This window comes from Pseudophryne corroboree, chromosome 7, assembly GCF_028390025.1.
Source record: "Pseudophryne corroboree isolate aPseCor3 chromosome 7, aPseCor3.hap2, whole genome shotgun sequence".
Taxonomy (NCBI): domain Eukaryota; kingdom Metazoa; phylum Chordata; class Amphibia; order Anura; family Myobatrachidae; genus Pseudophryne; species Pseudophryne corroboree.
Genome location: NC_086450.1, coordinates 43,858,639 through 44,146,996, shown reverse-complemented (window position 1 = coordinate 44,146,996; position 288,358 = coordinate 43,858,639). Strand labels below are relative to the sequence as shown.

Sequence of the window (288,358 nt, the reverse complement as noted above, 5' to 3'; positions counted from 1 at the left end):
TAGAGAACTTGGGAGCGGTGACAGAGACGCTGATGTGAATAACTGAAGTGCAGGGATTTTTGACGCTGTTAATTTGTAGAACTTGAGAACGGTGACTGAGACGCTGATGATGTGAGGAACTGAAGTGCAGGGGTTTTAGACGCTGTTAAGTTGAAGAACTTGAGAACGGTGACTGAGACGCTGATGATGTGAGGAACTGAAGTGCAGGGGTTTTAGACACTGTTAAGTTGTAGAACTTGAGAACGGTGACTGAGGCCCGCAGCCACGCTGATTCCTAGGAGCACTGGTGACTGGACCGCAGAGAGATATACCGGCCGCTGAGAACACTGGAACCGGTGCAGCGAACTGGCAGACTGGAAATGCCGGAGACACTGGAGTACAACTGCAGAGATCCTTGTCGGGAACAAGAGCGCTGGCATCTACGTCAGGGAAAGACGATACTCAGGCACTGAGGCTCCGTCCGGCGTCTGACTTTGAATTCCCCGCCACCGCTGGATTGGCGGAGCAGTCAGATGACGTCACCCGCCCCCCGTCCACGTGAAGCCAGGTGTCATGGCGGCGCCCATGCCCCGGAGAACCGCCGGGAGCCGCGCCAGCCAGACGCCGGAGCCCGTGGCCCACCGAAGGCAGAGACCGCAACACCGACCAGCAGACACGCAGGGGTAAGCGCGGCGAACGCCGCCTCTGGTGTGTGACACGGGGTTTTTAATTTTTTGAGCATCCGGGGATTTTTTTTCTCTCAGCCCCAGAGCAAAAGCAGTTTTTCCTAAAATCCTTATTTTTTAGGAAAAATGGTCGGGAATTGCTCTGGATCTGCACCCGCTCACCGCACACAGCATTGGCAGCCATCCACAGGCCGTCCGGTTATGTTAAAATAAAAAATTCAACTCCCTCTGGATGTTACCCATAAAATACCCCGCAACCAACATTTTTTTAATTGGATAACCCGGGAATCTAAAATTGGTTGCGGGGTCCACATAATTTTTTGCGGCAAAACCTTGTGGCCAATTGGATATAGGCCTAAGGTTCATTCTTTGTCTGCAGCCAATAAACCTACCAGTATATTTTTGTAGTGTGGGAGGAAGCCGGAGTACCCAGAGATAACCCATGCAAACATCGGGAGCACATACAAATTCTGAGCAGATAGTGTCTTGGTCAGGAATTGGACTCATAACCTCAGGGCTGTGAGATAGTAATTCTGACTACTACACTGAAACAAGCTGTCCATCAATAAAGGGTGATTTAGTATAAATAACGTAGAGTAGGGGATACTTGGTAAAGACCTCAGTATGAAGTTTGAAACTACAGCTAGAAGTCTGGGAGTCCTCAACTAACACCTCAGGCCTTATGGCTTACACTGCCTGCCAGCCTGTGACCACACAGTGTGTGGGGCTCCATTGAGCCAGATCAAATGGTGAATGGGTACAGGAGGAGGACAGTAATAATTAAACATACAGGCATGACTACCAACATTGTAAAGGTCCATCTTGGAAAGAGGGAGTGGCCTTAAACCCGCTAGGCCATGCCCCCAGGCACATGACATTTTGGGGGTGTGACCCCATTTCTCATCACACTGGGGGTGATGCTCTCTGCCTATCTTGGCACTAAATAGATGCACAATTGCTGCGGGACAGCCCCAAACTGAGAGAAGTTGGGGGGACACGGCCATGCCCCGATTTGGGTGTGGTATACAAGGTCGACCACACTTAGGTCGACAGTGTCTAGGTTGACCACTATTGGTCGACAGTAAGTAGGTCAGCATGGTTTTTAGGTCGACAGAGACTCTAGGTTGACATGTACTAGGTCCATATGACAGAAGGTCGACATAAGTTTTTGCACTTTTTTTGGTGTCATTTTCTACGTACAGTGACTGGGGTCCCCAATTAGTGCACCGTGTCCCTCGGCTTGCTCCGCTACAGCTGCAGTCGGCACAGGTTACCATTCCCAATTGTAGTCCACGTGGATCGTAAAGTATGAAAAAGTAAAAAAAATGTGAAAACCTCATGTCGACCTTTTGTCATGTCGACCTGGAACATGTCGACCTAGAAACCATGTCGATCTACTGACTGTCGACCAATAGTGGTCGACCTAGACAGTATCGACCTATGTGTTCGACCTAGACACTCCTCAGTTTACCACAGCCACGTCCCAGTATGCCACAGAAACACCCCACATCCAGGGGCAAACGCAGGATTTTAAAGGGGGGGTTTCCAGACATGTGCTACATACATACATACATACATACATACATACATATATATGGCGGCACCTCGTGTGAGCAGTCAACATTTCAGTTCTTCATTCAAGCTTTTTTCAAGAAAGCTGTATATTTCTTGAAAAAAACTTGAATAAAGAACTGAAACATTGACACATGAGGTGTGTGAGTATTATTTTACGAGGACCAGAGTGCCGCCATTACTACTTATATTGTGTGTATATATATATATATATATATATATATATATATATATATATATTAAGAGTGCCGCTATTTGTGAGTTGTGCACCACAGCTTATTCATAGAAACATAGAATTTGACGGCAGAATCACACAGGAATGCACGGAGAGAGCACAGAGCTAGGGCATAGAGTAGATACAACAAAGCACTGGCCCAGAGTAGCATAATCCCAGCCTACTTAAAGGCAGCACAAGCACGGGATTGGCTTACACTTACCCACAGGTGTTTTCACAAGTGCTCTGTATTGCTTATTTGGTCTCCAACATGGCCGCCTCCTATACTGCAGACACACAGCGGTGCCTTTGGCCATTTGGTCCCCGCACTCCCAGATCCTGCATCACCTGTGCCACTGATCACGCCGCGTCCCCACACGGCCGCACAGCATCGCGAGCAACCGCACCGGCAACGGATGAACCCCAGAACCCGCAGAGGTGAGAGATCGGTTCATGACACAAGTCACTTGAAATAGTGACTCCTAAATCCCTTTCCTCCTCAGTAGTTTCCATTATAGTACCCTTGATACTATATTTAGCCTTTGGGTTTTTGAGACCCAAGTGCATGATTTTGCATTTTTTAGCATTAAACTGTAGTTGCCACGTTCTTGACCATTTCTCAAGCCTACCTAGGTCATCAATCATTTGTTTTACCCCTCCCGGTGTGTCTACCCTGTTGCATATCTTTGTATCATATGCAAAAAGGCATACCTTCCCTTCAATACCATCTGCAATGTCACCAACAAAGATATTAAAGAGAACTGGACCAAGTACAGATCCCTGGGGTACTCCACTGGTAACATTTCCCTCCATAGATTGCACTCCATTAACTACAACTGTCTGTTTCCTATCCTGCAACCAGGTTCTTATCCATTTAACTGTTTTATAATCCACCCCCACGCTTTCAAGTTTATTTAGCAGTCTGCGATGTGGGACAGTGTCAAATGCCTTACTAAAGTCTAGATATGCTACATCTACAGCTCCCCCTTGATCTATTATTTTTGTAACAGAGTCAAAAAAGTCAATAAGATTTGTTTGGCATGATCTACCACCAGTAAATCCATGCTGTTTTGGATCCTGTAAGTGGTTTGATTCAAGATATTCCACAACTCTTTCTTTTAATAGTTTTTCCATTACTTTCCCCACTACTGATGTAAGGCTTACTGGTCTGTAGTTACTTGCTTCTTCCTTGCTTCCACTTTTGTGCAGTGGAACTACATTTGCTCTTTTCCAGTCCTCTGGAATAGCACCTGTATGTAGTGACTGGTTAAATAATTCTGTTAACGGTGTAACCAGCACATCTTTTAGCTCTTTGAGTATCCTTGGGTGTATCCCATCTGGTCCCATTGATTTATCCACTTTTAGTCATTACCCAAAGGATTGTTGGAGTGCCTGCTACTTGGGACATATATAAATATATACACATATATATATATATATATATATATACACATATACACACACACACACACACACACACACACACACACACACACAGGAGATATACTGTAATATATATATATCAGGGCTGTTTCTAGCCAATTTGGCTCCCAGTGCGAGATTTCAAAATGCCTCCCCCCCACTGACATAAAAAAAGCGCGCCCCATAGATATTTTTTTTAAAGTGCACTCCTGTGTGGCCTTGTTAAAATGGGCGTGGTCTCGTTAAAATGGGCGTGGCCTCATCTGATCTCATCATCACGGCCACCACAGGAAAAAATAAAAAATAAATAAAAAGTCCCCATTTTACACATTGCGGCAGGCACGTGTCCCCAGTTTACACATTGCGGCAGGCACGTGTCCCCAGTTTACACATTGCGGCAGGCACGTGTCTCTATTTTACACATTGCGGCAGGCACGTATCCCCATTTTACACATTGCGGCAGGCACGTGTCCCCATTTTACACATTGCGGCAGGCAAGAGTCCCCATTTTACAAAGTACGACAGGCAAGAGTCCCCATTTTACACAGTACGGCAGGCAAGAGTCCCCATTTTACACAGTACGGCAGGCAAGAGTCCCCATTTTACACATTACGCAGGCAAGAGTCCCCATTTTACACAGTACGACGGCAAGAGTCCCCAATTTACACAGTGCGGCAGGCAAGTGTCCCCAATTTACACAGTGTGGCAGACAAGTGTCCCCAATTTACAGTACGGCAGGCAAGTGTCCTCAATTTATACAGCGTGGCAGGCAAGTGTCCCCAATTTACACTGTGGCAGGCAAGTGTCCCCAATTTACAGTGTGGCAGGCAAGAGTCCCCAATTTACACAGTGTGGCAGGCAAGTGTCCCCATTTTATACAGTGTGGCAGGCAAGAGTTCCCAATTTATACAGTGTGGCAGGCAAGTGTCCCCAATTTACACTGTGGCAGGCAAGTGTCCCCAATTTACACTGTGGCAGGCAAGTGTCCCCAATTGACACTGTGGCAGGCAAGTGTCCCAAATTTATACAGTGTGGCAGGCAAGTGTCCCCATTTGTGGCAGGCAAGTGTCCCCAATTTACACTGTGGCAGGCAAGTGTCCCCAATTTACAGTGTGGCAGGCAAGTGTCCCCAATTTATACAGTGTGGCAGGCAAGTGTCCCCAATTTATACACTGTGGCAGGCAAATGTCTCCAATTTATACAGTGTGGCAGGCAAGTGTCCAGTGGGGGGGGAGGAAGGGAGAGGGAGGGAAGGAAGGGACAACTTACATATGAAGAGGATCTTCCCGCTCCTCGGGTCGGGCCGCCTCTTCTTCCTCGCGCCGGCCGCTTCCTCCTTCCAGCTTGGCTTCCCCTCCTCCGTCTTCCCGAGAGTACTCCTACTCGGGGGGCGGAGTTTCGTGGAATGACGCGATTGCGTTGTGACGTCACGACGCAACCGCATCATTCTGCAAAACTCCGCCCCCCGAGCGGGAGTACTCTCGGGAAGACGGGGAAGGGGGAAACGGGGACAAGCAAAGTGCCGCGGCGGGCACCCCGTGCAGTTGCACAGCTCACCCGCCGCAAGAAACGGCACTGATATATATATATACTCTCACACACATTTGTGCATGTATACAATCTGTGCAGTGTGCATATAACCTGTGCATATTCCCTAAAGCACCTAGAGATGAAAGACCTCTTCTGACTGCATATTAGTGCAGCCTCGTGTTTCTATTGTGGCTCTGAATGTCAGCGCCGCCAAGTGTGCCTACCGCTGCCGCCTCTCCCGTCCTGAGTGTCTGCAGCGGCCGCCGAGTATCAGATGATCCCTGCCGCCACCGCCAAGTGCCCGAGACTGCCGCGGCCATGGAGTATCAGCTGATCCCTACCGCCTCCCGCCACTGAGCTCTCTGAGGTGCAGGACGCGGCGGCTCTGATCCTCCCGCAATCACTGTGAAGAGCTGCTTAGCTATCACAGTCCACAAAAATAAAGACCTCAGCTTCAGCTCGTCAGGGGGGGTTTCTGGGTACTCAGAACCCCCCCTGCGTGCGCCACTGACATCCCAATCTGCAATATAGTAATGTTGGGAAGTATGAAACAGTTATTGAAAAATAAATGATATGATTTCATATTATAATGAAAAAGGGAGATGAGTACAAATATGAACATAGATGTTACAGAGGATGTGAATTGGTGAATAACAATAATAATATATATACATATACACTGCTCAAAAAAAATAAAGGGAACACTTAAACAACACAATGTAACTCCAAGTCAATCACACTTCTGTGAAATCAAACTGTCCACTTAGGAAGCAACACTGATTGACAATCAATTTCACATGCTGTTGTGCAAATGGAATAGACAACAGGTGGAAATGATAGGCAATTAGCAAGACAATAGCAATAAAGGAGTTGTTCTGCAGGTGGTGACCACAGACCACTTCTCAGCTCCTATGCTTTCTGGCTGATGTTTTGGTCACTTTTGAAAGCTGGTGGTGCTTTTACTCTAGTGGTAGCATGAGACGGAGTCTACAACCCACACAAGTGGCTCAGGTAGTGCAGCTCATCCAGGATGGCACATCAATGCGAGCTGTGGCAAGAAGGTTTGCTGTGTCTGTCAGCGTAGTGTCCAGAGCATGGAGGCGCTACCAGGAGACAGGCCAGTACATCAGGAGACGTGGAGGAGGCCGTAGGAGGGCAACAACCCAGGAGCAGGACCACTACATCCGCCTTTGTGCAAGGAGGAGCACTGCCAGAGCCCTGCAAAATGACCGCCAGCAAGCCACAAATGTGCATGTGTCTACTCAAACGATCAGAAACAGACTCCATGAGGGTGGTATGAGGGCCCGACGTCCATAGGTGGGAGTTGTGCTCACAGCCCAACACCGTGCAGGACGTTTGGCATTTGCCAGAGAACACCAAGATTGGCAAATTCGCCACTGGTGCCCTGTGCTCTTCACAGATGAAAGCAGGTTCTCACTGAGCACATGTGACAGACGTAACATAGTCTGGAGATTATTATTAGCAGTTTCTTATATAGCGCAGCATATTCCGTTGCGCTTTACAATTAGATGCCAAGGAGAACATTCTGCTGCCTACAACATCCTCCAGCATGACCAGTTTGGCAGTGGGTCAGTAATGGTGTGGGGTGGCATTTCTTTGGGGGGCCGCACAGCCCTCCATGTGCTCGCCAGAGGTAGCCTGACTGCCATTAGGTACCGAGATGAGATCCTCAGACCCCTTGTGAGACCATATGCTGGTGCGGTTGGCCCTGGGTTCCTCCTAATGCAAGATAATGCTTAGACCTCATGTGGCTGGAGTGTGTCAGCAGTTACTGCAAGACGAAGGCATTGATGCTATGGACTGGCCTGCCCGTTCCCCAGACCTGAATCCATTTGAGCACATCTGGGACATCATGTCTCACTCCATCCACCAACGCCACGTTGCACCACAGACTGTCCAGGAGTTGGCAGATGCTTTAGTCCAGGTCTGGGAGGAGATCCCTCAGGAGACCATCTGCCACCTCATCAGGAGCATGCCCAGGCGTTGTAGGGAGGTCATACGGGCACGTGGAGGCCACACACACTACTGAGCCTCATTTTAACTTGTTTTAAGGACATTACATCAAAGTTGGATCAGCCTGTAGTGTGTTTTTCCACTTTAATTTTGAGTGTGACTCCAAATCCAGACCTCCATGGGTTAATAAATTTGATTTCCATTAATAATTTTTGTGTGATTTTGTTGTCAGCACATTCAACTATGTAAAGATAAAATAATAAAAAAAATGTTTAATTCATTCAGATCTAGGATGTGTTATTATAGTGTTCCCTTAATTTTTTTGAGCAGTGTATATATATATATATTTGTCCAAGTCTGTGACTCTGTGCCCGTAACGCTGGGCGGAGTCACAGCGGTGGGCGGAGTCATAGAACCCGCCCACCACATGTGCAGCAAGTCTCTGCTCCTGCTGCCTGTCCATGTCACACCCCTTCCCCTCCCCCTCCCCCAGCCACAGCGCGCCGAACAACAACAACTGCTGCCCCCGGCATACACATTAGGAGGGACGGGTGGCGCAGCAGAAGGCTCTCATAGCCCTCCCTGCCCCGCGTACACAGACCCGCCACCTCCTCCGCACACATCCCGCTGTCAGGAGCTGAGTGCTGCAGTGACGTCATCTCCTGCAGCACTCTCCTCCGGTCACACAGCCGGCACACACACTCTCCAGTCGCCGGGGGCTGCCAGCATCTACAGGCAAGCTGGAAACACCCACGGAGCGAGAGGAAAAAAAACCTGTGAGGCCACGCCCTTTTACTCTAGGCCACACCCCTATTTTGCCGTGCGAGGGAGGGGGAGGGGCTGGGGGAGGAAATGTCATAGTACAGACTGCTCTCCCACACCTGGTGACGCCTCTGGATACTGAACTATTTCACAGCCTGCAGCAGCCACCCACAGCCCCAACGGTGAGTCCCTCCAACCATCCTAGCCACTGTATCTATGTCTGGTCACCACTTTACACAACTCCACCCCCTCCACTACTTCCCCCCCTTTCTTCATCAGCTTCCTCACTGGGGACCCTCCCTACCGCCCCCCGTCTCTGTATCCCCTCCCTACCGCCCCGCGTCTCTCTATCCCCTCCCAACCGCCCCGCGTCTCTTTCCCCTACCTACCGCCCCGCGTCTCTCTATCCCCTCCCAACCGCCCCGCGTCTCTTTCCCCTACCTACCGCCCCGCGTCTCTCTATCCCCTCCCAACCGCCCCGCGTCTCTTTCCCCTCCCTACCGCCCCGCGTCTCTCTATCCCCTCCCAACCGCCCCGCGTCTCTCTGTCCCCTCCCTACCGCCCACGTCTCTCTGTCCCCTCCCTACCGCCCCGCGTCTCTGTCCCCTCCCTATCGCCCGCGTCTCCCTGTCCCCTCCCTCTCGGCCGCGTCTCTCTGTCCCCTCCCTACCGCCCCGCGTCTCTCTATCCCTTCCCAACCGCCCCGTGTCTCTCTGTACCCTCCCTACCGCCCGCGTCTCTCTGTCCCCTCCCTACCGCCCGGCGTCTCTCTGTCCCCTCCCTACCGCCCCGCGTCTCTCTGTCCCCTCCCTACCGCCCCGCGTCTCTGTATCCCCTCCCTACCGCCCCGCCTCTACCACCCCGCGTCTCTCTGTCCCCTCCCTACCGCCCCACATCTCTGTATCCACTCCCTACCGCCCCGCATCTCTCTGTCCCCTCCCTACCGCCCTGCGTCTCTCTGTCCCATCCCTACCGCCCCGTGTTTCTCTGTCCCCTCCCTATCGCCCCACGTCTTTGTATCCACTCCCTACCACCCTGCGTCTCTCTATCCCCTTCCTAACGCCCCGCGTCTCTCTTTCCCCTCCCTACCGCCCCGCGTCTCTCTTTCCCCTCCCTACCGCCCCGCGTCGCTGTATCCCCTCCCTAAGGCCCCATGTCTCTGTATCCCCTCCTCCCTACGCCTCTGTATCCCCACCTTACCGCCCCGCTTCTCTCTATCCCCTCCCTACTGCCCTGCGTCTCTCTATCCCCTCCCTACCGCCCGCGTCTCTGTATCCCCTCCCTACCGCCCCGCGTCTCTGTATCCCCTCCCTACCACCCCGCGTCTCTGTATCCCCTCCCTATCGCCCCGCGTCTCTCTATACCCTCCCTACCGCCCCGCATCTCTGTATCCCCTCCCTACCGCCCCGCGTCTCTGTATCCCCTCCCTACCGCCCTGCGTCTCTGTATCCCCTCCCTACCGCCCTGCGTCTCTGTATCCTCTCCCTACCCCTCTGCGTCCCATACACGGTCCATACCACCGGCTCCTTGATACCTCCCTGACAAACCCTCACCAGGAGGACAGGAGCCATAACCCCCTGCGGTGCCCCCCATAGTTACCGGTATATTGGTGATGCTCCGCTCTGCCGCCTCCTCCCTATCCCTCACTCAGCAAGCGCAGGGCGCAAGCCCAGTACCGAGCACATGACCGTGCTGTCCATGCCCATTGGCCCTGGGAGCAGCACCAGCCTGCGCACCCTCCTCCTACTGCACCTGAGGGGGGCGCGCACATAGCGCATGCAGAGGGGACCGGTGCACCTGCGGCCGCGTGGAGACATTGCGTGCGCAACATGTTAGCGTTGCTACACCTGAAGGATGGTACGGTGTAGAGAGAGGACACAGCTGCCTCTGTTCTGCATTGTACCAGCACTCCTCTCTGTGTCTAATGACACCGTATACCTCTTCATGCGGGTATGTCTATATCACATACATCCTTATCCGTGTCCTATATATTGTTACACATACAATCATATAGTTATAGGTCCTGCACCCACCCCCCACCTGCATCCACCGCCCCCCCTCCACCCGCAGCATCTACATACTCCCTGCCTCATCCGCCCCGCCCCCCCCGCTACATTCTGTAGATTGTGCCCTGCAGGCACCGTTAACGCCGTCGCAAGGGCCTACACCCCCTTCACCATCTCAAGCCCTTTCGTCGTGCAATATTTGACCACTGACAAACCTAGGAATGCAGGTAATACTCATACAAATAGTGAACCCCCGCAAGGCGTGCAGGGGTTAAGGGGGCGTAGCCCCTTTCGACGGTGTGAAGAGCGCCCGTCAGGCGCGATGAATCGCCTAGTATATATATATATATATATATATACTAGGTGATTCATCGTGCCCTACGGGCGCTCTTCACACCGTCGTAAGGGGCTACGCCCCCGGAATCTCTACTGAAAAGTGAAGGTGTAGAATAGTAGTTGTATAGTTTGTGTTGGTGGAATGGGAGGTTTGTTTGTGGGTAGATGTAGTATGGCAAAAGGGAATGTGATGGTGAAGGTTGTGCGCGTGTTGTCTGTGTGGTTATAGAAGGGGACATGTGGATGGGGTTGTTATTGTAGAGGTGTACTGTAAAAAGGTCTATGTAGCTGTAGTCAGTGGTGGTGGGTGTCCTGTGTGGAGGATGTGAATGTGTGTGTTGGTGGGTGTCCTGTGTGGAGGATGTGAATGTGTGTGTGTGTGTGTGTGTGTGTGTGTGTGTGTGTGTGTGTGTGTGTGTGTGTGTATGGTTTGGTGTATGGTTGGTTTTAAATGGGGGTGTTGGGCATGGTCGAGGGGGTGCATAGGTGCTGTACTTGTGTAAAGGTAGGTGGATTAGGGGTAGGGGCATAGTAGTTATGAGTTTTGGGTTGTGGTCTCTTGTGATAGGGTTTGTGGAGGATGAAGAATGTTGTGAGGTTTTTGGAGTGGTGGTAGGGCGTGTTAAGTTGATTGTGTGGAGTGGGCCTGTAAATGTTTGTAGTGCATGTGGTTGCTTGTAGGGTAGATGGGTAGTGTTGTGGGGTAACTGTTGTTGTTGTTATGGGCAGATATAATCCGTGTTGAGGGTCAGAGTTTGTACGTGGTAGGTGTATATATTGCATGCTGCATTGTGGAGGGGGGTGAGGGAACAATGTTTGGTGTTTAGTTTGTTGTGGAAGGGGTACATTGTGCGTGGTGTAGAGAAAATGGTGTGTTTGGGGGGCTGAGCAGAGTGAGGTTGGACGGTGGATGTGGTGTGGCCAGTGTATGAGTTGGGCTAGGGATGAGGGGTGGGTGAGGGGTTAGGAGGTGTAGTAGTTGGTGGAGTGGTATATGTGTGCTTTAGGGTGAGTTTGTTGGAAGGTGGCATGGCTGTGGGTTTTCTGCATAGGTTGCTTTGTGTAGGGTATTGTGGTGTGTGGCTGGGAGGTTGGGGGGGGCAGCAATTGGCATGTGGGTAAGTGGTTGTGAGACGGGTACTGTTGTGGCCTAATTGTTGTGGTGATGGGTTTACAGAATCCATGGGTTGTGTATAGAGAGAGGTAGGTGTGTAATAGGGGTAGTGTGGTGTTGTGCAGGATTGTGGAGTGTGTGGAAGAGAATGTGGGTGTTGGAGTGTTATGTAGGAGGGGTACGTTTGTTTGTGTGTGTGTGTGGGTTAAGAAAAAGTGTTGGGTAGTGATGTATGGTGCTTGTGGAATAGCGTGGGGGTGGGTGGCTGCCTCTATATGTATTGGTGTAGGGGTGAGGGATGGGGGTGGTGACAGGACGTGCAGTGTGTGATGGAGTTGTGGGTGTTAGGGGGATGGAGTTGGAGGTGTGCATGGGTGGAGTGTGTTGATATGTGATGGATGGGTGGAGGTTTTTTTTTTGGGGGGGGGTGCATGGAAGGGGGGGCCATTAGGTGAAGGTAGAGGAATTTTTTTTTTTTTTTTTGGGGGGGAGAAGCTGGATGGGTGCTGTATTTGTGGTGGGTGGTTGGCAGGTATGGTGGGTGTGGGATGACCTTAGGGTGTGCGGGGTGTGTAGGAGAGGGGTTTGGGTGGGTGTGAGTCTGTGTGTAAGAAGGTGTGTTGGGGGTGTGTGTGATTTGTGTATGTTATTGTGGTGTGAGGGTGATAGGGGTAGGTGTGAAAGTTGGTGGGTGTTGGTGGTGTACACATGGGGAAGGTGTATTGTCTGTGTTTGGGGGGGTGTAGGGTGCGTGTGTTATGCTAGGAGTGTGCAGGCTGAGTGTGTGTGTGTGTGTGTGTGTGTGTGTGTGTGTGTGTGTGTGTGTAAAAGTATAGTAGACCATGGTATATGTGGGTGTAAAAGGCAGCACCGCGGGCCCCCCCACCCTGAGATGAGTGGGATGTGAGCGGGGTTGTGAGCAAAAGGGAGGCATGCTGGTGATGGTTGATAAGGGGGTGGGGGGGATGGCTGATAGGGGGGGATAGGGGGGGGGGATGTATGGCTGATAGAGGGGGGTGTATGGCTGAAAGAGGGGGATGGCTGATAGAGTGGGGTGTATGGCTGATGGGGGGGCCTGATAGAGGGGGTTGGCTCATGGCTGAGGGGGGGGGGTGATGGCTGAGGGGGGACGGTGGCTGATGGGGGTGTGATGGCAGATTGGGGGGGTGATGGCTGACAGGGGGGGGTGATGGGTGACAGGGGGGGGTGATGGCTGACGGGGGGGGGGGTGTTGGGGTTATGGATGATGGAGGGGCGATGGCTGATAGGGGGGTCCGCGATGGCTGATAGGGGGAGGTGATGGCTGATAGGGGGGCGGGGGTGATGGGTGACGGGGGGTGTTGGGTGACAGGGGGGTGATGGCTGACACGGGGGGTGATGGGGTTATAGATGATAGGGGGAGCCGATGGCTGATAGGGGGGGTGATGGCTGACGGGGGGGGGGAGACAATGGCAGATTGGGGGGGTGATGGCAGATTGGGGGGGTGATGGCTGACGGGGGGTGATGGCTGACGGGGGGTGACGGCTGACAGGGGGGGGTGACGGCTGACAGGGGGGGTGACGGCTGACAGGGGGGGGGCCGATGGCTGATTGGGGGGCCAATGGCATATTGCGGGGGGGGGGGGGTGATGGATGATAGGGGGGCGGGGGTGATGGGTGACATGGGGGGGTGATGGCTGATAGGGGGTGGGGGTGATGGGTGACAGGGGGGGGGTGATGGCTGACAGGGGGGGTGATGGGGTTATAGCTGATGGGGGGGTGATGGCTGAAAGGGTGGTGGGGGTGATGGCTGAAAGGGTGGTGGGGGTGATGGCTGAAGGGCAGGTGATAGCTGATAGGGGGGTGGGGGTGATGGCTGACCGGGGCGGTGATGGATGCAGGGGAAGGGGGGGGGGTGATGGCTGATGGGGGGGTGATGGCTGACAGGGGGGGGTGATGGCTGACAGGGAGGGATGATGGCTGATGGGGGGGGTGATGGCTGATGGGGGGGTGATGGCTGACAGGGGGGGATGATGGGTGACGGGGTGGGGGTGATGGGTGACGGGGTGGGGGTGATGGGTGAGGGGGGGACGACGATGGCAGATGGGAGGGTGATGGCAGATTGGGGGGGGGGTGATGGCTGACAGGGCGGTGGGGGGTGATGGCTGACAGGGCGGTGGGGGTGATGGCTGACAGGGGGGGGGTGATGGCCGACAGGGGGGGTGATGGCTGACAGGGGGGGCCAATGGCATATTGCGGGGGGGGGGGGTGGCTGATGGGGGGGTGATGGCTGATAGGGGGGTGGGGGTGATGGCTGACAGGGGGGGTGATGGCTGACAGGGGGGGATGATGGCTGATGGGGGTGTGTGATAGCTGATAGGGGGGTGGGGGTGATGGGTGACGGGGTGGGGGTGATGGGTGAGGGGGGGACGATGGCAGATGGGAGGGTGATGGCAGATTGGGGGGGGTGATGGCTGACAGGGCGGTGGGGGTGATGGCTGACAGGGGGGGGGTGATGGCTGACACGGGGGGGGTGATGGCTGACAGGGGGGGTGATGGCTGACAGGGGGGGGGGGGTGATGGCTGACAGCGGGGTCCAGTGGCATATTGCGGGGGGGGGGGGGGGTGATGGCTGATAGGGGGGCGGGGGTGATGGCTGACAGGGGGTGGGGGTATTGGCTGACAGGGGGGGTGATGGCTGACAGGGGGGGCGATGGCATATTGCGGGGGGGTGATGGCTGATAGGGGGTGGGGGTTACAGCTGACAGGGGGTGGGGGTGATGGCTGACAGGTTGGGCCGATGGCTGATGGGGGGGTGATGGCTGAAAGGGGGGGGTGAGGTGATGGCTGAAGGGGGGGTGATGGCTGAAAGGGTGGTGGGGGTGATGGCTGAAAGGGTGGTGAGGGTGATAGGGTGGTGGGGGTGATAGGGGGGTGGGGGTGATGGGTGAGGGGGTGTGTGTGATGGGGTGATGGCTGATAGGGGGGCGGGATGGCTGACAGGGTGGGATGGTGGCTGATAGGGGGGTGGGGGTGATGGGTGACGGGGTGGGGGTGATGGGTGACGGGGTGGGGGTGATGGGTGACAGGGGGGGGTGATGGCTGATAGGGGGTGAGTGATGGGGCGTTGATGGGTGATGGGGGGGTGATGGCTGATAGCGGGGGCGGAATGGCTGATAGGGGGGTGGGGGTGATGGCTGACGGGGGGGGGGGTAGATGGCTGACGGGGGAGTAGATGGCTGACAGGGGGGGTAAATGGCTGACAGGGGGGAGGGTAGATGGCTGACAGGGGGGAGGGTAGATGGCTGACAGGGGGAGGGTAGATGGCTTACGGGGGGGGTAGATGGCTGACAGGGGGGGTAGATGGCTGAGGGGGGTCATGGCTGATAGGGGGGGTGGTGGGGTCATGGCTGAGAGGGGGTGGTGGCTCATGTGGGGGTGATGACTGACAGGGGGGGTGATGGGGTGTTGGCTGAAAGGGGGGCTGATGGCTGATAGGGGGCGGGATGGCTGGGTGCGGGTGTATGGTGCTGGGAGGGGAGAGACTGTGTATGTGGCGCTGGAGGCTGGAGCGGCGAGAGCCCTGTCGCCTGCACACAGACAGGTGCGGGTGACGGGGATGTGTGAGTGCAGCGGGTCCCTGCGGTTCAATGTGGTCCGCGGTCGGGAGACAGTTTGTGCCGGGGTTGTGGGAGGGCGGGTGCGGCCGTGGTGTGGACGGTGTGCTGCGGGACTGTGTGCCCGCGGCGCGCCTGCAAAGTGACAGATGGTGCGGCGAGGGGGGGTTATCGGCGGTGTGTGCTGCGGCCGTGGCGGGGAAGGTGTGTGCGCTAACGGGAGAGCCGGTGTGCGGTGCGGCTGACGGGAGGGCCGGTGTGCAGTGCGGTGCGGCCATGGTGCGTGTCCCTGCCACTGGATGTGGGGTTAGGCTGGGCAGTGTAGTGAGTTATGCAGGCGTCGGGATGGGGGGTGGCTGGGCCGTCCATGGCTGGATGTCGGAGCTGGTGGAGGGGGGGGTTTGGAGGTGTGTGGTGCGGGTGGCATTGGGGTGTCCGTGGTTACCTGGCACTGTGGGGCGTCCATGCACTGGTGGCTGGGGACGGTGGGCGGATTCTGTGGCTGCTGCTCCATTCTCCTAGTGGTGTGCTGGGACAGGGCAGGAGCTGCTAACTCCACCCACCACTGTGACTCCGCCCAGTGTTACGGCCAGGCACAGAATCACAGAGTTGGGCTAATATATAGGAGATATATATTATATATATAAACACACACACACACACACACACACACACACACACACACACACACACATATATATGGTACTTTTATGATGAGGTAAGGGCTGACAGGCTGGATTCAGAGCCGCATGTTATGCTGATATTCTGCGCATGCGTAGGAGTCGCACATGCATCTCAAATAGATTTGGACGCAGGGTCTGTTGAATTCAACGCAGAGTCAGGCCTACAGGGCTGCTGTAAGTATCGATGGTACATCCGATAGTGCACTGATGGTGCATTCAAAGACACCCATGAAATAAATGCACTATCGCAAGGTGCTGAAAGCTGGTGCCTCAGTAGTGAGAAGATCGTCCGTGGCCTTAGAATAAAGCCGTGTCCTTGTGCAAGTCAGGCCTGAAATAAGTAAATATCATTAATGTAAATGGATTAGGTGGGGTTATCTATGGATAACAAGCTGCAACTCTTTACATGTAACGATTGTTTAGGATCTAGGGGGTCATTCCGAGTTGTTCGCTCGTTATTTTTTTCTCGCAACGGAGCGATTAGTCGCTAATGCGCATGCGCAATGTCCGCAGTGCGACTGCGCCAAGTAAATTTGCTATGCAGTTAGGAATTTTACTCACGTTTTTTTCTTCGTTCTGGTGATCGTAATGTGATTGACAGGAAGTGGGTGTTTCTGGGCGGAAACTGTCCGTTTTATGGGTGTGTGCGAAAAAACGCTACCGTTTCTGGGAAAAACGCGGGAGTGGCTGGAGAAACGGAGGAGTGTCTGGGCGAACGCTGGGTGTGTTTGTGACGTCAAACCAGGAACGACAAGCACTAAACTGATCGCAGATGCCGAGTAAGTCTGGAGCTACTCAGAAACTGCTAAGAGGTGTGTAATCGCAATTTTGAGAATCTTTCGTTCGCAATTTTACTATGCTAAGATTCACTCCCAGTAGGCGGCGGCTTAGCGTGTGCAAAGCTGCTAAAAACAGCTTGCGTGCGAACAACTCGGAATGACCCCCCTAGTTAATGAGTAATAGTGTATAGCAGTGGTTCCCAAACTGGGTCCCCTGTCTCCCTTGGGTGTTGCCATGGGTTGGTAATTCAGGGGCAGATGTATTAACCTGGAGAAGGAAGTGAGAAACCAGTGATAAGTGCAAGGTGATAAATGCACCATCCAATCAGCTCCTAACCGTTAATTTACATATTGGAGCTGATTGGCTGGTGCGTTTATCACTTTGCACTTATCACTGGTTTATCACTTCCTTATGCCTTCTTCAGGTTAATACATCTGCCCCATAGTACCAAATCGAGTTATTTATGATCAGTGTGAAAGACAAATCAGTCTTGGCGGCTGTCAGTCATAAATTACGCGTACAGACAGCAGCGCAGCCCTGTTTAATAATTTTTGATTCTCAAGAAACTTTTGGCCTCAGGGTGCTGTGTAAGAAAAATAAGAATTTACTTACCGATAATTCTATTTCTCGGAGTCCGTAGTGGATGCTGGGGTTCCTGAAAGGACCATGGGGAATAGCGGCTCCGCAGGAGACAGGGCACAAAAAGTAAAGCTTTCCGATCAGGTGGTGTGCACTGGCTCCTCCCCCTATGACCCTCCTCCAAGCCTCAGTTAGGTACTGTGCCCGGACGAGCGTACACAATAAGGGAGGAATTTTGAATCCCGGGTAAGACTCATACCAGCCACACCAATCACACCGTACAACTTGTGATCAAAACCCAGTTAACAGTATGATAACAGAGGAGCCTCTGAAAGATGGCTTCCTAAACAATAACCCGAATTAGTTAACAATAACTATATACAATTATTGCAGATAATCCGCACTTGGGATGGGCGCCCAGCATCCACTACGGACTCCGAGAAATAGAATTATCGGTAAGTAAATTCTTATTTTCTCTATCGTCCTAGTGGATGCTGGGGTTCCTGAAAGGACCATGGGGATTATACCAAAGCTCCCAAACGGGCGGGAGAGTGCGGATGACTCTGCAGCACCGAATGAGAGAACTCCAGGTCCTCCTTAGCCAGAGTATCAAATTTGTAAAATTTTACAAACGTGTTCTCCCCTGACCACGTAGCTGCTCGGCAAAGTTGTAATGCCGAGACCCCTCGGGCAGCCGCCCAAGATGAGCCCACCTTCCTTGTGGAGTGGGCCTTAACAGATTTAGGCTGTGGCAGGCCTGCCACAGAATGTGCAAGTTGGATTGTGCTACAGATCCAACGAGCAATCGTCTGCTTAGACGCAGGAGCACCCATCTTGTTGGGTGCATACAATATAAACAACGAGTCAGATTTTCTGACTCCAGCTGTCCTTGCAATATATATTTTTAATGCTCTGACAACGTCCAGTAACTTGGAGTCCTCCAAGTCACTTGTAGCCGCAGGCACTACAATAGGCTGGTTCAGATGAAATGCTGACACCACCTTAGGGAGAAAATGCGGACGAGTCCGCAGTTCTGCCCTGTCCGAATGGAAAATCAGATATGGGCTTTTGTAAGATAAAGCTGCCAGTTCTGACACTCTCCTGGCCGAAGCCAGGGCTAGTAACATGGTCACTTTCCATGTGAGATATTTTAAATCCACCTTTTTTAGTGGTTCAAACCAATGAGATTTTAGAAATTCCAAAACCACATTGAGATCCCACGGTTCCACTGGAGGCACCACAGGAGGCTGTATATGCAGCACTCCCTTAACAAAAGTCTGGACTTCAGGAACTGAAGCCAATTCTTTTTGAAAGAAAATCGACAGGGCCGAAATTTGAACCTTAATAGATCCCAATTTGAGACCCATAGACAATCCTGATTGCAGGAAATGTAGGATTCGACCCAGTTGAAATTCCTCCGTCGGAGCACTCCGATCCTCGCACCACGCAACATATCTTCGCCAAATGCGGTGATAGTGTTGCACGGTTACTTCCTTCCTTGCTTTAATCAAAGTAGGAATGACTTCTTCCGGCATGCCTTTTTCCTTTAGGATCCGGCGTTCAACCGCCATGCCGTCAAACGCAGCCGCGGTAAGTCTTGAAACAGACAGGGACCCTGCTGAAGCAAGTCCCTCCTTAGAGGTAGAGGCCACGGATCTTCCGTGATCATCTCTTGAAGTTCCGGGTACCAAGTCCTTCTTGGCCAATCCGGAACCACTAGTATCGTTCTTACGCCTCTTTGCCGTATAATACTCAATACTTTTGGTATGAGAGGCAGAGGAGGAAACACATACACCGACTGGTACACCCAAGGCGTTACCAGCGCGTCCACAGCTATTGCCTGCGGATCTCTTGACCTGGCGCAATACCTGTCCAGTTTTTTGTTGAGGCGAGACGCCATCATGTCCACCATTGGTCTTTCCCAACGGGTTACCAGCATGTGGAAGACTTCTGGATGAAGTCCCCACTCTCCCGGGTGAAGGTCGTGTCTGCTGAGGAAGTCTGCTTCCCAGTTGTCCACTCCCGGGATGAACACTGCTGACAGTGCTATCACATGATTCTCTGCCCAGCGAAGAATCCTTGCAGCTTCTGCCATTGCACTCCTGCTTCTTGTGCCGCCCTGTCTGTTTACATGGGCGACTGCCGTGATGTTGTCCGACTGGATCAACACCGGTTTTCCTTGAAGCAGAGGTTCTGCCTGGCTTAGAGCATTGTAGATTGCTCTTAGTTCCAGAATGTTTATGTGAAGAGACGTTTCCAGGCTCGTCCACACTCCCTGGAAGTTTCTTCCTTGTGTGACTGCTCCCCAGCCTCTCAGGCTGGCGTCCGTGGTCACCAGGATCCAATCCTGTATGCCGAATCTGCGGCCCTCCAATAGATGAGCACTCTGCAACCACCACAGAAGAGATACCCTTGTCCTTGGAGACAGGGTTATCCGCTGGTGCATCTGAAGATGCGACCCTGACCATTTGTCCAACAGATCCCTCTGAAAAATTCGTGCATGGAATCTGCCGAATGGAATTGCTTCGTAAGAAGCCACCATTTTTCCCAGGACTCTTGTGCATTGATGTACAGACACCTTTCCTGGTTTTAGGAGGTTCCTGACAAGCTCGGATAACTCCTTGGCTTTTTCCTCCGGGAGAAAAACCTTTTTCTGAACCGTGTCCAGAATCATCCCTAGGAACAGCAGACGAGTTGTCGGCATTAACTGGGATTTTGGAATATTCAGAATCCAGCCGTGCTGTTTTAGCACTTCTTGAGACAGTGCTAATCCCATCTCTAGCTGTTCTCTGGACCTTGCCCTTATTAGGAGATCGTCCAAGTATGGGATAATTAATACGCCTTTTCTTCGAAGAAGAATCATCATCTCGGCCATTACCTTTGTAAAGACCCGAGGTGCCGTGGACAATCCGAACGGCAGCGTCTGAAACTGATAGTGACAGTTTTGTACAACGAACCTGAGGTACCCCTGGTGTGAGGGGTAAATTGGAACGTGGAGGTACGCATCCTTGATGTCCAAGGACACCATAAAGTCCCCTTCTTCCAGGTTCGCTATCACTGCTCTGAGTGACTCCATTTTGAACTTGAACTTCTTTATGTACAGGTTCAAGGACTTCAGATTTAGAATAGGTCTTACCGAGCCGTCCGGCTTCGGTACCACAAATAGAGTGGAATAATACCCCTTTCCCTGTTGTAGAAGAGGTACCTTGACTATCACCTGCTGAGAGTACAGCTTGTGAATGGCTTCCAAAACCGTCTCCCTTTCGGAGGGGGACGTTGGTAAAGCAGACTTCAGGAAACGGCGAGGCGGATCTGTCTCTAGTTCCAACCTGTACCCCTGAGATATTATCTGCAGGATCCAGGGATCTACCTGCGAGTGAGCCCACTGCGCGCTGAAATTCTTGAGACGACCGCCCACCGCCCCCGAGTCCGCTTGAGAAGCCCCAGCGTCATGCTGAGGCTTTTGTAGAAGCGGGGGAGGGCTTCTGTTCCTGGGAAGGAGCTGCCTGTTGGTGTCTCTTCCCCCTTCCTCTGCCTCGTGGCAGATATGAATATCCCTTTGCTCTCTTGTTTTTAAAGGAACGAAAGGGCTGCGGTTGAAAAGTCGGTGTCTTTTTCTGTTGGGGAGTAGCTTGAGGTAAAAAGGTGGATTTCCCGGCTGTAGCCGTGGCCACCAAATCTGATAGACCGACTCCAAATAACTCCTCCCCTTTATACGGCAAAACTTCCATATGCCGTTTTGAGTCCGCATCGCCTGACCACTGTCGCGTCCATAAACTTCTTCTGGCCGAAATGGACATAGCACTTACCCGTGATGCCAGTGTGCAGATATCCCTCTGTGCATCACGCATATAAAGAAATGCATCCTTTATTTGCTCTAAAGACAGTAAAACATTGTCCCTATCCAGGGTATCAATATTTTCAATCAGGGACTCTGACCAAACTACCCCAGCACTGCACATCCAGGCAGTCGCTATAGCTGGTCGTAGTATAACACCTGCATGTGTGTATATACTTTTTTGGATATTTTCCATCCTCCTATCTGCTGGATCTTTAAGTGCGGCCGTCTCAGGAGAGGGTAACGCCACTTGTTTAGATAAGCGTGTGAGCGCCTTGTCCACCCTAGGAGGTGTTTCCCAGCGCGCCCTAACCTCTGGCGGGAAAGGGTATAAAGCCAATAACTTCTTTGAAATTAGCATCTTTTTATCGGGGGCAACCCACGCTTCATCACATACATCATTTAGTTCTTCTGATTCAGGAAAAACTATAGGTAGTTTTTTCACACCCCACATAATACCCTGTTTAGTGGTACCTGTAGTATCAGCTAAATGTAACGCCTCCTTCATTGCCAAAATCATATAACGTGTGGCCCTACTGGAAAATACGGTTGATTCGTCACCGTCGCCACTGGAATCAGTGCCTGTGTCTGGGTCTGTGTCGACCGACTGAGGCAAAGGGCGTTTTACAGCCCCTGACGGTGTTTGAGGCGCCTGGACAGGCACTAACTGATTGTCCGGCCGTCTCATGTCGTCAAACGACTGCTTTAGCGTGTTGACACTATCCCGTAATTCCATAAATAAAGGCATCCATTCTGGTGTCGACCCCCTAGGAGGTGACATCCCCATATTTGGCAATTGCTCCGCCTCCACACCAATATCGTCCTCATACATGTCGACACACACGTACCGACACACAGCAGACACACAGGGAATGCTCTTAACGAAGACAGGACCCCACTAGCCCTTTGGGGAGACAGAGGGAGAGTTTGCCAGCACACACCAAAAGCGCTATATATGACAGGGATAGCCTTATAATAAGTGCTCCCTGTATAGCTGCTTTTATAATATAATTTTTGCCACTATTTTGCCCCCCCTCTCTTGTTTTACCCTGTTTCTGTAGTGCAGTGCAGGGGAGAGACCTGGGAGCCGTCCTGACCAGCGGAGCTGTGTAAGGAAAATGGCGCTGTGTGCTGAGGAGATAGGCCCCGCCCCTTTTTCGGCGGGCTCGTCTCCCGCTCTTTAGTGTATTCTGGCAGGGGTTAAATATCTCCATATAGCCCCCGGAGGCTATATGTGAGGTATTTTTTAGCCAAATAGGTTTTCATTTGCCTCCCAGGGCGCTCCCCTCCCAGCGCCCTGCACCCTCAGTGACTGCCGTGTGAAGTGTGCTGAGAGGAAAATGGCGCACAGCTGCAGTGCTGTGCGCTACCTTTAGAAGACTGAGGAGTCTTCTGCCGCCGATTCTGGACCTCTTCATGTTTCAGCATCTGCAAGGGGGCCGGCGGCGAGGCTCCGGTGACCATCCAGGCTGTACCTGTGATCGTCCCTCTGGAGCTGATGTCCAGTAGCCAAGAAGCCAATCCATCCTGCACGCAGGTGAGTTCACTTCTTCTCCCCTAAGTCCCTCGTTGCAGTGAGCCTGTTGCCAGCAGGACTCACTGTAAAATAAAAAACCTAAGCTAAACTTTTCTAAGCAGCTCTTTAGGAGAGCCACCTAGATTGCACCCTTCTCGGCCGGGCACAAAAATCTAACTGAGGCTTGGAGGAGGGTCATAGGGGGAGGAGCCAGTGCACACCACCTGATCGGAAAGCTTTACTTTTTGTGCCCTGTCTCCTGCGGAGCCGCTATTCCCCATGGTCCTTTCAGGAACCCCAGCATCCACTAGGACGATAGAGAAATGCTGATACTCCAGGGCACCATCATTCAAGATAGTTTGGGAACCACTGGTGTAAAGTATAGAGCAGTGGTCTCCAACCTTAATTGGGGTGTGAGCTACTCGAGAAAAATGAAAGCTCCTGAGGAGCTACTAAAGTTTTTGAAAAAAAAAAAGCCGTACTTGAATGGTTGCTGGCGCGCTCTCAGTGTTAAGACTGGACTCGTGGGCAAAAAAGTTTCTGGCACCCCTCCCATTGCTATATTAAAAGTAAAAAATTAGCGCGCGCACTCCAAAAAGAGTGTGTGGCCTCACTGCAACGGGTGTGGCATTGCAGGAAGAGACTACCTTTTATCCCAGTTTTGCAACCTGCCCGCCCAGACGTTGGCCACCACAGGAAAAAAAAAATCCTGATTCATGCCCTTTACATTATTTGTCATTTTTCCTCCTTATAGTAATGCCCCTTACACATTATTCCACACACCGCAATGCCCGTGACACATTATGCCAAACACTGCAATGCCCCTGACACATTATGCCACACACTGCAATGCCCATGACACATTATGCCACACACCGCGATGCCCGTGATACATTATGCCACACACCGCAATGCCCATGATACATTATGCCACACTGCAATGCCGGTGATACATTATGCCACACACTGCAATGCCCGTGATAGATTATGCCACACACCATAACGCCCTTGACACATTATATCACACACCGCATTGCCCATGCTACAGTATGCCACGCACCATAATGCCCATTACACATATTATCACACACTGCAATGCCTGTGATACATTATGCCACACACCGTAATGCCCACTACACATTATATCACACACCGCAATGCCCATGATACAGTATGCCACACACCGTAACGCCCATTACACATTTTATCTCACACCGCAATGCCAGTTATACATTATGCCACACAATGTAATGCCCATTACACATTATGCTCCACAGTAAGGCGTCTAATTAATTTTAAATTACCTGCTCGTTGTCAGGGGTCTCATGCTCATTGCCAGGTGTTTTATGCTCGTTGCCAGGGGTTTCATGCTCTGGGTTTCATGCTTGTTGCCAGGGGTGTCATGCCCTGGGTTCCATGCTTGTTGCCAGGGGTGTCATGCTCATAGCCAGGGATCTTGTTGGCAGTGGTGTAATGTTCGTTGCCAGGGGTGTAACTCTCTGCGTGTCATGCTTGTTGTTAGGGGTCTTGTTGCCAGGGGTGTAATGCTTGTTTCAGGGGTGTAATCAGGGCCGGTCCACCGCATACGCGGGGTACGCAGCTGCATAGAGCGAGCGCCAGATGCTGTGGGCGCTGCTGCAGTGTTACCCCGCCGCCACGCTGGAGGAGGTAGCCTAGATGCGGCTCTCCCTCCTGTCAGTGCAGCTGATTGACGAGAGTGTGTGTGTGTGTGTCCCCTGCCCGCAAGCATTCTCTGTTCCCTCTGTGCCCCAGAACCTCACCCCCCTCACGCCACTACGTGTAATGGAAGGGTTGTATCTATGTTACCTTCATGCTCAGGACCTGGAAGTGACAAAACGAGAGGGCAGGAGAGAACTTCCGCCCTTACAGCGCCTAAATGTTTTCTTCGTTCTCCGGTCGTTTGGGGTAATTTTTTTTTTCTTCTATGCAGCATTGGAACCTCGCAGGCTCGCTTTGCTCGTCACGCTTCGGGCAAAGTGTCTCGCTCCGCTTCGCTCGCCACACTTTACTATTCCAAATAGATTGCGACATGGACCCAGGGGGGTTATGGGAAAGGTCCTCTCCACGAAGGTAAACTAGACGCTACCGTAATGGAAGTGCCGGGAGCGCCAGCGCAGAGCGCTCCCAGCACTTCCGGGTAACTATAGCGCTGGCCTGACAGACGCTAGAGGTCAAGTATGATCCCTAGCGTCTGTCTCCTCCTTGACGGAGGAGCACTACGGAGCGGCCGGGGGGGGGGGGGGGGGGGGGAGTTAATTGCAGACTCCCCCCGAAGTTTGCCAGCGGCAGCAGCCAGCACGGGTCAAGCGACCCGGATTGTGGCTGTGAGCTACTTGGCGACCGCTGGTATAGAGAGTATAGAAATATAATGGTTGATTAAAAAAAAAAAGAAATGGAAACAAATACTAAGAAATAAATGTAAAATGTTAAAGCAGCAATCTCACATACAGGGTTAGACAGCCTATTCATCATTAATCGTGATGGCCCCATACAAATTATGGATCTATGACTGGGATTACTGGTCAGGAGACCCCTGCACTGGGTGGATATATGAGTGCAACTACTGGTCAGGACACCCCAGCACCAGGTGAATATAGAATTAAATTACTGGTCAGGAGCCCCCGACACTAGGTGGATACAGGACTGGACACCAGGTGGATGTAGGACTGGAACTACTGGTCTGGAGACCCTGGCACTGGGTGATTATAGGACTGGAACTACAGGTCAGGAGACCCCTGCCCTGGGTGGATATAGGACTGGAATTACTAGTTAGTAGACCCCGGCACCGGGGGGGATATAGTACTAGGAGTTACTGGTCAGGAGAAATTACAGGTTAGGAGACCCCAGCACTGGGTGGATATAGAACTGGATGGATACCAGGTGGATAGAGGTCTGGACCTACTGGTCAGGAGACACCGGCATCGAGTGAATATAGAACTGAAATTACTGGTCAAGAAACCCCAGCACCGGATAGATAAAGGACTGAAATTTCTTGTCAGGAGACCCTGGCACCGGGTGGATATGGAACTGGAATTATTGGTCAGGAGACCCCAGCACCGGGTGGATATGGGACTGGAATTATTGGTCAGGAGACCCTGGCACCGGGTGGATACGGAACTGGAATTATTGGTCAGGAGACCCGAGCACCGGGTGGATATGGGACTGGAATTATTGGTCAGGAGACCCCAGCACCGGGTGGATATGGGACTGGAATTATTGGTCAGGAGACCGCGACACTGGTTGGATAAAGGACTGGAACTACTGGTCAGGAGATCCTGACAAATCACACTGGGTGGATACAGGACTGGAATTGCTGGTCAAGAGACCCCGGCCCTGGGGGTCAGGAGACACTTCTCCGGGTATACACACACACAACATTCAGGAATGGTGGCACTCCAAAATAAAGAAGATAGACACTGCTTATTGCAACGTTTCGATGTTTAAGTCATCATCCTCAGGCATGTTTGAGGCATACTTGCCTATTTTTGAAAAAGCATTTCAGGGAGATTGTAAAAGTAACAACTATCAGCTGACGTATACTTCAATACCTGAGAGACGTGTCATAAAAATGACTTACATCCAAATGTAAATGAGCCCCAAAGTTAGTAAGATCTACTTGTTGAAGAAAAGACACTGATATTTTTCAGGATTTGTTTGTATATGAGGCCTAATTCAGACCTGACCGCTGCTGTGCATTTTCGCACAGCAGCCGGTCAGGTCTGAACTGCGCATGCGCCGACTCCGCAGTGCGCCGGCGCATGCCAGACAGCCGATGGCCATCTCAGCCCAGCGATCGACAGGCCTTGCGAGGTGTCTGTGCCGCTTCCCCGCTGCTGGACCACCGTCCTGAGAGGTTGTTTGTTCAGCGGGGCACTGCGCCTTGGCTGTCGCGACCGCAGCATGCCGCACACCCCTAACATTAGCCTGAAGGTAACATCGGTGGTGAGTACAAACTGGGGTGCTCCGTTAGGGGGGTCCCTCGATTCACTGTGCGGCTGACACGCAGGGGAGGCATACGGGACCCTCCTGGGGGGGACCCGCTATAGCCCCCTGTGTACACTGACAGCGGTTAGTGTAAACTTGCATTGTGTAAGGTGTTTACACTGTTTGGGAGACATTGCCAGTATAAAAATCACTGTAGCTCTGGCGCCATTACAGGGGGTGGAGCTACCTCAGGGCTGGCTCAGCTGCATTTTGGCGCCTTCCTCTGCACAGCAGCAGCAGCCTCACACAGAGCCTCCAGACAAGTAGGAACACGCTGGATCATTGGTACAGGGTGTATCTCATGGGGAGAGACGCTATTGGGGGTAATTCTGAGTTGATCGCAGCAGCAAGTTTGTTAGCAATTGGGCAAAACCATGTGCACTGCAGGGGAGGCAGATATAACATGTGCAGAGAGAGTTAGATTTGGGTGGGTTATTTTGTTTCTGTGCAGGGTAAATACTGGTTGCTTTATTTTTACACAGCAATTTAGATTGCAGATTGAACACACCACACCCAAATCTAACTCTCTCTGCACATATCTACCCTTCCTGCAGTGCACATGGGGGGTATTTCCAAGTTGATCGCAGCAGGATTTTTGTTAGCAATTGGGCAAAACCATGTGCACTGCAGGGGAGGCAGATATAACATGTGCAGAGAGAGTTAGATTTGGGTGGGGTGTGTTCAATCTGCAATCTAATTTGCAGTGTAAAAATAAAGCAGCCAGTATTTCTCTTACGTCTTAGAGGATGCTGGGGACTCCGTAAGGACTATGGGATATAGACGGGCTCCGCAGGAGATAGGGCACCTAAAAGAACTTTGACTATGGGTGTGCACTGGCTCCTCCCTCTATGCCCCTCCTCCAGACCTCAGTTATGCTGCATTCAGACTGCAAATGCCGGATCCTACCCAGTAAGACAAACGTGTACTTACCGGGTGGGATCCGGCATTTGCACTCCGCTGCTGGCTTTCCGACCCGGCAATATACCGGGTCGGTTGCCATAACAACGGAGCGCGCAGCAGCAGCAGGGGCGGGGGTGGAGGCGGCGTCGGGAGATGAGCTCATCTCCAGCGCCGCCTCTCCCTATCTTGTGAATGGGAACCGTGTCGCATCAACACGGCTCCCATTCACACCGCACCTGACCCGGTAATCAACCCGGGTAAAACCCTTCTTTTTTACCGGGTTGATTTACCGGGTCAGGCGACCCGCTAAATCGGCCAGTGTGCTTTCACATCGCACACTGACCCGGTTCGACACGGCAATATGCCGTGTCGGTACCGGGTTATTTGTGCGATGTGAAAGGGGTATTAGATTCTGTGCCCAGAGGAGAAAGGGTGCAAAGCAGTGAGCTCTCAAGAGTTTGCTGTTTTAAAGAATTTTGTTAGGTTTTTTATTTTCAGGGAGTCCTGTTGGCAACAGGCTCCCTGCACCGTGGAACTGAGGAGAGAGAAGCAGAGCTGGCTTGTAAGGTTGGGCACTGCTTCTAGGCTACTGGACACCATTAGCTCCAGAGGGAGTCGGAACACAGGTCTCACCTGGGGTTCGTCCCGGAGCCGCGCCGCCGTCCTCCTCACAGATGCAGAAGATAGAAGCCGGGTGAGTATTGAGGAAAAGACTTCAGGCGGCAGAAGACATCAGATCTTCATGAGGCGCCATTGCTCCCATGTCACACACACACAAGAGGCACTGTAGGGTGTAGGGCGCAGGGGGAAGGGGGGCGCCCTGGGCAGCAATAAACCTCAATTTGGGCATAAATATGTTGGATTAGGCTGTGGGACAGTAAATCCACGGACCCCCGCCATTTTCTTACAATATCATGAGGGGACCGAAGCCCGCCGTCGGGTGGGCGGGGCTTGATCCTCGGCACTAACCAGCGCCATTTTCTCCACAGAGGCTGCATGAGAAAACGCTGGCTCCCTGTTCTCTCCCCTGCTGAGCTTCACAGGCTGGAAAAAAGAGGAGGGGGGCACATTGGCGACGCAGTGAGTGGAGATTAACATTATAAATATATAAAAGCGCTATCTGGTCATATATTCCAGTGTTTGGGCGCTGGGTGTGTGCTGGCATTCTCTCTCTCTGTCTCCCCTAAGGGCCTGGTTGGGGTTTTGTCCCCTTATAGGTAACCCCCTGTGTGTGTGGGGTGTCGGTAAGTGTGTGTCGACATGTCTGAAGCGGAAGGCTTCTCCAAGGAGGAGGTAGAGCAAATGAGTGGTGTGTCCCCGTCGCTGGTGCCGACTCAGGATTGGATGAGCATGTGGCATAGGTTAAATGCAAGTGTGACATCTTTACATGAGAGGCTTGATAAGGCTGAATTAAGGGGAACATCAGGGGCCAATCCTCGGATTGGACCGATTCACAGGGCCCGTCGGGGTCTCAAAAACGTCCCTTAACACAAGACACTACTACCGACACGGACTCTGATTCCAGTGTCGACTATGACGAAGTAAAATTGCACCCTAGGGTGACTAAAACCATTCAGTGTATGATTGTGGCAATAAGGGATGTGTTACATATTCAGGATGAACCCTCGGTCCCCGACACAAGGGTACACATGTTTAAGGAAAAGAAACAGATTATTAATTTTCCCACATCTCATGAATTAAATGAATTCTTTATAAAAGCTTGGGAGACTCTGGAGAAGAGGCCGCAGATCCCCAAAAGAATTTATATGGCATACCCCTTCCCTAAGCAGGACAGGGAGATTTGGGAATCACCTCCCACTGTGGACAAGGCCCTGACGCGCTTGTCCAAGAAGGTGGCGCTACCGTCTCCTGACACAGCTGCCCTTAAGGACCCTGCAGATCGCAGGCAAGAAACTACCTTAAAGTGTATTTATTCTCATACGGGTGCTGTACTACGACCGACGATTGCGTCGGCATGGGTGTGTAGCGCAGTTGCAGCTTGGGCAGATGAGCTGACAGATAATTTTGATAATATGGATAAGGATACTATATTCTTAACTATAGCCCATATAAAAGACGCAGTCTTATTTATGAGGGATGCTCAAAGGGACATTGGATTGCTGGCTTCTAGGGCCAATGCCATGTCGATCTCAGCGAGACGATCCTTATGGACTCGCCAATGGACGGGTGATGCGGATTCCAAAAAGCATATGGAAGTACTACCCTATAAGGGTGATGTATTGTTTGGGGATGGGCTGACGGACCTGGTTTCCACAGCTACAGCAGGTAAATCAAATTTTTTACCATATATTCCCCAACAGCAAAAGAAAATACCGGGATCCGGTCTGAAGATCGACAGTATCTAGGTCGACAATGTTTAGGTCGACCACTATAGGTCGACAGTCACTATGTTGACATGGATGGAAGGTCGACAGGGTTTCTAGGTCGACATGTGCTAGGTCGACAGGTCTAAAGGTCGACATGAGTTTTTCACATTTTTTTTATTTTTTTGAATTTTTTCATACTTAACGATCAACATGGACTACGATTGGAACGGTAAAGTGTGCCGAGCAAAGCGGTAGCGGAGCGAAGGCACCATGCCCGAAGCATGGCGAGCGAACGCGGTGCACTAATTTGGGATCCCGGTCACTCTACGAAGAAAACGACACAAAAAACCCATCAAAACCTCATGTCGACCTTTAGACCTGTCGACCTAGCACATGTCGACCTAGAAACCCTGTCGACCTTCCATCCATGTCGACCTAGTGACTGTCGACCTATAGTGGTCGACCTAAACATTGTCGACCTAGATACTGTCGATTTGATGAACCACACCCGAAAATACCACCCTATCAGATGCAGTCCTTTCGGTCGCACAAGTCCAGAAGAGGTCGGGGATCCTCCTTCCTTGCCAGAGGTAAGGGCAGAGGCAAAAGAACACCTGCTTCGGCAGGCGCCCAGGTACAAAAGTCCTCCCCGGCTACTCCAAAACCCGCAGCATGACGCCGGGACTCCCCTGAGAGAGTCCGCACCGGTGGGCGCACCTCTTCGACTTTTCAGCCAGGTCTGGGTCAGCTCAGACCTGAATCCCTGGGTGTTAGAAATAGTTTCCCAGGGTTACAAACTGGAATTCGAAGAGGTGCCCCCGCGCCGATTTTTCAAGTCGGCCCTACCAGTTTCCACGTCGGAACGGGATGTAGTGTTAGCTGCAATTCAAACGCTGTGTATACAGCAAGTGATAATCAGGGTTCCCATGAACCAGCAGGGAAGAGGTTACTACTCAACCCTCTTTGTGGTCCCGAAACCGGACGGTTCGGTCAGACCTATCTTGAATCTGAAATCCCTAAACCTGTACATAAAAAGATTCAAATTCAAAATGGAATCGCTCAGAGCGATAATAGCCAATATGGAGGAGGGGGAGTTTATGGTGTCTCTGGACATAAAGGATGCGTACCTTCATGTCCCCATATATCCCCCCCATCAAGAATTCCTGAGATTCGCTGTACAGGATTGTCATTACCAATTTCAGACATTGCCGTTTGGACTTTCTACGGCCCCGAGGATTTTCACCAAGATAATGGCGGAAATGATAGTGGTCCTGCGCAAGCATGGAGTCACAATTATCCCATACTTGGATGATCTCCTGATAAAAGTGAGATCAAGGGAGAAATTGCAGAGCAGTGTGGCGCTCTCTCTGAGAGTGCTCCAGCAACACGGTTGGATTCTAAATCTACCGAAGTCACAGTTGATTCCGACAACTCGATTACCGTTCCTAGGTATGATACTGGATACGGAACAAATGAAGGTCTTCCTTCCAATGGAGAAAGCCCAGGACATCCAGAACATAGTCAGAGACCTGCTGAAACCGAAAAGGGTGTCTGTTTACCAGTGCACTCGAGTTCTGGGAAAGATGGTGGCGGCCTACGAGGCCATTTCATTCGGAAGGTTCCATGCAAGGACTTTTCAATGGGACCTTCTGGACAAGTGGTCCGGGTCCCATCTACACTTACATCGAAAAATAACTCTGTCCCCAGGGGCCAGGGTGTCTCTCCTGTGGTGGTTGCAAAGTGCTCACCTCCTGGAGGGTCGCAGATTCGGAATTCAGGATTGGATCCTGGTTACCACGGACGCGAGCCTCCGAGGATGGGGAGCAGTCACACAAGGAAGAAATTTTCAGGGACTTTGGTCAGACCAGGAGTCATCAATGTGTTGGAACTCAGGGCCATATACAACGGCCTTCGTCAAGCGGAGAGTCTTCTTCGAAACCTACCGGTTCTGATTCAGTCAGACAATGTCACAGCAGTGGCTCATGTGAACCGCCAAGGGGGGACAAGAAGCAGAGTAGCGATGGCGGAAGCCACCAGGATTCTTCGCTGGGCGGAAAATCACGTGAGCGCTCTGTCGGCTGTCTTCATTCCGGGAGTGGACAACTGGGAAGCAGACTTCCTCAGCAGACACGATCTCCATCCAGGAGAGTGGGGACTTCATCAAGAAGTCTTTGCAGACATAATACGTCTTTGGGGAACTCCTCAAATAGACATGATGGCGTCACGCCTCAACAAAAAACTTCGGAGGTATTGTGCCAGGTCTCGGGACCCTCAGGCAGTAGCAGTAGACGTTCTGATAACACCGTGGGTGTTCAAGTTGGTCTACGTGTTTCCTCCTCTTCCTCTCATCACAAAAGTGTTGAGGATCATAAGACGAAGAAGAGTACAGACGATACTCGTTGTCCCAGACTGGCCTCGAAGGGCCTGGTACGCAGATCTACAAGAGATGCTCATGGGAGATCCCTGGCCTCTTCCGCTGAGGGAAGACCTGTTGCAACAGGGGCCCTGTGTATTTCAAGACTTACCGCGGTTACGTTTGACGGCATGGCGGTTGAACGCCGAATCCTAGCAAAAAAGGGGATTCCGGAAGAGGTCATCCCTACTTTAATAAAGGCTAAGAAGGAGGTGACGGTTAAGCATTATCACCGTATCTGGCGAAAGTATGTGTAGTGTGAGACCAAGAATGCACCTACGGAAGATTTTCATCTGGGTCGTTTTCTCCACTTCCTACAGACAGGAGTGGATATGGGCCTGAAATTAGGCTCTGTTAAGGTTCAGATCTCGGCCCTCTCGATTTTCTTTCAGAAGGAATTGGCTTCTCTTCCAGAAGTCCAGACGTTTGTAAAGGGAGTGCTGCACATCCAGCCCCCTTTTGTGCCTCCAGTGGCACCATGGGACCTGAACGTGGTGTTGCAGTTCCTAAAATCACACTGGTTTGAACCGCTTAACAAGGTTGAGTTGAAATTTCTTACCTGGAAGGTGGTCATGTTGTTGGCCTTGGCATTGGCAAGGCGAGTATCAGAATTGGCGGCTTTGTCACACAAAAGCCCCTACTTGATTTTTCATGTGGATCGAGCTGAATTGAGGACATGTCCGCAATTTTTGCCTAAGGTGGTTTCTTCATTCCATGTGAATCAACCTATTGTGGTGCCTGTGGCTACAAGTGACCTGGAGGATTCCAGATCCCTGGACGTAGTCAGGGCCTTAAAGATTTATGTAGCCAGGACGTCTAGGATTAGGAAAACAGAGGCCCTGTTTGTCCTGTATGCGGCCAATAAGATTGGCGCACCTGCTTCGAAGCAGACTATTGCTTGCTGGATCTGTATTACGATTCAGCAGGCTTACTCTACGGCTGGATTGCCGGTGCCAAACTCGGTTAAGGGCCATTCCACTAGGAAGGTGGGCTCTTCTTGGGCGGCTGCCCGAGGCGTCTCGGCATTACAACTTTGCCGAGCAGCGACTTGGTCGGGGTCAAACACTTTTGCTAAATTCTACAAGTTTGATACCCTGGCTGATGAGGACCTAGCGTTTGCTCAGTCGGTGCTGCAGAGTCATACGCACTCTCCTGCCCGATTGGATGCTTTGGTATAAACCCCATGGTCCTTAAGGAGTCCCCAGCATCCTCTAGGACGTAAGAGAAAATAAGGTTTTAAACCTACCGGTAAATCTATTTCTCCTAGTCCGTAGAGGATGCTGGGCGCCCGTCCCAGTGCGGAAACTCTGCAAGACTTGTATATAGTCGTTGATTACATAAGGGTTATGTTACAGTTGGAGTCGGTCTTGGACCGTTGCTGATTTTTGTTCATACGGTTAACTGGTTATGTATGATCCAGGTTACATGGTATGATTGGTGTGGGCTGGTATGAATCTTGCCCTTGGATTTCTAAATCCTGCCTTGTAGTGTCCATCTCCTCTGGGCACAGTTCTCTAACTGAGGTCTGGAGGAGGGGCATAGAGGGAGGAGCCAGTGCACACCCATAGTCAAAGTTCTTTTAGGTGCCCTATCTCCTGCGGAGCCCGTCTATACCCCATGGTCCTTACGGAGTCCTCAGCATCCTCTACGGAATAGGAGAAAAAGATTTACCGGTAGGTTTAAAATCTTATTTTACCCTGCACAGAAACAAAATAACCCACCCAAATCTTACTCTCTCTACACGTTATATCTGCCTCCCCTGCAGTGCACATGGTTTTGCCCAATTGCTATCAAAAATCCTGCTGCGATCAACTTGGAATTACCCCTATGGTTTTGCCCAACTGCTAACAAAATTCCTGCTGCGATCAACTCAGAATTACCCCCATTGTGCACATTCTGTCCCTTTGGGGAATATATATATATATATTATAATCTATACAGTGTTTCACTGAATCCAACAGCTACCAGCCTCGCTGGGGCTAGGTAGTTCGGGTATGCTGGTGCCTTCTCTCTGTCTTCCCCTCACATACAGTAAGGGCAGGCTTGCATTATACCTGTCTGTGTGTATGTGTATGTCTGTGTTGTTACTGCAAGCATGGTAAAACACAAGTTGTGCAGTGTGTGTAACACCAGATTCTCCCCTCTATAATCTGGCTCTATTTCTTGTGAACAATGTAGTCAGTCCTCACAAATCACTGAGGAGGCTGTTGGGGAGGGTCCAGAGTCTTCCTGGCTTGGTACAATCAAAAATATCATCTCAGCTCACTGCTAATGCCAATAAAACTCAACAATTACAGCAGGCTGTTGCAGAGCTGGCTGCTAAGGCAGATGTCCCCCATCACTCCAGCTCTTCAGGCCCACATAAACGTGGATTGACTGCCTTACTCTCAGATTCTGATGAAGAAATACAAGAGGATGGGGAGGAAGTGGACCCCATTGGTGGGGATCCCCCTTCAGCACAGGGTATTGAACCCCTCATTTTAGCTATACGGGATGTGTTAAAACTCCCCCTGGAGGACGCTGTAACACAGCAGTCACTTATCCTCCCTGATTCTGCAGAATTAGAGGACCTGTTTAAGTTAGCCTGGAATAATCCAGACAAGAAGTACCAAGTGTCAAAATGGTTTTTGCACACTTTCCCATTTGCTCCTGAAGGCAGAAAACTCTGGGAGGTACCCCCGGCTGTGGACGTATCAGTCTCTCGCCTCTCTAATCGGGTACTGCCTGCCCAGAGGCTCCTTTACCATAAAGGACCCTGGGGATAGAAAAATAGAGACCACACTGAAGTCTATCTACATAGCAGCGGGTATGTCTCAATGGCCAGTTATACCAGGTTGCTGGATGATACATGCTATTCACATGTGGGCTACTCAGATACAGGAGGGCCTCTCAGGGGATAATTCCCTGGTTGCTACAGTGACTCTCATAAAACACATTCAGGACACCGCTCGTGTATTGTGTGACTCTCTAAAAGAGATAGGCAATATCAATGCTAGGACCACTGCTATGGCAGTGTCAGCGCGCAGGGCCTTATGGTTACGTCAGTTGGTTGTGGACGCAGAATCCAAGTGCAATGTGGAGTCTCTTCCCTTTTCAGGTGAATGGCTCTCCGGGGGAGAACTGGATACGTGGATCTCTAAGGTTACTGCTGGGAAATCCACGTTTCTTCCCTCTGGGGCCCTGCCAGCTAGACGAACCTACCTGGGGCCGTCTATCCAGTCCTTTCGGTCCACCAGATTTCAATCTAGGGCCAGAGGTGCCTCCAATGCGGCTAGAGGCACCAGAGGTAAGCATAAGAAACTGGCCGTTGCCAGCTCTCAGGAACAGAACACTAGTTCAGCTTCTACTAAAGCCTCAGCAAGACAGTGCATGCCCACCCCAAGGGGATCTCGAGGTGGGAGCTCGGTTGCATCACTTCAGCCACATCTGAGAAAGTTCCTGCCAGGATGCCTGGGTAAGAGAACTCATCTCTCAAGGATACAAGCTAGAGTTGATGGTGCTCCTCCCCAACAATATTTTAGAATCAAGCTTACCAGCTTTGAAAGATACATGTGCTACGCTGCTCCTGGCCATCAAAAAGTTGGCTCAGTCACAAGTCATTTTTCCAGTGCCACTGCAACAACAAGGACAGGGTATCTACTCCAACCTGTTCGTAGTGCCGAAACCAGATGGGTCGGTAAGACCCATTTTGAATCCGAAATCCTTGAACCCTTACCTGAAGGTTTTCAAGTTCAAGATGGAATCTTTGCGAGCAGTGACTGCCAGCCTGGAAGAACAGGAATTCCTGGTATCCCTGGATATCAAGGCCTATCTCCATATCCCGATTTGGCCCCCTCATCAAGCTTACCTGAGGTTTGCCCTATTGAACGATCACTACCAGTCCCAGGCGTTACCCTTCGGCCTGTCTACAGCTCACAGGGTGTTCACGAAGGTGACGGTGGAGATGATGTTTCAGCTCCGAGTCCAGGGGGTCAAAATTGTCCCTTACCTGCACCATATCCTGATAAAGGCAAAACCCAGGGAGCTTCTATTGCTCCATATAGATCGCACTATCCAGCTTCTGTCACACCATGGGTGGATCCTTAATTTACAGAAGTCTTACCTGGAGCCATCTCAGTGGCTCCTGTTCCTGGGAATGCTACTGGATACTGTAGCACAGAAAGTGTTCCTCCCAGAGGACAAAGCAAGAACACTCCAGGAAATGGTCCACATGGTTCTCCGACCTGCTTGAATATCTATCCATCTTTGTATAAGATTGTTGGGGAAGATGGTGGCCTCATACGAAGTAATCCAGTATGGCAGATTCCACGCCAGAACATTTCAATTGGATGTCCTCAGCAAGTGGTCTGGGTCACATCTGCAGATGCACCGGATGATTCAACTATCACCTCAGGCCAGGATTTCACTCTTGTGGTGGCTGCAGTCTTCCAACCTCCTGGAAGGCCGTTGCTTCGGGATTCAAGATTGCATCCTCCTCACAAAGGATACGAGTCTGAGAGGATGGGGTGCTGTCACCCAAGGGACTCAGTTCCAGGGCAGATGGTCTGCCCACGAAGCCCTACTTTCGATCAACATTCTGGAGCTTCGGGCTATCTACAATGCTCTGATTCAGGCCTCTCCTCTTCTAAGGGATCAGGCGATCCAGGTTCAGTCGGACATTGCCACGGCAGTGGCGTACATCAATCGGCAAGGAGGGACAAAAAGCAGGGCCTGCATGTGAGAACTGTCAAGGATACTCCTCTGGGCAGAAATAAATGCAAGAGCACTGTCCGCAATCTTCATTCCGGGAGTGGACAACTGGGAAGCGGACTTCCTGAGTCATCACGATCTCCACCCAGGAGAGTGGGGGCTACAAATTCAGGTGTTTCAACAAATCATTGACCGGTGGGGTTGCCCACAAATCGACATGATGGTGTCTCGTCTCAACAAGAAGCTTTGCTGCTATTGCTCGCGAACCAGGGACCCTCAGGTGAGCGCAGTAGATGCACTAACGTCGCCATGCCCGTACCCGGCTGGTCTGCCTATTTCCTCCAATTCCGTTCATCCCGCGGGTGCTCAAGAGGGTCAGACATCGGGGTGTTCAGGCAAACCTGATTGCCCCAGAGGACTTGGTCCGCGGATCTTCTGGACATGTCCATAGAAGACCCTTGGCCTCTGCCGCTAAGAGATCTTCTTCAGCAGGGTCCGTTCGTCTACCCGGACTTACGGCGTCTTCGTTTGACGGCGTGGAAGTTGAGTGGAACATCCTAGCTCACAAGGGCCTTTCCAAAAAGGTCATTGCTACCATGGTTCAGGCAAGAAAACCTGTGACGTCAAAACACTATCACCATATGTGGAAGAGGTATCTCTCCTGGTGCGAGGAACGCCCGTACCCGCCTGCGGAGTTCCACTCGGGGCGGTTCCTCCGTTTCCTGCAGGCTGACGTGAATAGGGGCTTACGTCTGCGTTCCATTAAGGTCCAGATTTCAGCTCTCTCAATTTTCTTCCAGAAGAAACTGGCTGTGTTGCCAGAAGTTCAGACCTTCTTGCAAGGGGCTCTTCAATACAACCTCCGTTTGTGCCGCCTACGGCACCTTGGGATCCGAAAGTGGTGTTGAATTTTCTACAGTCCTCCTGGTTTGAACCTCTAATGACGGTAGAAGACAAGTACCTCACGTGGAAGACAGTGATGTTACTGGCCCTGGCTTCTGCTAGGCGTGTCTCGGAATTTGGTGCCTTGTCGTGTAAAAGCCCTTACTTGGTCTTTTATGAGGATAGAGCGGACCTCAGGACTAGGCAACAGTTCCTGCCGAAGGTCGTCTCTGCATTCCACTTGAACCAACCTATTGTTCCGTCCAGTTCTGGCACTTCTGCTCCTCCGGAGTAATTGGATTCTGTGCGAGCCTTGAAGAGCTATGTCAAGAGAACGGCTCGAATCAGAAAGACGGATGCTTTGTTCATGCTATATGATGCACAGAAAATGATTGTCCTGCTTCAAAGCAGTCCATTGCTCATTGGCTCAGACGTACTATCCAAAAGGCCTATGTGTCGGCAGCCTTGCCTGTTCCACAGTCTCTGAAGGCCCACTGTACAAGATCGGTGGGGTCTTCCTGGGCGGCTGACCGTGGAGTCTCGGCCCTGCAACTGTGTCGAGCTGCTACCTGGTCGGGGAAGAACACCTTTGTGAGGTTCTACAGTTTTGATACCCTGGCCAAAGAGGATACCCAGTTTGGGCAGGCGGTACTGCAAACATCTCCGCACGTTCCCGCCCATTCTGGAAGCTTTGGGACGTCCCCATCGTACTAATGTGTACCCAATATCCATTATGGATGCTAGAGAAAATAGGATTTTAAATACCTACCGGTAAACCCTTTTCTCGTAGTCCATAAGGGACATTGGGTGCCCGCCTCAGTGTGGTGACTTTTCTGCAGGTTATCTATTTGTTGTGACCTGTTCAGCTGTTACTGTTTGTTGCCAGCCGTTGCTGGTCTTCCTGTTCAGCGGTTGCTGTTTCTTGTTGCCAGGTGTTGCTGGTCGTGTTTACGTAGTTGGTGTGCTGGTGTATAAATCTCACCACTAAATTTTCTTATCTTCCATCTCTCGAGTATGTCCTTTCTCCTTCGGGCACTGTTTTACCTATAACTGCCTGTGGGAGGGGGCATAGAGGGGAGGAGCCAGCACACCCAGTTGAAGAAATTTAAAGTGCACTGGCTCCTTTGGACCCATCTATACCACATCATACTAATGTGTCCCCAATATCCTTATGGACTACGAGAAAAGGATTTACCGGTAGGTAATTAAAATCCTATTCCCCCCCCCCCCCCCCTCCCGAGAATGTAATAGCTATATAATGGGGGTAAGGTACAATCAGGGAGATTGATGGACTATTCAGGGAGTCAGTGAGATTGCTGCTATTTCAGGGAGTCTCCTGCAGAATGCTGGAGGGTAGGCAACTATGGGGGTAATGACCTGATCGCTAGGGTGCATTTTTTGCATCCCTGCGATCAGGTAGTCGTCGCCTACAGAGGGAGGGGGAATTCGCTGTGCAGGTGTGCAATCGCATGTGCAGGAGAGCTGCACAAACAGAGGTTTGTGCAGTCTCTGCACAGCCCAGGATTTACTCAGCCGCTGTGATGATCAGGGCCAGAGCTTACGTCACGAATCCTCCCTCCAAACGCCGGGTCCCTCCTGCGTTTTTCCAGACACTCCTCAAAAATGGTCTGTTGACACCCACAAACGCTCTCTTCCTGTCAATCTCCTTGCGTTCGTCGGTGCGATTGGATTTTTCGCACCATCCCGTCGTTGAATGTTGTGCATTGGACTCTGGCAGAGAAGCATCTATAGAAGGCACCTGCTCCGCTTATACTTTGGTAACCCTTATACTTTACGTACATATGAAGGCACACCAAATGCACCAGATATCTTCAAAAATGCTCACGTACTGCAGAGCCACAGTGGAGGAAATCACGCTCTAAAGCAGACCTTCTACATTTCAAATTCATGCTCTCATCCTTCAGTGCTGCCCTTTCCCTCGCTAAACAGTCATACTTCAAAATCCTCATCGCTACCCAGTCTTCCAACCCCCGGCGCCTCTTTGCCACTGTTAACTCCCTCCTCTGCCCACCACCACCTCCTCTCCCTTCCTCATTGTCTGCTCTTGACTTTGCCACTTATTTCACAACCAAGATTGACTCCATACCTCAGGACATCACATCCCACCAGACCAGCAACCAGCCACCACCCATCCCTTCCCTCTTACCAACTCTGACATCTTTCTCCCATGTATCTGGTGAGGAAGTCATGGCCCTCATCCGTTCCCCCCCCCCCCCCCACAACCTCCCCACTTGACCCTATCCCCTCCCACCTCCTCCGCTACCTCTCTCCTTCTGCCTGTTCCCATTTTGCCCACCTTCTCAATCTTTCCCTCTTATCAGGCACTGTCCGCTCTGCCTTCAAGCATGCTCTTGTCTCCCCTATTCTTAAAAAACCTACCCTTGATCCAAACACTCTCTCCAATTATATACCCATCTCTCTCCTCCCTTTTGCCTCCAAACTTCTTGAGCGTATTGTCTATAATTGCCTCACTGCCTTTCTTTCCTCTCACTCACTGCTTGACCCATTCCAATCTGGTTTCCGTTCTCTCCACTCCACTGAAACTGCCCTCACAAAAGTCTGCAATGACATCCATGCAGCCATATCTAAGGGCCACTACTCTCTTGACCTCTCTGCTGCTTTTGACACTGTGGACCACCATCTCCTTCTGCAAATTCTTCACCCTCTTGGTCTGCGTGATACTGCCCTCTACTGGCTGTCCTCCTAACTCTCTGATCGTTCCTTCTCTGTCTCCTCTCATGATGCTACCTCCCCCCCCACTTCCACTAACTGTTGGTGTCCCCCAAGACTCTGTTCTTGGTCCTCTCCTTTTCTCTCTATATACGTTCTCTTTAGGTGAACTCATTAGTTCTTTTAACTTCCAATACCACCTCTATGCTGATGACACTCAAATCTATCTTTCCTCCCCTCATCTCTCCACGGCTCTCCTCACTCGTACCTCCAACTGTCTTTCTGCTATCTCTTCTTGGATGTCCCAGCTCTTTCTTAAACTCAACATGTCTAAGACTGAGCTGATCATCTTCCCACCCTCCCGCACCACCTCACCTCCCACAATCTCATTATCCATTGATGGCACGACTATCTCCCCTAGCCCCCAAGTACGCTGTCTTGGCGTAATCCTCGACTCCTCCCTCTCCTTCAAACCACACCTTCAGCACCTCTCACAAACCTGTCATTTTCATCTCAAAAACATTTCCAGGATCAGACCCTTTCTCATCCAGGATACCACTAAGATCATTAGTCACTCACTGATTATTTCCAGACTGGACTACTGTAATCTCCTCCTAACTGGCCTCCCTGACAAATACCTCTCTCCACTCCAATCTATCCTCAGTAATGCTGCCCGGCTCATCTTCACCAAACGCACTACGTCCACCTCCTCCTCTCCTACAAGCCCTTCACTGGCTTCCCTTCCCTTTCAGATCCAATTCAAACTTCTCACACTCACTTACAAAGCACTCACCCACTCCTCTCCCATTTATATCTCTGACCTTATCTCCCTTTACTCTCCCACCAGTCCTCTTCGCTCTGCTAATGCACGCCGACTCTCCTGTATTCAGATTACTTCCTCCCACTCCTATCTCCAAGATTTTTCACGTGCTGCTCCCTTTCTCTGGAATTCTTTACCTCTCCCCCTCAGACTCTCCACCTCTCTACAAAACTTCAAACGGGCTCTCAAGACCCACTTCTTCACCAAACCCAGCCAAATCTCATCCTAACCCTCTGTTCCACGCTCTCTATGTACCCCGTCTGGGTCACCCCTGTCTGTCTACCCCTCCCCTTAGAATGTAAGCTCTCACGAGCAGGGCCCTCTTCCCTCATGTGCTTATCCTTTGTCTTACTTTAATAATCCTCAACTGCCCAAATCCCGCAGTTTTGTGGCCACCTTGGAAGTTATCTCTATGTCGTTTACTGGTGTAGTTATGCTTAGTTACCCTGTACTTGTCCTATATTGTCAACTGTAAGTCATTCCTGTTTTGATTATGTGCATATGTACTCTGTAATTGGGCGCTGCGGAAACCTTGTGGCGCCATATAAATAAAGAATAATAATAATACGAGCGCTGCCCACGCTGTTTGCTTATATATATATATATATATATATATATAATGATGACGATGATAATAACTCTTATTCACATAGTAGGAAGTGACGCATAGGGGGGGGGCAGAGAGCGCAGGGTGTGCTGGGAGGTGTAGTTTTCAGACTCGGTATGAGGACATGTGACAGAGAGAACCCCACGCGGCAGCTAGCACCGACTGGTCACGTGGTGGTGGGGGCGCGGCTTGCGGCGGCGCTGCTGCTGGGTGATTAGTACAGTAACAGTACCGGTGCTGTGTATACTGTCACTGCGCTGTACTGTGTGACCGCGGCAGCCGCCTCCCCAGCTCCGTCATGTCCTCCGGCTGTAAGATCGGTCCGTCCATCCTGAACAGCGACCTGTCCCGGCTGGCGGCGGAGTGTGACCGCATGCTGCAGTGCGGGGCCGACTACCTGCACCTGGACGTCATGGACGGGTGAGGGGGGCTGTGTGCCCGGGGCGCATGTGTGATCTGCAGGTGTGTGTGCGCGAAGTATGTATGTGTGTGATCTGCAGCGGTGTGTGTGTGTATGCATGTGTGATTTGCAGCTGTGTTTGACATTTGCAGGTGTGTGTGTGTGTGTGTGTGAGTGATCTGCAGCTCTGTGTGTGTGTGAGATATGCAGCTCTGTGTGTGTGTGATCTGCAGCTGTGTGTGATCTGCAGCTCTGTGTGTGTGTGTGTGTGAGTGATCTGCAGCTCTGTGTGTGTGTGAGTGATCTGCAGCTCTGTGTGTGTGTGAGATATGCAGCTCTGTGTGTGTGTGATCTGCAGCTGTGTGTGATCTGCAGCTCTGTGTGTGTGTGTGTGTGTGTGTGTGAGATCTGCAGCTCTGTGTGTGTGTGTGTGTGATCTGCAGCTCTGTGTGTGTGTGTGATCTGCAGCTCTGTGTGTGTGTGTGATCTGCAGCTCTGTGTGTGTGTGAGATATGCAGCTCTGTGTGTGTGTGATCTGCAGCTGTGTGTGTGTGTGATCTGCAGCTCTGTGTGTGTGTGTGTGTGTGTGTGGTGTGTGTGTGTGTGTGATCTGCAGCTCTGTGTGTGTGTGTGATCTGTAGCTCTGTGTGTGTGTGAGATATGCAGCTCTGTGTGTGTGTGATCTGCAGCTGTGTGTGTGTGTGATCTGCAGCTCTGTGTGTGTGTGTGTGGTGTGTGTGTGTGTGATCTGCAGCTCTGTGTGTGTGTGTGATCTGTAGCTCTGTGTGTGTGTGTGATCTGTAGCTCTGTGTGTGTGTGTGATATGCAGCTCTGTGTGTGTGATATGCAGCTCTGTGTGTGTGTGAGATCTGCAGCTCTGTGTGTGTGTGTGATCTGCAGCTCTGTGTGTGTGTGTGATCTGCAGCTCTGTGTGTGTGTGTGTGATCTGCAGCTCTGTGTGTGTGTGTGTGATCTGCAGCTCTGTGTGTGTGTGATATGCAGCTCTGTGTGTGTGTGTGTGTGTGTGTGTGTGTGTGCAGTGATAGTAACCCGCCTCCAGTGTGAGGCCACAGGTATTCTACACTTGGTGCCTGTAGCACTGCCCCGTGCAGCGCTCCTCACATTGCTATACGGCAGAGCACACGAGATTCTACCAGGGCTGTGATTATCTGTTCTTGCTAATGTGACCTTTGCTGAAGTTCAGAACATGGGACCCCTGGGTTACTACCACACGTGGACATCTACTGTAACCTATGGCGAGCACCGCGAGAGTACACGCTTTAATGTTCTGAACAAGTTTCATGATGCTCTGAACTTGAACCGTGACCCTTTATAGAACAAATGAAATGATTGCACTGACTGATTCATCCATACAGCGCTTCCCCTGCAGCTTGGTCAGGTACACCATACAGCGCTTCCCCTGCGGCTTCCTCAGGTACACCATACAGCGCTTCCCCTGCGGCTTCCTCAGGTACACCATACAGCGCTTCCCCTGCGGCTTGCTCAGGTACACCATACAGCGCTTCCCCCTGCGGCTTGCTCAGGTACACCATACAGCGCTTCCCCCTGCGGCTTGCTCAGGTACACCATACAGCGCTTCCCCCTGCGGCTTGCTCAGGTACACCATACAGCGCTTCCCCCTGCGGCTTGCTCAGGTACACCATACAGCGCTTCCCCCTGCGGCTTCCTCAGGTACACCATACAGCGCTTCCCCCTGCGGCTTCCTCAGGTACACCATACAGTGCTTCCCCTGCGGCTTCCTCAGGTACACCATACATCGCTTCCCCCTGCGGCTTGCTCAGGTACGCCATACAGCGCTTCCCCTGCGGCTTGCTCAGGTACAGCGCTTCCCCTGCGGCTTGCTCAGGTACAGCGTTTCCCCTGCGGCTTGCTCGGGTACAGCGCTTCCCCTGCGGCTTGCTCAGGTACACCATACAGCGCTTCCCCCTGCGGCTTGCTCAGGTACACCATACAGCGCTTCCCCTGCGGCTACCTCAGGTACACCATACAGCGCTTCCCCCTGCGACTTGCTCAGGTACGCCATACAGCGCTTCCCTGCGGCTTGCTCAGGTACAGCGCTTCCCCTGCGGCTTGCTCAGGTACACCATACAGCGCTTCCCTTGCAGCTTGCTCAGATACACCATACAGCGCTTCCCCTGTAGCTTGCTCAGGTACACCATACAGCGCTTCCCCCTGAGGCTTGCTCAGGTACACCATACAGCACTTCCCCCTGAGGCTTGCTCAGGTACACCATACAGCGCTTCCCCTGCGGCTTGGTCAGGTACACCATACAGCACTTCCCCTGCGGCTTGCTCAGGTACACCATACAGCGCTTCCCCTGCGGCTTGCTCAGATACACCATACAGCGCTTCCCCTGCAGCTTCAGGTACACCATACAGCGCTTCCTCTGCAGCTTCAGGTACACCGTACAGCGCTTCCCCTGCGTCTTGCTCAGGTACACCATACAGGGCTTCCCCTGCGGCTTGCTCAGGTACACCATACAGCGCTTCCCCTGCGGCTTGCTCAGGTACACCATACAGCGCTTCCCCTGCGGCTTGCTCAGGTACACCATACAGCGCTTCCCCTGCGGCTTGCTCAGGTACACCATACAGCGCTTCCCCTGCAGCTTGCTCAGGTACACCATACAGCGCTTCCCCTGCGGCTTGCTCAGGTACACCATACAGCGCTGACCTTTTGTCATGTCTACCTTGCTCATCTCGACCTAATGCATGTGTCGACCTATTTAGGTTGTTGACTTAGTCACTGTCAACCAATAGTGGTCGACCTAGACTCTGTCGACCGAAGTGTGGTCGACCCTATGAACCACACCCATTGAAAGGACCCCTGTGTCTTGTATAGGTGCACATTGTAGCTGCCTTTATGTGATCCATGTCATATTTGTGTGTTTCTGTTGTGTGGATTGTTACATAATTATGTGTGTGCTTAGTACACACCCATGTCTGTTCTTTACACAAAGCTTAGTATAGAGTAGAACACTCGCCCAGCGTATTTCCTCTTTGGTGCAGCGGAATTGAAAAGGCCTGACAATGATTCCGGTGTCAGTATATGGTGCAATCCTGATATTTATCTAAAATGGGATCATTCCGAGATACATAATTTGCTTTATTACCAAAACTTACAATATACTCCGTCCAGCACTTGTGCACTAGACCCAAGGCATGAGAGACAGACGGACAGAAGTGTGTGTGGCGTGGGGGGGTCTGTATTCGGGGACAGAGATGAGAGGAGACAGAGATAGGAAGCTGGGGTAGACACCATGCATGGTAGCGGGGAAAACTTGTCTGTATCTTTAGTAAGAATGTGATGATGGGGATGAGAATGAACCGTGAATGAATGACACTATAGTAAAAGATAATAATATACAATGCATAGTGATCGTGTGCTGTGGTTCTCATTGCAGACACTTTGTCCCCAATATCACATTTGGACATCCGGTGGTGGAATGCCTGCGGAAGCAACTGGGGAACGACCCGTTTTTTGGTAGTGTTTATACTTTAGAACCAGGCATTCCCAACCACGGTCCTCAAGGCACACCAACAGTGCAGGTTTTAGTGATATCCAGGCTGCAGCACAGATAGTTAAATCAAAATAGCTGAGCTACTAATGAAGTCACCTGTGCTGCAGCCTGGATATCACTAAAACCTGCACTGTTAGTGTGCCTTGAGGACCGTGGTTGGGAATGCCTGCTTTAGATGATGATCAGAAACTTTTCTTGTCTGTTTTCCTGCAACAACTGTAGTCACTGCCATAAGCTGCACAGTAGTGTGTACTCTGCACGTGATGGCCGCGGTCAGTGCTGTGTGCTAAAAATCACATCATAGTCTATGGGAAATATACATGTGACGTGTCTAGGTATTTACTATTCCGTACTTTGTCACGCTGCTGTAATCCTCCCAGATTCTAGGTAGAGGTTAGGTCTAGGCTGCGGGAGGGATGGGTTAAGGTTAGGCTGCGGGAGGGTAAGGGTTACAGTACCAAAATGTGTCCTGCTTCTGACCGTGGGCATCCTGTCTTCATCCCAACACGAGACTGCTCAGAACCCCTGTAATTCAGGTGCCGCTCCCCCCCCCCCATCCCCCATATATTGGTAGCTGGTATAAAAAGACGGGAGAATTTTAAATAAGATTTTACTTACCGATAAATCTATTTCTCGGAGTCCGTAGTGGATGCTGGGGTTCCTGAAAGGACCATGGGGAATAGCGGCTCCGCAGGAGACAGGGCACAAAAAGTAAAGCTTTTTCAGATCAGGTGGTGTGCACTGGCTCCTCCCCCTATGACCCTCCTCCAGACTCCAGTTAGGTACTGTGCCCGGACGAGCGTACACAATAAGGGAGGATTTTGAATCCCGGGTAAGACTCATACCAGCCACACCAATCACACCGTACAACTTGTGATCTAAACCCAGTTAACAGTATGATAACAGCGGAGCCTCTGAAAGATGGCTTCCTTCAACAATAACCCGAATTAGTTAACAATAACTATGTACAATTTATGCAGATAATCCGCACTTGGGATGGGCGCCCAGCATCCACTACGGACTCCGAGAAATAGATTTATCGGTAAGTAAAATCTTATTTTCTCTATCGTCCTAGTGGATGCTGGGGTTCCTGAAAGGACCATGGGGATTATACCAAAGCTCCCAAACGGGCGGGAGAGTGCGGATGACTCTGCAGCACCGAATGAGAGAACTCCAGGTCCTCCTTAGCCAGAGTATCAAATTTGTAAAATTTTACAAACGTGTTCTCCCCTGACCACGTAGCTGCTCGGCAAAGTTGTAATGCCGAGACCCCTCGGGCAGCCGCCCAAGATGAGCCCACCTTCCTTGTGGAGTGGGCCTTTACAGATTTAGGCTGTGGCAGGCCTGCCACAGAATGTGCAAGTTGGATTGTGCTACAGATCCAACGAGCAATCGTCTGCTTAGACGCAGGAGCACCCATCTTGTTGGGTGCATACAATATAAACAACGAGTCAGATTTTCTGACTCCAGCTGTCCTTGCAATATATATTTTTAATGCTCTGACAACGTCCAGTAACTTGGAGTCCTCCAAGTCACTTGTAGCCGCAGGCACTACAATAGGCTGGTTCAGATGAAATGCTGACACCACCTTAGGGAGAAAATGCGGACGAGTCCGCAGTTCTGCCCTGTCCGAATGGAAAATCAGATATGGGCTTTTGTAAGATAAAGCTGCCAATTCTGATACTCTCCTGGCAGAAGCCAGGGCTAGAAGCATGGTCACTTTCCAAGTGAGATATTTCAAATCCACCTTATTTAGTGGTTCAAACCAATGAGATTTTAGAAAGTCCAAAACCACATTGAGATCCCACGGTGCCACTGGAGGCACCACAGGAGGCTGTATATGCAGCACTCCCTTAACAAAGGTCTGGACTTCAGGGACTGAAGCCAATTCTTTTTGAAAGAAAATCGACAGGGCCGAAATTTGAACCTTAATAGATCCCAATTTGAGACCCATAGACAATCCTGATTGCAGGAAATGTAGGAATCGACCCAGTTGAAATTCCTCCGTCGGAGCACTCCGATCTTCGCACCACGCAACATATTTTCGCCAAATTCGGTGATAATGTTGCACGGTTACTTCCTTCCTTGCTTTAATCAAAGTAGGAATGACTTCTTCCGGCATGCCTTTTTCCTTTAGGATCCGGCGTTCAACCGCCATGCCGTCAAACGCAGCCGCGGTAAGTCTTGAAACAGACAGGGACCCTGCTGAAGCAAGTCCCTCCTTAGAGGTAGAGGCCACGGATCTTCCGTGATCATCTCTTGAAGTTCCGGGTACCAAGTCCTTCTTGGCCAATCCGGAACCACTAGTATCGTTCTTACGCCTCTTTGCCGTATAATTCTCAATACTTTTGGTATGAGAGGCAGAGGAGGAAACACATACACCGACTGGTACACCCAAGGCGTTACCAGCGCGTCCACAGCTATTGCCTGCGGATCTCTTGACCTGGCGCAATACCTGTCCAGTTTTTTGTTGAGGCGAGACGCCATCATGTCCACCATTGGTCTTTCCCAACGGGTTACCAGCATGTGGAAGACTTCTGGATGAAGTCCCCACTCTCCCGGGTGAAGATCGTGTCTGCTGAGGAAGTCTGCTTCCCAGTTGTCCACTCCCGGGATGAACACTGCTGACAGTGCTATCACATGATTCTCTGCCCAGCGAAGAATCCTTGCAGCTTCTGCCATTGCACTCCTGCTTCTTGTGCCGCCCTGTCTGTTCACATGGGCGACTGCCGTGATGTTGTCCGACTGGATCAATACCGGTTTTCCCTGAAGCAGAGGTTCTGCCTGGCTTAGAGCATTGTATATTGCTCTTAGTTCCAGAATGTTTATGTGAAGAGACGTTTCCAGGCTCGTCCATACTCCCTGGAAGTTTCTTCCTTGTGTGACTGCTCCCCAGCCTCTCAGGCTGGCGTCCGTGGTCACCAGGATCCAATCCTGTATGCCGAATCTGCGGCCCTCCAATAGATGAGGACTCTGCAACCACCACAGAAGAGACACCCTTGTCCTTGGAGACAGGGTTATCCGTAGGTGCATCTGAAGATGCGACCCTGACCATTTGTCCAACAGATCCCTTTGGAAAATTCTTGCGTGGAATCTGCCGAATGGAATTGCTTCGTAAGAAGCCACCATTTTTCCCAGGACTCTTGTGCATTGATGTACAGACACCTTTCCTGGTTTTAGGAGGTTCCTGACAAGGTCGGATAACTCCTTGGCTTTTTCCTCCGGGAGAAAAACCTTTTTCTGAACCGTGTCCAGAATCATCCCTAGGAACAGCAGACGAGTTGTCGGCATTAACTGGGATTTTGGAATATTCAGAATCCACCCGTGCTGTTTTAGCACTTCTTGAGACAGTGCTAATCCCATCTCTAGCTGTTCTCTGGACCTCGCCCTTATTAGGAGATCGTCCAAGTATGGGATAATTAATATGCCTTTTCTTCGAAGAAGAATCATCATCTCGGCCATTACCTTTGTAAAGATCCGAGGTGCCGTGGACAATCCGAACGGCAGCGTCTGAAACTGATAGTGACAGTTTTGTACAACGAACCTGAGGTACCCCTGGTGTGAGGGGTAAATTGGAACGTGGAGATACGCATCCTTGATGTCCAAGGATACCATAAAGTCCCCCTCTTCCAGGTTCGCTATCACTGCTCTGAGTGACTCCATCTTGAACTTGAACTTCTTTATGTACAGGTTCAAGGACTTCAGATTTAGAATAGGCCTTACCGAGCCATCCGGCTTCGGTACCACAAAAAGAGTGGAATAATACCCCTTCCCTTGTTGTAGAAGAGGTACCTTGACTATCACCTGCTGAGAGTACAGCTTGTGAATGGCTTCCAAAACCGTCTCCCTTTCGGAGGGGGACGTTGGTAAAGCAGACTTCAGGAAACGGCGAGGTGGATCTGTCTCTAATTCCAACCTGTACCCTTGAGATATTATCTGCAGGATCCAGGGATCTACCTGCGAGTGAGCCCACTGCGCGCTGTAATTTTTGAGACGACCGCCCACCGTCCCCGAGTCCGCTTGAGAAGCCCCAGCGTCATGCTGAGGCTTTTGTAGAAGCCGGGGAGGGCTTCTGTTCCTGGGAAGGAGCTGCGTGTTGCTGTCTCTTCCCTCGACCTCTGCCTCGTGGCAGATATGAATAGCCCTTTGCTCTCTTATTTTTAAAGGAACGAAAGGGCTGCGGTTGAAAAGTCGGTGCCTTTTTCTGTTGGGGAGTGACTTGAGGTAGAAAGGTGGATTTCCCGGCTGTAGCCGTGGCCACCAATCTGATAGACCGACTCCGAATAACTCCTCCCCTTTATACGGCAAAACTTCCATATGCCGTTTTGAATCCGCATCGCCTGTCCACTGTCGCGTCCATAAAGCTCTTCTGGCCGAAATGGACATAGCACTTACCCGTGATGCCAGTGTGCAGATATCCCTCTGTGCATCACGCATATAAAGAAATGCATCCTTTATTTGTTCTAACGACAGTAAAATATTGTCCCTGTCCAGGGTATCAATATTTTCAATCAGGGACTCTGACCAAACTACCCCAGCACTGCCCATCCAGGCAGTCGCTACAGCTGGTCGTAGTATAACACCTGCATGTGTGTATATACTTTTTTGGATATTTTCCATCCTCCTATCTGATGGATCTTTAAGTGCGGCCGTCTCAGGAGAGGGTAACGCCACTTGTTTAGATAAGCGTGTTAGCGCCTTGTCCACCCTAGGAGGTGTTTCCCAGCGCTCCCTAACCTCTGGCGGGAAAGGGTATAATGCCAATAATTTCTTTGAAATTATCAGCTTTTTATCAGGGGCAACCCACGCTTCATTACACACGTCATTTAATTCTTCTGATTCAGGAAAAACTATAGGTAGTTTTTTCACACCCCACATAATACCCTGTTTAGTGGTACCTGTAGTATCAGCTAAATGTAACGCCTCCTTCATTGCCAAAATCATATAACGTGTGGCCCTACTGGAAAATACGGTTGAATCGTCACCGTCACCACTGGAGTCAGTGTCTGGGTCTGTGTCGACCGACTGAGGCAAAGGGCGTTTCACAGCCCCTGACGGTGTTTGAGTCGCCTGGACAGGCACTAATTGATTGTCCGGCCGCCTCATGTCGTCAAACGACTGCTTTAGCGTGTTGACACTATCCCGTAGTTCCATAAATAAAGGCATCCATTCTGGTGTCGACTCCCTAGGGGGTGACATCCTCATATTTGGCAATTGCTCCGCCTCCACACCAATATCGTCCTCATACATGTCGACACACACGTACCGACACACAGCAGACACACAGGGAATGCTCCTAACGAAGACAGGACCCACTAGCCCTTTGGGGAGACAGAGGGAGAGTTTGCCAGCACACACCAAAAGCGCTATATATATATCAGGGATAGCCTTATAATAAGTGCTCCCTTATAGCTGCTTTGTTATATCAAAATATCGCCATAAATTTGCCCCCCCCTCTCTGTTTTACCCTGTTTCTGTAGTGCAGTGCAGGGGAGAGACTTGGGAGCCGTCCTGACCAGCTGAGCTGTGAGAGGAAATGGCGCCGTGTGCTGAGGAGATAGGCCCCGCCCCTGTTCTGGCGGGCTCGTCTCCCGCTATTTAGAAAAATCAGGCAGGGGTTAAATATCTCCATATAGCCTCTAGGGGCTATATGTGAGGTATTTTTAGCCTTTATAGGTATTCATTTGCCTCCCAGGGCGCCCCCCTCCCAGCGCCCTGCACCCTCAGTGACTGCCGTGTGAAGTGTGCTGAGAGGAAAATGGCGCACAGCTGCAGTGCTGTGCGCTACCTTTAGAAGACTGCAGGAGTCTTCAGCCGCCGATTCTGGACCTCTTCTGACTTCAGCATCTGCAAGGGGGCCGGCGGCGCGGCTCCGGTGACCATCCAGGCTGTACCTGTGATCGTCCCTCTGGAGCTTGATGTCCAGTAGCCAAGAAGCCAATCCATCCTGCACGCAGGTGAGTTGACTCCTTCTCCCCTCAGTCCCTCGCTGCAGTGATCCTGTTGCCAGCAGGAATCACTGTAAAATAAAAAACCTAGCTAAACTTTTTCTAAGTAGCTCTTTAGGAGAGCCACCTAGATTGCACCCTTCTCGGCCGGGCACAAAAATCTAACTGGAGTCTGGAGGAGGGTCATAGGGGGAGGAGCCAGTGCACACCACCTGATCTGAAAAAGCTTTACTTTTTGTGCCCTGTCTCCTGCGGAGCCGCTATTCCCCATGGTCCTTTCAGGAACCCCAGCATCCACTAGGACGATAGAGAAATTTATTTTTTTAAATGCCATTTTTGACAATTTTGTGATACAATCAGCAGCTCCCTGCACAAGCCTCTTACACCCGGCATGCCGTTAGTTACGGTGGGTTACAATACGTGGTGGAACACTTATTTAATTTACGTGCATTTAATATAAACTGTGAAACTCTATGAAGAATCGTCTGATGTGTTTTTTTTTTTTTGTGTACATACAGACATGCACATGATGGTGGCAAAACCAGAGCAGTGGGTGAAACCTATGGCAACTGCTGGTGCCAACCAGTACACATTCCATTTGGAAGCCACGGAAAATCCCGGAGCCTTGATTAAAGATATACGGGAGAGTGGCATGAAGGTAAGAGAAATAACAGCGCATTGCCAAGTGCAAACCCAGTGTTCTCCTCGCTCAGGTCTGTTGTCAGATTGAGATTACGCTCTGAATGTTTTAGGCTGTGATTATCTAACACATGTGGCCTTCACTATTGTACAACCATTGGCATATAACTAGGGTCCCAACTTTGGTACAGCGGAAAAATGAAGTCTAGCAGTAGTGGTCCCCACACGATACTGCTGTGATTTAGTGGTGCCCCTATGATATTCCGCAAACAAGAAGTCACATGACGTGTACATCAGATTCCATAGATTGCCAGAAGAGACCTGTAACAAAACCTATCAGAATGTTTTTCATGGCACCCTGGCCGGGATGCTTCCACAAGGTGTAGGGTTGTGCTTCTGCACTGCGGCCGGTGTACATGCAGACGCGTGGCTGCATTCAGATCTGAATGACACCCCCCCCCCCCTCCTCCCCATTAACCATAAATAATTTGAATTTGTCCTGGTCCACCAACTCAGGGCACCCCTGCAAGTTCCCCAAGGCACCCCAGGGTTGGGTACCACCGGTCTAAGACCTTCTTAAGACAAATTTTCTGGTTGAACAGTATTTTGTCTGATAGAGACAAATTCCCCAATTCCTTCCTCTTTTACACCACTCTCTCTCTTTTTTTTTTTTTTTTTTTTCCCTTTTGTTCTGTACCAAGATTTGTTACATTTGAACATTTTTGGTCCTCGTTGTACATGGTCATTGTTTCTCCTTATTTTCTGTAACGTCTTTTCTTACATTGTACAACTGTATCCTTAAATAAATAGATTTAAAAATGTTTTGACCTAATCCAATTCCTCTGTCTTGTAGGTGGGACTGGGTATTAAACCAAACACTACAGTGGAATTTCTGGCACCGTGGGCAAATCAAATTGATATGGCGCTGGTGATGACCGTGGAGCCTGGTTTCGGTGGACAGAAGTTCATGGAGGACATGATGTCAAAGGTAACAGTTGCACCCTGTTTCTTTTTATCGGAATGTTACAGAATGCAGGCAGTTTCCGGTATATTTACATGTAGGGGAAGGAAGGGGGGGGTTCAGTGGTAGGTGACACCCACAATGCAGTGTGCACACATGCCAGATACAGGAGTCCTAGGATCGCATATTTTTGCATGTGCACCTTTGGAGTTTTTTGCAATTTAATGGTGATTTGGTGCGCCGTTCCAACGCCATTGCAAGGGGTGTTGCCCACCGTTGAATTGGCAGATTAATATTAAAACAAGCACAATTATGATACAGATGTCTGTTTAGTATTGGATATATGGAAAACGCGTTTAAAGAAAATCTGTTCACCAGACTCTGCAATGGCTTTGTATTCCCTTATTGCATTGTGCACTATATAATAATAGAATGAACCCTGCGCCAGTCTACTGGGTGCACAGATCTCCGAGACCAGAGCTCCCGCACCATATTCCGGAGAGGAATGTATAGACGTTTGGGGGAAGGGTATCTGCGCCATTCTCCCGGTGATCTGTGCAGCGCCGACAGAGCGGGAAGTATTGTGTGTGGGGTGCAGGGTGTGTGGTGTGGACACCCCAGACCCATTAGAGATACGCCCAGTGATTTATAGTTGCTCAGTATCTTCTCCCTATGAAATGGCTGATGCTATTGGGTGTAATATGTATATCTGTTCATTATTGATGCCTCATTCTCCAGGTGCAGTGGCTAAGATCACAGTTTCCATCACTGGACATTGAGGTGGACGGGGGTGTGGGGCTGGACAATATCCACCGATGCGCAGAGGTGAGAACTGATTTAGGAAACCCCAACCAAACGTCTACTAACCAGGAGCAGTGGGGGGGTTCCCATTATACCTCTCACATATAGATGTGTTCCCATACACCTGTCCTCAAATATCCCTATTGTGCGTGCCACTGAGTGTGCTACAGCCGCACCAAAACGCTAATCCTAAATACCCAGTGCGTATATAAGTGATCGAAGACGCAGAAGTGAGGATAGTACACAGCACAGGGATCGCCCTATAGGGCGTAACAGGGATATACCATATAGGGCAATCTTTTACTGTAGCAAATGTTTGACAAAGCAAAACTATTTCCTTACATTTGGAAGTCATAGGTCAATATTATACTGACATACATTATCCCCAACTTTGTCCATTTTGATTCCCACCGCTATGGGTCTGTGACGTAATATGCGTGACGTAAGTGTTGAGATTGTGGGGGGTAGTGTGCCCGGTTTGGTGTTTCCAGCTCACAACAGTACATCTTCAGCATTGCGCCTAATTGCATTGATCTCTGAGTGTAAGACGTGTAAAGAGAAGTGTAAGGATGGTTGTGGGAGCAGTGATAAAGAAGCGGGTAAGGGCATTGGAGACTAGATTCTCATCCTGTCTTCTGGCCCCCAGCATCCTGTTCCTGTGGCGTGTCCGCACCGTGGTCCCCTCGCCCCGAGTCCGCACCGCAGTCCCCTCGTCCGTGTCCCACTGTATCTCTGTATTGTCCTTACTAATCTTTTCCACTCCTCAATGGATGGCAAAAACCAATGCATAAAGAGGGGGAGCTGGTACTGCGCTGATAGAAGCTGCATAAAGAGGGAGCTGGTACTGTGCCAATAGAAGCTGCATAAAGAGGGGGAGCTGGAAATGAGCCGATAGAAGCTACAAAAAGAGGGGGAGCTGGTACCGAGCCTATAGAAGCTGCATAAAGAGGGGGAGCTGGTACTGCGCTGCTAGAAGCTGCATAAAGAGGGGGAGCTGGTACTGCGCTGCTAGAAGCTGCATAAAGAGGGAGCTGGTACTGTGCCGATAGAAACTGCATAAAGAGGGGGAGCTGGTACTGAGCCGATAGAAGCTGCATAAAGAGGGGGAGCTGGTACTGCGCTGCTAGAAGCTGCATAAAGAGGGAGCTGGTACTGTGCCGATAGAAACTGCATAAAGAGGGGGAGCTGGTACTGAGCCGATAGAAGCTGCATAAAGAGGGGGAGCTGGAAATGAGCCGATAGAAGCTGCAAAAAGAGGGGGAGCTGGTACCGAGCCTATAGAAGCTGCATAAAGAGGGGGAGCTGGTACCGAGCCTATAAAAGCTGCATAAAGAGGGGGAGCTGGTACCGAGTCTATAAAAGCTGCATAAAGAGGGGGGAGCTGGTACTGAGCCGGTAGAAGCTACATAAAGAGGGGGAGCTGGAACTGAGCCTATAGAAGCTGCATAAAGAGGGGGAGGTGGAGCTGAGCCGCTAGAAGCTGCATAAAGAGGGGAGCTGGAGCTGAGCCGATAGAAGCTGCATAAAGAGGGGGAGCTGAGCCGGTAAAAGCTGCATAAAGAGGGGGAGCTGGTGCTGAGTCGGTAGAAGCTGCATAAAGAGGGGGAGCTGGAACTGAGCCGGTAGAAGCTGCATAAAGAGGGGGAGCTGAGCCGGTAAAAGCTGCATAAAGAGGGGGAGCTGGTGCTGAGTCGGTAGAAGCTGCATAAAGAGGGGGAGCTGGAACTGAGCCGATAGGGGGAGCTGGAACTGAGCCGGTAGAAGCTGCATAAAGAGGGGGAGCTGGAACTGAGCCGGTAGAAGCTGCATAAAGAGGGGGAGCTGGAGCTGAGCCGGTAGAAGCTGCATAAAAAGGGGGAGCTGGAGCTGAGCCGGTAGAAGCTGCATAAAGAGGGGGAGCTGGAGCTGAGCCGGTAGAAGCTGCATAAAGAGGGGGAGCTGGAGCTGAGCCGGTAGACGCTGCATAAAGAGGGGGAGCTGGAGCTGAGCCGGTAGAAGCTGCATAAAGAGGGGGAGCTGGTGCTGAGCCGGTAGACGCTGCATAAAAAGGAGGAGCTGGTGCTGAGCCGATAGGGGGAGATGGAACTGAGCCTATAGAAGCTGCATAAAGAGGGGGAGCTGGTACGGAGCCAATAGAAGCTGCATAAAGAGGGAGGAGCTGGTACTGAGCAGATAGAAGCTGCATAAAGAGGGGGAGCTGGTAATGAGCCGATAGAAGCAGGGGTAAGTACACAGATGGAAGATGGGCAGCTGGGAAGGAGACAGTAGCTAATGATGGGAGCAGGGCAGCCCCCAATGATCACAGCCATATAGGAGGAAGCCGTCAGACATTGCAGATGTCTAGTATGGGCCGGGTGGTGAAAGAAAGGATGGCGCCAATTTCCCCGCTGAGTCACTGCAGAAAGTCTGTTAGTGTGTGACACAATAGTCTCAGCAGAGGCATATTGTGTGGTGTCTCTCTAGGTGCTGGCTGTATGTGAATGTTAGGGGTGGAGTATTACCACTGACCTAGTACTAGGAACTGAGTTTTGTTTTTTTTGAATCCCTGCTGTCACATATTGAAGCCACAAGTGTTACTACAGACGGTTCCTGTGGCTGAGCAGCTCTCCTCACTGCAGAAGCCCCATTCTGTTGTATAGGCAGCTGTTCCTGCAGTATCTGAAAAGCGAGTTGGCATGGTACATACCATAGCGTGTCTTCTGATAGTATCCATACAACAAGTGTAAGTCATGTTCCCTTTCCTACTCCTGCCGTAGCAGCTGCCCAGGAGATAGACCGAGCAGGGGTCCTGGGTTAGGGGATCTTGTGCTTTTACTACATACCGGATATTTTAAATCAAAACATTTTACAGGACTTATGAGTTGGTCGGCCAGGAATACAGGATTGCAGGGTTTTAATTAAAGAAATGCCACTCAGGTGTAGAATCCTGTAGTATCACCAACAGGTCATGTTTTGTGGATTTCTTTAATTGTACACAGGTAAGTTAATGTATTTTGCTGGGTCTATCCCACCTGCTTCTACAGACAGAAATCCTGAAAACATGACCTGCTGGAGGCACTTGAGGGTTGAGTTTGAGAACCACTGCTGTAGGAAGTGACCAGCTTGTGTTTTGGTTACAGTAATGCGAGTTAGTTATCGGGCTTTGCGCTTCATGGATGCTCATTGTACTAAAACAGGGTTCATGGGTAAATGCTCCGCAACTTCTAACTTGTATTATCATACTTTGACAGGCTGGCGCTAACATGATTGTCTCTGGAAGCGCCATTATGAAGAGTGATGACCCGCGCTCAGTGATCAATCTGCTCCGGAACACCTGCTGTGAAGCTGCGCAGAAACGCTCGCTGGATCGGTGAAGACTGATGAAGTCATTCTGGTACTGTGATCAGACTACTGAGGGACCCGTTCCTAGTACAGAGAGCAGGCCTGGGACAGAGGCTAGGCTGGAACAATACGGACCACCTGCAGCCATGCATTACTCTTCCAGTGGAGAATAACTGTATGACAGAAGAGGCTTCAATTCTTTTCTTTTTATACATGTCAAGGTTGTGTTTCTGTTACTCAGTATGGAATTTATTGTTTTTTTTTGGTCTATAAAAAGAATGTGCTGCTTCCTTTTACATAACTCAGGGGCAGATTTATTAAGCTCGGTGAAGTGATAAAGTGGAAGGTGATAAAGGACCAGCCAATCAGATCCTAACTGCCATGTCACAGGCTGGGTTTGAAAAATGACAGTTAGGAGCTGATTGGCTGGTGCCTTACTACATTCCACTTTATCACTTCACCGAGCTTAATAAATCTGCCCCTCAGAGTGGAACTTCATCTGTTTAAACCAATTTGAACTGTGTGTCCCCGCGTTAAGCAGGCAGATCCCAAAATACAGTTTTCAGCATTAATGAAAATGGAAAGTCGTGTCGCTGAAAGTGAAATATTCGGATGTAATAAACAAGCTCTGTTGTAATGTTCATACGGCAGATACCCTAAACCAGAATTAAGTAACCTGTGGTGGATGGGGGGGGTGCCGCGAATGGGGCCCTGGAAGCAGCTAAGCTGTTGTCCTCCCTTTGGCAGTGGCTCTCCCGGAGACTCGCACAGCAGCCAATCACTAATGTTAGCGCCGGTGTCCCAATGCGCCGCATTACAGGGAAGAAGATGCACTCAAACTACAGCTCCCAGCAGGCCCTAGCGCCGGAATGCTTTGGTGCTAAGGGCTGCTGGGAGCTGTAGTTTATTTAGTGCGTCTACTTCCCTGTAATGTGACACATTGGGACACTGGCACTAACAATAGTGACTGGCTGGCAGAATTGACTGACTCGCTGAATCAATGTAAAAGGTGAGAGTGCTGTGCAGTGTCAGTGACACTGCACACCCACTGCACTGCACAGCACTGTCACCTTTTACATTGATTCAGCATCCAGACATTACCCATTCTATCCATTACATTAGCCATCTCGAGGCTTCCAGGCCGGCAGGCCAGGTGCGGAGTCGGGGCGGCAATTCTGTGACATCACGCGCAGAGGAGGCTCCGGGGCTCAGAGAGTATGCGGCGCAGGGAGGGCTATGAAAACCTTCCACTGCGGCGCTTTCATAAACATCTATGCCAGCTGCTGCAGCAGCTTTTGTTCCACCTGCGCTGCGGCTAGGGAGTGGGGATTGTTGACGGCGGAGGGGGCAGGCGGACTGGCAGCAAAAGGATTTTTTTTCCCCTATCTACAGAACAGAGACTTGCTGCAGAGGCAGTGGCATACCCTCCAGCTGGACCTTTTTGGCAGGTACAGTACCTTTCCATTGAAAGTACAGGAAAAGGGATGTGGCCACGCCCCCTTTTCAAATTTGAAGCTATTTTTCTGTGTAAATTGTTGGAGGTTATGTTGCTGTAGATGCAGTGGGCCTATTTTAGGGTGTGGACCTGGAGCTGCAGCTCCATCAGCCCCATTGGCTGCTGTGTGTTCCCAGAGCAGGATTAACAAACGACAGAGCCTCCCATTAGATGTAACTTGTGTGGGAGGGCGTTTCTCACCCAATCAGCTGTGGACTGGGTGTGATAGACCTACTGCTTACCCAATAAGAGCTCCTAGCCATGCCCAGCGTTATTCACACAGTCACAGAGTGACATATCTGGTAGAGATGTGCACTTGAAATTTTTCGGGTTTTGTGTTTTGGGTTCGGTTCCGCGGCAGTGTTTTGGGTTCGACCGCGTTTTGGCAAAACCTCACCGAATTTTTTTTGTCGGATTCGGGTGTGTTTTGGATTCGGGTGTTTTTTTTAAAAAACAGCTTAAAGCATAGAATTTGGGGGTCATTTTGATCCCAAAGTATTATTAACCTCAAAAACCATAATTTCCACTCATTTTCAGTCTATTCTGAATACCTCACACCTCACTATTATTTTTAGTCCTAAAATTTGCACCTAGGTCGCTGGATGACTAAGCTAAGCGACCCTAGTGGCCGACACAAACACCGTGCCCATCTAGGAGTGGCACTGCAGTGTCACGCAGGATGGCCCTTCCAAAAAACCCTCCCCAAACAGCACATGACGCAAAGAAAAAAAGAGGCGCAATTAGGTAGCTGTGTGAGTAAGATAAGCGACCCTAGTGGCCGACACAAACACCGGGCCCATCTAGGAGTGGCACTGCAGTGTCACGCAGGATCGCCCTTCCAAAAAACACTCCCCAAACAGCACATGACGCAAAGAAAAAAAGAGGCGCAATGAGGTAGCTGTGTGAGTAAGATAAGCGACCCTAGTGGCCGACACAAACACCGGGCCCATCTAGGAGTGGCACTGCAGTGTCACGCAGGATGGCCCTTCCAAAAAACCCTCCCCAAACAGCACATGACGCAAAGAAAAAAAGAGGCACAATGAGGTAGCTGTGTGAGTAAGATAAGCGACCCTAGTGGCCGACACAAACACCGTGCCCATCTAGGAGTGGCACTGCAGTGTCACGCAGGATGGCCCTTCCAAAAAACCCTCCCCAAACAGCACATGACGCAAAGAAAAAAAGAGGCGCAATGAGGTAGCTGTGTGAGTAAGATAAGCGACCCTAGTGGCCGACACAAACACCGGGCCCATCTAGGAGTGGCACTGCAGTGTCACGCAGGATGGCCCTTCCAAAAAACATTCCACAAACAGCACATGACGCAAAGAAAAATTAAAGAAAAAAGAGGTGCAAGATGGAATTGTCCTTGGGCCCTCCCACCCACCCTTATGTTGTATAAACAGGACATGCACACTTTAACCAACCCATCATTTCAGTGACAGGGTCTGCCACACGACTGTGACTGAAATGACGGGTTGGTTTGGACCCCCCACCAAAAAAGAAGCAATTAATCTCTCCTTGCACAAACTGGCTCTACAGAGGCAAGATGTCCACCTCATCATCATCCTCCGATATATCACCGTGTACATCCCCCTCCTCACAGATTATCAATTCGTCCCCACTGGAATCCACCATCTCAGCTCCCTGTGTACTTTGTGGAGGCAATTGCTGCTGGTCAATGTCTCCACGGAGGAATTGATTATAATTCATTTTCTCTAACGTCCTAGTGGATGCTGGGACTCCGTCAGGACCATGGGGAATAGCGGGCTCCGCAGGAGACAGGGCACATCTAAAAAAGCTTTTAGGTCACATGGTGCGTACTGGCTCCTCACCCTATGACCCTCCTCCAAGCCTCAGTTAGGTTTTTGTGCCCGTCCGAGAGGGTGCAATCTAGGTGGCTCTCCTAAAGAGCTGTTTAGAAAAGTTTTTTTTTAGGTTTCAATCTCAGTGATTCCTGCTGGCAACAGGATCACTGCATCGAGGGACTTAGGGGAGAGATTTCCAACTCACCTGCGTGCAGGATGGATTGGAGTCTTAGGCTACTGGACACTTAGCTCCAGAGGGAGTCGGAACACAGGTCAGCCTGGGGTTCGTCCCGGAGCCGCGCCGCTGATCCCCCTTACAGACGCTGAAGAGACGGCAGAACGGAGGTCCGGAAAGCAGGCGGCAGAAGACTCCTCAGTCTTCTTGAAGGTAGCGCACAGCACGGCAGCTGTGCGCCATTGTTGTCACACGGCTCACTGACTCAGTCACGGAGGGTGCAGGGCGCTGCTGGGGGCGCCCTGGGCAGCAATATAATTACCTTTAGTGGCAAAATAAATACATCACATATAGCCATTAAGGCTATATGTATGTATTTTAACCCAGGCCAGTTTCTTAAAAACCGGGGAAAAGCCCGCCGAAAAAGGGGCGGAGCTTATTCTCCTCAGCACTCAGCGCCATTTTCCTGCTCAGCTCCGCTGGTGAGGAAGGCTCCCAGGTCTCTCCCCTGCACTGCACTACAGAAACAGGGTAACAAAGAGAAGGGGGGCATAAATTGGCGATATTTATATATTAAGAGCGCATATATAGTAAACAACACCTTCTAGGGTTGTTTATATACATTTATAGCGCTTTTGGTGTGTGCTGGCAAACTCTCCCTCTGTCTCCCCAAAGGGCTAGGGGGTCCTGTCTTCGATTAGAGCATTCCCTGTGTGGCTGCTGTGTGTCGGTACGTGTGTGTCGACATGTATGAGGACGATGTTGGTGTGGAGGCAGAGCAATTGCCGATGATGGTAATGTCACCCCCTAGGGAGTCGACACCGGAATGGATGGCTTTAGTTATGGAATTACGTGATAATGTCAGCACATTACAAAAGTCAGTTGACGAAATAAGACGCCCGGCAAACCAGTTAGTACCGGTTCAGGCGTCTCAGACACCGTCAGGGGCTGTAAAACGTCCTTTACCTCAGTCAGTCGACACGGGTACCGACACAGATGAATCTAGTGTCGACGGTGAAGAAACAAACGTATTTTCCAATAGGGCCACACGTTATATGATCACGGCAATGAAGGAGGCTTTGCAGATCTCTGATACTGCTGGTACCTCAAAAAGGGGTATTATGTGGGGGGTGAAAAAACTACCTGTATTTTTTCCAGAATCAGAGGAATTGAATGACGTGTGTGATGAAGCGTGGGTTAACCCCGATAGAAAACTGCTAATTTCCAAGAAGTTATTGGCATTATACCCTTTCCCACCAGAGGTTAGGGCGCGCTGGGAAACACCCCCTAGGGTGGATAAGGCGCTCACACGTTTATCAAAGCAAGTGGCGTTGCCGTCTCCTGATACGGCCGCCCTCAAGGATCCAGCAGATAGGAGGCTGGAAACTACACTGAAGAGTATATACACACATACTGGTGTTATACTGCGACCGGCAATAGCCTCAGCCTGGATGTGCAGTGCTGGGGTAGTGTGGTTGGATTCTCTGACTGAAAATATTGATACCCTGGATAGGGACAGTATTTTATTGACTCTAGAGCAATTAAAGGATGCTTTCCTTTATATGCGAGATGCTCAGAGGGATGTTTGTACTCTAGCATCAAGAGTAAGCGCGATGTCCATATCTGCCAGAAGAAGTTTATGGACGCGACAGTGGTCAGGTGATGCGGATTCCAAGAGGCATATGGAAGTATTGCCATATAAAGGAGAGGAATTGTTTGGGGTCGGTCTTTCGGACCTGGTGGCCACGGCAACTGCCGGCAAATCCACTTTTTTACCTCAGACCCCCTCCCAACAGAAAAAGACACCGTCTTTTCAGCCGCAGTCCTTTCGCTCCTATAAAAAGCGACCAAAAGGACAGTCTTATCTGCCGCGAGGCAGAGGAAAGGGTAAGAAAGGGCAGCAAGCAGCCCCTGCCCAGGAACAGAAGCCCGCCCCGGCTTCTACAAAGCCATCAGCATGACGCTGGGGCTTTACAAGCGGACTCAGGAACGGTGGGGGGTCGACTCAAGATTTTCAGCAATCAATGGGTTCACTCACAAGTGGACCCGTGGGTCCTGCAGATAGTATCTCAGGGTTACATGCTGGAGTTCGAAAGGTCTCCCCCTCGCCGGTTCCTAAAGTCTGCTTTACCAACGTCTCCCTCAGAAAGGACGTCGGTTTTGGAAGCCATTCACAAGCTGTATTCTCAGCAGGTGATAGTCAAGGTACCCCTCCTACAACAGGGAAAGGGGTATTATTCCACACTATTTGTGGTACCGAAACCGGACGGTTCGGTAAGGCCTATTCTAAATCTGAAATCCTTGAACCTGTACATAAAGAAATTCAAGTTCAAGATGGAGTCACTCAGAGCAGTGATAGCGAATCTGGAAGAAGGAGACTTCATGGTGTCCTTGGACATAAAAGATGCTTATCTACATGTCCCGATTTACCCCTCACACCAAGGGTATCTCAGGTTCGTGATACAAGACTGTCATTATCAGTTTCAAACGCTGCCGTTTGGGTTGTCCACGGCCCCTCGGGTCTTTACCAAGGTAATGACCGAAATGATGGTTCTACGAAGAAAAGGCGTATTAATTATCCCTTACTTGGACGATCTCCTGATAAGGGCAAAGTCCAGAGAACAGCTGGAAGTCGGTGTAGCGCTAACACAAGTAGTGCTTCAGCAACACGGGTGGATTCTAAATCTTCCAAAATCTCAATTGACCCCGACAACACATCTGCTGTTCCTGGGCATGATTCTGGACACGGTTCAGAAAAAGGTATTTCTCCCGGAAGAGAAAGCAAGGGAGTTATCCGAACTTGTCAAGAACCTCCTAAAACCAGGAACTGTGTCAGTACATCAATGCACAAGAGTCCTGGGAAAGATGGTGGCTTCGTACGAAGCGATTCCATTCGGCAGATTCCATGCACGAACATTTCAGTGGGATCTGCTGGACAAATGGTCCGGATCGCATCTGCACATGCATCAGCGGATAACACTGTCACCGAGAACAAGGTTGTCTCTCCTGTGGTGGTTGCAGACTGCCCATCTGTTAGTGGGCCGCAGATTCGGCATACAGGACTGGGTCCTGGTGACTACGGATGCCAGCCTACGAGGTTGGGGAGCAGTCACAAAGGGAAGAAACTTCCAGGGCGTGTGGTCAAACCTGGAGACGTCTCTTCACATAAATATACTGGAGCTAAGAGCGATCTACAATGCTCTAAGCCTGGCAAAATCGCTGCTTCAGGGTCAGCCGGTGTTGATCCAGTCCGACAACATCACGGCAGTCGCCCATGTAAACCGACAAGGCGGCACGAGAAGCAGGAGTGCAATGGCAGAAGCTGCAAGGATTCTGCGCTGGGCGGAGAATCATGTCGTAGCACTGTCAGCAGTGTTCATCCCGGGAGTGGACAACTGGGAAGCAGATTTCCTCAGCAGACACGACCTTCACCCGGGAGAGTGGGGACTTCATCCAGAAGTTTTCCACATGATTGTGAACCGTTGGGAAAAACCAAAGGTGGACATGATGGCGTCTCGCCTCAACAAAAAATTGGACAGGTATTGCGCCAGGTCAAGAGACCCTCAGGCAATAGCTGTGGACGCTCTGGTAACACCGTGGGTGTACCAGTCAGTGTATGTGTTCCCTCCTCTGCCTCTCATACCAAAGGTACTGAGAATTATACGGAAAAGAGGAGTAAGAACAATACTGGTAGCTCCGGACTGGCCAAGAAGAACTTGGTATCCGGAACTTCAAGAGATGCTCACGGAGGATCCGTGGCCTCTACCTCTAAGAAGGGATCTGCTTCAGCAGGGACCTTGTATGTTCCAAGACTTACCGCGGCTGCGTTTGACGGCATGGCGGTTGAACGCCGGACTCTAAAAGAGAAGGGCATTCCTGAGGAAGTTATTCCTACTTTAATTAAAGCCAGGAAAGAAGTGACCGCACAACATTATCACCGCATTTGGAGAAAATATGTTGCGTGGTGTGAGGCCAAGAAGGCTCCAACGGAAGAATTTCAATTGGGTCGATTCTTACATTTCCTGCAAGCAGGATTGTCTATGGGCCTCAAATTGGGGTCCATTAAAGTTCAAATTTCGGCCTTATCAATTTTCTTCCAGAAGGAATTGGCGTCAGTGCCTGAAGTACAAACTTTTGTCAAAGGTGTACTACATATACAACCCCCAATAGTGCCTCCAGTGGCACCGTGGGATTTGAACGTGGTTCTAAATTTTCTCAAATCTCATTGGTTTGAGCCTTTAAAATCGGTAGATTTAAAATACCTTACATGGAAGGTAACCATGCTGTTGGCCCTGGCTTCAGCCAGGAGAGTTTCGGAGTTGGCAGCTTTGTCATACAAAAGCCCATATCTGATATTCCATTCGGACAGGGCAGAATTGAGGACACGTCCTCAATTTCTCCCTAAGGTGGTTTCGGCATTTCACTTGAACCAGCCTATTGTGGTGCCTGCGGCTACTAGCGACTTGGAGGACTCCAAGTTACTGGACGTTGTCAGAGCATTAAAAATATATATTTCAAGGACAGCTGGAGTCAGAAAATCTGACTCGTTGTTTACATTGTATGCACCCAACAAGTTGGGTGCTCCTGCGTCTAAACAGACGATTGCACGTTGGATATGTAGTACAATCCAACTTGCACATTCTGTGGCAGGCCTGCCACAGCCTAAATCTGTAAAGGCCCATTCCACAAGGAAAGTGGGCTCATCCTGGGCGGCTGCCCGAGGAGTCTCGGCATTACAACTTTGCCGAGCAGCTACGTGGTCAGGGGAGAACACGTTTGTAAAATTTTACAAATTTGATACTCTGGCTAAAGAGGACCTGGAGTTCTCTCATTCGGTGCTGCAGAGTCATCCGCACTCTCCCGCCCGTTTGGGAGCTTTGGTATAATCCCCATGGTCCTGACGGAGTCCCAGCATCCACTAGGACGTTAGAGAAAATAAGAATTTACTTACCGATAATTCTATTTCTCATAGTCCGTAGTGGATGCTGGGCGCCCATCCCAAGTGCGGATTGTCTGCAATGCTTGTACATAGTTATTGTTACAAAAATCGGGTTATTACTGTTGTTGTGAGCCATCTGTTCAGAGGCTACTTCGTTTGTGTTATCATACTGTTAACTGGGTTCAGATCACAAGTTGTACGGTGTGATTGGTGTGGCTGGTATGAGTCTTACCCGGGATTCAAGATCCTTCCTTATTGTGTACGCTCGTCCGGGCACAGTACCTAACTGAGGCTTGGAGGAGGGTCATAGGGGGAGGAGCCAGTACGCACCATGTGACCTAAAAGCTTTTTTAGATGTGCCCTGTCTCCTGCGGAGCCCGCTATTCCCCATGGTCCTGACGGAGTCCCAGCATCCACTACGGACTATGAGAAATAGAATTATCGGTAAGTAAATTCTTATTTTAATGAACATCATCTTCTCCACATTTTCTGGATGTAACCTCGTACGCCGATTGCTGACAAGGTGAGCGGCGGCACTAAACACTCTTTCGGAGTACACACTTGTGGGAGGGCAACTTAGGTAGAATAAAGCCAGTTTGTGCAAGGGCCTCCAAATTGCCTCTTTTTCCTGCCAGTATAAGTACGGACTGTGTGACGTGCCTACTTGGATGCGGTCACTCATATAATCCTCCACCATTCTTTCAATGGTGAGAGAATCATATGCAGTGACAGTAGACGACATGTCCGTAATCGTTGTCAGGTCCTTCAGTCCGGACCAGATGTCAGCATCAGCAGTCGCTCCAGACTGCCCTGCATCACCGCCAGCGGGTGGGCTCGGAATTCTGAGCCTTTTCCTCGCACCCCCAGTTGCGGGAGAATGTGAAGGAGGAGATGTTGACAGGTCGCGTTCCGCTTGACTTGACAATTTTGTCACCAGCAGGTCTTTGAACCCCAGCAGACTTGTGTCTGCCGGAAAGAGAGATCCAAGGTAGGCTTTAAATCTAGGATCGAGCACGGTGGCCAAAATGTAGTGCTCTGATTTCAACAGATTGACCACCCGTGAATCCTTGTTAAGCGAATTAAGGGCTCCATCCACAAGTCCCACATGCCTAGCGGAATCGCTCCGTGTTAGCTCCTCCTTCAATGTCTCCAGCTTCTTCTGCAAAAGCCTGATGAGGGGAATGACCTGACTCAGGCTGGCAGTGTCTGAACTGACTTCACATGTGGCAAGTTCAAAGGGCATCAGAACCTTGCACAACGTTGAAATCATTCTCCACTGCGCTTGAGACAGGTGCATTCCACCTCCTATATCGTGCTCAATTGTATAGGCTTGAATGGCCTTTTGCTGCTCCTCCAACCTCTGAAGCATATAGAGGGTTGAATTCCACCTCGTTACCACTTCTTGCTTCAGATGATGGCAGGGCAGGTTCAGTAGTTTTTGGTGGTGCTCCAGTCTTCTGTACGTGGTGCCTGTACGCCGAAAGTGTCCCGCAATTCTTCTGGCCACCGACAGCATCTCTTGCACGCCCCTGTCGTTTTTTAAAAAATTCTGCACCACCAAATTCAAGGTATGTGCAAAACATGGGACGTGCTGGAATTTGCCCATATTTAATGCACACACAATATTGCTGGCGTTGTCCGATGCCACAAATCCACAGGAGAGTCCAATTGGGGTAAGCCATTCCGCGATGATCTTCCTCAGTTGCCGTAAGAGGTTTTCAGCTGTGTGCGTATTCTGGAAAGCGGTGATACAAAGCGTAGCCTGCCTAGGAAAGAGTTGGCGTTTGCGAGATGCTGCTACTGGTGCCGCCGCTGCTGTTCTTGCGGCGGGAGTCCATACATCTACCCAGTGGGCTGTCACAGTCATATAGTCCTGACCCTGCCCTGCTCCACTTGTCCACATGTCCGTGGTTAAGTGGACATTGGGTACAACTGCATTTTTTAGGACACTGGTGAGTCTTTTTCTGACGTCCGTGTACATTCTCGGTTTCGCCTGCCTAGAGAAGTGGAACCTAGATGGTATTTGGTAACGGGGGCACACTGCCTCAATAAATTGTCTAGTTCCCTGTGAACTAACGGCGGATACCGGACGCACGTCTAACACCAACATAGTTGTCAAGGCCTCAGTTATCCGCTTTGCAGCAGGATGACTGCTGTGATATTTCATCTTCCTCGCAAAGGACTGTTGGACAGTCAATTGCTTACTGGAAGTAGTACAAGTGGGCTTACGACTTCCCCTCTGGGATGACGATCGACTCCCAGCAGCAACAACAGCAGCGCCAGCAGCAGTAGGCATTACACTCAAGGATGCATCGGAGGAATCCCAGGCAGGAGAGGACTCGTCAGAATTGCCAGTGACATGGCCTGCAGGACTATTGGCATTCCTGGGTAAGGAGGAAATTGACACTGAGGGAGTTGGTGGGGTGGTTTGCGTGAGCTTGGTTACAAGAGGAAGGGATTTACTGGTCAGTGGACTGCTTCCGCTGTCACCCAAAGTTTTTGAACTTGTCACTGACTTATTATGAATGCGCTGCAGGTGACGTATAAGGAACGATGTTCCGAGGTGGTTAACGTCCTTACCCCTACTTATTACAGCTTGACAAAGGCAACACACGGCTTGACAAATGTTGTCCGCATTTCTGGTGAAATACTTCCACACCGAAGAGCTGATTTTTTTTGTATTTTGACCAGGCATGTCAATGGCCCTATTCCTCCCACGGACAACAGGTGTCTCCCCGGGTGCCTGACTTAAACAAACCACCTCACCATCAGAATCCTCCTGGTCAATTTCCTCCCCAGCGTCAGCAACACCCATATCCTCCTCATCCTGGTGTACTTCAACACTGACATCTTCAATCTGACTATCAGGAACTGGACTGCGGGTGCTCCTTCCAGCACTTGCAGGGGGCGTGCAAATGGTGGAAGGCGCATGCTCTTCACGTCCAGTGTTGGGAAGGTCAGGCATCGCAACCGACACAATTGGACTCTCCTTGTGGATTTGGGATTTCGAAGAACGCACAGTTCTTTGCGGTGCTTTTGCCAGCTTGAGTCTTTTCAGTTTTCTAGCGAGAGGCTGAGTGCTTCCATCCTCATGTGAAGCTGAACCACTAGCCATGAACATAGGCCAGGGCCTCAGCCGTTCCTTGCCACCCCGTGTGGTAAATGGCATATTGGCAAGTTTACGCTTCTCCTCCGACAATTTTATTTTAGGTTTTGGAGTCCTTTTTTTACTGATATTTGGTGTTTTGGATTTGACATGCTCTGTACTATGACATTGGGCATCGGCCTTGGCAGACGACGTTGCTGGCATTTCATCGTCTCGGCCATGACTAGTGGCAGCAGCTTCAGCACGAGGTGGAAGTGGATCTTGATCTTTCCCTAATTTTGGAACCTCAACATTTTTGTTCTCCATATTTTAATAGGCACAACTAAAAGGCACCTCAGGTAAACAATGGAGATGGATACTAGTATACTTATGGATGGACTGCCGAGTGCCGACACAGAGGTAGCTACAGCCGTGGACTACCGTACTGTGTCTGCTGCTAATATAGACTGGATGATAATGAGATGAAATCAATATATATATATGTATGTATATATAATATCACTAGTACTGCAGCCGGACAGGTAGATAATATATTTATTAGGTAATGATGACTGATGACGGACCTGCTGGACACTGTCAGCTCAGCAGCACCGCAGACTGCTACAGTAAGCTACTATACTAAAGTAGTATGTACAAAGAAGAAAGAAAAAAAAAAACCACGGGTAGGTGGTATACAATTATGGATGGACTGCCGAGTGCCGACACAGAGGTAGCTACAGCCGTGGACTAACGTACTGTGTCTGCTGCTAATATAGACTGGATGATTGATAATGAGATGAAATCAATATATATATGTATGTATATATATCACTAGTACTGCAGCCGGACAGGTAGATAATATATTTATTAGGTAATGATGACTGATGACGGACCTGCTGGACACTGTCAGCTCAGCAGCACCGCAGACTGCTACAGTAAGCTACTATACTATAGTAGTATGTACAAAGAAGAAAAAAAAAAAACCACGGGTAGGTGGTATACAATTATGGATGGACTGCCGAGTGCCGACACAGAGGTAGCTACAGCCGTGGACTACCGTACTGTGTCTGCTGCTAATATAGACTGGATGATAATGAGATGAAATCAATATATATATATGTATGTATTGTATATATAATATCACTAGTACTGCAGCCGGACAGGTAGATAATATATTTATTAGGTAATGATGACTGATGACGGACCTGCTGGACACTGTCAGCTCAGCAGCACCGCAGACTGCTACAGTAAGCTACTATACTATAGTAGTATGTACAAAGAAGAAAAAAAAAAAACCACGGGTAGGTGGTATACAATTATAGATGGACTGCCGAGTGCCGACACAGAGGTAGCTACAGCCGTGGACTACCGTACTGTGTCTGCTGCTAATATAGACTGGATGATAATGAGATGAAATCAATATATATATATATGTATGTATATATAATATCACTAGTACTGCAGCCGGACAGGTAGATAATATATTTATTAGGTAATGATGACTGATGACGGACCTGCTGGACACTGTCAGCTCAGCAGCACCGCAGACTGCTACAGTAAGCTACTATACTATAGTAGTATGTACAAAGAAGAAAGAAAAAAAAAAAACCACGGGTAGGTGGTATACAATTATAGATGGACTGCCGAGTGCCGACACAGAGGTAGCTACAGCCGTGGACTACCGTACTGTGTCTGCTGCTAATATAGACTGGATGATAATGAGATGAAATCAATATATATATATATGTATGTATATATAATATCACTAGTACTGCAGCCGGACAGGTAGATAATATATTTATTAGGTAATGATGACTGATGACGGACCTGCTGGACACTGTCAGCTCAGCAGCACCGCAGACTGCTACAGTAAGCTACTATACTATAGTAGTATGTACAAAGAAGAAAGAAAAAAAAAAACCACGGGTAGGTGGTATACAATTATGGATGGACTGCCGAGTGCCGACACAGAGGTAGCTACAGCCGTGGACTAACGTACTGTGTCTGCTGCTAATATAGACTGGATGATTGATAATGAGATGAAATCAATATATATATGTATGTATATATAATATCACTAGTACTGCAGCCGGACAGGTAGATAATATATTTATTAGGTAATGATGACTGATGACGGACCTGCTGGACACTGTCAGCTCAGCAGCACCGCAGACTGCTACAGTAAGCTACTATACTCTATAGTAGTATGTACAAAGAAGAAAGAAAAAAAAAAAACCACGGGTAGGTGGTATACAATTATGGATGGACTGCCGAGTGCCGACACAGAGGTAGCTACAGCCGTGGACTACCGTACTGTGTCTGCTGCTAATATAGACTGGATGATAATGAGATGAAATCAATATATATATATGTATGTATATATAATATCACTAGTACTGCAGCCGGACAGGTAGATAATATATTTATAAGGTAATGATGACTGATGACGGACCTGCTGGACACTGTCAGCTCAGCAGCACCGCAGACTGCTACAGTAAGCTACTATACTATAGTAGTATGTACAAAGAAGAAAGAAAAAAAAAAAAAACCACGGGTAGGTGGTATACAATTATGGATGGACTGCCGAGTGCCGACACAGAGGTAGCTACAGCCGTGGACTAACGTACTGTGTCTGCTGCTAATATAGACTGGATGATTGATAATGAGATGAAATCAATATATATATATATATATATATATATGTATGTATATATAATATCACTAGTACTGCAGCCGGACAGGTAGATAATATATTTATTAGGTAATGATGACTGATGACGGACCTGCTGGACACTGTCAGCTCAGCAGCACCGCAGACTGCTACAGTAAGCTACTATACCATAGTAGTATGTACAAAGAAGAAAGAAAAAAAAAAAAAACACGGGTAGGTGGTATACAATTATGGATGGACTGCCGAGTGCCGACACAGAGGTAGCTACAGCCGTGGACTAACGTACTGTGTCTGCTGCTAATATAGACTGGATGATTGATAATGAGATGAAATCAATATATATATGTATGTATATATAATATCACTAGTACTGCAGCCGGACAGGTAGATAATATATTTATTAGGTAATGATGACTGATGACGGACCTGCTGGACACTGTCAGCTCAGCAGCACCGCAGACTGCTACAGTAAGCTACTATACTCTATAGTAGTATGTACAAAGAAGAAAGAAAAAAAAAAAAACACGGGTAGGTGGTATACAATTATGGATGGACTGCCGAGTGCCGACACAGAGGTAGCTACAGCCGTGGACTAACGTACTGTGTCTGCTGCTAATATAGAGTCTAGACTGGATGATAAATTATTGATAATGAGATGAAATCAATATAATATCACTAGTACTGCAGCCGGACAGGTACTATATATATATTTATTATGTAATGACTGATGACGGACCTGCTGGACACTGTCAGGTCAGCACAGCACCGCAGACTGCTACAGTAAGCTACTATAGTAGTATGTATAAAGAAGAATGAAAAAAAAAAAAAAAACCACGGGTAGGTGGTATACAATATTATATATATATATATATATATATATATATATATATATATATATTATATACAATTATATATATATATATATATATATATATATTAAACTGGTGGTGATTGATTATTAAACTGGTGGTCACTTCAGGTCACGTTGCAACTTGCAACTAGTACTTCGAGGCCTAAGCAGACAATCACAAAATATATTATTATACTGGTGGTCAGTGTGGTCACAACAATGGCAGTGTGGCACTGACTCTGGCAGCAAAAGTGTGCACTGTACGTTATATGTACTCCTGAGTCCTGCTCTCAGACTCTAACTGCTCCCCACTGTCAGTGTCTCCCCCACAAGTCAGATAATACACTTACAGTCACACTATCTATTATCTAATCTAGTATAAATATCACTTCAGCAAGTAGTATAGTAGTATACAGTATAGTAGTACTCCTCCTAATAATGCTCCCCAAAATACTGTGTCTCTCTCTTCTCTAAACGGAGAGGACGCCAGCCACGTCCTCTCCCTATGACTCTCAATGCACGTGTGAAAATGGCGGCGACGCGCGGCTCCTTATATAGAATCCGAGTCTCGCGATAGAATCCGAGCCTCGCGAGAATCCGACAGCGTGATGATGACGTTTGGGCGCGCTCGGGTTAGCCGAGCAAGGCGGGAAGATCCGAGCCTGCTCGGCCCGTGTAAAAAACCTGAAGTTCGGGCGGGTTGGGATTCAGAGGAACCGAACCCGCTCATCTCTAATATCTGGGCTATTATATAGTTGATGAATTGGCGCTTCATCCCATAAAAAGTTTAGCCTAAAATGTCCTGTTGAATAAATCTATATTTTGCAATTATTTATGTCCCTAGTTTTTAAATAAACCGGACATTTTAAGCTAACCTTTTTATGGGAAGAAGCGCCAATTCATATACCATCATTTTTTTGTCTAAATATTGTGTCTTCGGCAGGTGGTGGTTTTCCCTAGGTATTGTGAGGCTGCTATACCAATTTTTAACTGTGCAACCTTTGAGCACAAAATTATTTGATCTACCAACAAAACTGGCAGGTCATGCTGCGATGTGTAGTTCCACAGCAGCTGGAGTCTCCTTAGAGGATGTCCTTATAGGATGTGAGTGAGGGGAATGTGCAGCCACGGTGTGATCTTGTACATGTAACGCCAGTATGCGAGAGAAAAAGGTTGCACAAGTCGTTGGATAATAGCAGAGAGGCCCCCTTAAGTTCCAATTGATATCTTAGTATGGATATTCTATAATGGTGGGGTGTTACCTAGGCAAAAAATAGAATCGTATACACGAGAGAAGAAAAAAAGAATTGCCTTAAAGTGGTGCACATTGGTACATGTAAAACATAAATTTTATTCTTTATTATACTTTAAAAAAAAAAACTTACTAAAAAAGAGTTTAAAATATAACTTCCTGCGCATAGGACGTCCGCCAGACAGTGAGTTAGCGTGACTATCCGTTATAGCGTATCTATCTACTTATATCCGCATTGATTTGTCATACATGCTATGCAGTATCAATGTAAGAGCCTTAGATAAAGCTTTTGCTGTCTGCCAGTTAACTTTAAATCATGTCTATGCAGTGATATTTTCAATGTTTAACCCCAGGAGGGCAGGATTTAATTGAACTATTACCTAGATAGTATGCACTGTAGTATTGACACGCTGTACCATTATATATGTCCATTTTATAAAGCATAAGTTGAGATAGTAGTCAGTATCTGATCAATGGGACATATGAATTACATATGAGTGGGACACACACTTATGGGTTAAAGAGTGTGTGATCCTATGCACAAACAAATTGAGGCATAAAGTATAAGTATAATAAAGAATAAAAGTTATGTTTTACATGTACCAATGTGCACCACTTTAAGGCAATTCTTTTTTCTTCTCTCGTGTACATGTAACGCCAGTACTGAAGGCCTGAGCACCGGATACATGGGGGAATCACTAATGAATGCAGCCCACACGCAACCTACAGAAATAACTTTATTACAAAACAGAACCTGTGAAAAGCTGGTAGCTTGCACAACTGTCATGTTTCAATCCTTCCTTCCGAATATGGTTAACTCTTCTAGTGTTGAAATACTCTCTACATGACCAAGATGCCCACACAACTGGTCATTTATTCTGGAAGTCAGGAGGGACTAAGGGTGTGTTGCCCGTGCCAAATATTTAACACTAATCTTCTACATCAGGGGTATTTAACATGCAGCCTCTTCAGCTGCTTTGGAACTATATATCCCAGCATTCCCTGCCACAGGTTTGCTGTTCGGGCATGCTGAGATGTGTAGTTCCACAGCAGCTGGAGGACCGCATGCCTCTGCTCTGTGACCTGGAACCCTACTATTATGAGCGGGGAGCCTGCACGCTTGCTAGCCGCAAGGGGTTCAGCACAGTCCCAAATTATTGACACATTTTCCTGGCACCAATGTCAGGAGAATATATATACATTGCAGGTCTACATTTTGGGAATGGGTAATATTGCAGAGATAGGTTAGTGTTAAATACTTTGCATAAATAGATACTTTCCCCACAGACAGGAAATCCTACAATATATGGCACTGTGCAGTAAGGAACCTTACAAATAACTGCAGAAAAAACGTTCTGGATGCCACAATAGAGATCAGGTGGTGGAGGCTGAATTGCCTTTTATACTTTGCTGAGCTTAAGACCTTATGCAGCTGCCAAATTAAAATCCATTTAAGTAATCCAATATAATTAGAGTGAACGTTTAACTAAATAGCCTGGTACTTGCCCTGACTGAGCGCCCAGTAACTGTGAACAAGTGCCAGAGTTGTTGGAGGGAATGTTTCTAGACTTGAAGAAACATTGAACGTTTGAGCAGCTGAGGAGGAGTGTGCACAGGGATACGTGATCCGGCCCAGGCTTGCTGTGTGATCGTTCGCAGGTCTTCCTCTCTGATGCAGGTCTTCCTCTCTGATGCAGGTCTTCAGCCGCACTCCTGTATGAGAGAGGCAAGAATAAACATACAGGGCACAGTTGTAAGCCATAGCGCACAGAGGTGCCGCAGTAATAGAAACTATAAACCTAGAACATGTAAAATCTATAGCCCTTCTTTAGTGATCCGCTGTGGAGAAGGATAAACTGTTGGTGCCCTTTTCACTGATTGACTTGCGCTATTAATATGAAACTGCTGCTCTGCCTTATATGCTGAGTAAGGTAAATCACAAGTCCATGATGTAAAGTGCATACACGATCTGTCTACATGGTTGGATCGCTGAGTTGCCGGATGTGTCACATATTTTGGTATATGTGTGTAGCCGAGTCTGAAGGACCCAGCACTGGTACAAACAAGACGCCATTACCGTGGTCAGAGGGTGACTACGTACCCTGCCAAATGCAAATCTTTGTGTTTGTATTACTCATGGCCTGTATAAATATATGTCTGTATAATTCCACTGGTATCTGGTTGATAGCTCTACAGTAAAAAGATAAACACTCACTAGGTTGACCCCAAATGGTCGACATGCACACTTCAAAAAGGTAAAGGGTAGACAGTGCTTGAGGTCAACAAGCATTTCTCATCCACGTGGACTAGTGAAACGAGCTCACAAGGATACACGTTTCCACTAATTTGGCTCAGGTATGGCGAAACATACAAAATGACACAAACAACAACTTGTGACGACCATTTTCATGTCGACTCTTTGACCCTCTCAACCATTTGGGGACAACCTACTGACTGTCTGTCTTTTACTGTAGATCTATTGAACCACAATAAACACTGTGTGTATCTAAAATACTTATGGTGTAAAGCTGGCAAAGAACGTGACGACACGGACGTCCGGTGTAATTGCGCTGACCATCTGGCTCTGTCACCAATCCTGGCCAGATACAGGGAAAACGAGATTTATGGTAAGAACTTACCTTTGTTAAATCTCTTTCTGCGAGGTACACTGGGCTCCACAAGGATTGGACAATGGGGTGTAGAGTAGGATCTTGATCCGAGGCACCAACAGGCTCAAAGCTTTGACTGTTCCCAGAATGCACAGCGCCGCCTCCTCTATAACCCCGCCTCCCTGCACAGGAGCTCAGTTTTTAGTTAACCAGCCCAATGCAGTAGCAGGAAAAGAGACGACAACGGTTAGTAGCCACATACACCACACTCACGACAAGAGAAGTGTCAGCGGCTAATGCCATACCAACCCAAAGAAGCTAAGTGCGTCAGGGTGGGCGCCTTGTGGAGCCCAGTGTACCTCGCAGAAAGAGATTTAACAAAGGTAAGTTCTTACCATAAATCTCGTTTTCTGCTGCGGGGTACACTGGGCTCCACAAGGATTGGACAATGGGGATGTCCTAAAGCAGTTCCTTATGGGAGGGGACGCACTGTAGCGGGCACAAGAACCCGGCGTCCAAAGGAAGCATTCTGGGAAGCGGCAGTATCGAAGGCATAGAACCTTATGAACGTGTTCCCGGAGGACCACGTAGCCGCCTAACACAATTGTTCAAGGGTTGCACCACATTGGGCCGCCCAAGAAGGTCCAACAGACCGAGTAGAATGGGCCGTAATGTGAGCAGGAGCTGACAGACCAGCCTTCACATAAGCATGTGCAATCATCATTCTAATCCATCTGGCCAGGGTCTGCTTGTGAGCAGGCCAGCCACGTTTGTGAAATCCAAACAAAACAAAGAGAGAATCAGATTTTCGAATAGAAGCAGTCCTCTTCACGTAGATACGGAGAGCCAGTACCACATCCAAAGACCGCTCTTTGGGAGACAAATCAGGAGAGACAAAGGCCGGAACCACAATCTCCTGATTAAGGTGGAACGAAGAAACCACCTTAGGTAAATATCCGGGACGAGTCCTAAGAACCGCCCGGTCACGGTGAAAAATCAGATATGGGGAACTACAAGACAAGGCACCCAGATCCGACACTCTTCTAGCAGAGGCAATAGCCAGCAAGAACACCACCTTAAGGGAAAGCCACTTAAGGTCAGCTGAACCCAGTGGTTTAAACGGAGGCTCCTGCATCGCCTCCAAAACCACCGATATGTCCCAAGGAGCCACAGGCGGGACATAGGGAGGTTGGATATGCAACACACCCTGAGTGAAAGTATGAACATCAGGTAAAGTCGCAATTTTTATCTGAAACCACACCGACAAGGCAGAAATATGACCCTTGAGGGAGACCAGACGCAGGCCTAAATCTAGGACCTGCTGCAGAAAAGCCAAAAGTTTGGCTGTACTAAACTTGGAAGCGTCATAATTATTAGATGCGCACCAAACAAAGTAGGAATGCCAGACCCTATAGTAAATCCGAGCAGAAGCCGGTTTCCGGGCCCGCAACATAGTTTTAATGACCTCTTCAGAAAAACGCTTAGCCCTCGAGACGGAAGCTTCAAGAGCCACGCCGTCAAAGACAGCCGGGCTAGGTCCTGGTAGACACAGGGGCCCTGAACGAGGAGGTCTGGGCGTTTTGGAAGCAGAAGTGGACGCTCTAACGATAGGCCTTGCAGGTCTGAGAACCAGGGCCATCTGGGCCACGCCGGAGCTATGAGAAGCAGATTTCCTTTTTCTTGCTTGAACTTCCGAATTACCCTGGGCAGGAGTGACACCGGAGGGAACACGTATGGCAGCCCGAAACCTCCACGGCACCGCCAGCGCATCCACGAATGCTGTTTGTGGATCCCTTGTCCTTGCTCCGAAGACCGGAACCTTGTGATTGTGTCGAGACGCCATCAGATCTACATCTGGAAGACCCCACTTTTCCACTGGGAGTTGAAACACTTCTGGATGGTGGCTCCACTCGCCGGCATGCACGTCCTGACGACTGAGAAAGTCCGCTTCCCAATTCAGGACTCCCGGAATGAATATTGCCGATATGGCCGGTAGATGGCGTTCTGCCCAACGTAGAATCCGTGAGACTTCCTTCATTGCCAAACGGCTTTGAGTGCCGCCTTGATGATTTATGTAAACCAATGTGGTGGCGTTGTCCGACTGTATTTGAACAGGACGGTTCTGAATTAAATGCTGGGCCAGGTTCAACGCATTGAAGACCGCCCGCAATTCCAGAATGTTGATCGAGAGGAGAGATTCCTCCTTGGTCCACCGGCCCTGAAGGGAGTGTTAGACTGGCATCTGTCGTCAACAGGACCCAGTTGGATATCCAGAAGGGACGGCCCCTGCACAACTGTTGGTCCCGGAGCCACCAAAGTAGCGACAGACGGACCTCCGGAGTCAATGAGATCATGTGAGACCTGATCCGGTGAGGCAGGCCGTCCCACTTGGCTAGAATCAGCCTCTGGAGGGGGCGAGAATGGAATTGAGCATACTCCACCATGTCGAATGCTGACACCATGAGGCCCAGCACCTGCATCGCCGAATGTATCGACATTTGCGGACGAGAAAGGAAGCAACGAATCCTGTCCTGAAGCTTCAGGACTTTCTCCTGAGACAAGAACAACCGCTGGTTGTGAGTGTCCAATAGTGCTCCCAGGTGCACCATGCTCTGAGCAGGTACCAGGGAGGATTTCTTCCAGTTGATGAGCCACCCGTGGGCTTGTAGAAACCAGACCGTCATATCCAGATGACGTAGGAGAAATTCTGGGGAATTTGCCAGAATTAACAAGTCGTCCAGGTACGGCAGTATCCTGACCCCTTGACGGCGGAGTACCACCGTCATCACCGCCATTACTTTGGTGAAAACTCGCGGAGCCGTTGTTAAACCAAAAGGTAACGCCCGAAACTGGTAATGAAGGTTGCCAATAGCGAACCTCAGGTATTGCTGATGTGACGCTGCTATAGGAACATGCAGGTAAGCATCATGTATATCCAGGGAGACCATGTAGTCCCCAGGTTCCAAGGCCAGAACTATAGAGCGAAGGGTTTCCATACAGAACTTGGAAACCTTCACAAACTTGTTCAATGCCTTGAGGTTGAGAATGGGCCGGGAGGATCCATTCCGTTTCGGGACTAGAAACAGCGGAGAATAGTACCCCCGGCCCCTCTGAGCAAGAGGCACCTGTACTACAACTCCTGTATCCAGGAGGGTCTGTACCACCGAATGCAGAGTGTTTGCCTTTGTCTGGTCCGACGGGACGTCTGTCTGGCAAAATCGATAAGGGGGTCGGTTTTTGAAGGCTATGGCGTAACCTCGAGTGACGACTTCCCGTACCCAGGCATCTGAAGTGGTCTTCAACCATTCCTGGGTATACCCTAGAAGCCGGCCCCCCACCCTGGGATCCCCCAGGGGGAGGCCCGCCCCGTTATGTGGCAGGCTTATCGGTCTTGGAAGCTGGCTGACGGGCAGCCCAGGCTCTTTTGGGCTTCGGCTTACCAGGTTTGGAAGTGCGGGCCTGCTTGTGGTACGCCTGACCTTTTGCTTTACCTGAAGGGCGAAAGGACGTACCTTTAGCCTTCGACACAGAAGGAGCGGTATTTGGTAGACAGGCAGTTTTGGCAGTAGCCAAGTGAGCAACTATCTTATTTAAGTCCTCCCCAAACAGAATATCTCCCTTGAAAGGGAGTACCTCCAGGGTTTTTCTAGAATCCAGATCCACAGACCAGGATCTCAGTCACAATATCCGGCGAGCCAGGACTGACGTAGTGGAGGCCTTGACTGCTAGAATAACGGCATCCGAAGCCGCCTCTTTAATATGGCGAGAAGCTGTGACAATATATGACAAGCATTGTCTAGCATGGTCAGAGGAGATTTCAGCATCTAAAATCCAAGGCCCACGCTTCAATAGCCTCGGCAGCCCATGTAGCTGCAATAGTGGGCCTTTGCGCAGCACCCGTGAGGGTGTAAATCGCTTTCAGACAACCCTCCACACGCTTATCCGTAGGCTCTTTTAGAGACGTGACGGTAGTGACAGGCAGAGCTGAGGAAACCACCATCCTGGCCACATGTGAGTCCACTGGAGGAGGCGTTTCCCAATTCTTAGACAGCTCTGGCGTGAGGGGATAGCGCATCTTCTTGTGAGGCACAAACTTCGTACCCGGGTTTTCCCAGGGTTCCTGACGTATATCCACTAGGTGGTCAGAGTGAGGTTAAACTTGTTTAACCACCTTCTGACGCTTGAACCTATCTGGTTTCTTAGGAGGGACGGATGGCTCGGGATCATCCGTAATCTGTAGAATTAACTTAATAGCCTCCAAAAGATCAGGAACATCCACATGTGAACTACCCTCCCCATCAGCCGTATCTGAGTCAGAGCCTGTGGGGTCAGTATACGTGCCGTCTTCATCAGACGAGGTGTCAGTGACAGCAGTGGATTGTGAGGAGACAAGCGCTCGCTTAGAGGACCCCTTGGACTTAGGCGAGCGATGGTCAGATTTTTTAGTAGTCAGGGACTGGTTCAACTTCTTTAACTGAGCAGATAAATCGTCCGCCCATGGCGGGTTAGCTGCAGGGACCACATACGGTTGTACCGGCATTGGGGGTCCCATAGGGGGGTGTTAGTTTATGAACTAGCGTATGCAGAAGCGTGAAAAAATCGGCCCACGGTGGGTCAGTATGTGCCTCCGTTCCCACAGTCCCACTGGGGGGCAAGGAGCCCCCAGAACCAAAGCCCACAGCTGCTATATTCTCCTCATATGGGTCTGTGGCTTCAGCAACACCGGCAGTGTGTTCAACCCCAGAACCGTTACCCTCAGAAGCAGACATGATATAACTTGCAGTATGAGGTAACACAGTACAATTATTAGCAGCACTATATCTCTAAACCCAAACCCCTGCGCAGTGTAGTCAGCACTAGCAGAGATAAAGAAGAGATATGGTGACTAAATCACAGAGAAAAATACGTAATACAGTATATCTTTGTGAAAATCCTATATTAGATAAAACCTGACGCACCAAGCACCCTCAGGTTATGGAATATAGGGATAGCAGGTTGAGTGAAAGACACGAAATGGACACCACTCAGCTATCAAATGCACACACAGATAGTCACAGTTTGTACAATGCAGAGGTTATTACTGACAATACTGCTGCACTGGACTAGCTTACACAGCTATATAACAATAGATATAACAGTACACAGTAAGAACTGTATGTATATCACAGGGTAATTGTACTATAAACCCTGACTAAATGCACTCTTTCTTAACTAACACTGACTAAAAAGGCAGGTAGAATACTTAAGTGTCATGTAAAGTCACAGCACTGACAACCAGGCGGCTTTACATAGGAGGATTTGCCCAAGCAGTCCCAGGAACAGTGAGCTGAGGAGTAATGGCGCCGCAGACACTGACAGGGAGTGAGGAAAAGATAGATATGCAGCTCCAGGGTGGGAACACTTGCTGGAAATGGCACCCTGGGGGAGGGGCTTCAGGTCTAAGCCTTATCCCCTCTGCTGGCAAAACCACCGGGTACTGTGGGCGATATAAGAATTGGTTTAGAGAGAAAACCTGACCTGCGCCCATGCCCTGGTAATCTAGTGGGATCGCCTGTATCCACAGTGTCCACCGCCAGTGCGCGTGGCCCGCCTCCCACTGACCGCGCCGGATTGCGATAAAGACCGGGTCCCGCAAGCGGGACCCACTTACCACCTCCCGAAGCGCGGCCACGCGATCCTGGAGAGCCCCAGCTGTGTGTGTCTATCGTGAAGAAAACCGGAGCCTCCGCTGTAGGTACCCGGCAACCAGGGCTCAGGAGTGTACAGCGCTGCTGGGGAGAGCTGGAGCTGCAGCAGAGAATGTCACAAGACATTTACCACCGCTGCTGCCCTTGAAGTCTTCACTTTTTACCTCATAAAAAGCTCTTCTTAGGGCTGCCTGGAGCAGCCCCTCTGTTCAGTGCCTGCTTACTGCAGCAGCAACTTACAAAACTGAGCTCCTGTGCAGGGAGGCGGCGCTGTGCATTCTGGGAACCCTGTTGGTGCCTCGGATCAAGATCCTACTCTACACCCCATTGTCCAATCCTTGTGGAGCCCAGTGTACCCCGCAGCAGAAATGCTGAATTGGATAGTCAGGCAGAGTAGTGTTCTAGGGCACAGAAGATGAACCTGTCCTGGAGAGCAAGGGGAGCATACAGGGCTGTAACAGCAGTGCCAACTGTGCCACCACCCAGGGTCTAGGCACCATTGCTGTACCTTTGGCACCAGCTATTGACTAGCAGAGTGCCTGGAATGGAACCCTGTAGTCTGGAGAGCCACCTGATGCGTCCTGAGGAAGCTCCATAAACTCCGCTTCTTTCTGGTCCTGGGCCCCGCCCCCCCGTGTGTGTGTGTGTGTGTGTGTGTGTGTGTGTGTGTGTGTGTGTGTGTGTGTGGAACCTGCTCAGGAAGTGTTACTGCTCTCCTATAGCATTCAATACTGCAAGCTGCAGAATTAGAACATCTGATATAAAAGCAGCCTAACACCACTTTCACAGTATTTATTAAAATAAACTGTAAAGCATTAACTGAGGGGTAAAATAAGTCTATATCGAGGAATCATCGCGTCTACCCGATGTTTTCAAGGGGCAATCACTTAAAAGGTAAAGCCAACCTGGGTTTTCAGTTTAAATGATTGCCCCTTTGAAATATACGGCAGATTCACCGATGCCTGGATCTCGTTACATTTACCCAAGCTGAATAATACTCTGATGACCAATCAACTCTAAATATTGTACAAGCGCCTTCCCCTTGTGTCAGTCCATATGCTGGAGAATTGCCCATGCTGACTCAGAGGGGTATTGTGTTATACTGAACACAGGCAGAACTTAGGAATGGTTAAATGTGTTTTGCAAACATTGGGGGTCATTCCAAGTTGTTCGCTCGCAAGCGGATTTTAGCAGATTTGCTCATGCTAAGCCGCCGCCTACTGGGAGTGAATCTTAGCATCTTAAAATGGCGAACGAAGTATTCGCAATATTGCGATTACACACCTCGTAGCAGTTTCTGAGTAGCTCCAGACTTACTCAGCATCTGTGATCATTTCAGTGCTTGTCGTTCCTGGTTTGACGTCACAAACACACCCAGCGTTCGCCCAGACACTCCCCCGTTTCTCCGGCCACTCCTGCGTTTTTTCCAGAAACGGTAGCGTTTTTTCCCACACGCCCATAAAACGGCCTGTTTCCGCCCAGTAACACCCATTTCCTGTCAATCACATTACGATCACCAGAACGATGAAAAAGCCGTGAGTAAAAATCCTAACTGCATAGCAAATTTACTTGGCGCAGTCGCAGTGCGGACATTGCGCATGCAGCGGAAATTCGCAGCGATGCAAAGATTTTTACCGAACGATCAACTTGGAATGACTCCCATTACTCTGCATGTGTTTTGGGAACTTCAGTTGGTCTATAACAAATATAATAAACTATTTTCCTTTTGTGTTATCTGGACAACGGGCCTGATTCAGCGCCGCACACAGAGCAGGTGAACCGTGTGCTTGAAAACAGACGCAAACTTTACCCGTATTCAGCAGCCATTGCCAGTATCAGAGCGGGTGTGACCCTGCCCTATCCTGGGTGTGAAAGATCTGTCTGAAAGCGCCGGATCAATGCGCAGACTTACAGGACCTGACTACACACCCGCAGAAAGCGTCTGCAAAGGGGCCCGTTGCCTCCCAATTACACCCATTTAGCCTCCAGTGGAGATCGCTCTGACTTCCGAGTTACTCTGAATAGCACCGCAGGTCTGTAAAGATGTGACGGCTGCGCAGTGTGAAGCTTTGCACATGTGGCCGTTTCGCGGTACAGAACCAGGTCCTGGATGCCAGATTACAGTGACACAGATTTACCTGTACCTCATTCCTCTGCCAGAGCTCAGAAGCCGGCCTGTGAGTGTTCATGCAGATTGTTCCATCACCTCTGGTCGCTGTTACTGTCGCTGCCTGCATTCGTTGGGGGCTGCGGAGCAGGTTTTCCTGCGGCTAGTAACGCCACAGCTGCAGCGTCTCTTAATGGAAACACCCTGCGCTCCCAGCACCCTACCTGCCACACAAATACATTGAACAAAGGTCAATACTCAAAACATTTGAAATTAAAATTTCTTCTTGAAACCGATTATACTGTTTTTTTTTTGGTTGATCCCTTAAAAAGTAGACGCAATAGAGCTGAGCAATGCGTCTCCTTGTGTTACAGATGCCCGAACATAGATTGTCATTTTAAATGGGCCAGAAACATTCTGTGTAGTGTTGTGTAAATGAGCTCACGTGACAGTGACAAGTAGCCAATGACTGCAGATCTAGCAAAGTTATTTCTCAAATTAACCTGGATGAGACATGAGATTTCTAATATACTAACACGTTCCATGCGTACAGCGGCGATGCTTTAGTACTGTAGGAGTAGCTCCCTGCCAGCGCAGCTCCTGCGCGCTGGCAAGGAGCTACTCGTCGCAGCGACTGCGTGTGACGTCATGCAGCTGCAGTGCCCCCCCCCCCCTCCCCAACGGTCCAGGAACACCTGCGTTGCCCGGACCGCACCCCCTAAACGGCGGCCAAACGCCGGCGGCCCGCCCAGCGACCACCTCTGCCTGTCAAGCAGGCAGAGGTGATCACAAGATGAAGACAGCCGTCGGCTGTCTGCCCTGCGCCGGCGCACTGCGGCGCTGGTGCATGTGCAATTCAGACCGGATCGCTGCACAGCAGCAATGAGGTCTGAATTAGCCCCTTTGTTCCATTGATTTTTTTGTGTTTTCGACTTGAGTTTTGTCAGTGTGAGTTACAGACGGAAGACTAGATCACAGCATTGTCCCCAATGGGTGGATCCTGGGTCTGTGCTGCTCTCAGTCTCGCAGAGGCTCTTGTGCAAGGAGATGAAGCTTTAGCTAGAGACGGATGTGCCCAAGTTTTCTTCTAACTACTTTTTTGTTGTCAATCTTGTGACGTGAGCAGCAGAGCAGAGAACCTTGTAATGAGCTGTCTGCTCTGACCGCCGTCACTAGGGAGGTAAATCAGATCTGATCGCAGCAGCAAATTTCTTAGCAGCTGGGCAAAACCATGTGCACTGCAGGGGGAGGGGGGGGGGGTCGGATATAACATGTGGAGAGAGGGTTAGATTTGGGTGGGTTATATTGTTTCTGTGCAGGGTAAACACTGGCTGATTTATTTTTACACTGCAATTTAGATTTCAGTTTGAACACACCCCACCCAAATCTAACTCTCTCTGCACATGTTACATCTGCCCTACCCCCTGCAGGGCACACGGTTTTGCCCATTTGCTATCAAATTTGCTGCTGCGATCAGATCTGAATTAGGCCCCGGAAGCTAATGGACACTCCGGAATGATGTGTGATCAGCCTGGCCTTCTAGAGCACCAAAGTTATATTTGTACAGAGGGGAATATATCTGTACAAATAATTCATCTGTAATCAAGCAGCAGTGGGCATAAGCACTTAGAGGGGAATTGATGGATTAGTTCCCAGCTACAGCTGCACAGTGGACAGGGTGACAAGCATATTAAGAGAATGACCATGAAATAGAGGTTCATGATGGAGAGTTATAATGAGAGGGGGCTAATGGAGAATCAGAGAATGAGGAAGTTGATTGGGGCTTTATAACAGAAGTTGAAGGGTTAATGATTGATGGATAAACGTTCACGTTAAAATCCTTGTCTGCACACCCTGATAAATTTGCGGTGCACACTATGGGCAGGAAGTACAGCCGGAGCCATTTTGCTAATCGGCTGCATCATTTCCCTTTTTGCACAGATAGGGCAGACTCACCACCCGAATAACACTAGGACTGCCCTGTATCTGACCAATGTTGCTCTGTACCACTATATTATCACTCAAGATTGCCACAACCAGCACACTGTCCCACAGCAAGGTCCGAATCCTCTCACTCTTGGTCTCACTGTTACGTGTGCTATTTCAGTGGTACATACTGGCCACTACGGAACAGATCAGCCCAATATACAAACACAACAGAGGTGGCCCACTTCCCTCCGCTCAAGGGTACAAGCAGGTCTAGAGTCCCCTCACAGTGACCAGCCTGGATGGAAAGGTCAGTGCGACCAGACATTAATACCGACAGGTAATACTCCCTCATCTGGTTAAACTAGAGTATTACATGTACAATATGGGTGAGAATTTTGAAAGGAGAATCATTTTATTGGACTCACGCTACATGTTAAATTTTTATGCATCTACATCTTCATAAGTTCATATATATGTGATGTGTACGCGTCAAGATATATTTCCAACTACAGGCAAATCTGCAACTTGTACAGACATAGGGCCGGATGGAAAGGTTTTGCCTTGTAAACGTTTGCTGCTTTAAAAAAACGTACAAGAGCGGCCGGAGTCTCGGAGCTCCGGCCCATTATGTTGTGGATGAGGGGGAAGGCAACATCTGCCCACAATGCTAGCATGCCCTAACAGCAAAAGTGATGGCAGGGCATGCTGGGATGTGCAGTTCCACAGCAGTTGGAGTTACGCAAATTGCCTACCGCTGTTGTGTGTATTGGATTTAGGGGGTCATTCCGAGTTGATCGCTAGCTGCAGTTGTTCGCAGCGATCAGGCTAAAAATCGGCATTTCTGCGCATGCGTATGCCCCACAATGCACACACGCGACATAATGGTACAAAGCCCGTTGTGGTTGTGCACAGGTTCTAGCGAAGTTTTCAGTCGCACTGACGGCCGCAAGAAGATTGACAGGAAGGGGGCGTTTCTGGGTGTCAACTAACCGTTTTCAGTGTTTGCAAAAATGCAGGCGTGTCTGAAAAAATGCAGGCGTGGCTGGGCGGGTGTATGACGTCAAACCCGGACACGAATAGGCTGAAGTGATCGCAAGCGCTGAGTAGGTTCAGAGCTACTCAGAAAAACTGTTTTTGTAGAGCTCGGCTGCACATGCGTTCGCACTTCTGCTAAGCTAAAATACACTCCCAGTGGGCGGCGGCATAGCGTTTGCACGGCTGCTAAAACTAGCTAGCGAGCGATCAACTCCGAATGACCCCCTCCCCCTTAGTACGTATTTTCTTTTTTTAGATGGTAAACTCTACTCTAAGATCAAGGGATGGCAATGGGAGCCACGAGCCACATTTGCCCCAACCTCGCCTCCCTCTAGTGCCTAACCCTCTCCTTCAGCAGCCTAACCCTCCCCCTAGTGGCCATACACCTAAAGATTTACTGTCCAATCTGACTGGTTGGAATAAAAATCTGGTAACGTATGGGAGCAAATGACAATTGACCATTTGCTCTGAAATGCCGGAAAACTGACAAAAATGGTCAGTCAGACAAGTTGGTTAAATCCATTTGATTTAACCAATTTGTATGAGCGACCTTTTTGTCAGTATTCCTGTCTTGTAGCCTGACCCTCCCCCATAGTGCCTACCTCCCTTCCAGCAGCCTAACCCTAACCTCCCCTAACCTCCCCTCCAGCAGCCTAACCCTAACCTCCCCTCCAGCAGCCTAACCCTAACCTCCCCTCCAGCAGCCTAACCATAACCTCCCCTCCAGCAGCCTAACCCTAACCTCCCCTCCAGCAGCCTAACCCTAACCTCTCCTCCCGCAGCCTAACCCTAACCTCCCCTCCTGCAGCCTAACCCTCCCTCTAGTGCCTAACCCTAACTCTCCCGTCCTGTAGCCTAACCCTCCCCCTAGTGCCTAACTCTAACCTCCCTTTCAACAGCCTAATCCTAACCTCCCCTTCAGCTGCCTAACCCTCCCCCTAGTGCCTAACCCCAACCTCTCTTTCAACAGCCTAACCCTAACCTCCCCTCCAGCAGCCTAACCCTCACCCTAGTGCCTAACCCTAACCTCCCTTCCAACAGCCTAACCCTAACCTCCCCTCCAGCAGCCTGACCCTCCCCCATAGTGCCTACCGTTAGTGCCTAACCCTAACTCTCCCGTCCTGTAGCCTAACGCTCCCCCTAGTGCCTAACCCTAACCTCCCCTCCAGCAGCCTAACGCTCCCCCTAGTGCCTAACCCTAACCTCCCCTCCAGCAGCCTAACCCTCCCCCTAGTGCCTAACCCTAACCTCCCCTCCAGCAGCCTAACCCTCCCCCTAGTGCCTAACCCTAACCTCCCCTCCAGCAGCCTAAACCTCCCCCTAGTGCCTAACCCTAACCTCCCCTCCAGCAGCCTAACCCTCCCCTAGTGCCTATCCCTAACCCTCCCCTAGTGCCTATCCCTAACCTCCCCTCCAGCAGCCTAACCCTCCCCCTAGTGCCTAACCCTAATCTCCCCTCCAGCAGCCTAACCCTCCCCTAGTGCCTAACCCTAACCTCCCCTCCAGCAGCCTAACCCTCCCCCTAGTGCCTAACCCTAACCTCCTGTCCTGCAGCCTAATCCTTATGTCTACATTCAAAGAATGTTAGGATTTCACATTTTGTCATTACAGATGTCGACACTGTGAACATGTTGACATTCTGAGGGTGTCGCCATGCTGTCGGCATTGTGAATGTTGACCTCATGACTGCATCTGGTCCTTAAGTAACTCTCATAAATAGCTTCTGGAAAACTGAATTTCAGAAACCTGACAGCTTGCAGTACAGTATTGGCGGGAGTCATCAGGCTTCCCTGTGGGGCTGTATCTATGCACACACTACTGGAACGCCAGGTGAATGTGTGGACGTATCAGATGCAGTAGTGAACGCTTGACTCTTACCTTCTCCCGCTGCAGATCTCCTGCTGACTGGAGGCTTTGGGAACCGGCTGCACGGGGGGATAATGTTTCCTGAGAAACCGGTGACAAGGAACTGGGACTACAGTTCTCTTCATTGCAGAACAAAACGTTAGCGGACCACACTCCTAAGCTATGGCCTGAGTACCTGCAAAGAGAAAATGTGGCTGATAAATGTGCTGTGGAAGAAGAGGACACAGACATTACATAGAAATGGCCTCGGGCCCCGAACCTGCTCCTTTTGGGCCATCTGTTCTCTTTCCAAGGTACCCAGCGGGCCTTCTCCTTCTGCTCATACTTCTGATGCCGGCTAGAGTAGGCCTCATCCGACAGATCTTCCAGCTACAACGGCAAAGACCCAATACAGTGAAAAAAACTGCAGGATTAGAACTGGTGTCTTTGTGGTGTCAGGAACGTTTAACAGAAAATTATAGCAAATGTAAAGCAGTAACGCGTGCCATCCATAGCAAGTGCGGATTATTATGTATTTGTAACCAGTAGAACATTATTGTATAAAGGGCCTAATTCAGTAAGGATTGCAAATTCTGCTAATTAACAGAATTTGCAATCCTATTTCTAGCATGCTGGGGCCGCCCATTGCTGGGCAAGGCCGCCCGGTATGCTGACCGGAGCCTCCCAACCTTGAACAAGCAGAAATTGCAAATGCATTGCAATTTCTGCTTGTTAGCAGAAACTAATTGCGGTGGCTGCTTGTGAGGTCATGCAGCCGCTGTGATCACACCCCTGACACGCCCCCCCTTTCGTGCCACCCCCCCCCCCCCCCCCCCCGCAACGCTCAGTCTCCTCCCTGAAAACGGAGAAGAGAACAGAACACGCCTGATTCTGCAGCCGGCACAATGAAATGTTGTAGAAAGCAATCTCAGACTGAGCATATGCTGCACCATTTATACACACATGGACAGATTGATGCGTCAGCTGACGGTCCACTCTTTGTGAATCTGACGTTTCTGGGTGGAGACCGTGCAATAGCATGAAACGGATATCAATCTAGTGCTGGGATGGGCAAAATGGGATACTTCAGCTCTGCATGCTGGGATGTGTAGTCCCACGGCAGCTGCAAAGATGCTTATGACCCACTCCTGGTGCTTATGACCCACTCTCTCTTACTGCCACGCTGGCGGAGATGGGATGCCGCACAAAGGGTGCACATGGGCCCCCTCCCCTATGCCGCACTGACTGAGATGGGATGCCGCACATAGGCCCCCTTCTCTCTGCCAAGATGGTAGAGATGGGATGCTGCACAAAGGGTGCACATGGGCCCCCCTCCCCTATGCCGCACTGACTGAGATGGGATGCCGCATATAGGCCCCATTCTCTCTGCCAAGATGGTAGAGATGGGATGCTGCACAAAGGGTGCACATGGGCCCCCTCCCCTATGCCGCACTGACTGAGATGGGATGCCGCACATAGGCCCCCTTCTCTCTGCCAAGATGGTAGAGATGGGATGCTGCACAAAGGGTGCACATGGGCCCCCTCCCCTATGCCGCACTGACTGAGATGGGATGCCGCATATAGGCCCCATTCTCTCTGCCAAGATGGTAGAGATGGGATGCCGCACAAAGGGTGCACATGGGCCGCTTCCCCTATGCCGACCTGACTGAGATGGGATGCCGCATATAGGGTGCACATGGGCCCCCTCCCCTATGCCGCACTGACTGAGATGGGATGCCGCATATAGGGTGCACATGGGCCCCCTCCCCTATGCCGCACTGACTGAGATGGGATGCCGCATATAGGGTGCACATGGGCCCCCTCCCCTATGCCGCACTGACTGAGATGGGATGCCGCATATAGGGTGCACATGGGCCCCCTCCTCTCTTTCTGCTGTGCTGGCGGAGATGGGATGTCGCACATGAGCCCCCTCCCCTCTTTCTGCCACGCTGACGGAGATGAGATGCCACACATAGGGTGCACATGGGCCCCTCCCCTCTTTCTGCCACGCTGACGGAGATGAGATGCCGCACATAGGGTGCACATGGGCCCCTCCCCTCTTTCTGCCACGCTGACGGAGATGGGATGCCACACATAGGGTGCACATGGGCGCCCTCCTCTCTTTCTGCCACGCTGACGGAGATAAGATGCCACACATAGGGTGCACATGGGCGCCCTCCTCTCTTTCTGCCAGGCTGACGGAGGTGAGATGCCGCACATAGGGTGCACATGGGCCCCCTCCCCTATGCCGCACTGACGGAGATGAGATGCCGCACATATGGTGCACATGGGCGCCCTCCCCTCTTGCTGCCAGGCTGACGGAGATGGGATGTCTGTTTTAAGCATGTAACATCCCATTACTTATATGACGGCTTGGACATAAAGCCAGTGGGTGGGCCAGTCTTCCGCATGACGACAGATGGACAGTCGGTACAGACGAGCCTATATTCGCATACATATAATGTAACAAACAAGGCAGATGCTGTAAATGGAAAAGCGGCCACAGATGCAACTCATAACAAACTCTTTGTACAGAAGAGAAGACGAGTTTGTCTAACAGACGTGGTTCTAGCAGCAGCCACCACCATCCGCTGGACAGACTTAGCTGCAGCGGACGTAAGATGCTATTTCTAAACTTGTGGCTATTATTGGTTGTTCCTCCTCATTTCACTGAAGGAAGGAAGATTTTTTTTTTACTTTTTCCAAATACATTAGCAATACATAATGAAAGAGACTGCAATAATAAATATAATAATCTCAATCGTATTGCGATATACAGGGAATATGAAACCTTGGGTGTAGAAATTAGTGTGACCACAAAACAACAATCTTTTCAATGCAAACGAGACGTATTATTTTCCGCTGAATAAACTAAAATTAAACAGATTGTCTCTTAGCTACAGTCCAAGCGTTATCTCTGGATACGGTAGCTGGCGTATTACTGTACACAGACACAGCCTCCTGTGCGAACCACATCCCAGGCCGATTACTTATCTCTGGCTCAAAATGAGTCTCAGTCCTCCCAAACGGCAAAAGAGAGTATTTCTCTATTCCATGTTAGATTTAAAGTGGCAATAACTGAGAGGCTAAGTGGAAAAGAGACACATGCCACAAGACAACTAGATATATCTTGAAATATATACCAGACATTTGTATTTTGCCGCTGGTGAGAAACAGGCACATGCCACCGTCAGAAGTTAGTGGAGTAGACGCTAGATGACAAAAGCTACTTGATGGCGGCAAAAATTCCAAATCCATGTAGATGTGGCATGTGCCTTTTTTCCGCTGTGCCCCTCAATTTAAAAGGCAATCCAGGTTGGTTTTGCATTTTAAATAACTGCTGTTTTAAATCTAATTTGACGGAGTCGGCCAGGTTCCTGCAACTCGTATTACAGTATGGCCTCACCAATTCATGGGCGTCATCAATAATAAGAATTTACTTACCGATAATTCTATTTCTCGGAGTCCGTAGTGGATGCTGGGGTTCCTGAAAGGACCATGGGGATAGCGGCTCCGCAGGAGACAGGGCACAAAAAGTAAAGCTTTAGGATCAGGTGGTGTGCACTGGCTCCTCCCCCTATGACCCTCCTCCAAGCCAGTTAGGTACTGTGCCCGGACGAGCGTACACAATAAGGGAGGAATTTTGAATCCCGGGTAAGACTCATACCAGCCACACCAATCACACCGTACAACTTGTGATCTAAACCCAGTTAACAGTATGATAACAGCGGAGCCTCTGAAAAGATGGCTCACAACAATAATAACCCGATTTTTGTAACTATGTACAAGTATTGCAGATAATCCGCACTTGGGATGGGCGCCCAGCATCCACTACGGACTCCGAGAAATAGAATTATCGGTAAGTAAATTCTTATTTTCTCTATCGTCCTAGTGGATGCTGGGGTTCCTGAAAGGACCATGGGGATTATACCAAAGCTCCCAAACGGGCGGGAGAGTGCGGATGACTCTGCAGCACCGAATGAGAGAACTCCAGGTCCTCTTTTGCCAGGATATCAAATTTGTAGAATTTTACAAACGTGTTCTCCCCTGACCACGTAGCTGCTCGGCAGAGTTGTAATGCCGAGACCTCTCGGGCAGCCGCCCAAGATGAGCCCACCTTCCTTGTGGAATGGGCCTTAACCGATTTAGACTGTGGCAGGCCTGCCTCAGAATGTGCAAGTTGAATTGTGTTACAAATCCAACGAGCAATCGACTGCTTAGAAGCAGGCGCACCCAACTTGTTGGGTGCATACAGTATAAACAACGAGTCAGATTTTCTGACTCCAGCTGTCCTGGAACATATTTTCAGGGCCCTGACAACTTCTAGCAACTTGGAGTCCTCCAAGTCCCTAGTAGGTGCAAGGCACCACAATAAGCTGGTTCAGGTGAAACACTGACACCACCTTAGGGAGAGAACTGGGGACGAGTCCGCAGCTCTGCCCTGTCCGAATGGACAAACAGATATGGGCTTTTTTGAGAAAAAACCACCAATTTGACACTCGCCTGGTCCAGGCCAGGGCCAAGAGCATGGTCACTTTTTATGTGAGATGCTTCAAATCCACATATTTGACTGGTTTTAAACCAATGTGATTTGAGGAATCCCAGAACTACGTTGAGATCCCACAGTGCCACTGGAGGCACAAAAAAAAGGGGTTTGTATATGCAATACTCCCTTGACAAACTTCTGGACTTCAGGAACTGAAGCCAATTCTTTCTGGAAGAAAATTTACAGGGCCGAATTTGAACCTTAATGGACCCCAATTTGAGGCCCATAGACACTCCTGTTTGCAGGAAATGCAGGAAACGACCGAGTTGAAATTTCTTTGTGGGGCCTTCCTGGCCTCACACCACGCAACATATTTTCGCCACACGTGGTGATAATGTTGTGCGGTCACCTCCTTTCTGGCTTTGACCAGGGTAGGAATGACCTCTTCCGGAATGCCTTTTTTCCCTTAGGATCCGGCTTTCCATCGCCATGCCGACAAACGCAGCTGCGGTAAGTCTTGGAACAGACATGGTACTTGCTGAAGCAAGTCCCTTCTTAGCGGCAGAGGCCATAAGACCTCTGTAAGCATCTCTTGAAGTTCCGGGTACCAAGTCCTTCTTGGCCAATCCGGAGCCATGAGTATAGTTCTTACTCCTCTACGTCTTATAATTCTCAGCACCTTAGGTATGAGAAGCAGAGGAGGGAACACATACACCGACTGGTACACCCACGGTGTTACCAGAACGTCCACATCTATTGCCTGAGAGTCTCTTGACCTGGCGCAATACCTGTCCCGTTTTTTGTTCAGACGGGACGCCATCATGTCCACCTTTGGTATTTCCCAACGGTTTACAATCATGTGGAAAAAACTTCTCAATGAAGTTTCCACTCTCCCGGGTGGAGGTCGTGCTGAGGAAGTCTGCTTCCCAGTTTCCATTCCCGGGATGAAAAACTGCTGACAGTGTTATCACATGATTTTCCGCCCAGCGAAAAGTCCTTGCAGTTTCTGCCATTGCCCTCCTGCTTCTTGTGTCGCCCTGTCTGTTTACGTGGGCGACTGCCGTGATGTTTTTCCCACTGGATCAATACCGGCTGACCTTGAAGCAGAGGTCTTGCTAAGCTTAGAGCATTATAAATTTACCCTTAGCTCCAGTATATTTATGTGGAGAAAAGTCTCCATACTTGATCACACTCCCTGGAAATTTTTCCCTTGTGTGACTGCTCCCCAGCCTCTCAGGCTGGGCTCCGTGGTTACCAGCATCCAATCCTGAATGCCGAATCTGCGGCCCTCTAGAAGATGAGCACTCTATAACCACCACAGGAGAGACACCCTTGTCCTTGGATATTGGGTTATCCGCTGATGCATCTGAAGATGCGATCCGGACCATTTGTCCAGCAGATCCCACTGAAAAGTTCTTACGTGAAATCTGCCGAATGGAATTGCTTCGTAGGAAGCCACCATTTTTACCAGGACCCTTGTGCAATGATGCCCTGTTTTTAGGAGGTTCCTGACTTGCTCGGATAACTCCCTGGCTTTCTCTTCCGGGAGAAACACCTTTTTCTGGACTGTGTCCAGAATCATCCCTAGGCACAGCAGACGTGTCGTCGGGATCAGCTGCGATTTTGGAATATTTAGAATCCACCCGTGCTGATTGTAGCAGTATCCGAGATAGTGCTACTCCGACCTCCAACTGTTCCCTGGACTATGCCCCTATCAGGAGATCGTCCAAGTAAGGGATAATTAAGACGCCTTTTCTTCGAAGAAGAATCATCAATTCGGCCATTACCTTGGTAAAGACCCCGGGGTGCCGTGGACAATCCAAACGGCAGCGTCTGAAACTGATAGTGACAGTTCTGCACCACGAACCTGAGGTACCCTTAGTGAGAAGGGCAAATTTGGGACATAGAGGTAAGCCTCCCTGATGTCCCGGGACACTATATAGTCCCCTTCTTCCTGGTTCGTTATCACTGCTCTGAGTGACTTCATCTTAATTTGAACCTTTGTAAGTGTTCAAAAAAAAATTTTTAGAATAAGTCTCACCTAGCCTTCTGGCTTCAGTACCACAATATAGTGTGGAATAATACCCCTTTTCTGTAGTAGGAGGGGTAATTTAATTATCACCTGCTGGGAATACAGCTTGTGAATTTTTTCCCATACTACCTCCTTGTCGGAGGGAGACTTGGTAAAGCAGACTTCAGGAGCCTGCGAAGGGGAAACGTCTCGACATTCCCATCTGTACCCCCGGGATACTACTTGTAGGATCCAGGGGTCCTGTACGGTCTCAGCGCCATGCTGAGAACTTGTCAGACGCGGTGGAACGCTTCTGTTCCTGGGAATGGGCTGCCTGCTGCAGTCTTCTTCCCTTTCCTCTATCCCTGGGCAGATATGATCTTATAGGGACGAGAGGACTGAGGCTGAAAAGACGGTGTCTTTTTCTGCAGAGATGTGACTTAGGGTAAAAAAAACGGTGGATTTTCCAGCAGTTGCCGTGACCACCAGGTCCGATGGACCGACCCCAAACAAGTCCTCTTCCTTTATACGGCCATACTGTGCCGTTTGGAATCTGCATCACCTGACCACTGTCGTGTCCATAACATCTTCTGGCAGTTATGGACATCGCGTTTATTCATGATGCCAGAGTGCAAATATCCCTCTGTGCATCTCGCATATATAGAAATGCTCTATAGTCAATAAAATACTGTCCCTGTCAAGGGTATCAATATTTTTAGTCAGGGAATCCGACCAAGCCACCCTAGCTCTGCACATCCAGGCTGAGGCGATCGCTGGCCGCAGTATAACACCAGTATGTGTGTATATACTTTTTATTATATTTTCCAGCCTTGTCAGCTGGTCCTTGAGGACGGCCCTATCTATATACGGTACCGCCACTTGTTTTGATAAGCGTGTGAGCGCCTTATCCACCTTAAGGGGTGTTTCCCAACGCGCCCTAACTTCTGGCGGGAAAGGGTATACCGCCCATCATTTTCTATCGGGGGGAACCCACGCATCATCACACACTTTATTTAATTTATCTGATTCAGGAAAAACTATGGTAGTTTTTTCACATCCCACATAATACCCTCTTTTGTGGTACTTGTAGTATCAGAAATACGTAACACCTCCTTCATTGCCTTTAACGTGTGGCCCTAATAAGGAATACGTTTGTTTATTCACCGTCGACACTGGATTCAGTGTCCCTGTCTGTGTCTGTGTCGACCGACTAAAGTAAACGGGCGTTTTAAAACCCTTGACGGTGTTTTTGAGACGTCTGGACCGTACTAATTGTTTGTCGGCCGTCTCATGTCGTCAACCGACTTTGCAGCGTGTTGACATTATCACGTAATTTCCTAAATAAGCCATCCATTCCGGTGTCGACTCCCTAGAGAGTGACATCACCATTACAGGCAATTGCTCCGCCTCCACGCCAATATCGTCCTCATACATGTCGACACACACGTACCGACACACAGCAGACACACAGGGAATGCTCTATACGAAGACAGGACCCACTAGCCCTTTGGGGAGACAGAGGGAGAGTCTGCCAGCACACACCAAAAAGCGCTATATATGACAGGGATAGCCTTATGATTAAGTGCTCCCTTATAGCTGCTTTTATATTAATATATATATAGCCATTTATTTTGCCCCCCCTCTCTGTTATACCCTGTTTCTGTAGTGCAGTGCAGGGGAGAGACCTGGGAGCCTTCCTGACCAGCGGAGCTGTGACAGAAAATGGCGCCGTGTGCTGAGGAGATAGGCCCCGCCCCTTTTCCGGCGGGCTCGTCTCCCGCTATTTAGTACATTTAGGCAGGGGTAAATATCTCCATATAGCCTCTGGGGCTATATGTGAGGTATTTTTAGCCTTTTTTAAAGGTTTTCATTTGCCTCCCAGGGCGCCCCCCCCCAGCGCCCTGCACCCTCAGTGACTGCCGTGTGAAGTGTGCTGAGAGGAAAATGGCGCACAGCTGCAGTGCTGTGCGCTACCTTAAGAAGACTGCAGGAGTCTTCAGCCGCCGATTCTGGACCTCTTCTTGCTTCAGCATCTGTGAGGGGGCCGGCGGCGTGGCTCCGGTGACCATCCAGGCTGTACCTGTGATCGTCCCTCTGGAGCTTCATGTCCAGTAGCCAAGAAGCCAATCCATCCTGCACGCAGGTGAGTTCACTTCTTCTCACTTCTGTCCCTCGTTGCAGTGATCCTGTTGCCAGCAGGAATCACTGTAAAATAAAAAACCTAAGCTAAACTCTCTAAGCAGCTCTTTATGAGAGCCACCTAGAATTGCACCCTTCTCGGCCGGGCACAAAAATCTAACTGGCTTGGAGGAGGGTCATAGGGGGAGGAGCCAGTGCACACCACCTGATCCTAAAGCTTTACTTTTTGTGCCCTGTCTCCTGCGGAGCCGCTATCCCCATGGTCCTTTCAGGAACCCCAGCATCCACTAGGACGATAGAGAAATAGTGTTTCTGTCCACAGGGCCGGAGAGAGGCAAATTCGGCAACACAGCTTCTCGGGCCACAATTATTTAATTTAATAAGTAAAATTCCACGGATTGTACGTGTTACAAATAAAGCAAGTAACTATTTTATAATAGTAGACTGTTTTTAGTGTTCATTCTAGCACCCTGCACCTTTCAAATCTTGTGCAGTTCCTCTTTCCTGCCTGAGGTGTCGCTCTCTGCTCTGGTGCTTCTCAGCACACACAGGTCTGTATCACAGCACTGAGTAAGAGATCAGAGTGTGCTGAGAAGCATCACAGCAGAGAGCGACACCCCAGGCAGGAAAGAGGAACTGCACGGATTTTGAAAGGTGCAGGGTGCTAGAATGATCACTAGTTTTGCCGTTAACAGTTTTTACAAACAAGTCTGGTAACTGTCCCATGCTGGGGTACAAACTATGGGGCTGCCTGTTTTAGTTCATTATAGAAGAGATGTATCAAACTTTCGAGAGAGATAAAGTGTAAATGTTGCCCACAGAAATCAGCTTCTAGCTATCATTTATCTGGCACTGCCCCGGCTTATGTGTGAAAGGTATGACCATGGTCTTGGTGACCCGGGTCATGCCTAAAAGGAGGTCAATGGCAGCCACAGTAGCACTTGGAGGGGACAGCATCAAAAGCACCCAGTGACCTGAGTTTGGTGTGAAGACCCAGGAATAACCAGAGTTCTTCACCCAGGTGTGGACGGGGTAAGTGCTGAAACCCCGGCTTCACCCATGTTCTGAGTCCGAGCCGGTAAAGCCGGGGTTTATACCTGAAAGGGGTATATGAAACAGCAGTTTGAAGATGATTGCTATGGGCAGCTTTGAAGCGTTATCTCACTCACGTTGGGCGGTATCCTATTAGCAGCGGTGCTTTAGGGCTGCTAATAGGATTGCCGAGGGGGTATCCTATTACCGGCATTCTTTTCCCCCCAAAATCGGCACATACTGAGGACTATCCTCGGGTGCCTTAGGCCCCTGAAACATAATCTGCGATAAGAGGCTGCCGGAACCACGATAACACATGGGATTGGTGATTTGTCCCCAATCCCATATGTGTTCTTGACATCACGGGTCCAATTAAGCCGATCAGAACGACCTCTAATTGGACATTCTGCAATATCGCAATATCTGCCCGTTTTGATTGGCTGAAGCGGCATCAGGGCTAATAAGATACCGCCCAAGGTTTGATACATATTGCCCTTTAACTGCTGGGATAATGATTTTCCTGACAATTCAGGGACAATAAATACACTCATTCTGCCAAAATCTGATGACGACTTATGTGAAACTCTGACATCATCAGACTCCTGAGTTGACAATTTCTCCCAAAAGAGGACTTTTAGATGTAAAGGATCATTATAATGATGCCGCAGTACAATATACAATTACTAAACATGTTCAAATATTTTTAGGTGGTCAAGGGGTCCTAATGGAGCCACGGTGCCACGTTTTCATACCACCCACCTGGATGCCTACTTCCCTGGAACATACTGAAGGAGCTTTGCCACAAAAGGGGTATATTCAATAACTGTCGGAAGCTGCCGTCTTGTCGGAAAGATGGCAGCTTCCGACAGTTTTAGGTCGGAAGGGGTTCCGACCTATTCATTACGGCCCCATTTCTGTCAGAATGCCGTCGGCATGCACGCTTCAGCCGCCGATCAGCGTGCATTGTCGGAAGCGGGGCCAAACCCGACAGGTTTTAGCCCCGTTTCCGACAAACTCAATCCGACTTGAAAACAAGTCGGATTGAGGCGAGGAGACGGGGAGCGGTGGGCTAGGGGGATCGGGGATGAGAGGTACCTTGATGGCTGTCCCCTGGCCAGGCAACTCTCTCCCTGCAGTGCCTCCCCCGCCACCGCAGACATCACCTCCGCCGGCCGCCGTGGCAGATGCTGCTGCCCAGCTCCCCCCGCAGCCATCCAGCTCCCCCCGCCGCCACAGACATCACCTCCGCTGGCCGCCGTGGCAGCTCCCCCCGCAGCCCGCAGCAGCCCAGTTCCCCCCGCCGCTGCTGTCAGCGCACCCAGCAGCCGCTGACAGCAGCGGCAGCACAGGACCCCCGGTACGGCCAAATCTGACAGTCGGATTTGGACGTCCATTGAATAGGGGTTGTCGGGTCCATTCTGACAACTGCATGGACCCGACTCTTATTGAATATACCCCAAAGTCCGCTTGTGTGCGCTGCAGTAAATTAACTATTGTGTCTGCCTTCTAGATTGAACAGTTTTGTATAGCAGATAAAACCAAAAACCAACTGACCTCTTCATTGGGGACAATTTCCAGGGGTGCATGGACTTCTTCTTTCCATCTGTAGACAGGGAAAAGTATTATGAATCACAAGGACATAAAAGTACATAGAAGTAAAGCAATAGAAACATGAATACTACAAAAACAAAAAACTGGAAACTATTACCAGCAGTGATCTGTATAAATGAGGCTTAGATACAAAGTAAGTAAATATTTACCCACAGAGCTCTCCCTACTTCCCAGTGACAATATGCAAATACATATCTTCAACGCAAGAAGCTAGAAAACAATCAGGCTGAGCAGATACTTAAACTGTCCTAGGACGCATTATATATGCCTCCTAGTAGCACTTATAATGCTTTGGGACCCTATTCAGTAAGGAATGCAAATTTAGCTTTTTAGCAGAATTTGCAATCCTTTGAATCGCATGTTGGGGACCGCCCATCGCAGGGCAAAACCGCCCACCCACTGCGATCACCGCACCACGCCATTTTTTAGTTCGGAGCGGCCGAGTGTCACAACAAGCAGCCGCCCTGAAAACACCGCCGCCACGCCCCCGTTTACCCTACGCCACCCCCACAACGACTGCCACCCGCACGCCTCTGCCTGTCAATCAGGCAGAGGCGTTCGCAGTTAATGCTAACCATTAGCATTAACTGTGCGCGCGCAGGACAGGACCGGTGCGTGCACAGTGGGGGCCATCGGAAAAACTGCGGTTGGATAGCGATTTGTGATCCAACCTGAATTAGGCCCTTAATAATAAAATAGCCTGCGTATGCATAATGGGATTTTTATTCTTGAGTTAAATCCTATTCTTGAAACCTATTGGGACACACACACAAAGGAAAATGCAGGCGCACACTCCAAACATTACTAATCAGGAGTATTGTAAGTTATGCAGTTTAACATTGAGTCAAATTGAGGTTCTTTGCATAATTTCGGCCAAAGTATGGGCCTACCCACCACGTCCAGGTGACCTCACCAGGTAGGTCCCTAACATTCCTAAGCTTCAAGTCCATGACACGGGACCCCCCAGGCCAGCCCAACCAAACTGCCCCAAGTCACCACCTATGAAACACTCCTAACACATAGCAGCTGCTTGTTACATATCTGACACAATACTTGCTATCTCACACTAGTGTGGTGCACACTAATACAAAAGTGTCAAAAGAACGGTTGTATTTTCCTTTAACCCAACATTTAAGAAAAAAAAAACACAACAACACATTATCAGTATTAATCTGTTAGAGGGGGTTACACACTTCCCTGTTACAATCTTTGGTAGCGATCATAGACAGGTTGGATAAATAAAGGAACACTAGGGGGCGACACAGGACTTTAAACATTATATTGGCAAATACCTGGGAGTAAGGATTTCTTTGTACTGTAACTTCTCCACTTTAGTGGGTGCAACCAGGTTCATGGGAATTACAATGTTGTCAATGTCATACGAGACCCCACTCCGCAACTTGCGTCTGGTCGCACTGAATACAATATTGGCGGCAGGAGTCTAAAATGAAAACCATAAAAATAAAGAAATAAAAAATGAGGTTTTCTTTGTAGAGAGCACATGTTTTGTCGCATATGACTTTCCGGTAATGGGACAACCTGTGCGGCGGATTCCTGAGAAGACGGTGTCCTATTGGTATCATCATCTTGTGCAGTGTGGCTGAAGGAGTTTGCAGATAGAGGGAGGGTGCCTGTGGTACAGGAGAAAGGAAATCGGCGGCATTACTATGACAATGCTTTATGTATCACTCTCAGTGGAAGAGGTCTAGAGGGAGCGATGTCCTTTTATTGTGCTATTATCACTTAAAGATGTGTCCATACACACACAGATCTGCAAATCGCGCCAAATAGCCCCATTTAGCATGCCGCTGCATATGCAACTTAGCCATGCCAAAACATTAATACTAAGTACCTAGGGCCTAATTCAGCCCTGATTGCTGCGCTGCAAATTACACTGTCCTGCAATCAGATAGTTGCCGCCCAGGGGGAGTGAAAATTCGCCCTGTACAAGTGTGCGAATGCATGTGTACGCTGTGCAAAAATTCCCCTCAGTCAGTGAACAGCTGCAAAACCGTTCATAGCACATTTACCATCGAATGTTTTTCCCATTCTGTGCAGTTTGTGCGTAGCTCAATACATTCTCCTCCAGTGCGAAGAAAGAAGGCTGATCAGGGCCGGAGCTGACGTCACACACTCGCCCTGAAAACGCTTGGGAACGCCTGTGTTTTTCCAGACACTCCCAGAAAACGGCCAGTTACCACCCACAAATGGCCTCTTCCTGTCAATCAGCTTGTGGACGCCCGTGTGATCGACATTTTCGCAGCATCCTGTCGCTGTTTGGCAATGCGCCTACGCATTGGGGTGCATATGCATGCGCAGTAGTTTGATAATCGCCTGCTGTGCGAAGGCGAACAACAGCGATCAGATCTGAATCGGGCCCCTAGTACACTATAAACATACACAAAATGGAGAAAAAAATAGCACAACTGAGAAAAAAACAAAACAAAAACAGGGTAAAATGACCCCCGCAATTCATCATTATCCATTATCTGTAACTATATAAATAAGATTTTACTTACCGATAAATCTATTTCTCATAGTCCGTAGTGGATGCTGGGGACTCCGTCAGGACCATGGGGAATAGCGGCTCCGCAGGAGACAGGGCACATCTAAAGAAAGCTTTTAGGATCACATGGTGTGTACTGGCTCCTCCCCCTATGACCCTCCTCCAAGCCTCAGTTAGGTACTGTGCCCGGACGAGCGTACACAATAAGGAAGGATCTTGAATCCCGGGTAAGACTCATACCAGCCACACCAATCACACCGTACAACTTGTGATTTGAACCCAGTTAACAGTATGATAACAATGAAGTAGCCTCTAAAAAAGATGGCTCACAACAATAATAACCCGATTTTTTTGTAACAATAACTATGTACAAGTAATGCAGACAATCCGCACTTGGGATGGGCGCCCAGCATCCACTACGGACTATGAGAAATAGATTTATCGGTAAGTAAAATCTTATTTTCTCTAACGTCCTAGTGGATGCTGGGGACTCCGTCAGGACCATGGGGATTATACCAAAGCTCCCAAACGGGCGGGAGAGTGGGGATGACTATGCAGCACCGAATGAGAGAACTCCAGGTCCTCCTCAGCCAGGGTATCAAATTTGTAGAATTTAGCAAACGTGTTTGCCCCTGACCAAGTAGCTGCTCGGCAAAGTTGTAAAGCCGAGACCCCTCGGGCAGCCGCCCAAGATGAGCCCACCTTCCTTGTGGAATGGGCATTTACAGATTTTGGCTGTGGCAGGCCTGCCACAGAATGTGCAAGCTGAATTGTACTACAAATCCAACGAGCAATAGTCTGCTTAGAAGCAGGAGCACCCAGCTTTTTGGGTGCCTACAATATAAACAGCAAGTCAGACTTTCTGACTCCAGCCGTCCTGGAATTATATATATATATATATTTTCAGGACCCTGACAACGTCTAGCAACTTGGAGTCCTCCAAGTCCCTAGTAGCCGCAGGCACCACAATAGGTTGTTTCAGGTGAAACGCTGACACCACCTTAGGAAGAAACTGGGGACGAGTCCGCAGTTCTGCCCTGTCCGAATGGAAAATCAAATATGGGCTTTTGTAAGACAAAGCCGCCAATTTTGACAATCGCCTGGCCGAGGCCAGGGCCAACAGCATGGTCACTTTCCATGTGAGATATTTCAAATCCACAGATTTGAGTGGTTCAAACCAATATGATTTGAGGAATCCCAACACTACGTTGAGATCCCACGGTGCCACTGGAGGCACACAAGGGCTGTATATGCAATACTCCCTTGACAAACGTCTGGACTTCAGGAACTGAAGCCAATTCTTTCTGGAAGAAAATCTATAGGGCCGAAACTTGAACCTTAATGGACCCCAATTTGAGGCTCATAGACACTCCTGTTTGCAGGAAGTGCAGAAATCGACCTAGTTGAATTTTTTTTTTCGTGGGGCCTTCCTGGCCTCACCCACGCAACATATTTTTACCACATGTGGTGATAACGTTGTGCGGTCACCTCCTTCCTGGCTTTGACCAGGGTAGGTATGACCTCTTCCGGAATGCCATTTCCCTTAGGATCCGGCGTTCAAACCGCCATGCCGTCAAACGCAGTCGCGGTAAGTCTTGGAACAGACAAGGTCCCTGCTGGAGCAGGTCCTTTCTTAAAGGCCGATGCCACGGTTCCTCTTGGAACAGACATGGTACTTGCTGAAAGCAAATCCCTTCTTAGCTCCCGAGGCCATTAGTCCTCTGTGAGCATCTCTTGAAGTTCCTGTTACCAAGTCCCTCTTGGCCAATCCGGAGCCACGAGTATAGTTCTTACTCCTCTATGTCTTATAATTCTCAATACCTTGGTTATGAGAAGCAGAGGAGGGAACACATACACCGACTGTTACACCCACGGTGTTACCAGGACGTCCACAGCTATCGCCTGAAGGTCTCGTGACCTGGCGCAATACCTGTCCCATTTTTTGTTCGGGCGGGACGCCATCATGTCCACCTTTGGTCTTTCCCAACGGTTCACAATCATGCGGAAAACTTCCCGATGAAGTTCCCACTCTCCCGGGTGGAGGTCGTGCCTGCTGAGGAAGTCTGCTTCCCAGTCGTCCACTCCCGGAATGAACACTGCTGACAGTGCTATCACATGATTTTCCGCCTAGCGAAAAATCCTTGCAGTTTTGCCACTGCCCTCCTGCTTCTTGTGCCGCCCTTTCTGTTTACGTGGGCGACTGCCGTGATGTTATCCCACTGGATCAATACCGGCTGACCTTGAAGCAGAGGTCTTGCTAAGCTTAGAGCATTATAAATTTGCTCTTAGCTCCAGTATATTTATGTGGAGAGAATTCTCCAGACTTGATCACACTCCTTGTGTGACTGCTCCCCAGCCTCTCAGGCTGGCCTCCGTGGTCACGAGCATCCAATCCTGAATGCCGAATCTGCGGCCCTCTAGAAGATGAGCACTCTGTAATCACCATAGGAGAGACACCCTTGTCCTTGGATATAGGGTTATCCGCTGATGCATCTGAAGATGCGATCCGGACCATTTGTCCAGCAGATCCCACTGAAGAGTTCTTGCGTGAAATCTGCCGAATGGAAGCGCTTCGTAATAAGCCACCATTTTTACCAGGACTCTTGTGCAATGATGCACTGACACTTTTCCTGGTTTTAGGAGGATCCCGATTAGCTCGGATAACTCCCTGGCTTTCTCCTCTGGGAGAAACACCTTTTCCTGGACTGTGTCCAGAATCATCCCTAGGACCAGCAGACGTGTCGTCGGAACAACTGCGGTTTTGGAATATTTAGAATCTACCCGTGCTGTCGTAGAACTACTTGAGATAGTGCTACTCCGACCTCCAACTGTTCTCTGGCCCTTGTTCTTATCAGGAGGTCGTCCATTTTCTTTGAAGACGAATCCTCCTTTCGGTCATTACCTTGGTAAGGACCCGGGGTGCCTTGGACAATCCAACGGCATCGTCTTGAAACTGATAGTGACAGTTCTGTACCACGAACCTGAGGTACCCTTGGTGAGAAAAGGCAAATTTTGGGACATGGAGGTAAGCATCCCTGATGTCCCGGGACACCATATAGTCCCCTTGTTCTTTGCTATCACTGCTCTGAGTGACTCCATCTGGATTTGAACCCTTGTAAGTGTTCAAATTTTTCAGATTTAGAATAGGTCTCACCTAGCCTTCAGTACCACCATATAGTGTGGAGTAATACCCCTTTCCTTGTTGTCGGAGGGGTAATTTTATTATCACCTGCTGGGAATACAGCTTGTGAATTGTTTTCAATACTGCCTCCCTGTCGGAGGGAGACATTGGTACAGCAGACTACAGGAACCTGCGAGGGGGGAAACCTCTCGACATTCCAATCTGTACCCCTTGGATACTACTTGTAGGATCCAGGGGTCCTGTACGGTCCCAGCGTCATGCTGAGAACTTGGTAGAAGCGGCGGAGGGCTTCTGTTCCTGGGAATGGGCTGCCTGCTGCAGTCTTCTTCCCTTTCCTCTATCCCTGGGCAGATATGACTCTTATAGGGACGAAAGGACTGAGGCTGAAAAGACGGTGTCTTTTTCTGCAGAGATGTGACTTAGGGTAAAAAACGGTGGATTTTCCAGCAGTTGCCCTGGCCACCAGGTCCCATGGACCGACCCCAAATAACTCCTCCCCTTTATACGGCAATACATCTTTGTGCCGTTTGGAATCTGCATCACCTGACCACTGTCGTGTCCATAAACATCTTCTTGCAGATATGGACATCGCATTTACTCTTGATGCCAGAGTGCAAATATCCCTCTGCGCATCTCGCATATATAGAAATGCATCCTTTAAATGCTCTATAGTCAATAAAATACTGTCCCTGTCAAAGGTATCAATATTTTTAGTCAGGGAATCCGACCAAGCCACCTCAGCTCTGCACATCCAGGCTGAGGCGATCGCTGGTCGCAGTATAACACCAGCATGTGTGTGTATACTTTTTAGGATATTTTTCAGTCTCCTATCAGCTGGCTCCTTAAGTACGGCCCTATCCGTAGATGGTACCGCCACTTGTTCTGATAAGCGTGTGAGCGCCTTATCCACCCTGAGGGGTGTTTCCCACCGCGCCTTAACTTCTGGCGGGAAAGGGTATACCGCCAATAATTTTCTATCGGGGGAAACCCACGCATCATCACACACTTCATTTAATTTATCTGATTCAGGAAAAACTACAGGTAGTTTTTTCACCTCACACATAATACCCTTTTTTGTGGTACTTGGAGTATCAGAAATATGTAACACCTCCTTCATTGCCCTTAACGTGTGGCCCTAAAAGAAAATACGTTTGTTTCTTCACCGTCGACACTGAAATCAGTGTCCGTGTCTGGGTCTGTGTCGACCGACTGAGGTAAATGGGCATTTTACAGCCCCTGACGGTGTTTGAGACGCCTGGACAGATACTAATTTGTTCGCCGGCCCTCTCATGTCGTCAACCGGCTTGCAGCGTGTTGACATTGTCACGTAATTTCCATAAATAAGCCATCCATTCCGGTGTCGACTCCCTAGAGAGTGACATCACCATTACAGGCAATTTGCTCCGCCTCCTCACCAATATTTTCCTCATACATGTCGACACACACGTACCGACATACAGCACACACATAGGGAATGCTCTGATAGAGGACAGGACCCACTAGCCCTTTGGGGAGACAGAGGGAGAGTTTGCCAGCACACACCAAAACGCTATAATTATCCAGGGACAACCTTTATATAAGTGTTCCTCCCTTATAGCATTTTAATATATATACATATCGCCAAATCAGTGCCCCCCCTCTCTGTTTTAACCCTGTTTCTGTAGTGCAGTGCAGGGGAGAGCATGGGAGCCTTCCCACCAGCCTTTCTGTGAGGGAAAATGGCGCTGTGTGCTGAGGAGAATAGGCCCCGCCCCCTTTTCGGCTGGCTTCTTCTCCGGAGTTTTAGATATCTGGCAGGGGTTAAATACATCCATATAGCCTCAAGGGCTATATGTGATGTATTTTTCGCCATACAGGTATTATACATTGCTGCCCAGGGCGCCCCCCCCAGCGCCCTGCACCCTCCGTGACCGCTGTGTGAAGTGTGCTGACAACAATGGCGCACAGCTGCAGTGCTGTGCGCTACCTGATGAAGACTGAGAGTCTTCTGCCGCCTGGTTCCGGACCTCTTCATCTTCAGCGTCTGCAAGGGGGGTCGGCGGCGCGGCTCCGGGACGAACCCCAGGGTGAGCCCTGTGTTCCGACTCCCTCTGGAGCTATGTCCAGTAGCCTAAGAATCCAATCCATCCTGCACGCAGGTGAGTTGAAAATCTCTCCCCTAAGTCCCTCGATGCAGTGAGCCTGTTGCCAGCAGGACTCACTGAAAATAAAGAACCTAAAAACTTTTTCTAAGTAACTCTTTAAGAGAGCCACCTAGATTGCACCCTTCTCGGCCGGGCACAAAAACCTAACTGAGGCTTGGAGGAGGGTCATAGGGGGAGGAGCCAGTACACACCATGTGATCCTAAAAGCTTGCTTTTGTGCCCTGTCTCCTGCGGAGCCGCTATTCCCCATGGTCCTGACGGAGTCCCCAGCATCCACTAGGACGTTAGAGAAAATAGGATTTTAATACCTAACGGTAAATCCTTTTCTCTTAGTCCGTAGAGGATGCTGGGGATGTTTCAAGAACCATGGGGGTATAGACGGGATCCGCAGGAGACATGGGCACACTATAAGACTTTGAATGGGTGTGAACTGGCTCCTCCCTCTATGCCCCTCCTCCAGACTCCAGTTATAGGAACTGTGCCCAGGGAGACGGACATTTTGAGGAAAAGGATTTATTTAACGTTTTTTAACTAAGGTGAGATACATACCACCTATCACCTCAAACCACGCCGTACAACAGGGCATTCAACAACAACGCATGCAACGGCATGACCAAACAACAGTCACAAACTGACTGAACTTAACTCAACATGAGCGTAACTACAACCAAACTGCAGATACAGCCCGCACTGGGACGGGCGCCCAGCTTCCTCTACGGACTAAGAGAAAAGGATTTACCGGTAGGTATTAAAATCCTATTTTCTCATACGTCCTAGAGGATGCTGGGGATGCTTCAAGAACCATGGGGTTTATACCAAAGCTCTAGAACGGGCGGGAGAGTGCTGATGACTTTGCAGCACCGATTGACCAAACAAGAGGTCCTCCTCAGCCAGGGTATCAAACTTGTAAAACTTTGCAAAGGTGTTTGATCCCGACCAAGTAGCCGCTTGGCAAAGCTGTAATGCTGAGACCCCCCGGGCAGCCGCCCAGGATGAGCCCACCTTTCTGGTAGAATGGGCCTTCACAGATTTTAATAACGGCAATCCTGCCGTAGAGTGAGCTTGCTGAATCGTATTACAGATCCTACGTGCAATAGTCTGCTTGGAAGCAGGAGCCCCAAACTTGTTGGGAGCCCACAGGACAAACAGAGCCTCTGTTTTCCTAATTTGAGCCGTTCTGGCGACATAGATTTTCAAAGCTCTGACCACATCGAGAGACTTTGATTCCGCCAAAGCGTCAGTAGCCACAGGCACCACAATAGGCTGGTTTACGTGAAACGATGAAACCACCTTTGGCAAAAATTGCTGACGAGTTCTCAACTCCGCTCGATCAGCATGGAAGATTAAATAGGAACTTTTGTGAGACAAAGCCGCCAATTCAGAGACCCGCCTTGCGGAAGCCAAGGCCAGCAACATGACTACCTTCCAAGTAAGGAACTTTAACTCAACCTTCCGCAAAGGTTCAAACCAATGAGATTGCAGGAACTGCAACACCACATTCAGATCCCAAGGCGCCACTGGGGGCACAAAGGGAGGTTGGATGTGTAGTATGCCTTTCACGAAGGTCTGAACTTCTGGAAGGGAGGCCTATTCTTTCTGAAAGAAAATCGATAAGGCCGAAATGTGCACTTTAATTGAGCCCAACTTTAGGCCCGCATCCACAACAGCTTGTAAAAAATGGAGCAAACGCCCCAGCTGAAATTCCTCCATAGGAGCCTTCTTGGATTCACACCAAGACATATATTTCCTCCAAATATGGTGGTAATGCTTTGCCGTTACTTCTTTTCTAGCCTGAAGAAGTGTGGGAATGACTTCACTGGGAATACCCTTCCGGGCTAGGATTTGGCGCTCACCCGCCATGCCGTCAAACGCAGCCGCGGTAAGTCTTAATACACGCACGGACCCTGTTGTAACAGGTCCTCTCGAAGAGGAAGAGGCCAGGGATCTTCTATGAGCAACTCCTGAAGATCTGGATACCAGGCCCTCCTTGGCCAGTCTGGAACAATGAGTATCGCCTGAACCCTTGTTCTTCTTATGATCTTTATCACCTTTGGAATGAGTGGAAGTGGAGGGAACACATATACCGACGGAAACACCCACGGTGTCACCAGGGCGTCCACCGCCATCGCTTGAGGGTCCCTTGACTTGGAACAATATCTCTGAAGTTTCTTGTTGAGGCGGGACGCCATCATGTCTATTTGAGGAATTCCCCAACGACTTGTCACTTCTGCAAAGACCTCTTGATGAAGACCCCACTCTCCTGGATGGAGATCGTGTCTGCTGAGGAAGTCTGCTTCCCAGTTATCCACTCCTGGAATGAAGACCGCTGACAGAGCGCTGGCATGTTTCTCCGTCCAGCAAAGAATTCTGGTGGCCTCGGCCATTGCCGCTCTGCTCCTTGTTCCGCCCTGGCGGTTTATGTATGCCACTACTGTTATGTTGTCTGACTGAATCAAGACGGGCAGACCACGAAGAAGATGATCCGCTTGCAGAATGCAGTTGTAAATGGCCCTTAATTCCAGAATGTTTATGTGCAGACAAGCTTCCTGGCTTGACCATTTTCCCTGAAAATTTCTCCCCTGTGTGACTGCTCCCCAGCCTCGGAGACTTGCATCTGTGGTCACCAGGATCCAATCCTGAATCCCGAACCTGCGTCCCTCAGAAGGTGAGAACTGTGCAGCCACCACAGAAGGGAGATCCTGGTCCTGGAAGATAGGAATATTTTCCGGTGCATGTCCAGGTGAGACCCGGACCACTTGTCCAGCAGGTCCCACTGAAACACCCTGGCATGGAACCTGCCATACTGAATGGCCTCGTAGGCCGCCACCATCTTCCCCAGCAACCGAGTGCACTGAAGAATCGACACTCTTGCCGGTTTCAGAATCTGTTTTACCATGTCCTGTATTTCCAGAGCCTTTTCCACTGGAAGAAAAATGCTCTGTAATTCTGCATCCAGAATCATACCCAGGAACGACAACCGTGTCGTCGGAACCAGCTGCGATTTTGGCAAGTTTAGGAGCCAACCATGTTGTTGCAGAATCGTCAGAGAGAGTGCAACGTTTTTCAGCAATTGTTCCTTGGATCTCGCCTTTATCAGGAGATCGTCCAAGTACGGGATAATTGTGACTCTCTGCTTGCGCAAGAGAACCATCATTTCCGCCATAACCTTGGTGAAAATCCTACAGACCAAACGGCAACGTCTGAAATTGATAATGACAATCCTGAACAGTAAACCTCAGGTATGCCTGATGTGGAGGATATATGGGAACGTGTAAGTAGGCATCCTTTATGTTGACCGACACCATAAAATCGCACTCCTCCAGACTGGAGATCACTGCTCGGAGAGATTGCATCTTGAATTTGAATCTTTTTAGTAAGAAATTGAGAAATTTTAGGTTCAGAATCGGTCTGACCGAGCCATCCGGCTTCGGTACCACGAACAGACTCGAATAAAATCCCTCCCCCTGTTGTGACGGGGGTACCGTGAAAATTACTTGATTTTGACACAGCTTTAGTATCGCAGCGCATACCACCTCTCTTTCTGGAAGAGAAACTGGCAAGGCCAATTTGAAAAATCGGTGAGGGGGCATGTCCTGAAACTCTAATTTGTACCCTTGGTCTACGATTTCTAATATCCAAGGATCCAGGTCCGAGTGCACCCAGAACTGACTGAAGAGCCTTAGACGTGCCCCCACTGGTGCGGACTCCCGCAGAGGAGCCCCAGAGTCATGCGGTGGATTTGGTAGAAGCCGGAGAAGACTTCTGCTCTTGGGAACTTGCCACAGCCGGTGACCTTTTTCCCCTTCCTCTTCCTCTCGCAGCAAGGAAGGAGGAGCCTTGTCCTTTCTTGTATTTATTGGGCCGAAAGGACTGCATCTGATAGTGGGGCGTTTTCTTCTGTTGTGCAGCAACATAAGGTAAAAATGACGACTTACCCGCGGTAGCCGTAGACACCAGGTCAGTGAGGCCGTCACCAAACAAGACACTACCGTTAAACGGTAACGACTCCATCGCCTTCTTAGAGTCAGCATTAGCATTCCATTGATGAATCCACAATGCTCTCCTTGCCGAGACTGCCATGGCATTGGCCCTTGATCCCAAAAGGCCAATATCCCTTACAGCTTCTTTTAAATATGCTGCGGCGTCCCTCATATGACCCAGAGTCAAAAGCACATTATCCCTGTCTAGGGTATCTATCTCAGATGACAAGTTATCTGCCCACTTTTCAATAGCGCTACTCACCCATGCCGAAGCAACGGCAGGCTTGAGTAGCAAACCCGTAGTGACATAAATAAGATTTTACTTACCGGTAAATCTATTTCTCGTAGTCCGTAGTGGATGCTGGGGACTCCGTAAGGACCATGGGCAATAGACGGGCTCCGCAGGAGACATGGGCACTTTAAGAAAGAATTTAGGATCTGGTGTGCTCTGGCTCCTCCCTCTATGCCCCTCCTCCAGACCTCAATTAGAGAAACTGTGCCCAGAAGAGCTGACAGTACAAGGAAAGGATTTTGGTAATCCAGGGCAAGATTCATACCAGCCACACCAATCACACCGTATAACTTGAGATAAACTTACCCAGTTAACAGTATGAACAACAACAGAGCATCAGGTCAACCCTGATGCAACCATAACATAACCCTTACTGAAGCAATAACTATATACAAGTATTGCAGAAGAATTCCGCACTTGAGAAGGGCGCCCAGCATCAACTACGGACTACGAGAAATAGATTTACCGGTAAGTAAAATCTTATTTTCTCTAACGTCCTAGTGGATGCTGGGGACTCCGTAAGGACCATGGGGATTATACCAAAGCTCCCAAACGGGCGGGAGAGTGCGGATGACTCTGCAGCACCGAATGAGCAAACACAAGATCCTCCTCAGCCAGGGTATCAAACTTGTAGAACTTTGCAAAAGTGTTTGAACCTGACCAAGTAGCCGCTCGCAAAGCTGTAATGCCGAGACCCCTCGGGCAGCCGCCCAAGAAGAGCCCACCTTCCTAGTGGAATGGGCCTTAACTGATTTTGGCAGCGGCAATCCAGCCGCAGAATGAGCCTGCTGAATCGTGTTACAGATCCAGCGAGCAATAGTTTGCTTTGAAGCAGGAGCACCAAGCTTGTTGGATGCATACAGGATAAACAAAGACTCTGTTTTCCTGACCCTAGCCGTTCTGGCTACATAAACCTTCAAAGCCCTGACCACATCAAGCAACTCGGAATCCTCCAAGTCAGTAGTAGCTACAGGCACCACAATAGGTTGGTTTATATGAAAGGATGAAACCACTTTTGGCAGAAATTGTGGATGGGTCCGCAACTCTGCTCTATCCGCATGGAAAACCAGATAGGGGCTTTTATGTGACAAAGCCGCCAACTCTGACACAGGCCTAGCCGAAGCCAAGGCTAATAGCATGACCACCTTCCACGTGAGATATTTCAACTCCACCGTTTTGAGTGGTTCAAACCAGTGGGATTTCAGGAAACTCAACACCACGTTAAGATCCCAAGGTGCCACTGGAGGCACAAAAGGGTGCTGAATATGCAGCACTCCCTTTACAAACGTCTGAACTTCAAGTAGAGAAGACAATTCCTTTTGAAAGAAAATGGATAGGGCCGAAATCTGGACCTTAATGGAACCCAATTTTAGGCTCATTTTCACTCCTGACTGTAGGAAGTGAAGGAAACGGCCCAGCTGGAATTCATCCGTAGGGGCATTCCTGGCCTCACACCAAGCAACATATTTTCGCCATATACGGTGATAATGTTAAGCTGTCACGTCCTTCCTAGCCCTTATCAGCGTAGGAATGACCTAATCCGGAATGCCTTTCTCTGCTAGGATCCGGCGTTCAACTGCCATGCCGTCAAACGCAGCCGCGGTAAGTCTTGGAACAGACAGGGCCCCTGTTGCAACAAGTCCTGTCTTAGAGGAAGAGGCCACGGGTCCTCTGTGAGCATTTCTCGCAGATCTGGATACCAAGTCCTTTGTGGCCAATCTGGAACAATCAGTATTGTTCTCACTCCTCTTCTTCTTATTATTCTCAGCACCTTGGGTATGAGAGGAAGAGGAGGAAATACATAGACCGACTGGAACAGCCACGGTGTCACCAGGGCGTCTACAGCTATCGCCTGAGGGTCTCTTGACCTGGCGCAATACCTCTGTAGTTTTTTGTTGAGGCGGGATGCCGTCATGTCCACCTGTGGCAGTTCCCACAGACTTGCAATCTGTGCGAAGACTTCCTGATGAAGCCCCCTCTCTCCCGGGTGGAGGTCGTGTCTGCTGAGGAAGTCTGCTTCCCAGTTGTCCACTCCCGGGATGAACACTGCTGACAGTGCGCTTACGTGGTTTTCCGCCCAGCGAAGAATTCTAGTGGCTTCCGCCATCGCCACCCTGCTTCTTGTGCCGCCTTGTCGGTTCACATGAGCCACTGCGGTGATGTTGTCTGACTGAATCAGAACCGGTTGGTCGCGAAGCAGGGTCTCCGCTTGACGTAGGGCGTTGTATATGGCCCTTAGTTCCAGGATGTTGATGTGAAGGCAAGTCTCCTGACTTGACCACAGACCTTGGAAATTTCTTCCCTGTGTGACTGCTCCCCACCCTCGGAGGCTTGCATCCGTGGTCACCAGGACCCAGTCCTGAATGCCGAATCTGCGGCCCTCGAGAAGGTGAGCACTCTGCAGCCACCACAGGAGAGACACCCTGGCCCTGGGGGATAGGGTGATTAACCGATGCATCTGAAGATGTGATCCGGACCACTTGTCCAGTAAGTCCCATTGAAAGGTCCTTGCATGGAACCTGCCGAAGGGAATGGCCTCGTATGATGCCACCATCTTTCCCAGGACTCGAGTGCAGTGATGCACTGACACCTGTTTTGGTTTTAATAGGTTCCTGACCAGTGTCATGAGTTCCTGAGCTTTCTCTATCGGAAGATAAACCCTTTTCTGTTCTGTGTCTAGAATCATGCCTAGGAAAGGCAGACGAGTCGTAGGAACCAACTGCGACTTTGGAATATTTAGAATCCAGCCGTGTTGCCGTAACACTTCCAGAGAAAGTGCTACGCTGATCAGCAACTGCTCTCTTGATCTCGCTTTTATGAGGAGATCGTCCAAGTATGGGATAATTGTGACCCCTTGCTTCCGCAGGAGCACCATCATTTCCGCCATTACCTTGGTAAATATTCTCAGAGCCGTGGAGAGACCAAACGGCAACGTCTGAAATTGGTAATGACAATCCTGTACCACAAATCTGAGGTACGCCTGATGAGGTGGATAAATGGGGACATGAAGGTATGCATCCTTTATGTCCAGAGACACCATAAAATCCCCCCCTTCCAGGCTTGCAATGACCGCTCTCAGCGATTCCATCTTGAACTTGAACCTTCTCAGGTACATGTTCAGGGATTTTAAATTCAATATGGGTCTGACCGAACCGTCCGGTTTCGGGACTACAAACATGGTCGAATAATAACCCCTTCCTTGTTGAAGGAGGGGAACCTTGACTACCACCTTTTGAAGATACAATTTGTGAATTGCAGTTAGCACTATTTCCCTCTCGTGGGGGGAAACTGGCAGGGCCGATTTGAGATATCGGTGAGGGGGCATCTCTTCGAATTCCAGCTTGTATCCCTGAGACACAATATCTATTGCCCAGGGATCCAACTGGGGGTGAACCCACCTGTGGCTGAAATTTCGAAGACGTGCCCCCACCGGGCCTAGCTCCGCCTGTGGAGCCCCAGCGTCATGCGGTGGATTTTGTGGAAGCCGGGGAGGACTTCTGTTCCTGGGAACTAGCTGTGTTGTGCAGCTTCTTTCCTCTGCATTTGATAATACGGTGCTCTCCTAGGCTGTGAGGAAACATATGGCAAAAAATTTGACTTTCCAGCAGTAGCTGTGGAGACCAGGTCCGAGAGACCCTCCCCAAATAATTCCTCACCCTTGTAAGGTAAAACCTCCATATGCCTTTTTGAGTCGGCATCACCTGTCCATTGCCGAGTCCACAGGACCCTTCTGGCAGAAATTGACATAGCATTTATTCTAGAACCCAGTAGACTAATGTCTCTTTGAGCATCTCTCATATATAGGACAGCGTCTTTAATATGCCCCAAGGTCAACAATATAGTATCCTTGTCTAAGGTATCAATTTCCTCAGATAAAGTATCCGTCCATGCTGCTACAGCACTACACACCCAGGCCGACGCGATTGCCGGCCTCAGCAAGGTACCCGAATGTGTATAAATGGACTTCAGGGTAACCTCCTGTTTGCGATCCGCAGCATCCTTGAGGGCAGCCGTATCCTGTGACGGCAGGGTTACCTTCTTGGATAAGCGTGTTAAAGCTTTGTCCACCTTAGGGGAGGATTCCCAGCGTAACCTGTCCGTTGGCGGGAAAGGATACGCCATAAGAATCTTTTTGAAGATCTGCAGTTTTCTATCTGGAGATTCCCAAGACTTTTCACATAACTCATTTAGTTTGTGTGAGGGGGGAAAGGTTACCTCCGGCTTCTTTTCCCCATACATATGTACCCTCTTGTCAGGGACTGGGGGTTCCTCTGTGATGTGCAACACATCCTTAATTGCTATAATCATATAGCGGATGGAATTAGCCAATTCAGGCTGTAACTTTGCATCATCGTAATCGACACTGGAGTCAGAATCCATGTCGGTATCTCTGTCAACAATTTGGGATAGTGGGCGCTTCTGAGACCCTGACGGCCTCTGCGACATAGGATCAGGCACGGGTTGAGACCCTGACTGTCCTGAGGCTTCAGCTTTTTCTAACCTTTTATGCAAGGAATTAACATTATCATTTAAAACCTTCCACATATCCATCCAATCAGGTGTCGGCACCGTCGGCGGAGACACCACATTCATTTGCTCCCGCTCTGCTTCCACATAGCCTTCCTCGTCAAACATGTCGACACAAGCGTACCGACACACCACACACACAGGGAATGCCCTTTTTGAAGACAGTTCCCCCACAAGGCCCTTTGGAGAGACAGAGAGAGAGTATGCCAGCACACACCCCAGCGCTATATAACCCAGGAATAACACAGTAACTTAATGTTAACCCAGTAGCTGCTGTTTGTATTGATTTTTGCGCCTAATTATGTGCCCCCCCTCTATTTTTACCCTCTTCTACCGTGTATCTGCAGGGGAGAGCATGGGGAGCTTCCTCTCAGCGGAGCTGTGGAGAAAAAATGGCGCTGGTGAGTGCTGAGGAAGAAGCCCCGCCCCCTCGACGGCGGGCTTCTGTCCCGCTTAAATATGCATTTTCTTGGCGGGGGCTCATACATATATACAGTGCCCAACTGTATACATGTGTACTTTTGCCAAAAAGAGGTTCCCAATGCTGCCCAGGGCGCTCCCCCCCCTGCGCCCTGCACCCTTACAGTGACCGGATTATGTGAGGTGTGTGGGAGCAATGGCGCACAGCTGCAGTGCTGTGCGTTACCTCAGTGAAGAACGGAGTCTTCTGCCGCAGATTTCGAAGTCTTCTTGCTTCTCATACTCACCCGGCTTCTGTCTTCCGGCTCTGCGAGGGGGACGGCGGCGCGGCTCTGGGATCGGACGGCGAGGGTGAGATCCTGCGTACGATGCCTCAGTAGCCTAAGAAGCAGGACCTAGCTTCAGAGAGTAGGGCTGCTTCTCTCCCCTCAGTCCCATGATGCAGGGAGTCTGTTGCCAGCAGAGCTCCCTGAAAATAAAAAACCTAACAAAATACTTTCTCTCAGCAAACTCAGGAGAGCTCACTGAAAAGCACCCAGCTCGCTCTGAGCACAGTATCAAACTGAGGTCTGGAGGAGGGGCATAGAGGGAGGAGCCAGAGCACACCAGATCCTAAATTCTTTCTTAAAGTGCCCATGTCTCCTGCGGAGCCCGTCTATTCCCCATGGTCCTTACGGAGTCCCCAGCATCCACTAGGATGTTAGAGAAAATGGATTTTAGTGTATTTTCCTGCTTACGATCCGCAGGATAATTTAGGGCTGCCGTGTCAGGAGACGGAAGTGCCACCTTTTTGGATAGACGCGATAAAGCTTTGTCAACCTTGGGGGTTGACTCCCACTTTTCCCTGTCCCCAAAAGGAAACGGATATGCCACTGGAATTCTTTTGGGAACCTGTATCTTCTTATCAGGATTTTCCCAAGCCTTTTCAAAAGAGCGTTCAGTTCATGAGGGAGGAAACTTTACCTCAGGTTTCTTTCCTTTATACATACAGACCCTAGTATCAGGGACAGCAGGGTCCTCAGTGATATGTAACACGTCTTTTATTGCCACAATCATGTACTGAATGTCCTTAGCCAGTTTTGGATTCAATCTGGCATCACTATAGTCAACACTGGAATCAGAGTCCGTGTTGGTATCTGTATCTGCTATCTGGGTAAAAGCACGTTTCTGTGACCCTGAAGGGGTCTGAGCTTGTGACAATGCATCCTCCATGGATTTTCTCCATGTCTGGTTCTTAGACTCAGATTTATCAAACCTCTTAGACAACCGAGTCACATTTGCATTCAGAACACTCAACATATTTACCCAATCGTCCTTCGGCGGTGCCGACACAGTCACTCTCACAGTCTATTCTGTCCCCACTCCAGCCTCCTCCTGGGAAGAGCACTCAGCCTCAGACATGTCGACACACACGTACTGACACCCACAACCACACTGGGGCTATAGGAGACAGACACACAACAAAGCCTGTAAGAGAAACACAGAGGGAGTTCTGCCAGCTCACAACCCAGCGCCTATCCCGGTACTGAGGCGAGTAAAGCTTTACTGTTAGCGCTTTATATTATATATCAATTAGCACCAAATCACTTGTGACAACCCCCCCCCCTCCCCCGTTTTGCACCCTGTTACTTGCACAGCAGTGTGGAGGTCAGGGCCAGCATCTCTGCAGCTTCTGTGAAGAAAAAATGGCGCTAGTCAGAGCTGTGTGGGCTAAGCCCCGCCCACTACATGGCGCACTTCAGTCCCGCTTAAACTTATATTTATACTGGCGGGGTCCCTTAACTAGTGCCTAGGCACTGTTTTAACTTATACCAGTCGCTATTTGAGGTCTTTCATGCTGCCCAGGGCCCTGCACCCGCTGCGCGGTACCTCAAACGCGTCTTCTGCCGTCACTGAAGTCTTCTGATCTTCTCATACTCACCCGGCTTCTATCTTCCAGCTCTGTGAGGGGGGTGACGGGGCGGGTCCAGGAACAAGCAGCTAGGCGGACCAAGTGATCGAACCCTCTGGAGCTAATGGTGTCCAGTAGCCTAAGAAGCAGAGCCTTTGAACTCAGAAGAAGTAGATCTGCTTCTCTCCCCTCAGTCCCACGATGCAGGGAGCCTGTAGCCACCAGGTCTCCCTGAAAAATAAGAATTTACTTACCGATAATTCTATTTCTCGGAGTCCGTAGTGGATGCTGGGGTTCCTGAAAGGACCATGGGGAATAGCGGCTCCGCAGGAGACAGGGCACAAAAAGTAAAGCTTTAGGATCAGGTGGTGTGCACTGGCTCCTCCCCCTATGACCCTCCTCCAAGCCTCAGTTAGGATACTGTGCCCGGACGAGCGTACACAATAAGGAAGGATTTATGAATCCCGGGTAAGACTCATACCAGCCACACCAATCACACTGTACAACCTGTGATCTGAACCCAGTTAACAGTATGATAACAGCGGAGCCTCTGAAAGATGGCTCACAACAATAATAACCCGATTTTTGTAACTATGTACAAGTATTGCAGATAATCCGCACTTGGGATGGGCGCCCAGCATCCACTACGGACTCCGAGAAATAGAATTATCGGTAAGTAAATTCTTATTTTCTCTATCGTCCTAGTGGATGCTGGGGTTCCTGAAAGGACCATGGGGATTATACCAAAGCTCCCAAACGGGCGGGAGAGTGCGGATGACTCTGCAGCACCGAATGAGAGAACTCCAGGTCCTCCTTAGCCAGGTTATCAAATTTGTAGGATTTTACAAACGTGTTTGCCCCTGACTAAATAGCCGCTCGGCAAAGTTGTAAAGCCGAGACCCCTCGGGCAGCCGCCCAAGATGAGCCCACCTTCCTTGTGGAATGGGCATTTACATATTTTGGCTGTGGCAGGCCTGCCACAGAATGTGCAAGCTGAATTGTATTACACATCCAACTAGCAAAAGTCTGCTTAGAAGCAAGAGCACCCAGTTTGTTGGGTGCATACAGGATAACAGCAAGTCAGTTTTCCTGACTCCAGCCGTCCTGGAACCTATATTTTCAGGGCCCTGACCACATCTAGCAACTTGGAGTCCTCCAAGTCCCTAGTAGGCGCAAGACACCACAATAAGCTGGTTCAGGTGAAACACTGACACCACCTTAGGGAGAGAACTGGGGACGAGTCCGCAGCTCTGCCCTGTCCGAATGGACAAACAGATATGGGCTTTTTTGAGAAAAAAACCACCAATTTGACACTCGCCTGGTCCAGGCCAGGTCCAAGAGCATGTTCACTTTTCATGTGAGATGCTTCAAATCCACAGATTTGACTGGTTTTAAACCAATGTGTTTTGAGGAATCCCAGAACTACGTTGAGATCCCACAGTGCCACTGGAGGCACAAAAGGGGGTTGTATATGCAATACTCCCTTGACAAACTTCTGGACTTCAGGAACTGAAGCCAATTCTTTCTGGAAGAAAAATCGACAGGGCCGAAATTTGAACCTTAATGGACCCCAATTTGAGGCCCATAGACACTCCTGTTTGCAGGAAATGCAGGAATCGACCGAGTTGAAATTTCTTCGTGGGGCCTTCCTGGCCTCACACCACGCAACATATTTTCGCCACATGTGGTGATAATGTTGTGCGGTCACCTCCTTTCTGGCTTTGACCAGGGTAGGAATGACCTCTTCCTGAATGCCTTTTCCCTTAGGATCCGGCGTTCCACCGCCATGCCGTCAAACGCAGCTGCGGTAAGTCTTGGAACAGACATGGTACTTGCTGAAACAAGTCCCTTCTTAGCGGCCGAGGCCATAAGTCCTCTGTGAGCATCTCTTGAAGTTCCGGGTACCAAGTCCTTCTTGGCCAATCCGGAGCCATGAGTATAGTTCTTACTCCTCTACGTCTTATAATTCTCAGTACCTTAGGTATGAAAAGCAGAGGATGGAACACATACACCGACTGGTACACCCACGGTGTTACCAGAACGTCCACAGCTATTGCCTGAGGGTCTCTTAACCTGGCGCAATACCTGTCCCGTTTTTTGTTCAGACGGGACGCCATCATGTCCACCTTTGGTAATTCCCAACGGTTTACAATCATGTGGAAAACTTCCCCATGAAGTTCCCACTCTGCCGGGTGGAGGTCGTGCCTACTGAGGAAGTCTGCTTCCCAGTTTCCATTCCCGGAATGAAACACTGCTGACAGTGCTATCACATGATTTTCCGCCCAGCGAAAAGTCCTTGCAGTTTTTGCCACTGCCCTCCTGCTTCTTGTGCCGCCCTGTCTATTTACGTGGGCGACTGCCGTGATGTTTTATCCCACTGGATCAATACCGGCTGACCTTGAAGCAGAGGTCTTGCTAAGCTTAGAGCATTATAAATTTACCCTTAGCTATATTTATGTGGAGAAAAGTCTCCAGGCTTGATCACACTCCCTGGAAATTTTTTCCTTGTGTGACTGCTCCCCAGCCTCTCGGGCTGGCCTCCGTGGTCACCAACATCCAAAACTGAATGCCGAATCTGCGGCCCTCTAGAAGATGAGCACTCTGTAACCACCACAGGAGAGACACCCTTGTCCTTGGATATAGGGTTATCCGCTGATGCATCTGAAGATGCGATCCGGACCATTTGTCCAGCAGATCCCACTGAAAAGTTCTTGCATGAAATCTGCCGACTGGAATTGCTTCGAAGGAAGTCACCATTTTTTTACCATGGCCCTTGTGCAATGATGCACTGATTTTAGGAGGTTCCTGACTAGCTCGGATAACTCCCTGGCTTTCTCTTCCGGGAGAAACACCTTTTTCTGGACTGTGTCCAGAATCATCCCTAAGCACAGGAGACTTGTTGTCGGGATCAGCTGCGATTTTGGAATATTTAGAATCCACCCCTGCTGTTGTAACAGTATCCGAGATAGTGCTACTCCGACCTCCAACTGTTCCCTGGACTTTGCCCTTATCAGGAGATCGTCCAAGTAAGGGATAATTAAGACGCCTTTTCTTCGAAGAAGAACCATCATTTCGGCCATTACCTTGGTAAAGACCCGGGGTGCCGTGGACAATCCAAACGGCAGCGTCTGAAACTGATAGTGACAGTTCTGTACCACGAACCTGAGGTACCCTTAGTGATAAGGGCAAATTTGGGACATGGAGGTAAGCATCCCTGATGTCTCGGGACACCATATAGTCCCCTTCTTCCCGGTTCGTTATCACTGCTCTGAGTGACTCCATCTTGACTTGAACCTTTGTAAGTGTTCAAATTTTTTTAGATTTAGAATAGGTCTCACCTAGCCTTCTGGCTTCAGTACCACAATATAGTGTGGAATAATACCCCTTTTCTTGTTGTAGGAGGGGTAATTTAATTATCACCTGCTGGGAATACAGCTCGTGAATTGTTTCCCATACTGCCTCCTTGTCGGAGGGAGACCTTGGTAAAGCAGACTTCAGGAGCCTGCGCAGGGGAAACGTCTCGACATTCCAATCTGTACCCCTGGGATACTACTTGTAGGATCCAGGGGTCCTGTACGGTCTCAGCGTCATGCTGAGAGCTTGTCAGAAGCGGTGGAACGCTTCTGTTCCTGGGAATGGGCTGCCTGCTGCATTCTTCTTCCTTTTCCTCTATCCCTGGGCAGATATGACTCTTATAGGGACGAAAGGACTGAAGCTGAAAATAAGAATTTACTTACCGATAATTCTATTTCTCGGAGTCCGTAGTGGATGCTGGGGTTCCTGAAAGGACCATGGGGAATAGCGGCTCCGCAGGAGACAGGGCACAAAAAGTAAAGCTTTAGGATCAGGTGGTGTGCACTGGCTCCTCCCCCTATGACCCTCCTCCAAGCCAGTTAGGTACTGTGCCCGGACGAGCGTACACAATAAGGGAGGAATTTTGAATCCCGGGTAAGACTCATACCAGCCACACCAATCACACCGTACAACTTGTGATCTAAACCCAGTTAACAGTATGATAACAGCGGAGCCTCTGAAAAGATGGCTCACAACAATAATAACCCGATTTTTGTAACTATGTACAAGTATTGCAGATAATCCGCACTTGGGATGGGCGCCCAGCATCCACTACGGACTCCGAGAAATAGAATTATCGGTAAGTAAATTCTTATTTTCTCTATCGTCCTAGTGGATGCTGGGGTTCCTGAAAGGACCATGGGGATTATACCAAAGCTCCCAAACGGGCGGGAGAGTGCGGATGACTCTGCAGCACCGAATGAGAGAACTCCAGGTCCTCTTTTGCCAGGATATCAAATTTGTAGAATTTTACAAACGTGTTCTCCCCTGACCACGTAGCTGCTCGGCAGAGTTGTAATGCTGAGACCTCTCGGGCAGCCGCCCAAGATGAGCCCACCTTCCTTGTGGAATGGGCCTTAACCGATTTAGACTGTGGCAGGCCTGCCTCAGAATGTGCAAGTTGAATTGTGTTACAAATCCAACGAGCAATCGACTGCTTAGAAGCAGGCGCACCCAACTTGTTGGGTGCATACAGTATAAACAGCGAGTCAGATTTTCTGACTCCAGCTGTCCTGGAACATATTTTCAGGGCCCTGACAACTTCTAGCAACTTGGAGTCCTCCAAGTCCCTAGTAGGTGCAAGGCACCACAATAAGCTGGTTCAGGTGAAACACTGACACCACCTTAGGGAGAGAACTGGGGATGAGTCCGCAGCTCTGCCCTGTCCGAATGGACAAACAGATATGGGCTTTTTTGAGAAAAAAACACCAATTTGACACTCGCCTGGTCCAGGCCAGGGCCAAGAGCATGGTCACTTTTTATGTGAGATGCTTCAAATCCACATATTTGACTGGTTTTAAACCAATGTGATTTGAGGAATCCCAGAACTACGTTGAGATCCCACAGTGCCACTGGAGGCACAAAAAGGGGTTTGTATATGCAATACTCCCTTGACAAACTTCTGGACTTCAGGAACTGAAGCCAATTCTTTCTGGAAGAAAATTTACAGGGCCGAATTTGAACCTTAATGGACCCCAATTTGAGGCCCATAGACACTCCTGTTTGCAGGAAATGCAGGAAACGACCGAGTTGAAATTTCTTTGTGGGGCCTTCCTGGCCTCACACCACGCAACATATTTTCGCCACACGCGGTGATAATGTTGTGCGGTCACCTCCTTTCTGGCTTTGACCAGGGTAGGAATGACCTCTTCCGGAATGCCTTTTTTCCCTTAGGATCCGGCTTTCCATCGCCATGCCGACAAACGCAGCCGCGGTAAGTCTTGGAACAGACATGGTACTTGCTGAAGCAAGTCCCTTCTTAGCGGCAGAGGCCATAAGACCTCTGTAAGCATCTCTTGAAGTTCCGGGTACCAAGTCCTTCTTGGCCAATCCGGAGCCATGAGTATAGGTCTTACTCCTCTACGTCTTATAATTCTCAGCACCTTAGGTATGAGAAGCAGAGGAGGGAACACATACACCGACTGGTACACCCACGGTGTTACCAGAACGTCCACATCTATTGCCTGAGGGTCTCTTGACCTGGCGCAATACCTGTCCCGTTTTTTGTTCAGACGGGACGCCATCATGTCCACCTTTGGTATTTCCCAACGGTTTACAATCATGTGGAAAAAACTTCTCAATGAAGTTTCCACTCTCCCGGGTGGAGGTCGTGCTGAGGAAGTCTGCTTCCCAGTTTCCATTCCCGGGATGAAAAACTGCTGACAGTGTTATCACATGATTTTCCGCCCAGCGAAAAGTCCTTGCAGTTTCTGCCATTTCCCTCCTGCTTCTTGTGTCGCCCTGTCTGTTTACGTGGGCGACTGCCGTGATGTTTTTCCCACTGGATCAATACCGGCTGACCTTGAAGCAGAGGTCTTGCTAAGCTTAGAGCATTATAAATTTACCCTTAGCTCCAGTATATTTATGTGGAGAAAAGTCTCCATACTTGATCACACTCCCTGGAAATTTTTCCCTTGTGTGACTGCTCCCCAGCCTCTCAGGCTGGGCTCCGTGGTTACCAGCATCCAATCCTGAATGCCGAATCTGCGGCCCTCTAGAAGATGAGCACTCTATAACCACCACAGGAGAGACACCCTTGTCCTTGGATATTGGGTTATCCGCTGATGCATCTGAAGATGCGATCCGGACCATTTGTCCAGCAGATCCCACTGAAAAGTTCTTACGTGAAATCTGCCGAATGGAATTGCTTCGTAGGAAGCCACCATTTTTACCAGGACCCTTGTGCAATGATGCACTGTTTTTAGGAGGTTCCTGACTTGCTCGGATAACTCCCTGGCTTTCTCTTCCGGGAGAAACACCTTTTTCTGGACTGTGTCCAGAATCATCCCTAGGCACAGCAGACGTGTCGTCGGGATCAGCTGCGATTTTGGAATATTTAGAATCCACCCGTGCTGATTGTAGCAGTATCCGAGATAGTGCTACTCCGACCTCCAACTGTTCCCTGGACTATGCCCCTATCAGGAGATCGTCCAAGTAAGGGATAATTAAGACGCCTTTTCTTCGAAGAAGAATCATCAATTCGGCCATTACCTTGGTAAAGACCCCGGGGTGCCGTGGACAATCCAAACGGCAGCGTCTGAAACTGATAGTGACAGTTCTGCACCACGAACCTGAGGTACCCTTAGTGAGAAGGGCAAATTTGGGACATAGAGGTAAGCATCCCTGATGTCCCGGGACACTATATAGTCCCCTTCTTCCTGGTTCTTTATCACTGCTCTGAGTGACTTCATCTTAATTTGAACCTTTGTAAGTGTTCAAAAAAATTTTTTAGAATAAGTCTCACCTAGCCTTCTGGCTTCAGTACCACAATATAGTGTGGAATAATACCCCTTTTCTGTAGTAGGAGGGGTAATTTAATTATCACCTGCTGGGAATACAGCTTGTGAATTTTTTCCCATACTACCTCCTTGTCGGAGGGAGACTTGGTAAAGCAGACTTCAGGAGCCTGCGAAGGGGAAACGTCTCGACATTCCCATCTGTACCCCCGGGATACTACTTGTAGGATCCAGGGGTCCTGTACGGTCTCAGCGCCATGCTGAGAACTTGTCAGACGCGGTGGAACGCTTCTGTTCCTGGGAATGGGCTGCCTGCTGCAGTCTTCTTCCCTTTCCTCTATCCCTGGGCAGATATGATCTTATAGGGACGAGAGGACTGAGGCTGAAAAGACGGTGTCTTTTTCTGCAGAGATGTGACTTAGGGTAAAAAACGGTGGATTTTCCAGCAGTTGCCGTGACCACCAGGTCCGATGGACCGACCCCAAACAAGTCCTCTTCCTTTATACGGCCATACTGTGCCGTTTGGAATCTGCATCACCTGACCACTGTCGTGTCCATAACATCTTCTGGCAGTTATGGACATCGCGTTTATTCATGATGCCAGAGTGCAAATATCCCTCTGTGCATCTCGCATATATAGAAATGCTCTATAGTCAATAAAATACTGTCCCTGTCAAGGGTATCAATATTTTTAGTCAGGGAATCCGACCAAGCCACCCTAGCTCTGCACATCCAGGCTGAGGCGATCGCTGGCCGCAGTATAACACCAGTATGTGTGTATATACTTTTTATTATATTTTCCAGCCTTGTCAGCTGGTCCTTGAGGACGGCCCTATCTATAGACGGTACCGCCACTTGTTTTGATAAGCGTGTGAGCGCCTTATCCACCTTAAGGGGTGTTTCCCAACGCGCCCTAACTTCTGGCGGGAAAGGGTATACCGCCCATAATTTTCTATCGGGGGGAACCCACGCATCATCACACACTTTATTTAATTTATCTGATTCAGGAAAAACTATGGTAGTTTTTTCACATCCCACATAATACCCTCTTTTGTGGTACTTGTAGTATCAGAAATACGTAACACCTCCTTCATTGCCTTTAACGTGTGGCCCTAATAAGGAATACGTTTGTTTATTCACCGTCGACACTGGATTCAGTGTCCCTGTCTGTGTCTGTGTCGACCGACTAAAGTAAACGGGCGTTTTAAAAACCCTTGACGGTGTTTTTGAGACGTCTGGACCGTACTAATTGTTTGTCGGCCGTCTCATGTCGTCAACCGACTTTGCAGCGTGTTGACATTATCACGTAATTTCCTAAATAAGCCATCCATTCCGGTGTCGACTCCCTAGAGAGTGACATCACCATTACAGGCAATTGCTCCGCCTCCTCACCAACATCGTCCTCCTACCTGTCGACACACACGTACCGACACACAGCACACACACAGGGAATGCTCTGATAGAGGACAGGACCCACTAGCCCTTTGGAGAGACAGAGGGAGAGTTTGCCAGCACACACCAAAAACGCTATAATTATATAGGGACAACCTTATATAAGTGTTTTCCCTTATAGCATCTTAATATATATATAAGCATATCGCCAAATTAGTGCCCCCCCTCTCTGTTTTAACCCTGTTTCTGTAGTGCAGTGCAGGGGAGAGCCTGGGAGCCTTCCCTCCAGCCTTTCTGTGAGGGAAAATGGCGCTGTGTGCTGAGGAGATAGGCCCCGCCCCTTTTTCGGCGGCCTCGTCTCCCGCTCTTAACGGATTCTGGCAGGGGTTAAATATCTCCATATAGCCTCCGGAGGCTATATGTGAGGTATTTTTAGCCAAAATAGGTATTCATTTGCCTCCCAGGGCGCCCCCCTCCCAGCGCCCTGCACCCTCAGTGACTGCCGTGTGAAGTGTGCTGAGAGGAAATGGCGCACAGCTGCAGTGCTGTGCGCTACCTTTAGAAGACTGAGGAGTCTTCTGCCGCCGATTCTGGACCTCTTCTTACTTCAGCATCTGCAAGGGGGCCGGCGGCAAGGCTCCGGTGACCATCCAGGCTGTACCTGTGATCGTCCCTCTGGAGCTGATGTCCAGTAGCCAAGAAGCCAATCCATCCTGCACGCAGGTGAGTTCACTTCTTCTCCCCTAAGTCCCTCGTTGCAGTGATCCTGTTGCCAGCAGGACTCACTGTAAAATAAAAAACCTAAGCTAAACTTTCCTAAGCAGCTCTTTAGGAGAGCCACCTAGATTGCACCCTTCTCGGCCGGGCACAAAAATCTAACTGGCTTGGAGGAGGGTCATAGGGGGAGGAGCCAGTGCACACCACCTGATCCTAAAGCTTTACTTTTTGTGCCCTGTCTCCTGCGGAGCCGCTATTCCCCATGGTCCTTTCAGGAACCCCAGCATCCACTAGGACGATAGAGAAAAGACGGTGTCTTTTTCTGCAGAGATGTGACTTAGGGTAAAAAACGGTGGATTTTCCAGCAGTTGCCGTGGCCACCAGGTCCGATGGACCGACCCCAAATAACTCCTCTTCCTTTATACGGCAATACACCTTTGTGCCGTTTGGAATCTGCATCACCTGACCACTGTCGTGTCCATAAACATCTTCTGGCAGATATGGACATCGCACTTACTCTTGATGCCAGAGTGCAAATATCCCTCTGTGCATCTCGCATATATAGAAATGCATCCTTTAAATGCTCTATAGTCAATAAAATACTGTCCCTGTCAAGGGTATCAATATTTTTAGTCAGGGAATCCGACCAAGCCACCCCAGCTCTGCACATCCAGGCTGAGGCGATCGCTGGTCGCAGTATAACACCAGTATGTGTGTATATACTTTTTATGATATTTTCCAGCCTCCTGTCAGCTGGCTCCTTGAGGACGGCCCTATCTATAGACGGTACCGCCACTTGTTCTGATAAGCGTGTGAGCGCCTTATCCACCCTAAGGGGTGTTTCCCAACGCGCCCTAACTTCTGGCGGGAAAGGGTATACCGCCCATATTTTCTATCGGGGGGAACCCACGCATCATCACACACTTCATTTAATTTATCTGATTCAGGAAAAACTACGGTAGTTTTTTCACATCCCACATAATACCCTCTTTTGTGGTACTTGTAGTATCAGAAATATGTAACACCTCCTTCATTGCCCTTAACGTGTGGCCCTAATAAGGAATACGTTTGTTTATTCACCGTCGACACTGGATTCAGTGTCCCTGTCTGTGTCTGTGTCGACCGACTAAAGTAAACGGGCGTTTTAAAACCCCTGACGGTGTTTTTGAGACGTCTGGACCGGTACTAATTGTTTGTCGGCCGTCTCATGTCGTCAACCGACCTTGCCGCGTGTTGACATTATCACGTAATTCCCTAAATAAGCCATCCATTCCGGTGTCGACTCCCTAGAGAGTGACATCACCATTACAGGCAATTGCTCCGCCTCCTCACCAACATCGTCCTCATACATGTCGACACACACGTACCGACACACAGCACACACACAGGGAATGCTCTGATAGAGGACAGGACCTACTAGCCCTTTGGAGAGACAGAGGGAGAGTTTGCCAGCACACACCAAAAACGCTATAATTATATAGGGACAACCTTATATAAGTGTTTTCCCTTATAGCATCTTTTTTATATATTTCTAACGCCAAATTAGTGCCCCCCCTCTCTGTTTTAACCCTGTTTCTGTAGTGCAGTGCAGGGGAGAGCCTGGGAGCCTTCCCTCCAGCCTTTCTGTGAGGGAAAATGGCGCTGTGTGCTGAGGAGATAGGCCCCGCCCCTTTTTCGGCGGCCTCGTCTCCCGCTCTTAACGGATTCTGGCAGGGGTTAAATATCTCCATATAGCCCCCGGAGGCTATATGTGAGGTATTTTTAGCCAAAAATAGGTTTTCATTGCCTCCCAGGGCGCCCCCCTTCCAGCGCCCTGCACCCTCAGTGACTGCCGTGTGAAGTGTGCTGAGAGGAAATGGCGCACAGCTGCAGTGCTGTGCGCTACCTTAAGAAGACTGAGGAGTCTTCATGCCGCCGATTCTGGACCTTCTTCTTGTTTCAGCATCTGCAAGGGGGCCGGCGGCGAGGCTCCGGTGACCATCCAGGCTGTACCTGTGATCGTCCCTCTGGAGCTAATGTCCAGTAGCCAAAGAAGCCAATCCATCCTGCACGCAGGTGAGTTCACTTCTTCTCCCCTAAGTCCCTCGTTGCAGTGATCCTGTTGCCAGCAGGACTCACTGTAAAATAAAAAAACCTAAGCTAAACTTTTCTAAGCAGCTCTTTAGGAGAGCCACCTAGATTGCACCCTTCTCGGCCGGGCACAAAAATCTAACTGAGGCTTGGAGGAGGGTCATAGGGGGAGGAGCCAGTGCACACCACCTGATCCTAAAGCATTACTTTTTGTGCCCTGTCTCCTGCGGAGCCGCTATTCCCCATGGTCCTTTCAGGAACCCCAGCATCCACTAGGACGATAGAGAAATAATAAACCTAACAAAAGTCTTTTTCCGAGAAACTCAGGAGAGCTCCTCAGTGTGTGACCAGTCTCTCTGGGCACAGATTCTAAACTGGAGTCTGGAGGAGGAGCATAGAGGGAGGAGCCAGTTCACACCCATTTAAAGTCTTAAAGTGCCCATGTCTCCTGCGGATCCCGTCTATACCCCCATGGTTCTTGAAGCATCTCCAGCATCCTGGACGTATGAGAAATAATAATTACTACATTTTATTTATAAAAGCGCCACAAGTGGTCCACAGCGCCACACATCTGGCAACAGGAAGACAGTACAGGGTACACAGAACATTACAGTACGCAGAACATAAACAGTGCAGAAGTAACAATTAGCACCACAATTCTCAGTACACAATACTGCCAGGAAGCAAAGTGAGCGAGGGAGTAATTGGAGAAGGGTAGAACCGGTCTCCTACAGTGACGGCACAACTAGCAGGAGTACTGGAAGAGATGAACAGCGATGAGTTAGAGGTATCCCGAGCTAAACAGCCAAATAGGGGGGAATTCAATTGTGCGCGAGGTTTAGACCGCAAAAAAAAACTTTTGAACCTTTCGCCCAATTTTGGATTACCGCGGGGGTTTCAGCTTTGGAAACCCAGTGGTGTGTGAAAAAAAAGCTGGTGAAGGCCGTCAGTGAAGCGCTAGAGTAGAGGGCTGTGAGAACAGGAGGGAGGAGCACCTAGAACAATGCCTTTGTTACAAAAATAAAAAAGAATCCTCAATATCCCGGGGGCTGCAGCCGCAGCTGGACACAAGACCTCTGTAAAATATCCATAGTAAACTCACCCCTCTGGTGCCAGTATCGCCCCATATGTTCCTGTCTTCAGGCTACACTGCAGATGGGTGAGTAACTAATAGAACTGCTGTAATTAGACCCTGGGCGAGATGTAAAGCGGCACTGTTCTGCATTGCAAATGATTGCCCAAGACGTCCAAGACCAGACGGCATCCCGCACCTCCGGCCATCTCGGACCCTACTACATCTCGCCCCAAGAGAGGACTCCAGCACTAGCTATAGCTTTGAATGAAATAATCTAACACAGAGGCTCCCAAACTGGGGGGGGGGGGGGTCTATTTACTAAGCCTTGGATGGAGAGATAAAGTGTTTGGAGATAAAGTACCAGCCAATCAGCTCCTAACTGTCATGTTACAGGCTGTGTTTAAAAAATGACAGCTAGGAGTTGATTGGCTGGTACTTTATCTCCATCTACTTTACCTCCATCCAGGGCTTAGTAAATAGACTCCTGGATCCTCAAGGCACCCTAGCGGCCCAGGTTTTACGGACAACCATGCTTGGGCGCAGGTGAATTCATTAGTACTTCAGTCAATTTAACAATCTGTGCACAGGCATGGATAGCCTTAAAACCTGGACTGGTAGGCTGCCTTGAGAACAGAAGAGTTTGGGATCCACTGGTCTTACATGTCAGCCTGCCCATGCAGTAAGTACTCCAGGCAGCGCAGCCTGCGGGATATGGGGTCCCAATCCAATTGCCTAAGTTATCAATAACCTAGGTAAAGTGTGATATAGGACAGATGTGGCAGGATGGCAGGAGATGGTTTTCCACTATTCTGATCTTACCGGCTTCCGCCGCGCTTGCGTGTCTTCTTTCTCGGCTGCGTGTTTCATAACAAGGCCTGAAGCGGCCTGTGCGTTCCTTGCTCCAGGGTGCAGTTGCTATAATCAAACGGAGATCAACTTTAAAATGCAGCAAAAGCAATTAGTCTAAACCAACATCTGGGAGGACAGCTGGGTACCTTTTATATAGCAAGGATTTAAAATAAACACCGCTAAACATACCACGGGAGGGGCGTCGGTCGGCCTCATGTTTAGTGCATAGTGCGCTGTCCAGTACATCTCCTTTAATATCTTCATTATTATTCAGCAAAGCCTCAAGACGCAAGTACAGCGGCAGATCTAGGAACAGAAAGGGAGATGCAGATACAGTATTTATTATTACCCGTTATTTATATAGCGCACACATATTCCGCAGCGCTGTACAGAGAATATTTGGCCATTCACATCAGTCCCTGCACCAGTGGAGCTTACACTCTATATTCCCTGCCACATGTACACACAGACACATTCGCGCTAGGGTTAATTTTTGGTGGGAGACAATTAACCGACCAGTATATTTTTGGAAAGTGGGAGGAAACTGAAGTACCCAGTGGAAACCCACGCAAATACGGGGAGACTATACAAACTCCACACAGTTAGGGCCATGGTGGGAATCGAACCCAGGACCTCAGTGCTGTGAGGCAGTAATTGTAACCATTACACCATACAATATCCACAAAAAGGATGCCACTGAGTTAGGAATCAGCGTTTCTGCTTACCGGAGAGGAATGACAAGACAGGGTGGAAGTGTGGGTCTATCTCGCAGACATTCTGCCGCTTGTCACAACTGATCCAGGTAGAGCTGTGGTTTGCGGTTTGCTGTGATTCATTGCAACCATATACAGCTCTGGATGAGTGTACAGCCTGCAGCAACAAGATCACAACCCATGTGAGCTTCAAGGAGACATGGAATGAACACAATTATGTGGCCTGAACAAAATAAAAATATGGTGTTTAAATTAGATGCAACATTTCAAAATATCCTCAGAGGGTGCAATTAACTTTGCAGCAGCAGAGTATATTTATGCAAACTAAAAAAAAAAACAAATAAACAGTATAAATAAATATCAGGATTTTGGTACTTACCGATAAATCCCTTTCTCCGATTCCACAGGGGCCACTGGAGTGTAGTTACAATGGGGAGATAGTAGGTGGTATTGGTAGCTGGCACTTTAAAAATTCTCACACTGTGGCTAGCTCCTCCCCTACTATCTCCCCTCCAAGCCAGTCTACGTTAAACTGTGCCCGAGGAGAGCTGTAATAAACAAACCGTAAGGTAGAGGAGGTTAACGACGCCCTGTAAACCAGGCGAACACAAACTAAACCTGGAACAGAACCTGACAAAAAACCAGGCTAGCCTGAACCCAACAAGCAGTCATATGGTGATCTGCAATCGTTAATCAAACAAAAATCAGGAGAAACAGCGCTGGGCGGGCGTCCAGTGGCCCCTGTGGAATCGGAGAAAGGGATTTATCGGTAAGTACCAAAATCCTGATTTCTCCTTCATCCACTAGGGGCCACTGGAGTGTAGTTACAATGGGGACGTCCCAGAGCTCCCAAAAAACGGGTGGGAAAGCGCTGAGAGTCCTGTAAAAACTGCTCGGCCAAACAGTGATGCAGAGGCCGTAAAAGTGTCAAACTTGTAGAATTTGACAAAACGAATGTCGGTTTGACCAAGTAGCCGCCCGACAAAATATTCATGGAGACCCCGCGGGCGGCTGCCCACGAAGGTCTTACAATGCGCGTAAAGCGCGCTGAAATGGAAAACGGAGGTTCCCTAGTAACCGCCAAGAAGACTGTCTGATGATCAGATGTATCCAACTGTCCAGCATATGCTGGGGCCCCGGCTATTTAGTACGGGAGCATCGTCCAGAGCAAAGAAGAAAAAACACTTCATCGAATAGCCTGAGACCTCTGTAGAGAGAGTTGACGAGCCCTGACAACATTCAGAGAGGATTGAAAACCACTAGTGTCAGATTTATATGAAAAATGGACCTCCCCTCTGGAAGAAACGACCGCTGAGGCCGAAGCCGAGCCCGGGGAGTTGCCAATAGAGTACTCCCTGAACAAGAGGCCGAACTTACGGCCGCTAGGCTAATCTCATTTGGAAGAAAAGCGAAAAAGGCAGAGACCTAAAATTCCGGTCAGTGTGGTTTGAAGCGCAGCGGAGCAAAAAACCTCCCAGAGAAACCAAAGATGGATGGTAACTGGAAGAAGGGGGAAAAAACCCCTTTTATCTTCATTATGTTCCATAAAGTTTTCCCAAAGTGGCAAAAGCGAGAAGAGGTAATAGACTTCTGAAATCGGAGCCCAGTAGGCCTAACCGAACTAGGGAACTCCTCCCTTCTGAGGTCTCGTGAACAGTCACACGGGTAACCGAAACCAGTGTAAAATTGAACAAGGAGAAAAAAGGAGCCTGTTGAAGTAGACAGTCCAGTCGAGGTAGGAGCCAAGGCTCCTCTACTGACAACAGGCGTATCTGTATCTTCAAGTCATGCGTGGCCCAACCAGCGCCACCGAGAGGACTAGCACGCATAATCCCCTCCTGTGTTACTGAACATGAAGTAGAAATAGAAAAGGAGGCAGGATAGAATAACCAGAAAACTCCCCGGAGCCCTGAGGGCCTCCACGGCTACTGCCGTCCGAGAGTAATAAAGGGTTAAAGAGTCAGTCAGAACGCCCTGAGGTCGATCCGAAATCTCCGCCCACAGCGGACCAGCTGACAAAACTCCGGGGCATGTTCCCTCACCCAGGAGTCTGACCTGGTGGCTTGATCTGGAAACAAGATTGTTGTCCCCCGTTCCGAGAGGAATGGAGGCGACCACTCATTACGTCGCAACTTGACTGAAGAAATAGAGTCTCTGGTGCCGAGGAATGAAAAAACCTCTGACGGACCGTGTTGAGAAACGTCTATGCGGAGCATAAATTGGATCTGTGTCGAATCAGAAGCTCGTGGATCCTCCGGATATTCAGAAGCCACCTAATGTACAGAGTGGGATAGTAGCAGTAAATTGTCCCATTAGGGAACCAACGTCACCCACTGCCCTTGAAAAAGAGTTATTCTGTTATCTTCCTAAACTCTGTGGGAGCGGAAGAGAGAAGAGTAAAGGACTTACAGTGAAAATGAGAATCCTGTTAAGGGGGAATCTGAGAAAAGCCTGTCCAACGGAAATCAGTAAACAGGCATCTCTGAAGACAAGGGACACGTAAAACTCCCTTTCTTGTTTAAACTAGCAATCACAGACTAAAAGGATTGTAAGGCCAGAATATGCCTGTCCGAGCCACTTGGCTTCGGAACGTGAAAAGAAAACAAAGGCCTGAGAACTGTCCTAATTCAAATGATATGTGAAAAACAGGGATCAACACCCTTTGCGGTTAGAAACCTATGGAGCGCAGCCTGCAGTATGACTCTCTTGTCATCGTAAATCAGCCGACCTATGCCGAGGGACTCCTGAGACGGTTGTAACCGCCCAAGCCTTCTCCCATCGACCTGCGCCTACCCTGGGACCCTGCAGGTGTAATGGGTGTATAGGATGACATAAAATCAGACTGGACTGAGGATGTTGAACCTCTGCTTCAGCCTTTTTACCCTGAGAACCCCTGGCGACGAAGATATCACCCGTGTGGAGTCAAAAACCTGAAAGGGCACGAAAAAATCTAAAGGGAAGACCAGTAAAGGTCTGTCTTGGAGCTGGGGCAGTAGTAGGAGAAATCAAAGTGGACCTACCTCCATTGGTTCAAGAAATCCTGCAGAAAGTTCCTTCCCCAGAACCATCTGCCCCGTAGGATTTCATGTTTACTTGTCACTGTCGCAGCCCCAGAGGTCGTCGGGTTAAGACAGCCCAAGCGAAGATGCAGGGTCCGAGTCTGTAGACATGGAGACCTCCAAGGAACATAAAGCAGAATCGTGATTCTGACCTGTATCAAAGTATCAATTGATCCTGATGCGAAGCATCCTGTAACCTAGAGGACAATTGTTCCCCAACCTACCTGCTCCGGATACGGTAGAACCATGCTGCCGCATATGTCGATGGATCCCTGAGCAAGGTTGCCTCAGGAAAACGGCGGCTTGATGGACCGGCGATACACCGAGGTGTATACCCTAGAGAGGTTCTGATACCATCTCCTGCCATCTGCGGGGAAAAGATAGGAAAACAAACCTTGTTTGATACCTGATATTGTGTATTCGGGTGTCTGTCGGCCGCCTACCGGAGCCTGCCCAGCTCATCCGAAACTGAACCAGTCGCTGTCATTTTCGTCAATGGCGTGGAACCCTGATGGACTTGACGTGTCCTCCTCCTTTACCTGCAGTATCAGATGAACTGCTGTATTATGTACCTGTATATTCTGAGACACTGGTTCAGATCCACAGAAAACAGACATCAGTAATGCATGGAATGTTAGCAAAGTTTCTTTTTGGAAAGGTGTGTTTGGTCCCGCTGTGATTTGATCCTGTGACCTTGGAAACCAAAGTCCAAGGACTTACCTGATGAGCTATTGTCTGGTTAATAGTGACATTACCTGCATCATTGATCAAACAGGGGTGTGCAGGTGCGTGGAGGGCGAAGCAGATGGCTCCGCCGCATACTTCACACCTAAGAGGGAATTCTTCGACTATCCCAGGAGAGACAAACGAAAGGAGAAAAGGTGGGTTAAATAAACAGAGCCCTACGTAAGGTCTGCACTATAATGTGTAGTGACCGATACGATTAAAATAAACTTTCTGGAGCAGCGGAGACCTGAACCAGCAACGCTGCGCTGTGGGACAGGAGTCTTAGCCCTAGGCTATAGAAGTTCTCCTTAAAGTTTTGTTTGGATTCAAACCCCTGTTCAGATACCCGCTACTAGCGTACTGAGCCGCAGCGCTATTTGTCTGATGCCTTACACGCATTCCACAATTACAAATAGCATTAGTAACTAGTGACAACAAGGAATAATAAAGGGAAGGCAACACCCCGCCCTGTATTTAGTGTACCGCTAATTAAGGTGCACCAGATGTTTCTCTGAGGTTCCGCTGGCTTTTCAAAATGGTGACCAGCCTGTGAGAAAGATGGGGGAAAATGTTATGTGCAAGATGTTGTTATTAGAAAACATTGCGGAAGTAGCCTACAGCACCTGGTATTCCCAGGCGGTCTCCCATCCAAGTACTAACCGGGCCTGACCCTGCTTAGTTTCCGAGATCAGACGAGATCGGGCGTGTTCAGGGTGGTGTGGCCGTAGGCTTTTATCCCCTATATCTGGTATTTTATGGATTTATCTATATACATACCTACACGCACTTAAATATATATATCTATATATATACATGCACAAACATAACTATATATGTATATATACACACACACCGTAGGTAAATAAATACTGCACAGTAGATCCTTTTAATTATTATTGAGCTGAGTCCCAGCTACTGTAATAGAACAGGTTCCCTGATTTGCAAGTAGGAAAATGCTGGGTAGAGGACTCTACTGCAGGAGGAATGTATCTATATTTCAGCAGCCTGAAGTATCGAAAAGTTACAAATCCCAGAGCTGTTGCCTAGCGACGGGGAGACCTGGGAGCCCGCTGAGTAAAGCGGGTTAACTGTTAATATACCTGGGACTTTATTTGTATTTGTCTCTGAGTATGCAAGATTAGCCCACTGGGCTATAGGAGACACTGCAAATATGAAGCCAGGTCTGTGCAGGGAGGAAATGGCCGCCAGAGTGAAACTCCTCTGGGCTATGCGATAAAATCTATATAGTGGATAACTGGATTAGTGCTGAGCCACTCTGACTATATCACATTCTCCTCAGCACCATGTGCATTAAACTCACATAAATGCCTATTACACTATAACAGTGGCCGGGGAGCGGAGAATGCTGAGCCCGCTGTACAGAGCAGGAGTTAGCTCCGCCCCCCGGCTATGGCGCCTTATTGCAAAACTAAGCGGGAAGCGAGCTGTACCCTCCGCTGGGCCTGCGAGTCACCGCCGGGGAGCGCTGAGCGCTGAGCCCGCTATACAGCGCTAGTAGAGCCCTGCATCTGCTAGCCGCCGCCGGGGAGTGTTGCGCTGAACAGAGCGCGAGTCGCCGCCTGGGAGCAGGGAGCGCTGAGCTCGCTCTACAGAGCGGGACTTAGCTCCGCCCCCTCCGTACAAGGCGCCAAATTTAAACATTGCTTTGCGCTCGAGCGGGATCCCTGTGCCGGCTGTGAGTCGCGCTGAGTGGGGATCTGTGCGGGGGGTGCGGGGAGCTGGGGGAGCAGAGGGTTATCAGAATGACACACACCCGTTTTTCAGTCAGGGTTGTATAAACACATACTCAGCCTCCCCCAATCATCCTGTCTGTTTCTCCATGAGGAGGACAGGTAAGGATACAATAAAGTACATTACAGCCCCAGAGAGCCCTTCTGGAGTGGGTTGTACAACAATAAACAGATTGCTCTAAAAACATACATAGCCACCACAAATAAAGTATACTTCACTCACCACTGTGTTCTTGGTGGATCGGCCCCGACACACGCTGCACGCAGCGGCGTCCAGCCGGAATCTTCTGTGGTGGGGTGGTCCCGACACAAGCCGCACGCAGCGGTGTCCGACCATTTTTGATACTCACCGCTGCCATGCTGCCGGAATCTTCTGCTGGATGGAGTGGCCGCGACACGCGCCGCACGCAGCGGTGTCCGCCAACTCAGGAGAGCTCAGTGTCTCCCTCAGCCGGGGCCCATCCCTAGCCGCACGCAGCTGCGATGGGACCCCGCCGGCAGCTCCCACGGTGCAGACTGGCAGTGGCAGAGCTGCCAGTCTGTGAGTGTGTGTAAGAAAAATAAAATAATAAAGAAAAAAGAAGAAAATTCTTCAGCTAAACCCAAGTGAACCAGCTACCTCGGGCACTTAACTAAGACTGGCTTGGAGGGGAGATAGTAGGGGAGGAGCTAGCCACAGTGTGAGAATTTTTAAAGTGCCAGCTACCAATACCACCTACTATCTCCCCATTGTAACTACACTCCAGTGGCCCCTAGTGGATGAAGGAGAAAAACAGAGAGTCATTGTACAGGCAGAGTGTAAGAAATTAGGCTCAAGGTGGCAAATCGGCATTCATTACTGAAGACAATGCTGTGCAGGAATTTGCTCTGAATGGCAAAGAATTAATAAAACAGGCCAAGTACAGTATAACTTTGTAGGGTGAATGCGGGATAGCTGGCAGTGACGCTACATTCCTCACATTCACAGTCTGGTCCAAGCAGGCAGCAGCTTACAGACGACAGGGCCACCTGCCTATACACAGGATAAAATCAGGAGACTGCCGGAGAACACACACTAACAGCATGGATAGGGAAATAACAGATGAAGAGATCCGCCGTCCCACGTTTCCCAAGTAGAATCACATTGCATCCCTTCACCTTTTATTTTACTGATGTCTCCGTTGATTTTCACCGACACATACCATATAAAAACAGAGTTAATGGCTGCAGACAGGAGTTCAGTATTACGTTTAATTCATTTCTGGGATTCTTTTTGGGTACACGGACCACGGGGTATAGAGACTGGTCCAGGAGTTAGGCAATGAATCTGAAACATGCACAATTTCATCATCCCCTGGCACAAGCCCCAGAGAAGGGAACAATACACACAAAAGAACAAAAACAAACAAACAAAAAAACTTGTACAATTTGGAAACTACATAATCTGTAATAATAAACATATAATAAGAGCGTTAAAGCGGGAATCCTCCCCAATGGAAGCAGAGAAAGAGATTTTATGTAAGTACAAATACTCTGTATTCTCTTTCATCAAAATGTGGGACACCGGGAACCAGAGCGGCTGTCTAAATTACAGACTACAAACCTTCCCATCCAACACTAACCTCTTTTGGTGCAAACACATTAAACTATTGCAACCAAACGGAATAACAAGCAGGTATCTGACATACACAGCTGTTATAAAGAGGCATGGCACCGCACCGCCCAAGAGATCTGGCAGAATGAACCCTAGGAGACGCTATTCCTGTACAAATGTATGATGAATATCTATATATTATATTAATATGTAGAACAGTACTAATCCTTCTGCCAATAGCCTGTTTAGTCACTGGCCAGCGCCTCTTTTCTGCATTATATATGATACACAGAGCATTCGCTTCCCTGAAGTCCTATCTAGGTAGAGCCTGTGGGCTCAGACCATATCCAACCAAGAGAAAGACCCATCTTCTTGTATACTCTTCCATAAAGATGGAATGAGAATGTCCTGGTACAGGTGACATTCAGATAAAACCTTAGTTGAAAAGAGGGCTTTGTGCACGGGACAGAACAGTCTTCATAAACAATTGGATAGGAAGACCTACAGATGTATCCTCATTCCCCTGAGCTCTAGGCGCTTCAAACAGCCTCTCTTCCTGAGACAGGGTCATTAGCCGCGGAAAGAGTCCCTTTTTTTTTACACTTGTGTCTTATTTGCACTGCAAGAAAGGAAGCATCAAAACTACACTTCTAGCATACACAAACCACTGGGGCGTGCGGTACTTGCATGTCTGTGGGCCTAATTCAGACCTGGTCACATGCAGGCATTTTTTTGCACTGCTGCGACCTGGTAATCGCCGCCTACAGGGGAGGGGGTAAGCGCATCGCAGGGGTGCGAACGGCTGTGCAGAGAGCTGCACAAACTGCTCAGACCAGGACTTACTCAGCTGCTGCGACGATCTGGGCCGCTGGTGACGTCAGGAACCCTCCTCCGGAACGGGTGGACACGCCTGCGTTTTTTCCAACACTCCCAGGATACGGTGTTTTGCCGCCCAGGAATGCCTTCTGCCTGTCAATCTTCTTGTGACTGGCCCTGCGATCGCTTTCGTTGTAGAGACCGTCGCCAGACAGTGATGTGCCTGCGTATGCGTTGTTCTGAATGACCCCCAGTGTACGATTAGGTAACAAATCTATGTAAAAAGGGTCCCGATACAAGTGGCCACAGTTATTTCTCCCCCACAGGCCGCTATGCCGAATCTGTGACTTGTACATAGGATGTACCAATTGCTTTGCGACCGAGCGTCTCTGGTACACTGGGGAAGATGTATTAAGAATGGAGAAGTGATAAAGAAGTGATAAGTGGAAGGTGATAATGCACCACTGTAATTTTTAAAACCCATAATGATTGGCTGGTGCGTTATCACCTTCCACTTATCACTTCTTTATCACTTCTCCAGATTTAATACATTGGCCTCACTGTGAGTAGCTTTGTGCATGGCTATAGCGTGACTAAGAAGCAATATTTTGTGAAAAAGTACGCTATACTAACAAGAGTCGGAGCACCTCAGTCACACTGTAAGGTGTAAAGTCACTAGGTGTATGAGGACCATCTGTACTCCAGCAGAGGTTCTCAAATGAGGTCCTCAAGGCACCCCAACAGTCCAGGTTTTAAGTTTATGCATGCTTGGCCACAGGTGACTTAATTAGCACCTCAGTCAATGTGATTTGAACCATCTGTGCTGAACCACGGATATACCTAAAACCTGGCCTTGAGGACCTCTGCTCTACAGCAACCCACGTTCTGAAACTCTTCTAGAAGATATTGCCAAAACATAGCCTTTCAGGTGAAGAACAGAAAGCTGAAAGACAGCCAGGACCAAATTAAGGTCCTACTGAGCTATCGAGGGAACAAAGATCAGGCTGCACATGCAATACCTATAAAAAGGTCTAAAACTCCGACAGAGACGCTGGCTTTCTTTGAAAATAAATTGACAGGACTGTGTACCATTAAGGCAGAGATTCCCAAACTTGGTCTTCAAGCAGAGTCCAAGTTTTAAGGATATCTACACTTGAGCAAACGATGCGACAACTCCAGGCCTGTGATTATGAACCTCTTGCACCTTCCCTATGCCCACAAAAAAGCCTTTGCTAATGAAGGTGTCTCTTTTTTGGGGCCCAGGAAGGTTTCCTCACTTTTTCATGCACTTCTCCCAGGTCGCACTTTGCAGAAATTTCGCACATCCTCTCCGCAACTACCGCAAACTGCCATTTTTAAGTGGATCTGGCATTACCTGGGTGCACACATTGTGAGTTTAATGATGTGAGTTTGCTTTTGCATTGAGCCCTAGCAGTGCATGTTGTTGTTAAATTCTTGCTTGATCACAGGTGTACTAATTTCGGACTGACACATTTAAAAAAAAAACAAGAAAAAACAAAAAAAAACAGGTGGTTCAAATGATTTCACTTGTGGTTCTTTGAGGAGACCTGGAAAATATACACTGTTGGTGTGTTCCGAGGACTGGATTTGAGAAGCACTGGTTTAGACCATCCTGCAAAAGAGATATAAGGCAGGCCAATCTAAAGGATGAGGTAGGAAACCTCTTCTTCTAGAACCAAGAAATATAGAAATTCTCTACTATATTGTAGTTTCTGCCAGTGATAGGATTCCAAGGGGTCAATTCATGAAGCAGTGAATAGTGTGGAGAAGTGAGCCTTCGTACAATTGTATAGTATGCAAATTATAAATGTTACTATAATGCTGATTGGTTGCCATGGGCAACTTCTCCACTGGCTCACTTCTCCACACTTTTCACTGCTTCATGAATAAACCCCCTAGCCTTAAACATGGCTTCAATCATGTTGTCCAAGAGACCTTCAGCTTTAAGAATTGTGGCTTCAATAGTCAACACAACTCAGCTATATCCTAACAAAGAAAAAGGATGCATTGCCTATAGCAACCAATCAGATTCTAGTTATCATATACAGGCTGTACTAGATAAATGATAGCTAGAATCTAATTGGTTGGTATTGGACAACACCTCTACTTGTCCTGTTTAGAAGGTTTGATAAATCTCCCCATCTGACTTAGAGAAAACCACCAGAATAGACCTACAGCCATCTTTGGGGTGTCTGTATACCACAAGCTTCTGGAGCTGGCTGGCTGACGCCACTAGCATGAGCAGAACATCCTCTCTATCTTCTCGAGACCCATCGTTGGAAAAGGGACTGACGTGGCATTCACCAGTAACACCACCCATTCAACACCCATTAATTTGTATATGGTACATGTTGCTCTGCTGTAGCTTTATATATAATGTCAGAGAATGATTTCCAAACTGTAAAATATATAATATGGCTCTATAATTTATATCTACAAGCCTCACCAAATGTATAGGCGTGTAGCCCGGGCCCAGCCTATATAGGTTCCGTTTGTAACACAGCCGCAGAGGTCTGGTGCGGGCTGAGCTTCTCCCGAGAACGGTGGAGGCTTTGGCACGGATCCGCTTCCTGTTTTTTACTGGTTGCTGCTTGCAAAATCCATTACGGTTTGGGGCTCCTGACGTTCTAAAAGGAAGCAAACCCTTGAGCCATGACTGAAAGGAAGAGTGTTTACAAAGTTTACATGTGCCACGTTAGTCCTGGAGACGCAATCGTTGTATTATTTTCCTGTTCACCAAGTAGAATGCAATCTCACTCAGCCATGTAGTCGCTTGGCCTTACCCATAAGGGACTCCGGTAGCCGGCTTGTCACGTGTGAAGGGTTTGACTGGCAGTGTAGGAGACAGGCGGTTGGGGTCTGCTGTGATCAGGCTACTAACCATTTCAGTCAGCTGAGCACTCTGCAAAACAAGACAAAGGATGGAAGATAGAGTGCACAGTACTATCAGTTATTTATATCGCGCACGCAGATTCTGTAGCTATATACAGAGAAAATTTGGCCACTCCCATCAGTCCCTGTCTCAGTGGAGCTTGCAATCTATATTTCCTAGTGTTCATGCTAGGCAGTTTTAGCCCTGCCCGATTTTTAAGGGCAAAACCCGCTCTGCCCTTTCTGCGGCGCCCTGCTAAAACTGCCGCCCGCTTTCTGCCCTCACAGCTGTGTAAAGATGCCGCCCACGCCCCCTTTTAGTACCTGCAATGCCCCCGCCCCCTATTTTGAGTGGCCGCGCCCCCTTTTCGCCGCGTGGGCACGCTAGTGCCACTCTCGGCGCCCTGCCCGGATTCTAGAGTGAACACTATTTCCTACCACATGTACATACACACACACACACACAACCACACCCACACCCACATACATACATGCATACATACTAGGTTTATTTTTTTTCTTGGGGGCAAATTAACATAACTGCATATTTTTGGAGTGTGGGAGGAAACCCACGCAGGCACGGGGGAGAATACACAAACTCGGCACAATTACATCCGTGGTGGGACTCAAACCCACAACCTCAGTGCCCACAATACTAGAATTAACATTGCATTGTATTTCCCATTGTGAAGAAATGTAACCTTGTACGCTTACAGTCTATTGGAAATGGATTCAAGCCATAACAACCAATGACAAGCCATCACCCATATTTTCCTGCGATATAATCAGGTTTATAACGGTTAATAAAGGCCTGGCCCGGCAGAGTATACAGCCACGCAACCATACCATATATTGTGACTTGTACAGTAATTGCAGCCAGCGTCATCACAGGGAACCAGTGCGCAATGTGTTGGTCCAGCCCCTTAACCCTGTGACGTCCCGTTACACCAAGGGAATTCCTTCTCTGGGAAGTCCTAAGGAGGCTCCGGGCAGCTCTACAGATTGCAGGGCAGTGAGTGACAGGCAGTCAGCGTTATGGGTGGGTAACGGGGGGGTGGACAGGAAAACGCAGGTGTCGGGATGGTTTTCTGGGCCAAAGCCAGCCACTGTGAATGTGCTCACAGCTGGAAAGCCCATGGTGCCTTAGGAGAGCCGCTCTGCCGGAGACAGCATAGACTTACTCAGAAGCTTGAAGGTCAACCAACCAATGTCCCAAGATGGCGTCTGAGTCATTAGCATAGTCTCAAAATTGCTCAGCGAATGAAATCGCTTCTGCGAATGCATTTGAAGACAAGTGCGGCTTAGGGGACAGTAGCCCGCCTGTGAATGCCATTCAAAAGAGCACAGACTTCTACAAAATGATGGTGCAAGGTTATTTTTGGGGACCTACAACAGATGTATAACCCTCTAGACTGTAAGATCTCACGAGCCAGTCCCCTTCCCCTCTGTATTCTCTATGGAATTATGTATCCTGCGCACTGCAATTATGTGTATATGTAACGTTATGTTCTTGTCAGCACCATTTTGTACTTCCCATCCCCATCCCATTCATTACCAGATTTTCGTTCCAACCAGCCAACTAGTTAAAGATCTTTGGGTTGGAGCCAGTTTAGCAGTGCATGTTTTCCAGATAATCTAGCTGAAGCACAGGTGTGTTAAATGACTAACACAATGGATCTTTAAGGTACCCCTGAGTTTATGTTTATTGGGGGGAGAGGGATTGGGGTGAAGCGGGGCAGAGCAACAGACAGAGATCAAATACAGAGAACTGGGAACACATGCAATCCTTACATCTAGTACCCATGGAGATACTGCATGCCAAGTAACTTGGGAAGTCCCCTTCACAAAAACTAGGTGCTTTTCCTTTAATAGAAATCTCCATAAGTCAAGCCCTCAGCCTGACCTATACCACGCAGGGTGACCCTTCTGACAGACTCTGGTAATGTGTAACTGGCAGCAGATTAGGAGATACAGCTTTACATAACAGCCTTTTGTTCTGGACCATAGATTTGCTTTTTTCCAAGGCTATTGCTCAGAATTTCCCAGCATTAGTCGCTGATGGACCGTGCACATCTAACACAGTTCATTTTGCTGCATGACTGAGCAAAACGATAAATCAGACTGGATCGCAGTCTGAAACCCTTTGTGGAGTGCGCTTGTGCAGCGGGCGCACTGCGCGCATGCACCCCGGGAGTCCAGTGAGATGCTTAAAGAATCTCAGGGCTGCGATCGCCTCTGCCCGATTGACAGGCAGAGGCGGTCGCGTACAGGATGGGGCGTGGCAACAGTGTTAGAACGCCGTTGGCGCGGCCCGGACAACGGAGGCGTGTGCAGACCGCTGTGACACACCACGCAAGGGTAGCGGCCTGCCAGTGCGCAGGAGCTGTGCGATGCTTTTGCACCTGTGCCAGGGGCGGGGGCGGGGGGGGGGGGGGGGGGGGGACGTGGGGTCGGGCCTGACATGCGGGGCCAACTAGCCCTGTGCTGGGCGTCTCCCGGCATTTCAGAGCAAATGATCATAGATATGCTAAGTTTAGCACAATCAGATCTGAATTGGGCCCCGAGTCGGGCGCAATTCCAATATTCACAGACAGCTGATGTCTATTCATCTGCGCACGCGTCTGAGTTGCACCGCGCATGCATCCCGATTTTAAGCCTGATTCCAATGTGGTTGGTATTTAACAGCCACAAGGAAGCAGCTGTGCAATACCGTACAAGTAAAGTCCCGGTTGCCGCCCCAGCTCTAGTAATGTTACTGAAAACCATAGAGAGGTCCAAGTTTCCACTGTACATCAAACGATGCACCGAGCGACATATCAGCGCTTATGAAGGCTGACAGTGGGTGTCCCAGTGCTTGGACATTCGGATGCAGGGATATACAATACGGAAGGGCTCTCTGGCTGCATTAGTGTGAAGACGCAGACACGACTGCGACAAAATGCGCAGCTGCGTCCGACACTGAATGAGGCCCTAAGAATGTACTATATACCTACTGATCATTCAGGTGTGGAAAGCCTATTCCCGCAGAAAGATGTAGTTCCACCACCGCATGTTTCAGTGGAAGCACAGTATTCTGTATAGGCCATTAATCAGGGGCTCTTCTAGTATTGCAGGGAAAATGCTGTACATACAATCTTTCCGTATATACACTAATGTCCAGCAAATAACGACACCGCCAGAATAGGAGCAGACACCTGAAATAGGTTTTTCTTTGCAGAAACTTTAAAGTTAATGTTAAATCCCGATTAAAAATTCAAGATCAACTTCAAACTGCTGTACATACTTGCCAATGAGAAGGTGGAATACCTTCACGGTTCTGTGCATTACAATTATGTGGCTCAGCGACACGCCATAGTCTGGGTTTATCGGCCTGCGTGTGTGGCATTACCTGCTTCTCTATGTTTCTCAGGAGCAGAGTGGGGCTGCTAGGAGACATGTCTAAGTCCTTTGCAGCAGGCAGATCTGATTCCTCTGGGGGTGCCGCCAGCCTCCCTGCAGGACTTAATAAGATGCCTTTATCTGGAAGATGTGTTTCTTCTCTGACAATGCAATCTGAGGGTTCTGCAAACACCAGCGTTCCCTAGGATACAGAAATAAAACCTGGCTGGTCAATAAATCTAACAAACATTTACCAGCACTGTTTATAAAGAGGCCACCCACTTTCACTTTATAAAATGCAAGTAGCCAGTTGTCATTTATATAATAGGGATGTTGTACAATGACTACGGCAAAGTTAAACATTCCGTTCCGGACTCCGTGTATTTTGTTGACATTCATACTGTTGACATGCGAATAACAGAATGTTAACATGGTCGTAATGTCCCATAGAGACTAAGGGGGACATTTACTAAGCAGTGATAAGAGCGGAGAAGTGAGCCAGTTGAGAAGTGGCCCCATCAACCAATCAGCAGCTCTGTATCATTTTATAGTATGCAAATTATAGATGTTACTTCAGTGCTGATTGGTTGCCATGGGCAACTTCTCCACTGGCTCACTTCTCCGCTCTTATCACTGCTTAGTAAATATCCCCTACGGGCCTAATTCAGATCTTATCGCTGGCTGCTAATTTTGCTGTCCTGCGATCAGATAGTCGCCACCTACAGGGGGAGTGTAAATTCGCCGTGCAAGTGTGCGATCGCATGTGTAGCTGAGCTGCAAAAATCCACTTTGTGCAGTCTGTGCGCAGCCCAGGACTTACTCCTCCAGTGCGATGAGAATGGGCTGATCGGGGCCGGAGCTGACGTCACACACCCTCCCTGAAAACGCTTGGGCACGCCTGCGTTTTCTCAAACACTCCCAGTAAACGCTCAATTGCCACCCAAAAACGGCCTCTCCCTGTCAATCACCTTACGTACGCCCGTGCGATCTGATTTTTCGCACCATCCCGTCGCTGACCAGCAATGCCCTTTGTTGCTGTCCGACATGTGTTCGCATTGCGGTGCATACGCATGCGCAGTTAGGATCTAATCACCCACTGCGAAAACGCACAGCGGCAATCAGATCTGAATTACCCCCAAAGTGAGAATGACTGCACAGGAAAAAGTGTAAGGTGTGTGTGGAAATAAAAGGATAAATAAGTAGTGTTTCCCTTGTAACTGATAGGTGAAATATTCCTGAATCTGGTAATGTACCAAGCAATATCCTGTAATCCTATTGGTTATAGGTCAGCTTGTTCTATCAGTGCTGCTCCCCACAGTTATATTGACAAATAGTACATACCTAGGAGAAAAGGCAAAAAATAACTCTTTTAGTGGGCACACTTATAGGGAAACACCTCGGATTGCTCCAATGGAATGGTATACCTTAAAAAGACCTCAGTGGGAGTGACCACTAAGAAACACAGGGTTAAAAACATAAAAAATTACACCTCATGTAATTTCGCTTGTGACAAGAGATAATATCGATTGTGACAAGAGATAATAATGCATGCAGTGAAGGAGGCGCTGCTCCTCACCTTTATAGGGAGAATTCAAGTGTTTTGCGCGCCGGCAGCCACTAGATTGGCGCCCAACGGAGCAAGTGTTGCTCCATGTCGCTTACATTACTGTTATGTTGTTCCGTCACTTTGACGGGCTGGTAAGTAGTAGGCTATAATTCACCACACATTTCAAGAAATGAGAGGTTGTTTCATCCTGAATGCAAATAACACTAAATTTGTTTCCACAAAATCAGCAGCGAATATGTGCGGGTATCAAACTGTATTGGAGGATCCCTGGTTCGCAAGGATCTCTAATGCTGGGTACACACTGGCTGATATATCAGCCAATCTACTGAATGGCCATTATATCGCTGGCCCGTCAGCCAGTGTGTTCCAACGATATATCTGTGAACAACGCCGTTCACAGGCATATCGCGTTGGCCCTGCAGCACACACGATGACCAATATATCTACAGTTATATTAGTGTATAGTTGTTTGTCAGCCGACCGCCCGTACACATGCTGCACTAGACGGTGGTGATTGACGGCTGAACTGGGCTGGCGCATGTAAATGCTCGCCCAGTTCATGAGGTCAGTCATGATGAATCGGGCAGTGTGTATGCGTGACACACTGCCCGATCCGGCTTTAGATATACCTGCAGATCAATTAATCTGCAGATATATCGAGCAGTGTGTACCCAGCATACTGTAACTCACATATTAATGTGGATGTAACATTTTGTTCGTTGGGAGGCTTGCCAACAGCTGGTGGGGGGCAGAGCAAGCCTCCTGATTATCACTGGAACAAGGGAAAGGGAAAATTAAAATTTAATTTAGCTTGATCCTACTAAGGAGGATGGAGCCAAGCATCTGGTCTCTGAGCTAAAGGTCATGTGACCGCTTGAGCTCGCCCTCTGCTAGATGATTCTACAGTGCAAACATGGAAGGAAGCCTGGTCTGTCTCTCTGACAGGATCCTTACAGCTGTCCTCCATTGTCCTGCAATAATGTGACAGGAGAGACACTAAGCAGTGCTGGCAGTGATTATTTATCATTTACACTGTTATTTATCAACTCAGCTGAGTGTAATAAATGTTATATCTTTCTACGTCAAAGTCTGAGGTAAAAGTCACTGCCAAAAGTCACCTCTCTCCTTTGTACTAAGATCATACCTCCCAACTTTTGTACCTCCCAACTTTTCTGATGGCCCAGTCGGGACTACTCTGAGTGGCGGAGCCGCGCCTGGCCGAAAATGGGGGTGTGGCCTCAGTAAAAGGTGTGTGTCTCTGTGGGATGCCGCGACCGCTTGCCACGCCTCCCGTTTTAGTTACTGGGGGGGCACGGTCAGCACTCTGTGTCCCTCTGTCTCCTGCTGCTCTGCTCTGAACTAAGCAGAGCAGCAAGTGACAGAGAAGTCCCCCAACTACCCCCCCCCCCCCCCCCCACCGTGGGACACTGCAGCCTGCGGGAGGGACAGCGGGCCAGTCCCCAAAAAAATGAGACTGTCCTGCGAAAATCGGGACAGTCGGGAGGTATGACTAAGATAGGGATAAAGTGGTCTCTTCCTGCTGATTCTGTATCATTTACACTTTTTATTATGATCTGTTAAGTAAGTGGAATGCATTTATTCTACCTCAGAGTCTGAGGTACAAACCACTGCCGTAGACAACTCTTCTCCTAGAGACTATTTAGGGATGCCTGTTCTGGCAAAATATGTATCTGTTCCTGAAATTACCGCTAAGTGGCAACACATGAGGTGCAAAAATGAACGTGGAGAAAAATTCACACAGTAATACCTGTTCAGGCAAAATGGATCCTATAGAAAAAGACAAATGACTTGATCTAAAAATCAATTATCTTTTTTTCCTGCTGCTGTTATCCAAGGGATACTGATGTCTGTCTTATTGACCTTGTTTTAAGAAAAGGTCCAAAAGAATAATTATAAGAAATACTATGAGGGCCGTCGTGTCACTAAGTATATTTACTGTATTCCATGTACAACATAATCCCATTTGGGTGGTCTTCTGTATGCCGACTGACGGGATCCCGGCGCACAGTATACCGGCGCCGGGATCCCGACAGCCGGCATACCGACACTTATTCTCCCTCATGGGGGTCCTCGACCCAACCTGGAGGGAGAATAAAATAGTGTGGCGCGCTTAGCGCGCCACCGTGCCCGTAGCGTGGCGAGCGCAGCGAGCCCGCAAGGGGCTCATTTGCGCTCGCCACACTGTCGGTAAGCCGTCAGTCGGGCTCCCGGCGCCGGTATGCTGGTCGCCGGGAGCCCGACCGCCGGCATATCGTAGTGAACCCTCCCATTTATCTCAAGCATAAGGTTTAGAAAACGTATGAATACTACTACTACTACTACTCCTACTCCTACTACTACTACTAATAGTAACACAGTTGAATCACAGTAACAGAAGAGACCATACAAGTGGTTACTCCTTAGCTTGCTCATTTGTCACTTGTGACTACAAAGGGAGAAGTTGCACACTGCGCTCTTTCGGAGACGTGTTATTTTTTGTGTTATTTGATGTGAAAGGAGAGCATAGAAGGTCCCAGAGGTATCTGCTCATGAAGAAAAAAAAGAGGCTCCTTGTGGCTCAGAATTTAGAGATATGTTGCTGATCGCAGACCAGAGATCCTGATCAGGCGCTGTACGTTCCCCTGCAGGGAGACACCACTGAGCCTCATAGAAAAGCTCTTCAACTTTATAAGAGGTGTGATAAAAGTGATCAGGAAACGTACTACTTGGCTTACCCTAGTTACCCAAGGTACCAACTGTAACACACACTCTTCCAGTAGGCAGCAGTCTGACCAGAAGCCAAACCAGGACAAGCTGTGGCTTGGGATAAAGAGAAGAATGATAAAGGGGATGATAACGAGGATTTAAGACTATTACAAGCAGAGTAGATAGTCGGTCCTTATGACCATAGGAGAGTGTACATAGACCACGGAGACCATTCTTTAGAGCTCAGTGATGAAGGAATATCCTACTGCTGCCCTCCAGGGGAAGGTGAAGGCTGGATTCACATTGGATGTGCAAGCTGGCAAATTAAACCATGCATTCACTGAGCCAGAGGCTATCACCAGCATGAAATATATGGGCAAGTTTTTTCTCAGCCTGACAATGTTCATCTTGCTCCTCTGCTGTATGTGGTGCTGCCATTACAATTTCAGGTTTGTGCCATTATATAACTAGAGGCTGCTGCCCAAATATAACTAGAGGCCGCTGTTGTCACACATCAGGCTATTAGGCTCCATTACCCGACTCTGCAGTGCCACTTCTCAGCCTTAGAGACTGTAGTGGCTTCCTGCAGACTCCTCTCAGTGCCATCTCCGCCAACCAGGCACGTGGTTGGCAACCCTGCAGCATGATCTCCTGCGTCAAAGTCTCACCAAAGTCCCCAGCTCAGAACATCTGACCAGTTCAGCCTATGGGGAAGGAGCGTGCACTATTTTCAGTTCTGGCATCATCAGTATTCAACACTTTCTCAAGCATATTTCACTATTACCCAGCATACAGTCCTAACACCAGTACTTAGCTCAACCTGTTCTATCCTGGCAAGTGGCAGTAACCTTTGTACTGGTCATTTTCCACAGGGTCACCTGCTCCTGCATACAAAGTTACAGCTGAACGAGGGTGCCTCATTCCTTATTGGACATTACAGCTACTATCAGGAGGAGCTTCATCCAACGCATCTCCGGAGGTCACTAACTCAGCCTCTGTGAATCTCATTGGGGTATATGCAATTGCGGTCGAATTCCCGAAATTGTCGAAAAACGGGAAATTTTCGCCCAAAAAAATAATTCGACAATGCAATTCAGTACTTTTCGTCAAAAAAACGAACTTTCAAAATTCGACTTTTTGAAATTCGACATTTGTCAAATTCGACATTTCTGCAATGGTACAAATGCGGCAATTCGACAAAAGTATATTCAATTGAAGATTGTAAATTCGACAACAGTGCTTTTAGACAGTAAATTCGTCATTTTCAATCCGCCACACTTTGCTGGCGGAATCTAATAAAAAAATGTAAAAACAAGTTTTTTTTTGTGTTTTTTTTATTGGTAATAGCATATCTATTTATATTAGAAGGGATTAGGTACTTGGTTTGTCTATTTTGGAGGCACAAGTATTATTTATATATTTTTAAAAATATTATTATTATTTTTTATTTTTAAATGGAATGGTAAAAAATCAGAAAAAAAAAATGCGTGGGGTCCCCCCTCCTAAGCATAACCAGCCTCGGGCTCTTCGAGCCGGTCCTGGTTCTAAAAATCCGGGGGAAAAACTGACAGGGGATCCCCCGTATTTTTAAAACCAGCACCGGGCTCTGCACCTGGTGCAAAAAATACGTAGGGGTCCCCCGTATTTTTTACACCAGCATCGGGCTCCACTAGCTGGACAGATAATGCCACAGCCGGGGGTCACTTTTATACAGCGCCCTGCGGCCGTGGCATTAAATATCCAACTAGTCACCCCTGGCCGGGGTACCCTGGAGGAGTGGGGACCCCTTCAATCAAGGGGTCCCCCCCCCAGCCACCCAAGGGCCAGGGGTGAAGCCCGAGGCTGTCTCCCCCATCCAAGGGCTGCGGATGGGGGGCTGATAGCCCAGAGTAAAATGATAGAATATTGTTTTTTCCAGAAGAACTACAAGTCCCAGCAAGCCTCCCCCGCAAGCTGGTACTTGGAGAACCACAAGTACCAGCATGCGGGTGGAAAAACGGGCCCGCTGGTACCTGTAGTTCTACTGGGGGGAAAAACCCTAATAAAAACAGGAGACACGCCGTGAAAGTAAAAGTTTATTTCATACATGCCGACACATACATACTTACCTATGTTGACCCGCCGACTGCCACGTCTCCTGATCCGACGATCCGGGGTACCTGTGAATAAAATTATACTCACCTGATCCAGTGTCCTGTGATTTGTAATCCACGTACTTGGCAAAACAAAAAAACGAATACCCGGACCACACGAACTGAAAGGGGTCCCATGTTTACACATGGGACCCCTTTCCCCGAATGCAGAGACCCCCCCCCGTGACTGCTGTCACAGAAAGGTCCCTTCAGCCAATCAGGAAGCGCCACTTTGTGGCAGTCTCCTGATTGGCTGTATGCGCGTCTGAGCTGGCAGACAGCGCATCGCACAGCTCCCTCCATTAGTTTCAATGGTGTGAACTTTGCGGTCAGCGGTGGGGTTACCCGCGGTCAGCCGCTGACCGCGGGTGACCTCACCGCTGACCGCAAAGTTCCCACCATTGAATATAATGGTAAGGCTTTGCGATGCGCTGTCTGACAGCTCAGACGCGCATAGCCAATCAGCAGAGTGCCACGACGTTGCGCTCGCTGATTGGCTGAAGGGACCCTCTGTGACAGGAGTCACGTGGGGTCCCGGCATTCGTGGAAAGGGGTCCCATGTGTGAACATGGGACCCCTTTCAGTCCGTTTGGTCCGGGTTGCCGTTTTGTTGTTTTGCCAAGTACGAGGATTATTTAAAAAGACCCGGACACTGGATCAGGTGAGTATAATTTTATTTACAGGTACCAAGGATTCTTCAGTGACGAGGGGGGTCGTGGCAGTCGGCGGGTCAACATAGGTAAGTATGTGTCGGCATGTATGAAATAAACTTTTACTTTCACGGTGTGTGTCTCCTGTTTTTATTTGGGTATTTTTTTCCCAGTTCTTCTGGAAAAAACAATATTCTATCATTTTACTCAAGGCTATCAGCCCCCCATCCGCAGCCCTTGGATGGGGGGGACAGCCTCGGGCTCCACCCCTGGCCCTTGGGTGGCTTGGGGGGGACCCCTTGATTGAAGGGGTCCCCACTCCCCCAGGGTACCCCGGCCAGGGGTGACTAGTTGGATATTTAATGCCACGGCCGCAGGGCGCTGTATAAAAGTGACCCCCGGCTGTGGCATTATCTGTCCAGCTAGTGGAGCCCGATGCTGGTGTAAAAGATACGGTGGACCCCTACGCTTTTTGTCCCCCGTATTTTTTGCACCAGCACCAGGCGCAGAGCCCGGTGCTGGTTTTAAAAATACGGGGGATCCCCTGTCAGTTTTTCCCCCGGATTTTTAGAACCAGGACCGGCTCGAAGAGCCCGAGGCTGGTTATGCTTTGGAGGGGGGACCCCACGCCATTTTTTTTCGGGGTTTTTCCCGTTTTTTTTTACATTTTTACAAGTCTAATCAAAATCCGTCAAATCGTCCGTTTTTCGACAGCGGGACTGTCGAATCCGTTTTTTATTGAATATGTTGAATTCCGGCACCCACCTGCCGGAATTCGACGGTCGAATTGTGTCGAATTAAAAAACGGGCGAAAAATTGCCGCGATTCGCCGCCAATTGCATATACCCCATAGACCATGGGTCTTCAACCTGTGTCCCTCCAGCTGTTGTGAAACTACACATCCCAGCATGCCCTGACACAGTTTTGCTATTAAGGTATGCTAAAACTGAGGCAGGGCATGCTGGGATGTGTAGTTCCACAGCAGCTGGAGGGCCACAGGTTGAAGACCCATGCCATAGACTCTCCCAAGTCCGGATAAATAGGGATTGGTGATTTCCATTGTGAAGGAGCCCGTAATGCCCAGCTAGGTAACCAATGGCTGGACAACTCTCAAAAAAAATCACAGAAACAACCAGCACATATAGTAGAACAGATGCGTCAGAGGCAGCTGGGCCCTTGGCGAAAAATGGACTACCGGCCTCAAAGCTGTCAGCTGCAAAACTTTCATTCCAGGCACAAGGAATATTCGACCTGGCTGCCAAGCAGGCAAAATTAACCTTTTAGCTGATGAACTTGAGACACAAGCAGCTTTAATTCAAATGTGTCTTCTCTCATCGCTGCTGCAGTCACGTTAAACAGCTCTTCTAGCCGCGGCTAGTTGTGAGCACGTTTACTAACGCCAGGCGTCTTTTTCTGCCAAAAATGCATCTTATTCAGATCTCTATGCAAATAAGACGCACAAGCAGACTTTGCATTTGGGGCCTTATTCAAGGTTGACTGCAAAAGAAAATTTTTCCTCTAATAGGCAAAACTGCAGGTGGGGCAGATATAACGGGGTTCACTACGATATGCCGGCGGCCGGGCTCCCGGCGACCAGCATACCGGCGCCGGGAGCCCGACCGCCGGCTTACCGACAGTGTGGCGAGCGCAAATGAGCCCCTTGCGGGCTCGCTGCGCTCGCAACACTACGGGCACGGTGGCGCGCTACGCGCGCCACACTATTTTGTTCTCCCTCCAGGGGGGTCGTGGACCCCCACAAGGGAGAATAAGTGTCGGTATGCCGGCGGTCGGGCTCCCGGCGCCGGTATACTGAGCGCCGGGAGGCCGACCGCCGGCATACTGAAGACCACCCGATATAACGTGCAGAGAGAGTTAGATTTGGGTGAGCTATAGTATTTCTGTGCGGGGTAAATACTGGCCGCTTTATTTTTACACTGCAATTTAGATTTCAGTTTGAACACACCCCACCCAAATCTAACTCTCTCTGCACATGTTACATGTGCCCCACCTGCACTGCACATGGCTTTGCCCATTAGAGAAAGATTTTGCTTTTGCGATCAACCTTATATCAGGCCCTTGATTCAGAGATTTGCCCAGCCTTGAGAGATATGTTCTGCACTTTCAGAAAAATGATATATTTCGGATGACTATTCCATATACTTAAACTTAGATGACTGTTCTCTTTGTGTCTGATCTATGCATTGATAAATTGCTTGTTCCAAATTTCGATTACAGAAATCCATGTAACAGAATCGTTTCTCCTGTCAAGCAGTAATTATTAAAAGGAAAATCATTTTTAAACATCCTCTTATCCTGGCATAAAAATAGATGTTGCATCCACATTAATATGTAAGTTACAGATCCTTACGGGAACCAGGGATCTTCCAATACGTTAGATACCCGCACATCTTTGCTGCCGATTGTGTGAAAACAAATTAATGGTGTTATTTGCATTCAGGATGAAACAACCTAATGTACTGGAACACGTGGTGGATTATACCCTATAGGCGCCACCAGCGCTGAATCACAACAGACATGGGGGCAGATGTATTAAGCCTGGAGAAGTGATAAGGCAGTGATAAGTGCAAGGTGATAACGCACCAGGCAATCAGCGCCAACATGTAAATTGTCAATTAGGAGCTGATTGGCTGGTGCGTTATCACCGTCCACTTATCACTGCTTTATCACTTCTCCAGGCTTAATACATCTGCCTCATAGGGCCTCATTCAGATCCGATCGCTGGTACAACAGCGATTGCAGCCTGGAGCCCTTTCTGGAGTACGCAGTGAGACCCATTCAGACGCGAAAGCATCTCACTGGTGCGATCGCCTCTGCCTGATTGCCAGCTAGAGGCGGTCGCGGGGTTGGAGGAGGTGTGCCAACGGCGTTAGAATGTTGCTGGCGGGGCGCGGTTCGTACAACGCAGACGTGTCCGGACTATTGTGGGCTGCGGTGGCTGTGTGCTTGGGGGGGCTGATAGGGCCTGATATACGGGGTGGACTAGCCCTGTGCTTGGCGTCCCCCCGCATGTCAGAGAAACTGATCGTAGATGTGCTAAATGCATTGTAATCTTATCACAAGCGATATTACATGACATGTCATTTCTTATGTTTAGAACTCTTTGTTGCTTAGTGGTTCTCCCCCACTGGGGTCATTTTAAGGTATACCCAATACAGGTTAGAATTCATTTACACATACATTCCATCGGAGTAATCCAAGCGGTTTCCCTGTAAGCGTGTCTTTTTGCCTTTTCTTCTAGTTTTGTAATGTCTTGCAGTGCTGACCGGGTAGTGGATACCAGGCAGTGACTTCTGGCTTCAGTGAGGTGATTAGAACTTTCAGCATCCAGCAGTTATAGCCCTAAACATAATCCTCTCCCTAGTGCCGACACGTCAGCAAACCCACTGTCAAGCCAACCGAGCGGCCAATCCAGGTAAGTATACACACCCAGCTGGCTGGGCACTTTGCCTGCCTAGCTGTGCCGTCAGCTCCACTGCAGCAAGTGTACCGACCACCCACAGCCAGATGGGCAGATATATCTGAAGATATATCTGCCATCGGCTGAGCTGCATAGTTAATGTGATAGGTCTGTAAACGACATTGCTCATAGGTGTGGTTTAATAGATCAGCAATGTATAAGTCTACACCATATGGTCGACAGGTTCACAAGGTCAACACGAAAAATGGGTCTGGGACTGAGGGTCGACAACACAAAGGTCGACACACTTTAGGTCGACACCAATTGGTCGACACACCTTAGGTCGACATGGACAAAAGGTCGACATGGAAAAAGGTCGAAGGGACAAGGTCGACGTGGAAAAAGGTCGACATGAGTTTTTTATTTATTTTTTGTGTCGTTTTCATCGTAGAGTGACCGGGAACCCCAATTAGTGCACCGCGTCCCCTCGCATGGCTTGCTTCGCTCGCCATGCTTCGGGCATGGTGCCTTCGCTCCACTACCGCTTCGCTCGGCACACTTTACCGTTCCAATCGTAGTCCACGTGGATCGTGAAGTATGAAAAGGTTCAAAGAAAAGAAAAAAATCGTGAAAAACGCATGTCGACCCTTTTCCATGTCGACATTGTTCATGTCGACCTTTTGTCCATGTCGACCTAAGGTGTGTTGACCAATTGGCATCGACCTAAAGTGTGTCGACCTTTGTGCTGTCGACCTGGAGTCCGGATACCACAAAAAATGGGTGACTTTTTTTTTTTACTTTACCACACAAACTTACCCCTTATCCTCCCACTAGTGCCTAATCCTAACCGTCCCATCAGACCCTAACCCTATAAAATGTTAAAAAAACATGCATTGACACTATTGACTTTTGTACCGGTCGACCATATGATGTCAACCTATACACTGTTGATCTTTCATCTTAATACTGCCGCTCAGACCACATACACATCCGCAGATCACATACACATCAGCAGATCACATACACATCCGCAGATCACATACACATCCGCAGATCACATACACATCCGCAGATCACATACACATCCGCAGATCACATACACATCCGCAGATCACATACACATCCGCAGATCATCACATACACAGATCACATACACATCCGCAGATCACATACACATCCGCAGATCACATACACATCCGCAGATCATCACATACACATCCGCAGATCACATACACATCCGCAGATCATCACATACACATCCGCAGATCATCACATACACATCCGCAGATCACATACACATCCGCAGATCACACACACATCCGCAGATCACACACACATCCGCAGATCACATACACATCCGCAGATCACATACACATCCGCAGATCATCACATACACATCAGCAGATCACATACACATCCGCAGATCACATACACATCCGCAGATCATCACATACACATCCGCAGATCACATACACATCCGCAGATCATCACATACACATCCGCAGATCACATACACATCCGCAGATCACACACACATCCGCAGATCACATACACATCCGCAGATCATCACATACACATCCGCAGATCACATACACATCAGCAGATCACATACACATCCGCAGATCACATACACATCCGCAGATCACATACACATCCGCAGATCACATACACATCCGCAGATCACATACACATCAGCAGATCACATACACATCCGCAGATCACATACACATCCGCAGATCACATACACATCCGCAGATCACATACTCATCCGCAGATCACATACACATCCGCAGATCACATACACATCCGCAGATCACATACACATCAGCAGATCACATACACATCAGCAGATCACATACACATCAGCAGATCACATACACATCCGCAGATCACATACACATCCGCAGATCACATACACATCCGCAGATCACATACACATCCGCAGATCACATACACATCCGCAGATCACATACACATCAGCAGATCACATACACATCAGCAGATCACATACACATCCGCAGATCACATACACATCCGCAGATCACATACACATCCGCAGATCACATACACATCAGCAGATCACATACACATCCGCAGATCACATACACATCCGCAGATCACATACACATCAGCAGATCACATACACATCCGCAGATCACATACACATCCGCAGATCACATACACATCAGCAGATCACATACACATCCGCAGATCACATACACATCAGCAGATCACATACACATCAGCAGATCACATACACATCAGCAGATCACATACACATCCGCAGATCACATACACATCCGCAGATCACATACACATCCGCAGATCACATACACATCCGCAGATCACATACACATCAGCAGATCACATACACATCAGCAGATCACATACACATCCGCAGATCACATACACATCAGATACACATCCGCAGATCACATACACATCCGCAGATCACATACACATCCGCAGATCACATACACATCAGATACACATCCGCAGATCACATACACATCCGCAGATCACATACACATCCGCAGATCACATACACAACAGCAGATCACATACACATCCGCAGATCACATACACATCCGCAGATCACATACACATCCGCAGATCACATACACATCCGCAGATCACATACACATCCGCAGATCACATACACATCCGCAGATCACATACACAACAGCAGATCACATACACATCCGCAGATCACATACACATCCGCAGATCACATACACATCCGCAGATCACATACACATCCGCAGATCACATACACATCCGCAGATCACATACACATCCGCAGATCACATACACATCAGCAGATCACATACACATCAGCAGATCACATACACATCCGCAGATCACATACACATCCGCAGATCACATACACATCCGCAGATCACATACACATCCGCAGATCACATACACATCCGCAGATCACATACACATCCGCAGATCACATACACATCAGCAGATCACATACACATCCGCAGATCACATACACATCCGCAGATCACATACACATCCGCAGATCACATACACTTCCGCAGATCACATACACATCCGCAGACCACATACACATCCGCAGATCACATACACATCAGCAGATCACATACACATCCGCAGATCACATACACATCAGCAGATCACATACACATCAGCTTACAGTAAGCAGGCAGTACCGTACCTTCCGCCTCCGGATCGGACCCTGAAGATTGGCCATTTGCTGGATTTTGTACTCCAGCTCTGAAATCTCAGCCTGAAGCCAGGTCCAGCGACTCGCGACACCCGCTCTTACTGACAGCCAGTCCCATTCCGCACTACTGGGAATACACAACATATTTGTTAGTTGACAGATATTAAAGATATTTGGGGGTAGACAAACTCTCTCAGTCAGTATTCAGTTGCTTTTCTGCAAGGTGGGCTGCAAAGTTTGGCATTTACAAGACAATGAAGGGCGAGCATACGGTTTAAATTATTTATCTCGCCAAAATAAATATTGACCAAAACATATTGTGCAGAATACTGTAACGCTTATTATATGCATGTAGAAATAGGCTATTGTGTAACATACATAAATGTGAATTAGTAATGTTATAGAAACTCTGCTAACAGTATAGTTCAGCAGTTTATTTAGTTATGGAGTATGCTTATTTCCTTTGTAGTCAGGGGATGAGAAGAACCAGACCATTGACACCAGGAACCATGTTCCGCTAAATAGTGCAAAAAAGCCCCAAAAGCTCTATTTCACTATACAAAGCAGTTACCACACAACCGCTGAACCAGATCATACTCAAACACTCGGTTAAGAGACTATGGTGGTCATTCCGAGTTGTTCGCTCGTTATTTTTTTTCGCATCGCAGCGATTTTCCGCTTATTGCGCATGCGCAGTGTTCGCACTGCGACTGCGCCAAGTAAATTTGCTATGCAGTTAGGAATATTACTCACGGCATTACAAGGTTTTTTCTTCGTTCTGGTGATCGTAATGTGATTGACAGGAAGTGGGTGTTTCTGGGCGGAAACAGGCCGTTTTATGGGTGTGTGCGGAAAAACGCGGGAGTGGCTGAAGAAACGGAGGAGTGTCTGGGCGAACGCTGGGTGTGTTTATGACGTCAAACCAGGAACGACAAGCACTGAACTGATCGCAGATGCCAAGTAAGTGTGAAGCTACTCAGAAACTGCAAAGAACTGTCTATTCGCAATTTTGAGAATCTTTCGTTCGCAATTTTACTATGCTAAGATTCACTCCCAGTAGGCGGCGGCATAGCGTGTGCAAAGCTGCTAAAAGCAGCTTGCGAGCGAACAACTCGGAATGAGGGCCTATAAGGGGGAACGTTATTAGCTGCGAAAATGTAGCTTTTATCACAAATCACAAAAAAAAAAAAATCCTATCCCATTGTCCATGAAAACGGACCCGTGATAATTCTCCATAGGCGTTACCGAAGATTTTTTTTTTAACCCCCCTAAATAACTAATTAGGCACTTAGAAGTTTTTAATTATTCTTAATCAGCCAATGCGGACATGTCATTTTTGGGGTAAAAAAGTGTAAAATGATGGAAATTGGGGACACGGACAGGTATATTGGGGTGCTTTATGAGTTGGACAAGTGTTTTTAGGCTTGCAGGTGGGAGTTATATTTTTTGGGGAAGTTTTTTTTTTTTAAGTCACTAAAAATTACCCCAAAATATACTTTAGATATTTGTTTACGCCTATTAAATTAGCATGTTAACATGAAAAGTCCACGGATTCGCGTGATAACAGGGTCACGGCAGCCTTTAACCGGCTGGGGATTTTTTATGTTCGACTGCTGAGGCTGGTGAACCCCCTCCCCCGATAACTCCTGACTTTGGGGCCAACTGGATAGCCCGGGGCAATCAATCACCCTGCGGTAATCTACCACGCACGGCTAACTGAAATTCTCCCTTAAGGGTCAGATTCTTAATTGTGTCTTTGACCCTATGCTAATGCCGCTACAAAGCCTATCCCCGGTGTACTTCCATGTGTCCAAATGTGCAAGGCTTGAGATCCCCACTCACGTCTTCAGACGCCAGCAGCACCATGCTAGGTGTAATTTCCCCGTCTGAGTGTGGCCTCCTGTATAAATCAGCTATGTACGCAACCGCTGTTATCAACACTCCCATAAGACACAACATCTGCACATGTCTGATTAGCCATCAGTGTTACATCCCAGGCGCTGCCCGGGAATGCTCGATATAATTCAAAGACTCTGCGTCTGAATCTGTGCTGCGACTCTGTACGGTGTGACTCATCAGCCATCCAGAATCACGCGACTCAGAATCACGCAAATTGTACGACTGAGTGAGAACCAGGTTCTACAGCTGGACAGATGTGCAGATGTAATCATCCAGTTTTGTAATCCTTGGCCTAATGGCCGATGACTGTGACACTTGAGTCCTTACACTACAGATTAGAACAGAATTTATCTTTCAAGATATAAAACTTTGTGAGGTCATCAGCCGATGCAGACATAAAAAGCAGCACAGGAAGCACGGTGTGCAGGTGACAGAACGCGCAGATTGCGGAACGCGCTGGTGGCAAATGAGCTGACCCGGCTTTCCTTCTAATCACATGCATTTAATCATATCAGATGACATCTCACTTTATATGCTTGGCATTCAGCTACACATTTTGCAATACTTGGTCAGTTTGGTCCATAACCAAAACTGCCTGTGTATGACTGTGTGACCAGCATCAGACAAGTCTCACCGTCACCACACTGTACAGCTAAAATCCCAGGCAGCCCTGTGACCTGTAGTACGCCAGAGAAAATGATTATATTTGGTTGTCACAATATGGGGCAATCAGAACAGACAGACTGCCGAGGAAACACAATAAGTGTTTGCACATCCTGCTGAGTACTGAAAGCTTTCTCTATGTTTCCATGGCACAGCCGCACTCACAGCTGGCAATTCTTACACTAGTAAGCACATTCAAGATCCTGGGAGGCCAATTACTTATCACAACATGCCTGCGTACATTATTGTTTAACGGAGACATCATCACTACAAAGATCTTTTTATAATTATGTCAGTTATCAACGTGAATCAGTATAATAATATATATATATATATATATATATATATATACATACACATATACACACACATACATATACACACACACACACACATAGACATATATATATATATATATATAAAAATAAAAAAAATGATGCATGTTTTTCATATGTTTTGCTAACTATAAATACACTGCTTTTTCTGTTCTGATTTTTTTAAGTGCTTTTCTGCCATGTCTTTATATCATCCGATTGGTTTTCATTTTTTTATTTGCCATGGATACTACATAAAACTGCTTGCTGGATAGAATCTTATCCAATGCAGAGAACATCCGTGATGTGTCGTCTTTAAGGGCAATTAAACAACTGCTTGTGTAAAGACATGGCTGAAAAGATGTGGGAAAAAAAGCGCTTTGATTTAAATTGAATAAAAAATGCCAGAAATCACAATCATCAACAAAGTCTTTATGGGCAAATTTACCATGTCACGTTTTGTTGCCAATCATCGGAGTCTTTGAAAGGTTGTTTTCACCCAGCAATACGAGTGAATGACGAACACGGACGGCTTGCCTGAAGATAAAGAATACCTGGGGCAGATGTATTAACCTGGAGAAGGCATAAAGGAAGTTATAAACCAGTGATAAGTGCAAGGTGATAAACGCACCAGCCAATCAGATCCAATATAGCTGGTGCGTTTCTCACCTTGCACTTATCACTGGTTTATCACTTCCTTATGCCTTCTCCAGGTTAATACATCTGCCCAACTGTATTCCCTGCCTAGGCGAAGCTGCCCCTGGAACCGTACAGAGTGCAGTCATTTTCCAAACAGTCTCTCTTAACCAGTTGGGTGCTGCGCTCCTGCCAGTTTCATGAAGTCATCTGCGAACAAATGTTTTGTGGGAAAGTGAGAAATCCTGGGGGGGTTCCAGCTAATGCGATTGCCCCCGTCAATCTTTGCTTTTGCAACTAGATCTTGTGAACTCATTTAATAGAAGGGTTGTAAACATATGTTGGGATCTTTCCTTACTATGCACTTTATGGAATGCAAGCAATTCTTGCCATTCTGCACAATTACATAAGCTGGGGCATTCAGATCATTGTCCCCACCTACCTATTAGTCATAACAAAATCTTACATTCATACAGCTTTCTGCAGATACTCCCTGTGTCGCAGCCGCCAGACTGCAGAAATATGCTGCTTTATATTTATAAAGATGAGTTACAGAAATCTTTTGCACTGGGGTCCCCCATGTGATCTTCAGAGCATTTATTACATAGGAAATACACTTTGACATAAAATAAACCAACATATTTTATTGTACATTATGACAAATATCTTCTGGGTATTTAAAGGACCTTTAGATACCAAACTATACATTTTTAAGAATAAACCAAGACAAGGCTGGAATGGCAATATGTCAATTCTGACAAAGGGCAGAAGGGACCAAAAGCCTCCCAGCCCTCTGCTCAGCCTGCATGCAGAGACGAGGTACATCTTGACGCCAAGCCCCCATGAGGCGTGGTCACACCCTTTTTTGTGCCTGCGCAGACGCCCAATGCTGAATTACAGCCCCAGTATGTCTCTGAATGTACATTGTTATTCCGATATTCCACTTCAGCAGATAAAAACTAAAATACTACTTTTGCTCCATTATAATGAGCAAAACATATTGGGGTCGACTCAATTCAGCAACAGTTGAATAGCGCCGGGAATTAGCTCCCGACTCTATTCAATTCAGCTAAAGTTAAGTCGGAGAATGGCGCTTCTCGCCGCCGACTTAACAGGTAGTTTTGTCGGGAGAACAAGCATTCTCCGACTTAACTACCCGCGGCGATGCTGATTCCCGACAGAATCAGCCTCACGTAGGCCACGCGGCAGCTCTTTTGACGGTTTTCTTCTTTCTTCTTCCCGACAATTGAGGGTAACTAGTCGCTGTATTGAATAGTGCCAGGAGCTCATTCCCGACGCTGTTCAACTGTTGCTGAATTGAATCGACCCCATTGTGTGCCTTAGGGGGTAATTCAGAGTTGATTGCAGCGGCAAATTTGTTAGCAGATGGGAAAAAACCATGTGCACTGCATGGGGGGCCGAAGTAACATGTGCAGAGAGAGTTAGATATGGGTGGGGGGTGTTCAAACTGAAATCTAAATTGCAGTGTAAAAATAAAACAGCCAGTACTTACCCTGCACAGAAACAATATAACCCATCCAAATCTAACACTCTCTGCACATGTTACCTCTGCACATAGACACAACCCTGTTCAGAGCTGCAGTTTGCCAAGAAACTGTATGAAAGATGCTTGCAGAGGTCGCTGCTGCCCAGCGTGTTTAAGTCCTAAATTTAAACGGCAATGCTTTTAATAGCAAAATACGTATTTTGCTATTACAGCATTTCCCGTTAAAATTTTGAGCTTAAACACACTGGGAAGCTTAGTAAATAAGCCCCCCACCACTGCACTCGGAGGCTGCAAACTGATGGGATCTGCAGAAATGAAAGAATAATGTGATTAGTTTTATCTAATAACTTGCACTATACATAGTCTTACCATACTGTCCCTTTAAATCAGGACACTCATGAATTATACCCCTTTCAGATTGCCCGCAATAACCCGGGTTATTGCAACTGAACGCGCAGAAATCCAGGTTGTGGTGCAGTCTAAAACGGGCCAGTCAAAATAACCCGTTCACTGATCATCTCATCTCCAAGCGCCACCTTGGCACGCGTCAGCGGTGACGTCACCAACCTGGCAATAAGCTGGGTAGCCAGCCTGAAAGTTCTATAAGTTCTATAAGTTCTATAAGATCGTCCCGATCCCAGGAAGGGCCCGTGTACAGAACCCCAAGTGTGACCCAGCATAGCGATCTGAAAGGGGTATTACACAGGTTCTGTGGCTGGCTGACTTCAAGCCTGCGTTTTACCTGATTTTTTTAATCAGTCACAGCACCAGGGATAGGGTGTAGTATGTTATGTCGGCGGTCGGGCTCCCGGCGACCAGCAGACCGGCGCCGGAATCCCGATCGCCGGTATACCGACGGCTGGGCGAGTGCAAATGAGCCCCTTTGCGGGCTCGGTGTGCTCGCCACGCTGCGGGCGCGGTGGCGCCACGCTATCTATTCTCCCTCCAGGGGGGTCGTGGACCACCAAGAGGGAGAAGAACTGTCGGTATGCCGGCGGTCAGGAGTCTGGCGCCGGTATGCTGGTCGCCAGGAGCACGACCGCCGGCAAAGTGAAGACCACCCCAAGGGAAAGTATGGTAAGCCTATGTATACATACATTTCTTGGGCTTGATGTCAACTGAAATGTTGAATTGTTTGATGAAAAGTGGATCTGTGGCCCAGGTTCCTAATACAGCTCTGAGGGGTTAAGAGATTGTTTACAAGACTGAAGCACTCCAACTGTACTGGGCAGGTAGATCATTCAATAAGAAAGGCTTTACCTCAGCACTGGGCTTGTGCGGCAGAGCAGGCATGCAAGAGGCTGTTTTCCTTACACATTCTGCTTTAGTAAGGTAACGCTGTTTAATAAACCATGACTAGGTGCAGGCTGCAACTTGCTATTGTTTAATTGCACATAATTAAAAACTAGTACAGAATGCCTAGTAATGGGGGTGCTGGCAGCCAGGATTTTCCAAGTTAAGCATCAGATTTCACGTTCCCTATGTCTGTGCGGAAAATATACAGACAAATTATAATTTAGAAGAAAAAATAAAAACCTTTTCATTAATTATCTGGCAACAAATCCTCTCGTGAAACTGGCGTGTGATGCTGCCAGAGGTACAGGTCAGGACGGAGCTAATTGGGGGCCTCCTGCTACAGTAATTATTACACGGCCTCTTCTGAACAAAGATCTTCTTTACAATGCAAAGTGACTAGTATTGGAAAGTATTTTCTAATACAGATATGCTGACAGATTCTACCGGAGACCTTAGCAGTGAGTGGAGACATCCATCAGCCGTTCCAATGCAGGGGTGGTAATTATCACCCCAATCCGCTAACAGTCTGCGCAAGTCACCATTGGAATATTTATGTATTAGTAACTCCGTGGGCAGATAATGTTTCAATTAAAAAACAAAGGAAGGACGGGTTGGTGTGTGGTTTTACAACTATTCAAATAAAAAGATTGTTTGTCCTCAGTTGTTCCATACACCAGGATTAAAATTATCGCAGAAGAAAATCAGCAGATGGCCATACTGGTAAACAAAATCCTATTAATTAGGAAGCGGCTGCAGGAGCCGACACCAACACTCCCAGGTACACCATCAAACAGACCAACCAGATTTCTATCCTCGTCCACCTGTTTGTACTGTGCACAACATAGACAAACAAAGGAGGGGGGGGGGGGGGGGGGGTTCTGGTTGCCCGGAAACCCCCTTCCTCTTGGCAAGTGGCTCAAATTATGACCACAATAGCAATGGTATATAATACGATTACTAGAGCTGCTGCCACAACATGTACTTTTAAGGGCCCTACACACTAGAAGACATAACCAACGTGAAAGATGAACAATGTGGAAGATGAGCAATTTCCCTTGAGTGTACACCAATTTTTCAAACAATTTGAAAGACAAAAGATATCTTTGGAATTGGCACCTTTTTTACATATTTTAATAGGCATTTCTGGGTGTGTGAGCAGGGCTGTAAAAGGAGCATTCTTTGAAATAAGCAATTACAGCATTGCAGACTTTTGGCATTCTAGCTGTTAATTTGCTGAGGTAATCTGAAGAAATTTCACCCCACACTTCCTGAAGCACCTTCCACAAGTTGGATTGGCTTGATGGGCACTTCTTGCGTACCATACGGTCAAGCTGCTCCCACAACAGCTCAATGGGGTTGAGATCTGGTGATTGCGCTGGCCACTCCATTACAGACAGAATACCGGCTGCCTGCTTCTTCCCTAAATAGTTCTTGCATAATTTGGAGGTGTGCCTTGGGTCATTGTCCTGTTGGAGGAGGAAATTGGCTCCAATCAAGCGCTATCCACAGGGTATGGCATGGCGTTGCAAAAACAGGATTTTGATACCTACCGGTAAATCCTTTTCTCCTAGTCCGTAGAGAATGCTGGGGTCCACCTCATGACCATGGGGTATAGACGGTTCCGCAGGAGCCATGGGCACTCTTAAGACTTTTCAATGGGTGTGAACTGGCTCCTCCCTCTATGCCCCTCCTCCAGATCTCAGTTATAGGAACTGTGCCCAGGGAGACGGACATTTCGAGGAAAGGATTTACTTTAATACTAATGGTGAGATACATACCAGCTCACACTTCAACCATGCCGCACAACATGGCATTCACATAACACACGCCAACAGGCATGAACCAATTACAGCAAACATGCTGAAACTAGGAGAAAAGGATTTACTGGTAGGTATCAAAATCCTGTTTTCTCTTATACGTCATAGAGGATGCTGGGGTCCACTTCATGATCATGGGGTTTATACCAAAGCTCCAGTACGGGCGCTAGAGTGCGGATGACCCTGCAGCACCGATTGACCGAACTTGAGGTCTTCATTGGCCAAGGTGTCAAACTTGTAGAATTTTGCAAATGTGTTTGACCCCGACCAAGTAGCTGCTCAGCAAAGTTGCAATGCCGAGACCACCCGGGCAGCCGCCCAGGATGAGCCCACCTTCCTAGTGGAATGGGCCTTCACCGACGTCGGTAACGGCAATCCAGCCGTAGTATGAGTGTGCTGAATCGTACTTGTGATCCAACGTGCAATAGTCTGCTTGGAAGCAGGACACCCAATCTTGTTGGGAGCATACAGGACAAACAAAGACTCTGTTTTCCGTATTCGAGCTGTTCTAGCGACATAAATCTTCAAAGCTCTAACCACATCTAGAGACTTTGACTCAGTGAACGTGTCAGTAACTACTGGCACCACAATAGGTTGGTTTATGTGGAAAGATGAAACCACCTTTGGAAGAAAATGTTGACGAGTTCTCAACTCTGCCCTATCTTCATGGAAGATCAGGTAAGGGCTCTTGTGAGACAAGGCCCCCAACTCAGACACCCGCCGTGCGGATGCCAATGCCAAAAGCATCACCACTTTCCAAGTGAGAAACTTCAACTCTATCTCTTGTAGAGGCTCAAACCAATCCGATTGAAGAAACTGCAACACCAGATTAAGGTCCAATGGAGGCTGGATGTGCAGAACCCCTTTCACGAAGGTCTGAACCTCTGGAAGAGAGGCCAATTGTTTTTGGAAGAACACTGACAAGGCTGAAATCTGGACCTTGATGGACACCAATCGGAGGCCCGCCTACACACCAGCCTGCAGAAAATGGAGAAAACGTCCCAACTGAAACTCTTCTGTAGGAGCCTTCTTGGATTCACACCAAGACACATATTTTCTCCAAATACGGTGGTAATGTTTCGACGTTACTCCTTTCCTGGCCTCAATAAGGGTGGGGATGACTTCCTTGGGAATACCCTTACGGGCTAGGATCCGGCGCTCAACAGCCATGCCATCAAACGTAGCCGTGGTAAGTCTTGATACACGCACGGCCCCTGCTGTAGCAGGTCCTCGCGAAGAGGAAGAGGCCGAGGATCTTCTATGAGCAACTCCTGAAGATCTGGGTACCAAGACCTCCTTGGCCAGTCTGGGACAATGACGATTGCTCGAACTCTTGTTCTCCTTATGATCCTGAGCACCTTTGGGATCAGCGGAAGTGGAGGGAAAACATACACCGACTGGAACACCCACTGGGCCACTAGCGCATCCACTGCTATTGCTTGAGGGTCTCTCGACCTGGAACAATATTTCTGAAGCTTCTTGTTGAGACGAGATGCCATATTGTCTACTTGAGGAACTCCCCAAAGACTTGTCACCTCTGCGAAGACTTCTTGGTGGAGGCCCTACTCTCCTGGATGGAGATCGTGTCTGCTGAGGAAGTCTGCTTCCCAGTTGTCTACTCCCGGAATGAAAATTGCAGGCAGAGCCTTTACATGTCTTTCTGCCCAGAGGAGGATCTTCGTCACCTCTGCCATTGCCGCTCTGCTTTTCGTTCCGCCCTGCTTGTTTATGTACGCGACTGCTGTTACATTGTCCGACTGGATCTGCACGGAATGATCTCGAAGAAGATGGTTGTTGAAGGCCGTTGTAAATGGCTCTCAATTCCAGCACGTGTATGTGAAGGCAGGCTTCCTGACTTGACCATTTTCCTTGGAAGCTTTCCCCCTGAGTGACAGCTCCCCAGCCTCGGAGACTTGCATCCGTGGTTACCAGGACCCAGTCCTGAATCCCGAACCTTCGTCCCTCTAGTAGGTGAGAACTGTGTAGCCACCACAGGAGCGAAATCCTGGCTTTTGACGACAGGATTATCTTCCGGTGCATGTGTAGGTGGGATCCCGACCACTTGTCCAACAGGTCCCACTGGAATACCCTGGCATGGAACCTGCCAAACTGTATGGCCTCGTAGGCCGCCACCATCTTCCCCAACAACCAAATGCACTGATGGATCGACACACTCGATGGTTTCAATATCTGTTTTACCATTTTCTGGATTTCCAGAGCCTTTTCCACCGGAAGAAATACTCTCTGAACTTCTGTGTCCAGAATCATCCCAAGACAATCTTGTCGTCGGTTCCAACTGTGACTTTGGATAATTTATGATCCAACCGTGTTGTTGGAGTATTGACAGGGAGAGTGTGATGTTTTGTAACAACTGCTCCCTGGATATCGCCTTTATCAGGAGATCGTCTAGATAAGGAATTATATTGACTCCTTTTTGACGCAGGAGAACCATCATCTCCACCATCACCTTGGTGAATACCCTCGGCGCCGTGGAGAGACCGAAAGGTAACGTCTGGAATTGGTAATGGCAATCCTGAACCGCGAATCTCAGATAAGCCTGGTGAGGAGGATAAATGGGAACATGCAGGTAAGCATCTTTTATGTCTACAGACACCATGTAGTCCCCCTCCTCCAGACTGAAAATCACTACCCTCCATGATTCCATTTTGAACTTGAATCGTTTCAAGTAGAGATTCAGATTTTTCAGGTTTAGGATCGGTCTGACCGAGCCGTCCGGCTTCGGAACTACAAAAAGGCTTGAATAAACCCTCGTGTCACCTCATCTCACCCTGTGGTGGCACGCTCTTTGTATACTTGGGACCTTGTAGTGAGAAAACATCAGCTGGCCCCTAATCCGTCCCCCCTCATACCGCTGTTCCAAAACCCTGCCTTTCCTCCAGGAATGGTTAGATCTGCTTTCTCACTCTGGAAACAGGGGAGCATACATTTTCTCAATGATATCACCTCTAGTTCATCTTTTCCTTTGTTTACTCAGATTCAGACACAATACACTCTCCCTCATAGTGAATTCTTCCGATACCTCCAACTCAGGCACTTCCACTCCGGGGTTCATACTACTCTCTCTTCTAGGCCTCTCACCACTCTTGAAAATATATGTATGAGACGCTCTTCTACGAAAGGTCTTATTTCTGACCTCTATGCTCTGCTATTGCAAGGCTCTGCCCCTCCCAAGGATCACAGAGAATTGGCCTGGGAGAAAGACCTAGGTGCAACTCTAGATGAGGAGGAATAGGGAGAAATATGGAGTAATGCGAACACCAGCTCTATCTGTGTAAGGATAAAGGAAAATGTGTATAAACTGTTGTACCGTTGGTATTATGTACCCTCTCGCTTAAAGGCGATGTACCCTGATGTTACAGACCGTTGCTGGAGGGGTTGTGCTGCTGAGGGGACGTACATGCATATTTGGTGGACTTGCCCGAAATTAATACCTTTATGGAAGGACGTTGTTCAACTTCTCTCGCTTTTATTCACTATTCCAATCCCCCTGGATCCTAAATACTTCTTATTACCTTTAGATCTCCCGACTTTAACTAAACACCAGAACAAGCTATTACGTCATGTAGCTACTGCTACGATATGCCAGATTGCAAAGGCCTGGAGGCTGCCATCCCCACCATCTTTGCAATCCGTCATCGCCTACATTTGGTATGTCTATAAGATGGAATATATGACCAGTCTCATTAGGCAATCTGCCAGGGCATTCGATAAAGTATGGACACCCTGGCTCGCCTCTCAAAATGCCCCCTCCCCATTCTGTAGCTAATTAAGTTATGTACCCTCCTTTTTGTATCAGCTGCCTGGGTCCCACCACTTGGACCCTCCTTCTCTTCTTTTTGTTCCTCTTTCTGCCCGCACTCTTGTTCCTTTTTCTTTCTGTATCTTTTTTCCTGCTCTCCCATCCCCCTGGGCTGGTTGGCCACACCATTGGTCTAGGGGACTCTCTCTTTTCTCTCACCCTACTTCTGTCACCTTGCTTAAAAAACAAAAATAGATTTACTCATTTGATTGCTGTAATGTTTCTTTGTTGTATATATTCATATACTATAATCTTTTGTTTCTGTTCCTGTGAAACATACCGATTTTGTGTATTGTTGTAAAGCGCCCAATAAAACCTTTTAAAAAAATAAATAAATAAAAAGGCTTGAATAAAACCCCTCCCCTTGTTGTGACAAAGGTACCAGGACTATGACCTGATCCTGACATAATTTTTGGATTGCCGCTGTTACTGCTTCCCTTTCCGGAAGAGAAGCTGGCAAGGTCGATTTGAAAAATCGGCATGGGGGAGCGTCTTGAAACTCCAGCTTGTACCTCTGGGATACTATCTGCAAAACCCAGGGGTCCAGGCCAGACAGAATCCAACCTTGGCTGAACAGTTTGAGATGTGCCCCCACCCGAGCGGCCTCCCGGGCCTCAGTGTCATGCTGAAGATTTGGCAGAAGTAGGGGTAGACTTCTGATCCTGGGAACCTGAAGCCGCTGTGGACTTTTTTCCCCTTCCCCTACCTGCAAAGAAGGGGGAACCTCTCGCTTTTTTGTATTTATTGGGCCGAAAGGACTGCATGTGCGGGTGATATGTCTTTTTTGCCGATGCAGGCGCAGGGGGCAAAAATGTCGACTTACCTGCGGTAGCCGCCGAGACTAACGCATCCAGTCCATCGCCAAATAAGGCCTCACCTTTATATGGGAGAGCCTCCATATTTCTTTTGGAATCTGCATCCGCGTTCCGCTGGCGAATCCACAACGCCCGCCGAGCCGATACTGCCATGGTAGCAGCTTGTGAATTCAAGAATCCAATATCTTTCATCGCTTCTAGCATGTATGCGGCAGCGTCTTTGATATTCCCTAATTTAAGGAGTATCTCAATCTCATCTTTATCAATCGTGTCAATTTCTGATGACACACTTTCTGACCATTTTTCAATAGCGCGACTCACCCACGCACAAGCAATTGTGGGCCTGAGCAGCGTACCATTGGCAACATAAATGGATTTCAATGTATCTTTCGGTCTGCCGGCTCTTTTAGTGAAGCCGTACCAGGTGCAGGGAGAATTACCTTCTTTGTCAACCTGGACAGTGCACTGTCTAACACAGGGGGTGACTCCCATTTTTTTCTGTCCTCCACCGGGAAAGGATAAGCTATCTGAATTCTCTTGGGAATACGAAATTTCTTTTCGGGATTCCCCCACATCCCTTCAAAGAGTGTTTTAAGCTCGTGAGAAGGAGGGAAAGTGACCTTAGATTTCTTTTCTTTATAGAAATAATCCTAGTAGGTACAGGAGTGGCTTCCGTGACTTCCAGAACTTCCCTTATAGCCACAATCATATATTGTATATTTTTTGCCAATTTATGATCTATTTCTCTGGAGTCACTATCGTCGACACAAGAATCAGTGTCCGTGTCGGTATCAGTATTCACAATATTCGCAAATGGTCTCTTATGTGACCCAGAGGGGTCGCCTGCGGATGGAAGAACAGAGCCCTGAAAAATACCATCCTCCACAGATTTTCTCCAGAACTCAGCATGAGATTCAGACTTATCAAATCTCCTATTGATATGATGCATACTATCACATAATTCTTTCACCCATGCAGGCTCTTGGTGTGACGGCAGCGCCACCACATTACACTTCTGTGTCCCTTAAATGGTTTCCTCCGGGGAGGAACTCCCTGCCTCTGACATGTCTTACACACGTGTACAACACACACACAGACACACTGGGACTTATAGGGGACAGACCCACAGTAAAATCTGTCAGAGGGACACAGTTTAGGAACAGCCAGTTCACAACCCCAGCGCCAGTATCTAATGCCTGTGAACACAGAATGCCCACTGACATGCAGCGCTTTTTACACAGTAAAACACACTTGTAAAGCACCAAATTCGCTTGTGCCCCCCCTGTTTTGCACCCTGATATTTGCAGTCAGAAGTGAAGGAGGACCAGCGATGTCTCTGCAGCCTGAGGAGAGAGAAAATGGCGCTGAGCAGTGTGCTGGCTGCCTGAGGAAGAAGCTCTGGCCTTTTTACCTCAGAACTTTTCATAATATTTATACTGGCGGGGGTAGGGCTGTGCCTGGGCATCTTATGCCCCCTTTTTGCCAGTTTATAGAGGTGTTTTTGCTGCCCAGGGCCTGTGTGTGGGCAGCAATGGCGCGCTGCGCTCCCGCAAGCCACGCTGTACCTCAGCCGTCACTTTTCTTGATAGAAGATCTGTTTTCTTCTACTCACCTGTCTTCTGACTTCTGGCTCTGTGAGGGGGGTAACGGCGTGCTGTGGGAGTGAGCATCTAGACACAGCTAGCGTTCAGTACCCTTCAGGAGCTAATGGTGTCCTGTCAGCCAGAAGCTGAGCCATGAAACTCTTCAGGAAGATGGTTCCTACTTCTGCCCCCTCAGTCACACGAAGCAGGGAGACTGCTGCCAGCAGTTGTCCCTGAAAACAAAAAACCTAACATAAGTCTTTTCAGAGAAGCTCAGTAGAGCTCCCCTAGAGTGCATCCAGTCTGCCTGGGCACATTTCCTATAACTGAGGTCTGGAGGAGGGGCATAGAGGGAGGAGCCAGTTCACACCCATTGAAAAGTCTTAAGAGTGCCCATGGCTCCTGCGGAACCATCTATACCCCATGGTCATGAAGTGGACCCCAGCATCCTCTAGGACGTATGAGAAATAGAGTTATAGGCGGCCTTCCTTATTGAAAATCCCTTTTACCGAGCTGCTGTGGGGGACCCGCGGAGTCGGGGAGTGCTTTTAAGCGCTCCTGCAGAATGCGGCCTCCCCCCGGCCTGAAGCCTGGGACTCGAGTTTGGGGCCGGGCCGGAGTGACGAGCCGGGACAGACGTACCGCAGGACTCCATCACCTCTCACCCATCCTCCCTGTGTCCCCCCTCTCTCTTACACCTGAGGGTGGAGGACTGCCTGACCGGGGGACGTCTCTCGGGGCCCGCACTGTGGACGGCGCTCGTTCCGGTGGAGGCCGCCGGAGCCCGGATCGCGGACCTGGTGACCGGAGGAGGCTGGGATCGGGGTCGGACGACGAGACCCTTCGGGTATGTAACTCCCTCTGCACCCTCTGTCCTGCGACCCGACCCCCAACGCTGCCGCAAGGTGAGGCCTGCTTCCCGAACCGGAGCCGGGGCCTCGAGTTTGGCGGCGGCCCGCCCGCGACCTCCAGGCCTGGCGCACTCGCCCCGGGAGCTCCCACGGGCATCTGAGAGATCCCTCCCTCCTGCTCCTCACACACCTGCCTCCTGTCTCGCGTGCCCTGACGCTCCCAGACGCTGGAGACCCTCCTGGGGAGCTCCGGAGCTGTCCTCCGTCCTCTTCCAGCTCCTTGTCTCCTACAGCACCGGCGGCCATTTTGTGGGCTTCCGGGACCATAATATTCCCTGCCTATCACCATCTAAAGCTCACCAGACCACACATTGGGACCTGCCCGAGGGCCGTCCCCATTGCTGGCTGCGGATCTCTCCCCCCACTGGGACCCGGCTGCAGTGCTGCCCCGGCCACTGGCTGGTCCGTGCCCGGGGCTCGCCTCCACGGTCTCTGAACAGAGGAGATTCTACACAGGACCCCCCTCGTCCTGCGATCTCTGATTACCTGCCTCCTCTCAGGGGCTGGGCACCCCCCCTGCCTTCCCGGAGCTCCCCGGACCTACCCCGTCGGCCGGGCTCGGCTAACCACATCATAATGCCGCCTTAAAGCTCTTGCCCTACCTTCCCCGGTCCTGAGCCTCACCGCTGGAGCGCCACCTCAATCTCCCACCCTGCTACCCACCCCCTCCTCCATCCTCCCACGATGACCAGGGGTAACAAAAAGTCCCAGGGGTCCGACCTCACACCGTTCCTTACCAAAAAAAGCACCCCGGCCAAGATCAGGCCTGATAATCCTGGACCCCCCCAGGGTCCCTCCGAATCGGAGACTGAAGATGACGACCTCACACCCCTCACCCGCAAGGACTTTCTCTCCCTCCTTAAGGAAATGCGGGACATCAAGTCCTCAGTCCAGGCTCTCCACTCCCTGAAATCCGACATTGCCGACATCGACTCCAGGACCGATCAACTTGAACGAAGAGTGGAGGAGGTGGTGTCGTTCCAACAAACGGTCGAAACCGACTTTCATCAACTCCGCCAAGATGTTGCCCACCTCAAGGAGGAGCATGAGGATCAGGACAATAGGGCGAGAAGAAATAACCTGAGGATCCGGGGTATCCCCGAGGAAGTCGAGGCGACTCACCTTGACCTCTACCTCAAACGCCTCTTCGCACACCTGTCGCCTGACACACCTGAGGAACATCTCCTCCTGGACCGAGCGCATCGAGCTCTGCGGCCTCGCTCCCAGGACTCCTCTCAGCCCAGAGATGTTATTCTCCGACTACACTATTTCACTGCAAAGGAGGCCGTCATGAGGGAGGCCCGACGGCTGGGCTCTGTGACTTTCCAAAACACCCCTCTTCAGATCTTTCAGGACCTATCTCCGCTCACTCTAGCCAAACGCAGGGACTTCAAACCCATTACTTCCCTGCTCTCCCGTCATAATGTAAAGTACCGCTGGGGTTTCCCCTTTCGTATCTTGGTATGGCACCAAGGGAAGCTCCTCACGGCCAGAGACCACTCTGAGGCCCAAACGCTGCTCTCCAAGCTGGGCATCCACGTCTCCGACCAGGATGCCCACTCTCAACGCCAACCACCTCGGACACAACTCCCTCCAGTCCCCCCGCTCTGAGTGGTTTACAGTACCGACCTCTGCGGCCTCCCAGGCTCCACCTCCGGCTCCCTGTTGAACTCTCAGCTCTCTAAGTTACTGTTCCCCTCTACTTAATTGGGTAGACCCTTCCTGGTCACACTCCTCCGTCAGGAGAGCTGTCCACTCTAAATTCCTCGTATCCTGATCTCCCGGCCCCTTAGTTACACCATAAATGTTCAGATGTTACCCCCTGTTTGTTTGACTGTTTAACCCTTTTGAATGTTTAATTCCTTAAATGTTTAAATCTTACACTGCTGATATGTTCAACATACTGAATTCTGACTTACTGTCTTCCATCTACCCCCCCCCCCCCTCTCCTTTGCCCCTTGGGGCTGGCGCTCCAGCTACCTTCTCTTCCTGTCTTCTCTCCAGCCTTTCTCCCTCAGGCACCTCCGGGGGAGGTTTGCCTTCTGCCCTTTGCCGAGCGACTTGCGATCCGTGATCCGGACCCCATGCCGCGCCCCCACGGGGCTCTGAGCCCTCTTGCTGACCTAGGTGCCCTTCCGACACCTAGCACCCCTTCCCCTTGTCAGCACTACCGGTCCTGGCCTTTACTGCCAGATGACCAACCACCCTCCCCTCCCTCCCGGTCTCCTTTCCCTCCCCCTCCCCCTCTGACCACATTCTCTCTTGCCTTATATCCCTTCTTTCTGTCTCCTTCTCTCCCCCTCCTGCCTCCAGCTCTCTTTGCTCTTTCCAATCTGCCTTCCTCGTTCTTACCTACCCATGGGTCTCCGGGTACTATCTTTTAATGTGAAGGGCTTGAATAGCCCTCAAAAGAGAGGTAAGCTCTTTGTCTCCCTTAAACACCATTCCGGCGATTTGATCTTCCTACAGGAGACTCACTTTCTGCATGACTCCCACCCCACCCTGCAATGTAAGTCATACCCTGACTCCTTCCATGCCTGCGACCACTCGGCCAAAAAACGGGGGGTTGCGATTTTATTTGCCCGCCACCTCACCTTTGAACTCCTAGACTCATATCCCGACAAAGATGGTCGGTTTCTCGTTCTGGTGGGGAAACTTAATAATAACCTCTGTACCCTAGCTAACATTTACGCCCCTAACCAACGACAGGAAAAGTTCTTTACAAGGCTAGATAACCTCCTTACTCGAGTGCGGCAGGGCGACCTCATACTTGCTGGGGACTTTAACTCCGTCTTGAACCCACAGATAGACCGCTCTACCTCCTCTCCTACAGCCTCCCCATCAGACTCCCTTCGCTCTAGATCCCTCCTCCGTCTCATGCGATCCCAACTTCTCTACGACTCTTGGAGGATTAAAGACTCCTCTGCCCGCGATTATACCTTTTACTCTGCCCCTCATAACTCCTACTCCCGCATTGATATGGTCCTGCTCAGCCACGATCTCGCTCTGAATCTCCGCGATGCCCATATCCACCCACTAATCTGGTCCGACCATGCCCCCATCACCTGCGATCTCGCAGGTTTGGTTTCACGCCCTCGCCCTATGACATGGCGCCTCAACGATTCTCTCCTCCACAACCCTGAGATACGGTCCCATCTCCAGGACAAGATCTCAGACTATTTCACCCTGAATGATTCCCCTGATACCTCCAGGTCTACCCTCTGGCTGGCACACAAAGCAGTCCTCCGCGGACACCTTATCAGCCTAGCCTCAAAAGCTAAAAAGCAATCCCTCTCTCAATACAACAAGCTCTCCATTAAACTCCACTCACTAGAGACCCAACATAAGGCGTCCTCTGACCAGACTATCTTGTCCGAACTTCGTACTGTTAAGGCAGAACTTGATCTGCTTCTCACTGCACGGGTGGCCAAGCGTCTTAAGTGGCTTCGCCAGTCCTTTTATGAGAAAGGTGACAAGGCGGACAAGATTCTGGCGGCACGACTCCGCTCCACGAGAGCCAAAACCAACATTGTCACTATCAGAAACTCTCTCAATCAACTAGTCCATGACCTCGCTGCCATTAGAGCAGCCTTTCAATCCTACTATGCTGACCTATACAATCTCCCACCCCTCTCATCGGGCTCCTCCCCCCTACCCCAATCCGACCTCATCTCCCACTTCCTTTCTGCTTCTAATTTACCCAGATTACCCCAGGACGCCATGGACCTTCTTAACAGCGAGATCTCGGTGGAAGAAATTACTCAGACCATACTCATGCAAAAAAATTGGCAAATCTCCGGGCCCGGATGGGTTCACAGCTCTCTACTATAAAAAATTCTCTACTCTTCTCTCCCCCCACCTTCAGTCCCTGTTCAATAAGATTGTCCATGGCGACCCTTTCCCCCCGGAGATGCTGGAGGCAAGAATTGTGGTGATCCCCAAAGAAGGCAAGGACGCCCTTAATTGCGCTAGCTACCGCCCCATATCTCTCCTGAACTTAGACCTGAAAATCTTTGCTAAGATCCTGGCCAACCGTCTCAACCCATACCTCCCTTCCCTTGTTCATTACGACCAAGTGGGGTTCATCCCGGGCCGTCAGGCGAGAGATAACACCAGGCGAGCTGTGGACCTTATACATATCTCGAACTCCAGGGGGTCCCCCACTATCATGCTCTCCTTGGATGCTGAAAAAGCATTTGACCGGATCTCCTGGAGTTTTCTGAGAGCCTCCCTGGAGGCCTACGGCCTATCCGGTGGCTTTCTTACTAGCGTCTTAGCACTATACTCCACCCCCACCGTTTTAATTAATGGTACCCCATCTGCCCCACTTGGTATCTCCAATGGTACACGCCAGGGTTGCCCCCTTTCACCCCTGATATTTGCCCTCATTATAGAGCCCCTAGCCTCCCAAATTAGAGCACACCCGGACATACACGGAATACAGGTAGGCCCCATAGATCCTAAAATTTCCCTCTTCGCAGACGACATCCTACTCTCTCTGACCCAGCCTCTCATTTCACTCCCAAACCTATTCTCAGTCCTACACTCTTATAGCCTCATATCTGGGTATAAGATCAACTACTCCAAATCTGAGGCCATGATGCTTCATATCCCTCATCATGAGGCAGAGTCCCTCCGCGCTAACTTTAATTTTAAATGGCAACCCACGAAGATTAAATACTTAGGAATATACCTAACCTCTCGTTATGACTCCCTCTTTCAGGAAAATTTCCCATCCCTCCTCACCAGCACACTTGCCGACCTCACCTCCTGGAACCATAATTCCCAAATGGCTCTATCTCTTCCAGACCCCAAAAGAGAAAATAAAGGCGCCTCTAAGAGCCTAGGCTGACATGCTGCTCGCTGCTCTCAAAAATATAGGTATTAGCAAACCTACAAAGACAACAAAAAAACAAGGAAGTAGAGAGCGCAAGCAGACTGAATTGACAATATTTAATTAAAACTGCACAAGGAAAACAATATATTATATATATGTGTAATTGATAAAACATAAAATTATGAACAAATGGGATCCTCCAGCTTACAGTCCATTTAATGCAATAATGGATTCCGAATTAGGCAGTCAAAAGCTCCTTCTATTTAGAGCAATGAGTTCATCAATTTGTGTTTAAATAACTTTTTTTTGCAGATTATTCACTTCTAAAAAGTTATTTATTCTGGAAAATCACTTATATTGGATTATCAGATAACAAATGTGCTGCTTGCTCCAGCACTTTATATTCCAAAAGGATAGCAGCTTTGTATATAGAAATCCGTCTTCCAGTGTGCTTTACAGCGGCTCCGTCTACCGCTCTCCCTAAAGCACACTTGTGGAATCTTTCAATAAAATAGCCGCTTACCGCATCCGGATGAGTTCAGCTTCACGGCACTGAAAATCACCATGCACCAGACGGCTGTACCGCAAACTCCCGAGTGGAATAGATGACGGCCACGGTCCCCGTTTAGCAAGGCGGACCACTGCAGGTGGCTGTGATGAAAACGAATCCACTGGTGCGGTGCAGAAATTGTGATGAATATCAAAAGCACAAATGGAGAGTGCCGGGATCCCAAGTCCGAAAAGATCCTGACGCGTTTCTCGACCTACGTACACTGGTCGTTTCCTCAGAGGGAGAAAGTATCTTTCTCCCTCTGAGGAAACGACCAGTGTACGTAGGTCGAGAAACGCGTCAGGATCTTTTCGGACTTGGGATCCCGGCACTCTCCAATTGTGCTTTTGATATTCATCACAATTTCTGCACCGCACCAGTGGATTCGTTTTCATCACAGCCACCTGCAGTGGTCCGTCTTGCTAAACGGGGACCGTGGCCGTCATCTATTCCACTCGGGAGTTTGCGGTACAGCCGTCTGGTGCATGGTGATTTTCAGTGCCGTGAAGCTGAACTCATCCGGATGCGGTAAGCGGCTGTTTTATTGAAAGATTCCACAAGTGTGCTTTAGGGAGAGCGGTAGACGGAGCCGCTGTAAAGCACACTGGAAGACGGATTTCTATATACAAAGCTGCTATCCTTTTGGAATATAAAGTGCTGGAGCAAGCAGCACATTTGTTATCTGATAATCCAATATAAGTGATTTTCCGGAATAAATAACTTTTTAGAAGTGAATAATCTGCAAAAAAAAGTTATTTAAACACAAATTGATGAACTCATTGCTCTAAATAGAAGGAGCTTTTGACTGCCTAATTCGGAATCCATTATTGCATTAAATGGACTGTAAGCTGGAGGATCCCATTTGTTCATAATTTTATGTTTTATCAATTACACATATATATAATATATTGTTTTCCTTGTGCAGTTTTAATTAAATATTGTCAATTCAGTCTGCTTGCGCTCTCTACTTCCTTGTTTCTTCCAGACCCTCCCAGTCGCAGTCCCGGCCTCCTTTCTCCGTACTATCCAACGAGCCCTTGTGCGTTTTATTTGGAACCACAGACCTCCCCGCATTGCTGCCAATACCCTGAAAAGACCAACCTCCGAGGGAGGCAGAGGCCTTCCCGATGCCAAACTTTACTACCTAGCCTCTCATCTATCCCACATTGTCACCTCATATGCTCCTCCGGGAACGGTGTCCTGGCTAGATATCGAGGCAGCCTTTATTGGTCTCCCAGATCTGACCCCCTTGTGGGGCCTCTCCCCCACCTCCCGACCCCCAACCTCTAAACTTCTCCCCACTATTAAATTCAATCTTAAAACCTGGGACTCCCTCTCCCTGAAGAAAGACCTCACTACTACACCCTCGCCCCTGACCCCCATCTGGCAGAATCCTATGTTCCCTCCTGGACTCTCAGTTACGAGGTCCCGGCCTTGGGTAACGCTGGGCCTCAAATTCCCAACTGATTTCGCGAATCGGGGCCAATGGTTGTCTCTACCTGACCTTCAACAAAAAACTCCTTCGCAGTCACTTAATCCCTTCCAATTCCTACAAATACGCCATTTTCTAGGCTCCCCCCCCCCCACCGCCTTACTCCGCGCCCTCACCCCCTTTGAAAGCCTATGCATCAATTCCCATTCCTCCAAAGGCGTAATCTCCCAACTTTACTCTCTCCTACTAGACTCCTCCCTTCCCCCCTCTCGGCCCCATGAGCTCGCATGGGAACGAGACCTTGGGCCCCCACCAGAAACTGAAGACTGGGAAGATATGAGACTAGGGATTGCTAAATGCTCCATCGCCACCGCTTTTAAGGAAACGTCCTATAAAGTTTACTATCGCTGGTACTACACCCCCGACCGACTTAATACATTCTTCCCGTCTTCCTCCCCCGTGTGTTGGAGGAACTGCGGGTCCAGAGGCACTATGCTTCACATATGGTGGACCTGCCCGGTCATTGTGCCCTTCTGGGACTTAGTCCACTCCCTTCTCAACTCCCTCTTGGAGTCTCCTGTGCGGAAGGACCCTTGGATCTCTTTACTATGTTACCCTTCCCCGCTCCTCAATAAACTCTCCCAAAAATTGGCCACACACATTCTAACGGCAGCAAAATCATTGATAGCTCTCAACTGGAAGAACCCCTCCCCACCCTCCCTACTGTCCCTTAAAACTAAAATTTGGCACATTGCCTCAATGGAAAAGATTACTTACTACCTCCACGACCGGGGCCACATTTTCGAGCAAGTTTGGGCCCCTTGGCTTATGGCCGAACACAGATAGCCGATCCCCCCCCCCCCCATGCTCCTGGCCCTCCCCGTAGACCCATGGGCACCTTCTATTATCTCTCCTTCCGACATACCTCCTTTTCTTTTCTTCCCTTTCTCCCCGCTCTCTCTCTTCCCTCTGTCCTGTCCGCTCCTGTCTCCTCTGTGATCACCCTCTTCCCTTTTCTCCCGATCTTGTCATTTCCAGGATATATGCCATGTACAGACTTTACTGTGGTTCTCCCCCCCCCCCCCCCCCCCCGTCCTCTTCCCCCCCCCCCCCCCCGAGTTCCACATTTGAAGTTTATTGTTCTCCCTACACCGACTAACCCTGTTACTTCTTTAAAAATTTGTGGTCAATAATGGACGCTGGCTACGTCCCATGTATATATGTAATGTTTTATCTATGTGCCCAACCACATATAAATAAAGAATTAAAAAAAAAAAAAAGAAAATCCCTTTTACCTTGTACAAATCTCCCACTTTTACAGCACCAAAGCAGCCCCAGACCATCACATTACCTCCACCATGCTTGACAGATGGCATCAGGCACTCTTCCAGCATCTTTTCACTTGTTCTGCATCTCACAAATGTTGTTCTGTGTGATCCGCACACCTCAAACTTCGATTCGTCTGTCCATAAGACTTTTTTCCAATCTTCCTCTGTCCAATGTCTGTGTTCTTTTGCCCATACTAATCTTTTCCTTTTATTGGCCAGTCTCAGATATGGCTTTTTCTTTGCCACTCTGCCTAGAAGGCCAGCATCCCGGAGTCGCCTCTTCACTGTAGACATTGACACTTGCGTTTTGCGGGTACCATTTAATGAAGCTGCCAGTTGAGGACCTGTGAGGCATCTATTTCTCAAACTAGAGACTCTAATGTACTTGTCTTCTTGCTCAGTTGTGCACCAGGACCTCCCACTTCTATTTAGTGATGTGCACCAGAAATTTTTCGGGTTTTGTGTTTTTGTTTTGGATTCGGTTCCACGGCCGTGTTTTGGATTCGGACGCGTTTTGGCAAAACCTCCCTGAAAATTTTTTGGCGGATTCGGGTGTGCTTTGGATTCGGGTGTTTTTTTACAAAAAACCCTCAAAAACAGCTTAAATCATAGAATTTGGGTGTCATTTTGATCCCATATTATTATTAACCTCAATAACCATAATTTCCACTAATTTCCAGTCTATTCTGAACACCTCACACCTCACAATATTATTTTTAGTCCTAAAATTTGCACCGAGGTCGCTGGATGGCTAAGCTAAGCGACCCAAGTGGCCGACACAAACACCTGGCCCATCTAGGAGTGGCACTGCAGTGTCAGACAGGATGGCACTTCAAAAAATAGTCCCCAAATAGCACATGATGCAAAGAAAAAAAGAGGTGCACCAAGGTCGCTGGATGGCTAAGCTAAGCGACCCAAGTGGCCGACACAAACACCTGGCCCATCTAGGAGTGGCACTGCAGTGTCAGACAGGATGGCACTTCAAAAAATAGTCCCCAAACAGCAAATGATGCAAAGAAAAAAAGAGGTGCACCAAGGTCGCTGGATGGCTAAGCTAAGCGACCCAAGTGGCCGACACAAACACCTGGCCCATCTAGGAGTGGCACTGCAGTGTCAGACAGGATGGCACTTCAAAAAATAGTCCCCAAACAGCAAATGATGCAAAGAAAAAAAGAGGTGCACCAAGGTCGCTGGATGGCTAAGCTAAGCGACCCAAGTGGCCGACACAAACACCTGGCCCATCTAGGAGTGGCACTGCAGTGTCAGACAGGATGGCAGATTTAAAAAATAGTCCCCAAACAGCACATGATGCAAAGAAAAAAAGAGGTGCAATGAGGTAGCTGTGTGACTAAGCTAAGCGACCCAAGTGGCCGACACAAACACCTGGCCCATCTAGGAGTGGCACTGCAGTTTTCTAGCGAGAGGATGAGTGCTTCCATCCTCATGTGAATCTGAACCACTAGCCATGAACATAGGCCAGGGCCTCAGCCGTTCCTTGCCACTCCATGGCATATTGGCAAGTTTACGCTTCTCATCAGACGCTTTTAATTTTGATTTTTGGGTAATTTTACTGAACTTTTGTAGTATACTTGACGACACAGAGGTAGATAGAGCAGAGGACTAATGTACCGTACTGCTATATATATTATATACTGGTGGTCACAGCAACATTCTGCACTGTCCCCTCCTACTATATACTGCGCACAACTAAAATGCAGCACAGGTATGGATGCATAGTATACTTGACGACACAGAGGTAGGTAGAGCAGTGGACTACTGTACCGTACTGCTATATATATTATATACTGGTGGTCAGTGGTCACAGCAACATTCTGCACTGTCCCCTCCTACTATATACTGCACACAACTAAAATGCAGCACAGGTATGGATGCATACTATACTTGACGACACAGAGGTAGGTAGAGCAGATGACTACTGTACCGTACTGCCAACATTCTGCACTGTCCTCCTACTATATACTACAATGCAGCACAGATATGGAGTGTTTTTCAGGCAGAGAACGTAGATATTTGCAGCACACTGAGCACAGATATTTGCAAGCACACTGAGCACAGATATTTGCAAGCACACTGAGCACAGATATTTGCAGCACACTGAGCACAGATATTTGCAGCACACTGAGCACAGATATTTGCAGCACACTGAGCACAGATATTTGCAGCACACTGAACACAGAAACTGAGAGAACGCTGCACGTCCTCTCGTTATCGTCTCCAATGCACGAGTGAAAATGGCGGCGGCGACGCGCAGCTCCTTATATAGAATACGAATCTCGCGAGGATCCGACAGCGGGATGACGTTCGGGCGCGCTCGGGTTAACCGAGCAAGGCGGGAAGATCTGAGCCTGCCTCGGAACCGTGTAAAATGGGTGAAGTTCGGGGGGGTCGGATCCCGAGGAACCGAAACCGCTCATCACTACTTCTATTTCTAGTCTGGTTAGAGCCTGTTTGTGCTGTTCTCTGAAGGGAGTAGTACACACTGTTGTAGGAAATGTTCAGTTTCTTGTCAATTTCTCGCATGGAATAGCCTTCACTTCTAAGAACAAGAAAAGACTGTAGAGTTTCACATGAAAGTTCTCTTTTTCTTGCCATTTTGAGAGTATAATCAAACCCGCAAATGTGATGCTCCAGATACTCAACTAGCTCAAAGGAAGGCCAGTTTTATAGCTACTTTAACATACAAACCCGTTTTCAGCTGTGCTAACATAATTGCACAAGGGTTTTCTAATCATCCATTAGTCTTCTACCGAGATTAACAAACACAATGTACCATTAGAACACTGGAGTGATGGTTGCTGGAAATGGGCCTCTATACACCTATGTAGTCATTTACCACATTAACAATTTAACATTAATTTAATGTTATCTTCATTGAAAAAAAACAGCGCTTTTCTTTAAAAAAAAAAAAAAAAAGGAAATTTCTAAGTGACTCCAAACTTTTGAACGGTAGTGTTTATCTATATATATATATATATATATATATATATATATATATATAAACCAGAGTGTCCATCTCTCTCTTCAATAGCGCATGCTGCGGCGGGTGTTCGCTTACACAAACAATAATGCAACCAGAAAAGCAACACACCTGTATTTATTTATACAAGACCCCAGGAGTGCTGCTTATCTGTATGCATATTATATATATATATATTGTCAAAGTCAGAAAAATGTCTCAATGCACGTTGCCATATTTGCACCGCACACTGGTCCGTGCTGCGCATGCGTACGCTCTCCCGTGGAAGCGCATACCCGCAATAGCGTGCACTCGCACGCGCAGTATGCGCATTTACGGTAGAGTTTATGTGATCGTAGCGTGCGACTCATTAGTTACAAATGTTCACAATTAATGTAGTTTATAGATCATGATCCCTTTGATAGTTTCTGTAAGTTTGGGTAAAGTACAATGTCCCAGAGCTGAGGAGTCCCTCTTTGCATCGTACGAAGGGTCTAACAGGAATCATACTGCAGTGTTTGGTACCCATCGGAAGAGTATTTAAATAGCAATATTCCGGTGTTGGTTTGGAGCGTATTAATCGCTCGTGCGAATAGTTATGGACATAAGAAGTTTATGTCCATTTCTATGATTTACACATACTCAGGTATGCGGCGGGAAACCCAGTTTCCCACCCACCTGAGCTGTTGGAAATCGTCACAGCCCACCTGTATGAATCACCCTATGACCTTTTGTTATGATGCAGGGCCGAATTCCTTCGGCCAATGGACAATGGGATTGTAGGACCAGGAGATTGCATTGTGTGTGGAGCATAAATAGGCAGGCCGACCACATCCAGCTCTCACTCTCTCATCAACGGTTATCTGCTGATAATCGGGAGCTGGATATCGAGGCGCTGGCGATCATACCCTTTGTGCGTAAGTTCTCTCCATAATCATTGTCTTTCTGCGAGCCAATCTCTCTCTCTCTCTCTCTCTATCTCCCTCTCTCTCCTCTTTTCTCTTAAATACCTTATAGTATTATAGTATTGTATTGTATTTCATTTAGGTCAGCGTAGTATTGTCTTATTGTATTTATTGTTTAGTTCTGTGGTTAGGAGGTCTCTGTTATATTGTAGCGTATCATATGTACTGTTATCCCCTTTTACAAGTATATTAGGTATAATACAGTTAATAGGCTTTGGAAACCTAAACCAGTATCTGTGTATTTTCTATAGTGATAAGTGTTCATTTGAGCGTCGGTGACGCTCATGCAGCTTTGTAGACAGTCAGGTTACACAAGGTTGCACTTACACCCTGTACTCACATTAAGGTATTCAGTGTATTTCATTGGTATAAGGTTTTAACATCAAGGTATAGTGTTGTGAGCGTCTGCATCGCTGGTGACCTCCTCGTGGTCTCGAGCGTATGCTACGCCATAGCGAATCTTTCCCCTAGACATAACCATTAACGTGTCCTGTGATCCCTGGGCCGTGAGCGAACGTGACGCCTGAGCGTCTCGCCTACGGCTGAGCGATCGTTACGCAACTAGCGTACCATTACGGTACTTCTTAAGTAAACAGCGTACAGTGTTCTTAGCTTCATAAAGGGTTGTTTATACGACAAAGGAATTTAGCATTGTCAATTGCGGGCTCGTCCGGTCCTTTTCACATCTGCACTAGGTAGATCAGCAGACATTATCCCCCAGCAAAAGGGTGGGAGGTTGTCTCGCAGTTGCTGACGGGATAAGCGTCTGCTTCGCTTAGATAAAGAGTGCTGAAGGAACCCGGTAACCGGAAGTAAGAACAAAACGCTTGTGTCTTTTTAAAACTGTTTATTTTTCTTTTGTCTTGCGTACGCATACATACCTGCATTTCTTTTCACTTGTGTATTTCATTTTTTCGTATATCACTATTCCTGTTTGCCAAATTTTATAGTTGATAGAAAGTGCTAAAAAGAGATTTGCTGTTATTTAATAGTAGAGGTGATAGTTAAAGTATAGAACAAACACACGGTTTGTCTGAGATACAAGGCAGTCAGTGTGGATTGCGGTAGATGATCAGGGATCACCTACATTGATAAATAAATATATTGTGTTACGGTGGATCCTTTGCATTGCGTACACGTGTCGCTAACAAAGACTAGCGTACGCAATCCAAAAGGCAGACGCACGCAGCGTTCATTACGCAACGTAGCGTCCGGTTACGCTCAAGTAGCTCAAGTCACGAAAAAGTTGAATTAGCGCAAAGCGATAATTAACGCACAGCGGTAGATAACGCGAAGCGGTAAATAACGCAAATCTGTTTTTAGAAAATCTGAAATTTAGTTTAACAGATCCTGCTCCTAATTGGTAACACTCTTGGCCTGAAGACAATTTCTGCGCAGAAATAGATATAGAAACAAAGTGTACATGTGTTGAGTGAGTGTGTTTTGTATACAAAAGTTTATATAACTTTAAGGTGGAACCAAAAGGAAAGCCGGGTACTCGTCAAGGGACATACGTGTAAGTGACATATACGGTGGCCAGGGAGGCATCCCTGGTTAAATAATATTTGAGCATTAGAGTATAGCGGACCATAAGGTAACAAGACCAGGAGGTCATAAGGTAAAAAGGTCCGCTATAAAAGTCCAGTGGCACAACGCCTGGGGTGTTGGTGCAGAACCCATATAGGCCATAAGCTCTTGCTGAAGGAATCGCGGCCGGAAACACCGATTCCATTGGTCTTTCAGTACATGACAAGTAGTGCTCGTGTACTGAACGATTGGACCGCACGTAATTGTGTGCAGTAGTTAGTGATCTGACCTAATACCATTAGAGTAAAGTGGTCACAAACGCTATTTGTACATTCTGACGTGATTTGTGTAATTTTTTATTTTTGGAAGGGAAGTTCGCTGGTCACTCAGGAACTATCTAACAACCCCACCTTTACTGGAAAGAGTAAGTGTCCTGCGGGTAACCCTCATATGTTCCAGTAAACTGAAGGTTCCATAGGGGCCCTGTATCGAGTACGCCAGCACCACGTCGGTGTGATCAGGTCGTATTGGTCGAGGTGGGCGAGTGAGTGGGGTACTCGGTAAACCGCCACCGCCGGCCTACTGTGGAGTAATTTGGTTGTCTGAAAAGGCTTGCTGAAAACCTTGATACAGAGATCCAAGGAGGACTAAGCAACACCTGCAGACTATGGGGGCCAGTTGCTCAGGTAGGGGGCGATCAACCCTGGTTCAGGTTGATTCTGTGAACCGACCAGTTGGGTCGGCACGATATGTAATGTGTGAAAAATATGGAATTCACACCGAATCTTTATGTGATGAATGGGAGAGAATGACTGTACAAGACAGGGACAAATTCCCAAGAATAGGTAGCTTCAGTCCAGAAGTGTTACAAAATTTAAGGAGGAGGATATGTCTCGTAAAATCAGCAAAGAGACGAATTCAGCATCATGATTATTTACAGTTATGGCACCAGGAAGGTGAGATACAGAGAGGTTTGGCTCTGGCGGTAGGATCTGGGGCAGTCAGGAAGTTGATTGCCACAGCTCCTCCCCCACCATACATTGCAGGAGAAAAGTTGATTGCGGAGAGAAACGCACTGGGTTGTAAAACACAAACTCTTAGTAACACTGTAAATGTTAATGATGTTAACCAAATAACTCATGCAAGTATAAACCCGTGCAAGATGTACCCTGTTTTGAACCTTCCTCAGGAGTGTGATCAAGAAGACGATTCAGCAACAATTTCAGCTCTCTCTCTTGCAGCCACCATAGCAGAGACCACAGTAGGCACAGCGACACCCACGAGATTAGTGAAAGCCCCTAGCGGAGGGATAGGTGAGGTCGTGTCAACGGGTAAGTACGGCACCATGCACTACACTGAAACAATTGTACCACAACAAGCTGTAGAATCTACACAGGAAGAGGCTGTTAGAATTGCTCCTGTAAGGGTAATAGCAGTCCCCAATGGAAAAACAGATGTCTCTGGAGCCACTCCCATAAGGAACATTGCCATGTACACTCCATTTTCCAGAATGGAATTAAGAACAATAGTGTCCGAATTTCCTGACCCCAGGAAGGATTTAGTTGCTAGCCAAAAATACATCAGGGATTTAGGTAACACGGTAGAACCCAACAACAAGGATTGGCAGATACTGCTAAGAGCTTGTTTACCTTCCAATGTTGATGCAACTCAGTTTTTAGCTGATTGTGCATTGGATAAAGATGTACCGCTTACAGACGTGTACAACAAGGATAATGTAAAAAGGATAAATTTACAGCTAAAAGAGTATTTCCCAGCCGTTGTTAAATGGAATAAAATATTTTCCATTAAGCAAAAGGAGTCCGAAACGGCAACAGAATATTTTCACCGGGCACTATTAGAAATGGCAAAGTACACTGGTATAGAAGACATTAAGACCAACCCAAACCATCGGGAAGTAGCAGTATCTGTACTGATGGATGGTTTGAAAGAAACATTAAAAGCTAGGGTACAGACCACGCAGCCATGTTGGCGAGGTCTGTCAGTGTCCACCTTGAGAGAGGCTGCTATTGATCACGACAGAAATATCACTAGGCACAGGGAGTCGCAAAGTGATAAGTTGATGTCCGTAAGTATACAGGCGCTGACCACAAGGCAGCCTGCGTATGTACCACCGAATCCTGTGGGTAAGGCAAGTGTAATAACATGTTTTTCTTGTAACAGACCGGGACACTTTGCACGAGAATGTAGAACAAAGAATGTACAAAGGTCTTTTCAACCCCCTAGACAACAACACAACACACGACATTGGGAGCAGGGTCCACAGAGGCGGAGTTTTGAGCCACATACAGGGGAAACAAAAAGATATCCCCCGAACAGAGATTGGCATGCCTCTGGTAGTTCCCAGCTAACTCCCTCACAAGTAGTTGCTGCCAGCGGGATTCAGGGAGGTCAGCATACCCAATAGGGGTGTGGCCATACCTGTAATCTGCAGCCAGTTAAGTTGATTGCTAGTCTTGGAAACGAACCAGAAATTGCAATCAATGTAGCTGGTAAAACTTTAAACTTTCTTGTAGACACAGGGGCGGCCAAGTCAGTGATAAATTCGACAGTGGGCATGAGAACCACTGGTAGGACAATTCCAGCCATGGGAGTAACAGGAGTAGTCCAGCACTACCCTGTTAGCAAACCAGCCGAGATTACAATAGGGCCTTTGCATACCAAGCATTCCTTTTTGCTGGCTGCATCTGCACCAACTAATCTCCTGGGAAGAGACTTACTATGTAAAATGGGTTGCGTCATTTATTGTACTCCTGAAGGTGTATTCTTGGACATCCCTGAGAATCACGCTCAGGAAGTACGAGACATGTTAGACTCCCCATCAAAATTAATGTCACACACCATTATGACAAATAGGAACCCATCCCAGGTAGAAGAGATGACATCTCAGATACCAGAGTCACTTTGGACAAAAGATGGACAGGACACTGGATTAATGGCAAACGTAGCTCCAGTAGTAGTACAAGTAAAAGAAGGTAGGATAGCTCCAAAAATCCCACAGTATCCTCTGAAGCCAGAGGTGGAGTTAGGAGTTTTTCCCGTAATAGAGCGCTTGCTACAACAGGGCATTCTAGTAAGAACGTCCAGCACAGCAAATAGTCCCATCTTCCCTGTTAAAAAGAGTGGGGGGAGGGGTTACAGGCTAGTGCAGGATCTAAGGGGGATTAACAAAATAGTTGAGAGTCAGTTCCCCGTAGTGCCTAATCCAGCTGTCATCCTAATGCAAATTCCTCCCACTGCCAAATTTTTCACTGTTATTGACCTCTGCTCCGCTTTCTTTTCGGTACCTCTGCACCCTGACAGCCAATATTTGTTTGCATTCACATACAGAGGAGTCCAATACACGTGGACTCGGTTACCCCAAGGTTTCATAGATAGTCCAAGTATATTTTCTCAGGCTTTGCATGATTGTTTACAGTCTTTCCAATCAGACAGTGGATCAGTATTGATACAGTATGTGGACGATTTATTACTGTGTTCAGATTCACTGGAGGCATCCCTGAAGGATACGAAACAGCTCCTGTTTCATCTTTCAGACACAGGTCACAAGGTTTCCAAAGACAAGTTGCAATTATGCCAGACTAAGGTAAAATATTTGGGACACTGTCTAACACAAGGACTGAGACACCTGACCGCTGATAGAATCCAAGCCATTAGAGACATGACACTGCCACAAACCCAGCAACAGATCAGGACGTTTTTAGGAATGTGTGGGTATTGCCGTAATTGGATCCCAGGGTTTTCCATATTGGCGCTACCTTTGCAGGAAATGGTCTCCTCAAACAAACCTGATCAGATTTCGCATACAGACGAATCCGAAACAGCATTTGAGAAACTCAAACAGTGCCTAACGCAGGCACCAGCACTAGGTATGCCAGACTATGGGAAACCCTTTGAACTATACGGAACAGAAAGTGCTGGGTGCGCAGCAGGTGTACTAACACAAAAACACGGTGATGCCAGCAGGCCAGTTGCATACTACAGCGCTCAGCTAGATACGGTAGCGCGGTCCCTCCCCACATGCTTGCGTAGCGTTGCAGCGATAGCATTGCTAGTGACAAAAAGCGAAGATGTCGTGCTAGGCCACAACCTCACAATCCATACACCGCATGCGGTATCTGCCTTATTGAATTCTGCCCAAACCAGACACGTCTCATCAGCAAGGTTTACGAGATGGGAATTGGCATTAATGGCCCCCGTAAACATCACCATAAGGAGATGCAGTGCATTAAACCCTGCAACATTTCTCCCAGGTGTGCCTGGACAGACACAAAGGGTGGGAGGTGAGAGTGATGGGGAAGGAGGATTTAATGCAAAGGAAGATACACATGATTGTATGGAATATTTGACCCAAAATTTTACCGCAAGGCCTGACATCAGTGACAATCCACTAGAAGATGCAGAACTCACGTTCTACACGGACGGTAGTTGTCACAGACAGTCAGACTCGGGAGACTTGTGTACTGGATACGCAGTCGTAGATGACCAAGACACCATAGAAGCGGAACCGCTAGGCCCACCTCACTCAGCCCAGGTTGCTGAACTGGTCGCCCTAACCAGAGCATGTGAATTGGCTAAGGGTAAGTCTGCCAATATCTACACCGATTCTAGATACGCGTTCGGGGTAGTACATGATTTCGGAGCCCTATGGCGGCTCAGAAATTTCATGACGGCAGCTGGCACACCGATAGCGCATGCAGCTCATATAAAAAGGCTTCTAACAGCGATACAGGAACCCGACAGAGTGGCTGTTATCAAATGTAAAGCACATACATATAGTCAAGACCCAGTATCCCTTGGTAACAGCCGAGCAGACGAAGCTGCAAAGCTTGCAGCTGCTACCCCCATACGGACAGACACCACACAACTGATGGTATTTAATACCATCAACACACGAAAGTTGTGTGAAATGCAGAATTTGTGTTCCACTCAGGAGAGAGCAGTCTGGAAGGCAAAGGGATATGGCCAGGAGTCCTCAGGGCTCTGGACGGATGGACATGGTAAACCAGTGGCCCCCAGGGCATACCTTCCGTGTCTGGCTGAAGCAGCTCACGGGCTGACTCATCTAGGCAAGGAGGGGATGTGCAAATTGGTAAGAGCATACTGGTGCGCCCCAGGATTCTCCTCTCATGCTAGTAAAAGAGCAATGTCATGCCTTACCTGTCTGAGAAAGAATATTGGAAAGGCAATACCTACAGAACCATCCCATATCCCACCTGCCAGCGGCCCTTTCCAAGTAATACAAATTGACTTCATTCAATTGCCCCCATGTAGAAATTTAAAGTATGTACTTGTCTGTATAGATGTTTTCTCAAATTGGGTCGAAGCTTTTCCAGCAGCTGCAAATACCGCTATGTTTACAGCTAAGAAAATTGTGCAGGAATTTGTATGTAGATATGGTATCCCTAGAATCATTGAAAGCGATAGGGGTACCCATTTTACAGGTGATGTCTTCCAAGGAATGTGTAAGTTGATGGGAATTGATAGCAAGCTGCACACTCCGTACCGTCCACAGGCGAGTGCGAAGGTCGAAAGAGTGAACAGCACTATTAAAAATAAATTGAGTAAAGTAATGGCAGAGACAGGATTGACGTGGCCAGAAGCTTTACCCATTGTTTTGTATAGCATCAGAACCACTCCCAGGTCCCCTCTTAATCTGTCCCCTTTTGAAATCTTGTTTGGTCGACAACCGCATGTCATGATTAACCCTCAGGATGATTTGAAATGTAACAATGAAGTAACTGTAAAGTACTTGATTAATATGAGTAAGCAGTTGAGGAATCAAAATGATAATCTGAAGTTGGTGATTCCTGATTTACCAGATAGTAATTGTCATGACATTGAACCTGGGGATTATGTAATGATACGAAATTTTCTACGCTCAGGTTGTCTTATTGATAGATGGGAAGGACCATACCAGGTCTTATTGACTAGCACCACAGCATTGAAGGTTGCTGAGAGAGAGACTTGGGTCCATTCATCCCACTGCAAGAAGGTTGCTGATCCAGAGAAGTCCCGTGATAAGGAACAGACGGTAGAGGTTGTATCACTGGAGTGTCTGTTCCAGGAGGACTGAGGCGGCACCTGAGCCTTGAAGACCGGAAGCAGTTGTCGACTCCCCTCTCCCTTTTATTGTTTTTCTCCACTTCCCATCCCCTCTCCCTTAAAATTTCTGTTTCCCCCTTCTCAATCTTCTCCATTTCCTCCTCAAAGATGGACTTGCCCAAAGAGACTGTGATCCGGATTTTGATGTTGACCATGATGTTGACCAGAGCAGTCTATTCCGGCGAGAGTACCATAGAGGTCGAGAGAGGTTCTGGAATGGGTTCCGATTATGATGATGGAGGCGTAGTTTTCCAAGATCAACCAAACCAACAAGCAAAGGCGAGTATCAGAAAACGATCCGATAGAAGAAATTGTGATGGATTGTTAGCTGAGGAAAATTGTATCTGTAGGCTCTGTGATAATCTGGTTGAAGATGGATGCATAAAGAAATGCCAATCTAGTTTTAATATCCATATAGACCGGCATCCATTGAGTGACTATCACTCCTTAGTGGGTAACGTGTTAAACCAAACAGATTGTTGGGTATGCTCTCAAGTACCTCAGGGTCACAGTAAATCAGGGCTAGTACCATTTCCTTTAACGTTAGGGGAGGTACTTGAGCTAAGTGGTGGGAGACCGGTGGACCGGAGGTTTAACATCTCCAGCCCTCCTAGTTTGAAGCTCCACCAATACCATGTGGATAGGTCCCTCATATGTTTTAACATCTCCAATCCCAGAAAACCGGGAAATTGGGAAGTGTCATGGAGCAACCTTACCATGACCTTTTCACACAGAGCAGATAGAATACCTACAGATACAGAGCTCGTACGCCACATAGCCAGTAGAGGAAAATCTTTCCGGTATCGATATACCTTAGGAAATAGGATTACTAAAGTTGGAGAGGTATCACCAGGATACTGTGCACATATCGTACAAACCGATACGTGCATTAGGCAGATGGAAGAATTAGGGTCAGGAGATTTCACCTGGAAGGTTTGTAACATGGTCATGTCCTTCTCCGTCCCATATGTTCTCCCCGATGATGCATATTTCATATGCGGGAGAAAGGCGTACAAGTGGCTTGCCCCAAACTCTGAAGGATTGTGTTATATTGGAAAAGTATTGCCTGAAGTGATGACTGTAACACATGACAAAATGAAGGACATACACCGTGGTGCCCAAACTCCTTATACTCACACTCATTACGAACACCGAGTTAAAAGACAACTGTCAGAAAGGTTAGAGCATCCGGCCTCTGATCTTATCCATGAATCCACCGGGATTCAGGTTCTGGTAGCGTTAGATTTCACTCGTACCGCTCGAGGAGTGATGAATTATAGATACATTTCCGCACTCGCCAATTTGTTAGATAATATCACTGAAATGTATGATGACACGTTTAGATACACTGGAAGAGAACTTCAAGCTTACAAAACAGAACTAGTTCAGCATAGGATGGTTCTTAATTATCTTACAGCAGTAACAGGCGGATATTGTGTTACATTGGCAACACAGTACGGCATAAAGTGTTGCACGTATATCACCAATAGCACCGAGGATCCGGTAGAGGTCATAGACCAAAAGATGGATGATATTCTGCAATTAAAGTGGGAATTTCGTCGAAAACACAATCTCACCCTTGCTGCTGTAGGTAATGAGCTGACTGGTTGGGTGTCATGGTTGAACCCGCGAAATTGGTTCTCCGGTTTGGGAGAGTGGGCTCAAGGAGTCATAATGGATGTTGGAAAGTTTCTACTGTGTATTTTGGGTGTCGTTATATCGTTTGGATTGATATTTAGATGCGGGCAGGCTTTGATGAGGTGTAAACAAAGTACGAAAGTGATGGGCTTGAGGAGTGAGGAAACTGTAATTAACCTGGATTTGATTTATGACCCAATGCTAGAAACCATGACGTAATGATGTAATGAGTATACGGTCCGTCTTTCACCCATTTCTATGATTTCCTCCGAGGTACAAAGACCCACGTAGACGAAGGATTTGATGAGCCAAGGGGCCGACAACGGAAAGATGGAAAGAAGAAGAGCAGACGACCTGATATACAAGATTTTGATGGACAATGCCATGGGTACCCCAGTTTCCCTAGGAACTTTAAAATCACGCTAGCCCAACATTTTTTTGTAAATCCATGGACGTTGTTTGCTTTACTCACGATTTATGAGCAAAAGCACAAAGAAGAAGACTCCAATCAACCGACACCAATCAAGACCTCAATCGACGAATGTACATTTCCCTGACATAGAATACCATTGCATTTTCCATAAGTGTTCTCTACCTTCATCTCTACAACCCTCAGGTAATGACACACATAGACGATAGGGAATTCAGGCACAGATATCAGCAACCACATACCTCCCCCATTTATGTATCATCAACTAAAATGTGCATCCCCATTTTGTTACAACTACAGCCGAAATGAGCTCGGTAAAGTTTGACAGCCCATCCACAGACCTGTACCACAGGATAAGAAGGAATTCAAATGTATACTTCGCAATACCTCGAAGCTTGATTTACCACACGTACGGCACGATGATACATGACCCTCCAAACATGGACTCATACACACATGCTTCTGCTTTCTCACTAGGTCATACCCTCTTCACACCTTCTCCTCTCTCCTCCCCTACCCAACCATGGAAATCAATTAACCCCTGACTTACATTTTTCTCCTTAAATGTTTTGTGGCAGTTATTATTGACTGCCAAAGGGTGGACTGTCAAAGTCAGAAAAATGTCTCAATGCACGTTGCCATATTTGCACCGCACACTGGTCCGTGCTGCGCATGCGTACGCGCTCCCGTGGAAGCGCATACCCGCAATAGCGTGCACTCGCACGCGCAGTATGCGCATTTACGGTAGAGTTTATGTGATCGTAGCGTGCGACTCATTAGTTACAAATGTTCACAATTAATGTAGTTTATAGATCATGATCCCTTTGATAGTTTCTGTAAGTTTGGGTAAAGTACAATGTCCCAGAGCTGAGGAGTCCCTCTTTGCATCGTACGAAGGGTCTAACAGGAATCATACTGCAGTGTTTGGTACCCATCGGAAGAGTATTTAAATAGCAATATTCCGGTGTTGGTTTGGAGCGTATTAATCGCTCGTGCGAATAGTTATGGACATAAGAAGTTTATGTCCATTTCTATGATTTACACATACTCAGGTATGCGGCGGGAAACCCAGTTTCCCACCCACCTGAGCTGTTGGAAATCGTCACAGCCCACCTGTATGAATCACCCTATGACCTTTTGTTATGATGCAGGGCCGAATTCCTTCGGCCAATGGACAATGGGATTGTAGGACCAGGAGATTGCATTGTGTGTGGAGCATAAATAGGCAGGCCGACCACATCCAGCTCTCACTCTCTCATCAACGGTTATCTGCTGATAATCGGGAGCTGGATATCGAGGCGCTGGCGATCATACCCTTTGTGCGTAAGTTCTCTCCATAATCATTGTCTTTCTGCGAGCCAATCTCTCTCTCTCTCTCTCTCTATCTCCCTCTCTCTCCTCTTTTCTCTTAAATACCTTATAGTATTATAGTATTGTATTGTATTTCATTTAGGTCAGCGTAGTATTGTCTTATTGTATTTATTGTTTAGTTCTGTGGTTAGGAGGTCTCTGTTATATTGTAGCGTATCATATGTACTGTTATCCCCTTTTACAAGTATATTAGGTATAATACAGTTAATAGGCTTTGGAAACCTAAACCAGTATCTGTGTATTTTCTATAGTGATAAGTGTTCATTTGAGCGTCGGTGACGCTCATGCAGCTTTGTAGACAGTCAGGTTACACAAGGTTGCACTTACACCCTGTACTCACATTAAGGTATTCAGTGTATTTCATTGGTATAAGGTTTTAACATCAAGGTATAGTGTTGTGAGCGTCTGCATCGCTGGTGACCTCCTCGTGGTCTCGAGCGTATGCTACGCCATAGCGAATCTTTCCCCTAGACATAACCATTAACGTGTCCTGTGATCCCTGGGCCGTGAGCGAACGTGACGCCTGAGCGTCTCGCCTACGGCTGAGCGATCGTTACGCAACTAGCGTACCATTACGGTACTTCTTAAGTAAACAGCGTACAGTGTTCTTAGCTTCATAAAGGGTTGTTTATACGACAAAGGAATTTAGCATTGTCAATATATATATATATATATATATATATATATATATACACACACACATACACATACATATATATTATATACATACATACACACACATCGCCGGCACTCGGTCCGCCCCCTTGGGCTAGCTTGCTCTGGTGCCCTCCACTAGGGTGTTACCCCCATATCCATGCAGTAAAGAATGAGGCGGCACTCAGAGGCTTAAGGGCCCTACACACTGGACGATTTTTTGAAAGATATGAACGATCTCGTTCATAAATGAACGAGAACTCGTTCATATCTTTCAGTGTGGAGACTCCTGCGATGAACGATGCGCGGCCCCGCGCTCGTTCATCGCTGGTCTCCATTCGGCTGTGCATGCAGGCCAATATGGACGATCTCGTCCATATTTGCCTGCACTTCAATGCAGCCGCGTGACGGGGGGAGTGAAGAAACTTCACTCCCCCGTCACTGCCCCCCCCGCCGCCGGGTCGCTCGTCGGCCGTATCCGCCGTCGGGCAGCTCGGCGGCGGGTCGGCCAGTGAGTAGGGCCCTTTAAACAGCAAAGTGACTTTAATGCAAAAACTGCATCAACAAATCAACGTTTCAGGGCATTTTACCCCTTCATCGTTGATTTGTTAATGCAGTTTTTGCACTAAAGTCACTTTGCTGTTTAAGCCTCTGAGTGCCGCCTCATTCTTTGCCACATATATATATATATATATATATATGTATATATATGTATATAAATTTATGAACTACATTCTTTATTAAGCTGGTGGCATAGTGGAAATATAATTGGTGGGGCAGTGGGAGAAAATTCATTGGTGGGGCAACTGGAGAAATTATGACGGAGATGCTGTGCGGCTCCCGTCAGCGGCTCAGCTAGAATGGAGCCGCTGCCGGGGAAGAGGAGCAATGTCACATTGTGCACATCGATCATCGCGGCTCCGTACACACATGCCGTGATGAGCGATGTGACAAGTGACATTGCTCACATTGCGCTGCATGCACGGCCCACCTGCTCCTAACGAGAGTGGGTGCGCGCATCGGCCATCGCGGTGGCCATACACACTAGACGACTTGAACGATATACCCAGTGGTAGCAGATTCTTCTACCGAGTTTGCTGTGTGTGTGGATCTGAGCCCTCAATCAGTACACTGTACCAGAGAGTAGCTACCAGGAAGAAGAGACAGGAGCCTTACCATGAGGTGGGAGAATGTGTGCTGAGAAAGAGCAGTACTGGTTCTATTATGTTTGTGCATTTATTTATTATGGTTTGTTTAATCTTTTCCTGACCATCTACAGTGTTAAATATTAATGTATTCCATACATTATCCAATGTATAAAAACCCCAATGTTTACACTAATGGACTGCATTTGGAAACCCCCCTCTAGAAATCCTGCGTTTGCCACTGCACAATGGGGGCATCACTAGCACTTGTGCACTAGCACATGTGCTCTATGGGACTTAATCAGAGTGGCATGCAAAATGAAGTCTGTAGCCGCAGCTTCTTCTCACTGACGTTCCTGGTCAGACGAGGCAGACCCTCCAACATCACCCGCCCCACTAGGTACAAAATGCTCTGTTTCTCTTAATTTATGATTTCCATCACCTGTGTTGAACTAGTTAAATGATAAGAAAGCTGTTTCTTCACAGGTGATGGCAATAATAAATTAAGAGGGAAGTCCAGAAACAGAGCATTTTGTACCTAGTGGGGCTGGTCATGTTGGAGGGTATGGCGAGGTTGTACTATGGATTGAGGCAAGGCATCACAGTGAACTCATATGGCTAAAAATGGCAGTACACAATGGAAACACAGCACAGTTACTGGCCAGATTACCACATATAAGAACCCAAGTGGATTGGAGCAGCTGAAATGCTAGGCGAAGCATACGCAAATAAAAACTTGTGCCTTTATTTATCAATGAGTGATAAATTGCACCAGCCAATCAGCTCCTAACTTCCATGTCACAGGCTGGGGGGTAGCTGTATTAACCTGGAGAAGGCATAAGGAAGTGATAAACTAGTGATAAAGCAGTGTTAAGTGCAAGGTGATAACGCACCAGCCAATCAGCTCCTAACTGTTAATTTACATATGGGAGCAAATTGGCTGGTGTGTTTATCACCTTGCACATATCACTGGTTTATCACTTCCTTTTACCTGCTCCAGGTTAATACATCTGCCCCAGAGTTTGAAAAAGGACAATTAGGAGCGGACTGGCTGTGCAATTTATCACTCACAGTGAAATCGATCACTCATTGATAAATAAGGGCATTGATTTTTTTCTTTTTTTTTATCACAACACTTACAAATAAATGTGCAGGCTTCCCCTATCCGGAGTATGCGGAATTCTTAGTGAAAAATGGGCACTGCAGTGTATGGTGACGTTTAAAACACTGTTGCAGCTATTTCTGTGCGTTTGCATAAATGGGTGCGTTTTCTAACTTTTATGACCAATTGGAAGCAGCATACAACTTACATCAGGGTTATAGCACCCGCAGTTCAGACCTCTGCAGGCAGCTACATCTGCAACTTCCCACCAGATAGTTTAGTCACACTTAAGGTCCCTACACACTTGTCGATGTGTGAGGCCGATATGAACGATCTCATTCAGTAATGAACGATGAATTGTTCATATCTTTCAGTGTGTAGGCACCAACGATGAACGATGCACGGCCCCGCGGACGTTCATCGTTGGTGCCGGCTCGTTTATGCCTGCAAGCCAATATGGACAATATCATCCATATTAGCTTGCAGGGCTATGAAGCCAGGTGACGTCAGGGAGTGAAGAAACTTCACTCCCCCCCACCATCCCCCGGGTCGTCCGTATCGGCCGCCGGGCACCTCGGCGGGAAATCGGCAAATGTGTAGGGCGCATTAGATTCTGCCCTCCCACACCACACACATACTGTATTTTGGCAGCAAAAGGCAATGATTTTAAAAATGTCCCTCACTGATGGCAGAATGTTTTCCTGTAGTGTCCTTCAATGACTGTACATACATAACATACTGTGAATATCCCCCACCTCTCCCGATAGCCACATAATCTACAACACTGATGACTCATGATTGGCCGCTATTCAATTTTCCGCAAAAAAATTTACGACGGTAATTCTCCATAGGTTTAACGCAAACTTAATTTCAACACTTCTGAGCAGGGGAGAAGCTTGGGTTAATTCCCTATTTTAAAGTAAAAATTTTGAAATATGGTGGCCGATTCAGCAAGGAACGCTGCTACGACATGCATATAACATCTATTTGAGACAATTTAATTAGAGTTACAGTCAGATTTCTCCATTTTCACCTATGCTTTTCTCTGGTTTTGGCGACCAGAATGATCTCACAAATCCCGTTTTCGCTCATCTGCAATAAGATAGGCTGAATCGCAGTCACACGCAAACCCACTTTTTGTGTGATAGGTTCAATTGCGGCAACTTACAGCATTGCTGCAGCTAATTGAATTCCCCCCGTATCACAGAATTGAATACGGTTTTTATTTGTTTTTGTTTTCTTTATAACAGAGCTGAAGTGGAATGTCAGTGCAACACCCAGCAATAATAAGAATTTACTCACCGGTAATTCTATTTCTTGTAGTCCGTAGTGGATGCTGGGGACTCCGTAAGGACCATGGGGAATAGACGGGCTCCGCAGGAGACTGGGCACTCTATAAGAAAGATTTGGTACTATCTGGTGTGCACTGGCTCCTCCCTCTATGCCCCTCCTCCAGACCTCAGTTAGGATACTGTGCCCGGAAGAGCTGACACAATAAGGAAGGATTTTGAATCCCGGGTAAGACTCATACCAGCCACACCAATCACACCGTATAACTCGTGATATTATACCCAGTTAACAGTATGAAATATAACTGAGCCTCTCAACAGATGGCTCAACAATAACCCTTTAGTTAGGCAATAACTATATACAAGTATTGCAGACAATCCGCACTTGGGATGGGCGCCCAGCATCCACTACGGACTACGAGAAATAGAATTACCGGTGAGTAAATTCTTATTTTCTCTGACGTCCTAGTGGATGCTGGGGACTCCGTAAGGACCATGGGGATTATACCAAAGCTCCCAAACGGGCGGGAGAGTGCGGATGACTCTGCAGCACCGAATGAGAGAACTCAAGGTCCTCCTCAGCCAGGGTATCAAATTTGTAGAATTTAGCAAACGTGTTTGCCCCTGACCAAGTTGCAGCTCAGCAAAGTTGTAAAGCCGAGACCCCTCGGGCAGCCGCCCAAGATCAACCCACCTTCCTCGTGGAATGGACTTTCACTGATTTAGGATGCGGCAATCCAGCCGCAGAATGCGCCAGCTGAATTGTGCTACAAATCCAGCGAGCAATAGTCTGCTTAGAAGCAGGAGCACCTATTTTGTTGGGTGCATACAGGATAAAAAGCGAGTCAGTTTTCCTGACTCCAGCCGTCCTGGAAACATACATTTTCAAGGCCCTGACTACGTCCAGTAACTTGGAATCCTCCAAGTCCCTAGTAGCCGCAGGCACCACAATCGGTTGGTTCAGGTGAAAAGCTGATACCACCTTAGGGAGAAACTGGGGACGAGTCCTCAATTCTGCCCTATCCATATGGAAAATCAGATAAGGGCTTTTACATGACAAAGCCGCCAATTCTGACACACGCCTGGCCGAAGCCAAAGCCAATAACATGACCACTTTCCACGTGAGATATTTCAGATCCACAGTTTTAAGTGGTTCAAACCAATGTGATTTTAGGAAACTCAACACCACATTGAGATCCCAAGGTGCCACAGGAGGCACAAAAGGGGGCTGAATATGAAGCACTCCCTTTACAAAAGTCTGAACTTCACGCAGTGAAGCCAGTCCTTTCTGGAAGAAAATCGACAGAGCCGAAATCTGGACCTTAATGGAACCCAATTTTAGGCCCATAGTCACTCCCGACTGTAGGAAGTGCAGAAAACGACCCAGCTGAAATTCCTCTGTAGGGGCCTTCCTGGCCTCACACCACGCAACATATTTTCGCCAAATGCGGTGATAATGGTTTGCGGTTACTTCTTTCCTGGCTTTTATCAGCGTAGGAAAGACTTCCTCCGGAATGCCCTTTTCCTTTAGGATCCGGAATTCAACCGCCATGCCGTCAAACGCAGCCGCGGTAAGTCTTGGAACAGACAGGGCCCCTGCTGTAGCAGATCCTGTCTGAGCGGTAGAGGCCATGGGTCCTCTGATAACATTTCTTGAAGTTCCGGGTACCAAGCTCTTCTTGGCCAATCCGGAACCGCGAGTATCGTTCTTACTCCTCGCCTTCTTATTATTCTCAGTACCTTTGGTATGAGAGGCAAAGGAGGGAACACATAAACCGACTGGTACACCCACGGTGTCACTAGAGCGTCCACAGCTATCGCCTGAGGGTCCCTTGACCTGGCGCAATATCTCTTTAGCTTTTTGTTGAGGCGGGACGCCATCATGTCCACCTGTGGCCTTTCCCAACGGTTTACCAACAGTAGGAAGACTTCTGGATAAAGTCCCCACTCTCTCGGGTGTAGGTCGTGTCTGCTGAGGAAGTCTGCTTCCCAGTTGTCCACTCCCGGAATGAACACTGCTGACAGTGCTAGTACGTGATTTTCCGCCCATCGGAGAATCCTTGTGGCTTCTGCCATCGCCACCCTGCTTCTTGTGCCGCCCTGTCGGTTTACATGAGCGACTGCCGTGATGTTGTCTGATTGGATCAGAACCGGCTGGTTTTGAAGCAGGGGCCTTGCCTGACTTAGGGCATTGTAAATGGCCCTCAGTTCCAGAATGTTTATGTGTAGGGACGACTCCTGACTTGACCAAAGTCCCTGGAAATTTCTTCCCTGTGTGACTGCGCCCCAGCGTCGAAGGCTGGCATCCGTGGTCACCAGGACCCAGTCCTGTATGCCGAATCTGCGGCCCTCTAGAAGATGAGCACTCTGCAGCCACCACAGTAGAGACACCCTGGTCCTTGTAGACAGGGTTATCAGTTGATGCATCTGAAGATGCTATCCTGACCACTTGTCCAAGAGGTCCCACTGGAAGGTCCTTGCATGGAACCTGCCGAATGGAATTGCTTCGTATGAAGCCACCATTTTTCCCAGGACTCGTGTGCAGTGATGCACCGATACCCGTTTTGGTTTTAGGAGGTCTCTGACTAGAGATGACAGCTCCTTGGCTTTCTCCTGCGGGAGAAACACTTTTTTCTGTTCTGTGTCCAGAATCATCCCCAGGAACAGTAAGCGTGTGGAAGGAACCAGTTGTGACTTTGGAATGTTTAGAATCCAGCCATGCTGTTGTAGCACTTCCCGAGATAGTGCTACTCCGACCAGTAACTGCTCCCTGGACCTCGCCTTTATTAGGAGATCGTCCAAGTACGGGATAATTAAAACTCCCTTTTTTCGAAGGAGTATCATCAATTCGGCCATTACCTTGGTAAACACCCTCGGTGCCGTGGACAGTCCAAACGGTAGTGTCTGGAATTGGTAATGGCAATCCTGTACCACAAATCTGAGGTACTCCTGGTGAGGAAGGTAAATTGGGACATGCAGGTAAGCATCCTTGATGTCCAGTGATACCATGTAATCCCCCTCGTCCAGGCTTGAAATAACTGCCCTGAGCGATTCCATCTTGAACTTGAATTTTTTTATATAAGTGTTCAAGGATTTCACATTTAAAATGGGTCTCACCGAACCGTCCGGTTTCGGTACCACAAACAGTGTGGAATAGTAACCCCGTCCTTGTTGAAGTAGGGGTACCTTGACTATCACCTGCTGGGAATACAGCTTGTGAATTGCCTCTAGTACAGCCTCCCTGCCCGAGGGAGTTGTCGGTAAGGCCGATTTGAGGAAACGGCGGGGGGGAGGCGCCTCGAATTCCAACTTGTACCCCTGAGATACTACTTGAAGGATCCAGGGATCCACCCGTGAGCGAACCCACTGATCGCTGAAATTTTTGAGGCGGCCCCCCACCGTACCTGGCTCCGCCTGTGGAGCCCCACCGTCATGCGGCGGATTTGGAAGAAGCGGGGGAGGACTTTTGTTCCTGGGAACCTGCTGCGTGGTGCAGCTTTTTTCCCCTTCCTCTGACTCTAGACAGAAAGGATCCGCCTTTTCCCCGCCTGTTTTTCTGGGGTCGAAAGGACTGTACCTGATAATACGGCGCTTTCTTAGGCTGTGAGGGGACATGGGGCAAAAATGCTGACTTCCCAGCTGTTGCTGTGGAAACAAGGTCTGAGAGACCATCCCCGAATAACTCCTCACCCTTATAAGGCAAAACTTCCATGTGCCTTTTAGAATCTGCATCCCCTGTCCACTGCCGAGTCCATAAGCCTCTCCTAGCAGAAATGGACAATGCACTTATTCTAGATGCCAGCCAGCAGATCTCCCTCTGTGCATCTCTCATGTACAAGACGGAGTCTTTTATATGCTCTACGGTTAGCAATATAGTGTCCCTGTCTAGGGTGTCAATATTTTCCGACAGGGAATCTGACCAAGCAGCAGCAGCACTGCACATCCACGCTGAGGCAATAGCTGGTCTCAGTATAACACCAGTGTGTGTATATATAGACTTTAGGATAGCCTCCTGCTTTCTATCAGCAGGTTCCTTTAGGGCGGCCGTATCCGGAGACGGTAGTGCCACCTTTTTAGACAAACGTGTGAGCGCTTTATCCACCCCAGGGGGAGTTTCCCAACGTGACCTATCCTCTGGCGAGAAAGGGAACGCCATTAGTAATTTTTTTGAAATCACCAATTTTTTATCGGGAAAAGCCCACGCTTCTTCACACACTTCATTTAATTCTTCAGATGGGGGAAAAACTATTGGTAGTTTTTTCTCCCCAAACATAATACCCTTTTTTGAGGTACCTGGGTTTATATCAGAAATGTGTAATACCTCTTTCATTGCCTCAATCATGCAACGAATGGCCCTAGTGGACATTAAATTTGACTCATCGTCGTCGACACTGGTATCAGTATCCGTGTCGACATCTGTGTCTGCCATCTGAGGTAGTGGGCGTTTTAGAGCCCCTGATGGCCTTTGAATTGCCTGGGCAGGCACGAGCTGAGAAGCCGGCTGTCCCGCATTTGGCATGTCGTCAAATTTTTTTATGTAAGGAGTCGACACTTGCACGTAATTCCTTCCATAAGTCCATCCACTCAGGTGTCTGCCCCGCAGGGGGTGACATCACATTTATAGGCATCTGCTCCGCCTCCACATAAGTCTCATCAAACATGTCGACACAGCCGTACCGACACACCGCACACACACACACACACACACACACACACACACACACACACACACAGGGAATGCTCTTAAAGGAGACAGGACCCCACAAAAGCCCTTTGGGGAGACAGAGAGAGAGTATGCCAGCACACACCAGAGCGCTATATAATGCAGGGACTAACTGAATTATGTCCCCTATAGCTGCTATAATATTTACTGCGCCTCAATTTAGTGCCCCCCCTCTCTTTTTTACCCTTTTCTGTAGTGTAGACTGCAGGGGAGAGTCAGGGAGCTTCCTTCAAGTGGAACTGTGAGGGAGAAATGGCGCCAGTGTGCTGAGGGAGATGGCTCCGCCCCTTTTTCGGCTGACTTTTCTCCCACTTTTTTCTGTATTCTGGCAGGGGTAATTACCACATATATAGCCTCTGGGGCTATATATTGTGGTTATTTTGCCAGCCAAGGTGATTTTATTGCTGCTCAGGGCTCCCCCCCCCAGCGCCCTGCACCCTCTGTGACCGGAGTGTGAAGTGTGTATGAGGAGCAATGGCGCACAGCTGCAGTGCTGTGCGCTACCTTGGTGAAGACTGAAGTCTTCTGCCGCCGATTTTCCGGACCATCTTCTTGCTTCTGGCTCTGTAAGGGGGACGGCGGCGCGGCTCCGGGAACGAACACCAAGGACGGGTCCTGCGGTCGATCCCTCTGGAGCTAATGGTGTCCAGTAGCCTAAGAAGCCCAAGCTAGCTGCAAGCAGGTAGGTTCGCTTCTTCTCCCCTTAGTCCCTCGTTGCAGTGAGCCTGTTGCCAGCAGGTCTCACTGTAAAATAAAAAACCTAACATATACTTTCTTTCTAGGAGCTCAGGAGAGCCCCTAGTGTGCATCCAGCTCGGCCGGGCACAGAAATCTAACTGAGGTCTGGAGGAGAGGCATAGAGGGAGGAGCCAGTGCACACCAGATAGTACCAAATCTTTCTTATAGAGTGCCCAGTCTCATGCGGAGCCCGTCTATTCCCCATGGTCCTTACGGAGTCCCCAGCATCCACTAGGACGTCAGAGAAATATTTTTTACCCTTATTGTTGATATTTGACAATTCTTTTTATCTAAATGTTCCTTTCACAAATGGCGAATGGAGGTCTCTACTCTTGAATGATTTACTTTATGCACCGTTAACGGATCACTTACCAGTCATGCGTTTTGCTAGAGTATTCATCCCAATCCTCGTCAGAGCTGCTTTCTGTAGCATCAGAGTCCAACTCCCGTGCAAGGTGGTTTATAAGTCCCCTGGTGGGTATAGAAAACTTCCTGACGGCAGATGGCATTGCCTGACAGACTGCATTGTCAAAATCCATACATGTACCACTGGCCGTTCCCACTGGGTCCAGCACCTCCGCATCTGTCTCTGCGTTGTTACGTGGTTGGCTGGCAGAACTCCTATGCACCTTTATCGTCTCAATCTGATGATTCACAAAGCCACTTATCTGTTTGCTGCAATGTTCCACAGCATGCGTTGCCAACAGCAACCGCAGGCGTTTTTGGTTTTGCTGTGCGCGGTTTAAGAGCATTTGTTGCCGATTCAGACATTTCAAAAATACCAGCTTCGCTCTTCTTTCCTTATCAGCTGCGTTTTGTGGCTCATTTTCCAAGTCCAATAAATCGGGTGTGATAGAATTACTAGTAAATGGCAAGGCAAGACTTTCCTCCTCTATTATTCTTTGTAACCTGTATTTTGGGTCATACAATCCATGCCGGCTTCCGGCCTCGGCTACCGTTATGTCCCAGAGTTTGTTTACGTCAGCTAAGACCTTGCTCACTGTGCCGGGGAAGAGTTCTCTTCTCACTTTGCTCTCGGCAAGCGGAGGACTACCATCTTTCTGTGCGAGAAACCCCTGAAAGCGCGCGGCTTGCTCCGTCTTCCATGCTGAATGGCGCTTATTTTCTAGATTCAAACCAGAACTTGATGTCAATAGAAAGAGCGTTTTATAATGAGCTGAAGAAAGTGGCTCAACTGGCTTAAAGTCTTTGTGCAGATGTAGTAGCTCCGTACCAGCAAATACTACACTTGAACAGTTGACTTTGGTATTGGAAGTATCTAGGCAATGACTGGGGTCGGTGCGCAGGCTCCTTGTACTAAGAGACGGTGAGATATGAACCCCAGGCAGCTGGGTAACTGTATCTGTAAGAACTGGGGTCATTTTTGCTGGTGAGACGGTCCTGTGAAAGAAGAGATAAAAAGAATATTGATGAAAAGATACAACTGTAACGTTACTTAATGCTGGGAACCTATTATTACATTGTTCTATAACAATCCTAAACACACGCAACATAGCAATATAGCAGTCGCTCACATGTATCGTTATAGTTTTTCATTAACAGCTTGGTTACGGAAACACCACGGAGAAAGGTTTAAGTAACTGGAAATTGTTATAATGAAGTGTGACGGACTATCTGGGAAAGAATTCAAGGTCACAGTTATGAACTGAACAAAACAATTTTCAACTATAAAGATGCCTCGTTGTTAAAACTGAAAAATTATTTCCTACAGTTGACAAATTTCTATGCTGCATTATGGATGAAATACAGGATTTAGTAACCCGTCCTCAGATAACCTCCCAAACAGTGGGCCTAATTCAGTCCTGATCGCAGCAGCAAATTTCTTAGCAGTTGGGCAAAACCATGTGCACTGCAGGTGGGGCAGATATAACATGTGCAGAGAGAGTCAGATTTGGGTTGGTTGTGTTCAAACTGAAATCTAAATTGCAGTGTAAAAATAAAGCAGCCAGTATTTACCCTGCACAGAAACAAAATAACCCACCCAAATCTAACTCTCTCTGCAAATGTTATATCTGCCCCCCCCTGCAGTGCACATGGTTTTGCCCAACTGCTAACAAATTTGCTGCTGTGATCAGATCTGAATTACCCCCAGTGCACATTTCCTCTGTCTTCCCAAAAAGGATGGAAATATAAATTGGGGAGAACGAAGACTTGCTTTGAACAACATAGAGCTACAACATGGGGAAATAAAAAAATCCAAGCCAGAAATTATTAATTAAAAAAAATATATGAATTTTAATGGGTTGGAATTGTTTTAAATTTAAAGAAACTTTTTCTAGTACATGTGTAAATCTGTTATTAAAAATAAGAATTTACTCACCGGTAATTCTATTTCTCGTAGTCCGTAGTGGATGCTGGGAACTCCGTAAGGACCATGGGGGGAATAGACGGCTCCGCAGGAGACTGGGCACATCTAAAGAAAGATTTAGGACTATCTGGTGTGCACTGGCCCCTCCCCCTATGACCCTCCTCCAAGCCTCAGTTAGGACACTGTGCCCGGAAGAGCTGACACAATAAGGAAGGATTTTGAATCCCGGGTAAGACTCATACCAGCCATACCAATCACACGTATAACTCGTGATAGGAACCCCGGTTAACAGTATGATAACAAAAGGAGCCTCTGAACAGATGGCTCGCAATAATAACCCGATTTGTGTAACAATAACTATTTACAAGTATTGCAGACGATCCGCACTTGGGATGGGCGCCCAGCATCCACTACGGACTACGAGAAATAGAATTACCGGTGAGTAAATTCTTATTTTCTCTGACGTCCTAGTGGATGCTGGGAACTCCGTAAGGACCATGGGGATTATACCAAAGCTCCCAAACGGGCGGGAGAGTGCGGACGACTCTGCAACACCGAATGAGAGAACTCCAGGTCCTCCTCAGCCAGGGTATCAAATTTGTAGAATTTTGCAAACGTGTTTGCCCCTGACCAAGTAGCAGCTCGGCAAAGTTGTAAAGCCGAGACCCCTCGGGCAGCCACAGAAGATGAGCCCACCTTCCTTGTGGAATGGGCTTTTACAGATTTAGGCTGCGGTAGTCCCACCGCAGAATGCGCCAGCTGAATAGTGCTACAAATCCAGCGCGCGATAGTCTGCTTAGAAGCAGGAGCACCCAGTTTGTTGGGTGCATACAGGATAAACAGCGAGTCAGTTTTCCTGACTCCAGCCGTCCTGGAAACATAAATTTTCAGGGCCCTGACTACGTCCAGTAACTTGGAATCCTCCAAGTTCCCAGCAGCCGCAGGCACCACAAAAGGCTGGTTCAAGTGAAACGCTGATACCACCTTCGGGAGAAACTGAGGACGAGTCCTCAATTCTGCCCTATCCATATGGAAAATCAGATAAGGGCTTTTATAGGACATAGCCGCCAATTCTGACACATGCCTGGCCAAAGCCAGGGCCAACAGCATGACCACTTTCCACGTGAGATATTTCACATCCACAGTCTTAAGTGGTTCAAACCAATGTGATTTCAGGAACTCCAAAACCACATTGAGATCCCAAGGTGCCACTGGGGGCACAAAAGAAGGCTGAATATGCAGAACTCCCTTGACAAAAGTCTGAACTTCAGGCAGGGAAGCCAGTTCTTTCTGGAAGAAAATCGACAGGGCCGAAATCTGGACCAAAATGGACCCCAATTTGAGGCCCAACGTCACCCCTGCTTGTAGGAAATGCAGGAATCGCCCCAGTTGAAATTCCTCCGTTGGGGCCTTCCTGGCCTCACACCAAGCAACATATTTTCGCCAATGCGGTGATAATGTTTTGCGGTGACATCCTTCCTGGCTTTGATCAGGGTAGGGATGACTTCCTCCGGAATGCCCTTTTCCTTCAGGATCCGGTGTTCAACCGCCATGCCGTCAAACGCAGCCGCGGTAAGTCTTGGAACAGACAGGGCCCCTGCTGCAGCAGGTCCTGTCTGAGCGGCAGAGGCCAAGGGTCCTCTGAAAGCATCTCTTGAAGTTCCGGGTACCAAGCTCTTCTTGGCCAATCCGGAACCACGAGTATAGTTTTCACTCCTCGCCTTTGTATTACCTTGGGAATGAGAGGCAGAGGAGGAAACACATAAACCGACTGGTACACCCACGGTGTTACTAGAGCGTCACAGCGATCGCCTGAGGGTCCCTTGACCTGGCGCAATTCCACCTGTGGTCTTTCCCACCGGTTTACCAGTATTTGGAAGACTTCTGGATGAAGTCCCCATTCTCCCGGGTGGAGGTCGTGCCTGCTGAGGAAGTCTGCTTCCCAGTTGTCCACTCCCGGAATGAACACTGCTGTCAGTGCCAACACATGATTTTCCGCCCATCGGAGAATCCTTGTGGCTTCTGCCATTGCCCTCCTGCTTCTTGTGCCGCCCTGTGTGTTTACATGGGCGACCGCCGTGATGTTGTCTGATTGGATCAGTACCGGCTGGTTCTGAAGCAGGGGCCTTGCGTGGCTTAGGGCATTGTAAATGGCCCTTAGCTCCAGAATATTTATGTGAAGCAAAATCTCCTGATTTGACCACAGTCCTTGGAAATTTCTTCCCTGTGTGACTGCCCCCAAGCCCCGAAGGCTGGCATCCGTGGTCATCAGGACCCAGTCCTGTATTCCGAATCTGCGGCCCTCTAGTAGATGAGCCCTCTGCAGCCACCACAGCAGCGACATCCTGGTCCTTGCCGACAGGGTTATCCGCTGTTGCATCTGGAGATGGGACCCGGACCATCTGTCCAACAGGTCCCACTGGAAAGTCCTTGCGTGGAACCTTCCGAATGGAATTGCTTCGTACGAAGCTACCATTTTTCCCAGGACTCGTGTGCATTGATGTACCGACACCTGTCCCGGTTTTAGGAGGTCTCTGACTAGAGATGACAACTCCTCGGCTTTTTCCACTGGAAGAAACACTTTTTTCTGGTCTGTGTCCAGAATCATTCCCAGGAACAGAAGACGTGTCGTCGGGACCAGCTGTGACTTTGGAATATTGAGAATCCAGCCGTGCTGTTGTAGCACTTCCCGAGAAAGTGCTACCCCCACTACCAACTGTTCCTTGGACCTCGCCTTTATCAGGAGATCGTCCAAGTACGGGATAATTAAAACTCCCTTCTTGCGAAGGAGTATCATCATTTCGGCCATTACCTTGGTAAAGACCCTCGGTGCCGTGGATAACCCAAACGGCAGCGTCTGGAACTGATAGTGACAGTCCTGTACCACAAATCTGAGGTACTCCTGGTGAGAGGGGTAAATGGGGACATGTAGGTACGCATCCTTGATGTCCAGGGAGACCATGTAATCCCCCTCGTCCAGGCTCGAAATAACCGCCCTGAGCGATTCCATCTCGAACTTGAACCTTTTGATATAAGTGTTCAAGGATTTTAAATTTAAGATGGGCCTCACCGAACCGTCCGGTTTCAGTACCACAACCATTGTGGAATAGTAACCCTTTCCTTGCTGAAGGAGGGGTACCTTGGCAATCACTTGCTGTGAATACAGTTTCTGGATAGCCACCAACACTGCCTCCCTGACAGAGGGAGTTGCTGGTAAGGCAGATTTTAGAAAACGGCTGGGGGGGGGGGGTGACGTCTCGAATCCCAGCCTGTACCCCTGAGATACTACTTGAAGGATCCAGGGATCCACCTGTGAGAGAGCCCACTGTGTGCTGAAATTTCTGAGACGGGCCCCCACCGTACCCGGGTCCGCCTGTGAAGCCCCAGCGTCATGCTGTGGACTTACCGGACGCGGGGGAGGACTTTTGCTCTTGGGAACTGGCTGTATGCTGCAGCTTTTTCCCTCTACTTTTGCCTCTCGGCAGAAAGGATGCGCCTCGAGCCCTCTTGTGTTTATGGGGCCGAAAGGACTGTACTTGATAATACGGTGCTTTCTTTTGCTGTGGGGTAGCCTGTGGCAAAATGTCGATTTCCCAGCCGTAGCTGTGGAAACGAGGTCTGAAAGACCATCCCCAACAGTTCCACCCCTCAGCAAAATATTGTCCCTATCCAGGGTATCAATATTATCCGACAGGGAATCTGACCACGCAGCAGCAGCACTGCACATCCATGCTGATGCAATCGCTGGTCGCAATATAATGCCCGTGTGTGTATATATAGCTTTTAGGGTAGCTTCCTGCCTTCTATCAGCAGGATCCTTTAGGGCGGCCGTATCCGGAGACGGTAGTGCCACCTGTTTTGATAAACGTGTAAGCGCTTTATCTACCCTAGGGGATGTTTCCCAACGTGACCTATCCTCTGGCGGGAAAGGGTACGCTGCCAATAACCGTTTTGAAATTATCAATTTCTTATCGGGGGAAGTCCAGGCTTCCTCACACTGTCACACCTCATTTAATTCCTCAGATGCAGGAAAAACTACTGGTAGTTTTTTCTCACCGAACATAATACCCTTTTTTGTGGTACCTGGGGTACTATCAGAAATGTGTAATACATTTTTCATTGCCTCAATCATGTAACGGGTGGACCTATGGTAGGGTACACTAGTCTCATCGTCGTCGACACTGGAGTCGGTATCAGTGTCGACATCTGTGTCTGTCATCTGAGGTAGCGGGCGTTTTAAAGCCCCTGATGACATTTGAGACGCTGGAACAGTCACAAGCTGAGTAGCCGGTTGTCCTATGTCGTCAAACCTTTTATGTAAGGAGCTGACACTGTCACGTAATTCCTTCCATAAGTCCATCCACACAGGTGTCGACCCCTCAGGGGGTGACAACACATTTACAGGCATTTGCTCTGCCTCCACATCATTTTCCTCATCATACATGTCGACACAGCGGTACCGACACACAGCACACACACAGGGAATGCTCTGACAGAGGACAGGACCCCACAAAGCCCTTTGGGGAGACAGAGGGAGAGTATGCCAGCACACACCAGAGCGCTATATACCACAGGGATATCACCTATAAAGAGTGTTTTCCCCATATAGCTGCATATATATATTATACTGCGCCTAAATTTGTGCCCCCCCTCTCTTTTTTACCCTTTCTGTAGTGCAGGACTGCAGGGGAGAGCCAGGGAGCGATCCTTCCAGCGAAGCTGTGAGGGAAAATGGCGCCAGTGTGCTGAGGGAGATGGCTCCGCCCCTTTTTCGGCGGGCTTTCTCCCGCTATTTTAATATTTCTGGCAGGGGTTAATATACACCTATTTAGCCTCTGGGGCTATATATGGTGTCAGTTTGCCAGCCAAGGTGTTATTTATTGCTTCTCAGGGCGCCCCCCCCAGCGCCATGCACCCATCAGTGACCGAAGTGTGTGGTGTGCATGAGGAGCAATGGCGCACAGCTGCAGTGCTGTGCGCTACCTTGGAGAAGACAGAAGTCTTCAGCCGCCGATTTTCCGGACCTTCTTGCTTCTGGCTCTGTAAGGGGGACGGCGGCGCGGCTCCGGGAACGGACGACGAGGTTGGGTCCTGTGTGCGATCCCTCTGGAGCTAATGGTGTCCAGTAGCCTAAGAAGCCCAAGCTACCACCACTTAGGTAGGTTCGCTTCTTCTCCCCTTAGTCCCTCGGTGCAGTGAGCCTGTTGCCAGCAGGTCTCACTGTAAAATAAAAAACCTAAATTATACTTTCTTTCTAGGAGCTCAGGAGAGCCCCTAGTGTGCATCCAGCTCAGCCGGGCACAGAAATCTAACTGAGGCTTGGAGGAGGGTCATAGGGGGAGGGGCCAGTGCACACCAGATAGTCCTAAATCTTTCTTTAGATGTGCCCAGTCTCCTGCGGAGCCGTCTATTCCCCCCATGGTCCTTACGGAGTTCCCAGCATCCACTAGGACGTCAGAGAAAAATGCAGTAGGCGGGTCCTCCATTAAGGCCTATACACACTAGGAGATTTTCATTTCAGTAGACTTTAACAACATCTGTGAAAGATATCTTTCACCCAAAGTAGTGCATACACACTGAGCTATTTTCCCAAAGAGCAAGAGATTTTCAGGAGGCGAAAGACTTTGATGAAAATCTTTCATTAGAAAGGCTATTTACATAATAAGATGCACAGCGCCGCCTCCTCTATAACCCCGCCTCCGTGCACAGGAGCTCAGTTTCGTTAACCAGCCCAATGCAGTAGCAGGTACCAGAGACAACAGTCGCTCGTAGCCAATTACAGGTTGAGTATCCCATATCAAATATTCCGAAATACGGAATATTCCGAAATACAGACTTTTTTGCGTGAGAGTGAGATAGTGAAACCTTTGTTTTTTGATGACTCAATGTACACAAACTTTGTTTAATACACAAAGTTATTAAAAATATTGTATTAAATGACCTTCAGGCTGTGTGTATAAGGTGTATATGAAACATAAATGAATTGTGTGAATGTACACACACTTTGTTTACTGTACAAATTTATAAAAAATATTGGCTAAAATGACCTTCAGGCTGTGTGTATAAGGTGTATATGAAACATAAATGCATTCTGTGCTTAGATTTAGGTCCCATCACCATGATATCTCATTATGGTATGCAATTATTCCAAAATACGGAAAAATCCGATATCCAAAATACCTCTCATCGCAAGCATTTTGGATAAGGGATACTCAACCTGTACACCACACACTCACCACAGGAGAGGGTGTCAGCGGCTATGCCAATACCAACCCAAAGAAGCTAAGTGCGTCAGGGTGGGCGCCTTGTGGAGCCCAGTGTACCTCGCAGAAAGAGATTTAACAATAGTAAGTTCTTACCATAAATCTCGTTTTCTGCTGCGGGGTACACTGGGCTCCACAAGGATTAACATCGGGGATGTCCTAAAGCAGTTCCTCATGGGAGGGGACGCACTGTAGCGGGCACAAGAACCCGGCGTCCAAAGGAAGCATCCTGGGAAGCGGCGGTATCAAAGGCATAGAACCTTAAAAACGTGTTGCCTGAGGACCACGTAGCCGCCTTGCACAATTGTTCAAGGGTCGCACCACGGTGGGCCGCCCAAGAAGGTCCAACCGACCGAGTAGAAAGGGCTTTGACGGTAGCAGGAGCTGGACGACCAGCCTGTACATAAGCATGTGCAATCACCATTCTAATCCATCTGGCCAAAGTCTGCTTGGAAGCAGGCCAGCCACATTTGTGAAAACCAAACAATACAAAAAGAGAATCAGATTTCCTAATGGAGGAAGTTCTCTTCACATAGATACGGAGAGCCCGTACCACGTCCAAAGACCGCTCTTTGGCAGACAACTCAGGAGAATTAAAGGCCGGAACCACAATCTCCTGGTTAAGGTGGAAAGAAGACACCACCTTAGGTAAATAACCTGGCCGCGTTCTAAGAACCGACCGGTCACGGTGAAAAATCAAATAGGGAGACTTACAGGATAAGGCACCCAAGTCCGATACCCTTCTAGCTGAAGCAATCGCTAGCAAGAAAAGGACCTTAAGGGAAAGCCACTTAAGGTCAGCAGAGGCAAGAGGCTCAAACGGAGACACTTGCAAGGCCTCCATACCCACCGATAAGTCCCAAGGGGCCACAGGTGGCATATAAGGAGGCTGAATCCGCAACACACCCTGAGTGAATGTATGGACATCAGGTAGGGTAGCAATTTTTCTCTGAAACCAAACCGACAAGGCAGAAATGTGAACCTTGCGGGAGGCCAGACGCAGGCCTAAATCCAGGCCCTGTTGTAGAAAGGCCAATAGTTTGGCCGTACTAAACTTGAAAACATCATGATTATGAGACGCACACCAAGTAAAGTAAGCATTCCAGACCCTATGGTAGATCCGAGCAGAAGTCGGCTTACAACATAGTTTGAACGACCGCCTCAGAAAAACCCTTGGTCCTCAGGATGGAAGCTTCGAGCCATGCCGTCAAAGCCAGACGGGCCAAATACTGGTAAACACAAGGACCCTGAACGAGGAGGTCTGGTCATTGTGGAAGTAGAAGGGTACGATCCCACGAGAGACCCAGTAGATTGGAGAACCAGTGCAGTCTGGGCCACGCTGGAGTGACCAGAAGCAGGTTTCCTCCTTCTTGCTTGAACTTCCGTATTACTCTGGGCAGGAATGACACCGGAGGGAACACATACGGTAGCTGAAAGTTCCATGGAATTGCCAGAGCGTCCACGGACGCAGCTTGAGGATCCCTTGTCCTTGCTCCGAAGACCGGAACCATCTGGAAGACCCCAAGTGTCCACGAGAAGTTGAAACACCTCCGGATGGAGGCTCCACTCTCCGGCGTGTACGTCCTGATGACTGAGATAGTCCACTTCCCATTTCAGGACGCCCGGAATGAACACTGCAGATATGGCCGGCAGATGGCGTTCTGCCCACTGAAGGATCCGTGATACTTCCCTCATTGCCATGCGGCTTCGAGTGCTGCCTTGATGATTGATGTACGCCACCGTTGTGGCATTGTCCGACTGTACTTGAACAGGTCTGTTCTGTATGAGATGCTGGGCCATTGACAACGCATTGAACACTGCCCGCAGTTCCAGAATATTTTTCAGGAGTAGGGACTCCTCCTTGGTCCACCGACCTTGAAGAGAGTGTTGTTCCAACACCGCGCCCCAACCTCTCAGACTGGTATCCATCGTCAGCAGGATCCAGTTCGATACCCAGAAGGGACGGCCCCTGCTCAATCATTGGTACTGAAGCCACCAGCTCAGTGACAGGTGGACCTCTGGAGATAAGGAGATCATGTGAGATCTGATCCAGTGAGGTAGGCCGTCCCACTTGGTCAGAAGTAACTTCTGCAGAGGGCGACAATGGAATTGAGCATACTCCACCATGTGAAAGCCAACACCATGAGACCCAGCACATGCATTGCCGAATGTATCGACACTTGCGGACAAGATAGGAAGCATCGAATCCTGTCCTAAAGTTTCAGGACTTTCTCCTGAGACAGGAAAAACCGTTGGTTGTGAGTGTCCAATAACGCTCCCAGGTGAACCATGGTCCGAGCAGGAACCAGGGAGGATTTCTTCCAGTTGATCAGCCACCCGTGCTTTCATGCACTGGACCGTCAGATCGAGATGACACAGGAGAAGCTCTGGGGAATTTGCCAGGATCAACAGATCGTCCAGGTACAGTAGAATCCTGACCCCTTGACGGGGGAGTGACCGCCACAACTTTGGTGAAAGCTCGGGGAGCCGTTGTCAAACCAAAGGTTAACGCCCGAAATTGGTAATGAAGGTTGCCCACCGCAAACCTCAGGTACTGCTGATGAGATACCGCAATAGGAATATGTAGGTAGGCATCCTGTATGTCCAGGGAGACCATATAGTCCCCAGGCTCCAAGGCCAGAAAAATAGAGCGCAGCGTTTCCATACGGAACTTGGAGACCTGCACATGCTTGTTCAAGGACTTCAGATTTAGAATGAGGACCCATTCGGTTTCGGGACTAGAAACAGCGGTGAATAGTACCCCTTACCTCTCTGAGCCAGAGGCACCTGTACTACCACTCCTGTGGTCAGGAGGAAATGTACCACCGAGTGCAAAGTGTTTGCTTTTTCCGGATCCAGAGGCACATCTGTCAGGCAAAATCGATGCGGGGGGGCGACTCTTGAAAGGTATGGCGTAACCTCGAGCGACGACTTCCCTCACCCAGGTATCTGAAGTGGTCTTCAACCATTCCTGGGTAAATCCTAGAAGTCGGCCCCCCACCCTGGGATCCCCCAGCGGGAGGCCCGCCCCGTCATGCGGCAGGCTTGTCAGTTTTGGAAGCTGGCTGACGGGCGGCCCAGGCACGCTTCGGTCTGGGCTTGGCAGGTCTGGAAGCACGAGTTTGCTTTGGGTACGCCTGACCTTTTGCTTCTCCTGGAAGACGAAAGGGCCGAGGGAAAGTACTTTTAGCCTTCTGTGCGGAAGGAGCCGTAGTAGGTAGGCAAGCTGTTTTAGCAGTAGCCAGATCAGCCACAATCTTATTGAGGTCTTCTCCAAAGAGAATGTCTCCCTTGAAAGGAAGCACCTCCAGGGTTTTCTTGGAATCCAAATCCACCGACCAGGATCTCAACCAAAGGATACATCTGGCCAAGACGGACGTAGTAGCAGCCTTGGCCGCAAGCCCCCCAGCATCGGAGGCCACCTCCTTAAGGTACAGAGAAGCCGTGGTAATATACGAGAGACACTGTCGAGCATGCTCAGACGCATTGGAAAGCAGTTCCGCCTCAAGCTCCTGAGCCCACGCCTCAACAGCTTCAGCAGCCGAAGTTGCTGCAATGGTTGGCCTATGCACAGCCCCCGTTAAGGTATAAATCGCTTTTAAACAACCCTCCACACGTCTATCCTTCGGTTTCTTCAGGGTGGTGACGGTAGTTACTGGCAGAGCAGAGGAAACAACCATACGCGCCACATGAGAATCTACAGGCGGAGGGGTCTCCCAATTCATACATACCTCCTCAGAGAGAGGATAGCGAGCCAACAGTCTCTATTCAGTGTGAATGTTGTCCCCGGATTTTCCCAGGATTCCTGACGTATGTCAACCAGGTGTTCAGAATTAGGTAAAACTTGTTTAACCACCTTCTTACGTTTAAACCTATCCGGTTTCTTAGAGACCGCCTCAGGCTCAGGATCATCAGACACCTGAAGAATGAGCCTAATTGCTTCAATTAAGTCTGGGACATCCACCAATGACTTCCCTTCCCCATCAGAAATATCTGTGTCAGTGTCTGTGGGATCAGTATAAGCACCATCCTTATCAGAGGACGTGTCTGGGATAGCAGTGGATTGGGAGGAGGTAATAGCCCGTTTAGAAGACGACTTAGTCTTAGGCTGGCGAGAGTGACATTTAGATTTAGTCAGTGACCGGTTCAAATGCTGTAACTGGGGTGACTAGTTAGTGATTTAATGCCACGGCCGCAGGGGCCGATATAAAAGTGTCCCCCGGCGGTGGCATTATCTCTCTGACTAGTGGAGCCCGGTGCTGGTGTTAAAAATACGGGGGACCCCTACGTTTTTTGTCCACCATATTTTTGGCACCAGGACCAGACGCAGAGCCCGGTGCTGGTTGTTAAAATACGGGGGATCCCATGTCATTTTTTTCCCAGTATTTTTACAACCAGGACCGGCTCAAAGAGCCCGAGGCTGGTTATGCTTAGGAGGGGGGACCCCACGCAATTTTTTTCAGGTTTTTTTTTTTTTAACACTTTTGTACCGTCCATGAATCGAATCCAGGATGCACACTATCGTCAATTGGTACGTTTTTCGACAGCGGGACTTTCAAATCCGTTTTTTATTGAATATGTTGAATTATTGACATTGTCATTTTTGTCATTATTGACATTGACATATATTGTACAAAGAAGACCTGCCCACCTTCCTAAAACCATGCCCAGTATTTAAATGAAGCTGGATCTTTCAAATCTTTCTAATCTTTCAAATCTTTCATCAGACATTGTTCAGTGTGTCGTTCATGGGAAATCTTTCATCTATCATATCTTTCATCTTTTAAATCTTTCGAATCTACAAGTGTGTAGGGCCCATTAGATTTGGGTGGGTTATATTGTTTCTGTGCAGGGTAAATACTGGCTACTTTATTTTTACACTGCAATTAAGATTTCAGTTTGAACACACCCCACCCAAATCTAACTCTCTCTGTACGTTATATCTGTCCCCCCTGCAGTGCACATGGGGGGTAATTCCAAGTTGATCGCAGCAGGAATTTTGTTAGTAGTTGGGCAAAACCATGTGCACTGCAGGGGAGGCAGATTTAACATGTGCAGAGAGAGTTAGATTTGGGTGTGGTGTGTTCAATCTGCAATCTAATTTGCAGTGTAAAAATAAAGCAGCCAGTATTTATTTACCCTGCACAGAAACAAAATAACCCTCCCAAATCTAACTCTTTCTGCACATGTTATACCTGCCTTCCCTGCAGTGCACATGGTTTTGGCCAACTGCTAAAAAATTTCCTGCTGCGATCAACTTGGAATTACCCTCATGGTTTTGGCCAACTGCTAACAAATTTGCTGCTGCGATCAGATCTGAATTAGGCCCAAAGCTCTGAAACCTTGGTGGTCATTCCGAGTTGTTCGCTCGCTAGCTACTTTTAGCAGCAATGCAAACGCAAAGCCATCGCCATCTGGAAGTGTATCTTAGCATAGCAGAATTACTAACGAAAGATTAGCAATTCTGCTATTAAGTATTTCCTTGCAGTTTCTGAGTAGCTCCAAACCTACTCCTAGATTGCGATCACCTCAGTCCATTTAGTTCCTGGTTTGACGTCACAAACACGCCCTGCGTCCGGCCAGCCACTCCTGTGTTTTCTGCTGGCACGCCTGCGTTTTATAGCACACTCCCGGAAAACGCTCAATTACCACCCAGAAACACCCACTTCCTGTCAATCATTCTCCGATCAACAGAGCGACTGAAAAGCTTTGTTCGCCCGTGAGTAAAATAGCATAGTTTTGTGTAAAATTGCTTAGCGCGTGCGCCTTGCAGTGCATACGCATGCGCAGAACTGCCGGATTTTAGGCTATTAGCAATTCTGCTAAAAATAGCAGCGAGCGAACAACTCGGAATGACCACTCTTGTGCATACTCAGGAAAACACAAGACAATAATATTTTATACATAGCTCTATTTTTGGGGTGCACTAATTGTGTAAAAATACCTCACGGAAGTATTTGAGGAGAGCGCGCTCGAGGGATTCGAGATACAAGTTTATTTATTTTTAAAACCACAACATGTAGCGCTATTTACCATACACTGTTATTATGCTGTTGGGGTTATTTTATCAACTATGTGCTCCTTACATTTTTCATAGGGAGACTTTATTTTGCAGTAAATTCTTTTCTGTACTATAGAGAAAGGGTTTAGGGTCATAATTTAATCGAAGGAATGTAGAATTGGGGGACATTTTATTTTATCAGATTTCTTCTCCGAAAAGCAAAAAAATATCTTGTACATACATAGGGGCTAATTTCTTAAGTGCATTCCCCACCAAACATTGGGGTAGATGTATTAACATGGAGAAGGCATAAGGAAGTGATAAACCAGTGATAAAGCGGTGTTAAGTGCAAGGTGATAATGCACCAGCCAATCAGCTCCTAACTGTTAACTTACATATGGGAGCTGATCGGCTGGTGTGTTTATCCCCTTGCATTTATCACTGGTTATCACTTCCTTATGCCTTCTCCAGGTTAATACATTTGCCCCATGAAGTGAAAACTGGGCAGCACGGAGTGTGTAATGGTTAGTATTACTGCCTCACAGCACTGAGGTCATGGGTTCAATTCCCACCATGGCACTATTTGTGTGGAGTTTGTATATCGTCCCCGTGCTTGCGTGGGTTTCCTCTGGGTACTCCGGTTTCCTCCCACATTCCAAAAAATAAGAATTTACTTACCGATAATTCTATTTCTCGGAGTCCGTAGTGGATGCTGGGGTTCCTGAAAGGACCATGGGGAATAGCGGCTCCGCAGGAGACAGGGCACAAAAAGTAAAGCTTTAGGATCAGGTGGTGTGCACTGGCTCCTCCCCCTATGACCCTCCTCCAAGCCTCAGTTAGGATACTGTGCCCGGACGAGCGTACACAATAAGGAAGGATTTTGAATCCCGGGTAAGACTCATACCAGCCACACCAATCACACTGTACAACCTGTGATCTGAACCCAGTTAACAGTATGATAACAGCGGAGCCTCTGAAAAGATGGCTCACAACAATAATAACCCGATTTTTGTAACTATGTACAAGTAATGCAGATAATCCGCACTTGGGATGGGCGCCCAGCATCCACTACGGACTCCGAGAAATAGAATTATCGGTAAGTAAATTCTTATTTTCTCTATCGTCCTAGTGGATGCTGGGGTTCCTGAAAGGACCATGGGGATTATACCAAAGCTCCCAAACGGGCGGGAGAGTGCGGATGACTCTGCAGCACCGAATGAGAGAACTCCAGGTCCTCCTTAGCCAGGGTATCAAATTTGTAGGATTTTACAAACGTGTTTGCCCCTGACTAAATAGCCGCTCGGCAAAGTTGTAAAGCCGAGACCCCTCGGGCAGCCGCCCAAGATGAGCCCACCTTCCTTGTGGAATGGGCATTTACATATTTTGGCTGTGGCAGGCCTGCCACAGAATGTGCAAGCTGAATTGTATTACACATCCAACTAGCAATAGTCTGCTTAGAAGCAAGAGCACCCAGTTTGTTGGGTGCATACAGGATAACAGCAAGTCAGTTTTCCTGACTCCAGCCGTCCTGGAACCTATACTTTCAGGGCCCTGACAACATCCAGCAACTTGGAGTCCTCCAAGTCCCTAGTAGGCGCAAGGCACCACAATAAGCTGGTTCAGGTGAAACACTGACACCACCTTAGGGAGAGAACTGGGGACGAGTCCGCAGCTCTGCCCTGTCCGAATGGACAAACAGATATGGGCTTTTTTGAGAAAAAAACCCACCAATTTGACACTCGACTGGCCCAGGCCAGGGCCAAGAGCATGGTCACTTTTCATGTGAGATGCTTCAAATCCACAGATTTGACTGGTTTTAAACCAATGTGATTTGAGGAATCCCAGAACTACGTTGAGATCCCACAGTGCCACTGGAGGCACAAAAGGGGGTTGTATATGCAATACTCCCTTGACAAACTTCTGGACTTCAGGAACTGAAGCCAATTCTTTCTGGAAGAAAATCGACAGGGCCGAAATTTGAACCTTAATGGGCCCCAATTTGAGGCCCATAGACACTCCTGTTTGCAGGAAATGCAGGAATCGACCGAGTTGAAATTTCTTCGTGGGGCCTTCCTGGCCTCACACCACTCAACATATTTTCGCCACATGTGGTGATAATGTTGTGCGGTCACCTCCTTCCTGGCTTTGACCAGGGTAGGAATGACCTCTTCCGGAATGCCTTTTCCCTTAGGATCCGGCGTTCCACCGCCATGCCGTCAAACGCAGCTGCGGTAAGTCTTGGAACAGACATGGTACTTGCTGAAACAAGTCCCTTCTTAGCGGCAGAGGCCATAAGTCCTCTGTGAGCATCTCTTGAAGTTCCGGGTACCAAGTCCTTCTTGGCCAATCCGGAGCCATGAGTATAGTTCTTACTCCTCTACGTCTTATAATTCTCAGTACCTTAGGTATGAGAAGCAGAGGAGGGAACACATACACCGACTGGTACACCCACGGTGTTACCAGAACGTCCACAGCTATTGCCTGAGGGTCTCTTGACCTGGCGCAATACCTGTCCCGTTTTTTGTTCAGACGGGACGCCATCATGTCCACCTTTGGTATTTCCCAACGGTTCACAATCATGTGGAAAAACTTCCCGATGAAGTTTCCACTCTCCCGGGTGGAGGTCGTGCCTGCTGAGGAAGTCTGCTTCCCAGTTTCCACTCCCGGAATGAAACACTGCTGACAGTGCTATCACATGATTTTCCGCCCAGCGAAAAGTCCTTGCAGTTTTTGCCATTGCCCTCCTGCTTCTTGTGCCGCCCTGTCTGTTTACGTGGGCGACTGCCGTGATGTTTTTCCCACTGGATCAATACCGACTGACCTTGAAGCAGAGGTCTTGCTAAGCTTAGAGCATTATAAATTTACCCTTAGCTCCAGTATATTTATGTGGAGAAAAGTCTCCAGACTTGATCACACTCCCTGGAAATTTTTTCCTTGTGTGACTGCTCCCCAGCCTCTCGGGCTGGCCTCCGTGGTCACCAGCATCCAATCCTGAATGCCGAATCTGCGGCCCTCTAGAAGATGAGCACTCTGTAACCACCACAGGAGAGACACCCTTGTCCTTGGATATAGGGTTATCCGCTGATGCATCTGAAGATGCGATCCGGACCATTTGTCCAGCAGATCCCACTGAAAAGTTCTTGCGTGAAATCTGCCGAATGGAATTGCTTCGTAGGAAGCCACCATTTTTACCAGGACCCTTGTGCAATGATGCACTGACACTTTTCCTGGTTTTAGGAGGTTCTTGACTAGCTCGGATAACTCCCTGGCTTTCTCTTCCGGGAGAAACACCTTTTTCTGGACTGTGTCCAGAATCATCCCTAGGCACAGCAGACGTGTCGTCAGGATCAGCTGCGATTTTGGAATATTTAGAATCCATCCGTGCTGTTGTAGCAGTATCCGAGATAGTGCTACTCCGACCTCCAACTGTTCCCTGGACTTTGCCCTTATCAGGAGATCGTCCAAGTAAGGGGTAATTAAGACGCCTTTTCTTCGAAGAATAATCATCATTTCGGCCATTACCTTGGTAAAGACCCGGGGTGCCTTGGACAATCCAAACGGCAGCGTCTGAAACTGACAGTGACAGTTCTATACCACGAACCTGAGGTACCCTTAGTGAGAAGGGCAAATTTGGGACATGGAGGTAAGCATCCCTGATGTCCCGGGACACTATATAGTCCCCTTCTTCCTGGTTCGTTATCACTGCTCTGAGTGACTCCATCTTGATTTGAACCTTTGTAAGTGTTCAAATTTTTTTAGATTTAGAATAGGTCTCACCTAGCCTTCTGGCTTCAGTACCACAATATAGTGTGGAATAATACCCCTTTCCTTGTTGTAGGAGGGGTAATTTGATTATCACCTGCTGGGAATACAGCTTGTGAATTTTTTCCCATACTGCCTCCTTGTCGGAGGGATACCTTGGTAAAGCAGACTTCAGGAGCCTGCGAGGGGGAAACGTTTCGACATTCCAATCTGTACCCCTGGGATACTACTTGTAGGATCCAGGGGTCCTGTACGTTCCCAGCGTCATGCTGAGAGCTTGGCAGAAGCGGTGGAAAGCTTCTGTTCCTGGGAATGGGCTGCCTGCTGCAGTCTTCTTCCCTTTCCTCTATCCCTGGGCAAATATGACTCTTATAGGGACGAAAGGACTGAGGCTGAAAAGACGGTGTCTTTTTCTGCAGAGATGTGACTTAGGGTAAAAACGGTGGATTTTCCAGCAGTTGCCGTGGCCACCAGGTCCGATGGACCGACCCCAAATAACTCCTCTTCCTTTATACGGCAATACACCTTTGTGCCGTCTGGAATCTGCATCACCTGACCACTGTCGTGTCCATAAACATCTTCTGGCAGATATGGACATCGCACTTACTCTTGATGCCAGAGTGCAAATATCCCTCTGTGCATCTCGCATATATAGAAATGCATCCTTTAAATGCTCTATAGTCAGTAAAATACTGTACCTGTCAAGGGTATCAATATTTTTAGTCAGGGAATCCGACCAAGCCATCCCAGCTCTGCACATCCAGGCTGAGGCGATCGCTGGTCGCAGTATAACACCAGTATGTGTGTATATACTTTTATATGATATTTTTTGATAAGCGTGTGAGCGCCTTATCCACCCTAAGGGGTGTTTCCCAACGCGCCCTAACTTCTGGCGGGAAAGGGTATACCGCCAATAATTTTCTATCGGGGGGAACCCACGCATCATCACACACTTCATTTAATTTATCTGATTCAGGAAAAACTACAGGTAGTTTTTTCACATCCCACATAATACCCTCTTTTGTGGTACTTGTAGTATCAGAAATATGTAACACCTCCTTCATTGCCCTTAACGTGTGGCCCTAATAAGGAATACGTTTGTTTATTCACCGTCGACACTGGATTCAGTGTCCGTGTCTGTGTCTGTGTCGACCGACTAAGGTAAACGGGCGTTTTAAAACCCCTGACGGTGTTTTTGAGACGTCTGGACCGGTACTAATTGTTTGTCGGCCGTCTCATGTCGTCAACCGACCTTGCAGCGTGTTGACATTATCACGTAATTCCCTAAATAAGCCATCCATTCCGGTGTCGACTCCCTAGAGAGTGACATCACCATTACAGGCAATTGCTCCGCCTCCTCACCAACATCGTCCTCATACATGTCGACACACACGTACCGACACACAGCACACACACAGGGAATGCTCTGATAGAGGACCGGACCCACTAGCCCTTTGGAGAGACAGAGGGAGAGTTTGCCAGCACACACCAAAAAACGCTATAATTATATAGGGACAACCTTATATAAGTGTTTTCCCTTATAGCATCTTTTTATATATTTCTAACGCCAAATTAGTGCCCCCCCTCTCTCTTTTAACCCTGTTTCTGTAGTGCAGTGCAGGGGAGAGCCTGGGAGCCTTCCCTCCAGCCTTTCTGTGAGGGAAAATGGCGCTGTGTGCTGAGGAGATAGGCCCCGCCCCTTTTTCGGCGGGCTCGTCTCCCGCTCTTCAACGGATTCTGGCAGGGGTTAAATATCTCCATATAGCCCCCGGAGGCTATATGTGAGGTATTTTTTGCCAAAAAATAGGTTTACATTGCCTCCCAGGGCGCCCCCCTCCCAGCGCCCTGCACCCTCAGTGACTGGCGTGTGAAGTGTGCTGAGAGCAATGGCGCACAGCTGCAGTGCTGTGCGCTACCTTAAGAAGACTGAGGAGTCTTCTGCCGCCGATTCTGGACCTTCTTCTCTTTTCAGCATCTGCAAGGGGGCCGGCGGCGAGGCTCCGGTGACCATCCAGGCTGTACCTGTGATCGTCCCTCTGGAGCTAATGTCCAGTAGCCAAAGAAGCCAATCCATCCTGCACGCAGGTGAGTTCACTTCTTCTCCCCTAAGTCCCTCGTTGCAGTGATCCTGTTGCCAGCAGGACTCACTGTAAAATAAAAAACCTAAGCTAAACTTTTCTAAGCAGCTCTTTAGGAGAGCCACCTAGATTGCACCCTGCTCGGCCGGGCACAAAAATCTAACTGAGGCTTGGAGGAGGGTCATAGGGGGAGGAGCCAGTGCACACCACCTGATCCTAAAGCTTTACTTTTTGTGCCCTGTCTCCTGCGGAGCCGCTATTCCCCATGGTCCTTTCAGGAACCCCAGCATCCACTAGGACGATAGAGAAATATACTGGTAGGTTCACTGGCTCCCAACAAAATTAACCCTAGTGTGAATGTGTGTGTGTGTGTACATGTGATAGGGAATATAGATTGTAAACTCCACTGGGGCAGGGACTGATGTGAATGAACAAATATTCTCTGTAAAGTGCTGCGGAATATGTGTGCGCTATATAAAATAGGATTTTAGTACCTACCGGTAAATCCTTTTCTCCTAGTCCATAGAGGATGCTGGGGACTCCAAAAGGACCATGGGGTATAGACGGAACCGCAGGAGCTTGGGCACACTATAAAGACTTAAACTGGGTGGGAACTGGCTCCTCCCTCTATGCCCCTCCTCCAAACTTCAGTTAGAAAACTGTGCCCAGGAGAGATGGACATTTCGAGGAAAGAATTTATAAGGTAAACACAGTACACCAGCTCACACCATGAACATACCGCAAGACATGGCCTTCAACAGAATACCAGCCCACGATATGAAACCAGACAGCCATATGCCGAGAGAATATGTAACACAACCCGTGTGCCAACCCATCCACTAATAAGAAAGCACATGCCAAGGCATGAATAACGGCAGTAACAGCCTGAAAAATAAGAAATACCACAAAGTGTCACCAAAACCAATACTGCAGACATAGCCCGCACTGGGACAGGCGCCCAGCATCCTCTAGGGACTAGGAGAAAAGGATTTACCGGTAGGTACTAAAATCCTATTTTCTCTTACGTCCTAGAGGATGCTGGGGACTCCAAAAGGACCATGGGGTCTATACCAAAGCTCCAGAACCGGCGGGAGAGTGTGGACGACTCTGCAGCACCGAATGAGCAAACATGCGGTCCCCATCAGCCAGGGTATCAAACTTGTAGAGCTTAGCAAAGGTGTTTGAAACCCAACCAAGTAGCCGCTCGGCAAAGGTAACCCGCCGAGACACCTCGGGCATCCGCCCAATAGGAGCCCATCTACCTAGTAAAATGGGCTCCCCCAACTATGTCCACTGCAATCCAGCCGTAGAGGTAGCACGCCGAATCGTATCACAGATCCAGCATGTAACAGCCTGCAGAGACGCAGGCGCCCCAAGCACGCTGGGAGCATACCGGACAATCAAAGCCTCCGTTACCCCAAACGGAACCCAATTTGCGACATAAATCTTCAAAACCCTGACTACATCGAGAGACTGAGAAGCAGCCAATGCTGAAGTTTCCACAGGCATCAAAAAAGGCAGGTTTTCCGAGAACCCCGAAAACCCTTTCCGGCAGAACTAGTATCTGCGTCCTCAATTCTATCCACTTGGAAGATCGAACAGGGCTCTTGTGAGACAAAGCCACTACTTCCGACAACCGCATCGCAGTCGCCCAAAGGGGAAAAGCATGACGACTCACCAAGAGAGAAAAATTTTCATAACCATTAATAAAGGTTCCAATCAGTGAGACACAAGAAACCTCAACACCACGTCAAGATCCCACTGTGCCAATAGGGCACAAAGGAGGTTGGATGTGCAGTACTCATTTCACGAAAGTCCAAACTTCCGGAAAGGTGGCCTATTTTATTTTATATATATATATATATATATATATATATATTTTTTTTTTTTTTATAAGAAAATCTATTAGGCCAAAACAGCCCTGAAAACCAAATACTGTGGTAAGGCTATTCCGGTACTTCTTTCCTAGCCTGAAGAAGTGTGGAAATGACCACCCTGGGAATAGCCATTCGGACTAGGCTAAGACGTATAACCGCCCTGCCGTCAAACGCAGCCGCGGTAAGTACTGATACACGCCCGGATCTTGTTGTAACAGTTCCTCGCATAGAGGAAAAGGCCAGGGATCTTATATGAACAAATCTTGGAAAACTGGAAACCAAGCCCTCCTTGGCTAGACCGGAACAATGAAGTTCGCCGGAACCTCCGTTCTTCTTACTTTCATCGCCTTCTGCAGAGTGAAAGCGGAGGGGACACACATACTGAAAACACCCAAGGTGTCACGAGGTCGTCCACCGCTATAGCTCAGGTGACCCTTGATCTGGAATCCTATTCTTGAGGTCTCTCGTTGAGGCGAGACGCCAACATGCCCAATTGAGACACTCCCCAAAAACTTGTCACAACTGCTAAACTTCTCGATGACGACAGTCTTCCTCCCGGATGGAGAGGGCGTCTGCAGAAGAAATCTATTCTCCTTCGTCTACGTCCGTAACGAAAACTGCTAATATAACCTTTACCAGTCTTTTCACTCAGGGAAACCATTCCAGCTTCTGCCAATGGCGCTCCAGTCGTTGTTCCGCCCTAGCGACTTACCTACGCCACTGCTGTCAAGTCGTCCGACAGACTTAATACGGGCAGATCACGAAGAATATTGTTCGTTGAAAACCGTTCTTAATTCAAGAAAGCTTATTGTAGACAAGCTTCTCAGCTTGACCTGTTCCACTGGAAATGCTTCCCATATAAGCACTACTCCCCAGCCTCGGCTATCCGCATACATGGACACCAGGATCTAATCCTGGATCTCGAACCTTCGTCCCTCTAGGAGGTGAGAACTGAGCAGACACCACAGGAGTGATATCCTGGCCATTAGAACTATATTCCGGTGCATGTGCCGGTGAAACCCGGACCACAACCCCAACAGGTCCCATGAAATAGACTCTGGCATTCGACCTGCTCACCGAAAAAGCCTCTTAGGCCGCACCCAACTTCCTCATCGACAGAACATACAGATGGAGTGGCACCACAAATCTGATTCGACTCAGAATCCTCAGACCACTTTTCCACAGGAAAACACACAACCTCAACAGTTCAGTATCTACCCTGATACTACCTTCGACATCTGCATCGTTGGGAACCACAGCCCTTCCATGTGTTGAAGAACAATCAGAGAGAAACAACGATTTGGATCACTTGTTTCTTGACCTCGCCTCAAGCCGGCGAACATCTCAGTACAGAATAACAATGGCTCTTACTATTGCGAGAAAACCATCATACTACCATCACTCCAGGAAAATAGCCAAGACAATCCTGGCTATCCCTCCAGGTAATCTGAATGCGTAGAACAACACATGTAACTTTTTATAACCGGGACAGGAGGCCAAGGCCCGAACCAGACACACCCTTAGTATGGCGCCGCGTACTACCTCCCCTTCCAGAGGGGAAACGGCAATATCCATTATAAAACCAGTGAGGGGAAACATCAGTAATCCAAAATGTCCCCCTTTGGATTCCATGAGTAACTCACCGGTCCTAGTCTATTCCCAGACTAACCGAAAGTAGTAACTGAGCCCTCACCAGAGCGGATTCTGCGACATGTGTCATATGTGGTAGAAACAGAAACGACATCCTCTTCTGCGAACCTAACAAGGCTGCAGAAATCTTACCTTTCCACCTTTCACATGCTGTCCAAAAAGTGAAAAACAAAAAAACGTATTTAACCGATCAAAATGACTGCATCCCCCAAAAGAAGGCGTCACCACCTATTGCCAGGGAATCCAACTCCCTAAGTTAGACTTACCAGGAATATCCACCGAGATCGGTTGAACGGAGGCATCCACCCAACCAGCGGTACACCGTCCCAGGGAAAACTCCAGTAACTCTCAGAATCAGCCTCAGCCGTCCCCTGGCCATACTACCTGTATACGTACGGCAGTCTGCTGCAAAATTATAGAGAAGATCCAACATAAGGAACCTCTCCTCGCTCTTTAGGGTAAATCTATTTTATGACTTACCGAACACAAACACTCCCTCACGTGCCTGTAACGCAAAACCCTCACAGTATAGAAAATAATGATATCACTTAGCGTTCCTGTATACGATCCTTTGAGACAGGGCTCCGTGTCGACCAGTCGTTGATTTTCACAATATTCCATCCGTGGCGGAAAAGGAATAACCCTTCGGACTCTGGAGAGGGTGTGAGTCACGGCCGTCCGAGAGCTTCATCAACAGAGCGACCAGCACATGAGAAGAAATACTAGTATTTCAGTATTCGTTATAAATCATAATATGAATTTACAAATTGTAATACACATATAGCCACATATCCTAAATATATATATATATATATATATATATATATATATATATATATATATAAAAATATATATAACATACATATAATCGGATTGTCCCGAGCCTTCTGGTCCCCAGTGACATTAATGTGGACTGAACGTGTATGACCATGTACTGAAAAGCCCCAGTTGTGGATCTACCAAAAAACATTATAGTCGACAGAAAACCCTAGTATTTGTCGACAGCAGGGATTAGTAACCAGGCAAAATTACCGTCTTGTGACCCCACGCAGTCCGAGGGAAGCAACGTACAACTGTACATACACAGGTATAAATCAGATACCGCATGTCCATTTACCCCGGCGACAACAGACGGTGCCGACAGGGTCACCCACATACCATTGTACCTTCCATATATTTACTTTTATGTTGCAGCGAGTACCCACGTGCGTCGGCGATGCCGACAGGGAACCCCATAGGTGTTTATAACAGAACACTCACGCCTGCCGACACAATTGTACTAAAATGGGTATATCTGACAGGGGCCACACAGAAATTACACACAAGAATGAACCCATGGTCATTCCTAACTCAATCAGTGGTATATAAGTGCAACATAACACTCAAACACTATGCCCCCCCCCCCTTGTTTGTGCTTTACAAACTTCTTGGCGGGGACAGAGGGAAAATGGCGCTGACTCTATGTGTGAGGCTAAGCCCTGCCCCCTCGGCGCGCTATAGCTCCACTATATTCTATAAACACTATATACTCACAGAAATCAATGCTGCTCAGGGCGCCCCCCCCCCCCCCCCCGCGCCTGCACCCCAGGCAACAGACGGCGTGTGGGAGCCCCGGCGCGCCCGCAGCCCTCTAATGGCGGGTTATCGCATGCGGCGCCCGGGACCCCCAAATCACATATATATATATATATATATATATATATATATATACACACACACACAAGATATCTATGCTGCCCAGGGCGCCACCCCCCCTCCCCCGGCGCCCTGTACCCATGGAAGCCGGCGGGGGAGAATGGCACGCAGTGCGCTATAACGCGCCGGCGGGGGTCTGTATACGGAGCCCCGGCAGCGCAAGTTGTCAGCCTAAAAAAAAAAAACTAACTCGCTGCCCAGGGCGCTCCCCCCCCCCCCCCGCGCTGCACCCGTGTAAGCGGCAACGGGGGATCAAAGGCGCGTAGCGCTACACCATGCTGGCGGGGGAATGAAACACGGTGCCCGGGCACCGAAATGCTTTTAAATGCCAGACTTATTAAGAAAACCAGTAACTTGCTGCCCAGGGCGCTCCCCCCCCCCCCCCCCAGCACCCTGTGAGTGCGTTGGTGTGTGGGAGCATGGAGCGCAGTGCGACCGCTGTACCTCCGTTACTGAAGTCTTCTGCCGTCACTGAAGACTTCTGTTCTTCACATACTCACCCGGCTTCTTTCTTCTGGCTTATGTGAGGGGGGTGACGGCGAAGCTCCGGGAACAAGCAGCTGGGCGCACCAAGTGATCGAACCCTCTGGAGCTAATGGTGTCAGAGCCCTTGAACTAAGAAGAAGAAGGTCCTGCTTCTCTCCCCTCACTCCCACGCTGCAGGGAGCCTGTAGCCAGCAGGTCTTCCTGAAAATAAAAAACCTAACATAAAGTCTTTCAGAGAAACTCAGGAGAGCTCCCCTAGTGTGTGACCCATCACTCCTGGGCACAAAGTCTAACTGAGGTCTGGAGGAGAGGCATAGAGGGAGGAGCCAGTTCACACCCAGTTTAAGTCTTTATAGTGTGCCCAAGCTCCTGCGGATCCGTCTATACCCCATGGTCCTTTTGGAGTCCCCAGCATCCTCTAGGACGTAAGAGAAATAATTAATAATAATAATAATAATAATAATAATAATAATAAACTGCAGTTTCCTTTACGCATGCCTTAAATATCAAGGTCATGTTATACCCCTTTTCCACTGACATAATAATTTGGGTTATTGCTGGGTCTACCCGGGTCGTGGCTCAGTGTGAAAGGGTTCTTAAAAAATAACCCAGGTCGAGTGACCCAGGAATCTGACCCTGGTAGCTACCAAGGTCAGACCCGGGTAAGGGTGCAGTAAAAGCGGCACAACCCAGGTTATGCTTAAAAGTTGCTGATTGGCTGTGTATGCAGAGGTCCGCCTCAAGGGAGTGTCTGTGAGTGACAATCAGGGCAGACACAGGTTCAATGTAAACAGGGCTGACCTGGGAAAAACCTGGGTCCAAGGTGCAGGTTAAACGGGGTCGGACCTGGGTTTTTAGTTGAAAAGTGGTATCAGTAATGCCTAACATAGGGGCATATCAGAGATATATTTGGCATTAAACAAATGAAAGAGCCATACACCTTAAGGTTATCTGTCCAATCATCCAACTAGTTGGCTGGTTGGAAAGAAAAGCTGGAAATGTATCGGAGAAAACAACAATCACCCATTTGCTCCCAAACACTGAAAAACTGGCAAAACGGTCAGACAAATTGGTACATTCATTTGATTTAATCAGTTTGTCTGAACAACCATTTTTGTCCCTTTTCTGGTGTTTGGAAGCAAGGTATGCGTTCGGCATCCCGGCGGTCATGTGATCGACGCCGGAATCCCGACAGCCGACATCCCACAGGTTGAGTATCAGGGTACGGGCTAAGGCCTGGGGGTGAGACAGTTAGGCACTAGGAGGGGGGGGGGGGGGGGGGGGGGTTAGGCACCAGGGTAGCGGTTAGCCATAGCCACCCCCCCCACCCCCCGAGGATTAGCCGTAGCCACCAACCCCGATAGGTTGGCCATAGCCGCAACCCCAGGAGGTTTAGGGCAGAGGACGGGGCAGGGGTAGAACACTTACCCAGTCCGGTGTCGGGATCGTCAGTGTCGGAATGCCGCTGTCGGTGGCATCCCAACCGCCGGGATAACATACCCATCCCAGTAGCAAATGTACTCAAGTACATGATATACAAGCATATAGGCTTGTGATAATATCCATTTAATTCAGGACACATTCGGGGTCTAGAGCGGGATCTTGGATCCGGAGGCACCATCAGGCAAAGCTTTGACTGTCCCTGGATGCTTTGGGGCCTCCTCTATAACCCCGCCTCCAGGCACTGAGAGCTCAGTTTCGTTAAACAGTCCAGTGCAGGAGCAGGTTAAAGAGAAGGCAGATGTTAGTCACATAGAACCACAATCTCATGACAGGAGAGAGCACCAGCGGCTAATGCAATACAGCCCAAAGAAGCTACGTGCGTCAGGGTGGGCACCCTGTGGAACCCAGTGTACCTCGCAGAGTTAACCATGGTACGTCTACCATAACTCTCCTTTTCTGCAGAGGGGTACACTGTGTTCCACAGGGAATACATCGGGATGTCCTAAAGCAGTTCCTCAAGGGAGAGGACGCACCTTAGTGGGTAAGAGAACCCGGCGTCCAAAGGAAGCATCCTGGGAGGCAGAAGTATCAAAGGCATAGAACCTAATGAACGTGTTCACAGAGGAACACGTAGGCGCCCTGCACAATTGTTCTGGGGATGCGCCACGACGGGCCGCCACTGCAGCAGGAGCTGGGAGTCCAGACTGCGTATAGGCTTGTGCAATCACCATTCTAATCCATCTGGCCAAGGTTTGCTTATTTGCAGGCCAGCCACGTTTGTGAAAACCAAACCAAACAAAAAAGGAATCTGACCTCCTGATAGGCTCTAAATAGATACGGAGAGCCCTAACCACATCCAAAGAACGTTCTTTGGGGAACAAATCTGAAGAGACAAAGGCCGGAACCACAATCTCTTGGTTAAGGTGAAAAGATGACACCACCTTACGCAGATAACCTGGGCGAGATCGTAAAACTGCCTGGTCCCGGTGGAATATGAGAAAGGGTGGACAACACCCTTCTTGCAGAGGCAATAGTCAGCAAGAACAGGACCTTGGCTGTGAGCCATTTAAGGTCCACCAATTCAAGAGGTTCAACAAGAGACTCTTGCAGAGCATTCAGCACAAAAGACAAATCCCATGGAGCCACAGGAGGGACATAGGGAGTCTGAATCCGAATAATGCCCTGAAAGAGCATCTGAACATAAGGTATAGAAGAAATTTTTTTCTGAAACCAAACCGACAAGGCAGATATATGAACTTTGAGGGAGGCCAGACAAAGACCTAAGCCCGGTCCATTGCAGAAAAGCCAGTATCCTGAAAGTTCTGAAACTATGGACATCATAATTCTTCTCAGCACACCAAGTGAAGTAAGAATTCCAAACCCTGTAATAAATCCGGGCAGATGCCAGTTTACTGGCTTTCAACATCATTTGAATAACCGCCTCTGAAAATCCTTTGGCTCTCAGGAGTGATGCTTCAAGAGCCACGCCATCAAAGCCAGTCTGGCCAGGTCTCGGTAGAGATAAGGGCCCTGTATGAGGAGGTCTGGTCGTTGAGGAAGTAGAAGGGGATGCCCCATCGATAGACCCTGCAGGTTTGAGAACCAATGCTGTCTGGGCCACGCTGGAAAGACTAGAAGCAGTATTCCTCCTTCCTGATTGAACTTCTGTAGAACCCTGGGTAGGAGTGACACTGGAGGCAACACCTAAGGCAGCCGAAAGTTCCATGGAATTGCCAGTGCATCCACGAACGCTGCTTGAGGATCCCTTTGTCCTTGATCCAAAGACCGGAACTTTGTGATTGTGTCAAGACGCTATTAGGTCTACGTCCGGTAGACCCCACCTGTCTACTAGAAGTTGAAAGACTTCTGGATGAAGACTACACTCTCCGGTGTGTATGTCCTGGCGACTGAGGTACTCCGCTTCTCAGTTGAGGACACCCGGAATGAACACTGCAGATACACTTGGCAGATAGCGTTCTGCCCAACAAATGATTTTTGACACTTCCTTCATAGCCATGCGGCTTCGAGTGCTGCCTTGATGGTTTATGTATGCCGCTGTCGTGGCTTTGCCTGACCGTACTTGAACCGGTCTGTTCCGTACCAGAGGCAGGGCAAGTGATAATGCATTGAACACCACCCTCAACTCTAGGATGTTTATTGGGAGGAGTGATTCTTCAGTGGTCCAGCGACCCTGAAAAGAGTGTTGCTCCAACACCGCTCCCCATCCCCTCAGACTGGCATCCGTCATCTTTAGGACCCAGTCGGGGATCTAGAAGGGACGGCCCCTGCTCAATTGCTGGTCTTGGAGCCACCAGGTCAGCGACAAACGAACCTCCGGAGTCAACAAGAACCTTTGGAATCTGATCCGATGAGGCAGGCCGTCCCACTTGGCAAGAATTAATCGTTGCAGAGGGTGGTAATGAAATTGAGCGTACTCCACCATGTCGAACGTCGACACCATCAGGCCAAGTACTTGCATCGCTGAGTGAATCGACACTCTGGGGAGATGGATGAAGTGTCTTATCCTGTTCTGGATTTTCAGGACCTTGTCTGGAGACAGGAACAGTCTCTGACTGTGTGTGTCCAGGAGCGCCCCCAGATGCACCATGCTCCTAGCTGGGGCCAGCGAGGACTTCTTCCAATTGATCAGCCATCCGTGGGCTTGTAAGCAACTCACCGTCAATTGTAGATGACTGAGGAGGACATTGTGGGAACTCTCTAGAATGAGCAGGCCATCCAAGTACGGCAGGATTCTGACTCCCTATGCTGGGCCTCACCGCCGGTACTACGGAGCCTTAACAATAGGGGCGTTAGCACACCCGACCTGTACTCCTATGCTCTGGCGGATATAGTGGGGTCCCTGCTCGTTAACAATGTCCACGCCAGCGTCGCAGTCCGTCTCCCTAGATTGCAACAGGAACGCAATATAGTGGCGGGTCATGCCTGGGGGACCCTCTTACCTTCTCCCTTCATAGCAGCCACGCGAACCAGGAGAACGTCTGCGACCGTGTGCCTAAGCCGAAGCGTCTCCGCCGCAAGTACCCAGGATCTGAGACGTGGGAGTATGTGACGCCGCTTGTGAGGTGACGGAGACGCAGCACTGAATGTCATCTTGACATAAGTGCTGCGTCCCTTGAAGTCTTCTAAAGCTTTATCAGGGCTGTCCGGTGCAGCCGTCTGTTAGGTGACCTGCTGCCTGCAGGCACCACTCGAAACTGAGCTCTCAGAGCCTGGAGGCGGGGTTATGGAGGAGGCCCCAATGCATCCTGGGAGAGTCAAAGCTTTGCTTGATGGTGCCTCTGGATCCAAGATCCCGCTCTACACCTCGATGTATTCCCTGTGGAACACAGTGTACCCCGCTGCAGAAATGTGTGTGTGTGTGTGTGTGTGTGTGTGTGTGTGTGTGTGTGTGTGTGTGTGTGTATATATATATATATATATATATATATATTTTACATACCCTAGCAGAATTTGTGATTTTCTGGCCATTTGTCAGAGAATATGAATGATAACTCTCAAACTTTTCTTTCACTCATGGTTAGTGGTTGGGTGATGTCATTTATTGTCAAACAACTGTATTTACTCCTTTTAAATCATAATGACAACAGAAACTACACAAATGACTCTGTTCAAAAGTTTACATACCCTGGAGATTTTGGCCTGATAACATTCACACAAGTTGACACAAACGGGTGAATGGCTACTAAAGGTAACCGTCCTCACCTGTGACCTGTTTGCTTGTAATCAGTGTGTGTGTATAAATTGTCAGTGAGTTTCTGGACTCCTGAAAGACCCTTGCATCTTTCATCCAGTGCTGCACTGACGTGTCTGGATTCTGAGTCATGGGGAAAGCAAAAGAATTGTCAAAGGATCTGCGGGAAAAGGTAATTGAACTGTATAAAACAGGAAAGGGATATAAAAAGATATCCAAGCAATTGAGAATGCCAATCAGCAGTGTTCAAACTCTAATTAAGAAGTGGAAAATTAGGGATTCTGTGGAAACCAAATCACAGTCAGATAGACCAACAAAAATTTCAGCCACAACTGCCAGGAAAATTGTTCGGGATGCAAAGAAAACTCCACAAATAACTTCAGCTGAAAAACAGGACTCTGAAAAAAAGTGATGTGGTTGTTTCAAGATGCACAATAAGGAGGCATTTGAAGTAAAATGGGCTGCATAGTCGAGTCGCCAGAAGAAAGCCATTACTACGCAAATAACACAAAGCATCCCGCTTACAATACTCCAAACAGCACAGAGACAAGCCTCAAAACTTCTGGAACAAAGTCTTTTGGAGTGATGAGACCAAAATTGAACTTTTTGGCCATAAACATTACATTTGGATAGGAGTCAACAAGGCCTATGATAAAAGGTATACCATTCCTACTGTGAAACACGGAGCTGGATTGCTGATGTTTTGGGGATGTGTGAGCTACAAAGGCACTGGAAACTTGGTCAAAATTGATGGCAAGATGAATGCAGCATGTTATCAGAAAATACTATAGGAAAATCTGCACTCATCGGCCCGGAAGCTGCGCATGGGACGTACTTGGACGTTCCAACATGATAATGATCCAAAACACAAGGCCAAGTCGACCTGTCATTGGCTACAGCAGAATAAAGTGAAGGTTCTGGAGTGGCCATCTCAGTCTCTTGACCTCAATATCATTGACCACTCTGGGGAGATCTCAAACGTGCAGTTCATGCAAGACAGCCCAAGAATTTACAGGAACTGGAGGCTTTTTGCCAAGAAGAATGGGCAGCTTTACCATCTGAGAAAATGAACAGCCTCATCCACAACTACCACAAAAGACTTCAAGCTGTCATTGATGTTAAAGGGGGCAATACACGGTATTAAAAACTGGGGTATGTAAACTTTTGATCAGGGTCATTTGGGTAGTTTCTGTTGTCATTATGATTTAAAAAGAGTAAACACAGTTGTTTGACAACAAATGGCTTCACCCAACCACTAACCATGAGTGAAAGAAAAGTTTGTGAGTTATCATTCATATTCTCTGACAAATGGCCAGAAAATCACAAATTCTGCTAGGGTATGTAAACTTATGAGCACAACTATATATATATATATATATATATATATATATATATATATATATATATAAATAAAATCTATCATGCTCTCATACCTAGAACAAATACAATAATAATTACAAGTTCAGATTTTTTTTTGGCATCTTTGTCCAACACCCTACACTTTTTTCCCCTGCAGACTTCCTCCTGTCCCCACACTAGGAGGTTATGTATAAATAGCTAGGATACAGTACACTGGCCCTCATTCCGAGTTGTTCGCTCGCAAGCTGCTTTTAGCACTTTGCACACGCTAAGCCGCCGCCTACTGGGAGTGAATCTTAGCTTATCAAAATTAGCAGTTTCTGAGTAGCTCCACACTTACTCTGCCACTGCGATCAGTTCAGTCAGTTTCGTTCCTGGTTTGACGTCACAAACACACCCAGCGTTCGGCCAGACACTCCTCTATTTCTCCAGCCACTCCCGCGTTTTTCCCAGAAACTGTAGCGTTTTTTCACACACACCCATAAAACGGCCAGTTTCCGCCCAGAAACACCCACTTCCTGTCAATCACATTACGATCACCAGAACGAAGAAAAAACCTCGTAATGCCGTGAGTAAAATACCTAACTGCATAGCAAATTTACTTGGCGCAGTCGCACTGCGGACATTGCGCATGCGCATTAGCGACTAATCGCTCCGTTGCGACAAAAAAATAACGAGCGAACAACTCGGAATGACCCCCACTGTAATCAAAGACCTCACTCAGCTCATGTAGTGTTCCAGGGGAATCCCAGTATTTTGTGTACTACATAAAACACAACAGTAAGTAGTAAGGTAGTAATATAACATCAGAAGACCTGGTGACAAGTCAATTGTAATTTGGGCTCCAATTTTTGTTTTACAAAAAATACTGTAATATCAACACAAGATGCACACGACACACTGGGATCAAGGGCCCTGCCAATAAGGCTCTACTTATTACCTCAAGACATTTAGGGGGTAATTCTGAGTTGATCGCAGCAGCAAGTTTGTTAGCAATTGGGAAAAACCATGTGCACTGCAGGGGGGGGCAGATATAAAATGTGCAGAGAGAGTTAGATTTGGGTGGGTTATATTTTTTTCTGTGCAGGGTAAATACTGGCTGCTTTATTTTTACACTGCAATTTAGATTTCAGTTTGAATACACCCCACCCAAATCTAACTCTCTCTGCACATGTTACATCTGCCTCCCCTGCACATGGTTTTGCCCAACTGCTAACAAATTTGCTGCTGCGATCAACTCAGAATTAGGCCCTTAGTACAGTTACTGAATGGGTTTTCCACCTTGAAACTATTTTTTATTAAAACACTGCTCTTCCCAAAAACAATACCTTCGGTGGGTAACTCCTTAACGGTGTGGTTCATTGGGTCAACCCTAACTAGGTCGACAAGGAAAAGGTTAGAAATTAGTTTTATAAAAAAAAAAATGGTGTCATTTTCGTCGTAAAGTGACCGGGAACTTCAGTTAGTGCACTGTATCCCCTCACATGGAGAGCGAAGGTGCCTCGCAGGGTACTATTCCCAATCCGTAGTCCACGTGGATCGTAAAGTATGAAAAAATGTGTGAAAAACTCATGCTGACCTTTTCATGTGTCGACCAATAGTGGTCGACCTAATGATTGCCACCTAAGTGTAGTTGCACCAACCAGAGCGTGCGTACACACTGACAGATTTATCTGTCCAATCTGTCTGGTGAGAACAAAAATCTGGTAATGTATGGAAGCAAATGACAATCAACTATTTTCTCCCAAGCATTGGTAAATGGATTAAAACGATTGTTCGGACAAATTTGTTAAATCAAACTGATTTAACCTATTTGTTTGAACAACCATTGTCTGTTTTTCAGTGGTTTAGAGCAAATGGGCGATTGTCACTGCTCCCATACATTACCAGATTTTTGTTCTCACAGACAGATTGGACAGATAATAAGAATTTACTCACCGGTAATTCTATTTCTCGTAGTCCGTAGTGGATGCTGGGAACTCCGTAAGGACCATGGGGAATAGCGGGCTCCGAAGGAGGCTGGGCACTCTAGAAAGATCTTAGACTACCTGGTGTGCACTGGCTCCTCCCACTATGACCCTCCTCCAAGCCTCAGTTAGGTACTGTGCCCGGGCGAGCGTACACAATAAGGAAGGATTTTGAATCCCGGGTAAGACTCATACCAGCCACACCAATCACACCGTACAACTCGTGATATGAAACCCAGTTAACAGTATGAAACAATAGAGCCTCTCAACAGATGGCTCAACAATAACCCGATTTAGTTAACAATAACTATGTACAAGTATTGCAGATAAACCGCACTTGGGATGGGCGCCCAGCATCCACTACGGACTACGAGAAATAGAATTACCGGTGAGTAAATTCTTATTTTCTCTGACGTCCTAGTGGATGTTGGGAACTCCGTAAGGACCATGGGGATTATACCAAAGCTCCCAAACGGGCGGGAGAGTGCGGATGACTCTGCAGCACCGAATGAGAGAACTCCAGGTCCTCCTCAGCCAGGGTATCAAATTTGTAGAATTTTGCAAACGTGTTTGCCCCTGACCAAGTAGCTGCTCGGCAAAGTTGTAAAGCCGAGACCCCTCGGGCAGCCGCCCAAGATGAGCCCACCTCCCTTGTGGAATGGGCATTGACAGATTTTGGCTGTGGCAGGCCTGCCACAGAATGTGCAAGCTGAATTGTACTACAAATCCAACGAGCAATAGTCTGCTTAGAAGCAGGAGCACCCAGCTTGTTAGGTGCATATAGGATAAACAGCGAGTCAGATTTTCTGACTCTAGCCGTTCTGGAAACATATATTTTCAGTGCCCTGACAACGTCTAGCAACTTGGAGTCCTCCAAGTCCCTAGTAGCCGCAGGCACCACAATAGGCTGGTTCAGGTGAAACGCTGACACCACCTTTGGGAGAAACTGGGGACGAGTCCTCAATTCTGCCCTATCCATATGGAAAATCAAATAAGGGCTTTTACAAGACAAAGCCGCCAATTCTGATACTCGCCTGGCAGAAGCCAAGGCCAATAACATAACCACCTTCCACGTGAGATATTTCAGATCCACGGTTTTTAGTGGTTCAAACCAATGTGATTTTAAGAAACTCAACACCACGTTGAGATCCCAAGGTGCCACGGGGGGCACAAACGGGGGCTGAATATGCAGCACTCCTTTAACAAATGTCTGAACTTCAGGTACTGAAGCTAGTTCTTTTTGAAAGAAAATCGACAGAGCCGAGATCTGTACCTTAATGGAGCCCAGTTTTAGGCCCATATTCACTCCTGCTTGCAGGAAATGCAGAAATCGACCTAGTTGAAATTCCTCCGTTGGGGCCTTTTCGGCCTCACACCATGCAACATACCTCCGCCATATGCGGTGATAATGAGTTGCTGTGACCTCTTTCCTGGCTTTAATAAGCGTAGGAATGACTTCCTCCGGAATGCCCTTTTCCTTCAGGATCCGGCGTTCAACCGCCATGCCGTCAAACGCAGCCGCGGTAAGTCTTGGAACAGACAGGGGCCCTGCTGCAGCAGGTCTTGTCTGAGCGGCAGAGACCACGGGTCCTCTGAGATCATCTCTTGAAGTTCCGGGTACCACGCTCTTCTTGGCCAATCCGGAACCACGAGAATTGTGTTTACTCCTCGCTTTCTTATTATTCTCAATACCTTTGGTATGAGAGGTAGAGGAGGGAACACATAAACTGACCGGTACACCCACGGTGTCACTAGAGCGTCCACAGCTATCGCCTGAGGGTCTCTTGACCTGGCGCAATACTTCTCTAGTTTTTTGTTTAGGCGGGACGCCATCATGTCCACCTGTGGACGACCCCATTGATTTACAATCATTTGGAAGACTTCTGGATGAAGTCCCCACTCTCCCGGGTGGGGGTCGTGCCTGCTGAGAAAGTCTGCTTCCCAGTTGTCCACTCCCGGGATGAACACTGCTGACAGTGCTAGTACATGATTCTCCGCCCATCGGAGAATTTTTGTGGCTTCTGCCATCGCCGTCCTGCTTCTTGTGCCGCCCTGTCGATTCACATGGGCGACTGCCGTGATGTTGTCTGACTGGATCAGCACCGGCTGGTGTAGGAGCAGGGATTTTGCTTGATTTAGGGCATTGTAAATGGCCCTTAGTTCCAGAATATTTATGTGAAGGGCAGTCTCCTGACTTGACCATAGTCCTTGGAAATTTCTTCCCTTTGTGACTGCCCCCCAGCCTCGTAGGCTGGCATCCGTGGTCACCAGGACCCAGTCCTGTATGCCGAATCTGCGGCCCTCCAGAAGATGAGCACTGTGCATCCACCACAGAAGAGACACCCTGGTTCTTGGAGACAGGGTTATTAAACGATGCATCTGAAGATGCGATCCGGACCACTTGTCCAACAGGTCCCACTGAAAAATTCTGGCATGGAACCTGCCGAATGGAACTGCTTCGTAAGAAGCTACCATCTTTCCCAGGACCCGCGTGCAGTGATGCACCGATACCTGTTTTGGTTTTAGGAGGTCTCTGACTAGAGAAGACAACTCCCTGGCTTTCTCCTCCGGGAGAAACACTTTTTTCTGGGCCGTGTCCAGAATCATTCCCAGGAACATTAGACGTGTCGTGGGGACCAGCTGTGACTTTGGGATATTCAGAATCCAGCCGTGCTGGCTCAGCACTTCCTGAGATAGTGCTACTCCCACTAACAACTGTTCCTTGGATCGTGCCTTTATTAGGAGATCGTCCAAGTATGGGATAATTAAAACTCCCTTTTTTCGAAGGAGTATCATCATTTCCGCCATAACCTTGGTAAATACCCTCGGTGCCGTGGAGAGTCCAAACGGCAGCGTCTGGAATTGGTAATGGCAATCCTGTACCACAAATCGGAGGTACTCCTGGTGAGAATTGTAAATGGGGACATGCAGGTAAGCATCCTTGATGTCCAGGGATACCATGTAATCCCCCTCGTCCAGGCTTGCAATAACCGCCCTGAGCGATTCCATCTTGAACTTGAATTTTTTTATGTATGTGTTCAAGGATTTCAAATTTAAAATGGGTCTCACCGAACCGTCCGGTTTCGGCACCACAAATAGTGTGGAATAGTAACCCCGGCCTTGTTGAAGTAGGGGTACCTTGATTATCACCTGCTGGGAATACAGCTTGTGAATCGCTGCTAGCACCGCCTCCCTGTCTGAGGGAGCAATCGGCAAGGCGGATTTTAGGAAACGGCGGGGTGGAGTCGCCTCGAATTCCAGCCTGTATCCCTGAGATACTATTTGAAGGATCCAGGGATCCACCTGTGAGCGAGCCCACTGATCGCTGAAATTCCTGAGGCGGGCCCCCACCGTACCTGGCTCCGCCTGTGGAGCCCCACCGTCATGCGGCGGACTTGGAAGAGGAAGCGGGGGAGGACTTTTGTTCCTGGGAACCTGCTGTTTGCTGCAGCCTTTTTCCCCTGCCTCTGCCTCTTGACAGAAAAGACCCTCCTTTTCCCCACTTGTTTTTCTGGGACCGAAAGGACTGAACCTGATAAAATGGCGCCTTCTTAGGCTGTGAGGGGACATGGGGTAAAAATGCTGACTTCCCAGACGTTGCTGTGGAAACTAGGTCGGAGAGACCATCCCCAAATAATTCCTCCCCCTTATAAGGCAAATCTTCCATGTGCCTTTTGGAATCTGCATCTCCTGTCCACTGGCGAGTCCATAAGCATCTCCTAGCAGAGATGGATAATGCACTTACTTTAGATGCCAGCCGGCAGATTTCCCTCTGTGCATCTCTCATGTATAAGACTGAGTCTTTGATATGGTCAATTGTTAGCAGGATCGTGTCTCTGTCTAACGTGTCAATATTTTCTGACAGTTTATCTGACCACGCAGCGGCAGCACTGCACATCCATGCTGAAGCAATAGCTGGCCTAAGTATAATGCCTGTGTGTGTATATACAGACTTCAGGATCGCCTCCTGCTTTCTATCAGCAGGTTCCTTAAGGGCGGCCGTATCCTGGGACGGTAGTGCCACCTTTTTAGATAACGTGTGAGCGCTTTATCCACCCTCGGGGGTGTTTCCCAACGTAACCTATCCTCTGGCGGGAAAGGGAACGCCATTAGTAGCTTCTTAGGAACTACCAATTTCTTATCAGGGGAAGCCCACGCTTCTTCACACACTTCATTTAATTCATCTGACGGGGGAAAAACTACAGGTAGTTTTTTCTCCCCAAACATAATACCCTTTTTTGTGGTACCTGGATGTAAATCAGAAATATTTAACACCTCTTTCATTGCCTCAATCATGCAGTGAATGGCCTTAACGGGCATTAAATTTGACTCATCGTCGTCGACACTGGTGTCAGTATCCGTGTCGACATCTACTTGTGCCGTCTGAGATAGCGGGCGTTTCAGAGCCCCTGATGACTTTTGAGACACCTGGACAGGCACGAGCTGAAGACTCGGCTGTCCCACAGTCGGCATGTCGTCAAATTTTTTATGTAAGGAGTCTATACGTGCACTCATTTCCTGCCATAATACCATCCACTCAGGTGTCTGCCCCCCAGGGGGTGACATCCCTGCTAAAGGCATCTGCTCCCCCTCCAAATCATTATCCTCCTCAAACATGTCGACACAGCCGTACCGACACACTCCACACACACAGGGAATGCTCAAACAGAGGACAGGACCCACAAAAGCCCTTTGGGGGGACAGAGTAAGAGTATGCCAGCACACACCAGAGCGCTATATATATACAGGGACTAACTGAGTTATGTCCCTAATAGCTGCTTTTCAATAATATATACTGTATACAGTGCCAAATTTAATGCCCCCCCTCTCTTTTCCCTCTTACTGTACTGTAGATTGCAGGGAAGAGCCAGGGAGCTTCCTTCCAGCGGAGCTGTGAGGGAAAAATGGCGCCAGTGTGCTGAGGAGATAGGCTCCGCCCCTTTTTCGCGGCGTATTCTCCCGCTTTTTATGGGATTCTGGCAGGGGTATTTACCTCATATATAGCCCCAGGGGCTATATATTGAGGTATTTTAGCCAGCCAAGGTGTTTTTATTGCTGCCTCAGGGCGCCCCCCCCCAGCGCCCTGCACCCTCAGTGACCGGAGTGTGAAGTGTGTATGAGGAGCAATGGCGCACAGCTGCAGTGCTGTGCGCTACCTTGGTGAAGACAGGATGTCTTCATGCCGCCGATTTTCCGGACCATCTTCTTGCTTCTGGCTCTGTAAGGGGGACGGCGGCGCGGCTCCGGGACCGAACATCAAGACTGGGCCTGCGGTCGATCCCTCTGGAGCTAATGGTGTCCAGTAGCCTAAGAAGCCCAATCCGGCTGCAAGCAGGTGAGTTCGCTTCTTCTCCCCTTAGTCCCTCGCTGCAGTGAGCCTGTTGCCAGCAGGTCTCACTGAAAATAACAAAATCTAAGACTATAACTTTCTAAGAGCTCAGGAGAGCCCCTAGTGTGCATCCAACCTCGGCCGGGCACGAAATCTAACTGAGGCTTGGAGGAGGGTCATAGTGGGAGGAGCCAGTGCACACCAGGTAGTCTAAGATCTTTCTAGAGTGCCCAGCCTCCTTCGGAGCCCGCTATTCCCCATGGTCCTTACGGAGTTCCCAGCATCCACTAGGACGTCAGAGAAAAATCTGCCAGTGTGTAATCCAAAAGCTGGGACTCTCCCCTTTCGCAGAAAACTGGCAGCTTGTCTCTACTATGGCCAGAACCAGAGATATCAGCCTTCCAGCAGCTGGCCCCTGCTCCAGCTCCACACGCCTGGGATGCGGTTTTATATTTTCGTTGGTGGATTGCTCTGGCTCCTGAACTCTGATCCCCAAGTCCCCAATACCTCCTGACAGATGGGACACCCTAGTGCAGGCATGTCAAACTCGTGGCCCTCCAGCTGTTGTGAAACTACAAGTCCCAGCATGATTTGCCAGCATACCTTCCACTGATTAGCTGGTAAAGCATGCTGGGACTTGTAGTTTCACAACAGCTGGATGACTATGAGTTTGACATGCCTGCTCTAGTGTTTTATCCCATCGAAAGCTAAAAAAAAATCTATTTCCAGGAACTGGAGATATTGCAGTCAAGCAAGTTGCCCTCCAACTGGAAAATGATGGATATTAAGCCCACTCCACTATCCACCCGTCCGTTGTGTATTAAACACCCCTTACCATGCCATCTGTGCAGTAAAGGAGTAACTAGCAGAAATTACTGCTCCAGGTCCTTAATGCTGAGCGCAATATAGAACACTCCCTACCGCCCGCGGGACATCAAAGCTGCCACTGAAAGCACCTCCCACCCCTACCGCTGCAGGATGAGTAGGGGCCCCAGTGCATTGCTTTGCCTAGGGGCCTACACTGCTGTTAAGACGGCCCTACTGTGGACCTCTAGCTGCTGTGGAACTGCACATTCCAACATGCCCTGCCACAGTTTTGCTGTAAGAGCATGCTAAAAATGTAGCAGGGCATGCTGGAATATGTAGTTCCACAGCAGCTGGAGTGCTATCTACCATGGTCTACAATATGAAGGCAAGCATATCTACCAATTTTTTTAAAATAATTTCTTGGGACATTATGATGTTGAGCATAGGGGATGACCATCGACACTGATGTCACACTATTGTGCAAAACCATGAATGGGGAGAGCGCGCGGCCGCAGAAGCGCAACGCGGAGAGGATGGGAGTTTCTGTCGCTGAACCTCTGCTTAAATGGAAAACCACTGACGGTCTGAGGCCATCCCAAGCTGAGCAGCTCAGAGCACGCCACTCACATTTGCCATGGCAGGCCATGAAGCACTACAATCCCCATCATGACTAGTTTACTAAATTGAATTAGATTTTTTTTGGTTCATGTGATACCACTTCTCATATTAACAATATGAATGGTAAGAATTGCATTAACATCCCCCTTCAAAGAAAGCGTTGGAACGCCGGTGACGGCACGCAAAGTCGTGATGATTTCACCCTGAATGTACCCATAAAGTGCACATTTACATTTGCAGAGCAATAGGGGTGTGTTTAAATACGCGACTAAAGGGCTAGCATATACGTGTGGCATATGGGAGGGGGGGAGGGGTGGGGGGGCATTAAATTGTGTCCATCGCCCTTAATCTACTCTTCTTTGCAAGGCAATGGGCACCAGAAACATTTCCTGAAACAGGAAACATTTGTTATGGAAACATACACCGAGAGTGTAAATATTTTGGTAAATTAATATAGTGTAGCGTAGGGATGCCCATGGACGGTTATCAAAACAGCAATGACATGCTACCGATAGACATTGGTCTCATCATCAATGGCGGAAGACCGATGTTTATTTGCCACTGATGAGATGGGGGTGGGGCCTTAAGATCTGCTCCCCATCCTCATGTGGTACTGCTAGTTATGACCGTTCATTTTTCTATTCATATTTTCAAGCCTCTATGGTTAAATACCGATGTTGTCATCGATGGCAAATGGTTCGATGGCAAGACCCCTTAATGTACTGCGCACGCTGGCGTAGCTTACGCAGCTGGGCGCCTCTAGAGCTCCACCCCCGCGCGACACATCCAGCCAATCACAGCTCCCCTCGCCGTCCTTTGGGAAGCACGAGCCGCGGGAAGTAACGGACGCACTGCCCCCCCTCCCCGTTACCTGCGGAGGAAAGTACGGGACCACGATGAGCCGTTACCTGCTCAGCGGCTGCTGACGTGGAGGATCCGGGGAGCGGTCACAGTCCCTCCCGTTGGCGGAGTGCCGGTTGGTGTGGACGGCACTGTCCGATCTGAGACTCCCGACCACAACACCGCTCAGTTACTACTACTACTACGACGTGATGGAGCGAGTGCAGAAGTCAATGGACCAATCCGGCGGGAGGGGCGGTGGAGTCTGACTAATCAGGTGCCGTATATTAATTAGGAGGTCGGGAATGTCGTGCGGCAGCCAATCGCTTACTGCGATGATGTTTTTTTTCTGTATTGAGCCCAATAGGAATTAAGGTAGGCGTGTTCATGTAAATTAACAGGGCACGGTGACCAATCTGAGCAGAGGCGTGGGCGGAGGGATCGCGCTGAGGGGAATGCTGCGCTGGAGGCGATGTCCCGGGTAGTAATAATAATAATAATAAACATCGTGTAATGTGAATGGGACATGTGGCAGCAGCAGCAGCAGCGCCGCTCCCAGCCTGACTGCCAGTGCGAGCTGGCTGTTCTATTACCCGTATGTGACAGCGCTAGCATGCATCTGGTCTGGCGTCACATCCCACGTCGCTGCTGCTACACCGAGAACATACATACACATACATACATACATACATACATACATACATACATACATACATACATACACTTATACTGCACAAATACATACATACATACACTTATACTGCACACATACATACATACATACGTACGAATGTGGCAGGCCTAACAAGGATGTACTGCCTGCCGCTATGCAGGTGTCGTCACTTCACCCACCTGTGCAACGCCCGCCACAGACGATCTCCAGATGCGTCAGGGACTCCGCTCTCCGGGCCTCTCACCAGCGCGAACACCACCTCACCGCGGACGACGGGGGTCTGGAAAGAAAGGGATATGCCGGTTGAGACGTACGCCCGACCTCCGCCTAGAGTACGGGGCGCGTCAGGGGTAGCCGCGACCTTCACCGGTTGGGCGGAAGGTCATCACTGGCCAATAGGCCTCAGCTACCCAATTCTCACACACTCGCACTCTCGCACGTTGTGTGGTGAGAGGGGGGTCCTCACGTCCGCGAGCAAACCCTCCCGACCGGTATACAGGGGGGATGACAGACAGGCACAGGGTGATACTCACTTCCAACTTGCGGGTCACCTTGATTGTCGCACCTCTCCGCTCCTGTTGGGGCAAGAAGAACAGCCTCCCTACCTGCAGGCTACACTACGGCTAACAACGATACAGCCAACTACGCCTGCCTAAACAAACTACTTTAAACAACTGAGACTACTGGTTCTATCCCAATCAAACAGAGATCGGACTAATTAATCACGTTCACTACCCGGCAAGTCAGTGGAACAATTCCCCGGCCCAACAGTATATCCCGACTAACCAGTCCTACCTTCCAGATGTTGGGCACTGGCCGCTGCCTTTGGCTCGCAATGAGGGACGGGGTCTGGAGCAGACGGTGGTCCACTCCCGACGGCCGGGGGATGGCGACGTGTGGGACGGGAACGTTACTCCACACTTCCAATCCCCTGGACCATACACCGCGTGGAGCCGGTCGGCTCCTAACGCCGGCCACGGATCCCTAGAGAACTGCCGCACAGCACACTTCCAGCCGGAGGGGCGCAGGCAGGAGGCCTGGAGGAGGGCGCAGGCCGGAGGCCTGGAGGAGGGGCGCAGGCCGGCGGCCTGGAGGGAGAGCGCAGGCCGGGGGCCTGGAGGGAGAGCGCAGGCAGGAGGCCTGGAGGGAGAGCGCAGGCCGGAGGCCTGAGGGGGGAGCGCAGGCCGGAGGCCTGGAGGGAGAGCACAGGCCGGAGGCCTGGAGGAGGGCTCAGGCCTGAGGCCTAGTGGAGGGCTCAGGCCAAAGGCCTGCCTACCGTGGGCACAGGCCGAGGGGCCTGGTTACACCTGCAGGCCTAGCGCCTGTCCCTGGTGGTCCAGTATGGAGCTAAATATACTGTAAGTGGAGGTGGCCCAGGGCCGCCTACCTGTCGCGGAGGGAGAGGCTGCAGCGGGGAGCTTCGTTAGCTCTTTTGCTCTCCACACGCTGCAGCACTCTCCGCCGGACTCCCGCCGCTGGTCGCCGTCTTCTGTCTTCCTGTTCGGCTCCGCCGACGTCTTCTCTTGCTCCGCCGATGTCCTCTTCCGCTCCGCCGACGTCTTCTTCCGCTGCTCTGCCGCCGCCGGACCCGCTGTCTTCCACTGGAGCTCTTCTTCCGTCGCCGTCCGCCGCCCGACTGACTGCTCCCGTCCCGAACCCCCTTTTATATGGCGCTGGGAGCGGGCGGAGCTATGACGCGGCGAGCCCCGATTGGCTCGCCGCGGCAAGCTCTGATTGGTGGCCAAGGCGCGAGCCCTGATTGGCTCGCGCTTGGCGCGCCGTTTGAAATGCGCCGATGTGATTGGAGGGGCTTGAATCCTTTCGGATGCAAGCCCCTCCAGACTGGGACCTGCCCGTCGCGCCGCCGCGACGTTGGGGAGAAGGGGGCAATCCCCTACATACGTACGTACATACTTGCCTACCTGACCCTCTCCATGAGGGAGAAAATGCTCTGTTCCTGGACTTTCCTGGTAATGTATGATTGCCATCACCTGTGGTGAAACACCTTTCTTATCAATTACCTAGCTCACCACAGGTGATGACAATCATACATTACCAGGAAAGTCCAGGAACAGAGCATTTTCTCCCTCATGGAGAGGGTCAGGTAGGCAAGTATGACGTACATACACTCACACATACTGCATACATACATACATACATACATACTGTATATACATGCAAACATACTGTATGTATTCATACATGCAGGGCCGGTGCAAGGTTTCTCGTCACCCTAGGCCAGAGGTTCTCAAACTTGGTCCTCGGGGGCCCACACAGTGCATGTTTTGCAGGTCTCCTCACAGAATCGCAAGTGAAATAATTAGCTCCACCTGTGGACCTTTTAAAATGTGTCAGTGAGTAATTAATACACCTGTGCACCTGCTGGGTTACCTGCAAAACATGCACCGTGTGGGCTCCCGAGGACCGAGTTTGAGAACCTCTGCCCTAGGCAAAACTGCAGCCTGCTCGTAAACCCCTTCCCCCCCCCAACCAAAAGCACACACCAGTACCCATTCTCCAGCCCATCATAGACAATGAAAGCAGGTAGAGCACGCCGTTATACACATTGCACCAGGTAGAGCACGCCGTTATACACATTGCACCAGGTAGAGCAGGCCCTTATACACATTGCACCAGGTAGAGCACGCCGTTATACACATTGCACCAGGTAGAGCACGCCGTTATACACAATGCACCAGGTAGAGCACGCCGTTATACACAATGCACCAGGTAGAGCACGCCGTTATACACAATGCACCAGGTAGAGCACGCCGTTATACACATTGCACCAGGTAGAGCACGCCGTTATACACATTGCACCAGGTAGAGCACGCCGTTATACACAATGCACCAGGTAGAGCACGCCGTTATACACATTGCACCAGGTAGAGCATGCCATTATACACATTGCACCAGGTAGAGCATGCCATTATACATATTGCACCAGGTAGAGCACGTTATACACATTGTACCAGGTAGAGCACGCCGTTATACACAATGCATCAGGTAGAGCATGCCATTATACACATTGCACCAGGTAGAGCACTTGGCAATTATGATTAAAAAACAGGACAATAAATTATTCTAAACACATTTTCTCTGACGTCCTAGTGGATGCTGGGAACTCCGTAAGGACCATGGGGAATAGCGGCTCCGCAGGAGACTGGGCACAACTAAAGAAAGCTTTAGGACTACCTGGTGTGCACTGGCTCCTCCCTCTATGACCCTCCTCCAGACCTCAGTTAGAATCTTGTGCCCGGCTGAGCTGGATGCACACTAGGGGCTCTCCTGAGCTCCTAGAAAAAGAAAGTTTATTTTAGGTTTTTTATTTTCAGTGAGATCTGCTGGCAACAGACTCACTGCTACGAGGGACTAAGGGGAGAAGAAGTGAACCTACCTGCTTGCAGCTAGCTTGGGCTTCTTAGGCTACTGGACACCATTAGCTCCAGAGGGATCGCACACAGGGCCCGACCTCGATCGTCCGGTCCCGGAGCCGCGCCGCCGTCCCCCTTACAGAGCCACAAGCAAGAAGATGGTCCTGAAAATCGGCGGCAGAAGACTTCGGTCTTCAACAAGGTAGCGCACAGCACTGCAGCTGTGCGCCATTGCTCCTCATGCACACCTCACACTCCGGTCACTGATGGGTGCAGGGCGCTGGGGGGGGGGGGGGGGGGGGGGGGGGGGGGGCGCCCTGAGCAGCAATATTAACACCTTGTCTGGCAAATAATCACAATATATAGTCCTAGAGGCTATATATGTGTAAAATACCCCTGCCAGGATCCATAAAAAAGCGTGAGAAAGTCCGCCGAAAAAGGGGCGGGGCTATCTCCCTCAGCACACTGGCGCCATTTTCTCTTCACAGTGCAGCTGGAAGACAGCTCCCCAGGCTCTCCCCTGTAGTTTTCAGGCTCAAAGGGTTAAAAAGAGAGGGGGGGCACTAAATTTAGGCGCAAATCTGTGTATTATAGCAGCTATAAGGGAAAAATCACTGTGGGTAGTGTGAATCCCTGCATTATATAGCGCTCTGGTGTGTGCTGGCATACTCTCTCTCTGTCTCCCCAAAGGACTTTGTGGGGTCCTGTCCTCAGTCAGAGCATTCCCTGTGTGTGTGCGGTGTGTCGGTACGGCTGTGTCGACATGGTTGATGAGGCTTATGTGGAGGCGGAGCAGATGCCGATAAATGTGATGTCGCCCCCTGTGGGGCCGACACCAGAGTGGATGGATAGGTGGAAGGTATTAACCGACAGTGTCAACTCCTTACATAAAAGGCTGGATGACGTAACAGCTGTGGGACAGCCGGCTTCTCAGCCCGCGCCTGCCCAGGTGTCTCAAAGGCCATCAGGGGCTCAAAAACGCCCGCTACCTCAGATGGCAGACACAGATGTCGACACGGAGTCTGACTCCAGTGTCGACGAGGTTGAGACATATACACAATCCACTAGGAACATCCGTTGCATGATCTCGGCAATGAAAAATGTGTTACACATTTCTGACATTAACCCAGGTACCACAAAAAAGGGGTTTTATGTTTGGGTAGAAAAAGCAGACAGTGTTTTGTTCCCCCATCAGATGAGTGAATGAAGTGTGTGAAGAAGCGTGGGTTCCCCCGATAAGAAACTGGTAATTTCTAAAAAGTTACTGATGGCGTACCTTTTCCCGCCAGAGGATAGGTCACGTTGGGAGATATCCCCTAGGGTGGATAAGGCGCTCACACGTTTGTCAAAAAAGGTGGCACTGCCGTCTTAGAATACGGCCACTTTGAAGGAGCCTGCTGATAAAAAGCAGGAGGCTATCCTGAAGTCTGTATATACACACATATGCCTATTTCCCTATAGATTGTAAGCTTGCGAGCAGGGCCTTCCTACCTCTATGACTGTTATCACCCAGTTTGTTATTGTTATTTCAAATTGTAAAGCGCAACGGAATTTGCTGCGCTATATAAGAAACTGTTAATAAATAAATAAATAAATAAATACACACTCAGGTACTATACTGAGACCTGCAATTGCCTCAGCATGGATAGTGCTGCTGCAGCGTGGTCTATTACCCTGTCAGGACAGGGATACTATTTGCTAACCATAGAGCATATTAAAGACGTCGTCTTATATATGAGGGATGCACAGAGGGATATTTGCCGGCTGGCATTCAGAATTAATGCAATGTCCATTCTGCCAGGAGGGTATTAGGGACCCGGCAGTGGACAGGCGATGCTGACTTTTGAAAGCACATGAAGATTCTGCCTTATAAGGGTGAGGAATTGTTTGGGGATGGTCTCTGGGACCTCGTATCCACAGCAACAGCTGGGAAGGAAAAAATTTACCTCATGTTTCCTCACAGCCTAAGAAAGCACCGTATTATAAGGTACAGTCCTTTCGGCTTCAGAAAAGCAAGCGGGTCAAAGGCGCTTCCTTTCTGCACAGAGACAAGGGAAGAGGGAAAAAGCTGCACCAGACAGCCAGTTCCCAGGATCAAAAATCTTCCCCCGCTTCCTCTGAGTCCACCGCATGACGCTGGGGCTCCACAGGTGGAGCCAGGTGCGGTGGGGGCGCGTCTCGGGAACTTCAGCGACCAGTGGGCTCGCTCACAGGTGGATCCCTGGGTTCTGCAAGTAGTATCACAGGGATACAAGCTGGAGTTCGAGGCGACTCCCCCTCGCTGTTACCTAAAATCAGCCTTGCCTGCTACCCTCGAGGAGAGGTTGTACTGGCGGCAATTCACAAGCTGTACTTCCAGCAGGTGATAATCAAGGTACCCCTCCTTCAACAAGGCCGGGGTTACTATTCCACAATGTTTGTGGTACCGAAACCAAACGGTTCGGTGAGACCCATTCTAAAATTGAAATCCTTGAACACTTATATACGAAGGTTCAAGTTCAAAATGGAATCGCTCAGGGCTGTTATTGCAAGCCTGGACGAAGGGGATTACATGGTATCACTGGACATCAAGGATGCTTACCTGCATGTCCCCATTTACCCTCCTCACCAGGAGTACCTCAAAATTGTGGTACAGGACTGTCATTACCAATTCCAGAAGTTGCCGTGGTCTGTCCCCGGCACCGAGGGTATTTACCAAGGTAATGGCCGAAATGATGATACTCCTTCGAAAAAAGGGAGTTATAATTATCCCGTACTTGGACGATCTCCTTATAAAGGCGAGGTCCAGGGAGCAGTTGTTCGTCGGAGTAGCACTATCTCGGGAAGTGCTACAACAGCACGGCTGGATTCTGAATAGTCCAAAGTCGCAGCTGGTTCCTACGACGCGTCTACTGTTCCTGGGTATGGTTCTGGACACAGAACAGGAAAAAGGGTTTCTCCCGGAGGAGAAGGCCAAGGAGTTGTCATCTCTAGTCAGAGACCTCCAAATACAAATACAGGTGTCGGTGCATCAATGCACGCGAGTCCTGGGAAAGATGGTAGCTTCTTACGAAGAAATTCCATTCGGCAGGTTCCATGCAAGGATCTTCCAGTGGGATCTGTTGGACAAGTGGTCCGGGTCGCATCTTCAGATGCATCGGCTGAGAACCCTGTCTCCAAGGGCCAGGGTGTCGCAGTTGTGGTGGCTGCAGAGTGCTCATCTTCTAGAGGGCCGCAGATTCGGCATACAGGACTGGGTCCTGGTGACCACGGATGCCAGCCTTCGAGGCTGGGGGGCAGTCACACAGGGAAGAAACTTCCAAGGACTATGGTCAAGTCAGGAGACTTCCCTACACATAAATATTCTGGGACTAAGGGCCATTTACAATGCCCTAAGTCAGGCTAGACCCCTGCTTCAACACCAGCCGGTGCTGATCCAGTCAGACAACATCACGGCGGTCGCCCATGTAAACCAGCAGGGCGGCACAAGAAGCAGGATGGTGATGGCAGAAGCCACAAGGATTTTCCGATGGGCGGAAAATCATGTGTTAGCACTGTCAGCAGTGTTCATTCCCGGAGTGGACAACTGGGAAGCAGACTTTCTCAGCAGGCACGACCTCCACCCGGGAGAGTGGGGACTTCATCCAGAAGTCTTTAAAATGATTGTACACCATTGGGAAAGGCCACAGGTGGACATGATGGCGTCCCGCCTCAACAAAAAGCTAATAAGATATTGCGCCAGGTCAAGGGACCCTCAGGCGATAGCTGTGGACGCTCTGGTAACACCGTTGGTGTACCAGTCGGTGTATGTGTTCCTTCCTTTGCCTCTCATACCCAAGGTACTGAGAATACTAAGAAGGAGAGGAGTAAGAACTATACTCGTGGTTCCGGATTGGCCAAGAAGAGCTTGGTACCCAGAACTTCAAGAAATGATCTCGGAGGACCCATGGCCTCTGCCGCTCAGACAGGACCTGCTGCAGCAGGGGCCCTGCCTGTTCCAAGACTTACCACGGCTGTGTTTGACGGCATGGCGGTTGAACACCGGAGCCTAAAGGGAAAAGGCATTCCGGAGGAAGTCATTCCTACGCTGATTAAGGCTAGGAAAGATGTGATCGCAAAATATTATCACCGCATATGGCAAAAATATGTTGCTTGGTGTGAGGCCAGGAAGGCCCCAACGAAGGAATTTCAACTGGGTCGATTTCTGCACTTCCTACAGTCAGGAGTGACTACGGGCCTAAAATTGGGTTCCATTAAGGTCCAGATTTCGGCTCTGTACATTTTCTTCCAAAAAGAACTGGCTTCACTGCCTGAAGTTCAGACTTTTGTTAAGGGAGTGCAGCATATTCAGCCCCCGTTTGTGCCTCTAGTGGCACCGTGGGATCTCAACGTGGTGTTGGATTTCCTGAAGTCGCATTGGATTGAGCCACTTAAATCTGTAGAGCTAAAATACCTCACGTGGAAAGTGGTCATGCTGTTGGCCTTGGCGTCGGCCAGGCGTGTATCAGAATTGGCGGTTTTGTCATGCAAAAGCCCTTATCTGATTTTCATATGGATAGGGCGGAATTGAGGACTCGTTCCCAATTCCTTCCTAAGGTGGTATCAGCTTTTCATGTGAACCAACCTATTGTGGTGCCTGCGGCTACGTGGGACTTGGAGGACTCCAAGTTACTGGACGTAGTCAGGGCCCTGAAAATATGTTTCCAGGACGGCTGGAGTCAGGAAAACTGACTCGCTATTTATCCTGTATGCACCCAACAAGCTGGGTGCTCCTGCTTCTAAGCAGACTATTGCTCGCTGGATCTGTAGCACGATTCAACTTGCACATTCTGCGGCTGGACTGCCGCACCCTAAATCTGTAAAAGCCCATTCCACGAGGAAAGTGGGCTCTTCTTGGGCGGCTGCCCGAGGGGTCTCGGCTTTACAACTTTGCCGAGCTGTTACTTGGTCGGGTTCAAACATTTTTGCAAGAGTCTACAAGTTTGATACCCTGGCTGAGGAGGACCTTGAGTTTGCTCATTCGGTGCTGCAGAGTCATCCGCACTCTCCCGCCCGTTTGGGAGCTTTGGTATAATCCCCATGGTCCTTACGGAGTTCCCAGCATCCACTAGGACGTCAGAGAAAATAAGATTTTACTCACCGGTAAATCTATTTCTCGTAGTCCGTAGTGGATGCTGGGCGCCCATCCCAAGTGCGGATTGTCTGCAATACTTGTATATAGTTATTGCCTAACTAAAGGGTTATTGTTATGAGCCATCTGTTAGTGAGGCTCAGTTATATTTCATACTGTTAACTGGGTATAATATCACGAGTTATACGGTGTGATTGGTGTGGCTGGTATGAGTCTTACCCGGGATTCCAAATCCTTTCCTTATTCTGTCAGCTCTTCCGGGCACAGTATCCTAACTGAGGTCTGGAGGAGGGTCATAGAGGGAGGAGCCAGTGCACACCAGGTAGTCCTAAAGCTTTCTTTAGTTGTGCCCAGTCTCCTGCGGAGCCGCTATTCCCCATGGTCCTTACGGAGTTCCCAGCATCCACTACGGACTACGAGAAATAGATTTACCGGTGAGTAAAATCTTATTATTAAATAATATATTTTATATAAGTAATGGGTGTATGGTGCTGCTATGATAGGAGCCACAGACTGGATTTAGACACTACAAAAGTGTTGCGGGAGGAGGGCGAGAGGGTGACAATGCTGCTGGGCTGTTATCATACCAGAGGTATGCGTTCAGGATCCCGGCAGCCGTAATACTGACGCCAGAATCCTGACAGCAACCAGAATACCGATGCCGGCATCACAAGGAGATCGGGATTCCGACTACGTAATTAAGTATGCACTGCCACCACAGGTTTAGCGTGCGGGAGGGGGGTTAGGTTTAAGCACACTCGGGGGGGGGGGGGGGGGGGGGGTTAGGCTATGGGAGGTTAGGATTAGGCTGCAGAGAGGGGGGGAGGGTTAGGCACAAAGGGGGCGGGTTAGGTTTAGGCTTGGGTAAGGGGGGATTAGGTTTAAGAACTACTGGGGGGAGGTTAGGGTTAGGCTGTGAGTGGGAGGGGTAGGGGGAAAGAGGTTAGGGTACTGTCTACACTAGGGGTGGGCAACATGCGGCCCGCGGGCCGGATGCGGCCCGCGAACCGATTCTGCCTGGCCCGCTGTCCCATACCACTGTGCAATGACAAGCGGCCCGGCTGAGCCGCTTGTCAATGCGCTACGAAGCTCTGAGATGCGGCGCCGCTGAGGAAATACCAGGTCTGCTGACCGGGAATTCCTCTGTGACATCAGGCGCTGGGCGGCATAGGGGGCGGAGCCACGGCAGGAGAGGACAGCGGGTAGCAGCAGCGGCTCTGCGCAGCGCAGCGGGCAGCGGATCTGGCAGAGAAGGCGGTGGATAATCTGGGCAGCAGATCTGCCACAGTGAAAAAAACACATCTAAGGTAAAGCTGCTATATGGGTCCGGGGGAGGGGGGGGAGAGGAGGGAGGGAGGGAGGGAGGAGAGGAGGGGGGTAGAGACTGCTGTATAGGTGTTCAGGGGAAGGGGGGTAGAGACTGCTGTATAGGTTCAGGGGAGGGGGTGAAGGGGGGTAGTGACTGCTATATGGGTTCAGGGGTGAGGGAAGGGGGGTAGAGACTGTGTATTATAGCAGCTATAAGGGAAAAATCACTGTGGGTAGTGTGAATCCCTGCATTATATAGCGCTCTGGTGTGTGCTGGCATACTCTCTCTCTGTCTCCCCAAAGGACTTTGTGGGGTCCTGTCCTCAGTCAGAGCATTCCCTGTGTGTGTGCGGTGTGTCGGTACGGCTGTGTCGACATGGTTGATGAGGCTTATGTGGAGGCGGAGCAGATGCCGATAAATGTGATGTCGCCCCCTGTGGGGCCGACACCAGAGTGGATGGATAGGTGGAAGGTATTAACCGACAGTGTCAACTCCTTACATAAAAGGCTGGATGACGTAACAGCTGTGGGACAGCCGGCTTCTCAGCCCGCGCCTGCCCAGGTGTCTCAAAGGCCATCAGGGGCTCAAAAACGCCCGCTACCTCAGATGGCAGACACAGATGTCGACACGGAGTCTGACTCCAGTGTCGACGAGGTTGAGACATATACACAATCCACTAGGAACATCCGTTGCATGATCTCGGCAATGAAAAATGTGTTACACATTTCTGACATTAACCCAGGTACCACAAAAAAGGGGTTTTATGTTTGGGTAGAAAAAGCAGACAGTGTTTTGTTCCCCCATCAGATGAGTGAATGAAGTGTGTGAAGAAGCGTGGGTTCCCCCGATAAGAAACTGGTAATTTCTAAAAAGTTACTGATGGCGTACCTTTTCCCGCCAGAGGATAGGTCACGTTGGGAGATATCCCCTAGGGTGGATAAGGCGCTCACACGTTTGTCAAAAAAGGTGGCACTGCCGTCTTAGAATACGGCCACTTTGAAGGAGCCTGCTGATAAAAAGCAGGAGGCTATCCTGAAGTCTGTATATACACACATATGCCTATTTCCCTATAGATTGTAAGCTTGCGAGCAGGGCCTTCCTACCTCTATGACTGTTATCACCCAGTTTGTTATTGTTATTTCAAATTGTAAAGCGCAACGGAATTTGCTGCGCTATATAAGAAACTGTTAATAAATAAATAAATAAATAAATACACACTCAGGTACTATACTGAGACCTGCAATTGCCTCAGCATGGATAGTGCTGCTGCAGCGTGGTCTATTACCCTGTCAGGACAGGGATACTATTTGCTAACCATAGAGCATATTAAAGACGTCGTCTTATATATGAGGGATGCACAGAGGGATATTTGCCGGCTGGCATTCAGAATTAATGCAATGTCCATTCTGCCAGGAGGGTATTAGGGACCCGGCAGTGGACAGGCGATGCTGACTTTTGAAGGCACATGAAGATTCTGCCTTATAAGGGTGAGGAATTGTTTGGGGATGGTCTCTGGGACCTCGTATCCACAGCAACAGCTGGGAAGGAAAAAATTTACCTCATGTTTCCTCACAGCCTAAGAAAGCACCGTATTATAAGGTACAGTCCTTTCGGCTTCAGAAAAGCAAGCGGGTCAAAGGCGCTTCCTTTCTGCACAGAGACAAGGGAAGAGGGAAAAAGCTGCACCAGACAGCCAGTTCCCAGGATCAAAAATCTTCCCCCGCTTCCTCTGAGTCCACCGCATGACGCTGGGGCTCCACAGGTGGAGCCAGGTGCGGTGGGGGCGCGTCTCGGGAACTTCAGCGACCAGTGGGCTCGCTCACAGGTGGATCCCTGGGTTCTGCAAGTAGTATCACAGGGATACAAGCTGGAGTTCGAGGCGACTCCCCCTCGCTGTTACCTAAAATCAGCCTTGCCTGCTACCCTCGAGGAGAGGTTGTACTGGCGGCAATTCACAAGCTGTACTTCCAGCAGGTGATAATCAAGGTACCCCTCCTTCAACAAGGCCGGGGTTACTATTCCACAATGTTTGTGGTACCGAAACCAAACGGTTCGGTGAGACCCATTCTAAAATTGAAATCCTTGAACACTTATATACGAAGGTTCAAGTTCAAAATGGAATCGCTCAGGGCTGTTATTGCAAGCCTGGACGAAGGGGATTACATGGTATCACTGGACATCAAGGATGCTTACCTGCATGTCCCCATTTACCCTCCTCACCAGGAGTACCTCAAAATTGTGGTACAGGACTGTCATTACCAATTCCAGAAGTTGCCGTGGTCTGTCCCCGGCACCGAGGGTATTTACCAAGGTAATGGCCGAAATGATGATACTCCTTCGAAAAAAGGGAGTTATAATTATCCCGTACTTGGACGATCTCCTTATAAAGGCGAGGTCCAGGGAGCAGTTGTTCGTCGGAGTAGCACTATCTCGGGAAGTGCTACAACAGCACGGCTGGATTCTGAATAGTCCAAAGTCGCAGCTGGTTCCTACGACGCGTCTACTGTTCCTGGGTATGGTTCTGGACACAGAACAGGAAAAAGGGTTTCTCCCGGAGGAGAAGGCCAAGGAGTTGTCATCTCTAGTCAGAGACCTCCAAATACAAATACAGGTGTCGGTGCATCAATGCACGCGAGTCCTGGGAAAGATGGTAGCTTCTTACGAAGAAATTCCATTCGGCAGGTTCCATGCAAGGATCTTCCAGTGGGATCTGTTGGACAAGTGGTCCGGGTCGCATCTTCAGATGCATCGGCTGAGAACCCTGTCTCCAAGGGCCAGGGTGTCGCAGTTGTGGTGGCTGCAGAGTGCTCATCTTCTAGAGGGCCGCAGATTCGGCATACAGGACTGGGTCCTGGTGACCACGGATGCCAGCCTTCGAGGCTGGGGGGCAGTCACACAGGGAAGAAACTTCCAAGGACTATGGTCAAGTCAGGAGACTTCCCTACACATAAATATTCTGGGACTAAGGGCCATTTACAATGCCCTAAGTCAGGCTAGACCCCTGCTTCAACACCAGCCGGTGCTGATCCAGTCAGACAACATCACGGCGGTCGCCCATGTAAACCAGCAGGGCGGCACAAGAAGCAGGATGGTGATGGCAGAAGCCACAAGGATTTTCCGATGGGCGGAAAATCATGTGTTAGCACTGTCAGCAGTGTTCATTCCCGGAGTGGACAACTGGGAAGCAGACTTTCTCAGCAGGCACGACCTCCACCCGGGAGAGTGGGGACTTCATCCAGAAGTCTTTAAAATGATTGTACACCATTGGGAAAGGCCACAGGTGGACATGATGGCGTCCCGCCTCAACAAAAAGCTAATAAGATATTGCGCCAGGTCAAGGGACCCTCAGGCGATAGCTGTGGACGCTCTGGTAACACCGTGGGTGTACCAGTCGGTGTATGTGTTCCTTCCTTTGCCTCTCATACCCAAGGTACTGAGAATACTAAGAAGGAGAGGAGTAAGAACTATACTCGTGGTTCCGGATTGGCCAAGAAGAGCTTGGTACCCAGAACTTCAAGAAATGATCTCGGAGGACCCATGGCCTCTGCCGCTCAGACAGGACCTGCTGCAGCAGGGGCCCTGCCTGTTCCAAGACTTACCACGGCTGTGTTTGACGGCATGGCGGTTGAACACCGGAGCCTAAAGGGAAAAGGCATTCCGGAGGAAGTCATTCCTACGCTGATTAAGGCTAGGAAAGATGTGATCGCAAAATATTATCACCGCATATGGCAAAAATATGTTGCTTGGTGTGAGGCCAGGAAGGCCCCAACGAAGGAATTTCAACTGGGTCGATTTCTGCACTTCCTACAGTCAGGAGTGACTACGGGCCTAAAATTGGGTTCCATTAAGGTCCAGATTTCGGCTCTGTACATTTTCTTCCAAAAAGAACTGGCTTCACTGCCTGAAGTTCAGACTTTTGTTAAGGGAGTGCAGCATATTCAGCCCCCGTTTGTGCCTCTAGTGGCACCGTGGGATCTCAACGTGGTGTTGGATTTCCTGAAGTCGCATTGGATTGAGCCACTTAAATCTGTAGAGCTAAAATACCTCACGTGGAAAGTGGTCATGCTGTTGGCCTTGGCGTCGGCCAGGCGTGTATCAGAATTGGCGGTTTTGTCATGCAAAAGCCCTTATCTGATTTTCATATGGATAGGGCGGAATTGAGGACTCGTTCCCAATTCCTTCCTAAGGTGGTATCAGCTTTTCATGTGAACCAACCTATTGTGGTGCCTGCGGCTACGTGGGACTTGGAGGACTCCAAGTTACTGGACGTAGTCAGGGCCCTGAAAATATGTTTCCAGGACGGCTGGAGTCAGGAAAACTGACTCGCTATTTATCCTGTATGCACCCAACAAGCTGGGTGCTCCTGCTTCTAAGCAGACTATTGCTCGCTGGATCTGTAGCACGATTCAACTTGCACATTCTGCGGCTGGACTGCCGCACCCTAAATCTGTAAAAGCCCATTCCACGAGGAAAGTGGGCTCTTCTTGGGCGGCTGCCCGAGGGGTCTCGGCTTTACAACTTTGCCGAGCTGTTACTTGGTCGGGTTCAAACATTTTTGCAAGAGTCTACAAGTTTGATACCCTGGCTGAGGAGGACCTTGAGTTTGCTCATTCGGTGCTGCAGAGTCATCCGCACTCTCCCGCCCGTTTGGGAGCTTTGGTATAATCCCCATGGTCCTTACGGAGTTCCCAGCATCCACTAGGACGTCAGAGAAAATAAGATTTTACTCACCGGTAAATCTATTTCTCGTAGTCCGTAGTGGATGCTGGGCGCCCATCCCAAGTGCGGATTGTCTGCAATACTTGTATATAGTTATTGCCTAACTAAAGGGTTATTGTTATGAGCCATCTGTTAGTGAGGCTCAGTTATATTTCATACTGTTAACTGGGTATAATATCACGAGTTATACGGTGTGATTGGTGTGGCTGGTATGAGTCTTACCCGGGATTCCAAATCCTTTCCTTATTCTGTCAGCTCTTCCGGGCACAGTATCCTAACTGAGGTCTGGAGGAGGGTCATAGAGGGAGGAGCCAGTGCACACCAGGTAGTCCTAAAGCTTTCTTTAGTTGTGCCCAGTCTCCTGCGGAGCCGCTATTCCCCATGGTCCTTACGGAGTTCCCAGCATCCACTACGGACTACGAGAAATAGATTTACCGGTGAGTAAAATCTTATTATTAAATAATATATTTTATATAAGTAATGGGTGTATGGTGCTGCTATGATAGGAGCCACAGACTGGATTTAGACACTACAAAAGTGTTGCGGGAGGAGGGCGAGAGGGTGACAATGCTGCTGGGCTGTTATCATACCAGAGGTATGCGTTCAGGATCCCGGCAGCCGTAATACTGACGCCAGAATCCTGACAGCAACCAGAATACCGATGCCGGCATCACAAGGAGATCGGGATTCCGACTACGTAATTAAGTATGCACTGCCACCACAGGTTTAGCGTGCGGGAGGGGGGTTAGGTTTAAGCACACTCGGGGGGGGGGGGGGGGGGTTAGGCTATGGGAGGTTAGGATTAGGCTGCAGAGAGGGGGGGAGGGTTAGGCACAAAGGGGGCGGGTTAGGTTTAGGCTTGGGTAAGGGGGGATTAGGTTTAAGAACTACTGGGGGGAGGTTAGGGTTAGGCTGTGAGTGGGAGGGGTAGGGGGAAAGAAGTTAGGGTACTGTCTACACTAGGGGTGGGCAACATGCGGCCCGCGGGCCGGATGCGGCCCGCGAACCGATTCTGCCTGGCCCGCTGTCCCATACCACTGTGCAATGACAAGCGGCCCGGCTGAGCCGCTTGTCAATGCGCTACGAAGCTCTGAGATGCGGCGCCGCTGAGGAAATACCAGGTCTGCTGACCGGGAATTCCTCTGTGACATCAGGCGCTGGGCGGCATAGGGGGCGGAGCCACGGCAGGAGAGGACAGCGGGTAGCAGCAGCGGCTCTGCGCAGCGCAGCGGGCAGCGGATCTGGCAGAGAAGGCGGTGGATAATCTGGGCAGCAGATCTGCCACAGTGAAAAAAACACATCTAAGGTAAAGCTGCTATATGGGTCCGGGGGAGGGGGGGGAGAGGAGGGAGGGAGGGAGGGAGGAGAGGAGGGGGGTAGAGACTGCTGTATAGGTGTTCAGGGGAAGGGGGGTAGAGACTGCTGTATAGGTTCAGGGGAGGGGGTGAAGGGGGGTAGTGACTGCTATATGGGTTCAGGGGTGAGGGAAGGGGGGTAGAGACTACTATATGGGTTTAAGGGAGAGGGGAGGTTTGAGACTGCTATGTGGGTTCAGGGAAGCGGGTGGGGGGAGCTAGTAACCAGCTGTGAATACGATTGACAACAGCATTACACAGGATGCTGTTTGTTTGTTTTCAGCAGTTTTTTATTTTTATTTCTTTATTACTGGATGTGTTTTTTAAGCCCAGTACCCACGGGGCGATTTGGGAGAGATGTGTGCTGAGCGAACCGCTCAGCACACATCTCTCCTGCCGCTCAGCACAGCGCGATCTGACCGTGCGGGGGGAGACGGGGTGGGGGGGGGGCGACCCGCTAGATTGGCCTGTCTAGCAGCAGCGATAGCGATGTGCGGGGCCGCGCATCGCTATCGCTGAGGGGGCTACACACATGGTGTGTGTGTTTTTATAGTTTTATGTATATATATATATATATATATATATATATATATATAATGGATGGAGACAGGCGGCACTCAAGCAGACTCAGAGTGAAAAAAGCGGTCCGTTTATTGATCCATATTGGATCAATAAACGGACCGCTTTTTTCACTCTATTTGAGTCTGCTTGAGTGCCGCCTGTCTCCATCCATTATATTGAGGATCAGCATTGTTTCTCTAGGAGGGCACCGCAGCACATTGCCATTTGGAGAGGGAGTGCCGGGATTACTACACTTTGTATATATATATATATATATATATATATATATATATACAAACTATGGGCCTAATTCAGACCTGATCGCTAGGGTGTGATTTTTGCACTGCTACGATCAGGTAGTCACCGCCTGCAGGGGGAGGGGGTAATCGCTCTGCAGGGGAGCGATCGCATGTGCAGGAGAGCTGCAGAAACAGAAGTTTGTGCAGTCTCTGCTCAGCCCAGGACTTACTCTTCCAGTGCTATGATCGGGGTCGGAGCTGACGTCAGAAACCCTCCCTCCAAACGCCTCGTCCCTCCTGCATTTTTCCGTGCACTCCTCTAAACCGGTCAGTTGCCACCCACAAACGGCCTCTTCCTGTCAATCACCTTGGGATCACCTGTGCGATCGCTTTGTTCGCACCATCCCATCACTGCCTGACGCTCCCCAGCGCGGCGGACTGATGTGCCTGCGCACTGCAATGCATGCGCAGTTCAGACCCGATCACCCGCTGTGCAAAAATACACAGCAGCGACTGGGTCTGAATTGGGCCCTTTAACGGGTCTCATTTTGCAGCAACTGCTGACTAAGGGGTTGATTCAGACCTGATCACTGTGCTGCAAATTTTGCTGTCCTGCGTTCGGGTAGTCGCCGCCCCCAGGAGGAGTGTAAATTCACCCGTGCAAGTGTACGATCGTATGTGTACGCAGAGCTGCAAAAATCTACTTTGTGCAGTCTCTGCGCAGCCCAGGACTTACTCCTACAAATATTTGTCATTCATATTAGTCCCCGCCCTTGTGTGTGGCCCTCGAATATTCACTGGAAGTGTTAAGCGGCCCCCCAGCTGAAATAATTGCCCACCCCTGGTCTACACCCTTGTCGGCAGTGCTGAGATTGGGATGCCGGTGTGTTTTCTCATTTCTAGCCTTATATCACGTAGCCCTGGCTCAGCTCACTTGTATAAGTGCTTTTGACCAATGCAGATGTTTTAGGCAGCTTGACATGATGAGCCCAGAAATAACGGGTGCACCACAGGTAGCAGCAGTGCCTGCACAATAGCTTCATGTTGTATTCTCATAGATCCTTAGCTTGGTCTAGTTGTGAGTGGCGCTGGGAATATCAGGGCAGCGCCACTCACAACTAGACCAAGCTAAGGATCTATGAAAATACAACATGAAGCTATTGTGCAGGCACTGCTGCTACCTGTGGTGTACCAGCTACTTCTGCTTGAGGCCCGACCTCAGTGGTTGTTTCAGCCATCCACTACTGAAACAACCACTGAGGTCGGGCTACAAGCCCATGACACTCCCAGAAAACACACAAGGAAAGCAACCACCCAAGTTCAGCCACCCGCTCCTAGGCTGCTCACCCTTCCCCACAGCACTTACCACCAGCGTTAAACTCAAGCCCGCAGCACAGCGTACAGCAGCCGCAGAGCTGTCTTAACTCCTTGCCCGGCCCCCGTGGTAAGCCGCTGCATGTGACCAGGAAGGGGAGCGGGCACCGCCAGAGGACTGGCAGTGGTAAGGCTCCACCTCCGCTCCTTACGGGCAGGAAGCGAAGGCTGTCAATTTACAACCAGGAAAAGGCTGCAGGGACCTGGGAGCGCCGGGGAGGCAAGCAGCAGCGGAGGCAGATGTGCGGATCGCAGCTGCTGGCCTCACACACCGTCGGCTCTGCAACACCTCCTTGATGTGCTCCACGCCTCCACCGTGAACATTTCCACCCGGGAAGTGAGAGAGGGTAAATTCGACCTCGGGGAGGAGTCTTACCGGGTACTAGCTCAATGGGACAATCCCAAGTACGATGCGGAGGCAAGGTGTCTGATGCTTACTGAAAACATCTTGAAAAGATTGGTATTCCACAGGAAGGCTGGAAGGGTTGGAAGAACAGAGAGGTCTAACTGAAGGTAAACCGTTCTGAAAGCAGTCTTGTCCCCAAGAGAGAACATCCATAGTTTGCCAATCTATGTGGGGATTGTGTCTGATTAACCATGGAAACCCCAGGATTAGTTCATGAGAGGCTTTAGGAATTACAAGGAAAGAGTTTTTTCTGAATGGAGAACTCCGACCTTCATCTTGAGAGGAATAGTACGAAAGGATATAATACCCTCTGGGATATAACTTCCATCCACTGCGGTAACAGAAATGGTACGATCCAAAGGAACCGTTTGTATTCCAGATCGTTTAACCAGAGCTGACGTAATGAAGCTTTCGGCGGCTCCGGAGTCGAGTAGTGCAGGGATGAGAAAAGAAGAAGAAGGGAGCTCCAATTGGGTTAACAGGACAGACTCTTTCTTGGTATGTAATTCTGAGAATTCTCCTAGCTTGACCTCTCCAGCACAAACTAGGAGCGGGCGTTTCCCGGACGTAGACTGCAAGTTTTAACAAAGTGATCAGATGCACCACAATACAGGCAGAGGTTCCCTTGTCGCCGTCTCTGACGTTCTTCATTGGAGAGGTGGGAGCGATTAATCTGCATGGGTTCCTCCACAGTTGGTGATGATGGTGTTGGTGGAAGAACAACTCTAGGGTTAGGGCGATCTGATCGCAACCTCTCCATACAGCGTTCCCTGTACCTCAGATCTAACTTATTGCATAAAGAAATTAGTTTATCCAACTTATCAGGTACGTCCTGAGTTGCGAGGTCATCTTTGATCTTTTCGGAGAGACCGCTCCAGAAAGCTGCAATGAGAGCCTCCTCGTTCCAGTTCAGTTCTGAGGAAAGGGTGCGAAACTGGATCACGTACTGACTGACCGTACGCGTGCCCTGACGCAGGCGCAGGATCTCCAATGAGGCGGCAGAAGTCCTGCCCGGTTCGTCGAAGATTCTTCGAAAGGTGGCCATGAATTCTGGATAGTTAGATAAGATGGGATCCATCCTCTCCCACAAAGGTGAAGCCCATTCCAACGCTTGCCCGGTAAGTAAAGAAATTATATAGGCTACTTTGGTTCGTGCTGATGGGAAGTTGGCCGACTGTAGTTCGAACTGGATTTCGCACTGGTTAAGAAACCCGCTGCATTGTTTTGGATTCCCATCAAAACTGTGAGGTGGCAAATGCAAACGTGGAAGTGGTACTGGTACAGGAGGAAGCAGGACCGGAGGTGCCAATGTGGGAGCAGCTGTAGATACTTGAGGTGCCGTCATGGCAACACAGAGAGAATCGAGACGTTCAGACATACTCTGCATGAACTGCACGATTTGAGATTGTGTGGCCTCCTGCTTACTTAAGCGAGACCAGATATCTGCAGTTGAATCCCCTCCTGAGGCCTGATCACCCGTCGAATCCATTGGGCCAGTGCTTACTGTCACGTCTGGCAGGGTTTGAGGATCCGGCAGCTGAGATTTGCCCGAGGAGGTAGCAGGATGTTAATGAACCAGATGAGGGGGCTGGATATAGTTCCTTCGCATGGGACACGGAGCAATGAAGAACGTAGGCGGGGTTTGAGAGTCAATGGAAAGTATTTATTATGTACAGGGCTGAGGTAGGGAACTGAGGCTGAGGCACAATGGTTAAAGACGTGGCTGGAGGTGAAGAACTGCGGACTGTGATTTGAAAGACGAGACTGTAGATGATGAACTGTGGAACTGTGGATGGTAGTTGAAAACGTGGCTGGAGACAAGGACTGTGGACTGTGGTTTGGAAAACGAGGCTTGAAGATAATAATCTGCAGGCTGTGGTCAGAGGTACAAAGGCGTGGCTGGTGAAGGAGATCTGTGGAGTGTGGCTTGAAAGACGAGGCAGAAGACCTGGGGCCGACTGTGCCCATAGAGTCTTACTGGACCGGGTTTTCCAGGAGAGCTTCCACAGGCAGTAGCAGGCAAGAAACGGCAGGGCTGCAGCAGCAACAGAGAACCGACCAAGCAGGATCAGGAGGAACCAAGATACAGCAATCCTGGGAGCACAGCCTAAAGCACCTACAGCAGGGTTGTAACTTGAAGCACTGGCGTCCCTGTCCTAAACCAGCCCCCTTTTATAGGGAGAGCTTCCCCTGGATTGGCTGGAAGAAACAGGAACTATGCTTAAAACTTGGTCTCCAACATGGTGGCGCCCAGTAATGCAGACCTTTTTGCAAAGCCACATTGCTCACTGCCCCTGGTCTTACAAGCAACGGTTCAGCAAGAGCGACCCGCTGTAGCGGCGTCCCGCCGCCACGAGCGGGCCCCCCTCACCTCCGCTACTGTTGCCCACGGATCCGGCGCAGCAGCCCATCTCCGCCGCTGCCCGTACAACGCCAAGGAAGCCAGCCCCGCGGCCCCAGCGTACCGGTAAGACGCTGACACACATATATATATATATATATATATATAGATACACTAACACACATACTGTATACATACATACATATATGGACCTTTGCCCTTGGTAGAACACATGGCGGAATCCTGATATCACAGCGAGCAGCCATTTAATAGATGTGTATTTCTCTTACGTCCTAGAGGAAGCTGGGGTGCACATTAGTACAATGGGGTATAGACGGGTCCACCAGGAGCCATTGGCACTTTAAGAGTTTGAGAGTGTGGGCTGGCTCCTCCCTCTATGCTCCTCCTAGCAGACTCAGTTTAGAAAATGTGCCCGGAGGAGCTGGTCACAGCTAGGGGAGCTCTACAGAGCTTTTCTAGAAAAGTTTATTTTTAGAGTTAATTATCTTACAGGGAGGCTGCTGGCAACAGCCTCCCTGCAGCAAGGGACTAAGGGGGGAACAGTGTCCGCCCTGCGGAGTCTGAGCCACTGTCTCCGCAGACTGGACACTGAGCTCCAGAGGGGTCTGATCGTTCTCCGCCACAGGGAAACTCTCGCCCCAGCAGCATGTTGCCAACCCCTTACAGAGCTAAAGAAGTGAGTGAGACACCGACCCACCTAGCAAGCGGGGGTCCGGTGTGAAGATGGCGGCAGCGGGGATGGAGCGCAGTATTAACTGCGCTCCTGGGAAGTCTCAGCGCCACATAATGCAGCGCTGTGAGGGGTGCCCTGGGCCAGCGCTTACCCCCAACACTGATACAGAAGCCTGTCGGGGTCCTCGGATCTCAGCCAGCACAATTTCCTCAGGCCAGTATAATCCATGAAGAGCGGGAAGACAGCGCAATTAAGGGGGCGGAGCTTCTCAGAGCGGACCCAGCAGCGCTTCAGCCCCATTTCTGTAACGTCCTAGTGGATGCTGGGGACTCTGTAAGGACCATGGGGAATAGACGGGCTCCGCAGGAGACATGGGCATTTTAAGAAAGAATTTAGATTCTGGTGTGCTCTGGCTCCTCCCTCTATGTCCCTCCTCCAGACCTCAGTTTGAATCTGTGCCCGGACGAGCTGGGTGCTGTTTAGTGAGCTCTCCTGAGCTTGCTATAAGAAAGTATTTTGTTAGTTTTTTTTATTTTCAGGGAGCTCTGCTGGCAACAGACTCCCTGCATCATGGGACTGAGGGGAGAGAAGCAGCCCTACTCTCTGAAGCTAGGTCCTGCTTCTTAGGCTACTGGACACCATTAGCTCCAGAGGGATCGTACACAGGATCTCACCCTCGTTGTCCGATCCCGGAGCCGCGCCACCGTCCCCCTCGCAGAGCCGGAAAACAGAAGCCGGGTGAAAGAAGCAAGAAGACTTCGAAATCGGCGGCAGAAGACTCCAGTCTTCACTGAGGTAGCGCACAGCACTGCAGCTGTGCGCCATTGCTCCCACACTACACCCACATACTCCGGTCACTGTAAGGGTGCAGGGGGGGGGGGGGGGCGCCCTGGGCAGCAATTAGAGACCTCTTTGGCAAAAGTTTGCATATATACAGTTGGGCACTGTGTATATGTATGAGCCCCCGCCAAAAATTGTACATGAAAGCGGGACAGAAGCCCGCCGTCGAGGGGGCGGGGCTTCTTCCTCAGCACTCACCAGCGCCATGTTTTTTCTCCACAGCGCCGCTGAGAGGAAGCTCCCCAGCCTCTCCCCTGCAGTTACACGGTAGAAGAGGGTAAAAAGAGAGGGGGGGGGGGGCACATAATTAGGCGCAAAAATCAATATAAACAGCAGTTACTGGGTTAACATTAAGTTACTGTGTTATTCCTGGGTTAATAGCGCTGGGGTGTGTGCTGGCATACTCTCTCTCTGTCTCTCCAAAGGGCCTTATGGGGGAATTGTCTTCAGATGAGCATTCCTTGAGTGTGTGGTGTGTCGGTACGTGTGTGTCGACATGTCTGAGGTAATAGGATCCCCTAAGGAGGAGATGGAGCAAATATGTGTGTGAGAGGGTGTCAACGCCGACACCTGTTTGGATATGTGTAATTAAGTGCTAAGGTGAATTTATTGCACAAAAGATTAGAGAACAGACAGGGAATCTACCCATGTCTGTCCCTATGTCGCAGAGACCTTCAGAGTCTCTCAATGCTCACTATCCAAAATAATAGACACTGATATCGACACGGAGTCTGACTCCAGTGTCGACTACGATAATGCAAAGTTACAGCCAAAATGGCAGAAACGTATTCAATATATGATTATTGTAATAAAAGATGATTTGCATATCACTGATGACTCATCTGTCCCTGACACAAGGGTACACATGTTTAAGGGGAAGAAAACTGAGGTAAATTTCCCTCCTCTCATGATGAAAAAGAGCGGGAATCTCCAAACAAGAGACTGCAGTTTCCCACAAAGAATTCTCAGGGAGTATCCTTTCCCTACTAGGGCCAGGATACGATGGGAATCTTCCCCTAGGGTGTCACGTTTGCCCAAAAGGTAGCCCTGACGTAACAGCTATCCTCAGGGATCCTGCAGATAGCGTGCACATTCTGGTACACTACTCAACCCGGCGATTGTGTCGGCATGAGTTTATAGCGCTGCGGCAGCGTGGACAGGTACCTTATCAGCAGAGATTGAGACCCTAGTATGTGTATATATATATATATATATATATATATAGATATATATATATAGATAGATAGATAGATAGATAGATATATATATATATATTCCATAGACAAAAAACCTTACGGTTTCACATGTCCCATTAAGGCTTCTTAGACATGATCGAAATTTCAGAAACCTGTTGTAACTCTTCCACTCAAACTCCAAAAAGCAATGAAATTCCGATCATTAAGGCTGACGCCTTAATGGACGTGTTCCTTGCGCAATACAGATATGGTATGCCATCACAGCCTGTGGGTAAGTGCAGATTCAGCACTCTCACAGAGTGAGATTGCTGTCACTCACACAATGGTGGAGCTGCTAATTCACAGATTTGTGTGCTCATTGGAATACACACATGCAGTCTATGCAACTGAAGGTCTGAGCAGTTTTGTGGTGCTCCCATCCCACACAGTGCCCACAACCATCCCATTCGGTCACCACAACCATCCCACCTTGTTACAACATCCTTCTGACTCCATACATCCATCTCACATAGTATACACATTTAGCTCCCTCAAACATCTTGGTTAATTGCTAAAACTATAATACCCTATCTACGGTCTATGCATCTACACTTACTTCCCCTATACACCCCCATGCTGCCCTGTCTTCCCCAATCCCTACTGCTGTGTTCTCCCATCTGTGCTAGTCTGTACTAACTTATCTGCACCATCTGTCTTTCCCCACCTGTGCCTTGTCTGTACCACCGTTTCCTTCTCTGTGCTGCTCAGTGTTTCCTTCTTCAACGTCACTCTGCCTCCTTCAGTACATGGCACACTATTTTCTCTCCCATCTGCACCAGTTTTCTACCCATCCATGCCAGTGTTTTCAACCCATCTGCACCGCTCTGTCTCCCTTCCCATACTTGCTGCTTAATCTACCCCCTATCCACACCACTCTTACCCCATTCATGTAGCTGACATCCTGAAGGTAAATTTCGTGGATCATGTGCTCTTGGCAGGGGGATAACCGCTACAGCCCACCCCCCAGTGGTCTGGAAACGCCTCCGTTGTGCAGACCATGCCCTGCCAATGGCATGCTAACGCTGTTTGCACGCCCCCCTCCTTCCCCGCAACCACCTCTGCCTATCAATCAGGCAGGGTGATCGCAGCCAGTGAGATGCTGATAGCATCTCACTGGGCTCCTGGGGTACGCACGCACAGTGCGGCCATTGCACGTGCGCACCTCACAAACTAATTCAGACTGCGATTGCTGCTGCTGCGGTCTGAATTACCCCCTGTGTTTCTTTGTCCCCCCCATCAGTGCTGCTTAGTGTTCAACTCTATCCACACACTTCTGTTCCCCCATCCACACCGCTCTCCTCCCTCCTATCAACAACACTCTTACCTCATCTGAGCAGCTTTGTCTTCCGCTCAGACCTTCAGTTGCATAGACTGCATGTGTGTATTCCAATGAGCACACAAATCTGTGAATTAGCAGCTCCACCATTGTGTGAGTGACAGCAATCTCACTCTGTGAGAGTGCTGAATCTGCACTTACCCACAGGCTGTGATGGCATACCATATCTGTATTGCGCAAGGAACACGTCCATTAAGGCGTCAGCCTTAATGATCGGAATTTCATTGCTTTTTGGAGTTTGAGTGGAAGAGTTACAACAGGTTTCTGAAATTTCGATCATGTCTAAGAAGCCTTAATGGGACATGTGAAACCGTAAGGTTTTTTGTCTATGGAATTTCATCGCTTTTTTTAAATTTATTCTTTTTATTCAGAAATGTAAAATTTCACTGTAAGAATAAACATTTGATTTTTTAAATGTTTAATGAAAATGTTCGTATAACATCACTGTTCTGTGCAAAATTATTTTATTAACCAAACCGAATTGTTTAAGGTCCATACACACTTAACGATTTAATGAGCAACGTCGCTCATTTTCCCCCTCTTTGAGCGATGTCGCTCGTTTTATCGTTAAGTGTGTATGCCGCCAGCGACGAACGATGCGCGGCCCCGCGGGTCGGCAACAATCGTCGCTGTCGGTAGGTCATGCATGAAGGATGTGGACTGTCGTCCACGACCTTCATGCAGGGCTGGCGGGGGCGTGACGTCACTGAGCGATATGAGCGGTCATATCGCTCAGCGTGTACAGTTGGCCGCCGGCCGGCCGGGGAAAACATTAGATGATGTCGCTCACAGAGCGACATCGTTTAATGTGTATGGGCCTTTAGATTTTGGTCAAAATATTTTGCTGCCTTTGCAGCTGATGCAGGGAGGGGGGTAGGCGGCAGCAGCCTGTGACTGAGGCTGGAGGTAGGCGTGAAATGCATTGCTTGTACGTGTGAGTGCGTGGTGTCAGGTGCTGCGCGTGTATATGTGTGTGTGTCAGGTGCTGCCTGTGTATCAGCTCCTGTGTGTGTGTGTATGTGTGTCAGGTGCTGCGTGTATATACGAGTGTGTCTGATGGTGCGTGTGTATGCGTCAGCTGCCGCACGTGTATGTGTGTCAGGTGTTGCGGGTGTATATGTGTGTGAGTATCAGGTGCTCCGCGTGTGTACAAGGGTAGGTCTGGTGCTGTGCATGAATACGTATGTCTGTGTCAGGTGCTGCGCGTGTACATGTGTGCATCAGGTGCTGCGCGTGTACATGAGTGTGCATTAGGTGCTGCGCGTGTACATGAGTGTGCGTCGGGTGCTGCGTGTGTACATGAGTGTGCATTAGGTGCTGCGCGTGTACATGAGTGTGCGTCAGGTGCTGCGTGTGTACATGAGTGTGCGTCAGGTGCTGCGCGTGTACATGTGTGTGCGTCAGGTACTACACGTGTCTATGTGTGTGTGAGTAAGGTGCTGCATGTGTATGTGTGTGTCTGATGGTGTGCGTGTATATGTATGTGTCAGGTGCTGCGTGTATATGCATGTGTCAGGTGCTGCATGTTTATTTAATTGTGTCTGATGCTACGTGTGTGTGTCAGGTGCCGCACGTGTATATGTGTGTGTGTCAGGTGTTGCGCGTGTATGTGTGGGTCAGGTGCTGCATGTTTATTTTATTGTGTCTGATGCTACGTGTGTGTGTGTCAGGTGCCGCACGTGTATGTGTGTGTCAGGTTGCGCGTGTATGTGTATGTCAAGTGCCGTTCCCCTTCTTCCCATCCCAGCTCTCTCTGTAGAATACAGCTCTGCACCCAGAGAGAGGGAAAGACTAGGGGGCTGATCACTGCACTGCTCACTTTTTGGTCATGAGTTCGGCCTCCTGTTTCTTCCAGTGCTGTGTTCCTGCAGCCCAGCCCTCCCTGTTGTGCCAGAGAATCAGCCCTTCCTTCCCCTGCCAGAGAGAGAGAGCCAGAGGCAGAGACACTCTTCCCGTAGCTGGCTTACCCCCAGTACTTCAGCACTGGCCATGCGGCAGTCAACAAAGGAGACCAGCAGGGGGTTCTGGCAGCATCAGCTGTGGCCGCAGCTGGATCGGGGAGGCCTGTAGTGTCTGAGGTGGGCAGCACTTCCTCCGCCGCTGTCACCTTCCCCTGCCGGAGAGAAAGCCAGAGACATACCCTTCCCGCAGCTGGGCTACCCCTAGTACCTCAGCGCTGGCCAGGCGGAAGTCTATGGAGGGGACCGGCAGGGGTTTCAGGCCACAGCAGCAGCGGCCGCAGCCAGATCAGGGAGGCCTGCAGGGTCAGAGCTGGGCAGCACTTCTACCAACACTGTCACCTCTGTGCTGGGCATGTACACCAGTCCGTACGGACGGAGGTGTCCACAACAGGCAGCAGTATAATGAGTCAGACAAACTCATTACACGCCGCCCACTGCTGCGCCGCATGCACTCGATGGAGGAAGCCTAGATGCGGTCCCCAGCTGCAGCGAGGGAGAAGGGTGATCACATCACCCTTCAACCCGGCACCTCACAATCAGCTGGGGATCTGCAGTAGCTTCATCTCTCTCTTCCTCTCTGACAGCACAGCAGCCCCTCTGGGTCCCATGTAGCTCTGCCCCCCTGCTCAGAGTTCACTCGGCCTCTCCTGATTAAAAAGAAAATAAGAGACTGACCTGCTGCTCAGATGCGAGGAGGGGACGGGCGGTAGGTCCTCTGTGAGTACACTACACAGTCAAAATTAACTCTGACTCCTCACAACAGTGTGGACTGCGGGCGACGTCAGACGCCAATTTGGGTGTGCTTGCCGCACTACCTGCCCATCAAGCCCAACGTGGTGCCATGGTGCAGCCCCGCCCACTATACGGATTCCATTTTGTATTAGGAACCCTATAACAGCATTCTGACATCCCTCCCCATGATGCTGCCATCCATACACTGCCGCTCTCACACAACTGTACACTGCTGCTCTCATACATCCATACACTGCCGCTCTCATACATCCGTACAACCCCGCTCTCATACATCCGCACACTGCCGCACTCTTACAGCCGCACACTGCCGCACTCTTACAGCCGCACACCATTGCACTCTTACAGCCGCACACCATTGCACTCTTACAGCCGCACACCATCGCACTCTTACAGCCGCACACCATCGCACTCTTACAGCCGCACACCATCGCACTCATACAGCTGTACATTGCCGCTCTCATACATCCGCACACTGCCGCTCACATCTATACAAACATAGCCTTCATACATCTACACATCCAATCCCCGCGCAAGGGAACACTGAAATCACTATCACTTTTGCCCGGGGTGTGACCACAGCCAGCCACTACTCCGGCCACCTTCTTGTGACACCAAAATGCATCTTACCTATCATCAGGGTGGTGCTGCTGCTGGGGGTGGGTTGCTGCCTCAGTCTCCAGGTTGGTGCTGCGATTGGAGGGGGTACTGCTTCCCTGTGCTGCCACTGTCTCCCGGATCATCGTGCCGCTGGCTGAATTGCAGCTTGACGCTACTGCTGCCGGGAGTAACAGCTTCCTGGCTGTTGTTGCTGGTGGCTGCCTACTGCTCATTGCCACCGGAACACTGACCGGCTCGGCAGTGATGCTGGCGGAGGAGTAGTGGCGGTAGGGTGGGGGGGGGTGCCTGCTCCCTTCCCTCGAGCATGCTGCAGTGTACAAAAATAAATAATAAATAGAGAGCTTACCAGGGTGAGAGTCTGTATGGATCACAGTGATTACATGGGGCACAGCAAAAGGACACCTTGCTGTGAGGGGCTCTGCCCACACAGATTGCTGCACCCTCTCTGATGTCAGCCGCTGCCCTCTCGTTCTCTGGGCGGCTAGTTCCAGTGTGAAGTAGGAGAGGAAGAGAACACACAGGAGAGCAGCCCTGATATATAACAGAGGTGGAAGTTCTATAGGCAGCAGAGACGGAGACCAGCCAGCCAGTCTCCCAGTGCCCTGATCACTACACGCCTCCAGCACAGCATTACAGGAGGGTCCTATAGTGCTGCCCTGAGCTAACAGGTGTGTGTACAAAGTGTACCCCGTACAGTGTGCTGCGCCCTGGTGTCTCTGAGAGGTGTGAGGTCACCGTGCCGCTTTAGTATATGGCTTTTCCTTAGTACTGTACGTTACAGCCCTGCACTAGTGGTGGCAACTCTGCCCTATGTGAACCTGTGAGGTTATTTTCCTATTTACAGAATAACCGGGGAGAAGGCGGCCATATTGCGGCTCTCAAGTGAAGGCACTCTAATACACCCCCTGCTGGCGGCCACTGTGCAGGCGCAACAAATTGAAATGCCCGATCTCTAATGGGGCATTTCTCTATCGTCCTAAGTGGATGCTGGGGTTCCTGAAAGGACCATGGGGAATAGCGGCTCCGCAGGAGACAGGGCACAAAAGTAAAGCTTTTACAGGTCAGGTGGTGTGTACTGGCTCCTCCCCCTATGACCCTCCTCCAGACTCCAGTTAGATTTTTGTGCCCGGCCGAGAAGGGTGCAATTCTAGGTGGCTCTCATAAAGAGCTGCTTAGAGAGTTTAGCTTAGGTTTTTTATTTTACAGTGATTCCTGCTGGCAACAGGATCACTGCAACGAGGGACAGAGGGGAGAAGAAGTGAACTCACCTGCGTGCAGGATGGATTGGCTTCTTGGCTACTGGACATGAAGCTCCAGAGGGACGATCACAGGTACAGCCTGGATGGTCACCGGAGCCACGCCGCCGGCCCCCTCACAGATGCTGAAGCAAGAAGAGGTCCAGAATCGGCGGCTGAAGACTCCTGCAGTCTTCTTAAGGTAGCGCACAGCACTGCAGCTGTGCGCCATTTTCCTCTCAGCACACTTCACACGGCAGTCACTGAGGGTGCAGGGCGCTGGGGGGGGAGCGCCCTGGGAGGCAAATGAAAACCTTTAAAAAGGCTAAAAATACCTCACATATAGCCCCAGAGGCTATATGGAGATATTTACCCCTGCCTAAATGTACTAAATAGCGGGAGACGAGCCCGCCGGAAAAGGGGCGGGGCCTATCTCCTCAGCACACGGCGCCATTTTCTGTCACAGCTCCGCTGGTCAGGAAGGCTCCCAGGTCTCTCCCCTGCACTGCACTACAGAAACAGGGTATAACAGAGAGGGGGGGCAAAATAAATGGCTATATATATATTAATATAAAAGCAGCTATAAGGGAGCACTTAATCATAAGGCTATCCCTGTCATATATAGCGCTTTTTGGTGTGTGCTGGCAGACTCTCCCTCTGTCTCCCCAAAGGGCTAGTGGGTCCTGTCTTCGTATAGAGCATTCCCTGTGTGTCTGCTGTGTGTCGGTACGTGTGTGTCGACATGTATGAGGACGTTATTGGTGTGGAGGCGGAGCAATTGCCAAATATGAGGATGTCACCTCCTAGGGGGTCGACACCAGAATGGATGCCTTTATTTGTGGAATTACGGGATAGCGTCAACTCGCTTAAGCAGTCGTTTGCCGACATGAGGCGGCCGGACACTCAATTAGTGCCTGTCCAGGCGCCTCAAACACCGTCAGGGGCTGTAAAACGCCCCTTGCCTCAGTCGGTCGACACAGACCCAGACACAGGCACTGATTCCGGTGGTGAAGGTGACGAATCAACCGTATTTTCCAGTAGGGCCACACGTTATATGATTTTGGCAATAAAGGAGATGTTACATTTAGCTGATACTACAGGTACCACTAAACAGGGTATTATGTGGGGTGTGAAAAAACTACCAGTAGTTTTTACCGAATCAGAAGAATTAAATGACGTGTGTGATGAAGCGTGGGGTGCCCCGATAAAAAACTGCTAATTTCAAAGAAGTTATTGGCTTTATACCCTTTCCCGCCAGAGGTTAGGGAGCGCTGGGAAACACCTCCTAGGGTGGACAAAGCGCTAACACGCTTATCAAAACAAGTGGCGTTACCCTCTCCTGAGACGGCCGCACTTAAAGATCCATCAGATAGGAGGATGGAAAATATCCAAAAAGGTATATACACACATGCAGGTGTTATACTACGACCAGCTATTGCGACTGCCTGGATGTGCAGTGCTGGGGTAGTTTGGTCAGAGTCCCTGATCGAAAATATTGATACCCTGGACAGGGACAATATTTTACTGTCGTTAGAACAAATAAAGGATGCATTTCTTTATATGCGTGATGCACAGAGAGATATCTGCACACTGGCATCACGGGTAAGTGCTATGTCCATTTCGGCCAGAAGAGCTTTATGGACACGACAGTGGACAGGCGATGCGTAGAGGAGTTATTTGGGGTCGGTCTATCGGATTTGGTGGCCACGGCTACGGCCGGGAAATCCACCTTTCTACCTCAAGTCACTCTCCAACAGAAAAAGGCACTGACCTTTCAACCGCAGCCCTTTCGTTCCTTTAAAAATAAGAGAGCAAAGGGCTATTCATATCTGCCACGAGGCAGAGGACGAGGGAAGAGACAGCAACAGGCAGCTCCTTCCCAGGAACAGAAGCCCTCCCCGGCTTCTACAAAAGCCTCAGCATGACGCTGGGGCTTCGCAAGCGGACTCGGGGGCGGTAGGCGGTCGTCTCAAAAATTACAGCGCGCAGTGGGCTCACTCGCAGGTAAATCCCTGGATCCTGCAGATAATATCTCAGGGGTACAGGTTGAAATTAGAGACAGAGCCACCTCGCCGTTTCCTGAAGTCTGCTTTACCAACGTCCCCCTCAGAAAGGGAGACGGTTTTGGAAGCCATTCACAAGCTGTATTCTCAGCAGGTGATAGTCAAGGTACCTCTTCTACAACAAGGGAAGGGGTATTATTCCACTCTTTTTGTGGTACCGAAGCCGGATGGCTCGGTAAGGCCTATTCTAAATCTGAAGTCCTTGAACCTGTACATAAAGAAGTTCAAGTTCAAGATGGAGTCACTCAGAGCAGTGATAGCGAACCTGGAAGAAGGGGACTTTATGGTATCCTTGGACATCAAGGATGCGTATCTCCACGTTCCAATTACCCCTCACACCAGGGGTACCTCAGGTTCGTTGTACAAAACTGTCACTATCAGTTTCAGACGCTGCCGTTTGGTTTGTCCACGGCACCTCGGGTCTTTACAAAGGTAATGGCCGAGATAATATTTCTTCTTCGAAGAAAAGGCGTATTAATTATCCCATACTTGGACGATCTCCTAATAAGGGCAAGGTCCAGAGAACAGCTAGAGATGGGTTTAGCACTATCTCAAGAGGTGCTAAAGCAGCACGGATGGATTCTGAATATTCCAAAATCCCAATTAATGCCGACAACTCGTCTGCTGTTCCTGGGGATGATTCTGGACACAGTTCAGAAAAAGGTTTTTCTTCCCGAAGAAAAAGCCAAGGAGTTATCTGACCTGGTCAGGAACCTCCTAAAACCAGGAAAGGTGTCTGTACATCAATGCACAAGAGTCCTGGGAAAAAATGGTAGCTTCTTACGAAGCAATCCCTTTCGGCAGATTCCATGCAAAGGGAGCTGCTGGACAAATGGTCAGGGTCGCATCTTCAGATGCACCTGCGGATAACCCTGTCGCCGAGGACAAGGGTATCCCTTCTGTGGTGGTTGCAGGAGGCTCATCTATTGGAGGGCCGCAGATTCGGCATGCAGGATTGGATCCTGGTGACCACGGATGCCAGCCTGAGAGGCTGGGGAGCAGTCACACAGGGAAAAAATTTCCAGGGAGTGTGGTCGAGCCTGAAAAAGTCTCTTCACATAAGCATTCTGGAACTAAGAGCAATCTACAATGCTCTAAGCCAGGCGGAACCTCTGCTTCAAGGAAGACCGGTGTTGATCCAGTCGGACAACATCACGGCAGTCGCCCATGTAAACAGACAGGGCGGCACAAGAAGCAGGAGGGCAATGGCAGAAGCTGCCAGGATCCTTCGCTGGGCGGAGAATCACGTGATAGCACTGTCAGCAGTATTCATCCCGGGCGTGGACAACTGGGAAGCAGACTTCCTCAGCAGACACGACCTTCACCCGGGAGAGTGGGGACTTCATCCAGAAGTTTTCCACATGCTATTAAACCGTTGGGTAAAACCAATGGTGGACATGATGGCGTCTCGCCTCAACAAAACACTGGACAGGTATTGCACCAGGTCAAGAGATCCGCAGGCAATAGCTGTGGACGCGCTGGTAACACCTTGGGTGTACCAGTCGGTATATGTGTTTCCTCCTCTGCCTCTCATACCAAAGGTATTGAGGATTATACGGCAAAGAGGAGTAAGACTAGTGGCTCCGGATTGGCCAAGAAGGACTTGGTACCCGGAACTTCAAGAGATGGTCACGGACGATCCGTGGCCTCTACTTCTGAGAAGGGACCTGCTTCAGCAGGGTCCTTGTCTTTTTCAAGACTTACCGCGGCTGCGTTTGACGGCATGGCGTTTGAATGCCAGATCCTAAAAGGAAAAGGCATTCCAGAAGAAGTCATTCCTACCTTGATAAAGGCAAGGTAGGAAGTCACCGCAAAGCTTTATCGCCGTATTGGGCGAAAATATGTTGCGTGGTGCGAGCAGCGGAGTGCTCCGATGGAGGAATTTCAACTGGGTCGTTTTCCTACATTTCCTGCAATCAGGATTGTCTTTGGGTCTCAAATTGGGATCTATTAAGGTTCAAATTTCGGCCCTATCAATATTCTTCCAAAAAGAATTGGCCTCGGTCCCTGAGGTCCAGATTTTTATCAAAGGAGTACTGCATATACAGCCTCCTGTGGTGCCTAAGGTGGCACCGTGGGATCTAAATGTAGTTTTAGATTTCCTCAAATCCAATTGGTTTGAACCACTAAAGAATGTGGATTTGAAATATCTTACATGGAAAGTGACTATGTTACTGGCCCTGGCTTCGGCCGGGAGAGTATCTGAACTGGCGGCTTTGTTTTATAAAAGCACTTATTTAATTTTCCATTCGACATAGGGCAGAGCTGCGGACGCGTCCGCATTTTCTCCCTAAGGTGGTATCAGCGTTTCACCTGAACCAGCCTATTGTAGTGCCTGCGGCTACAGACGACTTGAAGGACTCCAAGTTGTTGGACGTTGTCAGAGCCTTAAAAATATACATTTAAAGGACGGCTGGAGTCAGAAAATCTGACTCGCTGTTTATACTGTATGCACCCAACAAGTTGGGTGCACCTGCTTCTAAGCAGTCGATTGCTCGTTGGATTTGTAACAAAATTCAACTTGTACATTCTGTGGCAGGCCTGCCACAGCCTAAATCTGTTAAGGCCCATTCCGCAAGGAAGGTGGGCTCATCTTGGGCGGCTGCCCGAGGGGTCTCGGCATTACAACTCTGCCGAGCAGCTACGTGGTCAGGGGAGAACACGTTTGTAAATTTTTGCAAATTTGATACCCTGGCAAAGGAGGACCTGGAGTTCTCTCATTCGGTGCTGCAGAGTCATCCGCACTCTCCCGCCCGTTTGGGAGCTTTGGTATAATCCCCATGGTCCTTTCAGGAACCCCAGCATCCACTTAGGACGATAGAGAAAATAAGAATTTACTTACCGATAATTCTATTTCTCGGAGTCCGTAGTGGATGCTGGGCGCCCATCCCAAGTGCGGATTATCTGCAATACTTGTACATAGTTATTGTTAACTAATTCGGGTTATTGTTTAGGAAGCCATCTTTCAGAGGCTCCTCTGTTATCATACTGTTAACTGGGTTTAGATCACAAGTTGTACGGTGTGATTGGTGTGGCTGGTATGAGTCTTACCCGGGATTCAAAATCCTCCCTTATTGTGTACGCTCGTCCGGGCACAGTACCTAACTGGAGTCTGGAGGAGGGTCATAGGGGGAGGAGCCAGTACACACCACCTGACCTGTAAAAGCTTTACTTTTGTGCCCTGTCTCCTGCGGAGCCGCTATTCCCCATGGTCCTTTCAGGAACCCCAGCATCCACTACGGACTCCGAGAAATAGAATTATCGGTAAGTAAATTCTTATTATTTCTCTTAATTAAAAAAAACCTGTAACTTTCTGAAAAACCACAACCCCAAAAGGCACTTCACTGGGACATGCTCTATCTAATAAAACAAACCCCAAGTCATATATATATATATATATATATATATATATATATATACACACACACTCATGTATATACATGTATACACAAATACACGTATGTCCATGTTTATGTATGTATAATACATTGATAGAGTACATTATATTTATGAATTAATTGCTTCCCGATTCTGCAGCAGCATCATCAGCACCACCAGTGTTACTCACAGTCACTTCACACTGACTGCTGCACAACACATCACTTAATTTCCGGGCCGCCCGCCACCTGGTGAAGAGACATGGGAGATGAAGGACCAGCAGTGCCACGTTGAGCGGAAGTATTGTGAATTAGTTACCCACACACTCCTTGTGACACCTGCTCCCCGTCTGCCCTCCCACCCGCCGCCTGCCGTCCGGAACCCGCACTGACAAGTAAGTCTCAGCAGAATGTGTCTGCCGGCGGCTCCCAGTCCCCAGTGGTGTGGCGGCCGCGGCACACTAGGACTGAGAGACCGCAGCGGGAGGAAAGCACAGGTGGGCGGGAGGAGAGCATGGGCGGACATCACCAAGTCACATTGCAAGGTGACGCCAGTCCCCCCAGTGAGGCCGCCAACTAATGCACTCAGCATAGTATTAGCAGCAGGCAGAGGGGGGGGCGGGCGCATCGGTGGTGGGAGGTACGGAAATGAGCTGCAGGCTAGGCTCCACCGATCACACACTCAGTGATCACTGTGCTACAGCAAGCGTGGCGTGCAGCGATGCTGGACATTAGGGAGTGCCTGTGCGCACCAGGCACCCCCTGTACGCACGCCTATGCGCTACCACCCCCCATATGCCACACTACATCACTATGCTATAGCCCTCCCATATGCTGCACTTCATAATTACACTATACCCCCCATACAACATACTACATCACCACACTACACTACTCACAATAAAATTAAAGCATCCCAGTTCCTCATTCTTAATGAGCTCACGTGAGTTCTCTTCCCAACGGAGCTCCAGACCTAGTAACAATGAAGACACCAGCAGCGTGTAGGGGCATGCCTGGTCCACTTGTCAGGAGAGAGCAGTCACTGGAGGGTAAGAAGGGGGCGGGGCCTAGTCCTACAGACGGGAGAGAGCACAGACAGGAGAGAGCAAGGTACAGGGGTACAAGGGGACGGCTGATGTGAAGAAGGGGGCGGGGCCTATTCTTACAGGCTTTCAAAATTCGATTTTTTTAAAAATTCGACATTTGACAAATTCGACTTTTCTGCAATGGTACAAATGCGGCAATTCGACAAAAGTATATTCAATTGAAGTTTGTAAATTCGACAACAGTGCTTTTAAACAGTAAATTCGTCATTTTCAATCCGCCACACTTTGCTGGCGGAATCTAATAAAAAAATGTAAAAACATGTTTTTTTTGCAGTTTTCTTTTTTGGTAATATCATATCTATTTATATTAGAAGGGATTAGGTACTTGGTTTGTCTTTTTTGGAGGCACAAGTATTATTTATATATTTTTTAAAAGATTATTATTATTTTTTAAATGGAATGTGAAAAACCCGTAAAAAAAATTGCGTGGAGTCCCCCCTTAAAGCATAACCAGCCTCGGGCTCTTCGAGCCGGTCCTGGTTCTAAAAATCCGGGGGAAAAACGGACAGGGGATCCCACGTATTTTTAAAACCAGCACCAGGCTCTGCGCCTGGTGCAAAAAATACGGGGGACAAAAAGAGTAGGGTCCTCCTTATTTTTTACACCAGCATCGGGCTCCACTAGCTGGACAGATAATGCCACAGCCGGGGGTCACTTTTATACAGTGCCCTGCGGCCGTGGCATTAAATATCCA

The 288,358-nt window shown here is 49.0% G+C and overlaps 2 protein-coding genes and 1 non-coding gene across 7 annotated transcripts; 1 reads left to right on the top strand and 2 right to left on the bottom strand.

Annotated features, from left to right (window-relative positions):
• Positions 1 to 42,063: 42,063 nt before the first annotated feature.
• LOC134944494 (ribulose-phosphate 3-epimerase) lies at positions 42,064 to 58,195 on the top strand. The gene is made up of 6 exons (XM_063933097.1): positions 42,064 to 42,340; positions 45,742 to 45,821; positions 52,325 to 52,464; positions 53,299 to 53,433; positions 54,145 to 54,231; positions 57,438 to 58,195. The coding sequence occupies exons 1-6, from the start codon at positions 42,219 to 42,221 to the stop codon at positions 57,558 to 57,560; spliced, it is 687 nt and encodes a 228-aa protein (XP_063789167.1). The 5' UTR covers positions 42,064 to 42,218; the 3' UTR covers positions 57,561 to 58,195.
• A 16,326-nt stretch (positions 58,196 to 74,521) lies between these two features.
• Positions 74,522 to 251,533, bottom strand: KANSL1L (KAT8 regulatory NSL complex subunit 1 like). 5 transcript variants are annotated; one of them, XM_063933095.1, is made up of 16 exons: positions 251,054 to 251,533; positions 209,142 to 210,170; positions 160,671 to 160,803; positions 147,021 to 147,212; positions 143,545 to 143,663; positions 143,208 to 143,388; positions 132,828 to 132,972; positions 132,292 to 132,408; positions 132,073 to 132,168; positions 101,828 to 101,919; positions 101,581 to 101,729; positions 100,232 to 100,280; positions 89,290 to 89,399; positions 89,043 to 89,205; positions 84,238 to 84,424; positions 74,522 to 75,510 (listed from the first exon to the last, which is right to left on the bottom strand). In XM_063933095.1, exons 2-15 carry the CDS (start codon positions 210,149 to 210,151, stop codon positions 84,296 to 84,298), a joined length of 2,685 nt encoding a protein of 894 aa, XP_063789165.1. In that variant the 5' UTR covers positions 210,152 to 210,170; positions 251,054 to 251,533; the 3' UTR covers positions 74,522 to 75,510; positions 84,238 to 84,295. The 5 variants fall into 5 exon arrangements, with proteins under 5 accessions (XP_063789165.1, XP_063789164.1, XP_063789163.1 ...); XM_063933094.1 differs by having other exon boundaries at positions 160,671 to 160,806; positions 251,017 to 251,532; XM_063933093.1 differs by having other exon boundaries at positions 84,232 to 84,424; positions 160,671 to 160,806; positions 251,054 to 251,532.
• Positions 137,212 to 137,330, bottom strand: LOC134947324 (5S ribosomal RNA). The gene has a single exon (XR_010182541.1). It is a non-coding gene; the product is annotated as a 5S ribosomal RNA (ribosomal RNA).
• Positions 251,534 to 288,358: the final 36,825 nt, after the last annotated feature.

Bases quoted from the DNA above. Each gene is read 5' to 3' on its own strand.
- LOC134944494 (XM_063933097.1), top strand. From the start codon at position 42,219: ATGTCCTCCGGCTGTAAGATCGGTCCGTCCATCCTGAACAGCGACCTG. The intron at 45,822-52,324 runs GTAGTGTTTATA...GTGTACATACAG, and splicing joins GGGGAACGACCCGTTTTTTG to ACATGCACATGATGGTGGCA. The intron at 54,232-57,437 runs GTGAGAACTGAT...ATACTTTGACAG, and splicing joins ATATCCACCGATGCGCAGAG to GCTGGCGCTAACATGATTGT.
- KANSL1L (XM_063933094.1), bottom strand. From the start codon at position 210,151: ATGACCCCAGTTCTTACAGATACAGTTACCCAGCTGCCTGGGGTTCAT. The intron at 132,973-143,207 runs GTGAGGCTTGTA...TTGTTGCTGCAG, and splicing joins GCTACACGCCTATACATTTG to GCTGTACACTCATCCAGAGC. The intron at 101,920-132,072 runs GTAAGATCAGAA...CCTGTACCACAG, and splicing joins CGCAAGCGCGGCGGAAGCCG to GCACCCTCCCTCTATCTGCA.